This window comes from Anopheles stephensi, chromosome 3 (genome assembly GCF_013141755.1).
Source record: "Anopheles stephensi strain Indian chromosome 3, UCI_ANSTEP_V1.0, whole genome shotgun sequence".
In the NCBI taxonomy this organism is placed as follows: Eukaryota; Metazoa; Arthropoda; class Insecta; order Diptera; family Culicidae; genus Anopheles; species Anopheles stephensi.
Window position 1 is genome coordinate 43756249 of NC_050203.1, and position 277758 is coordinate 44034006.

The 277758-nt window shown below is 43.9% G+C and overlaps 34 protein-coding genes and 2 long non-coding RNA genes across 62 annotated transcripts in view; 20 read left to right on the plus strand and 16 right to left on the minus strand.

Annotated features, from left to right (window-relative positions):
- Positions 1-9945: 9945 nt before the first annotated feature.
- On the minus strand, positions 9946-11573 carry LOC118510974 (succinate dehydrogenase assembly factor 3, mitochondrial). 2 transcript variants are annotated; one of them, XM_036053468.1, is made up of 5 exons: positions 11556-11573; positions 11350-11460; positions 11151-11260; positions 10866-11037; positions 9946-10779 (listed from the first exon to the last, which is right to left on the minus strand). In XM_036053468.1, the coding sequence occupies exons 2-4, from the start codon at positions 11405-11407 to the stop codon at positions 10882-10884; spliced, it is 324 nt and encodes a 107-aa protein (XP_035909361.1). In that variant the 5' UTR covers positions 11408-11460; positions 11556-11573; the 3' UTR covers positions 9946-10779; positions 10866-10881. The 2 variants fall into 2 exon arrangements, with proteins under 2 accessions (XP_035909361.1, XP_035909360.1); XM_036053467.1 differs by lacking the exon at positions 11556-11573 and having other exon boundaries at positions 9946-11037; positions 11350-11466.
- LOC118510973 (dihydrofolate reductase) lies at positions 10091-11145 on the plus strand. The gene is made up of 2 exons (XM_036053466.1): positions 10091-10287; positions 10364-11145. The coding sequence occupies exons 1-2, from the start codon at positions 10205-10207 to the stop codon at positions 10839-10841; spliced, it is 561 nt and encodes a 186-aa protein (XP_035909359.1). The 5' UTR covers positions 10091-10204; the 3' UTR covers positions 10842-11145.
- Positions 11574-11766: 193 nt separating the features above from the next.
- LOC118510972 (pyruvate dehydrogenase (acetyl-transferring) kinase, mitochondrial) lies at positions 11767-16376 on the plus strand. 2 transcript variants are annotated; one of them, XM_036053464.1, is made up of 8 exons: positions 11767-12193; positions 12806-13013; positions 13106-13296; positions 13410-13571; positions 13653-13949; positions 14037-14146; positions 14218-14316; positions 15879-16376. In XM_036053464.1, the coding sequence occupies exons 1-8, from the start codon at positions 12091-12093 to the stop codon at positions 15951-15953; spliced, it is 1245 nt and encodes a 414-aa protein (XP_035909357.1). In that variant the 5' UTR covers positions 11767-12090; the 3' UTR covers positions 15954-16376. The 2 variants fall into 2 exon arrangements, with proteins under 2 accessions (XP_035909357.1, XP_035909358.1); XM_036053465.1 differs by lacking the exon at positions 15879-16376 and adding an exon at positions 15018-15408.
- Positions 16335-19783, minus strand: LOC118510970 (myotubularin-related protein 10-B). The gene is made up of 9 exons (XM_036053461.1): positions 19370-19783; positions 19209-19260; positions 18980-19128; positions 18756-18908; positions 18542-18666; positions 18231-18465; positions 17898-18128; positions 17080-17808; positions 16335-16976 (listed from the first exon to the last, which is right to left on the minus strand). Exons 1-9 carry the CDS (start codon positions 19421-19423, stop codon positions 16557-16559), a joined length of 2148 nt encoding a protein of 715 aa, XP_035909354.1. The 5' UTR covers positions 19424-19783; the 3' UTR covers positions 16335-16556.
- Positions 19784-20421: 638 nt separating this feature from the next.
- LOC118510971 (PP2C-like domain-containing protein CG9801) lies at positions 20422-23666 on the plus strand. Its single transcript, XM_036053463.1, has 5 exons — positions 20422-21023; positions 21136-21713; positions 21781-21864; positions 21970-22185; positions 22285-23666. The coding sequence occupies exons 1-5, from the start codon at positions 20890-20892 to the stop codon at positions 23238-23240; spliced, it is 1968 nt and encodes a 655-aa protein (XP_035909356.1). The 5' UTR covers positions 20422-20889; the 3' UTR covers positions 23241-23666.
- Positions 23667-23802: 136 nt separating this feature from the next.
- LOC118510969 (phosphatidylinositol 3-kinase catalytic subunit type 3) lies at positions 23803-27987 on the plus strand. Its single transcript, XM_036053460.1, has 14 exons — positions 23803-24232; positions 24304-24492; positions 24582-24741; positions 24815-24964; positions 25055-25177; positions 25252-25347; positions 25407-25492; positions 25580-25843; positions 25911-26013; positions 26096-26195; positions 26264-26497; positions 26572-26854; positions 27000-27358; positions 27436-27987. The coding sequence occupies exons 1-14, from the start codon at positions 24171-24173 to the stop codon at positions 27879-27881; spliced, it is 2655 nt and encodes an 884-aa protein (XP_035909353.1). The 5' UTR covers positions 23803-24170; the 3' UTR covers positions 27882-27987.
- A 347-nt stretch (positions 27988-28334) lies between these two features.
- LOC118510976 (ionotropic receptor 25a) lies at positions 28335-32385 on the plus strand. The gene is made up of 10 exons (XM_036053477.1): positions 28335-28545; positions 28698-28847; positions 28939-29144; positions 29275-29539; positions 29623-29860; positions 29954-30314; positions 30390-30982; positions 31054-31239; positions 31309-31638; positions 31731-32385. Exons 1-10 carry the CDS (start codon positions 28440-28442, stop codon positions 32152-32154), a joined length of 2859 nt encoding a protein of 952 aa, XP_035909370.1. The 5' UTR covers positions 28335-28439; the 3' UTR covers positions 32155-32385.
- Positions 32386-42876, minus strand: LOC118510977 (28S ribosomal protein S9, mitochondrial). Its single transcript, XM_036053478.1, has 7 exons — positions 42716-42876; positions 42253-42639; positions 42102-42190; positions 41789-42033; positions 41597-41712; positions 32686-32848; positions 32386-32609 (listed from the first exon to the last, which is right to left on the minus strand). Exons 1-7 carry the CDS (start codon positions 42779-42781, stop codon positions 32518-32520), a joined length of 1158 nt encoding a protein of 385 aa, XP_035909371.1. The 5' UTR covers positions 42782-42876; the 3' UTR covers positions 32386-32517.
- Positions 34778-41282, plus strand: LOC118510975 (transient receptor potential channel pyrexia-like). 6 transcript variants are annotated; one of them, XM_036053469.1, is made up of 3 exons: positions 34778-34919; positions 36147-36651; positions 37027-41282. In XM_036053469.1, the coding sequence occupies exons 2-3, from the start codon at positions 36521-36523 to the stop codon at positions 40229-40231; spliced, it is 3336 nt and encodes a 1111-aa protein (XP_035909362.1). In that variant the 5' UTR covers positions 34778-34919; positions 36147-36520; the 3' UTR covers positions 40232-41282. The 6 variants fall into 6 exon arrangements, with proteins under 6 accessions (XP_035909362.1, XP_035909367.1, XP_035909363.1 ...); XM_036053474.1 differs by having other exon boundaries at positions 34799-34822; XM_036053470.1 differs by having other exon boundaries at positions 34829-35015.
- A 472-nt stretch (positions 42877-43348) lies between the features above and the next one.
- Positions 43349-46304, plus strand: LOC118510979 (probable glutamine--tRNA ligase). Of its 2 annotated transcripts, XM_036053481.1 has the most exons (3): positions 43349-43440; positions 43522-45044; positions 45112-46304. In XM_036053481.1, exons 2-3 carry the CDS (start codon positions 43538-43540, stop codon positions 45918-45920), a joined length of 2316 nt encoding a protein of 771 aa, XP_035909374.1. In that variant the 5' UTR covers positions 43349-43440; positions 43522-43537; the 3' UTR covers positions 45921-46304. The 2 variants fall into 2 exon arrangements, with proteins under 2 accessions (XP_035909374.1, XP_035909373.1); XM_036053480.1 differs by having other exon boundaries at positions 43414-45044; positions 45112-46071.
- Positions 46305-47215: 911 nt separating this feature from the next.
- Positions 47216-64558, minus strand: LOC118510978 (protein unc-79 homolog). 3 transcript variants are annotated; one of them, XM_036053479.1, is made up of 28 exons: positions 64065-64555; positions 63772-63891; positions 61950-62282; positions 60876-61384; positions 59613-60738; positions 59404-59546; positions 59192-59320; positions 59003-59098; positions 58783-58915; positions 57860-57907; positions 56285-56364; positions 54889-55006; positions 54438-54786; positions 54171-54343; positions 53553-54113; positions 53375-53446; positions 53084-53229; positions 52044-52853; positions 51032-51590; positions 50525-50940; positions 50089-50454; positions 49758-49936; positions 49529-49683; positions 49120-49451; positions 48662-49048; positions 48412-48590; positions 47895-48318; positions 47216-47815 (listed from the first exon to the last, which is right to left on the minus strand). In XM_036053479.1, exons 1-28 carry the CDS (start codon positions 64117-64119, stop codon positions 47522-47524), a joined length of 8292 nt encoding a protein of 2763 aa, XP_035909372.1. In that variant the 5' UTR covers positions 64120-64555; the 3' UTR covers positions 47216-47521. The 3 variants fall into 3 exon arrangements, 1 of the variants encoding a protein (XP_035909372.1); XR_004906095.1 differs by lacking the exons at positions 47216-47815; positions 47895-48318; positions 48412-48590; ... (10 more) ...; positions 53553-54113; positions 54171-54343 and having other exon boundaries at positions 54762-54786; positions 54889-56364; positions 57860-57874; positions 64065-64558; XR_004906096.1 differs by lacking the exons at positions 47216-47815; positions 47895-48318; positions 48412-48590; ... (11 more) ...; positions 54171-54343; positions 57860-57907 and having other exon boundaries at positions 54762-54786; positions 54889-56364; positions 64065-64558.
- A 681-nt stretch (positions 64559-65239) lies between these two features.
- Positions 65240-91744, minus strand: LOC118510984 (neurogenic locus protein delta). 4 transcript variants are annotated; one of them, XM_036053493.1, is made up of 7 exons: positions 91425-91744; positions 89914-90428; positions 78589-78894; positions 72158-72221; positions 71553-71801; positions 71132-71186; positions 65240-70794 (listed from the first exon to the last, which is right to left on the minus strand). In XM_036053493.1, the coding sequence occupies exons 2-7, from the start codon at positions 89971-89973 to the stop codon at positions 68451-68453; spliced, it is 3078 nt and encodes a 1025-aa protein (XP_035909386.1). In that variant the 5' UTR covers positions 89974-90428; positions 91425-91744; the 3' UTR covers positions 65240-68450. The 4 variants fall into 4 exon arrangements, with proteins under 4 accessions (XP_035909386.1, XP_035909385.1, XP_035909384.1 ...); XM_036053492.1 differs by having other exon boundaries at positions 89914-90456; XM_036053491.1 differs by having other exon boundaries at positions 89914-91744.
- An 848-nt stretch (positions 91745-92592) lies between these two features.
- On the minus strand, positions 92593-102238 carry LOC118510983 (serine-rich adhesin for platelets). 5 transcript variants are annotated; one of them, XM_036053489.1, is made up of 6 exons: positions 100155-100293; positions 98366-98569; positions 98076-98216; positions 96582-97493; positions 93628-96491; positions 92593-93522 (listed from the first exon to the last, which is right to left on the minus strand). In XM_036053489.1, the coding sequence occupies exons 1-6, from the start codon at positions 100254-100256 to the stop codon at positions 93510-93512; spliced, it is 4236 nt and encodes a 1411-aa protein (XP_035909382.1). In that variant the 5' UTR covers positions 100257-100293; the 3' UTR covers positions 92593-93509. The 5 variants fall into 5 exon arrangements, with proteins under 5 accessions (XP_035909382.1, XP_035909381.1, XP_035909383.1 ...); XM_036053488.1 differs by having other exon boundaries at positions 93628-96494; XM_036053490.1 differs by lacking the exon at positions 100155-100293 and adding an exon at positions 102107-102238 and having other exon boundaries at positions 93628-97493.
- Positions 99281-100708, plus strand: LOC118510986. Its single transcript, XR_004906097.1, has 3 exons — positions 99281-100106; positions 100178-100385; positions 100586-100708. It is a non-coding gene; the product is annotated as an uncharacterized LOC118510986 (long non-coding RNA).
- Positions 102148-108873, minus strand: LOC118510981 (thyroid adenoma-associated protein homolog). The gene is made up of 11 exons (XM_036053482.1): positions 108467-108873; positions 108334-108401; positions 107917-108272; positions 104808-107841; positions 104592-104716; positions 104360-104513; positions 103896-104269; positions 103084-103818; positions 102814-102998; positions 102559-102728; positions 102148-102478 (listed from the first exon to the last, which is right to left on the minus strand). The coding sequence occupies exons 1-11, from the start codon at positions 108576-108578 to the stop codon at positions 102242-102244; spliced, it is 5550 nt and encodes a 1849-aa protein (XP_035909375.1). The 5' UTR covers positions 108579-108873; the 3' UTR covers positions 102148-102241.
- A 1079-nt stretch (positions 108874-109952) lies between these two features.
- On the plus strand, positions 109953-120579 carry LOC118510982 (dystrophin). 2 transcript variants are annotated; one of them, XM_036053485.1, is made up of 19 exons: positions 109954-111935; positions 112142-112235; positions 112317-112437; positions 112543-112676; positions 112760-112853; positions 112928-113008; positions 113879-114326; positions 114406-114557; positions 114625-114884; positions 114981-115214; positions 115305-115438; positions 115508-115737; positions 115837-116346; positions 116435-117016; positions 117090-117218; positions 117487-117598; positions 117716-118021; positions 118268-118277; positions 118445-120579. In XM_036053485.1, exons 1-19 carry the CDS (start codon positions 110804-110806, stop codon positions 118455-118457), a joined length of 4776 nt encoding a protein of 1591 aa, XP_035909378.1. In that variant the 5' UTR covers positions 109954-110803; the 3' UTR covers positions 118458-120579. The 2 variants fall into 2 exon arrangements, with proteins under 2 accessions (XP_035909376.1, XP_035909378.1); XM_036053483.1 differs by lacking the exon at positions 118268-118277 and having other exon boundaries at positions 109953-111935.
- A 228-nt stretch (positions 120580-120807) lies between these two features.
- Positions 120808-124245, minus strand: LOC118510985 (IDLSRF-like peptide). The gene is made up of 4 exons (XM_036053495.1): positions 123559-124245; positions 123304-123432; positions 123040-123238; positions 120808-122749 (listed from the first exon to the last, which is right to left on the minus strand). The coding sequence occupies exons 1-4, from the start codon at positions 123677-123679 to the stop codon at positions 122602-122604; spliced, it is 597 nt and encodes a 198-aa protein (XP_035909388.1). The 5' UTR covers positions 123680-124245; the 3' UTR covers positions 120808-122601.
- Positions 124246-125217: 972 nt separating this feature from the next.
- LOC118510987 lies at positions 125218-150195 on the minus strand. 6 transcript variants are annotated; one of them, XM_036053500.1, is made up of 12 exons: positions 149643-150195; positions 132209-132399; positions 130956-131083; positions 129669-129758; positions 129357-129566; positions 129084-129271; positions 128896-129002; positions 128630-128820; positions 128333-128533; positions 126237-127801; positions 125962-126156; positions 125489-125626 (listed from the first exon to the last, which is right to left on the minus strand). In XM_036053500.1, exons 1-11 carry the CDS (start codon positions 149792-149794, stop codon positions 126144-126146), a joined length of 3036 nt encoding a protein of 1011 aa, XP_035909393.1. In that variant the 5' UTR covers positions 149795-150195; the 3' UTR covers positions 125489-125626; positions 125962-126143. The 6 variants fall into 6 exon arrangements, with proteins under 6 accessions (XP_035909392.1, XP_035909389.1, XP_035909394.1 ...); XM_036053499.1 differs by having other exon boundaries at positions 125218-125626; positions 125962-127801; positions 149643-150039; XM_036053497.1 differs by having other exon boundaries at positions 128630-129002; positions 149643-150039.
- Positions 150196-154114: 3919 nt separating this feature from the next.
- On the minus strand, positions 154115-158197 carry LOC118510988 (kinesin light chain). 2 transcript variants are annotated; one of them, XM_036053503.1, is made up of 6 exons: positions 157936-158197; positions 157013-157236; positions 156381-156920; positions 156029-156280; positions 155501-155932; positions 154115-155354 (listed from the first exon to the last, which is right to left on the minus strand). In XM_036053503.1, the coding sequence occupies exons 2-6, from the start codon at positions 157199-157201 to the stop codon at positions 155238-155240; spliced, it is 1530 nt and encodes a 509-aa protein (XP_035909396.1). In that variant the 5' UTR covers positions 157202-157236; positions 157936-158197; the 3' UTR covers positions 154115-155237. The 2 variants fall into 2 exon arrangements, with proteins under 2 accessions (XP_035909396.1, XP_035909395.1); XM_036053502.1 differs by having other exon boundaries at positions 157730-158197.
- Positions 158198-158619: 422 nt separating this feature from the next.
- On the plus strand, positions 158620-160419 carry LOC118510989 (60S ribosomal protein L13a). The gene is made up of 5 exons (XM_036053504.1): positions 158620-158749; positions 158941-159181; positions 159246-159391; positions 159700-159822; positions 159916-160419. The coding sequence occupies exons 1-5, from the start codon at positions 158732-158734 to the stop codon at positions 160195-160197; spliced, it is 810 nt and encodes a 269-aa protein (XP_035909397.1). The 5' UTR covers positions 158620-158731; the 3' UTR covers positions 160198-160419.
- Positions 160420-164342: 3923 nt separating this feature from the next.
- Positions 164343-166300, plus strand: LOC118510990. The gene is made up of 5 exons (XM_036053505.1): positions 164343-164654; positions 164718-164820; positions 164901-165073; positions 165133-165308; positions 165380-166300. Exons 1-5 carry the CDS (start codon positions 164613-164615, stop codon positions 165477-165479), a joined length of 594 nt encoding a protein of 197 aa, XP_035909398.1. The 5' UTR covers positions 164343-164612; the 3' UTR covers positions 165480-166300.
- Positions 166301-183730: 17430 nt separating this feature from the next.
- LOC118510991 lies at positions 183731-189626 on the minus strand. Its single transcript, XM_036053506.1, has 2 exons — positions 189519-189626; positions 183731-185435 (listed from the first exon to the last, which is right to left on the minus strand). The coding sequence occupies exons 1-2, from the start codon at positions 189540-189542 to the stop codon at positions 184029-184031; spliced, it is 1431 nt and encodes a 476-aa protein (XP_035909399.1). The 5' UTR covers positions 189543-189626; the 3' UTR covers positions 183731-184028.
- A 9113-nt stretch (positions 189627-198739) lies between these two features.
- LOC118510992 (golgin subfamily A member 6-like protein 6) lies at positions 198740-202386 on the minus strand. The gene is made up of 2 exons (XM_036053507.1): positions 202279-202386; positions 198740-201639 (listed from the first exon to the last, which is right to left on the minus strand). The coding sequence occupies exons 1-2, from the start codon at positions 202315-202317 to the stop codon at positions 200758-200760; spliced, it is 921 nt and encodes a 306-aa protein (XP_035909400.1). The 5' UTR covers positions 202318-202386; the 3' UTR covers positions 198740-200757.
- Positions 202387-222536: 20150 nt separating this feature from the next.
- LOC118510998 (proteasome subunit alpha type-1-like) lies at positions 222537-223949 on the plus strand. Its single transcript, XM_036053513.1, has 2 exons — positions 222537-222692; positions 222821-223949. Exons 1-2 carry the CDS (start codon positions 222690-222692, stop codon positions 223646-223648), a joined length of 831 nt encoding a protein of 276 aa, XP_035909406.1. The 5' UTR covers positions 222537-222689; the 3' UTR covers positions 223649-223949.
- Positions 223950-225058: 1109 nt separating this feature from the next.
- LOC118511001 (60S ribosomal protein L23) lies at positions 225059-226195 on the minus strand. Its single transcript, XM_036053516.1, has 3 exons — positions 226043-226195; positions 225570-225781; positions 225059-225432 (listed from the first exon to the last, which is right to left on the minus strand). The coding sequence occupies exons 1-3, from the start codon at positions 226053-226055 to the stop codon at positions 225235-225237; spliced, it is 423 nt and encodes a 140-aa protein (XP_035909409.1). The 5' UTR covers positions 226056-226195; the 3' UTR covers positions 225059-225234.
- Positions 226196-226391: 196 nt separating this feature from the next.
- On the plus strand, positions 226392-230638 carry LOC118510993 (coatomer subunit alpha). The gene is given in 3 exon segments (XM_036053508.1): positions 226392-226639; positions 226733-230165; positions 230167-230638. Coding segments are annotated over 3 exon segments (3693 nt in total). The 5' UTR covers positions 226392-226559; the 3' UTR covers positions 230347-230638.
- A 201-nt stretch (positions 230639-230839) lies between these two features.
- LOC118510997 (2,5-diketo-D-gluconic acid reductase B-like) lies at positions 230840-232021 on the plus strand. Its single transcript, XM_036053511.1, is given in 3 exon segments — positions 230840-230985; positions 230987-231649; positions 231710-232021. Coding segments are annotated over 3 exon segments (936 nt in total). The 5' UTR covers positions 230840-230904; the 3' UTR covers positions 231902-232021.
- Positions 231651-232309, minus strand: LOC118511003. The gene is made up of 2 exons (XR_004906098.1): positions 232191-232309; positions 231651-231970 (listed from the first exon to the last, which is right to left on the minus strand). It is a non-coding gene; the product is annotated as an uncharacterized LOC118511003 (long non-coding RNA).
- A 74-nt stretch (positions 232310-232383) lies between these two features.
- Positions 232384-236602, plus strand: LOC118510995 (solute carrier family 12 member 9). The gene is given in 9 exon segments (XM_036053509.1): positions 232384-232606; positions 232745-233176; positions 233291-233425; positions 233502-234154; positions 234156-235114; positions 235189-235566; positions 235644-235722; positions 235797-235927; positions 236007-236602. Coding segments are annotated over 8 exon segments (2820 nt in total). The 5' UTR covers positions 232384-232606; positions 232745-232890; the 3' UTR covers positions 236206-236602.
- Positions 236603-236641: 39 nt separating this feature from the next.
- Positions 236642-237697, minus strand: LOC118511000 (zinc finger matrin-type protein 5). The gene is made up of 3 exons (XM_036053515.1): positions 237352-237697; positions 237149-237286; positions 236642-237085 (listed from the first exon to the last, which is right to left on the minus strand). The coding sequence occupies exons 1-3, from the start codon at positions 237476-237478 to the stop codon at positions 236910-236912; spliced, it is 441 nt and encodes a 146-aa protein (XP_035909408.1). The 5' UTR covers positions 237479-237697; the 3' UTR covers positions 236642-236909.
- LOC118510999 (exosome complex component RRP40) lies at positions 237612-238544 on the plus strand. The gene has a single exon (XM_036053514.1). The coding sequence runs from the start codon at positions 237781-237783 to the stop codon at positions 238495-238497; it is 717 nt and encodes a 238-aa protein (XP_035909407.1). The 5' UTR covers positions 237612-237780; the 3' UTR covers positions 238498-238544.
- A 214-nt stretch (positions 238545-238758) lies between these two features.
- LOC118510996 (probable serine hydrolase) lies at positions 238759-240864 on the plus strand. Its single transcript, XM_036053510.1, has 3 exons — positions 238759-238958; positions 239047-239115; positions 239676-240864. Exons 1-3 carry the CDS (start codon positions 238934-238936, stop codon positions 240518-240520), a joined length of 939 nt encoding a protein of 312 aa, XP_035909403.1. The 5' UTR covers positions 238759-238933; the 3' UTR covers positions 240521-240864.
- Positions 240777-244001, minus strand: LOC118511002. 2 transcript variants are annotated; one of them, XM_036053517.1, is made up of 2 exons: positions 243662-244001; positions 240777-241202 (listed from the first exon to the last, which is right to left on the minus strand). In XM_036053517.1, exons 1-2 carry the CDS (start codon positions 243748-243750, stop codon positions 240926-240928), a joined length of 366 nt encoding a protein of 121 aa, XP_035909410.1. In that variant the 5' UTR covers positions 243751-244001; the 3' UTR covers positions 240777-240925. The 2 variants fall into 2 exon arrangements, with proteins under 2 accessions (XP_035909410.1, XP_035909411.1); XM_036053518.1 differs by lacking the exon at positions 243662-244001 and adding an exon at positions 241269-241411.
- A 12740-nt stretch (positions 244002-256741) lies between these two features.
- On the plus strand, positions 256742-257601 carry LOC118511004 (protein G12-like). 2 transcript variants are annotated; one of them, XM_036053519.1, is made up of 3 exons: positions 256742-257132; positions 257210-257376; positions 257434-257601. In XM_036053519.1, exons 1-3 carry the CDS (start codon positions 256769-256771, stop codon positions 257560-257562), a joined length of 660 nt encoding a protein of 219 aa, XP_035909412.1. In that variant the 5' UTR covers positions 256742-256768; the 3' UTR covers positions 257563-257601. The 2 variants fall into 2 exon arrangements, with proteins under 2 accessions (XP_035909412.1, XP_035909414.1); XM_036053521.1 differs by having other exon boundaries at positions 257439-257601.
- Positions 257602-265593: 7992 nt separating this feature from the next.
- LOC118511005 lies at positions 265594-268126 on the plus strand. Its single transcript, XM_036053522.1, has 2 exons — positions 265594-266047; positions 266189-268126. Exons 1-2 carry the CDS (start codon positions 265619-265621, stop codon positions 267578-267580), a joined length of 1821 nt encoding a protein of 606 aa, XP_035909415.1. The 5' UTR covers positions 265594-265618; the 3' UTR covers positions 267581-268126.
- Positions 268127-273197: 5071 nt separating this feature from the next.
- The window catches only part of LOC118509229, a 9902-nt gene continuing 5341 nt past the window's right edge, over positions 273198-277758 (plus strand). The window contains exons 1-4 of the mRNA XM_036049538.1: positions 273198-273694; positions 273760-273926; positions 274002-274100; positions 277502-277758. The exon at positions 277502-277758 is cut by the window's right edge and continues 113 nt beyond it. Of these exons, the coding sequence (XP_035905431.1) occupies positions 273349-273694; positions 273760-273926; positions 274002-274100; positions 277502-277758 (869 nt within the window). The 5' untranslated portion in view covers positions 273198-273348. The remainder of the gene's footprint in view (positions 273695-273759; positions 273927-274001; positions 274101-277501) is intronic.

Below are 277758 nucleotides of genomic sequence, written 5' to 3' on the forward strand. Positions count from 1 at the left end.
TGACTGTTGGGATGTGAGCAACCCGGTGAGCGCTGGGTCTGTGCGGGTGGAAAATCATAAATTAGCACCTATTTACCAATGCTGACGCTCGGTTTGAATACGGCTACCACTGCTGAGGAAAGCTCTGCAGGCTATGACAAATTAGTGTCCTTAAGGTCTGCTCTATTCAGCGGGCTTTATGTGGTGTTTTGTTGGCAAAGCCTTGCTTGCATACAATTCCATGGTCTCCCGTCAATTATCTTTTATTTGCTGACCCGGCCCATTCTTCCGTTACAACGCATGAATCCCTTTGCCAGGGCAATCCTCTGTTTGGTTGTTTTAGCCGAAAACGGGAGGGGCAAAAGGCAAAATACTCGAACGCTCTTCATGCTGCAGGCAAGCGCATCGATCTACCTGCCGAGCCGGGATGTTCCCAAAATCTAAGGTTGGTTCTTCCGTCAGTTCTTACTGAAAACCCTCGAGTAGGTTTGCCTCTTTCGGTGTGTTCATTACCACTAACAAAGTACCTTCAAGCTGTGCTGGGTCCTCGGATTCTTCACTAATGGCTTCATGGTTTAACGTGTTGTCATAAAACATAGAATTAAGCCAGCGGGTGATGTTAGCTTTTCCCAAACCACATTTATTGCTACCGACTGCAAAAGCGACGTTTTGTATTCTTGCACGTCTTACACCTTTTCAGAGGCTCAAAGCTGTTCGGTCGCATCAGATGTCTATATCTTTGTAAGGAGCGAATCAATACAAAAACACAAATGACTGATTCAACTGATACAGTGATAATGGCTCTGATTTCAAATGTATGACATGACTACAGTAGATTAACTCTAACCATCAGTTGATAAATAGAAGCAACGACATCATGTAAAAAAATTATGTCTACTGAATGCCAGTTGTTCCAGGTGTCTTTACGAGCACATCAGTATTTGTTTTTGTTTTGTTTTCAATCACCCGTGCACCAGCCACTTTTCCTGTGCCCGGAATCAGCACAGCAAATTGAAAATCGTTTCGCCTAACGGCATATCATTTATATCACTTTGGAATCCCTGTGTGTCGGGAGAAACACTTAGTTTTGGGTAGATTGATTCGAAACGTTCTGTTTAAACTTAAGCGTGTAACATAAATCGAGGACATTCAAATCTAAGACAACCCCATGGAAAAAAATAGTGTTTTCAGTTGTGTTAAGTTGACTGTGCAGACCTTTTTTTGGGGAGGTGGCAGAGCCGACATCGGTGCCGAACTTCAAACGGTAAGACCGGGGATAGGATCCCATTCGAATCGTCTCTCCATCTAGAGAACTGACTATCCAGCTAAGGGTTAAAAATAAAATCAGTAAAAGCCAAAAAATCCAGCCCGAGACCTTTCGATGTTGTAGTGTGTGCCAAAGAGGTAGAAGTTGTTTTAGACCCCATACGTTTTAATGTAAATGAATAATTTATATGTATTTTTAAATTATTTCAGTACCGATCTAGGCTCGATAGCAACGGACGAACACACACATCTACAAAGTGCCTCTAAGTACGCTCTGTAATGCAGTAGAGCATATTGGAAATCAACCGAAACTGTAAGGCAATCGGACTAGAACTCATTTGATATTCTTCAAACGATTGACGACCAAGAGATCTACACCAATCCCACAACCACAAGGACATCCAAGCTTCCACCACCGATCGTTGTAACCAGTTCGAACGAAGGAGATGTTCACAATAATGTAATTGTTGCCGGTGTAGTTAAATACACTTCCTCCGACAGTATGTGAAACTTTTCTCTTACCTGGTCAGACGTTTTACACGGCAGGACCGGGGTTCAAATCCCATCCAGACCGCCTCCCCGTACGCAGGACTGACTACTTTGCTACGGGTAAAACCAAGTCACAGAAACCCAGAAACGGCAGGCCGAGACCTCTCGAGGTTGTAGCGCCAAGGAAGAAGAAGAAGAACTCACATACGCCTCTGAGACATGGACTCTGCCTAAAACTGACGAAGCCCTCTTAGCCGCGTTCGAGAGGAAGATCCTCAGACGGATTGTTGGCCCCGTATGTGTGGAAGGACAATGGAGAAGCCGCTACAATGACGTGCTCTACGAGCTGTATGATGGTCTCACCATCATGCAACGAATTAGACTCGCCAGGCTCCGGTGGGCTGGTCACGTCATGAGAATGACACCGGACGACCCAGCCCGTAAAGTCCTTTTAAACCGTCCACACGGACAGAGGAGGCGTGGTAGGCCCAAATTGAGATGGAGTGACGGCGTTAATGCGTCCGCCAGAACGGCCGGGATAGGAGATTGGCAAACGACGGCGCAAAACCATGAGCGGTATCGAGGATTGTTGCAGCAGGCCAAGACCGCAAAGCTGTTGTAGCGCCTGATAAGGAAGGATATCAATTGTCGGCGCATATCAATGCTGGAGCTGAATACTGATATTGTAAAATTCAAAAGCGACATTCAAACTCTAACGAACTCTAGAAACAGTTTCTTTATTTGTGGAGAACGCGTGTCATAGATTATGGAATTGTGTGACCTCTGACCAAGCCGGAAAATCCTATATTTCATCCCGGTTCTCCAACATACTTTTCAGTAAATACAAATTTTAATCATTACACTATTGAAATAATACTAACAAATTACAAACACAATGCATCAGACCTTTTGACTTCGGTTGACTTCTTTACAGTATCCAAAACCCTCTCCCATGCCCCTAAACCTAGTACTTAGATTTTTGATTACGCAAATGCTAATGGAACACTGTTAAAACGCATCTAAAGATGCAATCACTGTAAGCGAAATCAATATGGGTAACAAACACAACCATTCACAAATAGACAGTTTACTTTCAAAAGTTGCAGAGGGATCCAACAAATCTTATGCAGTGCCCAAAATAACACCTTTAAAGTACAATATAATTGTACCGCATGCTATCATTGGCCTAATAATAGTACGTAATAAGTATAGGAAGAGAAAAAAAAATCACAATGGCTAAATCCATCATTTAAATCTATGTATATGTAACTCTCAAATATCTTTTAAATACAATGCAGCGTGGTTTGCAATTCAGAATGATGGAAAAATCTCATATCAATGAATAGTCTAAATAATCCTAACAAAGTATGGAATGATTTTAAAAAATCATTAAAACCAACCAAAAAGCATTACGGCTTTGAAACAAAACGGGAAAACATTACTTAAAATGTGCACAACAATTAACAACTCTAGTACTCAAGAAAATAAACTAAATAGCAGAAAACTAATAAAGCCAAAAGAAATATTTAAAATTGTAAAAAAACCTCATATCTAAAAAATCCACTTGTTTAGACAGCATATAAACAAACAACAAGACAGAGCAATAAAAATACTTCTGAAAAATGTAAAATTATGTTTTAAATTCCATGTTTTATAGAGATTCAAAGCTGAGATACTTTTCAACTCATTGAAGATTATCAAAAGTTGTTGCTTTTTCAAAGCCTGGCGAAGATAACAGCTTAGCAGTCAATTTACAGACCCATCAGTCTTGGGAAAATATTTGAAAAACTGATCGCATCAAAGCTAAGAACCCACACACAACCCAATTTGGATTTCAGCCTGGGCTATCCATTGGATGGACTACAGACATAGAGCGGTCCTTTGGTAGTTGGGACAACGGCGAATATCTTCATACGACAGGACCAGGGTTCAAATCCTATCCGGAGTGAGGTAGGGAAGACTGACTACCCGACTATTATTAAGACTAGTATGCCAGAAATGGCAGGAGAGAGATAAAGACGGACATTATTTCCAGGTAATACATGAAAAAATCAACTGGCTATCAAGTATTACTAGACTCCGAAAAGACGTTTGACACTATCTGGCATAAAGCCTTGATCTATAATTGAAATTCCCCAAATATTTTATACAAACCATTCAAAGTTTTCTTACAGAAAGAATGAATACAGTCTATATTTCTAACAGCACCTCAGACATATACAGGGTTTCTCAAGGAAGCGTGCTCTCTCCTAGGTTTTTTACATTCACTCACTCAGCTCCAAATAGAAAACATAGGAATGGAATGGAAGCAAAATGTAACGTACCTTACATTAATATTAGATAAAAGATTAACTTTAAGATGCCACATAAAAGCCACGATTATTAAAAGTGAAAAAGGCCGTTCTTTATGAATAAAAAAAAATTCTTTCGGACACTATCTTCTTCTTCCTTGGCACTACAACCTCGAGAGGTCTGGGCCTGCCATTTCTGTGACTTGATTTTACCCATAGCTGGACAGTCCTACATACGGGAGGAGGACAGTCCTGCATACGGGGAGGCGGTCTGGATGGGTTTTAACCACCGCTCCTTGCGTGTTACAACCGGCGCCGCTGTCGCCTCGGCCACCGGTCCGCCCCATTCGGACACTATACTGTTTCGTAAATAGAAAATTACAACTAAACTTGAAAAACAAATTACTGCTCTATACTGCTTCCCTTAGACAAACCATAACAACCTCCCCTGCCTGGGTAAAGTGTGCCAAAGGACACAAGAAAAAGCTTCAAATTAGTCAAAATAAACAATTTAAAACCACATTAAATGTACCTATGTGATGTTATTAAACATAAATATGTAAAAAAAATCTTTTACTTTTGAAGGTTTTTTCGAACACAATTTTCGCGCAAAATTGTACCAAAAGCGAAAATGGTAATGGAAATTCCAAAATCGACAATATCATACGTTAATAACAAACGATAAGGAAAGATAAGATCGAGTCCGTTAAAAAATATGAAATTACTACTACTACTAGTTTTTAATTATTTGGCTTTCGCCGATAGGTATATTTCTTCTTCTTCTTCTTCTTCTTCCTTGGCACTACAGCCTCGAGAGTTCTCGGCCTGCCATTTCTGGCTTTCTGTGACTTGGTTTTACCCGTTGAATAAGAAACACAAATAGTTACAACACAAATAATAAGACAATGATAATGTCCATTGTTAAAACCGCTGTTATTTGCTCTCAGTTGGTGCGCCATTAGGGCTTCAACAAAAGGTGTCACCATTCCAAAATATGGTATGGTAAAAGCATTGGCTACATTAGCATTAATAGGTTTCGATTACCATTTGTATGTTCCTTGAGAAATTACAGAGTTTTTGCTCAGCTCAGATCAGATGCAGCTGCTCAAAATAAAATAAAAAAAATTTGGCTGGATCAGGGAATGACACTCGATTCATCAATTAATGACATCGGATTTCTTATTTGATCCAACAGCATCATATTTTTTTAGGATCTGCAACCAAGTTTAAACGCGAACAATTAAGTTGTTTAAGTATTAAGTTGTTTTGTTGCATATCGGCACCATAAACTGACTTTTACACTATTTACTAATAGTTATGTTATGTGGTCTTATGTGGTTGAAGAAACCCAACACCAGGGGATATGTGCACGCACACGTAGAGACCCAAGGAGCAACGACATCTGGAACGAACATATCACAGGTATGGAAATCTTGTTTGATTTGTAACGATGTCGGGATGTGCTTCGTTTTCGCTGCGATGACGGTGAAGGAGCGTTGGAAGAAGGCCCGTGCACTTTCTTTATGCTTCGGCTGTCTGGGAAAGCACAATTGGCGGACGTGCCACAACAGACCAGTGTGTGGCAGGGGAGGGTGCACGTACCGACATCATGCGTTGCTGCACGGCGTAGAGGGGCTTCACGGGGTGAGCGGCGAATTCGGTGATTCGGGAACCCGAGTTGCAGAAAACGGCGGAGCTGCTGTCGCAGAGAGTAACCATCACCAGTACGAGTCATCTTCGTCGAAGACGCTTTTCCGGATCGTTCCTGTTACTGCTTACGGTCCAGTGTCTACGGTTACAACGTTTGCTTTCCTTGGTGAAGGTTCGTCCATGACGCTTATGGACGACGATTTGGCGGAAGAATTGGGTGTCGAGGGAGTGGTGGATCCTGTTTGTATTCGTTGGACAGGTAACACGACCAGGGTTGAGGCTGGGTCCAGGTGCGTAAATCTAAAACTGGGTCCTGTCGGTTCTACAAAGCGTTTTGCGGTCAACTCGGTACGGACGGTTCCTAGGCTGAACCTACCTCGGCAATCCTTCGTACAGGACGAAGGAAAATGGGAGTATCTGGAGCGGTTACCGATATGGGAATATCGAGATGCGGAACCTAAGATGTTAATCGGTTTGACAACCTGCGGTTGACGGTTTCTCTCAGGACGGTAGAGGGGGGTGCGGGTGATCCGATCGCAGCTAAGACGCGCCTAGGTTGGTGCATTTATGCGAAACCGATGAATGTGGAATGTGAACGTCTATTGCACATCTGCGAATGCAACAATCAGGGTGATCTTCATGAAACAATTCGCAAGTTTTACGACCTGGAGCAAGTGGGAGTAACAAACGTTGTTGGACAAGATCCGGAAGTACTACGTGCGCAACATATCTTGGACGTTACTACTATTCGTGTTAGGAAGCGTTTCGAATCTGGCCTATTGTGGAAGAGGGACGATATAGAACTTTCTTTCCAATGTCGGGATGACAAGACGTAGATTCGATTGCTTGGAGAAAAGAATGGAACGAGACGGTCAGCTTAAGATACAGGTACATCGTCAGATCCGTGACTTAGTAGGAAAGCAGTATGTACACAAGGCTACGGTGCAGAAACTGGCGGAAGCTGACCCGAGACGCGTATGGTACTTACCGATAGCAGTGGTTAGCAACCCGAACAAACCGAGGAAAGTCCGTTTGATTTGGGATGCTGCGGCTAAGGCACATGGTATCTCGCTAAACGATGCGCTGCTTAAGGGACCTGATGAGGTTATGTCTCCCTACCTGGAGTACTTTTGCGCTTTCGTCTGTATGCGGTGGCGGCGTGTGCAGATGTGAAGGAGATGTTTCTTCAGATAAGAGTGCGGAAGGAAGACAAGCATGCGCAGCGTTCCTTATGGCGGGACAATCAATCGGACGATCTAAAAATTTACATTGTGGATGTAGTGACGTTTGGCTCTACGTGTTCTCCTGCACCGGCGCAGTACGTAAAAACCCGAAATGCAAAAGAACACATCGAGCAGGTTCCACGAGCGGTAGAGGCCATTCTTCATATACTTACGTGGATGACTTTTTGGACAATTTCGGGACGGAGGAAGCGGCGTGCCGCGTTTCCAGGAACGTAAGATAGATATCCAGCAATATGGTGGATTCGAGCTGAGAAACTGGAGTTCGAATAGTGCGGTGGTGATGAAATGTCTCGGCGAGTCGAACGGCCTTGACTTCAAATGCTTATCAGCTGCGCGAGAAGATACGGAACGCGTGCTAGGGATGCGCTGGAGCCCGGCATCTGATGAGTTAGGATTCTGCACCAGGGCATGGACGGAGACCTCAGACCTTTTAACAACAGAGCGGAATCCAACAAAAATGGAGGTCCTCCGATGTGTGATGTCGCTGTATAATCCTCTTGGACTGTTGGCGATGTTCGTGATTCATGGCAAGATCTTGATTCAAGATCTATGGCGCAACAGTACGCAGTGGGATGAGCAGATCAATGGGCTTCAATTCCGAGACTGGTGCAGATGGGTAGATCTTTTCCGAACCATTGCCGTGCTACTACTTTGTAGAGGCATCAAAGAAGACGTACGAAAACAGCGAGTGGCATTTGTTTGCTGATGCTAGCCAACACGCGTATGCATGCGTGTTGGCTAGCATGCTAGTAGGCTAGACCTACGCATAATGCATGATGTTGGTGAACCGTACTGTACTCTTGTTGGAGGAAAGGCGAAAGTGGCGCCATTGAAACCACTTACAATACCGAAGCTCGAGCTTCAGGCATGCGTGTTGGGAGCGCGGTTTTTGCGCTACTTGCAGGAGCATCATCCGATCCAATTTAATCGGCGAGTAATTTGAACGGACAGCACGGTTGCTCTATCATGGATTAGAGCAGATTCCCGGAACTACAAACCCTTCGTTGCCCATAGAGTAGTCGTGTTATTAGAGAGCACCTCGGCAATTGAGTGGAGATGGGTTCCAACCGACCACAATCCGGCGGATGAGGCGACGAAGTGGAAGGGAAGACGGACTTTCGAATGTGACAGCGTCTGGTTTCAGGGGCCGGAGTTCTTACTGCGAGATGAACCATGTTGGCCGAAACAGAGGACAACGGTATAGGTACAACGGAAGAGATAGGGCGAGTGAATATTCACATGGAGGTCGCTGAAAACGGTTTGATACCCATTCCATTCGAACGGTTCAGCAGATTGGAGAAACTGCAAAGGACAATTGGGTGGATAGTAAGGTACGTGGGCAATTTGGGTAGGAAGGTGATCCTGTTGTGGGAGGAGTTCTCAGGCACGAAGAGCTTTGTCAAGCAAACAATGTTCTGTGGTGGCAAACAGAATTCTAACCGGAAGAAATTCGCACCCTGGGTTCCAAAGATGGCTTCGAGACAACTGGCAGGAAAACGGTTTCGAAACAAAGCCATGTATACAACATGTTACCGTTTTTGGATGAGGAGACCGTAATGCGAGTGCGAGGACGAATAGGAGCTGCGTTGGACGTACCTTACTCAGCGAAGTATCCTGTGATCCTGCCTAGCAACTCCAAACTGGCTGAGTAAATAGTGGATCGTTACCATCAAGTCTATCGTCATGCGAACAATCAAACGGTAGTGAATGAGTTGCGCCAGCAATTCCAGATCCCGAGGATGCGGGCGTTGGTGTCGAAAAAAGCAAATAGCCAAAATATCTTAAGGAGCCAATTTCAACCCCCCAAAAATCGCTGATCTAATACGTCTTTTGCAGGTGACAAGCAGCGTCATAGTTCCTCGTACTTTTAACCGGGGCTCAAGCAGCTTTCGTATATCGAGCTGTTAAAGAAAGTTTGTATGCGCTATTTATTTTCATGCAAGGCATCTGTTTCAGGATTTCAATCTGCTGATCATCTTCCAAACTAGAATTGTTGGAATATCGATCGGAATATCGATTATCTCGCAGTCATCTTCGTTCTCAAATATTTCACGCATAATTTAAGCACGCTTTATATAAAATTTTCCGGCTTTTTTTACACACTTTCAAAACATCTTCCATCGAGTTCCAAGTGTAAGTAGAAAAGCTTCAAAGTTCCATCAAGTTCCATGTTCTTTTTAACTAGCCTCAAAGTTCGGTGGGGGTACGTTTTTTCTTTAAGCAGCCCTCAAGCAGCACGATAATTCTATTTCATTATTTTTGGCTATTTGGGTTATAAGCACCATTTGACTCTATTATTGGGCCTGTTTGATGACTATGATACCATTTTCAATGCTAAACAATATACTAAAGGAACATTTTTTCCACTCTCTGTACTGCACTTCTTCAAATCGTGTATAAAACACTTATTTACACACTACATATTTTGGTATGATCGGTGTACAATAAAAATAATATACTTGAAGAATCGTCTACTTGATGCTTGATAATTTTCCTGCGATGAATAAACTCCAATATATTCATCGCAAGAAAGAAAGAAAGTTCACACATTAAATAATGAATTAAATTATAAATTATAAAATAATAAATTTAAAGGATAAATTATAAAATAAACGATACTAAAACTAAACTAAAACTAAAACTTCCATTAGAGTCCACGTGCTACTCCCGGTAAAGAGACAATATATTCGTGTCTGCACCAACTACGTGGTAGCAATAGAGAGTAAAACAGAAATGGCAAGCATGACCGAGGAGGCCATTAGGCCAAGAAAAAGAAGATAGAACTCTTGTGTGTTTTATACAGGAGCTCAAGTAAAATCAGATCCTTGTCACGACCCATCTGAAAACCCCTAAATAAAAAAAAACAGTAAAATATTCAGAACATCGAACATAAGAATGAAGAAAATCAAAGCTTTACAGAAACCAACTTATCAATGCGTTTCTATTTGAAAAATATTTACCAATCATAAGGAAACGATTTTTTTTTTCACATGAATATTCTCAATATTGCACTCAGATAACACAACTTTCGAAGCAATTTTGTAATTTATTCATTCGACTCAACTGTGGTATTTCTAGTCTCTGTTCTACGTGTAAGTATGTGACTGTACAAATTTAAATAAAACAAACATACAAGTTCTCGATCACAACTGTCATTCGCTATTTCCCTTCATTTCCAACTGTCAAGGCGAAAGAACCTGTTGATTTACAAGCAAGCACGAGACCTTCAGCAAACGCGATCTTCATTTCTGGAAAGTAAATTACTCCCAGCTCTGCCGTAATACTATGGCTAAAAAGTTCAGCTGTATTGTAGCAGTTTGCGAGAATCGCGGTATTGGAATCAAGGGAGATTTACCATGGAAACTAAAGTAAACTAAACCTAGCAGTTGGTTACATTTGGGCACCGCATGCACTATGCTGATTGTTTGTTTTTTTCTCCTACAGGCAAGAACTGAAGTACTTTTCGCGAACGACAAAAAAGGTGGAAGATGCTAACAAACGAAATGCAGTAATTATGGGAAGAAAAACATATTTTGGCGTACCTGAGAGCAAGCGACCATTGCCGGATCGTTTAAACATAGTTTTAACGCGCAATAGCTCTGCGTATACCTTTCCTCCGGATGTGCTTGTTTGCGGCAGCCTTCAGGAGGCATTGGACAAGCTTGACACGACAAGCTACGGCATGGATATTGAAAACATCTGGGTGGTTGGCGGCAACAGTGTGTACAAGGAAGCCATGGAGTCTGATCGTTGCTATCGGGTCTATCTGACGGAAGTCAAACAGCGGTTCGATTGTGATGCATTCTTCCCAGAAATGCCTAAAACGTTCGTGGTTGTGGAAAATGATGCAGATATTCCGACTGATGTGCAGGAAGAGAACGGAATCCAGTATGAGTACAAAATTTATGAGAACAAAATCTAGCGATCAGCTTGGTGCGGGACTCACGTTCCAAAGCCATCTTTCATCGTTTCGCCTCTTGCAAAAGTTCGTACAACTGTGCAATCTGTTCATCGCGAAAGTGGTTTAGCTGGCTTTCTGTCAAATCTTCTCCTATCATTCCAACCGGTCCAGGCTTTCCCCGCAAGCCTAATTGTTGTGCTAGATTAATCGCATATCCCTAGTAGAGTTATGAACAAATATTATCACCATGTATCATCAGTGGCAGGAATCGTACATAATCGCGCTTAATCAAACCGGGAAAATAAAAACCAACAACGAACATCAACTTACTGCCCATTCGCTCATAAACTTCTGACTTTCCATTGGCGAACAATTTTTATGTCGTTTGAACTCGTCTTTAACGTAGTTATTACCAAGTTCCTGCAGCGACTCCGGCAAACCTGATGAGTAGAAACCAATGGAAATTAAGAACCGAATGCCAACGCGCAACACTATGATATTGCTTTCGATCGGTAGGCAAGATACGTACCACGATGTAAACGAAGAATGGTTTTGTACAAAACTCTCACTTTTTGTACGTGATTCATTTTTTATCCAAAACCCGCGATTACCACTGCGATCCAGTTCCGTGCTTTGTATACTGTCAAAAAATTACATAAACAATGCCAGTGTTGCCAAAATCTTCTTCAATCTCTTCACACTTGGTCAAGGTAATTGCATGCGCTTCAAACTCACTTGCCCTTGGTGTTGCCAAAATCAACAAAGCTGGTGTTTCACTTTTCGGACACTATAGATTATTTTATTATTCATTTCTCGTCGCACTACAACTCTTTCCAGCAATCGAATTTCCGAACAAAATTTGCAAAAATTCCAATTCAAAAATTTAATAGTTTGCTTGGAAGTCAAATGTCAGATGGCAAAAGTCAAACCCAGCTGCAAATGACAACTTGCGTACCAAAAGGAAAAACATCCAATATCAACACATATCGTACAGTATCGGTAAACATTCAAACAATTCAAAAATATCAAACAAAAGTATATCGAACATATTACAGCAAATACCAACACCGGCAGTGACCACTTATCATTCGGGCTGTCGCGGTGTGTGGTGTGTGTTACCCACAGCGATTCTTACTTTTGAAAACAAGTGAACTCCGCGGGGAACCTTCGCCTCTTCTCTCTGGATCTAGGCCGATGAATTCGTAGCTGAACAGTGTTCTATCAGTGACCTTGTGAGACACCGCCGTCTACGAACACTCGCGCCGTGAAAATGAAACTCTTCCCCGTGCGGCTGTCCAACATCAATAAGATGTTGGACTTTTATTCCCAGTTCAATCCATCACCATTGAGCATTAAGCAATTTATCGATTTCGGTAAGTTTTGTTTTGTTTTGTGATTCTTTTGCGTTTAGACAATTGCGTCCTGCCTATATCGGTCATTGTGATAAGCCATTTAGAACGATCCTCGGGTATCCAAGTGAGGTGGAAATTGACGCACATATTATAGCTTTGTGCTGACCGGTTGTATCTAGGGTCCGCTGCTCTAAATAAGCAATAAGTTCTACAATGTCTGATACAATTCATACTATGTTTTGCTGCTAAACAACACACTCACACACTCATGTGATGTAATTGATGTGTGAATGAAAGTAATGGAAACGGTAAAGAAGATGCATGTAACGTTATACATTGATACAGTCATTGGAGCATTCATTAGGTACGGCACTTTGTTGCTAAGCCATCTCAAATATTCCCCTACGGCTGTCACCTCCCTGTCTGTGCTTCAACGCTCTTCGCCTGAAGCTTAAGCAGCAGGACAAACCCGATGACTTTGATGGACGCGATTGACGCACGCCAATGAGAATATGTAAAGTTCATTTTTCCCTTGTTCTTTTAGAAAAAAAAACGCGCAAATGTTTACTAAAGATAGCGTTCCAGGCTTATTTATAACAAAACAAAATAACAGCTCGTGTTGTATCCCGGCAGGTCTAAATGCATGTCCCCGAAAGTCGTTCGTTTTCCTTCGGAAAGAGCTGCCCGTTCGTTTGGCAAATATCATGAAAGAAATCACGCTGCTACCCGAAAGCCTGTTACGAATGCCGTCTGTCGGCCTGGTCAGTGCATGGTACGTGAAAAGCTTCGAGGAAGTGCTCGCATTCGAGAAAACCGACCCAACGGACCCCAATCTAGAGAAGTACTGGCAGCTTTTGGAGTGACGAACTGTAAAATACACATCTTTCTTTGTGCGATTTCTATTTGCTTCCCGCCACCGCCTATACTTTACAGATTCTGCAAATCGCTAATCCAGATTCGCGACCGCCACTCCGATGTAGTGCAAACGATGGCACAAGGCATATTGGAACTAAAGGAGAGTCGTGACGGAGCAATTGAGCCGTCGACCGAGCTCTCGATTCAGTACTTTCTGGATCGCTTGTACATGTCCCGTATCAGTATAAGAATGCTCATCAATCAACACAGTAAGTGGCGGTGATTTACAGATTAAACCCCTGCTAGTGTGTTCGTCTAGCGGCGTAAGATTGTTGAACAACATTTACATTTATTATGTATGTTTTGCTTCGTTTTGTTTCAGCTATACTGTTTGGCGAAATACCCCAAACCGGGCGCCATATCGGCAGCATCGATCCTTTATGCGATCCTCATATGGTTGTACGGGATGCGTACGAAAATGCACGTTTTCTGTGCGATCAATACTACCTTGCCAGTCCCGAGCTGGAAGTCATAGAGCATAATGGTAGGTGGCGATCAGCTGCTCGGTGGTGCTTGATGTATGATTGCTTTCGCACTAAAATGGTTTTGTTTTTCTTCGCGACAGAGATTGACAAAGGTAATCCGATAAAGATTGTGTACGTGCCATCTCACTTGTATCACATGCTGTTTGAGTTGTTCAAGAACTCGATGCGTGCCGTGATGGAGCATCACGGTACGGAAAATGATGTCCCTCCGATTAAGGTGACCATCGTGAAGGGCAAGGAGGATATCTGCGTTAAGATGTCGGACCAAGGCGGCGGCATTGCACGATCGCAGGTGGATCAACTGTTCAAGTACATGTACAGTACTGCGCCGCAACCACCGAAATCGAAAACAGATTTACCTTTAGTCCCGTTGGCCGGTATGACATAAATAGCCGACCCTCTTGCATATTACGTTATTATTAAGCATTTGTTTTTTGTTCCTTATTTTCAACAAATGGCCATAGGTTACGGATACGGCTTACCCATTTCTAGATTGTATGCCAGATACTTTCATGGCGATTTGGTCCTGTTTTCCTGCGAAGGATACGGTTCCGATGCAATAATTTATCTGAAAGTATGTAGCTTCGACCGGGCGCATTATGTGTGGTGCATAGTTTAATTCGGTCTCTTTATTTTCTGCAACAGGCATTTTCAGATGAGGCGAACGAGTTGCTGCCAATATTCAACAAAACCAGCACACGATTCTACAAAGCAACTGTGCCGACTGGCGATTGGTCTAATCAGGTAAAGGGCAAAAAAACCAAACCTATAGTAATATAATTCCTCCCTATGGGTCGGCTATCGGTTTGCTCGAGGAAGGTTGTTTTTGGCCGATGAAGCGTAACTTCATTTCGTCGTTAAAATTCGTTAAACGACCCAATTTTGGCGTTAAATCTCAAACAGCGACTGTACCTTTCCTCCACGAACACACACACACACACACACACACACACACACTCAAAGGACAGGACAATTCAAACAGCGATCACCTTTCGCAGACCTAGACGGATGAAAACCGATAGGTACTTCGTTGATAAGACTCAATACCACGATCCCGCCTGGATTGCAATCTGGCTCGGATCATGCTCGGACCAGCAGGAGCAATCAAGCATACATAATATATACACTGAAACAATATCTGCCCGCATTCAGTTCTGTACGGACAGCAGCGCCATGCGCGACAAGAGAGCAATACTTGTTATACCCCTTATTCGCAACGATAATGGAACTGCACAGTTCAGTGTTGAAGTTTCGACGGAACGCTTAGGTTACCACCGCAAAAGTTAAGGTAGAGACTGTTGGATACATATGATTTGAACAAGGGTAAACTTAGTGTAGGTGTAATTGTTGTAATTGTGTTTTGTGCCGTTCTAGTTTGGATACATGTTCCTCTTTCTTATACCTTATTGTTACGGAGTTTTCCGCTTTCTTTTCTATTCTACTAGGGGACAAACTTTAGCAACAGGTTGTTGTAGCCATTGTGCAATTGCACCATAGTAGAATAATGATGTGTAGAGCTCAAGTGACAGAATGATGGATCTCGACTGATCGTCGGCCCCTTTGCTTGCCTCAATTTGATGCAATCTATTCTTCCCTGCTTGCTACTTCTACTTCTACTGCTACCACTGCTACTACTGCTATCTCTTATGGGCGCCAAACTACTGTAAAACAAATTGGTTTGACAGCCTTTGTTATTGCTTTTTAGTTACTTGTTTGTATCAGAAAACACCACATTAATGTTCCCTGGATACGTTCGTTTGTTGTACGTTTTGTAGCTTTTTTGTTTTCTAAGGTGATGAAGAATTATGAAAAATATAAATGTTTATAATTATGACATTCTTGTATTTGTTGTATTTTGATTTGCCTGCGAGTAGCGAATTTGCTTCCAATGTGGTTTCATTTTGAAGCTTGTTAATCCGAAAATGTTACTTTCTGTTGTCGTGTTTTTTTGTTTTGTTTTGTTTTATTTGCAGTTGATTGAAGTTAAACATTCAGATCCGTTAACTATCTATTTAACTGAGTACTAGTGTTGTATTACCACCATGGTACTTGAAATTGTACACGTGAGTTCCCGGGGGCGGAGAGCAGTTGCGATTCAATTATACACCGAAAGGAATTTAAATGTTTCTTTGAATGACTTAACGTTCAACGTTCCAACCGTTAAAGTATAGAAAACTTGTACGACTTTAAACACAAAGTATAAATTGATTTCGTGTTATTTTTTTTTTTGTTTTCGTCTGTCGCAAATCACATTTGCAAGGGGTCGTGTGGCTGATCCTACTAAGTCTGTTACTGTTATTTTACAGAATTCAGATATGAACTCCAAGCAAATGAACGCTCAAACAAGGCGTGCTGGGACGCTCGGTACGAACACATCTTGATCGCTTTCCACATCCGACGACGAGGAGGGCGATGACAGTGGGGAAAAATAACCGGATACCTGGTCCGAAATGCAGCTCATCAGTGCGAAGAGAATAACAGCAATTCCCATGTAGTTTGCAATATAATTAAAGGTTGTATCTTCTATTGTGCTACTTTCTTTTCCTTCCTTTGCTTTCTAATACACAAAACACAACGTCATCAGGCCAAAGAACGGATGGTACCGCTAGTTAGGTTGACGAAGAAGACGCAGCTTCGGTAGATTACTAACATGCGGTTCTTTATTTTCCTCAAGAAAATAATGTTCACGTCTTCTGCGCAGAATAATTACCCCGCCTTTGTCTTGGTTCGTGTTAGAGGGCGTTCACAAAATAATACTTATCAAATCTACAAGTAATGTAATAAAATGTTTATTTATAATAATATTAGTTCCGAGGTAAACGTAATAAAAATAATCATTTCATAACGAATCCTGCTGCTTCTAACAATTATTGGCTGACGGTTTCTATTCCTGCTGCCAACACTCTTTGCTAGCATTTATGTTGGGTCTCAAGCATTATTTACCTCGCCAGGGACAGCGCTCGCCAGTAGCTCTCTAGTTTGGCTCAGTCGTTCAACGAAGACGTTTCATACATAGAATCGTGCGAAAAGTTTATATCATTGCTCGCTATCAACAACTCCGAACATACCGCTTGGGCCGTCGGTACTATGCTAGAGAATGGAAAGAATGAACTGATCACAAAAGACGCATCGGACGCCGCGTCAGGATCACGAGTTTGTATTATCATCGTTGATAAGATTTGCTCTAGTGTATCCACACGCTCACTGGACGCATCGGATGCTACTGACTGGCCGAGCTCCCGACGCAGTTTGTAGATATTGTTTGCGAGCAATCGGTTCAGCAGGTCGCACTGCGCAATGCCACCGTATTTTATCTCCAGATGTGGCATCCAACGAAAATAGCACTGTTGCCACAATTCAATATCGCGCAGGCAGCATTGCGGTTCCAGGAATTGTTCGTTGTTCTGAATAGAGGGAAGAGGGAGAGAGGGAGAGATTATTTTAATTGATTACAAACAAAAAAATGTCAACGCTGCAAAAGCACTTCAACACTTATGAAATACTTGCCTTCAACAACTGGTATTTGTCGGCTCCATTCAGCACCGAATGTCCATTCGCTTCATCTGCTCGTCGCGTACCAAACAACGAGCTGGCGAGTGGGATTTGCGGACTGGAAGGATTGCTATTGCTATTGCTTTGCACCACCGGTAGTACCGTTTGCTGCCATTTTGCGCGGTACAGCGGATTTGTAAACAGCGCAAGATCCTTATGGTCGAACTGTTTTTCCCAATCCCAAACCGGTCGCAGCACAACGTGTTCGGCGTTTAACGCCTGGTAACGTTCGGTTTCAGAGTTAAACTGAAACGTGTCAAAAATGGGCAGGAACAGTGAATCCCACAGCGTGGTTAGGAAAACGTCCGAAAACTCAAAAGCCTCGGGAAACTGTTGCAGCAGTTGCCAGGTGCAGTCGAGAAACAACAGAAACAGGGGACTGCGCTCAGTTATTTTGACTGTAGACACGTGCCCCAGCCGGTCGCTGAACGGGTGTCCCAGGATGACCCACTCTTTTTGGATGAGGTTTTGAATGCCTTGTATCGTACGATAGCTACTATCCATTATTAATTGCACCAAGCTCGATATCACACAGCTCATGTCTCGCCCGTTGATTTCTTGCAGCACCACCGTTTGCCCCTCGCGCAGCAGTTTGGCGGCAATGTCCGAGTGTTTCAAGCAAAGCGACACGTAGAGCAGCCAGTAGCTTTTCTCCAGCAGCGTATAGAATCGGCCATCCTGTGCCTGAAACGGTTCCGATAGTGTTAACTTTTGGTGGCTGTTCCCTCCTTCAAGCGCCACAAATTGGGGCAACTGTCTCCTTCTGTGCTCACCATAAATTGCTGGTCACCGTCGGGAGTGCAGAGATCCCGCAGTTTCATGTAGCTAAGGTTGACATCCTGTATGCTCGGCAAAATTTTGTACAACTCCAGTAGCCTCGGTTGTCTCTTCTGCGGATCACAACGACGCACGTGTTCCAGCAAAATGTTTTCTACCGTCGTATTGGTAACATCAGGGTTCAGCTCCGCTAAGCGCACCAGTGCTGCATCCCTAAAGCCCCAAACCTACGGATCACGAGGTGAATGTAATGATTGGACACAATTACTGCATCGCGATGCGATGTGAGGAACTATTTATGTCAAATCGTTTACTGCTTATTAACTTACCCATATAGCAGAACGATTATTGCGAAAGCTTTTCGATATGTTCTCATAGTCGACATCGCTCAGGTGCTTTGGAACCACGAAATGCATCGGCAGCGAGCTGTTTGAGACTCGGCAATCCTTGGAATACACGCGCCACCCTCCAGTCGCATTACATCGTTCCAGCTCTTGGAACCAATCCAATTTTTTGTCATACATTTTTACACTCTCGCTCGCGGAGCTGCGGTAGTACTTCTCCCTGCAATGTACGGTTCGCAGTAAGGCTTATGTAGTCGTATCGCGTCTTCTTTTGTACTATCCCGTCTAATACTCACTTGAACCGGTACAGAAATAACAGATTATGTCGGGCGGGAAACGCAAACTTCACCAGTGCGTCGGCGATGTACTTTCCCTTCCCTATTTCCGACAGTTGAAATCCGAAAGTGAATGTTTTAAAATTCTAAATGGAAGAAAAACAAGCACAATTGTATTGAAAGTGCTTGCACCCAGCATTATCACCGTCCTCCATCCATCCATTCGGTTACTTACTTTACACACGATGCGTATTTTGTCAATCTTGCTGCTGTTTTTAAACTGCGGACTTATGATTCTCTTTTTTTTATCCACATACTGATAAATTCTGTCGATATTGGAAAGTGACACCTCCGAAGAACCGAGAAATCGGTTACTCTGGAACGATAGCTGCGCGCAATAGTAACGGGAACAGGAGTCAGGCCAATAAGTCAATACTCGAATAACGGTTTTACACTTGCCTGTTCGTCTTCCATGTCCAACGATACGAACGATAACCGAAAGTTGGTGATCAGCAGGATTCCTGTTTTCTCACCACACACCTTGCCATCTTTGAGGTAGGATGCGATGTACATGCATACGTTATTCGCGCGAGCAGCCTCTAGTTCCCCTGGAACGATGCATCACACACGAGAAATGTTACGAAAAACTGGCCTCACTCGCACCAACAATCCTGTACCGTACACGTACCTGACAGCAGCTTTGGTTTGTAGTCATCATTGACAAAGTTTTCCTCCCGGACCTGTAACGGGAAGACATTGGAAGCATGATTACGCCACCTTTCACGCCGGAGGAGAGGGAAGAATGCTGCACCATTTCCATGCGCTTGGAAACGTCTGCCAATCACGCACCTGATTTACGTAGCTCGTAAAATTCTGCTTCGTCTTATTGCGACCCTCGGACATTGTGGCCAAACAGCTGGTGAAGTGTTTCTATGCATTAACTAGTTAATAGCACACATCGAACGGCGAAAGCAGCGGAAACGGCAGCCAGTACTCCACACTTTTGTACCAGCGTTGCGTAGCTTTAGTGTTTCGGACTGATTGCCAATGACTGGGCAAAGCGTACGCCCAATTGATCAATACAGTACTGCACGATCAATTTCCATGGATCAGCTGCTTTGCCAGCCAGCGAGATGCGGCAATACGAAACTTTGGTAAAAAACAATTATAGAGCAAGTTTTTGCGCAAGATAAACAACGGATGAGAAAACAAATTGTCGTACATTTGGCACGCTACACCAGAGTGAGTTGAGAGGCGATGTCATAAAAAAGTCCGTTTTGACACATAGCAAGACGTAGAAGAACAGCACCAGTTTGACGTTTGCATGCCCGCATCGAATCAGCTGGTTGTATGTATTGTTTGCAATAACATTATTTTATGATTTGTTTTTTTCTATTTTGCTGTTAAATATCGTTCGGAAAGCTTAGATCAAGTGAAGAAATCAGGATATTCTAGTGTGTCAGTGCTATCTGAGGTGATTCTATATTAGATTTATTCCTGTTTGAGGTGGTAACGATTCCTATATGGACAGAGCAGCATTGACTGTATCGGCGTCACAGGCGGTGCCGGTTTGCATCCCCGAACTATTGGTTGATCCCCGAGATATAGGATCGTTCCACTTTTTTGCCGATCTGCAAGCAAAAAATAGAATCCAGATTTTGCTGCAAAGGATGCCATACCATACATGCTGGATATCTCGCACGCGGAATAGGTGCAGCTGTTCATGAAGTTTGTGCAGAACGAATCAGGATGGTGTGTTTAACAGCACCAGAAACAGTTTGCTTGCGACACCTCCTCTCAACTCACTTTGAATGTACGCTAGAGATCGCTTGACCAACAAAGAATGCTTGACCGCAGCTTGTTTACATTTCAGTCAAGTAAACGTCATTTTTTTTCAAGATGTCCGACCGAGAAATCGCTTTTCCGACACCTTGCTCTCAACTCACTTTGGGCGATATCTCCAGTTGTCACAACATTGCTTTGCATTGGATGTGTGCTTGGGAAAAGTCAATAAGAAGAGGCGTAGAGCTTAGAGCGTGGAAAATTGGAAAAATACCCGAAAAAACACTTGAAAAAGTGCAGCACCTATTGTCACCCTGGGACAATCCTTTGGTGCGTGCAGTTTTGTACTTATGCGGTGTGGAGCATTTTCTTTCTGAGAAACTTTCTGCGAAGTTCGATCCAAACAAAGGAATACGGGTAATGGCGTATTGATAGAGTTCCGGACGTTTCAAGCCGTCGTTAGCTATTATCTGCCGTTGTTGGGAAATTATGATTGGTGTATCCGTGTTCTGCCATGACTATATTGCTGGCTTGCTGGTACACAAAGTGAATTTCAAGTTGCAGTAAGTGGACAAACAAGGACAATCATGCCATCCTTCCGTCAAAAGGTCACAACTTACTTCCGTCAACTAAGCTTTGTGTCCGAACGAGACCCGCGAGGCCAAACGCAGCAATGCACTCCTATGGCGTCCGGCAGCTTCATGACCAGATATCTGGAGGGGTAAGATGGGCACAGCGAAATAAAATTGCCATACGTGGAGTGTACCTTCGTTAGCGGAACATACCACATAATCGACTGATTGATAACCCCTTTACTCAACCATTCTCCGCAGGGAATGGGAACCATCCGATTCTCAGGCCCCTATTTTCAATGGTAAACTACCGGAGGACCTGCCGGACGTACGTATCGGACGATACGTTGTCAGTGGAACCGATGCTGATGCCGCGTACACAGGGCCATTTGAAGGGCTGACGGGAGTGAGGCGTGCCAAGTCGCATCTGACGGCAGGCATTGAAGATGACATAGACTACATTGATGTCCTGCATGAGCAGGGCTCAACGTCGCAACAGGAACCATCTACCAAACCATCCGTACCTGAATTGGGCATAAATTCCAGTTTAAAATCCGTTTCGTCGAATGCTGCTGGAAAGCGTTCTGAATCTCATTCCACAACCACGAAACAAACGAGTGGGGAGAAAGCTGTACAAAACAAAAAAGTCATTGACGATCCTATCGCTAACGTCAGTGACTGGGACCGCCCAAACGAAGACGCGTACGGTATATCGGTTTCTTTGTACGAAAAACATCTCCATACGTCGGGAAATGTCGGTGATCCGATTGCCGATTGCTTTGGCATCCTATCCCGGGCCGACTCGTGTATAATGGCCATGGCCGATGGCGTGAACTGGGGTAAGTGGTAACCAGTGCGTGGTGGACGTTATAGTTATCTCTAACGGAAACATTCGTTTTTACTTAGGCGAAGGAGCCCGTATTGCCGCAAGGTCCGCTGTTCAGGGTGCAATCGAGTATTTGAATTCAGCCGTTTTCGGCATACACCAAGGTGAGATTAGTTACAGTCTGCACTTAAAAGGGGGTTTTTGTCTTTTCTGTGCTCAACAGCTAACTCATATCGTCCTTTTTCGTGTGTAACTTCCACAATTTGCAGTGTCATCAACCAGAGAAATATTCGTAAGCTTGATTCGTAGCTTCTGGGAAGCACACAACTACATTCTTCAGGTTGGAGGAGCTCTGAGCACGTTGACCGTCGCCATTGTAGTGCCCGTTGAGTCGTCTGCACAAAGTGTTGTGTGCTGTTGCAACGTGGGAGACTCGCTGGGATACATATTTTCGAAAAACAACATAGTGCGAGAGATTACCATGGGTATGCATAGCAGAATGTTCTGAAGTCGCAGTTAAGGTCTACCCGCTAAACGAAGACAGGTTGCTAAAAATTCCTTTTTTTGTCTTTCGTTTTTACCAGGATCACACGATGTTAGTCTCATGCGAGATATGCGCGACGCGCTGGGAGCTTTGGGTCCCGTCTACGGTGATAAGCCGGAGATGAGCAATCTCACCCTGTCGATGTCATACGTGGACGAGGGCGACATTGTGTTTCTTACGTCGGACGGAATCAGCGATAACTTTGATCCCGTGGTTGGAAAGTTTGCCGAAGCTGTGGGCAGTAAAACGAGTGCTGCAAATAACAATAGCAATGTATGCAGCGCCAACAAACAATCGTCGAAGCAACACCACGAGCGTAAAAGCAAGACAGGATTAGCTCCAAAGAGACAGAACAAGAGTGCTCCAATGCTTACATTAGCGCAAAGCAATGGTGTAATGGAGCAGCCACATGCCAATGCAAACCACGCTGAGGGATCGCGGACCGAGCGAAAAGTTCCAGTACCGGTAAGAAAACCGCCCCCAGCGTCTGCAGGGCCTCAGGAGAAAAGTTACAGCTCAAAGTATGTAACGCGATCAAAAACGTTTATAGAACCGGCGGCCGCAGTAAGACGGCCAGCTAACAGCGTTACAAGAGCATCCGCTCCGTTGGCTTTACCACAGGTAACGGCGCAACAGAGACACGTGTTAACGCTTTTACGAATAGCCGATCTGTTGGTGTACGGTATTAACGGTTCCCTTCGGCCGTGCACGACCGCGAAGCAATTGTGTCAACTGTTGATCGATTTCGTTTCTTGTATCACGGCTGCCAAACGCAAACTGCTGGAACAACGCGAACTATACTATAAAATTGTGTCCGATGCCGATGGCAGTCGCAGGGAAGTTCCGCACAGTGCACACGAGCACAAAGTGATACGGAAGCGTATGGTGGACGGAACCACATTTTCGCTACTGCCTGGCAAACTGGATCACGCCTCGATCGTCGCCTACACCGTACGGAGGTGTAAAACGACATCTACGGCTGAGCATATTATATAAATGTAATCTCTGAACTGCTGCCCATTTGACGCACCATTGCATGTGCATGTGCTTCGGCTTGCAAATGCGCACAAGAGTTATCTTACGAAGCTGCATTTGCACTTACCACTCCGTAATCCATTATGGTCTTGCAAAAGTATTATTTTTGTCTCAGCCACTAGGTTGTGTCAGAAGCTTTGCTTATTTGAGGTTGTAATTTAAGCTCATACAGACTTTTCTTGTCGCGCAAAGCAACGGATTTCGATTGATTTAAGCACTTATTTTACCGGTCTTGCTATGTGCGACCGTTGTCCTCGCTAACGTCTTCTTTGCGCCTATAGTATGAAATATTGTTGACAGCAGTGTGAACTTGGCGGGCATGTTTTTAATCAGATCTTCGTACAAGGTACTGTTAGCGATAAGGAGTAAAAGCATTTACATAATCAACCAACATTTCTCTTTTTCTCGTCCGAATTTATGAAAACCACCTATTACCGTTGCATGTATGACATGCTGCGTAAAAGTAAGAACGGTGGTGGGTAAAAGCATGTTTTATCAACAAGAGCAATTAGATCGAACAGTCAGCGATAAAAAAAATATCCAATATTCACTTTTGCAGTCGAAATGAATCAGAATTATTTATGACATGCATCGATCGACAACATCGTTTCGATTGAGCTTGCTATAAAGTAACGCTGTAGCGTTACCCATAGCGTTACAGCCACGCATTCCTTCAGCGTGCGATGAAAACCCCTGCAACAATATGACGCGCTTCGAACACTCAAACAAACGTAAACAAACCAACAAACGTCATGGTGCCTACATGTTGTCAGGGACTTTGTTGTGAAAGTATGTTCTACGTAGAAGTGAATCTACTGCTCTGATCTGGTGGATAAGTGTTAGCCACGAAATAAGTTAGCTGAAAAGAAACCGCACGGCAGGCAGGCAAACATGGAAAGTTCGCTGAGATACATCGGGAGCTCTTCTTTACACCAAAGAATAGCGATTAAAATGTAAGTTCCATCGTCTGTGGGCTGGAGCAAGCCAAACATGACACGTTACACTGCTGCCCTTCCGTTTGCAGAGGCACTCTGGAAGGAGAAAATGTTGGCTACTCCTACGAGAAGCTCATCGAGCAGCCGTTGCTAAAGTTCTCCGGAATGTACACGGAGAAAACACCGCCGTTAAAAGTGAAACTTCAGATTTTCGAAAACGGAGAACCGGTCGGTCTGCCAGTATGCACATCCCACAAGCACTTTTCTACGCGATGGAGGTTTGTGTCGATTTCGCCGCCTGCTGCTGATAGTAGCAGATGTCACACATTTTGCTGTCTTCTAACGGTCGTCCTCCAACTGCTTACAGCTGGAACGAATGGGTCACTTTACCACTGCGCTTTACCGACATTTCGCGTACGGCAGCACTTGGCTTAACCATCTACGATTGTGCTGGCGGAAGGGAACAGCTAACCGTAGTGGGTGGAACGTCGATATCGTTTTTCAGTACAAACGGGCTCTTTCGACAGGTAAGCTTCGCACTGCCATACGTTTATTACCGTTCACACACTTTCTACAGGGCATTTCGGCTGTTTTCGGCAGGGTTTGTACGATTTGAAAGTGTGGCCTCAGATGGAACCGGATGGAAGCAGCAACTCAACGACTCCGGGCAAGTGCTCCAGCGCGGGTGTGAATCAGATGCAACGATTATCTAAGCTGGCAAAGAAGCACCGCAACGGGCAGATGGAAAAGGTGAGACAATGATGCCTCGTTTGCATCATGCACCGTTTTCGTGTATGTATAATGGGATGCAATGGCTGCTCTTTTAACTAAACATTTCAGATCGATTGGCTCGATCGTCTCACATTTCGTGAGCTGGAAGTGATAAATGAAATGGAAAAGCGTAACTCCCAGTTCCTTTATCTGATGGTGGAATTTCCTCAAGTTTACATCGACGAGAAAATGGTACGTCTGTTTCTTACTGTGGATTTGTTGTTTTACCATACCTTGTAATGGGCTTTTCTTACTTCTCGTAACAGTACTCCGTCATACATTTGGAGAAAAATTCCAACTCCATGCTTACATTTATTCCGAAGCCAAAAATAGTTGTGGTACCAGACTGTGAAATTCATCAGGTACGAGAGGAGATGCTGGATACAGCAAATTGTATTACTGTACGACCCTTTTTTCCCAGGAAAATCTTGTTGAACGTAAACACCACAGACTTTCCCGTTCGGCCCGTTCCGGAACCTCGGATAGAGATGTGAAGCCTAATGCGATGTATGTAGCCGGGGTTTCTGAAGCGTTTCTCTTTCCTTCGACCGAAATGCGGCGTGTTTCAACTTTGTCCTGTTTCTGGTTTTACAGCGTACGAGACACACTGAACGCGATCGTATACCGGTACTCCTCTACGTACCCTTTGAGCAGCGAAGAGCAGGACATCATTTGGAAGTATCGCTTCTATCTGAGCAGTCACAAGAAAGCATTAACTAAATTTTTGAAATGCGTCAACTGGGAAACGGCAACGGAGGTCCGGCAGGCGCTAGCGCTGCTCGAAAGCTGGTCCCCGATGGATGTGGAGGACGCGCTAGAACTGTTGAACTCAACCTTCCGTCATCCGGTCGTGAGATGGTAGGTGTAGCAAGCAAACGTTGCGTTACTTCGGTTTGTGAATTTAATGTTGCGGCGTTTCATTTAGGTACGCCATCACACGCCTCAACGAAGCTTCCGATGAATATTTGCTACTGTATTTGCTACAGCTTGTGCAAGCCTTAAAGTACGAACCGTTCGATGAGTCAAGTGTACGTAACATTGTTGAATGCTTTGAAAGGGGTCCTTTCCTCACTACCTACAGCAACCAAATCGCCCTTTTTCGCTTTTCAGAACCCTTCCACACGTTCCCCAAGCGACGGAAGAGAAATTTTCCAATCATACGATGAGTCTGCAGAGGCTCAGTTTGACGATTTACAGGCGGATAATACAGGTACGTTTGTTTGCACGTAGCATCCAACACTGTCACCCAACTTAACCACTGCTGCTTCGCAAACACAGGCATAGCTGATAACAGTGGGGAAGGAGAGATCAAAAATCGATACCACAGCAGCACTGTGAACAATCTGGCCAATTTTCTCGTGGAACGCGCCTGCAAAAATCCAACGCTCGCCAACTATCTCTACTGGTATCTATCGATCGAGTGTGAGGACGACAGGGGCAGCAAAAAGGATCTGAAAATAAGCGAAATGTACTCCAACGTTCTTCGGATGTTTTTGAACCGCTTGTACAAAGGTGAGCCCCAAAGCCGAACGCTTGCACGATGCATCATCATTGACGCAATGGTTTCTTACGTTATCGTGCGACAGGGACGCCGGAAATGAAAGCGACACACGCACAGTTGAAGGAGCAGCAACACTTTGTCGATCGGTTGGTAACGCTGGTCAAGATAGTGGCCAAAGAGTCTGGCAATAGGAAACGTAAGACGGAAAAATTTCAACAGTTTCTGGCTGAATCGAACTCGTCCAATTCGACCAAGTTTAACTTCAACAGCTTCGGCCCGATCGTGTTCCCACTCGATCCCAGCGTACAAATAGCGGGCATCGCTGCTGAAAAGGTGTCTTTGTTCAAAAGTGCCTTAATGCCGTCAAAGTAAGTTTTTCTGCTGACGCAAACATTTGTCGTACTTCCCATTAAATAGTTTCTGTGCGTAGAATCCCAACCATCGTAAAAGCGTGGTACACTACACATTGGAGTGACCTTCAAACTTACTCACCATTTACGGTTGTCGTTCCAGATTGACGTTTCGAACCACTAGCGGAAAGGACTACGTGGCTATCTTCAAACATGGGGACGATCTGCGACAGGACCAACTGATTTTACAAATGATCACCCTGATGGACAAGCTTTTGCAGAAGGAAAATCTCGATCTGAAGCTAACGCCGTATCGTGTGTTGGCCACGAGCTCCAAGCATGGTTTCATGCAGTACATCGACTCGGTAACCGTAGCGGAAGTGCTCAACACGGAAGGCAGCATTCATAACTACTTCCGTAAGTTCAATCCCTGCGAAACGGGCCCATTCGGCATCATGCCGGACATAATGGACACGTACATTAAGAGCTGCGCTGGTTACTGCGTGATAACGTATCTGCTGGGTAAGTGTGTTTTTGGATTGTAAAGTGCAAACAACAGTAGGAAGCTCATTGCCCGGTCTCTCCCTATTTTTCACCAGGAATCGGTGATCGGCACTTGGACAACCTGCTGCTCACATCGAACGGGAAGCTGTTTCACATCGATTTCGGATATATATTGGGGCGCGACCCAAAACCGATGCCTCCGCCAATGAAACTAAGCAAAGAGATGGTTGAGGCAATGGGTGGAATCAACTCCGAGTACTACAACACCTTCCGAAAGCTGTGCTACACCGCGTTCCTGCACCTGCGACGCCATGCAAACGTGATGCTGAACCTGTTCGGTTTGATGGTTGATGCGTCCGTTCCGGACATTGCACTAGAGCCGGATAAGTCGGTGAAGAAGGTAGAGGACAACCTTCGGTTGGATCTATCGGACGAAGAGGCAGTGCAGCATTTGCAGAATTTGCTCGATATCTCAATAACGGCCGTCATGCCAGCGCTGGTTGAGCAAATACACAAGCTGGCACAGTACTGGCGAAAGTGAAGCGTGTTCCATTCTGACAGGCGCCTTGACTGTAACCCCATTGTTATCGTATGTTTTATTACCATATCGAATAAACATATATTTGTTACCAAACTGTACAAGAAAATAGAGTTGTTATTGATGAAAGTGAGGTTGACAAAATTGTTTTCACATCGTCATCATTCCACGGTACGGAACATTTGCCAGGGAAAATTGTCCTTTAGCTATTCCACACCGATTTCGTACAGCAAGCCAGATGCTTTGAAACATTGATGTTGTCCAATCAGTTTGTGGATACAGAGCCATTAGAGGACTTTACACCAGGTACATTTGGCAATCACGTAAGTACACGTGTGACAACGATCTTCCACGGATCGATACATTGGCGCATGCACTTGCAATATGCCATAACATTAGAACCGTACGTAGTGTTAGGATCTCCCCGGTAACGCATCAGGACAACAGATCCCGCTCGACGAGTCCATTGGTTTGGTAGCCAATGCCTTCAACTTCAGTAGACCTGCGACGAGCGTCGGATTATTGACGGTTCCAGTTTTCAGTAGCGTTCTACCCACCATCATGGCTCCGGGAGCCGAAAAGCGTTGGATAATCCTACTCTTGCTCCAGATTGTATCGTTTGCAATAGTGGCGATCGTGGGACAAACCACCCAAAACATTAACATTTGTAAGAACCGCCGCCGAATACGGCACTTTTTCTCTCGTGCTTTATTAGCCCGCCCCGGTGGCTGCACTGCTCATATAGCAGTAGTTCTGCTTAATTAAGAATTCACAGCTTGCAATGCAAGTTTAATGGACCACACTTTACATGCTCAACAGTGTTCGTCAACGAGGTGGACAACAATTTGGCCAATGTAGCAGTTGAGGTGGCGCTTAACTACGTGAAGAAAAATCCTCAGCTAGGCCTTTCGGTCGAAATGATGTACGTTGAGGGCAATCGAACGGATTCCAAGGACCTTCTACAAGCGCGTAAGTAATCAAGTGAATGGGCTGCAACTTTCACGCTCGTATCCATGTGCTGAGTTGCCCACTGTTTCCCTATTTCTGGCGTCTCCCACAGTATGTTCGAAGTATGGTCAGGCGCTGAGCGATAATCGACCGCCGCATTTACTGCTCGATACTACGCTCACCGGAGTCTCGTCGGAAACGGTGAAATCGTTCAGTCTCGCGCTCGGCATTCCCACCGTATCGGCCTCCTTCGGGCAGGAGGGGGACTTGCGGCAGTGGCGGGACCTAACACCGACCAAACGAGGCTATTTGTTGCAGGCAAGTGCGCGCATATCGGTGGCATTGCTCGTCCAAAGCAATTATGCTGAATCGGACATACGCTCTCGCTGGTTTCCGTGCACACTGTGTGCGCTAACATGTTTTCTACATTCCTTCTCTCACGGCTCAGGTTATGCCGCCGGCCGATATGATTCCACAAGTGATTCGATCTATTATCATCTACATGAACATCACCAATGCTGCCATCCTGTACGACCAAACATTCGTAATGGATCACAAATACAAAGCTCTGCTGCAGAACATTCCAACGCGCCACGTTATCACCAGCATTGCCGACGATCGGGACAGGGCCAGCCAAATAGAGAAACTCCGCAACTTGGACATTAATAACTTCTTTGTGCTCGGTTCCATAGCATCCATCAAACAGGTGTTGGGTAAGTGGACGGGTCAAATGGAAAGTTTTCCGTTAAGAAACGTTCTCATTTTCACGTCTATGCTTTATGTTTTGAATTCACAGAATCGGCTAAAAACGAATACTTTGAGCGCAATTTTGCGTGGCATGCCATCACTCAGGAGCAGAAGGATCTAACGTGCAATGTGGAAAACGCAACCATCATGTTCCTTCGGCCGATGTCGGACAGTTCGAGTAAAGATCGGCTGGGCAGCATTCGCACCACGTACAACCTTAAGCAGGAACCTCAAATCACCGGATTTTTCTACTTCGACCTAACGCTACGAGCGTTGATTGCGATAAAGTTAGCCGAATTTCCTCTCTTGCCCTCGTAGCGTGGCGACACGGCATTATCATGCGATGGTTTGTTTTCTTTCTTTGCTTTTGCTTACCCTAGGAACATACTGCAATCTGGATCTTGGCCGTCAAACATGAAGTACATCACTTGCGAGGACTACGATGGGACCAACACACCGAACCACACGATCGATCTTAAGACGGCTTTCGTTGAAGTGACCGAGCCTACTACGTTCGGGCCGTTCGAAATACCGAAGGGAGCCAAAGTGCCATTCAACGGTAACACTTTCATGAAATTCGATATGGATATTAATGCAGTTTCCATCCGTAGCGGCGCCTCCGTTAATACGCGCAATCTCGGCACATGGGAAGCGAGCCTCGGCGCACCGATCAACGTGGCTAATGAGGCGGAAATAAAAAATCTCACTGCCGACGTTGTCTACCGTGTGTATACGGTGGTGGTAAGTAGTGTCAACGCTGTAGCTGATGTCGGCAATTGGACAGTCTATTTCCACTAACCCGCTCGGAGCTTGCAGCAAGCGCCCTTCATAATGCGTGACCCGACCGCGCCCAAAGGCTTCAAGGGGTACTGCATCGATCTGCTGAACAAAATCGCCGAGATAGTGGAGTTTGACTACGAGATCCGCGAGGTGGAGGACGGCAAATTTGGCAACATGAACGAAAACGGCGAATGGAACGGGATCGTGCGTAAGCTGATCGACAAGCAGGCCGACATCGGGCTCGGATCAATGTCGGTGATGGCCGAGCGGGAAACGGTTATCGATTTTACCGTCCCATACTACGATCTGGTTGGCATTAGCATCATGATGCAGCTGCCCAGTACGCCCAGCTCATTGTTTAAGTTTCTCACCGTGCTGGAAACGAATGTGTGGCTCTGCATTTTGGCCGCCTACTTTTTTACCAGCTTTCTCATGTGGGTCTTTGACCGCTACAGTCCGTATAGTTACCAGAATAATAGAGAAAAGTACAAGAATGACGATGAAAAGCGCGAGTTCAACATCAAGGAATGTCTGTGGTTCTGCATGACATCGCTCACACCGCAAGGCGGCGGAGAGGCGCCGAAAAATCTATCCGGACGCTTAGTTGCTGCTACCTGGTGGTTGTTTGGGTCAGTAGCTGGTGGTTTTTGCAGTTTTGGTTGAACCCGGCAAACCCTAACCTGTTGCGCATTTTTCGCAGGTTTATCATTATTGCCTCATACACAGCCAATTTGGCAGCCTTTCTCACGGTGTCACGATTGGACACGCCAGTCGAATCGTTGGACGATTTGTCCAAGCAGTACAAAATTCTCTATGCCCCACTGAACGGATCGTCGGCAATGACATACTTCCAGCGAATGGCGGACATTGAAGCCAAATTTTACGAGTAAGTACCCTGGCATCATAGACCGTATAGCATTTTTGCGATATTGTTCACTTGCTTTGCTAATTTCAGAATTTGGAAGGAGATGTCCCTTAACGACTCATTGACGGCGGTCGAACGGTCAAAGCTAGCCGTCTGGGATTATCCGGTCAGCGACAAGTACACCAAAATGTGGCAAGCGATGCTAGAGGCAGGCTTGCCAAACAGTCTGGAAGAAGCCGTCCAGCGCATTCGAAACTCCACGTCTGCCTCTGGCTTTGCATTTTTGGGCGATGCTACCGACATTCGTTACCAGGTGCTGACGAATTGCGACTTACAAATGGTGGGTGAAGAATTTTCCCGCAAGCCGTATGCGATCGCAGTACAGCAGGGTTCACCGTTGAAGGATCAGTTTAACAACGCGTATGTATAGTAGTAAATTGTTTGAATAATATTATTTACATTATTCTCACACACACACGCAACATTTGTGCATTATCTTCCATAACGTGTAGCATACTGATGCTGTTGAATCGACGCGAGTTGGAAAAACTGAAGGAGCAATGGTGGAAAAATGACGATGTGCAAAACAAGTGCGAAAAGCCGGACGATCAGTCCGACGGCATATCGATACAAAACATTGGTGGCGTGTTTATCGTAATATTTGTGGGTATTGGCATGGCCTGCATTACGCTACTGTTTGAGTTTTGGTACTACAAGTACCGCAATAACTCAAAGGTGATCGATATTGTGGATTCGTCCGAGCAGCAGCAGCAGCAACAGCAGCACCAACAAGCTACGGTCGTGAAAAGTGTTCGTCCTGCCGGCAAGCTCATCAAACAAGATTCACTAAAGGATGCCACTAAAGGCCAACATTACCAAACCCTCCGCACACGTACCTTGATGCCCAACCTGAGCAAATTTCAACCTCGATTCTGAACTGCGGTTTGGGACCGTTCGCAAAGCTAACGACACAGCCTAAAGTATTACGAATATGGAAAGCGGACCTCCATTTACATGGAGTGTTTCTTTACTTGCTAGCTTATAATACATTACAGTAATGGGGATATAGATATAAGATTATTCGATTGTACCTAAAACAGAATTTGTAAAACACCTGAAAATCATGTTTCTCTTTTTTGCAAAAATAAACACAAAGCATAGATAAAATATGTGCGATGAAGTATTCTTTCCCATCAGCAGGATTGATCGGTCGCTATTGTGATTCTACAAGCACTAGAACGATTCATTTATTGCGACAAAAATAGTTTTTCACTCACGCATCTCATACTGCTCTCGATTTTAGCGTTTCTTCCACGTGTACTTCCTGCGAGCACCTGCCTGTCCCGGCTTCTTACGTTCTCGACGACGATAGTCGCGAGTCAATAGACCAGCTAGAAATTGTGAATGGACTCATTTACTGATGCTATAAAGCAGCCTGTTTTAAGATTTCACAAAAGCTATTCTTACCGACGCGCATACGAGCAATTTGCTCCGCGTCCACGAAACTACGCAACGCCATCGCGATACCCCACCGTACAGCGCCTGCTTGTGATGAAGGTCCTCCGCCAGAAACGTTTGCCGCAACATCCACCTTTCCACTCATGTTGGTAAACAGCAGCGGAAAAAGGACCTGAAATTAAAGTAATAAATAAATAAGGAAGGACTCGCAGCAAGGCTACACAGGATTGGGTCTTATTTGCCAATGTTTGCCTAGATTGAATAGTCCATGACCACAATTTTACCCTCTCGATCTGTTTCTCCGTGAAGGTAACTTCTTAATGTTCATCGTAGTAGGTGCAAACGAATACCTGCTTGATTATCCCTAAAGATGGGTCTCTTCTTCTTCTTCTCCTTCTTTCTTGGCCCTACGACCTCTTAAGGTCATGGCTGCCATTTCTGGCCTACCAGACTTATTGATACCACCATAGTTGGATAGTCTTCTTCTTCCTTGGCACTACAACCTCGAAAGGTCTCGGCCTGCCATTTCTGGCTGTCTGTGACTTAATTTTACCCGTAGTAAAGTATTCAGCCTTACGTACGGGGATTTGAACCCCAGCCCTGCCGTGTGAAGACTGGATAGTCAGTCCTCACTATATGGGTACGGCCCAGATGAGATTTGAACACCGGTCTTTTCGAGTCAAGACTGGCGCCGCTGTCGCATGTGATCCAGCACCGGGCCGTCCCAAGTTGCGTCTCGGTCATCGTACTAGTTCATTTCGCCGTCGGGATGTCTGACCGTTCGAAAAACATAGTATCAGAACGAAATTCAGTGCTCTGTAGAGTCAGGGCAGAGTTGATCGGCTAAAGCCTTTCCGTACGCAGGACAGAATGTCGCAGCTACGAGTAAATTAAGCAGTTCAATATGTAAGGAAAGGCCTAGAGACCTATTAAGGTTGTAAGAGCTGTTGCCGCGGGCTATGATGCTGCTGTTTGCCGTTGTGTTTAAGAATAAGATTTTTCACATCTTTTTCTATCCTTTCAAGTTCGATATGCTGGCTGCTGCTACACTTAGGATTGCCATCAGCTACGTCATAAGCATGTGCCAATATTTGGATTAGCTTTTGAGTAATAATCACCAAAGATTACAGTGGAAAATTTATTGTGCTATCTTTTTCACACATGTGCAACATTATACCTTTGCTCTAAAGAATCTCCTCACACGCACACTATTACAGTATAATAATGAGCCATAGAACCAGAGTAAGCATTAACATTAAAATTAGTTGGGAATAACCAACCATCAACACGTGTGGCCAAGGTTTAAAAACTTCACCTGATCATAACCACGCACAAACAACTCTGCAGTAGTGGGAAATTCCAGATTCTAAGACACTCGGACCAGAACACTGAAATTGGCGTTGAATTCAGAAACTGATCTTAAACTATTCTTGGTTGGCCATTACAATTTGAATAAATGCTGTTAGAACTAATTTGGACAAAACGTGATTTACTGAACCAAGTCGTCAATAATGTTGGGTTGGATTGGGTCTTGCATGGTAGGTACCGCATTTTTAACATAATTTTAGATTTTCATGCATCCGACACAATCGTGCAGCGCTTTTCCAACTAGTTCGGGGTTCAGTTTACCGGATCTCTACAGCACACTCTTCCGTGGGCTTTGCCGACCACTGGCTACCCATGTGCGTGAGTCTGCTTCACCAACGAACAGAAAAGATGTCCCGTCGAAAAGAGCATGTCTCTTCCAGTGTGTTAGTTATTTCAAAACTTTCAAAACGCTGCGATAGACCCATGCGAACGCCAGCGACGCACATCACATCCACTAGCATGATCAAACAACATTTGCTCTTGCTCGCTCGCACTCTGCTCTTTCCATCCATTTATCTCTATTTGATCGGTTTAGATTGTTTCGACACGCTTCTTCCCCGAGCGGATTGTTATCATTCAGAAAAAAAAGTCACAAATCAGATGCTTCATCTCAGAACATGGTTCGTAGCTCGCCGCGGGTACAATGGAACGGTGCCCGCGAGGTATGATGCTACTGTTTGCCGTTGTGTTTGTCCTCTATGGATTTCGATCAACAGCCAGCAGAGCAGCAGACAATCGTACCGCAGGAGAGACGACACTCGGCAGTATTTTGAATCGGGTAGTCTGACAGTTACCACCGTGCACGATCGTCGCGTGTCTGTGGACGGTTAGTGATCCACTCCAAGCCACTCGGTCGGCTGTTTCAGGTGGTCCAGGTGCGGTATTGCGGAGCATCGAAAGCTTCTGCGTGTTTCAGTGATTTTGGGGTGTTAGACGTTGAACAGTTTTGTTAAAGCATCCGCTCCTTGACCGTTAGTGAAACATTTTTGAGTTATTCACCTACTAGCACTCAGTTAAATGTGCTGCCGTTGTGATTTTCAGCATCCGAATTAATCATCGATTCATCAGTGAATTGTCACGATGGACTAAGCTTTATCCGGCGTTAGTCTAACAATGTGCGCTACTGCAAGACAAGACACAGCTTTAAAGTGATTGCATTTATAAATTATGCGCGTGTGTGACTGTGTGTATGTTGCTGTGTACGTTTGTGATAAGAAAAATTGAATGTGATTTTGTGCCACGCCTGGTCGCCTCTTCCATTCTGCATTTGCGAGCTGCACAAACGAAATAGATTGTTTCCATTGTTGATCTTCATCCTACATAAATTTTATCGTCGCTTTTTACGACTATTCCCACCAGAAGGGACGTGTGACAGTAAGATATTATAGAGTTGGGCAGCACACTTATTTCTCAGTTTATCGCGAATACGATGCCGTTCAACATCCTAATGGAACAACCTTTAGACCTAATAAAACGATCATTCGCATACGGTGCATAGTAGCAGCACGTTTCTGGCAGAACCATACATTCTTCCAACGCACGGACTAGCAACAATCTCAACGATTTTTAGAGGCAGTCAGAAACAGTTCAAACCGATACAATGAAAAGCATATTTTGCATTGAATCTGATACACATTCATATGGTCCGCGCTTGATGGCGCCATTACAATATACACATATTTTTGTGTACTCATTTGCACGAATCAATGAACTGGCAACAGGCTCCTGGATTCCGATAAATTGTAAATTTTCATGTTACGATTCTCTCCTCTAAGCGCATGACACTGGTACAAACCATTTTGAACCGCCCTGCTCTCACCAAAAATGTGTTGTCCGTCGAGCGGCTGTTTCGATGATCGCAACAGCCAAAACTCGTTGGCTTTTTGTGTGCAAAAACTCGTTTCAAATACGAGCCAGCACAAAATCAAGATCGCGCGTCTCTTCCGTTATGTCTCCCACCGTTTCAATCATTTCATTTCCTTTTTTTTTTAAATCCAGTTTTTTTGTATACCAAACTGCCTCGTAACTGTTGCTGCTTCTCTTTCGCTCGCCAGTGGTTACAAATGAGGTTTATGAGTCTCTTTTCTGTTGCTACCTTGCAGGTGTAGTGCTGATCATTATCCCTCTAGCATGCAGCAACAACACGCCGATCAATAGTTTGTCCAGCCGACGAGACTTCGGACGACCGAACGAACACCGTTCGCAGGGGATTGAAAAGATAAAATAAAATAGCAAGCAGCTTCAAACACGTCCACTACACCAAAACCACAAATGGAACAGTCAGAATGAATCGCCACTACCGGAGGCATGGATGTTCCAGCTCCGACGCCATCGAACGATCACCATTTACAGCTTGCAAGAACAACAATAGCTGCCCTCGAAACAATAGGGTTCGACAAATTGAACTAACTGATTAAACAAACCACATTAAACCTTATACAACAAGGTAACGGTCGGTCGCCACCCGAGCATCAAAATGGACAATTATGGCTTTAAAGATAGTGATAGTACACCACCAGCGACGCCACCGGTACGACCGCCTCGAATATTTCGGACAGTAAGCTGCATCGAGAATGGATCTCTCAAAATTCCTCGTTTGACTACCAGGTAAATAATAAACATCGCTTTTGGTTCGTTTAACATACACGGATCGTGTCTAGCAAATGTTTTGCAGAAGAGGACAAATGTATTACCACCCAGCTACAAACTAACGGTTCATATTTTCTGTTCGCTGTAGCCATCTACTTGCTTCTGTTTGCCTTCCATTAGCAAGAAAGTGTGCCACGTCCAGGCTACAGTTGTTGTTCTGTATCATTGAATACCGGCCGTATTTCTCTGCATGGGCGTTTTTTCGGTACCGGATTCAAATTTGTGGTCCTAACATTAGCATCAATTGTTCAAATATTCAAACTCCAGCGGCGATTAATGTGACCAAATTTCAGTAGCTTGCTTCTAAACCTCGTTTCTGTTTTGCAATTACAGATTTACTACAGCGTCCACCAAGGATGCGAACGCACAAGCTGGTGATCCAGAAGCCGCCTTAGCCGAACCCATCGTGATTGAAAATGGGCTCTATAATGATGGTAAAAGCAAGCCAACAATTTTGCAAAATATTATAACTGGCACGGCTGGTGGGATTAGTGTCTCTGTAGCGGATGATCACAGCAAGTCTGCAACAACCAATGAAAGCTCTACCGTAACAAACTCTAGTACCAAAACGACCTCACCACACAGCAGTGGAACAGGTCAAGCGAATGGACGTAAATCGCACATTGACAGTTACGAGTATATGGAGGTTGGGCCGTCCCCGCCCGCCGAAGGGGCGCCCAATCTCTACGATAGCTACGACGAAAGCTACTCCGAATCTAGTGCCCAGCTCTGCAATGACATCATCCGCATATCGCTCACCGAGCAGATGCGTCTGGCTGGAGGCAGGGTATCGATACTTGAAAGCTTCGAAAACGAACCCCTACTCGATAGTACGATCATCGAGCAGCTGCTGCGTGCAACGCCAACACCTCCATCGTCGGGGCCAGCATCGAACGCCGCGGCGATTGGGTCTTCCAGCAGCGGAGCACACCAGTTGGAGAAAAATATCTGCTTTCTGTGGGCGGCATTTCTGCGAAAGTTCCATCTCCTTGAGCAGTGCGTTAAGCTCGGTGCGGACATAAACTTCTGCGACACCAACGGGTTGACAGCGCTGCACCTCGCGTCGTTTAGCGGTTGCACGGAGTGCTGTGCGTTTCTGATTCATCATAAGCTCGATGTAAACATGCAACCGAAATGGTACACTCCGCTGCATTGCGCCGCATTCGGGAACTCGCTCGCTACCGCTGAGTTGCTAATTAAAAATGGAGCTCGCATTGATGTGCCAACCAACAAGCAGCATTGCGAGGAATCTCTCTTGCATTGCGCCGTACGTTCGAATGCAATCGAATGTCTTCGATTCTTCATCGCCCACGGCTCAAACGTTAACGCGCTTGAACGGAATGGAACCAACCCGATCCATCTTGCCGCTGATCTCGGTCACGCCCAGTGCCTTGCAGCACTTTTGGAATGCCCGGATGCTGATCCGAATGTGCGCATACAGCAGGGCGACAAGCAGATGACCGCACTGCATCTTGCCGCGGACGAGGGTAACTTAGACTGTGTGACCCAACTGCTGGCTCGTGGCGCCGATGTCCGTGCCCGAAATCATCGTGGCTTCACACCGCTGCATCTAGCCGCCCGCAGCGGAAGCGCCGACTGTGTGGAGGCACTGCTAAAGCTTGGTGGCTGTGATCCGAATATGGCCGATTTCGATCAGCGAACGCCACTGCACGCGGCGGTCAGCAAATCCGATACTGCCGTGGAGATGATCGAAACACTGATTGCATGGGGCGCAAACGTCAATCAACGAGACGTGTACGGATTTACGGCACTGCATTTGGCCGCATTGGACGCACTGGGTCCCTGTGTAGAAACGTTGCTCTATCATGGCGCAGATGTCACGATGAAATCACGCAAGGGAACGAGTGCTCTCAACATCATCAGTCGCAAAACTCCGGCATCTCTTGGAGTCATACAGTGCAAGCTGGACGCGGCTATTACGCTGACACATTCGCAAGATTCATCCAGCCGGGAGGTGGAATTGGAACTTGACTTTCGCAGCATTTTGCAGCATTGCCATCCGAGGGAGATCAGTTACCTAAATACGTTTGTGGACGATGGACAAAAGGAGTTTCTTCAACATCCACTTTGCTCAGCCTTCCTGTACATCAAATGGAACAAAATACGCAAATACTACATCGCCCGATTGCTGTTTTGCTTTACCTTCGTACTGTTTCTAACGCTGTACGTGCTCACAGCGCTAGCGCACAACTGCTACAACGGAAGCAAGGATATGAAAGAAACTATCCAGGAGCAGGAGCTCTGCCAGAAGCAATCCATCTTCGGAGACATGTTGCGCAACAATCCGTTCGTGATTGAAATGCAGTGGATGGTTCTTGTGGCGATTACCGCTATTGAAATATGTCGCAAAATCTATGGCATCACCGGGTATACCTCACTCAAACACTACGTCACGCAAACAGAGAACGCAATCGAATGGTTTATCATACTGAGCGTATTTGTTATCTCCTACATTTACACCAAGCGAACCTACACCTGGCAGAATCACGTCGGAGCCTTCGCAGTGCTGCTTGGATGGACCAATCTGATGCTCATGATCGGACAGCTGCCCGTGTTTGGAGCCTATGTCGCGATGTACACCAAAGTGCAGGTTGAGTTTGCCAAACTGTTCATGGCCTATTCGTGCATGTTGATAGGCTTCACGATCAGCTTTTGTGTCATCTTTCCATCGTCCTCTTCGTTTGCCAATCCCTTCATGGGATTCATTACGGTGCTGGTAATGATGACGGGCGAACAGGATCTGGAACTGCTGATCAATGATCCGGACGGCAAAGATCCACCGTTTCTGCTCGAGATCAGCGCACAAATTACCTTTGTATTGTTTCTGCTGTTTGTGACAGTCATTCTGATGAACCTGCTCATCGGCATTGCTGTGCACGATATACAAGGGTTGAAAAAAACGGCCGGCCTATCGAAACTAGTTCGTCAGACGAAACTAATTTCCTATATCGAATCGGCCCTTTTCAACGGCTGGTTACCAAACTGGTTGCGCAATTTGCTCTACTACACAGCGCTTGTTTCGCCACAGGCTTATCGCGTGGTGCTGAGTGTTAAACCCCTCAATCCCGGCGAAACAAGACTCCCGCGGGACATTATGATGGCAGCATACGAGGTGGCGAAGCAGAAAAAACACTACAGCAGAAAAAATGTGTCCACAGTGCGCCGTAATCTGTCGTACGAGCCGCCGAAAGCATCGCCACTGATGAACGGAATACGACCCAAACCTTACGACCGCTGTGATAGCAGCTTCTCTGTACCTGGCAACCGACGGGCTACAAACGGAGGAATAGGGCTAACGTCACCGAACAGTGATCATACTTCTAAGTTTGGGTACGTCTATGACACCCCGACACTGTACGGCTTAACCAACAAGCTAGACGAACACAGCGACTACATCGGCAACATTTCAGCTGAGATCGCAGAGCTGCGATCATCGGTAGAAGAGAATCAGCAGATGCTGCGCCAGTTGCTGCAATTATTAAGTAAAAGTCCACAGCACACTATTCCATCGAACTAATAACTGCGCCTTGGACAAGAACGTCATCTTCACCCCGTCCAGTAGAAGCTGCACCGAACGTATGGTCCGTGGTGCTAATCTAGCTCGAAGATAGCATAACCCCGCAGTGCAGGTGGAAGCTTTCTGCTACATTTAATCAAACATTGTCCACAATAACAACATAGATGTGATTTTGCATAGCATGTAGTACATAATGTTAACACGAAACTCGACACAGGGTTTATAAACACTGAGCAATAGATTAGTTACAGAGTAGTGTGACCCACGCAACTATTTTAACGACATCTATGCCTGTCGTCTTTAGTATTATCTTCAAAATGTAGTTACGTTCTTTTTATAACTATGGTACTGAACAAGCGTTAGCACTATGCATTACAAACATCGTTACAACTATGATAACTTCCGAACACTATCAGAGACACTTTTTAAGTAACAAAATACAGTAATAAAACTGTCTATGCACAGGATTCCACATCATTCTACCAAATTTCTTTGGCTGGCCTGCTCCTATAGAGTACGTCTAACAGACATGGCCTGGCGTACAATCCGTTTCCGGGAAACACGGTCCATGGCTGCACGGCCCCATCCCCGGCTGCATCCGATCGAACAAAGTTAAAAAAATCAAAGCATTGTCGCGCGAAACCATGCTCATGATTCATTGTGTTTTCGTCTCCGCTGGTTAAAGCATTAAGACGTGCTAGATGTTGGTGCATCACATTCACCAGAGTCTGATCTTATTACAAGACCATCTTCGTTGCATCGATGCATCGTTTCTACTGCGTTTTCTAAGAAATGGACTTACCGTTCCTCGCTTATCCATTTGTTTAAGCCGAGAACGAAAGAACAGATCTGACGAACGACTTTGTCAAGGAAACAATGTACGAACCGAACGGGATCTGCCCGCCCAATCAAACAAAGAGCGCTCAATTCAATGGCGATTCATAGTATAGCTCCGAATGGACAAAGTCTAGAAAGAACACAAGATGTAGGCAGGCACCTTGGGTTTCCTCATATTTTCTATAAAATAATCATGAAATAAAGGAAGTCAATTCGTACAAAGAGCCTTTCAGCAGTTTGTAAATCCAACATTATTACGGGTAAGTTATGTAGCATGGTGTAGAAGAGCCCAATACCACATACTTCTTCTTCATCTTCCTTGGCACTACAGTCTCGAGAGGTTTCGGCCTGCCACTTTTGGATTTCTGTGACTTAATTTTTACCCGTAATAAAGTAGTCACGTACGGGGAGGCGGTCTGGACGGGATTTGAACCCCAGTCCTGTCGTGTGAAGATCCGTTATCTCCTCGGCCACCGGCACGCCCCCAATACCAAAAACAAAAGTACAAAAAAACGAAAAGGAACTTACCTGCTCACGTTGCTGTGTATTTCCTACGTTGCGTAGGTCCTGCCCATTCACTTCAATCTTTCCGGTACCCGGGAACGTCACAGTTACATCTCCTCGGGCTGTTTTACGTAAACACTCTAAAACGAACATGTATGTAGACTGCATTAAACATTCCATCCGGTAAGTACGAACTGCAGTAATGTCAAACTTTACCGTAAATCGTTACATACTGCCGCCCATCGGCATCGTGCTGCGGCGTAGGAATGGTATCGTTCTCGAGCTTGGAAATTAGGGGTTTTCTGTACTCGTACACAAACCCTTTTACCCGATCGGACAGTGGATGACTCACAAGACGGTTCATTGCACTGACAAAGTTTTCATACTCAATGTCCGATATGGTTTCGACAATTTTCTTTTCCAACAGCTCTTTGGGCAACCATTCCGAGCCCGTCGTGTCTCTGCAATGAACGAACGAACTGTGCAGTGCACCTAACAAACCAACATGGCCAACATTACTGCTACTTACAGTGTGCTTCCCGCAGAATCCAAAGATTTGCCTTTGAGTCTGGTTGCATCTTCCAACGCGTTTAGTTTGTTAATATTTTCAACAATGTCCTTAAATAGAATCAACACATTAACATACCAGCTACCCTTACCGCAGTGTGACGATAACTTACAAAGAGAAGCTGAAACAAATTTGGCCGGCCCGTGTAGAACAAGGTGTGGAAAGGTCGACCCGTTTCATCGAATTCAGCTCCCTTTGTTTTGGGAATAAATTCTTCTGGAGGCTTCATCGTGGGTCTCGCTGCTGGATCATACAGACCGGAAGGGAACAGATACTGCACTGCCTGGTCGATATCTTTCTGCGTGAAACTTTCCACATCCGCTCCCATCATGTTGGCCAAATGTCGCTTGCCCAGCTTATATTCTAAACGGGCTGTTTCCATACAGCTTTCATGCTCTTTTGCCCGCTCCAAATAAGCCTTCATTGCCTTACTAATCTTGGCCTTTTGCACACTGGCCACATCTTCGGCATTGTAAACAGCCGAACAGTGGATAAGCGCCTGAAATGTAAAACAATGAATAAGCCCCTGAACAACATTGCTTCATCATCAACAGGTTCTATGGTGTCTAGCTTACCGCATTTGCACAGCGCGTTTGCCTAGGAAGTGTGGATCGTAAACCTCGGGTAAGAAGTGAAAACATTGCTAAATTCAATTGCCGGCACAGTTATTAAATAACACTGCAAGCTGAGTGCAGAGCACGTTGGCTGGTTTGTTATTGTTTCTGAATATTTGACAAGCAGCCCGCGGCTGCACATTTCTCACACCGAAATTGTCACAGTGAAAAAAGGGATTACAACCAAGGTGTATGGATAAAGGAGGTAGAGTTGTTCAGAGCTCTACTCTCTCTTCATAGCAGAGGGGTGGGAGGAGGCATTTATTCAGATTTTAGCCATACAATAATGACGGTATAATATATAACGTTCATATGGTAAGGTAACGAGACCAATCCTGTACGAGTGCACACATGCCCATACATATATTCACCCAAACAAGGTGAATTCATAGGCGTAAGCGAGATGGGCATAATAATAAAAGGAGAGCATAACATAAACATTCAGGTCATCATGAACCAAACTCGAGTTTGTGATAATTCATCCATGAGTGCGAACGGAAGAGATATATAAACAGAAAGAGAGGGGGGTATTTATCCTCTTGGGAAAAATTCCCCTTGGGAAATACATACACCTTGGATTACAAAAATAAATTGCGTTCCAGAAACGTCAATGATAGAAGACCGCACGACCACACTCTGTCCCACACTTCCAATCGCTGTCACTTATTTCATCATACGTGTGTGCGGTACATACAGTTTTTTCTGCTCTCGTTGAGCTTCTACTTAATTTAAGAAATAACATTTTCACCATTATTTCGGTTTCTCAGTACCAGGCCTGCAACTATGGAGCATCTTACCTCCCTTGGACTGAACGAGCAGAAGATTAAGGAAACGCTTAAAAATGCAACGCTTACCGCCACGATTTCACGTGCCTTCTCGTATCTTCCGCCGGGTGTCGAGCTGAGCTCCGCACAAAAGCCATTAATATTCCAGGCTTGCTCGAAGTTAAAACCGCAGAGTGCTCAATTTTTGGAGCTGATTGTTAGGAAAATCTTGGATAACAGTCTGGACACGAGTTTGCGGGTGGACACGGCCCTCGAATATGTGCTTGCGAACGTCACGAAAGCCACGTTCAACGAGGCCGATTTCGATGCTGCGTGTGGTGTCGGCGTAGTGGTAACTCCGGAAGAAATCGAAAAAGCAGTCGAGACAACTATTGCAAAATATCGGGACGACATTGTTGAACAGCGGTATCGGTTCAATGTCGGCAAATTGCTCGTCGAACTACGAGCCGCTTTGCCGTGGGTCGACGGAAAAGCGCTGAAGAGTGAAGTTGACGTTCAGATATTCGATCTTCTTGGCCCGAAAACGGTGGCAGATGAAGAAAAGGTAGCAAAGAAACGACGTGATCCACCGGCCGCGAGTGCTCCACAGAAGGAAGGTTCTGCGGCCGAGCCAGCAATAATTGGCAGTAACCGAACGGAAGGTCCTCGAACGATGGTCGATCTGATGCGTAACGTAGACTTCCATCGGCCGGGAGAGAATTTCAAGACGGATGGATACGTTGTTACTCCCCAAACTGAGCGTTTGTTGAAAGAGCATCTGCAGCGTACTGGCGGAAAAGTGCGCACACGCTTCCCACCGGAGCCCAACGGAATTCTCCACATCGGTCACGCCAAAGCAATCAACATCAACTTTGCGTACGCAACAGCAAACGAAGGAGTGTGTTTTCTTCGCTATGACGACACTAATCCGGAAAAGGAGGAGGAAAAGTTTGTGAAGGGCATTCGGGACATTGTCGAATGGCTCGGCTACAAACCGTTCAAAGTGACCTACTCATCCGACTACTTCCAGGAACTGTACGACTTTGCCGTACAGCTGATAAAGCAAGATATGGCCTACGTGTGCCATCATACGGCGGAGCAAATGAAGGGCTTTACCACGGAACCGTCGAAATGGCGCAACCGTCCGATTGCAGAAAGCCTCCAGCTTTTCGAAGACATGAAGAATGGAAAGATAGACGAGGGCGCCGCGACACTACGCATGAAGATTACGCTGGAAGAGGGTAAAATTGATCCGGTAGCTTACAGGATTAAATTTGTCCCCCACCACCGAACCGGTACGAAATGGTGCATCTATCCGACGTACGACTACACGCACTGTTTGTGCGATAGTCTGGAAGACATAACGCACTCCCTCTGCACGAAGGAGTTTCAATCGCGACGCTCCTCCTATTACTGGCTCTGCAACGCGCTCAACATATACTGCCCCGTACAGTGGGAATATGCGCGGCTCAACGTGAACTACACGGTCGTTTCCAAGCGCAAAATTAACAAGCTCATCACTGAGAGTAAGTATTGCATTCGCGCCGGGTGGTAGAATCTCGTGACGAGCTGATGTTTCGCTTTCTCTTCTAGACATTGTCAACGATTGGGATGATCCGAGATTGTTCACACTTTCGGCTCTGCGGCGCAAGGGATATCCGGCCGAGGCGATAAATAATTTCTGCGCTCAAATGGGTCTGACCGGGGCTCAAACGTCCATCGATCCTGCTGCCCTCGAAGCGTCCGCCAGAGATGTGTTGAATGTAACAGCGCCACGCACAATGGCCGTACTGGAGCCGCTGAAGATTACGATACTCAATTATCCGCATGAGGGGCCAGTCCAGGTTTCGGTGGCCGATTTTCCAAACATGCCCGAAAAAGGGACGCACATGGTTTGGTTCGACCGCGTGGTTTACATTGAGCGTTCCGACTTCATGGCAAATGCCGATAAATCCTTCCGTCGCTTAACACCGGGACAGCCGGTTGGGCTGAAATACATTGGTTCCATGCTGCGGGTGGAGAGCGTCGTGCGCAACTCGAGCTCGGTCGACGAGCTAGTGTGTCGGATCGAACCGTGTACGGCAACGGAAAAGCCGAAGGCCTACATACACTGGGTAAGCAAACCGGTGCCGGTGGAGGTACGTTTGTACGAGAGACTGTTCATACACAAAAACCCGGAGGACAGCAATGATGTGCCGGGTGGATTTTTGAGTGATTGTGCCACGGACACGATCCGCACGGTGTGTGGATACGTCGATGCCCACGTGAGCAGCAGTAAAGTGTACGACAAGTACCAGTTTGAACGCATTGGCTATTTCTCCGTTGATCCGGACAGTAGAAACGATCAACTAGTTTTCAATCGTACCGTCACGCTAAAAGAGGATACGGGCAAAACGAACTAGTTAGTTTGGCGGATTCATTCGGTGTGCTGTTGTTATTCTTTTTACACTGTCACGATAAGCCAGAATACATTTGCCATGCGATGTTTATAGAATATGTCACGTTAATTTATGAATAAACTGCATGGTTTTCATTAATGATGGGCAACCTATATGTTATTTGTGATGGCTTTTGTGGAATTTCTTCGAGAGTCGTAAGGAGGTGTTAAGGTCGAGCCGATTTTGTCCACTGAGCCTGCTTCTTGTATTCTCCTTTGTTATTATTATTATTATTATAATTTATTTCAACGGACCGCATGAGGCCCTCTTGAAGCGGGATTAAACATAAAATTACAAAATGCACATTACATGAATCAACGCGCGGACAAAATAAATTAACGAAGAGTGGGTCGCACACCACGAATGCAGTTTAAAAACGCGGTGCGCGACATGTCCGGTTGGTGACGATCACACACGACGTTCACGAATTCACGGCACATACATAAAAACGGATCAGAGGCGCTAAACCGGGTACGGTGATCCTCCACGTCGAGCAACGATCTAGCCCGGAGCGATGTCGGCGGGACGTATAGGTTGCGGTCAGCAAGAAGCCCCGGCGAGTCGATCCGATTGTCTAGTAATCCCGCAACAAACAGCCTCTGGGCGTTGCAGTTCCGTTGGTTCAGCGATTCGAGGCCCAGTAGCGCACAGCGTCCAGCGTAGTCCACCTCCATCCTCCAGAAGCGCAGAGCGAACCGAGTGAGTTTGCGCTGGATGGATTCCAGCCGGGCCAGCGGACAAGCAGCGGATGGCCACCAAACTACTGAAGCGTATTCCAAAACCGACCGCACCAAAGAGCAATATATAGAATTTTGATGCAAACCGGATCAGTGAAGTCGCGAGCTATTTGTTTTCAGTAAACCGATCAGTTGGTTGCCCTTAGTAACGACGTGCTCCAGCTGGTCGTGGAAGCTCAACTTCTCGTCAAGGAGCACTCCCAAGTCCCTGACACAGCTATTGCGCTCAATGGTAGCACCATGCATCGTACGTCGTTGAAAAACATTTTCCTCACAGTGCAAGAGTCCCCCATCGGCTTTAGAAACCGTTAGGAATATCTTGGATCCGAGTAATAAGAGAATTGCGGAATGTTTGAACATACGATTTTAAAGTGCAGTTTGCAGTATTGTGCGAAAGTTTTTCCCTCGACAGATTAACTCAAGGTAGTAGAACTGCTTTATCAGCTCGAGATAATCGCCCGAAGCTGATAAGCTTATGCGCGCTCGGAATCCATCACACTCAGTCAGTATAAGCTTTGCAGCTCGATGACAAAATTGATTCGCGAGATTGGAAACAAAGTTTCAATTCCAATCATCACGTATACTTTATTGTTTCCATAGAACAAATTTGAACTTGCTACTGCTAATGAACGATTAACACGCGCACACGCCTTCACCGAGCGTAAACGTTTAACGCCATTCCTATAATACCATTCTGTGTTGTTATAATATTTAGTTTTAGACATCTTCTTTCCTACATGTGACTAGTAACGCTTTAAGCGCGTATGCTCATAGATCGCGCGCCAAAAGAATGCATTACGGTGGCTGCAGAATTGTATGGCACGGCGCTTAAATCGAGTAAAACTGTGTGGCCGTTGAAGACTGCAGCTCTATCTGACCCATCTTGAACTGGAGTCGCTGTAACCATTTCAGCAGTGCTTCGGATGCGTGGAAATCTTGCTCCTCGACGTTGGGAACGGCATCACGACAATTCTGCAGCCGAACGTGCAGCGTTCCGGACAGTTGCGTGTTGGACGAAAGGACCGGTGTCCACAGGGGTAGCAGCTTGGCCAGAATAGTGGATCTCGTTTCCTTCAACGATTCCAGCAGTCCCAAAAAGTGAAGATTGACGCTTTCCGACAGCTGTGAAGGTAGAAAAATGTAGACATTTACATTACACGCTCCGCTTCGGAGTATCGTCGTCGTCGCCGCCCTTTCTTACCTTCGAGTGGGACACCAACTGCAGAATGCAGGGTGTTACTTTCGCCCAAAACTCGAACAGCACACTAAGGGTGGTGTTGTACGCTTCGGAGGAAATTGCCGCCAAACTGGCTACCTGCTCCAGGTACACCGTCCACAGCTGGCACAACGTGAACGCATGAAACAAGGACGACATATGCAAGACGGATGTCTTTGACTGTTCGGCAAATCCGGCAAAAATGACTTGCACGTGATCGGCAATGTGGCAACTGGCCTCCTGCGGTACGGGCTGTATGATGAGGGCACTGCTTCGCTGGTGATTTTGATGTGGAGCCGTCGTGCCGGCCCCGATGCGCCGCACGATCAGTGCCGTGTGTGTTAGGGAACCCATCAGCAGCCAGGACAACAGCCGCATGTGACCCACGCATTCGGTAAACTCTTTCGGTCTGCGAAAAGGGGAAACCATATTTTTCGTTGCATTTTGCGTTAATCCATCCATCAGATGCATGGCGATGCCTGACGCTGGCACGCTCACTTACCCTTGCTGCAGGGACGACGGTGCATTGTTTAACCACGGCAGATACTTGGAAACCGTCCGGCTATCCTTTGAGTTGCCCCGCGACATCTCGAGCGCAAGATACTGTGCGATGGCACCCTTCAGCACACCACCTATTGTGTCTTCGCACAGTCCCGGCGTGGTGCTGGGTGCTTTCAAATTCTAGAAACGTTCAATATGCCCAGGAATCACTGTGAAGCTGCCAAGCTAGTAGCGCACAACACTCTTCTTACCTTGATTTTGCTCAGCGTGTGGAAGTCCGCCAAAAATTCAAGAATATCGTTCAGATAGGGCTGCCGCATGCATTCCGAAATGTTGCAGTTCGAATGTACGAACGATTCGCCGCAGGAAATGTCCCCGATGATGCCGGGCGGTAAAATGCCGCCAGCGTCCTGCAGCAGGAAACCAACCAACAGCAGCAGGTTGCTATCCGGAACGTTGATTTTGAACTTGAGCGCTTGCACCAGGTCGAATACGATTTGTCTGCCGAGGTACAGCTTGTCGCGCTCCTTTGCAAAAGCGCGCCCGCTCAGGCTACAGATGTCCACCAACACGCGCTGCGTCAGGTGGAGATTCTGAATGGCGAAGCTTATGATCTTCGAAAACGGTTCCAATATGTTCTGAAACGGGATTGCGGGGTAGCTTTAGTCGCTTCCAGTTTAATCTTACGCTCGGTGGGTTAAAACGCTACCTTCGACAGCTGCGGCACTTTCAGCAAAGCGACCATAATGTCCAGCAGATGCTCGGACCCGCTTACGTTCCCCAATATCAGAATAACGCGGCGCAGCAAGCTGTCCAGTGCTTGTATCACCGGCAACCACACACTGCCAGCGATGCAATCTATTGGCAGGCACTGCAGGTATTCGGCCAAGTTTCGGAAAATTACGGGCAATAGGTCGATCGGGAGCGTTTTCTTGGCGTTCAGCGTTTCGGCAAGCATTTGTATGGGGCTCGTTGGGTTTAGCTCGGAAAAATCGTTCAAACTGTTCGACACGCTGCGGTAGAACCGCTTGCGCGTTATCTCTGCGCGATAGGGATGAAACGATGAGAGATGGTAAATTCGCGCGCTTTCCCGCCACTCCGGCTGCCAATACACTTACCATCCTTCTGCGTTAGAAACACCTGATAGAACACTCCGTTGGGCGCAAGCTGGTGCAGTACGCAGCGGATGAACTGATGCGCAACGGATTGGGAACCTCCTGGCAGATGAGTGAGACTTTCGCATCGCCAGGGAAATGTGGGATGCAGTGAAATTCTGAAACGGTGTTACAAGAGCGTTTCAAAGTGCAACTTAACAAGGTACTGACTGGCCCATGCAGGCAAGCATACCTGGACACAATGGCTAATATTTCTGGTAAGAATGGTGCTCCAAGTGAAGGTTCGCGGTGGATGAAGGTGCCGAGCACGATCAGCATGATGCCCATCTCTTCATCGGTGTATTCCTCTTTTACCGCTCCACATTCCGTGCAACGGTGGCATATGCACTCATCCCCAATCCGTAGGCTGCTCTGTAAGACGGAAAACAGACGGTATGGGAGGAAGGTATATGGGGGGGGGGGGGGGCGGGAATGGGGAGATGGGGTAGCTGTCTCACTGCCGACGTGGCCCCCCCTGACCGACGGAGCCCTAAGCAGCCTAATTTTTATCCCTTCTCACTTACCGATTTCTCGGGACAGGAGGAGCTCTCTGGTTCATCGATTTCGGACCCATCGTCTTTAGCATCGGGAGCCCACGAACCTGCGTACTTGACGCGCGTGTCCTTCTGACTGTCACTGAACATTTTCGTTCGCTTCGTATGCTTCTGTGCTGGCAGACTCTCCTTTTTGCTATCGCCAGCTGTGGCTGGTACACTTTGCTGTTCCGCGTGCGAAACAAAAGCGCTGCCAATGGTAGTAGACCTACGAGGCTGGCCGAACTCATTCTCATTCACCAGAGCCTGCGGTGGAGATTCTAGAGCACTTTGCTTCGTCAATTTCCTAGGAGACGATGACAATGCATCTCGTGCGTGACAGCAGCTTGCAGCACTCTGCAATGGGGGGGAAAAAGGGGGGGGGAGCATTAATTTGCAGCAAGTTCAACATAACCAATCCACTTACATCGGATCGATCGTCGGTTGTTTCGTTGGAACTCGTTGCTTCCGGTATGGCCAGCCCTTCGCGCACCCTTTCCACGATAGTGCTAACGCTCTCTGTTGCATATTGGCCGATGGGTAGCAAGCGTTCTGGCGTCGGGATAGGCAATTGCTGGATAAAACTTTTAGCCAAACCACTGGGAAGGTTGTGTTTAATGCTGGATGCTTTAGATGATGGTTCGCCGGCGGCATCAAACAGTGAAGATTTGCGTTCGCAGCCTTCGACTAGTGGCTCGTTGGATGGAGCGCATGGTGCACTGGAGCCTTCTGAAGGTTGCTTGAGTATGTGATGATCTGTGGCCGCTACGGCACTCGTTTGTTCAGCATCCAACGTCACGGAGGTGGTGCTTGCGGGTTTCTTACACGTACCAGCGAGTTCATCTACAATCGACAAAACATTTAAGCGTGCTTTATGCAAACTGTGTGTGTGTGTGTGTATTCGCGTAAATAAATAACTAAACTCATTTCGAACCTTGTTTGGCGCACGTCGGACTAGATTTCGGTACGGCTTCCTTCGTGCCGTTGGACGCGCTACCGCTACCGCTGCTGGTGCTTTGCGTCACGACGATAGCTTTCTGCACGTTAGCAAAGGGATTCAGTATGGCCTGCGCTTTCGGCTGCCCCAGCATTGACGAGGTGACCATCATCCGCACACCCTCCTGTACGGAGCATTTTTGGGACGACATTTGAAAAGCGGAAGGCATGCGGAAAATGTTGCTGCTTGATTTCTCGGCCTTTTCCAGCTTACCAACCGGGGCAGCAGCCTTCTCGAGCTCCCTATTGTTGGCGATGCCGCTACAGGCCGCTGTGTCCGCCTGCTCCAGGGACAACATTGTCGCTTGTTGGGATTTCTTCGATTTGCTCTGCTGTGGCTGATGCTGCTGCACACCTGCTGTCATTTTTGGAGCTCCACATATAATGGACAGGTTCGTCCGGCTGAGGCTGGCTAAACCCTCCTTTACCTTACTTCCGGTGTCTGGTTTAAGGGCATTCGAATCGTCATCATTGCTTGCCGTATCTTCCAGAGAACCCTGTGGATTAGGATTGTGTGGGCATACATGAGACTGTGCGCGACTGAAGGCGGCTGAAGGAAACACTGAAACACTGTGTGAGCAACGAAAGACAATTCAACGCTGGAAAATGAAAGTTTCAAACACAAATGGCGTTTACCGGGCAAACATGTAATTATAGCATAAAAACTGTTCTTGTTTAAGAATATCAAGAGCAAGAAGATGGTCCGCTTAGTAGGAAGAACAGCTGTATGTTCTTATCCGTTCTGGGTTCAATTCTTGACAAAAGCGAGCAACTTTTTACTCCAGGTTAACCATGTTAATGGCAAGTCATAAGTTACTTTAAATTTAGAGTTTGCTGGTTGGATTTGCTACGCAAGTCCTCTATCACCTGGAGGCGCGATGGAGCAGAAGCATCTCATTACCATCCCACTGGAACTGTACTGTTGCTGTATCTGGCCAACGCACACGTACCTGCATACTGCTCTCCTGAATTGTGCTGTCGCTGACATCACTCTCCGGTATAACAACCAGCTCCGATTCGGTATCATCCCCATCTGCCTCCGGGTGCTTGCGTGCCTTACCACCAGCTTTTCCGCGCGAGGATCGCGCTTTGGACGATTCCTCGCACCCGTACAAGGAAAGGGTGGTCGTTTGCAGCGGGCTGTACGGGGGGCTGCTGTCGTTGATAGTCTGTCGTTTTTCGTCTCCCAATTCCGAGGTGGCTCCCAGCGACGGTTGGCTCTGGTTGCGTAAGCGTGTCGCCGAATAGTCCATAATGATTGTGGTCGGTATACGACGGCATTTGTGGAACTGGGCGTCGAGCGAGTTGATGACGAGCCGAATCAAATTCTGCACCTGATCGGCCATCGATGCCTGGTTATACTGGTACTTGTACAGAATGACCAGCAGCGACATCAGCCAGTTCCGACGCACATGCGGCTCCAGGTACCAGATGGAGAAATTGTACGTCACTACATTATTGTGGTGATTTTGATCGTTGCCACTGCCCGCGCCCGGCGGCATAAACGCACCGTTCGTCTGGTTCGGTGCGTACAGCAGCAGCTGAATGACGGTTGGCAGTAGCAGCCAACCCATTTGGTGGTTCTGATCGAGCACCTGCGGGAGATTGGCCATAAACGCGTTGAACACGGACGAGCAGCGCAGGCGGGCCGGCGTTACGTGGAAGAACTTTTCCCCCTGATTGTAGCCCAACAGCAGATACAGGTGCCGGAGCACGATTGACTGAATTTTGAACAGTGGTTTCTCGTCGGTGGGATAAGCCTGCATTTAAGACCGGTACCGGCACACAAAAAAAGGGTGTGCGCATCGCAGCGCATGAAATCCGAGTACCGAACGTGATGAAAGGAAATCGAAAACCATCAAAAAAGGGTATCACGTCGGAACGTCACAGGTGTGTGAGAGAGAGAGAATGAAGAAGAGTGAAAGACGAAACACACACGAAAGAACGAGGCTACTTTAGCATAAATGCAACGAACGCCGCGCACGCTTACCAGGTCGGGCCGGGACATGAACTGCATCAGTAGAAAGACGAGCAGGTGGATCGTTTCCTTGTCCGCTTCCTCCAGATCGATCACTCGGTACAGGCTTCCCAAGTGGAAATCTTCGTTCTGTCCACTGATCGAGTGAACATGTCCATCTGCAAAAAAAAAACCGCCGAAAGTACAAGTATTTAATTGGGCAAAGAGTACCACATACACAACCAGCATATCGGCATCGGCGACGAGTTGTCGGAAATGATAAAAACTGAATACATTCAATACCAATACAGCACAATCTCTTACCCAGCCCGAAACGGGAGCTTTTCCGCTTCAAAATCGGTGCAGACACTTGGCGGCTGTAGACCTTTTCCTTTTCTGTAAATTAAATGACCCACGGGACGTGAGCGGAAAGTTAGTGGCACACCAGGTTCAGAATGCGTGTGGCTCACAACAGCTGTGGCGCCACCGGAGGATGTCGTACCGATTTTTGATTCCTGCCGCGGTATTATCGTTGCCGGTGCGCTCATCGTACGCTTGTACGGCCATTTGGTGCCGAAGGAAGCGCTCAGCGTCTTCGACATGCTTCCGGTCGTATCCGATTGGCTGAGGGCCTCGCGCGCTTTGTTGATCTTCGTCGAAAGGATCTCGCTGCCGTTCTCGCTATTCCGTAGATCGCGCATATACGAAATGTCTCCCACACGCTCCAGATTCACCTGCGCCTCGACGAACAGCGTATCGAAGCGATTCAGGAAGAAATCCCACGTGAGCACCTTGCGATCGGACAGCGAGTTGTGCAGCTGATAGATGGACTGCAGCACTACCGGCCGATCGATGATGAATTTATCGAACTGGCTTTCCAGACAGTACAGCAGCGCCTGGATCGCGTAATCGTGAATAGTGCCGAGATACAGCGTGGCCCGCTGGGCGACATGCACATTCAGATCGTCGCAAGCCGCTATCAGGTGACAGAACGCAGTAGCCAGCGCCGTTTGAAGGCTAACTTCTGCGCGCAGCGGAGTACTGTCCATGAATCGGGTAATGACTGCAACGCAAAGTGGTTTATGTAGATGATCCCCTAAAGCGGGCATTGTGTACGTACCGGTTACCCGTTCTACCGCCTCGAACCTAACTCGCCAGTCCGCGTCGTGGAATGCTTCCTGAATAACTTTCCAAAACACATCCGAACCCATCGGAAGTGTGATGCAGTGCAGCAAAGTGGGCACTGTTACCTGACAAATATGGGATTGCGCAGCGGTGCACAGTTCCCATAGGCTGCAAGCAGGGAAAATAAAATAAAAGCCCACATTAAACGGCCGAACTGCGCCATATGCCATTAAAAGGGGCGCAATATCACCGCGGTACGCACTTTTTAATGAGCATGTTCTCCTGACACCAGATGAAGAAGCCGCGATTGTCCCGAGCAGCCTTCACGAATGCATCACCATGCAGCACCATTACGTTCAGGCATTGGAGCACGTAATACAGAATGTCGGCCTTATCGATGTGCGGTATTTCCTTCAGCAGTTGATAGATGAACTGCAAAGACTGGGGCAGCGTGTCAATCGAAAATTTGAACTTGCCAACCGAGGTGTGCCAAAACTCTTCGTCGCCGTCGAACGGATGGGACCCGTCCAGGTTTTCCGAATCCAGACCACCGCCTTCCGAGCTGCTTTCGCCAATCACGTTCGGTTTGGCAATCTGCACTGTTGCAGTGGCTGCAAGTGGTGAAGCGCATGGCATTGAACAACAACATAAGGGACCCATCTTTGGCAGCAGATCCATTTCATATAAGCCAATCATATACGGCGTGTGCTTACCAACGTCTGCTTCCGATAGGGTGACCGATCTTGCCACCGCCGGTACCACCTTTTCCGAAGGCATTATGGCAGCTAGATCGAGCTGTTCCGAAACTGTTTCCACCGTGGCCGTCATGATCTAAACGCAAACGACATGTAGTTAATACTCGCATGCGACAACCCGGGGGAAACATTTCAATTGTTGCGAGTTGCACCACAGACAGGCACATCGATGTGTTTCGTGTATGCCTGTACTTCAACACCTTGTTTGCAACATTAGAGCAACCAAAGTATTGCGTGTGTGTGTGAGTGTGTTTGTGTGTGTACGACTTTGGCATGAGTTTAGATGAGAAGATAAAATGCAAACAGTTTCACCATACACCATACACGAGACAGAACAAAAATTAAGATGACACAATTCCGTCGAGAGGGTACGAAACACAGATAGACCAAACGATATCCAAGACAAATAATATAGGAAAACCCAATCGGTAAGGTATAAAAGCAACAACACGGGACACGGTTGAGATAGAACATAGTGAATAGAAAGGAAAACAAGACATGTCAAAAAAGCAATCACAAGTATGTTTTAAATTTGTTCACACCACAAATATTAGGAAAAAGAAACAGAGGAGGCTATGGGAAAAGTACGCGGTTAACCGACAATAAAAAAAAACTAGACAATGGCAATGTGTTTACTTTACACCGATATCGCGTCGATACGTCGTTTAAGCTAATAAGCCGCCTGTGTATGGTATTACTCTACCGGTATGTAGATAAATTGCTGAATTCCACACCGAATACACTAACATCCGCACGGCCGTTTTAGTCCAGTGTCATTTCAATTAAGAACGATTTACACTAAAAGACGCTGGCAAAACAATGCCCTAGAAATATAGGATTTCCATTTGGGCCATGGCCATGAGAGCCGGTGTGCTTACCGGACACACAATTTATACAACGTCACAGTCAGGCAAAACAATGGCGACGAGGAGGGTAACAAAGTAATTATGTATCATATCTGATCATCATAAAATGTTAATCCAATCTCTCTCTGACAGAGGTGGCACAACACGCCACGGTGGCTACGAAAACACTTCGTCTGGCGCAAAGAGAATTTGCGCGGTAATACAGTTTAAACACAGCAGAAAAAGAAAAGAAACAATCTACATCGCGAAACATTTTAGCACACTTTGGATGGGGCATTCCATTCATGTGTCTGTGAAAGGGAGAACATCGTTTAGAGTTTGAATAATCGGGGCGTCGATCTGCCACCACCGGTGGTGGTCGGTACGATTGTGGGTAGTACTTCACAGTTAGCTTTAGCTTAAAACCGATTGATGGATGTGCGAGTTGTGTTTTTTGTACACTGTGACGATTGCATTAGAAGATAGAAGACAGTTAATATAATACATACAGAACAAACATGCGGCATATGTACTAATACACCACCAACCGAGTGAGGTTCCGGCTGTGGAACTGCTACCGGCACTGGACCTAAAGGCAATTAGTTTCATGATTTGAATAGACACATTTCAGAAAGAGAAGGGGGGAAAAGAAAATGGAAAGGAAGAAAGAAAGAAACAACATATTAATGTAAGGTTAACGATGTCTTCCTTCGGTAATCCTGCAAGCTTTATATTTGCAAGCGCATTATAAAAATGTGATGCAGAAATCGTACTACCAGTAACGCAAATATTCACACACACGGGCATTTTTCACGCGCCATCTACACAGGTTACATGCGGAAAACGTTCTACTGCAACTAAGTGTTCCTGAACCAAAAATGTACTAAACGACTCTAAATGGCTTATATACGTCAAAATGTACTCCCAACTCTAGTCTAATTAAAGGAAAAGTGAATAATTCTTAACGGGTTTAAGCTGCGTTTTTTTTAATAAAACGCTTCTACTACTTTGTACCAAGGAGATATGTATAAGATGGGCTTTGAACAGCATTGAGCAGGTCGCCAAAGCGATTGTCATTTTGACATTTAGTAACCAGGGTAACAAGCGTTCATGGCACAGTGCATTACCAAAAGTGCTCAAAAATTGTGAAACAAGTTTTTTTGTCCGTCATTGTCGATAACCAACCACCAACCAAGATTAACTCGACATACGTCGAATCATTCGCTTTGAATGCTCACGATATGGATCACCTACTGGAGTTTGAAATCGCAAGACGCTCCTTGTTGAGCGCGGTCGTATGTATCGGCAGACGAACGGTGAGTCGCGAGTGAATGAGTCGTGTACATGAGACTCATCTACCCATTCGCCAGATGCAACGGTCTTATCCTTTGATTCCACATCGCCATTCATTATCCAGTGGGCTCCAGTTCAGTCCAGCGTTGACACCGTGGGTTCACCTGTGTTGGCTTTGGGTTCGGAAGAGGTCGGAGGGTTCAATCTCGTAAAGAGCGGAGTCGCTCTCGTTGTTGCGAGAAGGAATTCAACCGATCACTTTTGGATTCTGACTTGGTCGATCATGGGCTACTTGTAGATCGTTGCACGCAGAAAACTTCATGTTTGTACTGTCCAAACAAGTATGTCCGGGCAATGGCAAATAACAGGAAGGAAATGCCTGGTTCATTTTGTAAACATGCGGTGATGCCAATACGGCGTCAAGTCGTAATAATAAATATAGTAAGATGAATAATACTTACAAATACCACACAGCCTTGCACGAATAAAGTTTAGTTAAATGGCGACCCTATAAGTGCTGTCTGTAAGCAAGCCCACCTTAAACACATCTCATTGCTTAGTACAACAGAAAACTACTACAAAGCCAACTGACATAAGAGGAACCGGGACATGGTACTTGGATGGTACTTTTTTCTCGTTTTACTAACAACAATAGAACAGAACGCTTATAGCTCGAGGTAGTAACTGTTGCACAAACTTGACCTATAAAATGGTTAAATGTTTAATGGCAAAACGGCACCGAGTAACAGATAAAATGCATAGCAAACTGTACAATGAAAGAAGACATTCACCTGCCATAATAATGACTTTTCCGGCATCATCAAGAATAGAAGGCATGACTTATATTTTTTTGGTTTTGGTTCGGTTTTGGATTTTGAAGTATTTTGTTCGTACGAATGTATTGCATTGATATTGGGTTGAGTGTTCGTGTTGTTCGTAGTGTTTTTTTAATGGTTTTTATGTGTATCGGTTGATATAAAAACAGAAAAAGAGACACATACACATGTACATTAGGAATGGATGAACGAATTCGCGAGTATTGTCGCTCGTTTTCTCTAAACACAACGATTCTAATAGTTACGGTCTTTTAAAGTTATTTCATGTTCACACATCACGTTTATTTACACGCAAATAAAAATGTTGCGTTCGAAGAGTAATATTGTTCTGAAGGACTTTGCTGCTGCTGCTGCTGTCCTCCGCTGTGCCAGAATGTGATGCGAACAGGGAAAGTATGATGTCTAATTCCAAACAATTCAACGGGAGAATACAATTTGCACGATTGTTGTACAATGTAACACGCGGCTATACAATCTGCTGGACGTTACTCATCCCGGCACAAGAGCATATTTTTGTCAGAATGGTGTATACGCAAGGCATCCATAATTACAGAGGAATGTAATCTAACAAAGAGTTGTACTGTAAATAAATATCAAGCCTAGACTTCATAGAAATCCCAGCCTCGCGTTACACATATGTGTATCAACAGCAGCAGCGAACCAGCTTCATTTAAATATTACTCTTTTCGCTAAATCGACCCGATTTGTTCATCATACAAAAATATAACCGTCTATTTTGCAGATGAAAACCATGACGCTACGAAAACGAAAACACTTTTAAAATAATCGAGGGTACCGTAGACACAACTGAAGAGTAACAGAATGTACTAACTGAAAAGAAAGGCTAGGGCCTAAGCTTGATCACATGGAGAACTCACCTAGTGGACCAAGCGGTATGTGTAAGGGCGCCATCGAGAGGGAGATGTCCCGTTCGTTGGATTTTGCCTCCTTTTCCAGCTCGGGGGGACTTTTGCGGATTTTTTCATCGTCTATCACGATTTGTAAGGGTGGCTGTGTACGTCGGTGGATAAGATTAACGCAAACGTGAGAAATAGACCTCCTGACGCTGGTGCTGTATAACAGTAATACGATACTTACATCGGGCGGATTGACAGGATTCACCGGAGCCAGATACTGAACCAATTTGGTTGACAGCTGATGCCACATAACAGATGTTTCACAATATGCACAATCCTGTCACAGACACACACACACACACACACACACACAAAACCAATGAGATTCTTTATCGATTCCAAGCGTAACATCCAATCCTTTGCTGCTTACCATCAGCCGGCAGCTGTGATTGCCCATGCCAACGTTAGCGGCTGTTACCATGCACTTTAGCAACCGGCACACATTTTCGGCCACGGTAGTGTAGATACCGGAATGCATCTCAATTTCCTGAAGCTCCATCTAGAACACAGAAAAAAACGAGACGAAGCGCGTTACGAGAGCCAAAAAGGAATCAAGCTTTCCAATGCAACGAGGAATCTCACCTGTCGCAACAGAATATCTAACATCAGTACGCAGCAAGTGAGGTTGTGTTCGGCATCGGTCGAAAACTCCATGCACTTGCTCATGGGTACTTCGTCGTCCGAAATGGCCGAAGTGTTGCCCGATTCATCCTCAACGACAGGCGCTGCGATGGCAAGAAAACAAAACAATAGCGATTTGCAACAATTGCCACATATACAGTACTACTTACAAATGGAACTTCGCCTGGGAGGCTGCAGGTCGCGTTCCTTGGTGAATTTCGCACCGCTTCCACCGCTCGACCCGCCGCGGCTCGAGTCCTTCGATTTGTTGATTTCGGCCTGTACGCCGTGCTTCATGATGCGCACCCCGTCACCGAACATGGCGAACAGTTGCGGCAGCGGGATGACGATCTCCAGCTTGGTTAGATTCTGCAACCAGTACAAAGCCTGCTGCTGCACTTTGGCTGTCGTCTTTTCGAACCGAATCGCCACGAAATTGTACATCGCCCTGGCGTCGAACCCGAGCGGTGACATTTCCGCGTCCAGTATCTTGTTCAGCACGATCTTCAGCTCGATCAGCTCCTTTTCCGGCACGTCGTTCGTGATGGCTTCCATCCAGTGCGGCATCACCGTGTCCCAGATCTCCTGCGTGATGATGTCGTACGGTATGAGACAAATCAGCCGCTGCAGCCCTTCCTTCAGATGGGACGTCCGGGACGCGAGCGAGTCCCAGTGGCCTCCCACGCGCGAGTACTCGGGCGGATGCGGTAGCAGGCAGTCGATAAACTCTTTGTAGTGGCTGATGCGAACCTCCTTCAGCCAGCTGCATATATGGTCCTGCTTCAGCTTTTCCAGCGTACCCTCTGTCTGGCCGTCATACGAGTACGCTGTCACGTGGAACCAGTGGAACAGCATCGACAGCAGGCGTCCCAATATTTCCACCGGCGTGTCGACGGTCGGGGTGCACCGCCCGACCAGCAACCATATGCCGTAGCGGCCCAGCAGCTGGCGCTCTTCTAGCGTCAACATATCGACCTGCTGCTCTCCACCGTTCACCGCACCGGTAGCGTTCGCCTTGGACTCCAGGTTGGCCAAATCCTTGCGAAAATCCACGTTAAGCGGTTTGGCTTCGCGCAGCAGACTAATCACCGATTCCACCAGATACGTTTGCATCTCGGCATCCATCATCATCATCGGTGGCAGGCTGCGGTGCACGATATGATCAATGCCCCGCCGACTGTTGTGCCGATTGCCGTGGCACTGGAGACAGTACCGTATCGGGTGATTGCCATTGTAGCTAGCGCACTCGTTGGAGAAGCAGATGGATACTGCGGACTTTTCGTGTGAGCGACAGTTCTGAAAAACGGGGAAAACACCTTTTTTTTACGATCGTCGATAAGGGGACTTGCTTACAGCACGGATGAGGGTAAAAGGATGAATATCAATGGTTAAACTGTGATCGAAATGGTCCCCGAACATCCCGCCCCGCTTACTTTGTTCTCGCACACCATGGAAACCTGCTGCATGGGGTGCAGAATGTCGCCGAACGTAAGATTCCGATGATCGCGGTGTATTTCATTGGCGCACTCGATGCACAAGTAGAGCGGCGGTGGCGCATCCGACGCGTACAGAATGCTGATGCAGTGATCGTAGCACACCTTGACCGCTTCGGCGTTGCCCGCGTTCGGGCACGATTCCCGCTGGCAGACGAACGGCACCAGATCGTTGGTGAACTTGCACAGCAGGCCCTTCCGATCGAACAGGTTTGGGTCGAAGGCGGGCCAGTAGTAGAAGAGCAGCTTGGCGGCAGACGCGCGCGACATCGCCGTTCCGTACCCGATGACGCACAGCAGATCTTTGGCGACGTTGTGCTTCAGGCGCATCAGGCATTCGAGCAGCTGGCAATGGTGGGCCGGATTGGTGGAGTACTGGAACACCAGCATAATGACGGCCGATACCGATTGGCACGCGTGGCATTCCTGATCGTCGTCACTTTGGCGCGCTGCATCATCGGGGATCGGGTGCGTAGCAAGGGTGAAAGAAAATTGAACAAGATTTTCAGCAACGTTTTCTCTTACCGCACCTAATATTGATGAGTTGTCGTTTGCTTTTTTGAATCGGAAAAAGGCTAACAATTCATTTTCTATTTGGAACAAACTCACACAAAAAAAAAATTCACGCGAGTTTGAGTTTTTTTTTTGGTTCACCAAAAACGTTGTCATGTGTTGTTGTTTTGCAATGCATTGCACTAAACAGTACCCGGTTTTAACAGCATTACAAAGAGGTGTTTTTTTGTTAACGATATGGCTATCACGACGGACTTTTTGTGTTCTTTTTTTACTTTGGTGGGCTCTTTTTGGGTTTTTGTGGGTAACTGCTTTCAATGGTTTTTGCGCGTGTACGGGCGGCCAGAACGAAGCTAGCTGCTCGAATGACCTAAAAGGAAAAATATCCGTTTCCTTCCCTGGTTGGATGCCCTTGTGGTGTGTGATAGCATAACATTGTTCCGCAAGACCTTCCGTCGCACAAAAAGCATCATCAATAGAAACAACGGTGGCGGAACTTACTAATGGTGAAGGGTAGAATGTAGTAGCACAGATAGTTGATGATGTCCTGGTGCAGTGCAGCGGGCAGGACGGAAATGCTCGACGCGGTAAGATACGGTAGATTATCGATGAGATCGCGGTCAAGGAAGGGCAGTATGCAACCCAAGCACTGGAGAAACGCCTTCCCGAAGAGCTGCAGTCCGGACTGAATGTTGGACGCCACATCCAGCAGCATCGTGAGCGCATTGTAGAGATTTTGGTACTCGAGGTTGGGATAGCTAGACATGCGTATTTGATCCAACGAGGGATCTTTAATCATTTCCAGTGGAGAGCACGGAACATCTTTTAGCACAGCTGCAAAGCGAGAAGAGTAAGTCATGGTCAGCTCATGGAAGTAGGGGTGAACAGCATTCGTACAGTGGCGTTCGCTGAAGCTGGGACTCCTACAGTGCGATTAGGCGTTACAAATCTGGTTTGGTACCAGCACTGTTAACAATCGGTGCGATTCACTCACAGTCGACGAGCAACTTCCCTCAAATTTATCCCGATTGCTCAACTCAGCTGTACCCTCGGTAGCAGTTCATGGTTTTTTGTTTGAAAACTTGTAATAACTAATCGTGCAACGCATAAATATCTGTCTAACCTTAGTAAATGATTTCCTGAATAGCATTCTGAGTCGCGTCGCAGGTAAAATATCTAAACGCACAGTGACTCGAACGGAAATCTGGACACATTAGAAAGCAACTGGATCGAGCTGAATGATTTTGAGGACGTTTTTTTCTTAGAACAGTGCTGGATGGGATTTACTTACCAAATAAACTGCGTTCCTTTCCCAACCAATATACTCGGCATTTTCTTTAACCCATAGTATCAAAAGAAAATTCTGCCGATTCAGTTTTACCGATGTTATCTGGTTCAATTTTATGGTGTCCGAACTTCCGTTTGTGTCACTGTTTATGTGTACAACGTGACAGACAATATTTAAAATCAATTTTATGTGCGATTTTGGTAAAAGACTCGAGAAGGCCCCCCCTAGATTCTTTTGTGTGCGGCACTGTGGCCTGCCATTTTTATTGCACAGTGGGATTTTTGAATGGTCATAACTCGTTTCATATAAACATTGCGCATTGTTCCCTAATACTGTTACTGGACAGCGAGTAAGGCATGATAATATACATTGCAAGAAGTGATTTGAAATGTCATTATTCTTATTTTTCCTCCTTTTCTGAATATCTATGCCCGTTAACAAGTATCCATCGAACCAATGTTCCGTTACAGTCCGGGAATACCGTGTATGTTATAAGTCTGATTGGCCATCTCTAGCGTGACCAAAAATTAGGACGTTGCTCCTGTAAACCAAAATAAATGGCCAGGGTAGGGGGAGGGGGATTTAATCGAATAGTTAGCATTATTTCATTCGACATTATAAACCATTTTTGACCACATTGAAAGCACACTGTGAATCTTTCACAACGTGTACTGCGGATTACATACATTCAGGCGTAAATCCTACAGTACCTAACAAATTTTGTCTTATCTTATCAGTCTTATCAGACCTCTATTTTATGATTAAAAAAAAAGTGCTCTTATTCAGTTGTCCGTCACTGTACATACTTGCTGTGATTTATTTTTCATAGCGATAAACAATAGCAGATATTTCATTTTTACCCTCGAACCACCGAAAATGTGCTAGAGAGAGCAGTCGCGTAATCAGGATGTATTGCAAGGTTTGGGATACCACCCTGTTCCGGGGTCGAGTTACTTTCCAAGCAAGCAAGAAACTTTTACACTATAGATGTCCCAGTTTAGATGCGAACCACTGTACATTTCGTACGCTACTTACTTAGTAAAGTTTGAGAGAAGTATTTGATAGTGTTAGCAACCTCGGACCCGGTAGGTCCTGGCGGTTGGTTACCCAGCAGTCGCACGTGGAAATCATGAAGACATCGCAACTTTGCTTGAACTAGTGGCGAAAAAGGGGAAAAAATTGCCAAACATTATCCAAAATTACAAATTTTCATTATTTTTAAGAAGCACACACACAGACACACACACATATAGGCATAAGCATAGTGCGTGTGTGTGCGTGTTTTGACTGCTTCCCACCCATGTCGCCCACTTCTGCCCTTAACTTACAAGCTGCATTTCTGGTATTCATATTGATTAGCTGAATCCGAAAGCTCCCCGTCATTGGGATAGATTTTCACTACTACCTCCTCGTACAATATGTTGCAATAATTCGAACAAAACACTCGCCCTTTTCCGCACAGTATCCAGCCACATCAGTGGTCCGCAGCAGGAAAATCACTATCACTACAGAGCGATGAAAACTAGCAAACCAACCACTCCACTCCCTGTGCCAAATTTTCACATCACTGCTAAATAGCCAATGGCTCCATTTCAGAAAGAGAGCGAATGTTGATTTTTGCACGTTTTACATCGATCGCAATTGAGATGTATCGAAATGATTAAATCAACACAAAACCACTGCACCTAATCCTTTCCGAGCACAGGGTTACGTAAAGGGCCAGGAAAAAGTATGCACTTTGCTTTTTATTATTCTATTGGCCACGCGAAATGCGGAATTACTGCTGAGCTCGGTCACTTCCCATACGACACTGTGAAAAGCGAAAATCGTTCACAAACTGTTTACGGGCAGCAGAAGCGTTCTGTGTGTGTGCTCTTTACTCTCTCTCTCTCTCTCTCTGTCTCTCTATCGGTTGTGCGTTTTTCTTCCAATCGATCATGCGCATGCTGGCCATGGAAAAACTGGTGCTGGAATGTTTACATTTTCCGACGTCCACCATGTCGCGTGGTACCAGCCAGAGTAGCAGGTATTGTACGAAAAATACCGACACTTTGGCTTTGCTCGGATCAAAGTGCTCGGATTATTATGCTTTAACAAGCATCTTTATGTTCCTATGGTATGGTTGCTATGTTGCTATGGACAACAAACAGTATGCACGAGCGCGGTTCATGAGTGCAAAGGGACTGTGAATATGCACATCCTGATGTGGTGCTCTCTTTGAGTACCTGTTGAATGTTGCATACTACACACACACACACTCAAACACACACACACATACACACAACACACACTTCAAACTTCAAAATTCCCAACTAGCCTCAATATTACAATTTGAATTACGGTGGAGCATTTTTATATTCTCGTGCTCTGGTGCTATTTCAGTCAAATGGATTTATACAAATCTCCACTGCACAAGGAAATGCTTCATCGGAAAGTCGGATGTTCGTGTCGGAGCTAGAAAACAAGGGGAAAAATAATAACAGAAAAAAGGATCATTGCACAATTCGATTTGTTTTCATGTTTTTATTCGTAATTAGATTAGAACAATCAGAACGCAAGTTCCGAACAACCAAACTGTGGTCTTATAATTTACACGCCGCCATCCACGGTTATAAAATTACTTCCTATACAATTACGCTTACACGCTAGTAGTTACTCATACGAATAGTTATACTGTACACTGACACTGTTCGGTTCAGGTGCTGGTCCGTCTGGTACATCGACTGACGACCGACGAAACAACTACTTGGCTGTTTTCTTTTGACTGTTTTGGTTTGCAATATACACCTTGTTTGTTTTTCTACACAAAATAGTTCCGTCCGATTAGTTTTCACACCTGTCTACTCCTGTGTGTGTGTGTTTGTTCTTTTTTGTTTTGTTCGTACTGCACAACGCACAACGCTATACTGATGTACTGCTGCTGTACACTATATATCCCCGCCATCTGCTAGGATTCGTTATCACGTACAATAGACACTTGAAGGCAAGTATAGATGTATATTTATATGTATATATGTCTAAAGCTCTACTATGCACGTTTTGTGAGAGATGTGTACAGGGATATACGCAGAGATTGATACGCCACAGCGCAATAGGATATGTAGGACGTGTGGTCGATGGTTGCCGCATACAACAGTTCCGACTCCGGTGGAGTATCGTCGGCGCCAGTCACCATAACAGGTCAAATAATAACCTTTACATCGCTGGACAATACCATAATAATATCTACTAAAAAATGTACAATTTTAGTTCAGTCATTTCGTTCCCTTACAACTATATAGAGATATAGTTCTAGTACTGTTGGCCGTTGTTTTACTACATGGATGGATGGTTGAGTTAGACATTGATTGATTGATCAGGTGTTTTGTTGGTGGCGGTTATATGCCACTGTTATTATTTGTGTTTGATGGTTTTTGCGTTTAGCCGTTTTTATAATTGACTTAGGTTTCGTTTTTTTTTTCTTCCGGGCTTATTTCGATAGCTTGTGTCTCGCTTGTATTGTTTTGTGGGGTGGTATCATCATCCAGCTTGCCCTGCACATCGCTGACTTTCCGTCTGTTGTTCATCTTATGAAGCATCATTACAATTGTCACGATCCATTAACTCCAAGAGGTTCATTACGTACTACACAGTATCACATTTTTGCCACAAAAAAGGAGCTTATGGGGCCTGCTATCTATTTATTTTTACCAAAAGCTGTTGAGTTTCATGCTGTGAGGTGTGCATCAGCTGGAGAATGGAAAACAGCAAGAATGTTAACGAGCGATACTCGCAAAGTGTCTGCATGAAAGAGCGGTAGCCACTTCGGTTGCCACGCCTGGAATCATCGCGTATATTTTGTACGTTCAATATCATTGAACTAATTTGGTTCGAGTGTGGCAGCCAATCCTCCATAAACGCTACTCTATTTAAATACATTCGTTGAGATTAAATGTAAATATTAGTGTTCTGGCCGAACCTTGCATTCGTTGTTGCATATTAGCTGCGCCATAATTAAAAGCGCAATAAAAGAGAGCAACGATTGTGCACGTGTTTGAACAAAAAACGGTATCGATCAATCAACACGAATCTGCTGTAAAGGTGAATAATTTTAAATATAATCACAAAACTAAAAACACGAACTTTCCTGGCTTCGCATTTCCGTAACACGTATGAAAGTATTGTTAATTTAACAAACGTTCTTCCTTAGATAGTACACGTACAAGGAATAAAATAGAGAGAACTTCAATAATTACAGTTTTGCATTGTATAATGAGTTATGGTATGATATTCTTCTACATAGTTAAACATAACACGTTACATGGCAAAGGATCGAGATAAGCGGGGTACATCTATTTGCGCAATCAATCTGCTTACTGCGCCCACGATTCGTTCCGTTCTAGTAATACAACTCTGCGAGATTGTGAACCACCACACACACACACACGCACACAGCGGTTCATGATTCCTATTCATAACTTCCCTATCGTCCTCTTTGCTGCGTTCTGGCTCGTAACATTAGTAGCATGACACATGCAAATAAACAACACCATTATCCTTATAGTTAACTGACTCTGTTCAATGGTGAAAGATATGCAAGAGCAACAACAGTGCATTTAAGAGTAATACTCGCCGCAATAAGTATCTACTGGCCATTTGAAGTCGGGAGACAAGCAAAACAAAACACTCACATTGCAGACGTTTAGCCATAGAGCAATGTGCGTCTGATCATCGGCGTTGTTCATTGTATCAGAAAGTACCAAAAATGGGCGCATTTGGGCAGGAACAGTTTCATTGCATGAAAATGCGAGTTTGCTACAATATCCGAAGTACCCGAGGTGAGCTTAAACCTTTGCTTTTACACACTTTTGTGTGAATGTATGGGAGAGAGAAATCGAACAAGTGAACCTATTTTCTTTTGATTTGTAAAATAATGGAACAAGAAGCACACAATTCCCACGCGTAAACCTCTAACAATCGCATTTTTTATCCAGTTGGATAAAATGCTGCCATCTGGAAATACTTCACAATTAATGTTCATGTATCGAAGCCAAGCGAGGGAAAAAAAATCACCAATACCGTGTGTCACAGTGCGAAACCGTTTTCTCGATTTAGCTTAGTTGCATTTTCAATCTGCAATATGCAAATAGTGACTCTTATACCTTCGGTGAAGGTATGCATACAAGAAAGACAAAGGGAGTAGAAAAATTAAAATAACGTTTAAAATTTTATGCGCTGAGTGCGGTAAAACAAATCATAAAAATAGAAATAAAGAAAATAGTTTATCAATCTAAAACTTCTCGATAAGCGCCACTAAGGAGATCGTAGGACACATCCTGTCTAGCCAAATATTACGCTGGCTAATATATAGTGTGACTTGTTAGCAAATCGTCCAAGCAAGTGCCGATTTTCTTCTAACCATCTAAAAATGCCAATCATTAGGAGAAAAAAAACCAAAAATAAACTATTTACACACACCCAGATGTTCAGTAAAACCCGAAGGCTATGTTCCTGCAAATCTGAAGGTCAATTTGCGGTGTGGCTACAATTGTGCTCCCTCGCTTCATAAACACAAAAATCTGGCCGATTGCGCATATGTGGTAGAGGCGCGGCGATCATTCCCTAAATCTCTTTTGGTTGCAATGAAGATATATTGGAACGAGCAGCCTTCTCCGGCTACCGATAACTTACAGCCCAAACCCCCCCCCCCCCGCACCCCCCCTCCCCGCTAGTGATTAAATGTGTGGAGGACTGCATGGTCCTACAACTGAATGACTTCCTCCCACGACGCCTGCCGGGGCGGCTGCGTTCCACCGGGAATGGCATAATCGTCCCGATTCGGACAAAACCGATATGCGCTTATCGAACAATTCTTTCCCACTAGCATTGCTGCAAGCCGTGCCTACAGAGGACACTGCAGCCGAAGACGACAGAACCGCACCGGCACCGACTGGCGCGCCGTTTGCTGAGGTATGCTGAAGGGATGCTGCCGTTTGCGCCAGCATCGATGTGTGATGGTTTTGGTGCTGCTGTTGCTGTTGCTGCTGCAACAATAGCGATGGATCGGTATTGAGCTGCTTCTGCGATTTGGCACGTTGCAATGTCGAACAGGACGTTATCGGTGGCACATCATCGGTACCGCTTAGGTAAAGTAAAGCACCGGCTCCATTGCCAACGCTACCAGCACCGGCGCCACCAACACCACCACCGCCACCACCCACAGCTGTCGCGGCCATGAGACAGCTGTTGTCGTCCAACGATGCGCCACCGCCAAGCAACAGTGCTGCCGGCCCGACGCTGGCACCACCATTTGCACTGCAGCCACCACCGCTGGCGTTACCTCCGCCACCACCACCACCACCACCACCACCACTAGTTGACGTCGGCGGAGCAGGCATGTTGTTGATGCTTTTATCCCAGGTGTTTTTAATCATATGATGCGAGCTGTCAAAATTTGAGAGCGTATTGCTACTGTTTCGTTTCTGGCCCGAGGCCTGGAGGTGATTGTGAAACCCATTGTGGTACTGTTGCTGTTGTTGCTGTTGCTGTTGCTGCTGGGAAGTTGCATGAAGCAGGCCACCCTGCGCAGCGGCTGACGACGAAGACTGCTGATGATGTTGCTGGTGTTGCTGCTGGTGTTGCTGCTGTTGCTGTTGCAGATGATGGTGGTGGTGATGGTGTGACGAGGCGGATAGATTATGGGACGCATTTTGTTCGTTCTGCTTTCTCGCCTCTGCGTCGTCCTTTTCCTGCTCTCTTTGGCGCTTGCGTTTGAGACAGATAACGATCGTCGTCGCGATAAACGCCAACAGTGGGGTCGAAATCGAGAACATCGCTATTAGCACTATTTGACCGCTGCTCAGTCCATCGGCATGGCGACTGTTGCTGTCCACTCCGTCCACACCGCTATATCGCTGCTGCTGCTGTGGATGATGATGGTGGTGACGGATCTCGGCACCGTCCACAGCCGCATCCCTTTGAACAGCGGAGGATGACTCTTCCTCACAAGACTGACCGCGGTAACCACCGGCACAGACACATTGATAGCTGTTCACCCTGTTTATGCAGGTACCGCCGTTGCGGCACGGGGCCGAAATGCATTCGTCAACATCGGCGCTGCAATCCTTACCAGTGAAGCCGGCGCGACACTGGCACCGGTAGTCGTTCTCTAGATTCGTACAAATACCACCGTTCGCGCAGGGTTTCGTGAGACAGAGGTCAACCTTTTCCTCGCAGTGCGTTCCAATGAATCCCGGTACGCACTGGCATTTGAAATGGTTTTCCGCATCGACACAGGTGCCCCCGTTCAAGCATGGGTTACCGACACAATCGTCCACATTTTCCTCGCATCGATCACCGACAAATCCGTCTGGGCAGAGGCACATCAGCATTCCGTTGTTGTCGCTGCCCGATCCAAACAGTGCTGCTATCGACGATGATGCTGACGATGATGACGGCGAAGAAGCGGAAGAGGCTGACGATCCGGCCACGTGACAAGTACCACCGTTGGCACAGAAGTTGGAATAGCATTCACCAGATTTGATCTCGCATGCTGTCCCACTGTACCCGGGCGGACAGTCGCACCGGAAGTTGGATGTTGTTGAGGACGACGAGGAGGAGGAAGGAACCACGTCGACGCACGTTCCCTTATGGCACGGCTTTTCGGCACATGTGATAGCTTCCCTGTCGCAATGCCTTCCCATCCAGCCTTTTGCGCAGTGGCATTGGTATTTACGCCCATCGCCGTCCATCGATGTCTCGCCGTCATCGATCGCGTCGTGGCAGGTGGCTCCATGCAGGCAAGGTTCGTCGGCGCAGCTCGTGATATTCAGCTCACAATCTGTACCCTTGTAGCCCGGTCGGCACTGACACGTGTACAAACCTTGACCCGTATTGAAACAGGTGCCTCCATTCAGGCATGGTTTGTGGTTGGTGCAGTAGTTTAGATCCTGATTGCAGAACAGCCCTCCCCAGCCTTCCTTGCAGATGCACTCCCAGGGTTTTTTGCATGTGCCGTGCAAGCACCCAGGATAGGGTTCACATTCGTCGCACAGCGGACCTTTCCATCCCGATTGGCAACTACAGAGCGGGGCAAAACAATCGAAAAATAAGAGAGAAAGCAAGATAAATATTAAAACCTCTTCGGTTTGGCCATTTAATGCAGCAGCACGCAGCACAAGAGGAGTGCGAAACGGAAGCGGGAAAGAGGGAGAGGGAGAGGGGGGGGGGGCGCATTAATTACATACAGAACGTGTATGCAGCCTTATGCAGCAGCATTGCACCGTAAGATGCGACACAGGGGAACAGATGCCCCGAACATAGGGGTAGTATGAAGCAGAGAAGCAAAAGCAGAAAGCAAAAAAATCATGCTGCCGTCAGAACACGTTGTGATACAGCGTGGAGCGGTAATACTTACTTGCATTCGTTGGGTTTGTTACAGTGTCCATGAAGGCATCCGGGAGTGCATCGGGCTGTAACGATTGAGTGAGAACGAAGGTAGATATAATGTATAAATGTTGTAAAGATTCTGTCGCTATACACAGTTCCTTGCAATATTTCGTTCACTCTCACAACGTGGAATCAATTATAACAGTCTTAAATGTACGTACACTCCTCTGCAACATGTATTGCACTCCCTCGAACAACTGGCTACGTAACGAACATACATGATATGAATATTTGAAACAGTATTGCTGTGCATTCGGTAAAACGTACTCCAACTCAGCACGAGAAAGGCTTCATAATTTGAAATCTGTTCTGAGGTGTACAGCAGTAGCTTACACAACAACGCCGGCTAAACTCTAGCCACGCGCATGTCCCTTCACTAAGACACTTACCAATGGTACAGTATTCGCCCCGCCAGCCGGACAGACAAACACGTTCACCGATCGGTGAGCAGGTGTAATGGCCAAATTGATCGTCCCGCTTGCGGCACAAATTGGAACAGCCTGCACCGTAGTAATTCGGATCGCACGTCACCCGGAACGCATACCGTATCATCGTGTGCGATGAGTTGTAACTGTCTTCCATCCAGTCGGTTGAAACTCCCAATATGCGCTGGATCGAGAGGCGGGAAATTAGGGTACCTGTGTGCCATCGAGAAAAGAAATGCATAAACATTAGTAAGCGAAGCGAAAAACACAGGAAAATACTGCGGCCCTGCAATGTTTTTTTTCTTTTTTGTTCTTTTATACACGAAAACGACATCGACCTTCATCCTTCCGCTGGACATTTCACGTGCGGCGAAAATGCCTCTACCGAACCGTGAATTGAGCAGTCAACGAAACAGGGTCCAATTAAAATTTGTTAAGTACCATCTCCGATTCAATTTATAGCAACCGAACAATCACGCGAGCGAGACAGTAGGTCGAAAAAATAGTCGCATATTGCATGTTTAATGTACAATAGCTAAATCTAACCTGGATGCTTCATCAATGCTTACCTGGAGATCGCGTTGTTGTTTCGTTTGTGTCGTGCCATGCTTCTATAATGAGTGTAAAGTATCCCTGAAAGGAGAGAGAGAGAGAGAAATGCAGAGAAATCGTTAAAATGGTTTATAAAAACTGAACAAACATTTTAGACGGATATTGCAGTTGTACAAAAACGGCATTGCCTACTTAAATAAGAAAAGTGGTGGTGTTTTACTGTAGAATTCCAAATTTTTTACCACCGAGAGAGCACGGCAAACTTATGAGCCCCGCGTATTCCATTGCCCTCTCCAACGCACGCAGACAGCACACACGAAACAATACCTCCACACATGGAAAATTGCAAACAAACTTACATTCTGCTTCCAACGGGTGTGCTGGTACACTAGCACTGTCCAGCTATCCGGCAACTTCTATTGAAGGTCGTTTGAAATTTTGTTGGGTTCAGCTTGTTGTCTACATGTCACAACACTTGCTGGCTTGCTTGCTTGTTACGGCACTCCCTCCCCCCCCCCACCACCATGGCTTGTGGAATGCTTGCGGCTAGGCGGAATGCTAATGGATTAAGGTTTCAAATTCCATGTGCCACATTTCGCAAGTGCATCGCCACTTTCATACAGGGAGAGCAAACAGGTTATGTACAGCTCACTTGCACCAGCAGCAGCAGCTAGATACGCTGCTGGGGGCTGGTCAGAAGTTTCTTAGTGGACCTGCAGTCTATTGGTGAGCAAGTTTTACGGTCACCATGACCGTCCGACCTACCGAACAATTCGCACTGGTACGGTCGACAAAAAAAAAGGCATTGCAGAAACCGTGAACCAATAAAAAATAGATACAAACACAAATAAAGTAAAGCTTTGCATATTTTACCTTAGCGCATGGAATATGGAATGGAATACACTTTACATATTTTTGATAATAAAGAAAATTTAACCGGAAAAAATGAGTTCCAAACGTTGATGTTGGAACGGAAAAATGCCGCTCTGACCTTTTCTTGTCGAACGGCATGGAACAAATCGAAAACAGTTCCCCTCCGATCGAACGCACATGTGGAAGAAATTCTTGCGATCCTTAAAAAGCATGCCATCGGCTCCATTCTTTGTGTCATTTGTGCCGCGTATTGACAGGGTAAAGTTTTTATTTTTATACATTTGTGTGACACCATCGACAAAATAGAAAATAAATCGAAAAAATAACACACACGGTGGCACACATTTTTGCGCCGCCTAGAACTTCCAGATGTTTTTCTTGCGTTAAGGTTTTGGTTTTGTTTATTTGCAGGATAACATGTTTAGAAAAAAATACCAACTGTCCACTCGTCTGCGCATAATAACTGAAAATACACGTAAATGGACGAAACAAAACGCCATGTCGGGGTTAATATCTAGGCTAGTTTGAACCAACTTTGTATGAATGTGCGACTAGGGAAAAGACTTTTTGTATTTGAAATGTTTAGCTTTACATATTGTCTAATGAAATGTTTAGTGATTTTCAGATCACAAAATATCCGTCCACAAGCTAAAAACAATTTGCGTTTCGATATAAAATCTACTTATTATTGTTATGACCACCGAGAGCATTATGTTAAAAAATCACCCGTTTAACGACTTGGAATACACATTTTTCCGTTAATTAACCAAACAATTTATCAGCAGATAAAAAATAACTCACACCGTGTAACGCACTCCCTTGCAATTAAAGCGCGGCGCACTATGTCCTACGTCTTTTTTAAATGCTTTCACTTCCAGCATGCGTGCGTGCACCAGCATCATCCTGGTCCAAACAAATCCCAGGTGTCCTTTTACGTATAAAGCCCATTATGTTCAATCTTTTCGATATTTCTCAATACGTGTCCACAGCACCTTCTACCACTATAGTACTGGCCGGCTGTTTACCAGTTCCAAAACATGTGTGTATGCAGGCGGCGCTTGTGTGGCGCGTGACAGCAGGCATTGGCAAGGATGATGGCTGTAGCAAGCAGGCAAATTTAAAAAAAAAAAATCCTGCTCCTCGCCAAACAAACACTAGCATTACCAACTAACGAACAGCCAACAGGTGAGAGGATGTGCAGTACATAGTAAGGGACAAAACATTCGCAACATCGATTAGTTCGGCGAGATGACGGAAAATGGAAGATGATGCGCTATGTTGAGCTGATGGCAAGTGGAAAAAGAACTGAAGAGATGGTAGTTTTTGGTCGTGAGACTGGGAAGGGAAACGAATGAAAACTAATATCAAAAAACGTAAACCTCCGATGCGTCTGATCGCTGTGTATGCTGCTATGTGCCATAAACACACAAACACACACATACAAAGAGGCGCGCGCGCGCTCTCATACAAACATATATGTACGGGTGTGTAAAAATATACTTTTCCATCTGGATCCACCCAACAACACAACATCGACGACTGCGGAACGCCGCCGGCTGGCAGCGGTTGGTTTGTGCTCAATTAGATTATGCTGGTTGGTTGGTTGCCTTCGACTGTGCTGCTTGCTTGCGTGTGCCACACACCAGCAGCCTGCTGCTGTTTGGATGGATGGTTACTTTGATGAACGATCCAACACTGTGTTTTGTTCTCCTTTTTTTTTTGCTCGGATGGCTGACTTGTTTGGATGGCTGGTTGGTTTCTGCAGTTCTTTGATTCTATGTCAACCTCCCAGCAAAGCAGCGACGCTACACACCTGAGACACGACAGTAAGATGGAACACACAGGCACGGGGGAACGAAAGGGCGTGTAGAGAGGCAGAGAGAGAGAGGGTCTGAGGAGATTGGAGATTTATTGTTGTTACTGGTGTTGTTGTATTCAATTACCATTTTAGCACACCACAACAGAGCCAGCCGCCCTCCCTCCTCCCCCCCCCTCCCTCTTCACCCGCGGGATACCTCCACCAAATCAACTCATGTCTAACCGTTTATCCCTTCGAACAGGAATCCGATGCCAATATGCCGACGATGGCGACAGATGGATCGAAAGCGGCCTGTCGTCATCGTTGTCACTCCATCGAATGTGTGTCGCCATACAGTGCCGACGTTGCAGTCGTCGCCTACTTGTTGGTGCTTTTTGTTGGTTGCTTTTTTAATACAGTTTCGTCTCGCACTTTTAGCAATGCTGCAGGCAGGCGCACTGCTTCTTAGGAGGTTTTTGTATTTTGTTTCATTTTTATGCTTCCGTTTGCACCTTGCACCTTGGCTGCGCAGAGCAGAACACACGAGATTGCAGTCCCTCTCCCGTCACTTTGCACATGAGATTTTATGAGAGATGGAGCTTTACTGCTATCCACACTGTCAATACTAAAGTACCAGCATTGTGTGTTCGCTTCGTACAAAGACGATCGTACAAACGTTGCCAAGGAAACCAACGGCTCCACACTCCACATCTTTTCTAGCTTTATTGGTGTTCATGCATAGGATCGTTCATACGTCTAAGTTCAAAAAAGTTCGAAAACAACTCAATGAATACACTGGAGCGAACATTTAAACAACATAGTACAATACATATAGTATAAGTTATTAAGCGTTTCTGTGGGGCTTTTATTATTCCCTAACACATGTTGGCACATTTAAAACCAATTAATAAACATTTTATTTCAATGGGAAAGTAAATTTGTAACAAGTATTTATGGGTCCAATTTTAACCGAAATAATGATTTTTGTTCCACCACTACAATGACAAATTTGGGACCGCCGCTTTCTGGCCTGCTTGAATTGAACATGGGAAACCAGGTGGCACAGAGGTAGGGGCACAGATACCTTTGCGACGAGAAACCAGTAACTAGTATTTAATCGTAGCCAACAAACGTTCCGCCACAGCAAGGACTGTGACTATCGGGTATTGTGCAGGGTTTATTTTCCTTCTAATAGTGTTGTAAGGAGACACCATTTAATGATTAAGAAATATCACACAAAACTAAAAATATTGCGCATATATTTGCTTTAAAACAAAACTAGAAACAGGGATAGAATCAACCACACAGACCAACAAATTTTTGAACTATACTTCAAAGCGTACAAACACAAATGACCCGACATTGTGTTTCGTCTTTTGCTTTGGTTCTACAACTTCGAACCCGGGGTCTCTACTCGTACTTTCCTGGCTTCCTTTCCTTGATTAAATTGAACGGTGTAGCTGGATGGCCATTCCTGCGTAGCTGAACAGAGCCAATATAATAAGATCGCTTGGTTTACACCGAAAAAAAAAACGATACATTTTAACAGATTTATCCGCTTTAATTTTGTTTTAAAATTGTATGCCCAAAAGCATACGGCAAAACAGTTATCCCACACGTCTGAAGGATTGCAAAACACACACAAGCGATACTTCATTTGAAGAACGGAAAATGCACTGAAATATCGTGCCAAACTCCTACACATATGACCACCAGTGTACACCGTATGCACACACTTCGTCGATCAAACTGGCAGCAGGCACAAAATACGCCGTCGAAACACCACCATAACACGGGCAGGCAGTATGCCCCGGTTGTATCACGAGCCCTTCACGTCACCCTGTAAAGCTATAACGCCGAGCATTTAGCAGCAGCCGGAGGCACACATCGCACGGATACGTTATCCGTACGACGGTACGAAAACCTGAACAGCAGATGTTCCCAACAAAGTGGAGAAAAGCAGACGTGCCCTTGCGTTCTGTTTAGTACCCTGAGAGAGTAAGAAACAACCGAACCAGACCAGCACGCCGCCGTCTACCGCTAAACGTATGCGTCGCCGTTTGGTTGTGTGTTTTCTCTCGATAAAAAATGGTTGTGCTTTTTTGGATTTGTACCGTCTTTTTATATCTCCGGTTCGGTTTTGACGCTTGTTTTCAGCATTTTTCGGGTCTTTACCACATGGCGCATTTTTTCTACGCACACCCTACTGTCTGCTGCTCATCCTACCACCATTATCCTCGTGTGCCAGGCCTTTTAGAGAGGTTGGTCGGCTAGAGCTGATAGCCTGCTGTACACATACGTGTGTACCCGTGTCTTATCTGCTTGCACCTCTTCGGGGCGGCAGTTGACGGGTCGCTCTCATCGGGGGCATAGCATTTCTTAATGGATTATGCACTGCACACCATTTGTGGCTTAGTAGGAAGGGAATTATTTTTGCATTTTTTGAAATCACGCATCAAAGTGCTGCGCTCGATGAACCACCAGTGTGCCACCCTGTCTATAACTACCCATCGCGGGTCGCCGCTACTCGCCAAAGTGCGTCGCTTGCTCACAAGCGGTGACGGATCTTTGAAAATACATCAGCGTTGCAGCAAGGCAAACTGTGAGACCGCGGTGCTTTACTGCAATGCAAGCGAAACAAAATGAAGTCTGCACTCGATTTTATTTCAAGTACAATTTTCCCAGGCTTGGACCAACGACCATGCTGCTGATTTGCAATCAGTCAGCCAAGCGGGAGGAATACGCTAAGGAAAATGTGGGAAACGAAGCGGTGGCTGAATGTCATTGGATCCCTAAAAGTTGAAAAAAAACATGCTCACCTTTGTCAATGGGGGGTGTGTGTGTGTGTGTTCGCGCGCTTTGGGTGCGGCTCGAATGATGAAACGCCAAAACCCGATCTATAATGCCAACATTACACCTTACATTTACGAACTATGCGAGGTGCAACTGCAACCGTAACTGCAACACTGCAAACTTGCTCTTCAATGGTGTGTGACCCAGCCAATTCAGCAAACTTACACACGTGTGTGTGTGTGTTTGTAATTAAATTTCTACCATCTACAAAACAATATTTACTTGGAGCGATTTCGGAAAACAGTTACTTTATGGAATATTTTTCCTTACTTGCTTTTAAAATCATTTTCCACCTTCAGTTGTATCCACACCGTTATTTACGGCATCGCGTTATGCTTAACAACAATCTGCACACATAACTTATCAACACTTACGGTACGATAAATCACTACCGAAGTGATCATGTGATCATGACCCAACAGCATTATTTATAACTTTCTCCCTCCTGACTCCTGGCAAACGAATAAATGCCGCAGAACCCCAGCCAGTCCCGGACTTTGTATGCAAACCGATAAATATACATACATAGTGAAACAGATTGAAAGTGCTTCGAGGAGAAAAAAAAAACACACATTGCTAGGAAGCAGCCGTACCACACATCCGGCATGGTTCTTTGTATTGGAGAGGAAGCAGCTGGCTCTGTGTCTCTTCTCCACTTAAAGCAACACACTCACACACACACCCAGGTATAGTTTTACATTTTTTATCGCAGTGTACGCTCCCTGCTGTCAACATGTTTTCCGCTTGAACCATGTTGCAAGTCTCCGAAAATTCTGGCCTCAATGCCGTTTGATGGATTGGTTGATTGATTCAATGAAACAATTTCCATTCATGAGCTACAATAATTTTCGATTACATATTTTTTACAAACTCCCTTTAGGAATAACTGCATTCTTTACATGCACACAAACTACTACTACTTACCGGCCAATTGAACTCGAACGGAAACCGTAACGGATTGGCGAAGCCTTCCTTCGTGCCAGTGATCGCTGTAAAGTTCAGTGTCGTACCTTCCAGCACGGGCGTTATGACGTCACCGAAGGTGCAGGGTGATGTCGTATCGATTGTGGCCTGGTAATGCTTCAGGCAAGCGCGGAACCTCGTTTTGCAGGTTCCGATGCACCGACCGAGCGCATCCGCCTTTCCAGAGCAGCACCTTTCGTTGTGGTCGATACTTTTCTCATTTTGAAAGTATCGTAGCTCCAGCTCAAACAGTCCCAAACCGGCAACCTACATGGTGGAAAAAAGAAACAAAGAGGAAGACAAGGATATAATTAAAAGCCGAAATTTTAGAGAAACTGTATTCATCACGCTCGATCCTCACTACCCCCTAACGCATGCATCCCCAAAGCGAGAACTGAATCAAGCACGTAGTTCAGTTAAATTGTCGGGCACAAACATCAAGAAAAGCGTATGTATGTAAAAGGTCGTACGACTTATGCTGGTGATCGTGGAGCCACACGACTCAGCAGCACTGTGTCTCGCAAGGAAGCATCCAAAATGCCACACATGAGTTGACGGTTACATGTTACAGTGGCATATACTCACGCTGCTGCTTCGTGCAGCCAGAAACATGATGGTGTGTTCAACGAAGCGCCACCACACCAAAATAGCCACGCGAACGAGGCCGATTTAACATTAACAATTATTCCTCTGTATGGTGGATAAACGAGATGGGGAGAGAAACAGAGAATCCAATCTGTGTCCAGAATCGGTGGTACCATACACCACCATTGAGTAATTAAAGTTTGGAAAAATCCGTTCAGTGCGACAGACCGCCGCTCATTATCCCTTCTCGTAGTACACGCCTTGGCCAACGTTTCCTATGAGCGCTCGCGGCCTTTAATGATTTTTATCATCTACTTGATTTTTGCATCCCTGCATCCCGTTTTCGTGATTCCTCTTCCCGCTCCGATGTTTAGGCTAAGAATACATCGCAAAAATCCTTACCCCTTAACTGTGATGCCAATTTTCAAGCCTATGCCATACTAGAAATACTAAGCTCGGATTAAGTTGGTTCAAGTATGTATGAAAATGATAATGCTTAATACGAGATACGAACTAACGTTCGGAAGAGTGAGTTGCTTTAATTGTATGTTTGCTAATGACTTATATAGCACACCTCTAGCTACAGCTGCACTGTTTATCGTCTGGGAGTTTGTTTGCAAGGCACACACAAAACACAAGGCGAAGCGCATAACAAGGTAAGTAAGTTAATTAAAAACAGTGTACCTAGCCTTTTTTCATTTTACGACACAGATATTTAAACTGTAAGCAAAATCATAGTCACTCATTCACCCTTGCAAACCAAAACCACAACGCGCCTGATAAAGCAGAGCCTAAAAACAACGGCCCGAAACCGAACCTTCGAAACTGGTGTGCCGCACAAATAGAAAGCAAAAGATGAGCCGACAAATTACGGCAATGATGGAAGCATAAACACGCTTTAAAGTGAAGTTGTAATGATAAGAATCGAAATAAAACCTCAGCCTCAGGCGGTAGTATCGTCGTATGCACGAGTAATAAAAACACCAATTTAAAAGCAACACTAAACCGAGTGGAAATGGTTCGTATTAAAAACAGAAAGAAATCTAACAAAAGGCCCAGCACCTCTGCTGGTTTCTCAGCAAAGGTGCGCAAGAAGACCCGCCGAAAAGAAAGAGAACATTTAACATCTTTTTAATGTTCTCGGCTCGTTGTTTGGTTATGAGACTTTTTTGATAAATGCGATCTGTTTACTTCAAACAGTAAAGTTCTTCTTTCTATAAAAGATCGCAAACAAGTGTTTAGGTGGTTGATAAGTAAAGTTAATGGCTAATTGAACAATACCATCGTGATTGGATTTTCTTGAACACTTGCAAAACCGCCCAGCACAGGCATCAACAATCACGCTCAAACATCTTAAACAACGACGAATTAAAACTTAACGCATCATCATAGTACACACGCACACATTTATCCCAAAATCCACCCGCTTTCCGTTCCGAAAAAAAGGAACCGTTCTCTTCCCTTTGCTTGCCCACACTTCGGCTCTCGACAAAAAAAGGATACGAAAACGGCAGACCGGAAGCGGCAGATTTCCTGTTCCCCGTGCGAACATTTGAAACGTGTGTGTGCCACACACACTGCGGATACCTGTAGTATGGTGAGTGAGTCCCCTAGTGCCGTGTGTGCATCTGGTAGAAAACTAAATCACCATCGGCAGCAGCTTCTCAGCAATATGCGCCATCCGGTGCCAAACAAGCGACCGGAAGTGAATCGACAAGCGACACAGAGCGAAGAAAATGCCAACAAGACGAAACGGCAAACAACAGTTGGTGTGCCGCCGCCGCCGCCGCAGCCATTCGTGGTGGAGTGTGGAAGTGTTGTTGAAAAAATGGTGTATTTTTTGTGCGTTGAGATTCACCAACAAGGATATTCAATACTTTTTTAATGGAATGTATGATATTTGTTGAGTGCGTGCCTTTTTTTTTTCTACGGATGAAATCCTACGAATGACTATTTTCCCTTCAGATTTTAAGCATTTGTTAATGACGTAAACTATTCTTTTTCATAATGTCCTGCTAGCAATGATGGTGTGGATTATCTGAAAATAATTCACCAAAGCCTAATAATACCTCAACCCATACCTTGTCTGCCAATTTTTCCATTCATTCCCAAGTAGGTGTTTAGCGGTGAATCACAGAAAAGGGCCTGCTATTTCGCTCCACACCTTCTAATTTAGCTAATGTAGTCATTGTACATGCGCATCGATACTCTCCGGATGTAAGCATTAACCGAACAAATACTACGATCAATGAATGAAAAGGTAAAGAAAACAATATCTCATCATCAAGAACTCGGTGATCCTGATTTTCAATCTTTGGAATTCACATAAAGACTGCTGCTGCTCTTTCTGCTGCGGCGGCCGCCCGGCGCAACTTTCGGAGCCACGACGGGAACGATCAGGGAAAGAAGATAATTTAATTCGTTAAACATGATACTCGGGAACGATAGAGACGGATAGATGGATATCAAAAAATAGAGAAGTTATTGCTAGGTGGGAATGTATGTTTTTAGTAAAGCAAGATTTGTTGATAGGCGGCCACCTCCTCATGGCGGCGCACACACAAGCAACAATCCGACAACAAACAGGGAACAAAAAGCCTTCCCCCCCCCCCCACACCCCCCTCTCCTCTCTTCAAAAGGCCGATTGGACAAGGAACAAAGTCTGACTAACAAAGAACGATGATGATCGAGCGAACGGTAAGAAAGGTTTGCTTCTTCAGTAGCCAAAGACCCACCTCCGCTTCTCACACACAGCATCATCCACGGAACAGGGGGATGTGTTTTGGAGGCATGGAGAGACATGGAATGGTGGCTGATTTTTCACCCTTTTTTCGTGCCTTAATCATCTCCCACTAGAAGTGTAAACACACGAAAAAAGAAACAAGCAGGCAATATCCCTACACAGCGCCAAGGCTAGGCGAAAAGAATACAAGAATAAAAAATTAACACTAACAGTTGATTTTTCCTGATCCACATCGTTCGCCCACCCAGCATAAATGACCAAATGTTCTTCACCTTCCTCATTACTTTGCCCATCCATTTTCACACACACACACACACACACACACACACACACACAGACTTCTTCCAGATCCCTCTGCGTCAATCTCTGTTTCTTACGTCGGATCGTTGCCTGATGAGTTTACCGATCAAATTTACCGGTTCAACACAAGTCGGTTAACAAACCTCTTCATTTCAATAGGCGCATTAATGGCAATTCCATCAATAGTCCAAAACCATCACTCTGGTGTTCTCACTTCCAGTTCGCTCCCTCGTCACAACCCCATCACTTCCACTGTGTCGCTCGGACACCCGGGGAAAGCATCGAGAGCGTGAAGCAGAAACTCCCCCGTCATCTCCTACATACACAAACACATACACGCAGGCTGGTCACCACCTGTGAGCTCCGGTGGATGGGCAAAGCCCTAAAATGCTGTGAAGTTCGCTGAGCGTCTTCTTAAGGACTGGATGAGGAGGCAGGGGGGGGGGGGGGGGTAAGTCATTCATTGGTGTTTTCATTTTATTTTAAATGCGATTGTGTACGCTTGTTTCACGGTTTTTGTTGTTTTGCTTTGTTATTTTGTTGGATGTTGGTAGCGGCAATAGGCATATTTTCCCAATTTTTGCTCTGAACTTTCCCCACGTCGATTCCTTCCTTTTGTTAATTGAACTGCCAGCCGCTAAGCGCCAAATTGTGTGTGGCAGCAAGTAGTACCGAGCATAAAAATCACTTCCCAAAATGATGCCATTTCACTTTTGCACGTGTGTGTGTGTGTATTCGTCGACACGCACACACACTGGCAACATGCTTGCTCCCCACTTGGGTACTCCCCAGGGGAACGCAACTGGATCTTTAGATACCATCTTTTTTTAATACAATCAATTTTGTCGATCGCAATCAGCGGGACCGTCCGCTGTTCGTCTTCCTTCTACCTTTCCTCCCTTCCTCCCGCCCATGAGCAAGCAGAGCACACTTAACACAGCACCAACTTCTCGCATCTTGCTGCTTCTTTGCGTGAGCATAGCGAGAAACACCTAAACACTAGCAACGAACATATCTTCGTCATCCGATCCTGGGCGAGTTCTTGCACCGTCACCCGCGAGCAACCAGCAAGCAAGCAAGCAGACAAGACAAATCTTTTCGCGCCTGAATCTCAGCAGCTGGAAGAATGGAACCACAATAATCAACTAAAGTGTGTTGTACTTCAGTCTACCATTAACAACCACTCACGGAAGAAAGACCAGCGCGGTTGTATAAGGCGCTTCTGCTTAAAAGTGGCTGATTTTTTTTTCTCACTTCCTTTGAAGTGACCATCCGTGCTCGATCAATTTCGTTCTATTAATCTGCACTTGAATAACTACCTATTCTCTTAGATTACTACACGCTACTGTTTGGTTAGCTTTCTATTATTTGCTGCATTCTCTGCGAACTGATTGTTGTTGAATTTTATTCATTTCGATGTGTGGATTCGTTTGTTCTACGTTTGTCTTGTTCAATGGGAAACATAACGAAATAAACAAATGGCGTTTTTTTTGGCTTATTAGGGCTGTTTACATTGATTTTTGGTTTGCTGATTTATGTTAAAACTATTGTCTGAGAAACATGGGCAAATTTCTGAATGATAACAAAGAAACAGTCTTGTAGCCCGGTACAGCAGGCTTTATATTTTAGAATGTTTTTATAAAGATTAGTATACCGTGTTGAAGGTATACCATACACCTAGTATATCATTTTGACTTCTGGGCAATACGGTCATGTAAACGAGAGCTTTTTAATTTGCCACAACCTCATGATAACAAGCGTCCACGTGTTTTAAACAATGCGCGGTTGGAAATAGCAACAATCTAAGCAATTGCTTTATGACCTACATTTAAGTTGTAGACTAAAAAGCTGTAATTACATAAAAGGCGCGTTCTTTCAAGCTCGGCCGGCGTGAAGTAACTGGCTGAAGTTTGAATTCAGTAGGTTCAAGATTTAATTTGCATAGTTGTATTGCTGATATCCAATGTACGAGCAAAAGTAAGAATTATATCTGCCGCGGTAATATTTTTTAATTGCTATTCAAGGTAAACCGAGTTCTACACATCCAACTCAACTAATTCTCACCTAACTATGAAGTTTACAATATCGGGAGTTGTAGTGTGTAAATAAAACAGTCATTTATTCAGTATCGGATCAATCCAAGGACACAGCCAGTCAACAAATACATCTACTAGCAAAATAGCATCATACAATTAGAAGGTACGTTCAGCGCGGATTAGATGAGCTGGCTAACATAAGCCGTGGCTTGGCGCTTCAATACTTGCTTGCACAAGTTAAACGGATACATTTAAACGATGATTCATTCCAGACGAACGACGGAGAGGGGCAACGGAATCCGATCCTGTACCACGAAAGAACCGGTCTTGCTTGGGGGTAGGTAGTCGTCTAGCGAATATTTGTGTGCTGAGAATTGAAAGCTCTCACATTCAATTTCCATACACAGAATCCTTTCGTCCGTAGCATCAAACTTAATTCGCCTGGCTAGCAGCGCACATTGAAGTGCACACCCTCCCTCCCTTGCAAACATTTTCATTTCCCCATACCCCACCACCCACTTTTTTGCCTTGGCCCCCTGTTCCACTATCGGTCATCCATTCACCTTCGTGCCTTGCCTATTGTTCCGTTGTCCGTCCGTCGTACAATGCAGACAACTGGGACATTGCCGAAGCGAAGTGTAGACAGTGTCGGCCAGAGCCAAATGAGTAGATGTCAATAGAATATTAGAATTTCCATCACCACCAACACTTACTTCTTTTTTACTCATTACTTGCTCTGTGCGGGTGTGCGTACGTTGGTGTGTGTGTGTGTGTGTGTATATGTAAAAGCATTTATAGCTTTGATATTACATAGCATTTGTTTTAATGTCGTCATAAGCTTCTTCTTTCGCTCTCTTCGCTCATTCGCACGCCACCTGCCACCCATCGCCAGCAACCGGGATTCCTCCCTTCTTCCTCCCACCACACCTTCCCAACCCACTTCAACCCCCATCACCTTCTTCTTCTCCGGCCTCGCCCTTCATCCAGATTCTATAAAAATTCAACACTCGTTTGCGTTTTACCCGATCGCTCATTCGCTCGTCTTCTTTTGCCTTGTTGCGTTTTATCCATTCCTTCGTTGCAGGCGACCTGGAGCTGATGCTATTTTTATTATTGCCCTCGCTGCCGTTGCTGCTGCTGCTGCTGCTGCTATTCTCGATGGCTTTTGTCGGTTTATTCGTTCATTCGTTCGCTCATCCGCTCGTTCGAACCGTGGGAAACAATTCATCCGTTTCATGCGCCTCGTACCGGCCCACCGCTCCTTGCCCCACATGCACATCTACAGCTACACGACCGGACCGCTTCACCCGGCGCTCATGCCGTTTCTCCCACTCCTGTTCGTTCGCTTCTTCGCCAGCGCGTTCCACTAACACTAACACACCAACTCGATCGTTCGCCCTTCTTCACCTGGCGGCGCATGTCTGCTCTGCCGTTGGCCTCCATCGCGCTGCGCTGCCTACCTGTGCGAACGCGAGACGAAAACACGCGTCGTTTTTTCCACACTCAAAACCAATACGTCGCGTTTTCCGCCTCATCCCATTTGCTTATTCTGGCGGTTTTTTGCCCGTTGCTTCATCTGGCCAAGATCGCGTGCGATCACGTGTGTGCATCTTCCATGCCGTAGCCGTTTCCCGCTGCACGAGCAGCTCTTATTCTTCCTTCCAAACCTGTAGTTGTGCACCATGCGGTCGGTCGGTCGCGCGAAAGATCAGTTCTCTCGAGTTCTCTTTTAATTTTGCTTTTGTTTTTTTGCACTTCCTTTCGGAGCCTTTCTTTCCTTTTGACCGTTTAATATCGTCTCCTTCAGCACACAACACATCTTTTGCACACTGTTGCTGACTCTGATCAGCGACTGATTACTTCCCTACAAACCAACCAACCACAACTATCACGCACACATTAAATATCGTGGCAGGCCTTGCTGCGAGAGCCGCGCACATCTTTCTTTTGACAACCGAATACATCTTGGTCATATTCGATCGAGCGCACGAGGTGGTTTCATCTTGTGGCCGAGAGAATCAGAAAGTTGCCTTATTCGGACCTTTCTGGTATTTTATTTTGTTTACTAGTATACGTCGTTTGTGTAGAGTTTTTATTCTTGTTTGCTTACATACTTTCTATGGTCGCATTTTTGCACATCACACACCGAAAAAAAAAACACACACACACACTCACACAAACATTTATACACAGCTCAGCACAGCAACAGGCGCTGCTCTCGCTGCATCGATCCGGTGATGCTCCAGGTGCAGCAGGAGCAATACATCAGTGCCCGAAAAAAAAAACTCGCACAGCAAATAATGAAAGAGTGGGAATCTCAAAAAAACAACGACCATACAACAGAAAGCAGACGAAAATAACGAAACAAGAAAAAATAAAATATCCAATTCTGTTGCCGCTGCTGTTGCTGCTCAAGATTTTCCCATCCATTAAAAGTTCACCGGGTACATAGATGCAACAAAGGAACCATGAGAGGATTTTTAAAGCTGGTACCACCGAAAGCTGACGAGTAACGCAAACAAAATAAAATAAAATAAAAACACCTTCAACCAGGCAGGCAGGCAGGCAGGCAGATTCGCAATCACGCTGCCATAGTTCGATGGTTTGACACTACCGGCCAGCCAACACGATTGTTCTAAGTAAATACCTTCGATTGCTGCTCAAACCCGAATGTCTTGTTCGCGAGAACTTCTGACAGGCTTGCTTGAATTATTTTCACCGATGTTCCTTGTACCCCACGACATTCCACGCATTTGCCCAACGAAACACGAACAGAAAGCAACAATACGAATATTTCTGTTTGCTGCTTCGAACTCGAACTCGTAACCTCGAAATGGTTTATCTCAGAGCAGGCCATTTTACAGTGACATTCCTCCCCATCGACGACACACAACAGATCAACAAGTTCGTGATCTAAGTGCCTTCCACAGGAAGATAAATCATAGCCATTTATTTAAAATTGGTTTCCATCAATATTACAATAGACGGCAATTTTCGAAATTTAAGCAACACAGTGTTTCTTTTTGCTGTTGTTGGTAAAATTACCCTTTTCCAGAAAATCACACCTTCTGTAGACGACACACACTTAATGCAATTGAACAATTCTACATCGTTGGCGAATCCTCTCAGAACAAGTTTACGAGACGAACCTTAAGAGCAAATGTCTAATGATTTTAAACTAATTGTAAACTAACTAACCATTATCCTAACCGAAGTTGGGAAAGAACATTTTCTTTAGTTAGTACACGTCAATAACTCACAATGCGTTGTGTTGTGTTCGTTATGCGAAGGATTCTAACAAAATTCAACATTCTGCCAGCAAAGTTAGTTATTCGCGTGTTAAGTTGTTTTAAAGCATTAAGCAAATTTGTACAGACCTAGGTATAAGGCTGCATACATCCGTTTTCCATTTTCGAAACAGTACCTGATCCTATCATACCGACATCTACACGATTACCTCTAATGCTTGGCAACTAAGGTCCAGACCCCATCCTCATGCACAGCATCTGTCGTATTTGAATGTGCTTTTTTCCAGCATAAGCTACGCATCTTGTTCCAATCCGAGGTTCCGAAAATATCATCATCCCTTTTCAAACATCTGAGGAACATTCAACGAATTGCTCACAGGAAAGGAAAACGAAACCGGGCTTTTCGTGTACCCAAAAGTCCCTACTAAGGATAGAGAATAGCCAACCATGTCGTCGAGCAGGTAGGTAGATCGCAGGATTTTGGTAGCAGATTATCTGGAACAGAAGTAAAAATATCATCTTCTGCTTCGTTTTCTAGCGCATTACGACCTCCAAATGTCTCTTAACCTGGCATTATTGGCTTCCTTGGCTAAACTAACCCGTTGCCGGACAGGCAGTCCCGCGGTCGAAAAGATATGATTCAGATTCGGGATTTGATACCCTGTCCTGCGCCGTATGAAGATTGGCGTCGCTACTACCTCGACTACCGAACTAAGAAATAATATCAAACAAAGTTTTGCCTTTTTAGAATCCCATTTCACAGGAAAAATACATTTTTTACACGGGTGTGCCGTCATAAACTATAAATTAAAGGTACACAAGCACGTATAGCTACAATTTGCTATCTGGTCTATGAAATCAATGAATCAAAACCGACAAGCGTGTTAAACACATGCAACTAGTGTTGCAAAAATGTATATCCATGTACGAACCTGGATTCGGTCGTTTTGCCAGTTTGCTTGGCTTGTTTGATCGCTTGTTGGTTGTAGATATCCCTCTCTATTGAGATGTGTTTCCTTCAGAAAGCAGATGTTTTCATCCTTGTAATGAAAAACAGCGGGATGGTCCGGTGGCCGAGGCGATAACGGCGCCGGTCTTCACAAACTAAAACAAATGATGTTTTCGGAATAATTGTCTCTTAAAAAGTAGATGATATATTATAACAACAATCAATCTTCTTTAGGCTCATTGAGTTTATCGTTTCAGTTATTGCAATACTGATACCATAATTTTAATTAACTCGTGCCATCCAACGATTCAAATTGTGTTTGTAAAATAACCATTAAAAGATTTATTTTAAACAATTAATTGAATTTTTGACAGACGGATGGTTGGATTCAATCTGATTGTGAACAATATATCAATTGTGTGTGTTTTCCCTCATTTTACGAAATTTAAGATTTCTATACGATCGAGCAAAAAAAACACGATCCACACGAAAAACATTCGTCGAGGAGAAATCCCGCTGGCAGGCATCATGTGCTTCTTCTCGGTGTGCGTATGGCATTCGGAATCGTACATACACACACACACAACTGTATGCCGGCTCGCTTGCTTCACAATCGGACGCACACACACACCCGTAAAAGACGACAGTTGTTACCTATACCATCCGACCCAACAGCCAGGTGGCATCGTTTCAACTCCCTAGCGAGGTGAATGCTGACATACTAAGGTACATCTTTGCTGCTAGGGAGGGAGGTGAGGACATATATAAAAGGGGAAAGGCAAAAAACGCGAAGCAAAGGAAACATAAAAAACGCGTATAAATACATTTGTGAATGATGATGCAAAGGGTGAACTAATAAAAAAAACTGCACCTTTCGCATGGAATAGTAGCTTTCGGGAAAAACGAGCCAGATCAACGGAGAAACGGAGAGGTATCAAAAGAGAAATGGCAAAGATGCTTTTTCCTTCCTACGTGGAAATTAAAGGTAGATCATTTTGGGCCGAATTTAAGTGTGCCTGCCTGCCTGCTTGCCTGCCCGCCGTTCGTTCAACACTGTTGATGGATGCACATAGCGTGAATCGTGCATTTCCTTCGCAACATTTCTTTTCTCTCTTTCTCCTGCAGTTAGCTTCGCCCTTTTTGCCCTCTTCGACGAAGAGAGAGAGAGAGGGAGAGCAAGCGAGATTATTCTGCTTCACACAATCACCCATTTTGCTTTTATTTCCTCTACCTTTCGGGACGTAATCGCCCAATCATTTAATCCTTGTTATTTTTCTTCCATTCCTTCCACGTCTATGAAGACTGCTGGCGGACGACGGTTAGGTACATAATGAGACACATCTTGAAACGGAGGGGAGGGGGGATTTAGGAAGGTTAGTAGCTAGGTTTTACGAAACTTGCATTATCGCACAATTAACAACTTACCTCGAGCAGCAGGAATTGTGACGATACATATATGCAGGCTAAGATGTAGATCCAATTCATTGTATGTGCCTAAGCGTAAAGCTACAGCTTGAGTGCGAGCTTTGACGAATACGAGACGGAATGCGAATTAAATTCCAATAAGCAGCACCAAACTTTTGCCGAGCAAACCAACTGCCAGGGCTGGGCGGCAGAAAGTAAAAATCGAAATACAGAAAAACCTTAAGACGGAAAAATGCGAGCAATGGTTGGTTGTTCGCCTTTCCGTTTCCCGCCGACGTCACTTCTGTCACCGATTCTTCTTGGCTTCCTCCGCACGATCCGATCGACCGTTTCTCGGCGGGAGGATCGATTGCCGTTGCGCTGCGTTTCACTGCAGGTCACCCTCGTCACCTTCCCTTCCTTCTTCTTCGCACGCACACACCAACCTCCTCCCCTCACACACTGACTCACTCACTTACGCACACTCACTTTGCGCAGCTCTCTACTGCTGCTGTTGCTGCTCGTGCTTCTCCATACTGCACAAAAATGCCGAGTAAAAAAAAACTACCAACACGTTTTAGCTATAGCACTTTTTTCCCTTTTCCTTTGCTCGTTTCGCTTTGGCACCCGAAGCGGCTCTCTGTGGCACTTGGTTTCCTTTCCGTGGCGTTTGCCTACTTTACGCTTTTCGCTTTAACAACAAAATACAATGCCGCGCGCGCACTTTAGTAAATTTCACCCAAAATTTTCACACGAACATCTTTATTACATCGTGGCGTAGGAGGCAAAAGGGAACGCCATGCTGCGCACACACAACCAACGAACGGCACACAGGGGCAGAGGGTCTGCGCCGGACGGGGAAAGCAGTTATCCAGTTTACCGCTAGGCCTGGTTAAAGGACCACTGAAAACGCTACCCAGAAATTGGCCAAAAGCGATGTAGTAAAATGGGAAATTGGTGGCCCCGCTTCCTACTACGGCCGACGGTTAAAAGCATTGACTCTAACGATGACGGTTATTGTGATGCACACGCATATGCACTTTCAAATTGCAACGGGCTGGGTATGAAAAGCACGTTGTTTTCATTGGCGACCCTTCACTTTCTCGCCTCACTCGCAGGGGGCACCACAAACAACGCTTTGGCTCGCTAATGATGGCCGCACACAACTCATCTGAATTTACCGTTTTTGGCTTCTTCTTCTTCTTTTGTTGCCCCGGCGTTACCTAAAACTGAACTGCGTGTGGCTTTTCTGCACTTATAATTCACTGTAATTCATCGAGAAGCGAGAGATACGTTTGCGAACGTACAGAGAAGACGCGCACATTTCGGTGAACATGCTATAACGACAACACACACACGCACGTTACTACGATTGCAGCAGAGTTTGGCGATGGCAGGCACTACTATCCTTTGCACACGGTGGTTTCAAGCGTACAGCGGCACATCCGGCAGTCAGCGAAGATTTCTCCAAAATAATGCTAATCCTGGCTACTGCGTTGATTATAATGTTAGCGTACACATTCTCGGTTTACCGGAAGCGAAAGATGACACACCACAGTAAGCAAACACTGCGGACGATGCACTGTGACGGGGCGTTGGGCAGCACTTTTTATCTTCGTGAAGTTTCTCCATGCACCTGGGAAACAGGAAGCGACATTTGTCTAAACTATCCAATCACTTGCGGCACTAGCTGTCTCAAAAACATTTTGGCCTGCAGCTGCTGCTAGCACACGCGGTACGGATGAGTCTCGATTCGTGCGCGATCGCTCGTAGCGGCACAGGTGAAGTAATTTAAACACGGCGAGCGTAGCGTCTTCAGACCGGCAACACACGTGCTGTTTCGCTCACTCGTATACACTTGCCATAGTTGAACCAACGCAAGAAAGGGATAACACATTCACATCACAGTGGAATGATAAACAGTGACCATTTTTAAGTCATTCACATCCAAAACAGATCTAATGTCCGAAACATTAGTTTTATTGTGCTAGTGTGATTTGTTTGTGAATTTTTTGTTCAATTTGCGACATGATTATACCGAATCATAATATGTTTTCTACGGTAATACGGATAGTGTTCAAATTGTACCAAATTTTTGCCCATAGTCGCAAAACTATCATCTGTGCTATGCGCGAAGAAAGGAACAGCGGGACAGAGATGCAGATAGGGACCACAGCTTGCCGAACAGTTTGACATTTATTTAACGAAACTAGCGTCAGAATGATTGGCTTTCAACGAAGCAGGATTGTCCATGTTTAGCAGCCCGAGTCAAGTGCTCGAATGATTCCGCGGAAAAATTTAAACCCGCCGGTGGGAGCGGAAAGCGTGCTAGGTTTGGATGAAATAACACCGAACTGCAGGTAGAGTGCAATCAATTAAATTGTGTGCGGCAGCTTCCAACTGATATTCTTTACGGCAGCTTCTGAAAAGTAATGGATACGTTAATCTATTATCTGTGAGCTTTTCAATTTAACACAACACAAGAAATTTGTAAGAAAGCTCTTCCGATACGGCTCTTCATTATAGTGGAAAAGAATGGATGTACTATTCTTAGATGTGCTATATAGGATAGGTATATAGCGACGACTGTGCATCCAACCCGTCCGATATCTTGTCGCCGCTTCCACATTCCGCTTCCACATTGGTTAAGTTGGTTTAACGCAATTTATTTCCTAACCACGGTTAACCTCTTTGTTGAACTGATGTTTAAATGATTTCTTTATTAATTTATTTAACGTTATATATCTTTGCAACGATACAAATACAACACAAGTGTATATAGAGCGAGCGTTTGCGTCAAAATCGATCGATGAAGGTAAAAATAGCTGAACGTGTTCCTGTTTGCTAGGGGACTTCAAGTGAACGCGATGATTTGAAGATCATGTACTAGAATAAGCTTGTTGTCATGAAGCTTTCGTGCATCAGAGCGGCTGATCTTGCCTGCTTTCTTTCGCCGGATCAAACGTATACGAGGAAGTTCCATCGCACCATCGTTGGTCATTTAGTTAGTTTGAGATTGAACTAGTTCTACTACCAACTATTTTCAACGTAGTGAACCATACGTTGCAGATAATGTTTTCCTTTGCCTTGCCAGTTGTTCATGTTATCTGAGGTGCGTGAGGCTACAGGAATATCTGAGGTTTAAGGTTTCAGATACACCCGTGAGTGTAAAACGTTTTGGATTTCGCTTGTTTAGTTACGTGACGTGAGCTTACAACGAAATGCACCGTAGTGTTAGTAGTAGTAGTAGTAGTGGTGGTAGTATTAGTAGTAGTATTAGCAGTATTTTTTTTTAGTAGTTCTATGTTTCTTCTTTGTTTTCTTTCCAATTGTATTTTATTGTTTTTTTGTTATGTCTGTCTTTTGTATGCGATGCCTAATTATGCTATTCAATTGTAAGGTCTATGGTCCGAGCAGCGCGTAGCATATTGCAATACGAATATGAAACGAATATGAAATGCGTGTTTGTGACTCTGTGTGTTTTACGTGTTTCGAAACATTAACTATTTGTCTTGCATGCAATTTATATGCAGTACAGTAAACGGCTTCGCTAGGCGTGTACGCTCGCGCAACTTACGCCACCTTACGGTTGCTCACGTTTCCCTACTCAGCACATTTCATAGGATCTTCCTGATTTTACAAAACACATTGTTTGTGCCACATGTAAGGACAAGAGAAAGCATACTGTAATCAAATTGTCAGCGCTTCGGGCTGATTATATTTGCCCTCGCTTACCCCTCGGCTTCAGGAAATTTCCGGTCCAGCGGCGCTTTCAGGTCAGCAGTGCATTCGTCCATCACCGGTGTTGTGCCCGTTGGAGCCGCCGTAAGCGACGACGAAGACGAGCGCAGCAGTGGCCTGCAATCGTCGGCCAGATCGATCGAGGAGACCATAATCTCTTCGTGAGCAGCGGCGCTTGTGCTTGAATGGGCGGCTGTCCGTTCATGATCGTGGCATTCACACTGACAATCTTCCGGATTGACATAGTTATACACCTGACCGTCGGCACCTATTTCCTTCCGATCGATAGTGTAGCCGGCACCTTCACTGTTGGAGCTTCGTGGAGTTTGCGGCTGTTGCTGTTGTTTCTGTGGTATTGCTGTGATACGTTTCGGTGCTTTTCGCATCTCTGGTATTGCTTCAACGTCGATCCATTTGTGTCCAGAGGGAGTGGCCGTATTCGCCGACGATGATGATGTAGACGCTTTACGCGGTGGCAGTGGTGGCGGCGTTGGTGAGTCTTCTGACGTAATTCCACGGTTATTGCTGACCATTGAGGACATCATCATCGCCGACGTTGTCGAAGTCGACCGATACTGTCTACCCGTAGTTCCGATGCCTGTTGCACCAGTCCCTCCGGTAATTGCTGCCGTGGTCGTTGTGGTCATTGTGATGGCACCCAACGATGATCGGTGCTCGAATACTCGAGACCCTGCTCCAGACCCAACACTCTCGCTGGCTTTCTTGACCGGTAAGCTGATGCGCAGCTTCGCTACGCCCGTGCCGTTCGCTGCGGAATCACGCATACTTGCTGCATTATCGCCACCGACGCTCGGTCGTGCAATCATTCCCCGCACACCAGAAGTTGTGGTAGTAGTGGCCGACCGCTCATGGCAATACTTCTCTAGTGATCCAGGATGGATGGGGGTGGTCGAACGTGGCCGCTCTAGGGGGTAGGTTTTCAAATCGTGCTGCGTGCGTTCCTTGGCCGGCACTAGCTTTATGCCTACCGGCTTCTCTTCCGGCAACGTCGTCGGAATGTATGGCAGTTCGTCGTCGAAAGATTCCTGAAACACCAGCCCGGCACTTTCATGATCTTCGATCGCAAGCATGTTCGGCCGAAGGGCATGTCGACCAGCCCTCATCGATGCGGAATCAAATTCGGAATCCTTTTCACTCTCCGACGATGCCATACCGTCGTCGATCGTGTTGCTGGAGCCTGGCCGTTCGGTTGATGACATTTGATCATGAGTATGGTTCTTTTGACGCGAAATGTGATTATGATGCTGGTGTTGATGATGTTGATGTAGGTGGTGGTGGTGGTGGTCGTGCTGTTGGTGCTTTGCGTCACTACTTATGCATTCGGTAGGGCTACTACTACGTGACACTACTGCAGCCACTTCATCCGTTATTGCTTCTGTGCTATTCTCTGCAACATAGCTGTCCCGTAGCTGCTCTCGTTGTTGCTGTTGTTGCTGTAGTTGCTGCCTTAACTGGTACTGCTTTTGATGCTCATGGAGTTCCTTCATCAGCATCGCTCCCTTCGCCTGCATGACCTGTTGAGGTGAAGATGATGATGATGTTACACTATCCGCTGTCACAAGGTTGTTTGGGTGCTCACTACATTTACCGGCCAATTGTTTCCTTGTTTGCGCACCGCCACCACCAACAATGCCGCTGCCGACCAACGCACTGCTGTCGTTCGCACCATCCTCATGCCCTGACGGAGCTTTCTGTAGCGAGCCTTCCGAGCTTTGGCTTACAGTTGAGCTATTGCGGTTCATCTCCTTTGTATAATCTTTAAGCGTGGTGCAAAATATTTGCTCCTCGCTACCAGAACCCATGCGCATTTGGAACAGGGCCGCCTGTTTCTGGCGCATGGAAGTGCTTATTGACGACGTTGTAGCATGTTGAACTTGTTGCTGCGATTTGTGAACATCTACACCAACCGATGCTTTCGCTTCCGTCGGAACAGGTACAGAAGATTTTGGTGATTTCGATCTGGATGCCGGAGGCGGTGGCGGCGGAGGGGGAGGTGGAGTCGAATAATCGCCTCTCTTTGGTTCCGGTCGGCGATCTGCAGGGGCTGCGTCGTCGCGTGTTAACGATGTCGACTGATTACCAGCGTGTGCAATGTGACCATCGTCGTGATCCTCACTAACATGCTTTTCAATCCGCTGCGATAGTTCCCCAATGACGTTCTCCCAATGCTGAGTGCTATTCTCCTTATCCTCGATCGGAGACTTGAGCGGTATTATAATACTACCGTCCGGATTGTCGATCCTATAGCATTTGAGCGGTGGCATCGGTTTGGGCCGATCGTGTATCGTAACCGTCATGTTGGCAATGCGTTGCTGTTTGGGTGTTTTGGCGTGTTTTTGAATGATGCTGCTGTGTCCTGTCGGTGTGCCTGATGCAGATACAGACACCTGTGCTCCGCTGCCAGTGGATGCGGTTGTATCCACGAACGAAGACGTCGTTACACCAGCTGCACTACGAAATGAGCCCAACCGCCGTTCCTCTGGTGGTGTGTGCAAAGGAATGTGTATGCTTTGACCATCGAGCGGTGCGTCGTAGTAGCGCAATCCCGTTGAGCCAGGCGATCGTGCTGCACTGATGTTGCTGGTCGCCGCCTGCTGTTCACCACTGCCAGCACTGTAGAAGGATTGGCCGATGCCATCCGCGGCCGAACCCATGGGAGAGGGTGATTTCGATTTTGGGTCCCGTTTTGATTTGAACATCTTCAGCACAAGCTTCTGCTTCGACGGTGTCGAGTTGTTCGATGCGCTCGGATGATCTGTCTGCTGATCGTAGTACCGACCACCTAGCGTTCCCGATTCATTCGATGCCGTCGAGGTGCGCTTTTTCCGTGGTAGATGCTGCTGTTGGAGGTTATTAGGTTTGTCAGTGGAAACACCATCCTTAAATTTAAAAAGCGAACAAAACGAATTCTTTCGCGAAACACTCACGTTTGCTGGGGATGGTGATCGTGTAATACTGGATGCTCGTGTTCGATGCGGATCGTGGGCTGACGAAACCGACAGCTCCTGGGCGCCATCCTTCGGTTTTTCTACGACACGTTCGTTGTCCGCGATGCCGTTATCGCTGTAGCAGTGGTCCGGTTTCAGCTTAATCCGGATGTATTCCGTACCGCTCGGCATAACACCCACTATCGAATTTTTCAAATCGCGTGGCGGAATGTGACGCTTATTGCCAACGCTGCGGCTGGTTTGGTTGGATTTCAAAGTTTGTATCTCGAGATTATTCGTCGTACCCGTTCCACAGTCGGACTTGCGCCGCACATGACCCCCCGCCTTGGCTGTACCAGGCTGGACCCCTTGACCATCTCCTCCGCCGGGAGGTGGTTGTTGCGGAACGGTTTTCGGCACTCCTCGCCGGTGGCCCCCATCTAACGTGGAGTTGGCGGCCATAGCATTGGCTGTATGCACATGTATACCTTCCGCTAAAACGGCCTCTGTAGGGTCTTTCTTTCGGGACAATATTACTTGTTCTAGCATTTGTTCCGTAGAAGGCTCAAGGGCGCTTCCTACCATACCACTTTCGGCATACGCCTGCATAGGCTTCGCGCCACAAAATGATGTCTCTAACAACATCTTATGAGGTGAAGGTGAGCGCGATATTCCAGAAACTGCTGACGTAGCGGACAGTTTGCTGTTCGCTGATCCCTGGCTGCCCACACTTGACAGGCGGCTGGTTCGTCCAGAAATTGAAAGGAATGCCACCACTTCAGAACTGGCGGAATCTTTACGGTTATGTTGCTGTTGTTGCTGCTGGAACTGGTGTTGCTGTTGCGTTGGTTGTTCTTCCAGCTTCCAAATGATTGGCGAGTACCGTTGGGTTGGACAAGATCCGTAGGTAATCTGCAAAAACAAATTATTTTAAACAGTTTTCATTTCAGATGATGTACATTGGTTTTTAAACTGGAATTTATTGTACCTCTTGAAGTTAAATTATACACGGTAATTGTAATTTTTGTTCACATCTAAGCCAATAAACATGCCATTACGGTGTCAAACCGTAATAATAAATAAATAAATAAGTCAATAAATTGAGACTACTGCTGTACCGTTTCCCTGAACAAAGCACTGACCTTCCTCCTGATACGGAAAAAAACACAAACCTCGAACCAGAATTCAATTTGGCGTCCAAATTATAGCCGACCGCACTTGTTTTCCTTATGTGTGTCAATAACGGATTGACTGTAGTTATAAAACTAAACAATTAAGGTACAATTTCTATTAACAAGACACTTATAATTAATTATTCAACGCCAATTCATCAGCAAAAAATTTGTATCATACATGACGGAGAAAATCGATGGTTCAGACCCGGTGTCCACAGTATCCACACAGGATTAAATTCCCAGTCAAAGTAAGAATTACAAAGTGCATAAGAGACATGCCATCATGTGCTCCATTTGTCGACCTAATACTGATACTTACTTGCGTATTGGGTTTCTCCTTCTCTCGATTTCCCTTTTCCGGTTCCATAAACTGAAGTTCTTCGGTAGAATTCCGCAAGTCAAGTGTGTCTTCCTCACGAAAACCGAGCACGCCTGAGTCTTGCAGTGTGCCAGTACCGACCTGTGTTAAGTACCGTGGGTAGCAAAGAGAATAGAAAGATTTGAAATTGCTTATTGCCTCATTTGTATTAGTTAGTCTAATAGGCAAAAGGCATCGATCGAAATGCATCACGTGGACTACCCATCTGACACAGGTGGGTCGTAGCATACCTGTTCGAAGACATTTTCGGGACTGCTGTCTCTACTGTCGTGATGGGATGAGTGAGAAGAAGCTCGACTAATGTCTATGCGTGGCGTTGCCGGTATCAGTGCCGATGGGCAATCAAAGGTTTTGGTCGGTGAGCCACGGCTTGAATCGATAGAGGGCTTTTCCTGTGACCACCGTTGCAGATTGTGATGATTTTGTTGCTCCATCTACAAAGGCGAAGAAAACAATCATTCATAAACTGCAGATTCATAATTTGTTCGGGAAATGATTGGCTTAACTTGTTAATTGCAATGTAAGATTATTGTTCAATTTATTTTATTATAAAAAAATAATTTGGTACGTGTAGCGATCATTTAATATTCCGGACTATTACATTAATTTTATCGAGGAATTCATTACACGAAAGGAACTTTTACAACTAATTTATTGTTGCAGTGCGTTTAACAATCATGGTTGAGCCCAGACGAGATTATTATCCTGTCCAGTGGTGACCCCTCGATGGTTTTCTTTGAGCGAAAAAATAAGAGAAGATGTGCTTTTTCGTTGTTTGGATACCTGTGACGGCAACGACACCGGCCTTCATACGGCAGGATCGCCGGGCGAATCTCGTCCGGATCGTCTCCCATTTAGACTTGACTTGTTTAAATTAAGAGCATTAGAAGTATGAAAAGAAGTCATTTTCAACTGTACTTGTTGAAGCTTTTGAGTGCCATTTTAAGGTCATTTGTTTTTAGCTAATTTTAGGCACTTAGCGTTTTACGTTCTTCTGCTACTAGCATAATATTGAAGCACTTTAACCTCTTGAGGTACTTTTTAGGGGCCAATACTGTCAGGATAAATTTAACATGCTTTATACTGATACTGTACACACAAACCCGAACCCGAAAATCTCGCAACATAGCACCGTGAGAAACCGAGAGCCATTATATGCAAAGAAGTGAGCATTACTGAGAGATGAGATAATACGGGAGAATACAGAACGTTTTCACGAGCAGATACGCGGAGAGAAAGTAGCAAAAAGCCTAGTTAGACAAATGAAAATGAAAGAAACATTAATACGAATGGAACCCTGTTGGGAACCCGAAGAAATGGCTATCTTTTGAGCATGAAGAAACAAACGCAACAAATGTACTAACACAAAGCTTAAATAAAGCTCACACCACCACCAACAGTTGGCAGCAGAACTGCACAAGTGAAGAAAACCACCAAAAGGCTTACCCAAATGGAAGATAGAAGCAGAATGACATCTTGCACGCTTGTGGTTTGTTCTAAACGGGTAGTGCTACTCTTGCTCTCGCCATTAATCAGCAAGAAGGATGCAGGGAGCAGGATAGAGCTTAAAAATAGGACATTCAATGACAGCGGCGCAGCAAAACAACCGGAAAGACATCGCTTATAATCGAAACCTGACCTCTTTTTAGTGTTTCGTCGATCTATTTTTGAACTACAAGGTGCACCCTGGCGTGATTAAATAATCCTGACCATGTGGCTAGGTGGTAATAGTTCCGATTTTCGGACACTGGCTAAAAGCACTCAAATCGACATTTGTGCTGACCTATTGATGGGCAGACAATAAGTGTGCTGCAGTAAAAAATTAAAATTAAACCAGCTGAAGGATCATCACAACCTCCCGTACGCCTGAGCGCGTTACTGCTTCCTGACATTGAACAAATGTGCCATTCCCGCACATTAGTGACGTAATAGGGAAAGCAATGGTGCTAGTAGTTCGATTGGACTGTGAAGGTAGGACGCATTTTACTACCGAACGCGCTTCATATTTTAGATTCGTACCTGTGCTTTCTCTTCGGCCGTAGTGTCTTCCATCGAGGCGATTGGTGCCGGACCAAGGCGTTTCTGTTTACGAGACGATGGAGACGACGATGCTACATTCATTGCGTTTTGAAATACACCCTTGGCGTTCGTCTAGTGCTAGCAGCAAGGAAGGAGGAACTCGAAAGGCTGGAAGAGTGGATTTGGAGCAAGAGCTGGGGTATGGAAAACGGCAGAGGAACTCTAGATGTGGTGGGTTCAGAACGAACTTGAAATGTCGCTTTGTATTCTACTGCAAATTAAACTCACTGCACCACTTTCGGTTGCGCACCACGCACTCTTTTTTGTTGGCTTCGCGCGAGCTATCTGAGCTTTTGGCAAAAATCACTTCCCAATCCTAGTAGCTGCTGGCAGTACGGAGATTATTAACGGTATTGCACATCCTCGTTTAGGCTGCCCGCTTGGAGTGCGATGAAAACGATAAGGACGATAAGCTACGACGGCAGTGTCGGCATGATGCAATGGTTCACCTCCATCATATATTGATCCATTCATCAAATTCCGATAGCTTCCGGACAGATAGCTGCAGCAGTAGCATGTGCGTCGGCTGCAAGAAGAACGGCGAAACAGAAAAGGGAAGTGACACTGGGGGCACTCACTGGGTGCTCCTGCTTAGCTAATCACTTGAGCTCTGCTAGCCAATGCTGCCATGCTCTCGAAAGCTTAAAAATCATTAAGTTTCAATCATGAACGAGGAACGAACATCGCACAAACCACGTACCAGCAATCGGTCACAGGAAGTTACACTTTTGCACATTTACGAATAAAATAACATAAAAAAACGCACGCACGCACACACACACACACTGACACGTTAGGCTTACCACGAAGGTATTCACGAAGAACGGGGAAACCGTATCTCATAGGTATTGTGAAGGAGAAGAGCGGCGGATATTCTATGCGGTAATATTATGACACAACACCAACAGGGTATTTGGTAGGCACTTTTTCCACATCGAATCGAATCAACAACAAACCACCACCAAGACCTCAATAACTTCGGAATGACTACGGTGCATCGCCAAGACCATCTTTCCACCTTACGCAAACTTCCATCCACGCTTGCTTGATTGATTATCGCACTAGCACGGTTAATTCGCCAATATTCCTTTGCGCTCCACAACGTTTGTTCAGCCCGCGAACCTGCTGGAATGTGCACTTGTTCAGATGTAATATGCAACCATTCTTGGGTTAGCAAACCAACAATAGGAACAATTATACCATTCAGCCGTCTCGCAAACGGTTCTGCTGTACAGCGGAGCGAATGATTTTTTAACCCTGCAATCTAATAAGGCGCATGTCGGCACTGCTGGCGCCTTTAAGCACGGCTGCCTCAAACTCCGTTTCATCCGTGCGGGCCGTATTCGGCAGACTTGGTTGGGCTTGCCATGCTGCAGAAATTAAACGATACGGCTTAGTACACGATTGGCTATCGATTTACCGTGGACCTCTTTTCGAACTAGGACCGTGTTCGCTCGTTTGGTCGCGACTGAAAACCAAAGCCCCGATGATGATGATGATGGTCCGCTTCGTTCACGCTCGTGCTACACCGCTAGCAGTGAAGGCGCATGAGTACAACTTTCGGCATATTTTACCCACTGGAAAAGTGCCACTGTTCGGACTCGCACCACTAACGGGCAACGGGATTGCAAATGGGGAGGAAGAAAATTGGAGGATACATGAATCGTAAGTCTTTCGTCTGTCGATTACATGATCGCATCAGTTCTGGCGAAACAACTATTCCTGAAGGAAAACGCTTGCATATGTACAATCGGCAATCGCAACCACAGTTCCATACTAATCATTTCAATAACCTAAAAATACTGTCTGCCTGCCTACCATTCGTCCTTTCCATCGATCATCAATCCGCGTTTAGATTTTAAAACTAAATTTTATATTTTATATACACTTACCTTTATCATCTTTCCGATTATCCGTCTGGCACATATTTCGATTCCACATCTATATCAGTTTATTTTTTACAAAGTTTTCGTTTACGGGTTTCTTAAGCACACAGCACAAGCTGCATGACACAGAGGTTTGTGCTTTTACAGAACAATTCCTATTAGCTTGGATGATGTTTTTGCGGTAGAATGCAAGAACTTCCGTATACACATTGGCTGCTTCAGATGTTTGTCAACAATCTTCTGTATTTTGTCGATATTGCTTTCCAAGCTGTAGTTTTCATTACTCGCTTCCAGATGCTGTAGTTCCGCTATACAGTAGTCCCGGACCAGTTCTAGCTCGCCATAGATGTTAACTTCATTTTTGTCAAACACCTTAAGCTGCAAATAACAAAAAGAAACGACAACAAAATTAGATTCCGAATCTTTCTTCTGGGCCATTCTTTCTGGGCTTTCCTCACATCTGTTACATCGTCTATGTTAACGGAATCGTCTTCTGTTTCCTGCTCTTTTAATGTCCATATCACGACGATAACGGCCACTATCTGGTTTACAGTAAACTTATGAGCAACCATTGTTTTGCTTAGTAATCGTAAGTATACACTTTGTGCATATGTCGCTACAAGAGGTTCTGTAAGATAGAAGAGAGAAGTGAGAGAAATACAGTACAGAATAATAATAAAGAGCTTGCAGCCTCTATTGTAATCTCCACTTACTTTGTTTTACTTTCTCAATCACATGGTACAGTTGACTAACGACTATTGATGCCTTGGCACGGATATTACAATCATCATCACTCAGCAAATTCAGCAGTGCGAAACTGAAACTTATGTACTGATTTAAAGATTTCCCATCGAAAATTTTCCTACCGACTATATGCAAACATTCCACCGCCGTCATTCTGTGAAAAGATTCAAATGCAGGTGCTCGTGAGCAGAGGGTTATTTTTAAAACGTTAATTACTAATTTCGTGTTCATTGCCTTACCTAATGGGTTTGGATTGATATGCAGCACTTAGAGTGGGTAAAAAATCTACATTCAACGTAAACTCACTCGAACCCTTTGTTTCGTTTTGCAACAGACGTTTCAAACAGCGGAACATGGCACTACGCAACTGATAGGGTTGACAGCTCGCTGCTTTGTATAGGATCTGCATTGCCTCGCGGATACTTTTCCCATCCAACAGTACGTTGCTGACGGCCACACCGCTGTAGCTTAGTACCAGGTACGCTTTAACCTGGATCGTGTACAGCTGGTTGTGGCCCTCGTTGCCGGGGCTTATCAATCGTCGCAAACAGCAGTGAAACTGCTGGGAACGCAACAGTTCCGCCTTCAGCCACCGCAATCGATCTGGCTTTAGTTCGCAAATGTTGCGGAAGTAAAACACCTCCACAGGGGTGATATCGTATTCTTCGCAGTGCTTTCCAATGTGGTCGACATCCAGCACCAATAAGATTGTGTTTAGCATCGCCTTTATATATTCTGGCGACTGCCGCGTTTCTCCGTCCGGCTCGATGCGCAACAGGAAGCATTGCGAGCTCCGCATTCCCGTCTCGTCATCACTGTACAGATACATAAACGTTTTCAGCAGAACAATTTTCTGAAACACCAACGGTTCTCCGTAAAAGTTCCGATGGTTTGCCAAATTAAGCAGATAATCAACAATGTTGCTCAGATCATCTATAAACTGGTCGTCTTCTGCAATGATGATGTGTTGGCATCTGGAAGAAGAAACATATCTCGCTACTTACAACCAAACGGAACAATCTTTCAAAGGTTTAACTTAAGCCCTGCTTACCTTGCTAGAATTTCCAGCAATATGTCCAGTATGGTGCTGTAGATGATGAAATTCGGCTTTACTTCAAACAGATAGTTTGAGATCGCGGTGTACAGCTCGATCCAATTATTCAACTGCCCGCTCGAAGTTGCTGCCGCTACTAAGCCGGGGTTTTTCGTTTTCACGAGGTACAAAATCTGCAGTAATGCGCCGTGTAAGGAGTTGGGATTGACATTTCGGTTGTTGGAACGATTCAGGCTTTCCAGCAACAAGCAGATCCTGTCAAACATCAGGTCCGGCGAAACTATAATGGAAACAATTTTTGCTGCCAAGTAACGGGTTTGCAATTCCGCACAACCGGAACAAATTGATACTAAAGGAACGAAGCGTGAAAGCTGAAAGCAACGAAACACGGACGAAAAGTTAGAACGGCAAAGGAAAACAACAGCCACTTGTGTCCTTGTGCTCAGAAACAACAAACCTACCTTCAAATTGGATTCGCTACCTTCTAAGGCGGATGGATACAGTCGGCTGAGCAGCAACAGTAGTGGATGTAATTTTTTGCTTCTAGTGCCCTGGATGATAATTTTGCTCGCCCTTTCCAGTTCAAGCACGAAATAATCATACAGCACCGGGTATCTGTGAATCGAATGAACCAACAAATCCTATTTGTACATCACTGTCGGCATACGAATGCTTTCAAAAAAGTACACTTACCTCAAGAAGAATATTCTTCCAGTCATTTTGTTACGAATGTTAAGATTCTCCGAGTCCTTGGTTCTTTGTACTCCAAATACGCGAACCATCAGCGCGGAGAATAGCAACGTTGATGAATTGCGTTCCTAAGTAAGGATGAAGTTCATCTGGTTAAACGCTTTACGAATGGTATACCACCATCGAACGCCCTCCATTATGTGCGCTCCAATAACTTACCGACCATGACTCCGCCTCGTAACCGTTGATGGCGCACATGATTCCTTCCGAAACGAACTCGCCTACCGTTTCGCCCAAATCAGTCGATCGAAAAAGCGAACGTAGTATATTAAGCGAATGGGTACGCGTCTGACTGCTTGTAGTGCTCGACCGGCATAGTTCGAGCAGTGTTTTCATGCAAAACTGTAAGCCCTTCGTGGAGCTAACCTGTAGCTCCGACGTTATCAAGGCTTGTATTATGAACGGGATGCCCGCGCTGCGACGAGTTACGCACAGTTTATCGAGGTTGATCTCGGCGATGTCTCTGTCAGTAATTGTATACGCGGCAACCGGTCCCATGCCCCCGGTGATTGCCGTTATCAACTCTTGAATCCATCGCATCGGTAGCTGATGAAGTTCGGCGTGTGGCGATCCCCACAGGCGTAAGCAAATCTTCGAAAATCCTATGTACGCTTGCTCAAATGCGCCTCGGTGCTTCGTTTCCGAAAGGAGTTCAATGAACTGATTCCCGATGCTTAAAATCTGCTGGCACGTTAAAAGCCCGCCATTGTCGCCCGGCATTGCAGTGCTTCCCGTTTCGATGATCGGAGAACGGGAAGCAATATCGCCAAGTATCAAAGAAATTTCTTTGATGGTGCGCCAGGAACAGAGCAAAACCATTTGGGGCGTCGTTTCTGGCCTGCTTCCTTCTGGCCGGCCTACCTCGTCGTTCTGTGCACTTTGAATTGAGCTGCTGCTGATATCATCTGGTGATGATAGTTCGTTACCCTCGTCCATTTCGATGTCGGTACATTCGGACAAGTTTGTCACTGCGAAATCTTCTAAAAATGTTCCTTCTGGCGAAGAATTGTTGGTTACCACCGAAACCACTTTTGCTATGCTGTCACAGGTACTGATCAACCGCGTAATAGACGTTCGCCAGCATTCATCGCCAGAAAGTTCCTTTAAATCTAGCTTGCTCAACAAGTGACGAATGCAGATCAACGCTCCAAACATGGGGTTCTCCCGCGAAGCTCGCAGCAGCGAATGGCTAGCTAATCGATATCCTTGCATTAAAATTTCCTCGCACCACAGAAAGCAGCGGTATACTTTTGCCGCCACATTACAGTTAACCGGCTCCATCTCCAGACGGGGAGTGTCGATGGTGCTGTTTACGAAGCACAGATACTCAAGATAATATGCTGCCGACAGTGAATCGTTTGGCCGCGGACTAATCATCAGAGTGCGAGTGATCTCGTAATTGAGTTCGCCGTTGAACTGTTCGATGAACTGCTTCGGGCAAAACGATAGCACTTTTAGCGAGTAGTGTTTGTTGGACTCGTAGCTATCGTTTAAAGCCGACAGCAGTATACGCACCTGCCGTTCGTTCCACATGCTTATGTTTTCGTCGTCGTAAAAAATGTAGGAAGAAATTTGCAGCAGCTGTAGCAGAATTTGAAACGAAATTGCTCGCCGGCTGTAGTTGGCGCCAATAAACTGATTCACGATGCAGAACTCGTGCAGTCGTTTGACAAACTCGTAGTAGTAATGACTTTTGCCATCGATATCCGACTTTTTAATGATGCTTAGAAATCCCGAACGAAGCCGGTTGAGCGCACTCTTCATGCAGGATGTAATTTTCTGCCGCAAGGAAGCCGCCTGGACGTTTATGTTCGTTTCCAGGAAAAACAGAATGCACTCCAGATCTTGCTTGGTGAATATTTCGGTGCTTTTATGACACTCTGTTATCAGGTATAGGGCGGACATGCGGGTAGAATCGTCGGAGGATATCATCGCTTCCCGGATATCAGCGTAGGACAGCAAATTTTTCCACATCGCTTCTGTCGACTGGACTGCATCGAAGAGGCCATTTTTCCGAGCAATTCCCAACGAGGACAGTACCAAACCGTAACTGATACCGACTTTGCTGTCGATCATGTAAATTGCGATTTCGGGATAAGCACGAATCGCTTTTCTTATGAGATCGTGGAGTGTTTCGCGTATATCATTTCCTCTGTTTCCTTCCTTGCTGGGTTCCTCGGCGGCGTCGTGCATGGATGCTTCGTTCGGGTCGACTGCATCAACGATTCCGCCGATGCTTCCTTCCCGTCCGTTGGTAATTTCCATCAAAATAGGGTTTACCCAACGATTGAACCATTCCTGCTTGTTGTCCTCGTACGAGTAAGACATCATCAGTGTCTCGTAGCAATTGTTGATGTGCAAATTTGTATTCGAATGATCGTTATGGGTAAGCGATCGAAGCAAAAACTCCGCAACGTCTGGAATGGCACGCAAAACTTCTTTCGCCTTCAGTATGGAAGATATTGCACTGATCAGTATGCACTTTGTGTTGATATTGATTCCTCCGTTACGAATGTAATCGTAAATTATGGCGTTTAGCGAATCGTCTAAGCGCGTCCCCAGCTGTATGGTGCATTTCAGCAGATCGCGCGATATATGCCGAATGCTGTCGACATAGTGATCCAGATGGGACAGCGAATAGCGCAGATTTATCGCCAGGATATCGACGAGCTCTTTTCGTTCCGATGTTTTATAGCCATCCAGCTTGAGACCGAGCAGTCGTTTGGTCATTTGAAAAAACCCACGCGTCGTCCCTAGCACGATGCTCACTTCTACCGAGTTTTCCTCCGAAATTTCTTTTAAAACCGTTGCCGCCCGATGGAGCACCTCTATACCTTTCCATTCCGGGCTGGAGAAATGTTCGTTTTCTATCGTGCAGATGATACCATTCACCAGGCACATTTGTTTTGCCGAACTATCCTCATCGAACACACGCTGTGCTAGCCGTAGGAATCTTCTCTCCAGATTAGCATTCATTGCTATGAGTATACCACAGTTTGTTTTCGTGTCCATCGGTATCTCCGGATTTTCCAACAGATCCCAGCATATGAGTACAAGTTTTTCCACATTTTTCTCACCCTCGTACGACGCTTTCAGTTGATCGGGGAACTGCTGAAAGCAGGATATAACAATCCGGATAGCAGAATGAATGAATAAACACAGCTCACTCTTATCCGAAGGTGATACCTGATCGCTGCAAATGGTACAAGAATATGCTTATTAAATGTCGTTTGAAAGAGGGTAGCAACACGAGAACTGGTATTCTTACTTCATCCGCTCGAGGTACACCATGACGGATTTGTTCAGGAATTGAAATAATTGTTGCAAACTTAGACGAACAGCTTCACAACCAACCTTGAAATTTTCAAAGCAACTTCCGATGTTGCAGATGGTTGTATTTCGGCGCGTTGGTTCACTGGTCGCACTAGAATCCTGCTCAATGCGTGCTTTTATACTGTTGGCAATACTATCCGCAACAATTTCACGGCTGGAGGTTAGGTTGCTTAACGATCGAGCTATCGTATTCCGGACAGCATGTTTCAGGGGCGCTTCCATGAACAAGTTTGCTAACGTTTGGACGTGCAACTTCAGCGAATCCTCGAGTCCCACCACGAAGGAGGAGTACTGAAACAAGACCCGTACTGTGTATAATATGCCGGTGCCGACGCTCCGTTTGTAAACATACCTCCTTCAGGACCTTAACCTGACCCTCTACAGTTTCTGACGAATTTAGTTGATTTAGGTAAGAGTTATCTGCGAGTAAAGGAGACGCATTAGATGGTGGTTCTAGTTTTGTTAACATGGCATTCGCTCTTTACCTGCAGTCAAATATACAGAAGGCACTTGGAACAGGTCCATTCGAATTTCGGAATTTTTTTTCACGTTCTCACTTGCTCGCACATTAGAAATGCGCAATGATAACCCGTTCATGTTTCTGATCTATTCGGAACTGATATACGGGCAAAACAATAAACCTTTTCTTATCACTGTTGCTGGCGGCTACGATTATGCTTTCGTCCAACGTTTTAAGAAGGACACTTGACACATTCTTAATGCCTCGCGCCCCTTTTGTTGAAATCCTCCCAAAGAGGGTTGAATAAACGTGTGCAAAGTTTGGAAAACGATTTCTTTTAATAAACTTTTCCGGAGGGAGAGATGTAGCGAAAGTATGCAAACATTTGCTCGTTCGTTCTCCTTTGCTTGCTGTATTTCGTCGGAAGCTGTCAAAATATCACCTCGTGAAAAGTGTGCACATGTAGTTATCCATCGGTCATAACGCTTGATAACTTCATCTAGCTTTCTAACAACTATCGGCTCAAAAATTAATGAAAATGTTGGTTTAATCTCTGAAATATATATGTTGTTACTTTTTTTGAATAATTTTGTATCCAGGGGACTGCATTTCCACGGTATAGAGCTGTGGATTTAAAAAATCGTAAATAATGCGAGTGTCAGGAGCGCATTCCATTGTGCATGTTTTACGCAGCGTGTTTTCGTTTATGGTAGGCGGTTCAAGTGATGTGCTCTGGTTGTTCGGACCAGGCGTCTTGTGTTGGATAAGGTAGAAGGTTGCGAGTGTTTCAGAAGTAGAATCATAGTTCCCAGAAGTCTGTGATGTGTTTCTGTGTGTTTTCTAAAAACCCTTTTTGTATTCCCTTGCTTTAATTTTTCTCTAGCCGGTGCACAGGGGCGGAGAGCTTCAATGCGCCAGGCTTCCATATGATTGAAATGCATCAACTTGTACCTGGATCAATCGGAAACATTTAACCTGCAAATAATCGTTTTGTGCTCTGGAATATGAATTTGTCTTTCTAAAATTGAGTATGAACTTCCATGAAAAGTATACATTTCGAAAGCTCATTTAACCAGACTTACACTAATGAAATGTTAGTTTTGCGGCAGAGTTGTTTACCGGATACGGGCTCGTAAACTGCCGGTAAAAATTCTATGATAGTGAGTATATTCTCCGATGCTCAAAAACTGGAATAGGTATATCACAAATAAAATAGTGAAGTATGCTATCCTTTTTTCAAAAAACCTAGCTGCACGAGTGTGCTATTATGATAGCATTGAAACAGTTTTATAAAAGGTACACAGGGGCGGTAAAAGGGCGGTTTTGGCTGGTATTCGTATGGACTGTTCGTTTAATAGTATCTCCTTCCTCAATTCCCACTCTCAAATCTATTGACTAGAACAGACAGAAGCGTTATGCCTCCCACTTCCAAACCCCCCCCCCCCCTCCCAAAACATTTATTCAAGCGGATTCGGTTAGGTTTGTTTCCCTAGTTTGATGGGTCTGTGGATGTTTTGCGCATGTCCTTTCGTAAGCCGCTTGCAGGTGGTTCGCTTCGTTTCCGTATCGGTTGCAAGCAAAAAAGGACCGAGAGCAAATGGCCGAGGTTGTGGCAGGAGCTGGAAAAAGATTTCTGTTCTAATTTGCCAATCTCTCATTCGCGATTTATTTTGTCCATTGATCGATTATTAGTTGCTGTGCAGGAGATAAAGTTTAACGTGGGAAAATACCGTTAAGGCCGTTAAAAGTTCGCCCGAAAGAATCGTACATTTGCCACTCAAATGTTGTTGCGTTTCCAAGCAAATAGTCATTAAAGGGAAGAAAGTGAATAAGGGTACACATATCAAACAGCTAACGGAGCGAACGATGAAATTGTGTTAATCCTAGATGTGTTTGGTGGAATCTGTTTGATAACTTCATTTGTCTGTTGGTGTGCCAGAAGCAGATATATTCTGAGTGAGCGTACCGTTGTCCAGTATTCAGAGAGTGGCTGGTTTAGGTGTGATCTTTTTGGCTGGGTGTTGCTGCACACTTTGGTCTAGTCTACCAAACTTGTGAAAGGATTCACACATAAAGTTGCAGCCCATCATGGTAATGTGCGCAAAACGCTCCTGCAGAAAGTTTCAATAGGCAGCTGAAAACGAATCTTTGCCCATCCGTTAGATACGAAAACGAAGCTTGATTTTTTTCTGTCTAGAAGCCTTGGCCATTCGCCCAAAAACTCACTGAGCACTGAGAAAAAAAAGTGTACTCCTAGCATCAATGGTGTTCGCGAGCAGTGCCCAGCTCCTCAAGTACTTGTGACTGCAGTGAAAGCAATTTGTTTGCATGAAGCGCGAAATCAGCTTCGCTAGACATCATCATGGAACAGCAGCAGTCAGCAGTTGCCTTGAAAGATACCTATACTCGCCCGGCTGGAGTAGAACCATCCAACTCACATCTATTTCGAGCGAATCATGCCAAACCCCCTGAAATCCCGGTCCGTGTCGGTGCGGGTAGTGTGAAAGCTCCGGAAATCCCTCCAAAGAATCTTACGAAACGACCAACCACTATAGGAGCTTCAAACAAGGATGAAAATATTCCCAGCGCTGGTATGTTGCTGTCGCAACGTGTTGCACCAAATCGAGCACCACCTTTGCCACAAAAGCCAGCCAACGTTGTGCAGGGTAGCGTTAACAGCGCAATTGTCCTGCCCGCGCCACAGCCCGTTATTGCCAGCGCGGGAAACGGGGCTTCCGGGGTGCCTGTTACAACAGCGGCATCATCAGTGAGTAGTGGTGCCGTGCCCAGCAGGATGAGTGATGCATCAGGCAAAGAGCGGCCGTCCGCACCCAAGACGGTAAAGCCAGCTAAACTCGAAGATTATGGATCGGAGGATGCGCTCCGTGGGATCGAGAGCGGGCTGCGAAATGTGGAGCGGGCGATTAAAGAGCAGATGAGTCTACGATCTTCGGTGGAAGCGGAAGAGCAACAGAGCATCTCACATCCGGTAAAGTTCGGACGGCTGGATCTGATGGGTAAACATTCCAATTCAATGGGTTCCGCCACATCGTTGGACAATCCTTTTGAAGGACCAACTACGGCTTCAGGCATGGCACAAGGGTTTAAGTTTGATCGGTTCGACCAAAATTCAAAGCATATCGGACTAGAACGTGGGGTAAGCATGGAAAAACTGCGATATGATTCTGGCGGGACCGGATCATTTCACGACCACAATACGAATGGCATGGAGCACGGCATACCGCAAAGACCGATGGAGCATCAGTTTCGTTCGCTAGATCGGCATCTGCCGCTTGAATTGCAATACGGCAGCAGTCAGCAACAGCGACAACGATCGCAGGAGATGGAGTTTATCAAGCAACAGCTTCTCCCTGTCATTGCTCGTAATAAGGAAACTAACAGTTTGAACCGACAGATAGGACTGTCTAAGGACGATCTTCGCACAAGGAGGCGTTCGTCGCACGATGAGAGTCTGTTCTCAATCAATAATTCAGGTATACTATGGCTACAACATTTTTACCACATAAATCTTTGGCTAGCAATACGTCCAGACCATTTTGAGATTTGTTAATATTTCGCTCGTTGATCTGAATGTTATAAATTTTGCGATATGATGCTCATGATAGGAAGCATCATCAAATAATGCAATGCACGTAAAAACGTAAATTTAATTTAACAACCTTCTCATGCTATTGTATAGCCGCTCCCCGCATGAAGGAGCAATGGGAGGATACAAATCAGTCGGTCATGCAGCGCAAAACCCAGCTAACTGCAATGCTCGGTGACTCGCAAAGGTATATGCAAATGTTGGATGTGTTTAAACATCGCTTGTAATGTGATTTCCTTTTTCATCGGCTGGGGTCGAAATCGTGCAGATACGAGGCAAAGAGGCTGGAAATAGACGCCTGGTTAAGTAGAATGGAGACAATAACGGAACGGATGGGACCAGTAGCAACGACGGCCGACGTGTTGGACATTCAGCAGAAGGAACAGAAGGTAATGTTTGCCAACTTGTACAAACTGAACCCAATCGCTGCCAAAGCACTGGGCCCACACACCTATGCACGGTGGGATGCTAACCAAGACGTGTTTCTCATCCAGTCCTTCCATGCGGAGCTGCATAAATTTAATCATCAAATTGAATTATTCAACCAACTGACCCAAAAACTAATATCAGTCTACCAGTGTGACGACACATCGAGAATCAAGCGAATGACGGAATCAATCAACCTGAGGTTTGTACTGGATATGAACCTTGAGGTTCACACCGGGATTATTATTATCCTCATGCCGTTTCGAATATTTCGCCCCTCATTAGGTACAATAACTTAAATAACTCCATTATTTCGAGAGGGAAACAACTTCATGCCGCCATACATTCACTGCAAACATTTGATCGTACATTTGAGCAGGTAGGAGCTCATGAAACAAAACAAAATGCATCAAACCAAACCGTGTACAGGAATTTGCTCTTCGTATTTCACAGTTTCTTGGCTGGCTGAGCGAAGCTGAATCGCTGTGCGAAAATACGGAATCCGAGGCGGAAAGAAATCCACACTGCCTGAAGGTAAGACAATATTTTGCCTGTTCAATGAATTTTAAATGCATTACGGACAGCAATATTTTTTAGCATGATTATCCGTCTTATCTACTGCCTTTTTTATGTTTTCAACCAACCTCTACGCCTGTGAAACATGCACCACTGGCCACCTCGCTTCTGGTGTATGTTTCTATAACACGTGCAGAAATGAAACTATTTTGAAGAAAATATTGTATTGTCGTTTGAAGCAGGCCTACAAAAAACAACAACAACCTGATAAGTTTGACCCGCGATGAATTGGTGCAGTAGTGTGGACGCTCCAGCAGAGGGCACTCCCTCGCGTTTCGAAGGAACACTGTTCAGGGGTGTTCCGCTGACAGCGTGTTGAAATTCCGATACAAATGTGGTGCTTGGGGAAAAGAACAAATGAAATATTGAAGTGAACCCGTCGGTGTGATTTGTCAACAACAAAACGGGAGCAAAAATAATAAAATTACTCATTTCAAGTTAATGTGTTAAGGCTGCTGTTGCTACGTTTGGGTGAATACATTGGGGTGCTATTTGCGAGCATCACACAGTTAAAGATCGTAAACGTGCAGAGATCGTGTAATTCAGAGCTCATCAATACTTGCGGTGGGTGTTGGTGGTACAGATTTGCATATCGTATTTCAACTGCGAGATTTAGATCGGGTATAACTCCTATGTAGAACATGCTCATGCGCAGAGCAGTCGGTACACGATCTTGCAGCTTTTAATAATTCTAGGTGGTTTGTGCGTGACTGTCGTGGATGCTATTTTTCACTCGAATAGGAAATGGTACTGTCCACAGCGTAACGTCCCCTGTTTTAACGAGTGTGTTAATGGAGGTTTTGTTTTTGTTCGTCTCTCGCAACATAGGATTTGCAGTCGGAAATCGAAGCCAACCGGAAGGTATACGAAGGGCTGGACAATACTGGACGTAAGTTGCTGCGTTCGCTCACCTCCCAAGAGGATGCTGTAATGCTGCAGCACAAATTGGACGAAATGAATCAGCGCTGGAACCATCTTAACTCGCGCAGTGCCGCGATCAGGAACCGTCTGGAGTCGAACTCCGACCATTGGAATGCTTTGCTGCTTTCGTCGCGTGAGCTTACGGAGTGGGTCATTCGAAAAAACACCGAACTCACATCGATCGGTTTTGGGTCGATCAATGGTGATGCTAACAGTTTGCAAATGCAGCTAGACGAGCACAAAGCGTTTCGCCGACAGCTGGACGATAAGCAGTCCATCATCGAAAATAACCTGATGAATGGCAGGCAATACATATCAAATGAGTCGCCTCTCTCGGACACGAGTGATACAGAGGGTACGTGTGTGTGTCGAAGCTCTGACCGTTCAAATAATTAATTGTGAGTGTTGTGACTGTTGTCTTTCACCCGTTTTAGCTATTGACGAAACCATGTACATTTCTACCGAAGAGCAAAACCGCATTCTGAGCCGAAGCATACGCCGGGAGGTAAACAAGTTATCGGAACAGTGGGCTTTGCTGATCGAACGTTGCGACAAATGGAAGTATCGTTTGGACGAAAATATTACTGTAAGATATAAGCTGCTTTAGCTACGCAATGGAACCCTGCTAATGTGACTCATTACACTCGTTGTAGAAAATGCGACAGTTCCAAAAAGTGCTTGAAGATTTGAGCTCTCGTGTAGCTTCCGCCGAAACAATAACGCACTCGTGGGCAGTCCCGGCATCAGGATCGGACACGACCGAAGAGATGCAGCATTTGCAACGCTTGAAGGATAAACTAACCACGGCCAACGCTCTGCTGGACGACTGCAACGAGCAGCAAAACTTCTTCTCTTCCTGTCGAGTGATTGTTCCCAGCCCGTACTTGGCGAAGCTTGAAGACATCAATACACGGTTTGTGTTGAAGCCACGGTGAAGGCAAAACGGACGCAGTTTCGTTCGCAATTTGTACGCGTCTATTCTGATTTCATGCTATTTGTTTGCTTGCAGAATGAAGCTTTTGCACATTGCAGTGGAAGAGCGGTACAAAATTTTGCAGCAAAGTAATCAAAGGCATACTAATGCTGAAGATGGTATGGTAGGAGGCCAGCGCGAGGAGGGTGGCAAATTTACGAAGCCTCTACACATTACTACCGGAGGTTCGACTGTTCCAAATCTAGAAAAAAGCGTCCAAATACCATGGGAACGAGCCGTGACACCAGCCAATGTGCCTTATTATATCAAGTAAGTGTTCATGTTCATTCGTTCCGAACCAATTCCGGGGTTGAATAGTATTAATTGTTTCACAATCTCTTCTCCATTGCCATTATAAAGTCACGAACGTGAAAGCACACATTGGGATCATCCGGAGATGATAGAGCTAATGAAATCGTTAGCTGATCTAAATGAAGTCCGATTTTCCGCGTACCGCACTGCGTTGAAGCTGCGCACAGTCCAGAAAAGACTTGGTTAGATTTGCTTTCTGAAATGTATGTCTGCTCTCAAATCGCAACATTTGAGCTTTTATTCTTTTTTAGCCTTCGATCGTTTGAATATGAGTGTTGCAATCGAGATATTCGATCGATACGGTTTGCGGGCACAGAATGATAAGCTGATCGATATTCCCGACATGACCACGATTTTAAATTCGTTGTACACCACGCTGGAGCCGATCGATCGTGCAGTGATGCTAGATTTGGCCATCAACTGGATTCTTAATGTGTACGATTCCCAGCGGACCGGTCAGATACGGGTACTTAGTTTCAAGGTAAGTTCAACCAGGACGTTTGAATCGCGTTAAGATGAAACCGTACGTTAACAACAATCTACGCGTGTGTGTGTGTGTGTTTTATTTTGAATTTTGCAGGTTGGACTTATTTTGCTTTGTCGTGGCCATTTGGAGGAAAAATACCGTTACCTGTTTCGATTGATCGCTGATCTGGAGAAGAAGGTCGACCAACGGAAAATGGGGCTGCTCTTGCATGATTGTATACAAGTGCCCCGCCAGCTGGGAGAAGTCGCTGCCTTTGGTGGCTCAAACATTGAACCTTCAGTTCGATCGTGCTTTGAGCTGGCTGGTGGTGTTAGCCAGAGTGGCGAGTTGTTGGAAACAGCAATTGAGGCGCAACATTTTCTTAGCTGGTTACAGCATGAACCGCAAAGCATCGTATGGCTTCCCGTGTTGCATAGGCTGGTGGCAGCTGAAACTGCAAAACACCAAGCCAAATGTAACATATGCAAGGAATATCCGATTGAAGGCTTTCGGTACCGTTGCCTGAAATGTTTCAATTTCGATATGTGCCAAAAATGTTTCTTTACTGGGCGCTGTACAAAGAATCACAAGCTAAGTCATCCGATGCACGAATACTGCACAACGGTAAGGGCGTGTGTAAAACACGGCGTTAGAGGCGGTATGCATGACTCAACACGCACGAATACACATTTACATATTGTTTGCTTTGTAGGCTACATCCACCGAAGACGTTCGAGATTTCACCAGAGCACTGAGAAACAAATTCAAAAGCCGGAAGTACTTTAAGAAGCACCCTCGCGTTGGTTACCTTCCCGTGCAAAGTGTGCTTGAAGGCGACGCTCTTGAAAGCCCTATACCTAGCCCGCAACATGGAACGCACACACTGCAAAATGATATGCATTCTCGGCTGGAAATGTACGCTTCCCGTCTAGCGCAAGTGGAGTGTGGGACTCGATCTAACTCCACGCCCGATAGTGACGACGAGCATCAGCTGATTGCACAGTACTGTCAAGCGTTGCCGACCGCAAATGCTGCGGGAAATGCTACGAGCGGCGGAGGTCCCAAGTCTCCAGTGCAAGTGATGGCTGCAATGGAAGCTGAGCAGAGGGAGGAGTTGGAAACGATGATCAAGGAGCTAGAGGAAGAAAATGCCAATTTGCAAGCCGAATACGAGAAACTGAAGGCTAAGAAGACGGGCACTCCCATTACTACACCGGATGAAGGATATAAAACTCCGACCTCTACATCCAATGCACTACTGTCATCCGTTACACCGTCTTCCACCGGTGGTTCGGTTAGTCATTTTTGAATCACTTGAAAAGGACGATCACGAACAGCTCGTTAACGTTAAATGTGTCATATTTCAGGATATGGTTACAGAGGCCAAGCTGCTCAGACAACATAAGGGAAGATTAGAAGCCAGAATGCAAATACTAGAGGACCATAACAAACAGTTGGAAGCACAATTACAGCGCCTTCGACAGCTGCTGCATGAGGTAGAAATATGCTCACATTGTTTATGCCTATGTAGTCAGCCCATCCCATCCAGACCGTCTCCCCGTAGGCAGGGCTGACTACTTTGCTACGGGTAAAATCAAGTCACAGAAAGCCAGAAATGGCAGGCTGAGACCTTTCGAGGTTGTAGTGCCAACAGAAGAAGAAGAAGTCAGCCCCGCGTATGGGTTTATGTAGAATCATGTAGAACTGTTAAGACTTTTTCTTATGATATTCGCGAATTCGATTGACTTTTTTTTTTGTTCACAGCCAACACCTTCCAAGCCTCAAACGCTACAAACTAGGTCCGTAACGGCTTCTCAGCTAAATACCGATTCGCCAGCTAAAATGCAACACAACGGGCATTATGATCAGATGATTGGTAAGTTAATGATTTTTTTGAAATTATATATGTGACAAAATAGAGGGGGCAGACATCATTCCCCCAAAGGGTCGGCAGATAACAGACTGATTACTAATATGGTCGTGTTTGTTGCAGCATCGGAACCGAACCAAAAACCAACTCTGTCTCTGCATGGTCCCGTAGGAGGAAACAGCATGAATGGGTATCTTTCAATGGCAGGCGACGAAATGAGACAACGGGAGCAGTACAGTGTGGATGCTTACGATAAAACTGGCGCTGGAATAGCCGCTGTAACGAATGCCTTTTCAGCTAATAAGCCTGCCGGATCGGGCGGTGGTGTTGGCATGGGCAGCGGTGGAAATGGTAGTGTCATGTCATCTGAATATGCGATGGATGAGCGACCACCTCCGCCGCCACATTCAAGTTTGTTGCACATGGCTGGTAAGTTTTACAGTGGTACTGTACGAGTGTGCGTGTGCGATAAAATGTAAACAATTGCTACATTTTCTAAGACACTACGTTTCAATGAAAAGCTTTCTAGTGACCGCATTCCGCACTGTACTTTTAAATGTTTGTTTTTTCATGCTGCGTTTGATCCCTTGACTAATTGATTGGTGGCCTCTGCTAATAATACGCAATAACACGATCACGGCTGACGCTGATACCATGGCTTCGTAACGTCTGCAGGAAGAATACAGTAAATATAATTCCTTACACAGTACCCACTTTACCTCTCTTCTAACAAACAGCATCGCATGCTTGCTTCTTTCGTAAAGGCAACATGTTTCCTATCACAAAAATTACACACGATGATTCATTCTCCTTTGCTCTTCCTGTTTTCTTCTTTCCTGTTGCACCACACAGACGACCTCAATAAAGCCGTAGAGGAATTGGTCCATATAATGACAGCGGAATCGAAGGATGAATTGCGTAACGAGAGCACAAATATGGGACTGCAGTAAACGATAAGGTAGATCGCTAAAGGGATAATACCGGATACCCGCCACGGAGTTTACAATCCTCTTCGATATCCTCCAAGAACACATATTTAGCCATGCATATCTTTTTCGCGTCATCAAGGAACTACAGACTACCGAATGAATTGAGTAGCTTACTTATAGTAACTGACATATGGGGCGCACTACTAGTTCGAAACATGATGGCGCACAGGTGGTTCGTCAGGACCAATTTTACACTTGCTAGCGATAGGATGTTCGTGTTTCGCAAATATTTGTATTATTATTGATACATTTATGATATCTATCATTACTATCGACACATTATCTATTATACGAAATCATATACCTAGCAAAAATATTATGCATACGAAGTAATAATTTAAACAAAGCTACATTGCATACATACCTTCAGCTAAATAATCATTCATATCATATGTGGAACAACGTTTACTAACAATCAATCAATCACAATTAACCCAACAAATGGCTATCTTTCGTTTACCCATACTGGCAGTAAGAATGGCAGTATGGTTTATAAGTTTTAGTCATTTAATTTGAATTGACAGTAGTAAAGTCTACAAAGCTTTATGTGTTTTGTATGCGTTACAAACCAAATACATCTAAACGAGTTAAACTATGCCATTAACATCGCACTCTGGTTCGATAATGATGTTTGCGATGAAATAAGTAAAGTTAGATATTTTTTTTACGTTCTTCAGTCGGACAATGTTAACTTAATATTATTACGATCGAAAGCAAACGTAAAACGGTCTAAGGAGTATTAACCACAAAGTAAAGTACACAGATCACAGTTTTAAAATGTTTCCGTAAGGATTGAGCGTACAGCCTGTAGAAAACTTAACATCGAACGATCATAGAACAATTGCACTGTCTACAGGTGGTGATGTGCACGGAGGGTAAACTCAATACACGCTGCAAATGCCCGTAACATTTCAGGAAACGAAAGGAAAGTGTATCAAGCTCTGCACCGGAAAGCTTTCGTATATCATCCGTAACAAAGCATGGTGTAGACATGTATGCCTGTTTTCAACGAATTTTATACTAGGTCGTTTCTTTGTCGACATAATATACATATCAAGGACACAATAAAGGTAGAAAGATAGCATAAATAGGCGAACAACACATAAACAAACGAATGGGTCATGGTGGCGTGACATGCATCAACCATCATCTATAACTCGTAGCATAATGGTTTAACGAAATTAAACACAACCGAAGCGAGAAATGCAGCATGATGGCATTGCTTAAAATAGGAAACATTGGATTGAACTTATGAACCCCCCCCTGCGTTGGCATATCTACCCATTTGTTGGTAAACCATGAGCACAAACTGAATAAACCCAACTCAATTTCGTCTTGGAACTAGTGCAATATTATATAGACAAATCCTGAACGCTCTTCGGTGTGTTGATTGGCGCGGCATGAGTCGAGGATTCAAACTACGCATTAATTAAAGCTCTTCTTATGAGACAGGTGGAGAAAGGAAACATTTATCATTGCACTCGAAATTACCTAATGATGAACGATGCGTAAGTTGTTCATGCACAGAAAACAGATACAAACCAATGGCGTACATATGAATCCCGCGTATTGTACAAGCAAAAAATGATCCGGCATAAACGGGCAAACCCAAAAGTGGCACTCAATCAACAAACAAACACAATGTAACCTGCGCTATATACATATAGATAAAATATTAATGAATCGCTTGTACACACTAACCGTAACCGTTCGTTTAAGCCAATGGTGTCCGTGCGAGGCAGGAAGGAAAGCGCTACTGCGACGATACGACGAACAATAATGACTATTGAGTGACGTACCGAAACAATATCGTACAGTGTTAAAACGCTTTTTAATATACACATATATCAGTAAACGGCAGTAGCAGCGCAGCGATATACAACACATTATTCAGGCCCGATAGTTGTTGGATAAAATGAATACAGGAAGAATTAAATAATAATAAAAAAGGCAATGATGGAACGACACGATTCATCTATCATTAGCTATCAAATGGGAGCGTTTGAATTGCTTTCTTCACACTGGCTGCCAAGCAGAATGTCGGGTGTTGTACAAAAAATATTGGCTATCGTACCCTTTAGCTGGGCATATTTTACTACCCAAGGGACGAGGGGATTAAATGTATTGTGCACAGTAAGATAGTACGATCGCCCAAAAGGGCTTCGACGCGGATGTGTGGTCAGGAAAATGAAAATAATGGCAATGAAAACACGGTGAACACCACAGTTTTGACACAAGATACCGGTATAGATATATTTTCGTTCCTTTCCTGGTGCTTATCCCTAGCACGAAGTTCAGTTGCGCGTGTGTGTGTGCTTTGTTTGCTGATTATTTGTTTTGTATATCAATCCACAGCGTGACGTACACTAGTGTGTCCACCTGCGTCCAGCTGGATAATAATCTGTGATTGTTACGTTTTACATACATTTTAATCCGTTTGCATTGCGGGGTGTGTTCATTCTCGTCGATGGTTTTTGCACGATGGTCTAATGGATGGGGATGGGTGTGGTGTGGTGAGTAAATTGTGTGAGCTATTATGCTGTGATGTGACTACTGCGGTAAATATGCTCGTGTGAATGAGTTGCGCGTAACTGTGATGGGTTTGCTCTGCTTGAGCGGGAGGTGTAACATTTATCGGGTTATACAATTTCTCCAAAAATCAGTTCTCTATAAACAGCTCGGTAGTGCTCGTTCTTTGGATGGTAAGGTTTCTAAAAAATTGATATGTCTTCTGGTTTGCTCGTAACATTATTAGTTTGCCCATGAATTGTCTTCCGCGACGTTGCTCGTCTCTTTGCAAATATGTTGTCGGTACTTGCCCTGGTTGTCCCTGCTTTTTTTTCCCCGTTGGCTTACGCCCCTCACAATACGATGCACGCGTAAGCATCCAAAATTGACCCCTCCGTCCATCGCGTATTACGTGATACATAAGGTACATCTCTCCACCGGTGTCATTCTCATTTGTTGATATGTTTGATTTGCTGAGCGCAGTTTTCGTAACATTCTGGTATGGTAAGATAATTAGCACACTCTGGCACACTCCTCCACACACACACAAACTGTTGTGACCATTTGGATTTCTGTATACGTGTATAATGTATACTGTATAAGCATGCACGGGCTTTATAAATATAATGATATGTATGGTATGGTTCTGTATTCTTCACCCTCACTTGATTTGATCGATTGCACTTCGTTTTAGGACTTTCCCCGCCTGACCCTGTTTTTGTCACTTTATGACACGTTCGACACATTCGAGCATCTCGAACTGCGCGCGATGATAAGAAACTCAAAACCGCTCATTCAACTCAAGAAGGAGACGAAAAACGAAGCCTTTTTTAAACTTAAGCTAATGGACGTGAGTTGATTCCGATTGGCTGTTGTGCGCGCTACTTGCTACTGGCATGTGTAACAACCTTCTTGGATGGTTGCCAACCGGCGAAAGCATAACATTCCTTTTGGTTCCTCTTAAAGAAGTAACTCATCGTGACACTGCTTTCTACGATATGGTTGTTTGTTTGTTCGTTTGTTCGTTTGTATACAGGTTTCCCTTTGCTCTGCAACAATATGCTTCATTGAAGCCAACATGCACCGAACACTGTAAGTAGAGGCTTGGCTTAACGATTGAATCGGTGGACCATGATTTGTGTCAGGATTTTTCAATCGATTTCAACTTTACCCCACTTGGGTTAGCAAGTAAGGACCGGTCGAAACCGATCGGCATTAGTTTGTGTGCTCATTTTCCAACCTTCTCAATCGTTACGGTAGGCTCTACTGCTTGTACGTAGCCGCCTGATATATCTCCCTTGCTTCATGTACACCGAACGGTTGCTTTGAACGGAGGCCCGAAAAGCGATTGTCCAGATAGTTTTAAATGGGATTAAATTTGCTGGATGGCTGTTGCTTACACATAGTAGCTTAGTAGGTGAAACCTTCTGGTGAGCCTAGGTAAGAATAAATCTGCGGTGTTAATGGTACAAAATAATAGAAGCTACTGCTGTACGGCAGCTCGGACGATACTCAGTCTAGGAAGCCAGTGTTGACGAGTTTCTCCAGGAAAAACTTTACGTCGCCCAGCTCCGAGTCTTTGATACCGATCGACTTCAACATGCCGAGATCGCCGTTCTCCACTGCCATAAACACCGACCGCAAATGCTCGAGGTCAGACCTAAAAGCGAAAAGCTCCGATTAGCAAACAAGTACAACGGTGCATCGGTATATCACGGAGAACGGTCAAACAAAAGGAGTTGCTGTTGAAATAGTATTCGGAAGGGTGGGTGAATCTGGAAGGGGAACACTTTAAACTGCACTGACGGTTTCTCAAGCACAACCAATTGCTCTACGAATGCATTGAGCGTGAGCTGAAGATATCTTGTTTTGCGTTTACTGTGCGATGATTCACCACCACCCACCCGTTGATCCTACCCGCCGATAGGATGAGCTTGCAAGCATACTAACCTCATCAGATGCAGTGCGGCTCCAAAATCTTCGATGGTTTGCGATTCACTAAGAGCGATGGCCACCTTTTCTACGCCACCGAGCGGCGCCAGTGCATCGCGCGCTTTGCTGCCGAACAACTTTTCCAGATAGTTAGGACCGTGCGATGCCAGCAGGCTCTGCAGGAATGATGCCGTTTCTTCTACTGGTGGACGCTTTGCTGTGGAGAATTTCGGGGCGGTTAAGGACATGACACGCGTTCCATCGTACACGAATATTACTTACCCGCCGTACAGAGGCGCATATCTTCGTCGTAGCCATCGGAGCAGTCGGGGGCACCGTCGCATAAGTACTGTATGGAGATGCAGTTTCCATCGCCTGGACATTTAAATGGTTCGTATGGATGGCAGGCCTCTGGTAAAGGGAGAAATCAGAAGACGCGTGCCAAAGTTAGTATTGCGCGTAAACGGGGTAGACGCCCTTTTTCTGTGAACGGCTGGAACTGCTGCTGCTGTATTGGCAGAGACACCACCCACTTACCATTACGCTTCGAAACAGCTGGCAGATGTCCGTAAAGCCTGCTGAGATCGATTCCCAGTATCGCCAACGGGAAGGATAGGAAAAAGACATTTCCCAGCCACAGCCAGTTCGCAGGAGCCATGATGAAATGGGGCTCTCCTATGAGAGAAGCTGTTCCTGTGCGTCGTATTCAAATTATAAACCTTTCCAGTCACAGTATGGTTTCTACTGTTCGTTGCGCACAAAGGAGGACACTACCCACACAAACACACACACACACACACACAGCACTGAAGAACGAAAATCCCCCGGCGAAGCACGGTGTGCGGGATGGCGGCAGCGTTGGGGGTTTTGTCGGGAAAGCCCGCAATGCCTGAATAGAAAAACTTGCTACTATTTGTACCGTTTGCAATGCTGGTGGTAAAGTAATGAGGATACTACGCAAACTTTTCTTCAACTAAACATTTAACCTATTTAAACAGCCTCCAATCGGGTCGGACAACGAAAGCACTGTAACGCTGTAAACTATTCATTGAACGGAAGGTTGTTCTTGCTGCGGTTTTTGCCGAGTGATTGTCGTCGTCGTGCGCCGATGATTGTACGACTACGCGAAGCCAGAATGTTCCTGGCCTACACATGGAAAATGTCAGTGGAAAAACCCCACCGACCGAGACGAATGGCACGAGCGTATGCCAACGCGTTCTGCGAGAGCGATGCGAACGTCCGAAGTCGTGTCCTGGTGGAGCGTAGCGCCACGCTTCGTTTACCACTCGGTTAGCTTTCTTCGATGACGTTTTACCGAAAAGTTGATTATCAAAGAAAGCACCGTGTGAAGTGGCGGGGGGAGTGGGCGCCCAACAACGCGGAGTGGATGGTATTGTGCATATGTACTAAAATGGTAAATGTGGTAGAGCCGTTGTTGTTGTACATGAATGCGCTTGCGCCTACAAGCGCTGATAAAAAACAGACAAAACACCCTTTAAAAGTATCAGAGTTGCCAATGCTCGGTAAATGCTGTGGACTACCGGACTGCGACAAAAAGGAGGGCGCTTCAAAATCGTCCTAATACAGTTAAATGCATTTGGTGAGGGCACAAAGATGCAAGGATAAAAATCGACGCGTTCGTTTATCTACAATTAACTGGAAAAATTATGGCAGAATATTATACGATGCCATAAATTGATGAACCACGTTGTGTGTTTGCCTCCCCTGCTTTATAGCACTTAAGCTGTGCCGACGTCAGTACGGCAGGAACGAAGGATTTAACTATAACCACCGTTTGGGGTGCAACACATTCGAAAATCTTTGGTGAATAAATATGATCCACATTAATTTCTCCGTCCGTCCGAACATGAACACCGGTTCCCTAATTTTTATGGTTAGTTGAGGGAAACCTCAGTTCAGATTCAATCGCGTCAAGGAAGCTTTACAACAAATAAAGAAGGTTTTGTGTGTACAATTTACTCCCCGATGATATTTACAGTGGAAAGAGCTGTCGGTTGTTACTGTTTTTATTTTATTTCAATTGTTTGGCATGGCCATGGTTCGTATATGAGAAGTTCGTTTCTTTCAAGCCAGTTATGTTTAACGCTACTGAATATTACATTTGCACATTCATACATATTTTCAGAAGCGTATTGTTTAAACTAAATTATGAAGATACGCAATCCGTTATGCATGTTTATGTTAATTGTTTTATTCCCGATCGATAGTTTAAAAGAAATTTTAAAATACAAACATGTTTGAAAATACGGAAGTAATAAAATTATCAACTGTAGGAAGTCATTAGGACAAGCGTATAACAGCATGTGCAGGTGACGATTCTTTGCCAGGAATGAAAGCTTCCGATCATCCTTTGCCATTATGTATGAATAAATGTGCACAGGGTTGGAGGTTGATGCGAACATTAAAGTTACAACCGCACTACTGACTCGTTTGACATTGGCTTTTTCTCGATAAAAAAAAACAATCTCCACGTCCGAGGGGTAGAATATTGCTGACGATCAGCAGTGCAATTTTGCTCGCTCTCGTTTAGTAACATCGAAGGCATCGGTCCGATCGGTTGTGTATCGTTTGTGTCGGGCATCACCTGTGGAAGTGAAAGATAATGAAAGGTTACATGGATGCCAATAGCATGGATGGAATTGCTTAATTCGACAACAAGAAGCAGTACTTATAGGCGGGGGCTGGTGTACAACAGCCTTTGGTTTGCTTGTTCAACATATTCGATAAATAAGTAAAACAAAGCTCCTCTCAACCACAGGCTACACTTTTAAGTAAACTGTTCGAATAAAAATGGAATCGAACCAAACCAAACTCCCATTAAAACAGATAAATGTTATTCGGAGCGCATACTAACAACGCATTGAAGACAACAAAACTACACACTGTGCATACAAGTTCTACATACAACACTAGCCATACCTCTTAGTATTGTTAGTATTGCCATTTCCCTTTGAGTGTTTACAGTTACAGTTTGGCGCAGTTTGCTCTTTTAAGGATGCGGTGGTGCAATGGCGTTAAGTACTCGGACCGGCCAATCATTTGTCAAGCGCGAAACAGAGTCGACACGACGTTACACGACACCAGTACTAGCGGCAGTAGCGTCAGTTGCGCGGGCTGCATGCGTTAGTGGCAAAACGATAATTAGTACTTTGTCCTAGAGCGCGAGTGAGAGTTATGCATCGTCGGTGCAATACCATTTAGTATCGGCGGAAGCGGGAATAGCATTGTTAGGATCCATCGAAACGACAGCCGGTCCATCCGCGAGCGGTTCCGTGGCTTGCGGCAGCTGCGTCGGTTGCTGTGGTGGTTGTTGTTGGTTAGAATGGTTAGCATAGAGTTTGGATGGTTTCCCGCTGTAAGCGTTGTTCGATTCGCCGGAGGAATCGGCAGGCTGCAGGGATTGCGGCGCTTTGGTAGCAAGCGCTAGGTGCGTGAAGATTGTTTTCGCCACCCCGCGGGGGTTGCTCTCGATCGACTCCAGGATCGTCTCGCCGGATGTTTGCGACGATGGATCGCAGGTGGCGGAATGCGTTTGGTTGGGATTGTTAGTAGAAGTAGATGGGTCGGGAAGATGATGGGTAGGGTCGCCGATGGTGGCGCTCGGGTTGAGAGAGTTAGTAGCATTACTGTTCGTTAGATCGTTACTACTAATGGCGGTGCCGACGGATGTGGCTTTCGGTAGATTCACGAGACTGAAGCTGCCCGCGGAATCCAGATAATCGTACGAGGGCGAGCCATTGCTACTGCTAGCATGCGGATCGCCGTTGCCACTGATGGCGCTGCTATTGCAAGACGTACCCCACATGAGAACGGTCTGACGCTGCGGTTCGTTGTGGCGGTTGGGCGAGGAGGATGCCGAAGATTTGGCGCAGCCCAGTTTGTGTTCGTCCGACCCATCACCGTTCCGATGGCGGTTCGATGGATGCGAGTGCTGATGCGCATGCGGATGAAGCTGCTGAATATCCGAATGATGCTGCACTGCATGTTGGTGTTGAGCTTGCTGCTGCTGATGATGGTGGTGCGAGTGATGGTGGGCCGTTTGGTGATGAGCACCGGGATGATGGTGCTGTGTGCTTTGCGGCCCATGATGTGACGGTTGGCTGCCGTGGTGCGTGTGGCGCTCTAGCGCATCTTTGGTCGGTGTGGCATTACCATCGACGGTACAGCAAGGATCGACTAGCTCCTCGGTTGAGTGTGGGGACACACTCTTGCCCTGCTGGCACGAACCTTTCGGGACATGAGGGGATCTCGGATCGGTACCGGGTGCGGCTGCGAAGCCACCGACAAGATAGGTGGCTTCGCTCGAGGCACATCCGCCGGGCGCTTCCGCTTGTTGGGAAGATTCGTTACTGGCCGGGTGCGACTGTCCTGACTCGCTGCCAACACCGTAGCTCTTTGTCCCCTCATGCCACCGCATGGTGTCCTCTTTAGTGATTCCATAACTGTCGTACGGAATAAGCCCGTTAGTAGGAACAAAGGTGGATGCACTAGTGCTGGTATGATACTCGGGATAGTAGCCACTTACACCTTGCAGCCGATACTGGTGGAAAAGGTTATCGGGCATCGGGTAAAAATTCGTCGAATGCACTGGCCCGGCCATGTACACGTTGTCCGGTCCGGTGCCGGGAAAGTGGGCTGCCGGCGAATAAACGCTGTTGATGCTGTTCGAGTAGGCAGCCGCGGCCACCGCAGCAGCCGCTGCCGCCGTACCTGGCGGCCCACCAGGAATATAATCCACGACCGCGACGCTAGGAGAAACCTGCGCATTAAATAAAAGGTGGCAGTAACAAATTAGTATTATGAGGCTAGCAAGAGGAGAGGACGCATTTCCATTGGCTTTGAATGAACGCGGAGCCTTGTTATCAGCACCGACGGCAGATAAAGTCTTACTGCAAAAGTCTAGCTCAGCTCCATGCTCTGCTCTTTTTTGTTGTCTACTATACATTTAATTTCGGTTTACATATGGGGTATCACCACGATGATACCTTCCAGCGCGTTAGTTCCTTGTTCATAAGTGAGTTTTCAGAAAAAATTGCTTTAGGTGATAAGTTTCTCAGAGCAAACTCTAAGCAAAAATATTCTTCGACTTCCTTGGCACTACAACCTCGAAAGGAAACCTCGGTCTGCCATTTCTGGCTTTCTGTGACTTGTTTTGAGCTGTGCGTAAGGGGTTTTGGGGTGGGATTTGAACTCCATCGGATTTGAACTCCGGCAAGTAAAACTATATTGTGCTCAAAACATATATTATAACCGATCGAAAATTGATCTTCGTGTGTTGTTCGCCTCATACCTGTTCGGCAGCGCACTGGTTGGGCATTTTGCGTTTATGGCGGCAGGTGGAGAGAAAATCGCGAAGCTGTGTTTTATAACGCCGGTTGGCACGCTGTTGGGAGGTCGTCGGCGAGCTCGGTGCACTGCTGTTGTTCGAGCTGACGATCAGTTGATCCGATTCGAAGTAGGTCGACGAGATGCCTGCATCCAGATAGCTTACCTAGCGCACGCCGGAAATGTGCCGAAAAATAAAGGTAAATTTCTCTTAAGCTCATCACCGCCCATTGCGCTACGCGCCAAACCACGCGCCACCTACTTTAAAGTCCATCGTACGCTTGCCCAGCAGATCTCGGCCTTCCTCCTCCATTAGCTGACGATGGGTGCAGATGACGAAGTCGGGCTTAGAATTTTTATACACCAACCTAGAGCTCGTTTGCAACCACTGCCAAGCACCGTCCTTCTTCTGATAGCGATAAGCAATCATACCCGAGGCTCCCGTTTTCAGTACTGAAATGCAGTGAATGTATGGAGAGTATAAAACACGCTCGACCCGGTGATTGCTCGACTCGGTGGTACACTCACATTCCTGATGAGCGCTGGCCACGTACGCCAAATCGTCGTAGTGCACCAAATCGTATCCGCCCATGTTGGCTAGTTCGGAATCGGAGTATCCGAGTGTGTTTTTTCCTCTGCAAAGTAAGTGCACGATGTCAATTTTAAATTCCCCAACAGGGACGAAAGACTGATTTGCTTTGTTTGCTGATCCTTACTTGTGATCCATGGAAACGAGCGAAAAGTCTAGCTTATGCTTCGATTTGAACATGTTCTCCTTGGGTGGAATCTCGAGCAGGCTGGGCGGTCCGAACGGTGTGCAGAAGGCAAACAGCGCAAGTGGTGGCTCCTCGTTCTTCTTGTTCTGGCCATGCAATATCTTCACCCGACCCCTTATGTCCAGGCGCTGGCGTGGTGTGCACACATTGGGAAGCATTGGAAAACAAAAATGGTACACTTTGCATTTGCAGTCGGGATCAAGGGATGCTCACCAGGAAGCCGGATGTGTTGTCCAGCAGACAGCGAAACCGCACGGTAAAGCTTCGCTCCAGCAGTTTGTCCTTTTCCGGCACCAATGCCTCCGATAGTTGAATGCCGGAGAGATCGGCCGGTAGAAAGGAGTTCCACAACAGTTGCTTCTGCAGCTCTTCTCGATCCTCCGAATGTACCAGCTCGTATACGGATTGGTGAATGATATCGGACTGACCCGGGGCGTGAAGAACAAATCGAAATGGGTTAAATAGAGGTAAATTTAAGACGAATGGTGTTGAAAATAATTAACAAAAGGTTCTTGATAAAATTACCTGATGAAATCCCAAATAGCTTTCAATGGTGTGTGTTGCAAAAAACACTTCACCCTCGCAGGTTAAAATCATTATGAAACCATTTAATGCCTGGAAGTAGTGTAACAGGAGAAAATGTTAATAAATCCTCCATTACTCTGTAATCTGTGAGTGGATGAATGGTTAGATTGTATCTGATTTATATTCATTTGATTGTCCCCAATCACTACAATCTATTTAGGAGATGATTCTATTTTTTTAATCATAATCTTTTAAACGAACATGAGCAATCATTCGTTTTTGTTTTTTTTTAATTCAAATTAAAATGCTGCAAACAATCGAAATGTTCGCTGAAAGAAGCATGTAGAAAGGGTTTCGATTTGCTCATAGTAAGACTCATAATAAACTTGTACAAACAATGACGGTTAATGAAAGGGATAAGCGTACCTAACTCATTGATTCGTTTAAAGTTGTTGCACGATAGATTTCGAGATTGTTGCACAGTTGTATATTTCATAAATAACAAAGTCAAAACAACTAGAAACCCGTTCCCAAGCGTGCGGGTTATAAATACAAAATCGCGGAACTTAACAAATAAAGAAGCTTGATCTACGTTTTGCTGTTAACGCTTCGGTAGAAATGGGTTTCCAATCAAATATGCTATTAAATAACGATTACCCAGAAGTCGGACCGATACTGGTAAAGCTTGCCTGCTGACACATCAGCACGCTGGTCGCTACAAAACACATGCTGTGTTGCTTCACTTTTCCATTTTCTTACGGTTGATAGTTCTTTAATTACAGTACGAAGAGCTAACTCGTCCCGCCGGAAGCGGTACTGTCGGATGGCGCGAATGGGTTGCTGGACCGCCGCCAGTCTCCCTTACTGCTATCAGGTAATTATGATGGACAGCAGCGTCTCGGTTTCTAGTTCTCTGGGAGCTTGAAGAGAGCGCTAGCCACGTGAAATGAAACCATGAGATAAACTTTCTTGAGACTCGCCAAACGGCCACAATTCCATACATTTAGATTCAGCTAATGACTCCCTTGCTTCGGTTTTAGAAGTGTCCACTATTTCCGTCAGTTTTCAAATGCGAACCTCGACGGGTACTGTCCTCCTTCATGCCTGATTTTCTTGTTTCGGATGAGATCGCGAATAGGATCCGAATTCGGATACGATACACGATCGCTTCTAGCGAAATCAATACACTCCAGTGCACGTACAGCAATACAGAATTGTGACATTGCAACCAACATTGATGTTGGGCCGTGGGTTTCGTTTGTGGATAATAACGCTTATGATACATACCTGCAAGAACATATCACTGTCGACGATGAAGCTGTGATCGTAGGACGTAAAATCTCGCGCACGATAACTTTCGTCGGATGCAGAATGTGACACCAGTCCGTTTTCGCCCTTTTCTTTGTGCATGACAACTTCGGGAATAGAAAGAGGTAAACAATTAAACAAATTCGTGTGTGTGTGTATGTGTGTGTGGTTAAACAACAATTGTGTTAAATTAGTATGAGCATATTCTATTTGTTTCGAGTTAGTAATCATCTATCCTTTTGCTCTTATGACAGATTAGCATTTTAATCTTCTTTTTCCTCTTTCTTGGCCTAATGACCCCGCAGGTCATGCCTGCCATTTCCGGCTTACTAGACTTATTGATACCGCATAGTTGGATAGTCGCACCTCACTACGGGTGAACGGCCCTAATGGGATTTAATCTGTTTGAAGCAATTTAATATATTTGTAAAGTAAATATTGATGAAGTAAGCAATACGCCAGGCCATTCTGTGTGAATAAAAAAATAATCTCGATGTAGCCGGATACTCCATCGTATGCAACAACACTTCTGCTACTCCTTTGTACACTGTACTGTCTATACTAAATCACGTGTGTGTGTAATACTTCTCCATACCACGATTCAATATATCCTCCCTAAACTAAAACTATTCAACGATTTAACTAACTGAAACTATTCGATCATATGAACAACGCGCATCGAAGATACGAAGGAGTGGGTTTTCTAGAATAAACTATGTTATCAATTCCCTCTCTCTTTCTCTCTCTCTCTCTCTCTCTCTCTCTCTCTCTTGCTGTAACAAGCACAGCTTATCATATCGTATAATCCAATGCGTGGCAAAACGTGATGACCAGGTGACGAACAACTTTTTTTGATACTTTCGATACGTACTTATTGAATCAAAATTTGTCCAAAGTATCCTCAAAAACTTAATTTTTTATGTCTGTTCTGTCTACGTATGAATTAAAATACAAAACAAACTGTGTCTCAAGAAAAGACATTTTTACAAAAGCAAAGCTTTTTAAGGTTGCAAAATAGAAATAGAGAATACCTAAGTCTAGCAAAATAGCAAATTTGTTCGAATTTTGAATTTGGTGATGTATATAAGGCTTGCGGAAAATGTTTAATGAAAACACTGTATGCAAGAGCTCGTGCAGTATTCGTCATAAAGTCTGGTAAGCTCAACTAATTTCTACTGTTCGTGATTCGCAGCATAGTAAGGGGCTTCGATTTAAATGTACATCGCTCTTACCTTGGAAATAGCTTTTAATCCTCAAATAGCTGACCGAGAGCCGCAGAATGCTTAATCTATCCAGTTTGCTCAGAATGTTCTGCTCGAATGGTAGCAGCGAAGCGAGAAGATCCAGCTCCGCGTTCAGCCGTTCTCGGTGTCGCTTGGAGGGGTTGCTCTTGGTGATGCCTTCTTTCGGAGTTGCCTTAATGCTGTGGAAAGGGTACAAACATACAAAACACACGACAATTGTACAATCATGCCCGTTTCTTTTTTTTCGCGCTACCTGTTTAAAGTGTCAGCTTTTAGCAATCTATGTTTCTCCGTATTTTTTGTTTTACTAACTACTTTATGCCTGTTTTACGGTTGCTCCGCAGGGGTGTCTTGGATTGGAAACACCGATATGAGAGCTCGAAATCATCGTAACCGGGCACGGTGAACGTTTTAAATCGTTACCAACGTGTGAACGAACGATTTAATTCTTCTGGAAGTGAGTGTGAGCGGGTGTTGCTTCCTTTGGATAAGGTTTCCACATTAAGCGACTGCACCGAAGGCAAACCGAAAGTCCGCGGTGGAGAACGCGGCGTGTGTGTGTCACCTTCGTGTAGAACAGATGTATGAGAGTAATTATCAACTCAAAAAGGAGCATAAAGGTTAGGGTCGTTTCGTTTCAAAATGCAAAACCGTCGATACGATGCGATAGATACTCAACGATCGCACACTGGTGCACTGGTGGTTATGGGAGTGGGTCAAAATGACTGTACCACATGAGTTTTTCCATGGTGTTTCTAATGGAAACAATATTAATATTTGGTAGAAACCTCAACGCAATAATTTCCCTGCTTTTGCATTCCGACCGCGCGCAAAACATATCTTAAAACCTCTCCATTACGACACATTGCATTTGGTTATTTTGGTACAGGGGCACCAACAGTTTTACTCACTGTGTGATTTATATTCGTAGGCTTACGGCTTGGATGGAGCGTAAGCGTTGCGGAACAGAATCAAATACAAGAAATCTTCACCTTTTATTAAGACTAATGGCAAAACAAACTTGCAGACCCATTTCTTACTCCCGTAATCGGACGACAGGTCAGCCAAATGAACACAAAGTCACAGGAGCAAGCCTACATCCATGTCACCGTACAACCACACTCACTCACACACACACACACACACACACACACACCGCCTTATGGTGCACTTCCTGCTGCACCACACGGGGGAACGGGGGAAGGTGAGTTTTTTTATCGGATCGCAATCGAACCCGTCCGTGAAACGAACGGACAGTAGTAGAATGTGGTAGCAAGTAAAAATTAAACCAACCGACGTCGAACGCCTTCGACTGTGCCCGGGCCGGGCCTGGAACCGAGCTAGTAGCGTTCGCGTGTAATTCAGAGGACGACAGTCGGTTAGCATTCCAGCATTCGGAGGTGTTGAATTAATCATAAGCCCAAAAACAGCATCCGACGCGGTAGCGGCCGCATCGAGCATTAGCGCAAGATCGTGGTGGTGGAACGGTTTATTTAAATTTAATTGCCAAAAAGGGCCGGGGCTTAGGACTGTCGCTTTTAAGCGGCGGTTTGATTTAGCAGTGGCAGCGTTTAACGTATGCAAACGTTTGCACGAGCGTTGGCTTTGCAAGCTGATATTTTAAATGGTGACAGATCAATCGAAATTCCACAAATTCTCACTCAATTCGCAAACAAGATAGCGTTTTGTTAAGGTCAAATCGTTTCCAACGCCATGAGAATGGGGGCCAAAATTAATGCATCAAATTACGCCACACGATAAGATGCAAATGTGCACTGGCAGATGATGTGTTGTGAAGCGGAATGGAGCTTGTGACTTGCAGATAAGCAAAAATGGAACATCCAAAGAAATGAATTGATTAACAATTAAAGCCGAAGAGCTCTGGCTAAAGTAAGTACACTTTTGCCAAATGTCCCATCAGTAAGTGCTTTCGCGTGAGGTGCTTCCAGGTTGGAACTAATTACTCGCTAGAAATGCAATACCTTCCCTGATAATGAAGCTCGCGAACGCAAACCCTTGCCAATTATCTTAAAATCATCGGCGCAGCAAAGCAAAGGTGCCGCTGTATGCTAAGCTTTGGCTTTATTTTTATGATTAAATGTCCATGCCATTGTTAGCCCGATGCCCGAGCGGGGAACGCTTGATCCACCCGGAACCGCTCCCCGCAGTCTATATCAGCCACCGTGCAAACCGTGCCAATGAGGTGGCGTGTAACGAGACGGTTGTGGAAAAGGGGGGACACATATTTCATTTACCCCAAGCGTTCGTTATGCTCGTGTGGATAAAGGGGTAAAATGTTTAATTCATAAATTGAAAGTGCACAAGTGCAACGTTCTTCAGGGTTGTGGCAGCTTTAAAGCATAAGCTGCAGCTTTTATTGCTGAAATTGAATGCGACTAAATTGAAGCTGACCGAGGTGGCTAACTGCAAACAACATTGCACTTTTGCGCACTTGATAGCGTACCAGCGTTACGTTAAAAGGCCACTGTCATTATCCTTCTAGCCTTTCTTTGGGTTATTTTATGGTGGCTTCATCCAACAGCCTCACCTTTACCAAAATGTGTTGTTCAACGGTTGTGACACCTGCGTTTCATTAGATCTTTAATTGTGCCAAACATTGAGCAGGTGAAAATGGCCAACAGTTTGCAAAGGAAGCAACGGTGCGAGATCGTACCATTGATCGCGAAGGCAAGTTTACTTTACTGCCCTGCAAAGCGTACCCAGACAGCAGGCACTTTGAAGGCATGATAAGGAAAGTAAGCCGTCCAATGTTTGGAATTTGATGGGATATGGTAGTTCGCGCAAAAGTTTACATGGAAGGCAAACAAGCAGGAAGAAACGTTCTAATAATTATCTTCATATTCATTTTCATTCTAGTTGAACATTGCCGTCCGTAGCTTTAATGGTCTGCCCAGCAGACAGCAGCAGCAACAGCAACAGCATGTGCAGTTTCTGCTCTTTTGGCCTTGTCGTGGTGACGTTCGATCTGACAAATGTCTGCAATCGAGGGCACGACAGCCTTTCTTTCGCCCAGCAAATGTTCATTGAAACGCGTCGAGCCACGAGTTTGATGGTTCGCAGGGCACCGCAGCTTTCGGCTATCAACCCGCCGCCGCCGCCGCCGCTCGTCTTGCGTAGAATAAATGTCTGAAAAGATAATTATTACAGTAAGACAGCACCTCACGCAGCTGCCGTACGCTGCGTCCAGCAGCGTCCAACCCATCGTGCTACCAGCCGTAAAGCATATCACCCCCGGAAAAGATAGTTGATGCACATTATTGCAATGGCACACTGGTGTTGATCGGTTGGTTTTGGACGGGTTTGTCGAAAGATGAGTTATCGTGCATATGCTGCTTGAAACGTGCATTTTGGTGCGTTCGGAAGTATGGGGTTCTGGGTTTTAAATGGTACTTATTCACGCTGTTCCATGTACGCTAATTTCGTACAAAATGGATTGCTTGGTAAGCTTCGTCAAACGAGTAAATGTGTGTTAAACGACGACTTTTACAATTCACACAAATTCATCCGTACGCCCAACATTCGTAAAATAAAACACTGCGGTAATGAACCATCCGACTGGTCATCCGTTCGCTAAATTATGTCCATTCCGGTCGCAAAGTTAAGCTGATCGTTCAGTATATTTTACCCCAACACGAGCGGTGCGCTAATCAATACATCAATAAATAACTTTCGCGAATCACGAACTGCATTCTAATGGCCGATTATCACACACACACACACAACAGCGAATAATTAGTCGCTGGATCGATAATAAAAAGATAAAGCAAAAGACACGCCGAACAAAAGCAAAACAAGCGCTCATGTTACTGTGCACAGGCAGCAGTTTAACATGTAGCTCGATTCATGTTCATCGATGAAAATATGATATTTTTGTGATGGCAGCAGTAAATTTATGTCTGTTAAAAATCAATTAATAACACATGTTTCCTCCTCCCCCAAACGGATACCCGGCCAAGCGTGTTATCGAGCGCGAGTTAAGAGAGGCTGTGCCAACATCCCACAAATCAGCCAGATGATAGTTCACGATCGTCGGGCGGAGGTGCGATGAAACATCCGGTGCGAGAGTGTGCGACTGTATGCACGCGGGGAAGCGAAGGATTCGTTTGTCAGTTGCTGAGCACTACTCGTGTGAGAGTGTGGTTTTAAGATCAGCGAGAGCTACACCTTTGCGTCGTATGTGTCGGGACCAAGGCGGTGGGGGGGGGACTCGTTTTGCAGATCGTTATTGACCACTCGTCAGCTGGTGGTTCCATTTGTATAATGAGACCCTTTTCTCCCTACATACTCGTGAAACATCCGGTTCACTGAAATGGAACACAAAACTTCTGAGGGGATCTGTCTGTTCCGTTATGCACAGGACGGCGTTTACTTAATTTATTTCCTGCCATTCTCTTTCGTGCATGGCCTCGCGGAAGGACGACGGGGTGAGTGACCCACGCAGGATAACTGTCTTCAACGAGGGAAATGGTTGCAAGGCTTTGCTTACCTGTCCTGTGTAGCAACGATTTTTTTCTTTCTTTTTGGTTTTCCTAATGTCAGCCGGACAAGCCATGAACGGGCCGACCTGCCGACGACTACAGAGCACTCCCATTTTTGTTGGGTTTTGCTTTACCTCGTTAACGTGCACATCTACCTTATAGTGCCTTATCCCGTGCCTCGAATCTAATATCCATTTAGATTGAACCGGCGTGTAAGCGGCGCACTCACAGTGGTGTGCGGCTGCGAGACTTCTTCCGAAAAGGATATTGCACTATTTGCGTGTATTTTTATTGCTATGAAACCATGATTAGGGAAAGCAATGGGCAACCTGGGCACAAAAGCTAGCCAGCAAGGGCTCGGTAGTACCCTGTATCTTTTTTTTTTTTTGTTATGCTTCGCTTAAGGTCCACGCGGCACACGCGACCTCCGCTACCCTTCGCAGGTTGTGTGTCCTTTTTGCTGTCTTGTGGCGGGGAGACTTGTATCAGAGGGTAACGTGTATCAGACGGTGAAAACAAGCCCGCCTAGGTTGCATATCCCCCACAGTCGATACCGGTGAGACAGGAGAAAACACAAAACAAAGGTTATGAGTCACGCGCGTTTTTAATAACCTACACTGGCCGCCGCCTGACACAGCACCTAATCGCCGCAGCGCGGGTTTACCACCGCTTGCCAGGACCGAGCGCAGCATATGTTTTGGGAGTAGGTTGATTCACACCGGGAAAATAATGTTTGCTCCTTTTTTGGGCTTTTGTTTTGTTTTGCTTTGTGGTTTACCGGACGACGGGGTAGATTTTCTCCCGGGAACTAATCAGGTAACTGGTTTGCTGCAGCTAACACAGAGCAGGACGCAATAGTAGAGTGTAGCAACTGTAGAGAAGGGCACAAATGCCGAGCAAGCCACATCCTTGACGGATGTTAAGACCTGAGAGCTGATCGTTTGATATCGACCATATCGCATCAGCGAAAGGGACATGATTCAATCGGTGTGTATCACTTGCCAAACACAACAAAAGTGCACAGACAATTGAGCGGCCACGTATCAATAGGCGGAAAATGATACCCATTATGTGTGGTCGGTTCGATCCTCCTCGATTCTTCTTGGAGAACCCGCTTTGCGAGGTTGGAGAGGTTTCCGGTCCGGGATGTAACATGTTAACAATGGTGAGTAATGGAAATGAAATGACGCAAAACGACCCTTTCTGTTCCGGCTGGGCTGCTTCACCTTGCGTGGATTATTTGACTCACGTGACTTCGATTTAAAAAGGAAACATTAGAACTGTATGCCATCCGTCGCACTTGTGCATTGTCCCAGGGGCGTAGCTATCAATCCATAATTCGGGAATCATTCGAAAGCGGAAGTTGTTGTTCATTCATTACCAATAAACTCATAAACAGAGCACCGTTTACCTATCGTTTCAGGAGCGATGATTGACGCAACATGTTTTCTAAGCGTTTAAACAAGCTGCAGGATCACGGGCCCGTGATGGTACGATTGGCTTTGGTTCGGTTTCATAGTGTATCTGTTTGACGCCACATACGAACGTTGGTGTTTCGAGCTCGAATAGTATTTCACTTGAAACATTCCACTCGAACGGGTCGGGGTGGTATGGTGACACCGGCGCCCAGTTGGCCCGAAGGGAGGGATTCTATTCAACTACAGGTACATCAAGTCAAGCAAGCCAACAATGGCAGGTCAAGGACTCTACAGAACGCACTGACAAAAAGATGGGTAAATAAATAGGGAATTATAAAAAATTCAATCAATTGAAGTTATCGCTCCTGGTTTGCTACAAACAAAATTTGGGAGGCTAATGTTAAAAAGTCTCTCAAAAAAATATATATAACATCAAACAAACTGTTTTAACATATTCTGTTATCTTTCTAATGAACCGCTTCGCTGTACGTAGAACTGACCAGCCATCTACGGGTCAAATGATCTAAAGCCAGAAATGATATGCCGAGATCTCCGAATAAGAAGAAGAAAATCCTACTACTCACCGTAAAGTCAAATTGGCTTGATCATTGCGACTGATTGCGTTGGTCAATCAGCGCATTTAGCGCAAAACAGCTTATATGCAGCTAGGCATTTTATTAACATTACTATACCATAAGCGAGGTACAAGCTATCAAAACGATCTTTGAATCTTTGATGGAAGAAATTGGGGAAAAATCCCGTTTTATAGCGTAAAACCAACAAATAATTGCGTTTAAATATCTCCCAATCAGTCAATTTCTGCTTCCAATCTAGCAAGCCGGTAGAGCAAATATGTTTGAAGGTATCGTGCATTTGGATTAAACATGTTCGTAATTTATTTATTTATTTTTGTTTATATATTATGTTACCAAGCCTTTTGCGGCCTTACTATTCGCATCTTTAATAGAACTTAACAATAGTAGAACACAGAGGATCGTCTAAAACAAAAATTCAGAAAATGCCTCGCAACATTGTCCTAAGGTAATTGACAATAATCTATCGACACTTTGATCTACAGTATTATTTAAATGATTGTAAGTATTGATCATTTGCTAAAGTAGTACCAAATTCTGTTAATCTATAATCCTACTTAAATAGCGGTCAAGGTCTAATAAACCTTGTAGGATTGAACCGCTAGCTAGTCAGCTTACGAAAGAAAGCATCGTCGAGCCGTCGTTCGACTATATTGAAAGGATTCTGGTATAAATAGGAGGTGCCTAGTACGGATAGAAGGAGATGAAGCCTCACTGCACCATGGCAGCTGGTAAGAAAGTGAACGAGTACATTTTTTGTAAATAGATTCTATTCCGTCAATTTCGTCGTACGAATTCAAGTGTCGGTCTGGGTTCTTAAAATCTTTGCCTATACGCAAGGTAAACCCTACAAGGCACAGTAACTTTTTTCACGTTTACACTCATGCACCAACAAAAAGAAAGACGGACAGACAGGCAAACAGTTTTGAAGGATAAGAGAGTCAGGATTCGAAACAGTCATTACTATTTCTATATCGTCAGCATACAGTAGTTTGTGTCAAACAGGAAGTGCGTAGAGATTGATTTAAATTAGATGAATTTAGGGAATCCGAGGAGTGAAATAAATTATAATAAAATCCAACTCACGGACGATGCGAGCAATTCAAGACCTTCTAAACGTCAAAAGCTAAGCTAGTCGAGTTTGAGATCTCGATGAGTTCTCGGCAGAAAAGGGAGGTTGAGCTAAACACTTTACATGAAAACAGATTCAAGCGTCTCGATAGTTTGCAACGATTTCGGCTGCCGTCTGTCATGTGGCAACACCTAGGATAGGGTTCTTAGTTGGAGAGAGTGATTTGATCAGCTTACGGGTCAAAACAACACCGACAATTGTTCAATTATGTGTTTACATACATACGCAAATCGTCGTATTATAGTGTAATTGAACAATTTCACCTCATTTGGTGAGCTTTACTAAACTAATGTGCAATAACCGAATTGGATAAGGGGGGAAGAATGGCCATATTAACATGATTGCGTATAAAACATTCCCCAGCTACATTTTTAAGATAGTATTTTTTAACTACTTCTTCCTAGGCACTTACAACCTCTAGAGGTCTCGGCCTGTGACTTCTGAGTCAGCCCTGCGTTCGGGGAGGCGGTATGGTCTGGATAGGATTTGAGCACCGGTCCTGCCGTGTGAAGACCGGCGCCACTGTCGCCTCGGTCCCGCGATTTTTTAACATTCTACGATTATTCCAAAGCCAAGTTTCATGCCACATACAGATGGTACATGCGTTGCGGACATTGCAGTTGAGAACTGGCGACGCCTCTTGTACGATCGCTATTGTTTACGTTATGCGAAAAAAGTACCTTCTAGCACCGAAGGCAGCTTTAAGCTTCGCCACTCGAAGCTACTGGAGTGTACAAGAATCAAAGTACTTGTGGCCCTGTCCCGAATAGCACACACACACACACACACACATGCAGAAACACACAGCTTTGTTTTATAGGATCGCGTGCATCAAGCTTGCATGCGTTCACTATTGTTAGCGGTGAAAAGGTATTCCCTTGGTCAGCGTCCATACGAAACTTCAGTTATCTTGATGAGCCTTTCTGCAATTGATGCAGTGTATGTGTATAAACGTATACATAAGCGCAAAGCATAGAAGTAGTTTGAAATAATTATTAAATTAATTCGTTTGCTGCATGCACTACCCGTCGCATCTACAATATGTGCTCGTTAATATGTTCGAGATCTAGCACATTTAAAATGAAAAAGGGTTGAAAAGTTGAATAATGTAGCATAAACTTGGACACTTTATGTGTGCATGTAGGTAATGCTCATCTTACTGTAGCATAAATTGCAAATATGATCTGAGCTTTCGATCCGAGGCACGATGTTGGCTATGAAACGTGAGAAACAAATGAAACAACCAAATGAGAGCAAAAGCTTTAAAATCTCTTACAACGTCTGCCTAACTAATGCGGCATTCCGCCGCGCGGTGTGGGGTGCATCAGGCCAGTATGTGTAGCTGCACAGTAGTAGTTAAATTTATGTTAACGAAACAATCAACTGGTTTAGTGTGGCCGGAGGGACGGAAAAGGTAGCTGGAACAGCGGATACCATGCCACAAAAGAAGAACAAATAAACAAATTATTATGAATCGTCCACCTAGGAATTCGAAATCAAACCAAACACCGTGTCGATGATGGTGCACATTCGGATGGCGAGCTGCATTCGCTCGTTTGACCATGGTCGCGACCATGGTGTGGCAAGCCGGGGCACTGAGAAGGGCACGTAGAGGGTGTAGTGATGGCTCGATCATGCTTGCTGCTACGCGCCCCAGAAGCAAGCGTAGCCCCTCCTCGCCGGAGCGCCCGGGGCGAGAAGAAAGCGGGAAGAATTAAACAAACAACAACATCCCTTTTGCTGCACCACGATATCCCGGAGCTCATGATAAACGGGTTTGCGTTTAGTAACATTTTATTCCAGTAGTAAAAACTTGCAGCAGAAATTGGGATTTTCGCAACACCCCGCGACAGCCACACCTCAGCCCGGGCGGGCCATCTCCCGTCCGCTCGAAGGATCCGCGTTGGGATGAACCCAAAATCAAGGCAGAGCATAAAATTTGACTTGTCATGGGTACACGCAACATCCCAATAAGTTTGTGTTTGGTAATAGCTCCCCGGCGCGTGAGGTATCCTAAAGAGGCAAATATTAAAATTGCCAACCAGGCCGGCCAGCGCGCAATGCGCGCCCAGCAGCACACCTTCCGTCTATCGGTTTACAAATTATTCCTCGGCCAAGTGGAAGGCAACGCGCAGGCCAAAAGCGGGGGGCCAAAATATATTGTTAGCACAACGTCGATCGATGCGGCGCTCCAGGGATCTGATATTATTCGTACGAAAAGGCGTCTCGAAGGCATGGAGCGCAGGCCCAAGGCAGAGAAGAAAACAGGGCAGTGATATGGAGCGGATGCGTCCGGATCGGTCTGTTGTTTTGGCAAAGGAGTCTCTGTTTCGGTAGTTTCCTGCTGATGAAGTTGGTTTCTTTTTATGCGCTTTGTTCTGGTAGGACTGTGATGCATTTGCTCTACAGGACATATTTATTGCGACGTAGCGTTGGAATGCTACAAGCATAACTGTTCGAAGCTAAATAACAAATAGTTTTAACACTTCATGTGTATGGAATGGTTGGTATAAAGAAAAAGGGGCATCATCAGCTATCTTTCGAGCGATCATCAGAATGATCGTCAGTCATAATATGTTATGCTACCTACATACACAAATAGCTGTTAATAGGTGTATTGAATATCAAACTTGTTTGAGCTGCCTTATAGTAAAATGTATTACATACACACTTTGTTGTGCAGCAGCAGCATAAAGCTAATCAAACACATTTGTTTCTTCATAATAAGTTGCGCTACCTCAACATCGAGAGTAATTCAAGCATTAAATTGATTCTATTGTAGTATTTGAAGTAAATTGGAAGCATGCGAATGGACCAACCAGTCAATCCTATGTCGGGAGCTTATTGTACTCTATCCTCTTTTTTGCGAAGAATTCACTTAACCTGGTGCTCACTACGTAGGGTAGAACGGTCCGGGTCCGGGCGTGTAAAGACCGGCGACGCTATCGAATATACCATCTTTTCTTTGTTCAAATTCATTAACAACTATTTTCCTAGTTCTTCAAATTTAGGTAGCATTATCTCTAGTTCGTCTGCTATTACGTCTAAACTATTTCATAATTTTATATTTGCAGTGCGGTCCACAAGTTTAGGTTTCGCCGTCTTGTTTTAACCGCAAGTGCCACAATTGTCACACTATCCACTATTCCTGAGGACTCTGAAGCTCTGCTACTTTGACCATTGTTGTTCTATTGACACTGGGATGGATTAGTCCTTTTTTCGATAAATTCAACAAACGTGAAACTGAAACATTTCAACAAACGGTGACGTTCTTCATTCGGCAGGACCGAGCTTCAAATCCCATCCGGACCGTTCTGGACCCGAAGTGAGGACTGACCATCCAACTTCGTGGTATCATTAAGTCTAGTTGGTCAGAATTGGCAGACATGATCTAATGAGGTCGTTAAGCCAAGAAAAGAGAGAAACTGAAAAAAAACCTAAAAAAAGGCTGCTAGCAAAATAACCGAGCGTGCCCGGGATAAGCAAAAAAACAGAGAGGAAATGCCTTGTTATTTTTTTTTTTGTTGTTAATCTTTTGTTAAATCTTTGTTAATTTTTATTGTTCCTGAGAATTGTAATTCGTCAGCACATGCGGTGCAGACATAACGGCGCTTGGCGTGATAATTAAAATATAAAATAGCTAGCTAGCAAAAATATTATTTGGATTTCACTTGGGGTAAGAGACAATGATGAGATGTCTTAAACAACCAAAGCCTCTGTAAAGAAAAAAATACTACCTTAGCCCCACACGAGGCTACGGGTCACCATTTCAGGCTATTTCAGACTTTTTTTTTACTAACTAGCATGAGGTGCTTGGGTAGCCTTGGTACATGCTTCTTTCACAAGAATGCAGATATTAGTTGTAGCTTGCACAGTCCACAAGTTCGAAGAGAAATCTCCAGATAGTTTACTATTTCATGCTCGGCAATTTTTAACCATTTATGATAGGAACAAGCAGTTTAAGATATTTATGTGTATTTGTTTCGCTGTTTGATTTAGATGCGTTGAAATTGGTAGATATGCGGACGTACTTTAAAGGGTCAGCGAAGCTGATAGACACACGTATTATCACAATCCTATTGTGATTAGTGCTTCGTGGTGGCTTTGCAGACAACGGATAATATCTAAAATAACGTCAATTTACCGAGTTTCGGTAGCACTAGGGATCACGAGGTCAGATGGCTAAACGAGGTGGGTTTTTGAATGGGGTTTTGGAATTTTGCAATGAATGGCATTTGGTTTGGAGTTTCGAGGTTGGTTGCCCTCTTTTCACACAGCGTATGACAAAAGGGAACATTTTTCGAAAATTATTACCTTTCAGTTCATATTTAAATTATCATAGCCGAAGGATTATTGATGTTGCTTGCCGTATTGCTTAAAACTAGAACACATGAAAGAATACAATTCACATCGGTTTGGAGACATTTCCTTCTCCACACCGTGAAAGGGCACTTTACCCCGGGGGAGCTCGGCCGATCCGGCAATAGTTGTTTCGTCATTCAAATTCAGTGTTGCAGTATTGCTTGCGAGGGTCGGTTCTTTTCGTGGTATTCCTCCACGGTTATTATGATGAACCAGTGTTGTCATCCTCCATCACTCTACTGTGTCTGCGGTTGTTAGCCGTCGCAACACGTCCTTACAACGATGTAGCATGCTCCTTATTCAGAATCCAGAAATTCCCTCTATGCCATACCAAGCCCGTCTATCACCAAACTCATTCATTCACTCATTCCTTCAATCAGTCATTCATCATCACACATACAAGCAACACATAAAACAGACAAACAGTTGGCATTCGCTTGGCAAAACTCGAAAATAGACCTCAAGTAGGTATCATCCCCGCCCTCGACAACAGATCTCAAATAGGAACGTTAGGCGTTCTGCCGATGTCCCCAACTGCGTTCAATAAGGAGGGTCTAGAAAACCATAGAACATGATCTATGTCTTGGTATCCGAAGCCGTAGCCACATGCTTTGGAGTCGACCTGGCTTCCTGGCTTCCTGTGACTTAATTTTACCCGCAGCAAAGTAGTTAGCTCTACGTACGAGAAGGCGGTCTGGATGGGATTTGAGCCCCGGTCCTACCGTGTGAAGACCGGGGAGTGCTCGAATTTAAAAACCTTCCAAACTCATCTCTGTGTCCCATATACTAATTCTCCACTAACCACTAGTTGTTAGTCTGTTACTAATTGGAATTCTAACCTTATTCTGAGCCGTCGAAATAGTTACATCAAAGCTTAAAAAGAAAGAGAGAGACCCCACAAACTGTGTAATGGCTGTGGTAACAAAAACCGTATCATTTGTGGGATTTATTCCCAGTATATGCTTCTCCCATTCAAAACTAAATAAAGCATTTTCCTACTAATCAAACCGTCCCGGACGGAAAATGTGGAAAAATTATTTTCTACGTCAAAAAATCAATCCCAGTATGATGCGATAATTGGCACATTATTTCTCGCTTATTGCTGTTCGCCTTCTTCGGTCGACCATTCTGCCGCTTGAGTGGAAACAAATGAATTGATTGCGCTGAAAATATTATATCACTATGAAATATTACATAAATGCAGGCATGATTAACCTGTTACCGGGCGCACATTATTCGCCAGATGAGATATTATAAATTGACTTTTCAATTTAGTATTTGCATTTCCCACAGCCAGAACCAACACCTACCGTATTTTTCGTTTTCTTTTTGTGTTTGCCAGAAGGACACAACGCATGATCACAATATTTTAGCCGTGCACTTGTGTGCATTCGCGCGAACGGGAAGAAGCTAAAATCCAGGCAGAAAATCCCAGACACAACAACACTACCACCACCACAACCGGTTATCGATCGATCAATTGGGGCCCTCAAGGTGCGCAAAATAAAGAAGCATCTGACAAACTAAGGTGCTTCGGCGCGCGTGCATTACCGGCATTATTCTGATCGTTCACAGAGCCGTTTCTGCAAGCAGCAGCACTGAACGGGGAAAAACAACAGCAGAGGAACATGTTTGTACGCTGGACTCCATTTAAATAGGGTCTCTGGTTTTACGGTGAAAGCTGACAGCGTAAGGTGCAATTAACAATTAGTCAATGCCTGATCCAATTCAATAATAGATGAATAATAGGGCAAACAAAACTGATTGTCTGAGAATAGCTTTTCATATTTCGTATTTTGTTCACAGTTGATTAATTCATTGGATGGAAACAGCTTACAGATCATATGGATGTGAATGATGGACAATCCAAACTTGCATATCTTTATCAGTAAGCGAGTTCATATTTCGAGGCAGTAGCCGGTTGCCGGTCTTCAAGCAGGCAGGATCGGGAATCGAACTCTGTCCATATCGTCTCCCCCTACCGTACGTAGGACGCGGTACCGACCAGATACGGATGAACTTAAGTTAAGGAAGAAAGAAATGGTGGCCAAGTCCAAGACCTCTCGAGGTTGCTGTAGTGCAAGCAAAGTAGAAGAAATTCGGCAATTTGCATTTCCAGCTCCAAATGCACAACTTTATTTACCGCGTGAATCGATAAATCGACTTGTTCAATAAGCAGTACAGTAAGCAAACAAATATATTGTTGTTGTAATTGAGCACAACAATGCAAGCGTGCAATTGTGTCTCCCGTAACTATATATAAGCAGCAACCTGAGCTCGCCTGAAAGAGTGGGCGTAAGATGGACTATCATCTTGCTGAACTCAAAAATGACCACAGCGATGCCCTACACTGACGGCGCACCGCAACCAACCGACAGGGTCAGCAGGAATGTTCAGCGATCGATTGAAAGCGTACAATAAACTGCAGCCCCAGCTGTGTGGCGTGGCGCATCCTGATAAACCCTACTCACGGCCCCAGTCCGCGGCCGGTATCTTGGGTAGAAGCGGTTGGTAGAAAGTATGGTGCTAAACACGTCGCCAAAGCCGACACCACCAGCGCTTTTCTTACGCGCTGGACGGCGGTTTGTTGCTTGATATCGTAAACGATCAGCAAAAACAAAACAAAAACGAAGGCGAAACAAAAATAATAATAAAAGTTGGCCGCTTTCGCTGGGTTCTTTCTGCTTTGACGAGTTTCGACAAACAGTTTGGCGAACAAATGGTATGGTTTTGTGTGTATTTGTAATTTATCATCTTTTATTAATCGCTCGACCACTCGCTCGATATGAGCGAAAAGCACTTCAGGGGATACGAGCCGAGCCGAGTTTATGGAAGGCTCCGGACGAGAACGATTTCACATCTTCGAACCAAGGAAGAAGAAAATAACACAGCATTTGATAAATTTGTTGCAAGCCAACGTACTGTTTATTTTGTGTTCATTAGATGCGAAGATAGTATGTTCGAATCGAGTAATTGGCTGATTGGCTGAACTTACCAAAGTTCAAGACGTTTGAACTACAAAGGTACAAAGGCAGGTATTTAGTCAGTCAGTATAGCCAGTAACGGTTGTTGTAACGGGGTTTTTTTTTTGCGCATTACACAAAGAATTGAAATACATCTACAATGTGTACTACGTTTTAGTTGCGTGAGTGTGGTTTGTTGAGCGGCGTACTATTATTGGCAATGATATTCAGACACTAATATCCAGCAGGAAGTGCATAAATGACTTTAATAATATCGAATACAAGGAGGCGACAGAAGCGCCGGTTTTCACACGGCAAAAACGGGGCTCAAATCCCATCCAGACCGCCTCCTCCCCGTATGTAGAGCGGACTACTTTGCTACGGGTAACATAATGTCACAGAAAGCCGGAAAGGGCAGGCCAAGACGATTTCAAAGTTGTTAGTGCCAAAGAAGAAGAAGAATAAAATATCGATTACACTGTTGTTATTCAGTTCATGTCACGTTGGTACCAACCAACGTCATGAGAATGACACCGGACGACCCAACTCGTAAAGTCCTTTTAGGCCGTCCACACGGACAGAGGAGGCGTGGTAGGCCCAAATTGAGATGGAGTGATGGCGTTGATGCGTCCGCCAGAACGGCCGGTATAACGGATTGGCAGACGATGGCGCTAAACCGTGAGCGGTATCGAGGATTGTTGCAGCAGGCGAAGACCGCAAAGCGGTTGTAGCGCCTGATAAGTAAGTAAGTCTTCAGTGTCAGTGTTAAGAAGTTTATGTGATTTTTACACATGATTTTCAAACAATTATTTCCGATTCGCGATGTTTATACAGTGACGGGACAATAGATTAAGGCAACCGATACAGCGGATTTTCAACCTACTGCCTTCAACTCTTGCACTTCCTATAACCATACTCAAACATTGGAAGAAGCATCGTCAATACCTTCATTAACTTTCCACATAATTATGTGCTTAAAACTATGAAAAAAATTGTTCTAATTTTAAAATTCATGAATTGTATATTTATTGTATTCTTCTTCTTTAGTACCGCAACCTCGACCGGTCTCGGCCTGCCATTTCTGGCTTTCCTCGACTTCGATTCTTATTGTATAAAATGTCATAAGCAGACTTAATGATACCCAAGATCAAGACGGCGATGTCTTGATTGACGATAGGAACGTTTTCCTTAAATTTATTCGTTGCCGATAAATTCGTTGAAAATCCGCTTCACAACCTCCATGATTTATGAATTAAAAAATAGGTGCTCCTAAACTATCTTCCGTCCGGTTTTGAACGGATATGATCTTTTGATTTTCTCGAAGCAAAATGGTATAAAACATGGCAGTGTAAAATATACAGCTTAAAGTATCAAAATGTGTCTCTCAAAAAAGCTCTGCAAGCCTGCTGAATCGGTAAGTAGTATCGGTGTACCCCGCAAGATTGATTTCGAAGCCAACCGAATTCAACTAAGCCACCAAAAGGTAGACAACACACTCGTTGTTGCCTATCGACGAGTGCGCGCATCAGTTGGATCAAGTCTTCTACTTCTTTGGCCTAACCACCTCTTACTCTTAGGTCATGCCTGCCAATCCTGGCTGACTAGACTTCATGATAGAATGATAGGATGGGATTTGACAGGACCTCGGTGATCCTGCCGTAAGAACATCTGTGTCGTTGTCGCCTGTACCAACGGACCGCCCTCACGGATGATCAAGTATTGAGGTCAAAAAGTTAGAGGTGGTCACACATGCAGTTCGTTTGGTTATTAAGTTCATCTGTAGTTCAGTCAATGAAGTAGTGTAACGATCTTCGTTGCGTATCGATCGTTTGTTACGTTATTTACGAGTTAACATTTGGTCCAACTTTGAAAAAGGCCAAATATCTCTTTCGTTGTTTAAAAAGCTTCCAGCGGCTTTTACAACTTTGCTTGCCTTGCCGAGCAATACGTCAGTTTGCAGAAAGCCCCAGCATGAGAAACACATAGTAGTGGTATGGTATAAATGTCCGTAAAAAACACAACATTGCATATTCCAAGAACCGTTTCGTATGAGCATTTTTGCTTACGAAAAATGCCGCCAGTCATTACGGTTGCAGTGGAAATTTGCATAAATGGTCATCAATTTTCGAGCTTCGAAAATTGTTGCCTAAAATAGGGCAAACATTCGGACAGGCAATAATTGTATGCTTTGCTTATGGCCCAGGAATCAGGGCCCACAAAACGGAAGGTTCATCATCGCCATGACGATAACACTTGCTGCACCTGCGCAAAAAAAAACAGACTAACAAAAATTGCAACTTGTGGCAACGTAAAGTTTGGTTGGATGGCAACGCTAACGCCCGGATCTATTTTGCTTCTTTTTTTTTTGTATTAAACAAAAATGATAAGCAAATGTTTGTAAAAATATTGTTCCCAAATTAAGCTAACACTGGTTTTGATAACTTCATTTGTATACCTTTTGCCATTGCGGCGCCTCCTTTTGGTGGCATAAACTGTTCCCAGCTGACTCATTTTCATTCCTGAGGTGGTGGTTCGAGGTGGTCGAGATGTGCAATGGGCCGTCAGCAATAGAATCCGTTGTGCACTTGTCACTTCAAAAAGTTTCATAAGGACGCACTGCTTAACAACACATGCTTTGCACAATTCTTTTACTTCTTTTTTTGTATCGATTTACACTTCCAGGGAAGCGATTAATACCACATTACACTATTATTCCAACTGGCACTGTTAAATATCTTTTATTCGTTATGGTCACATTCACTCATAATTTTCACAGACACCAATTAGCGTACATGAGGTATGTATTGCACTTTTAAACTTATTTATAATTGCATAGCTCCACTGCACATCGGTAGCAATGAGCAACAAGCTTTGCGTAAGGGCACATTTTTTAAGATAAGCTATCCACCTCTACACAGCACAAAAAATAGAAACATTGATCCACAGAATGTTAGACAAACGATCCTGCTGTTGGGATGCGCGAGCGAAAAACGACCGAACAGTGTCGAATGTTGACACATAATGTTGCTCCGAGTACATAAGCTAGCAGGAGTAAGCATAGAATTTGAGGCAATTTGGAGGTAAAGGCAAAGACCACAATAACTAAGAGCAAGTCGTGTTCGGACCGCCCATCAGCGGTGGGGGAACGAACAGCGGTGAATTTTACCTTCAATGGTCAAAATTGTAATCGATTGGAGGTGTAGGGTGATTTTTAGAGGGTTTTAAAATAGGCTAAAGTTTTCATTAATTCAATTTACACGACTGAGTTACCGAAAAATGTAAATATTTATTTCTTCGCTTATTCATTATTTTTAATTATTTATCAATATTTATTACTTCTTCTTCTTTCTTGGCTTAACGACCTGTTAGGACTTGCCTACAATTTCTGGCTTACTAGACTTGTTGATGCCAAATAGTTGGATGGTGGGTTCTCTCTATGGGGGATCGATCCAGATAAGATTTGAACTCCGGTCCTGTCATGTGAAGACCTGCGCGGCTGTCAAATCTACCACCCCTTTTATTTATTACTATCCCTATTTAATATTGCAACAGTTTTTCACCTTGTAGCCTAATCGTCACCAAAATTCAAGGTATCTCAGTAGCATTTTGCTTCTGTGCGCAATGTTTAACGAGTCAGCTCCAAAATCAATAAAATCATTTGCTTGATTTTTGCTCCAATGTAAATGTGTAGAGGAAGTTTGAAAAGTTTTTTTTTACCACAATCCTTCAGAAACGCGTGTGCCAACGTTGTACCAGCTGTGACCCGCGCAACTGTAAAGTCGATCGTCTTTCATCTATTCTAGCGAAAAGAGGGCGGAGCTACGGTTTTCTTTGCGCCGAATTAGTAATTGAGCAAAACGTGGTTGTGTGTCAGTCGCGTGAAATTCGCCTAACGTTAAAAAAATGTTACTAAAAATTGTAAATTTCAGTTCAGACTGCATTACTTTGCATCACCGCAAGTCCGAAATTTGCAATCGTTTCCCAATCGTTCATCGATCTCGCACACTCAGCGCACAGAACCAATAGTGACGGAACCAATGGGAACCCTATTCTGTTAGAAGCATCCATTGCTCAGGGGTACCTATATTTGGCAAGGCATGCGCAAATATCTTCAACGATATGTGGGAGTACAGCAAAGTGTTGGCACCGCATGTATGTACATAGGCGCTGCGAAGGTGGGGTTTGTATTTATTTTTATACCGCTTTTATCACATAGGTCAAATTCGATCGCGTGTTACTTCGGGTTCGGAGCTCGCATTGAACTATATTTAATTTCATCAACGTTTATATAAAATGCTTTCTGTCGACACTAAAACACTGGGACGCGTTGTTTCTTTTTTTTTTCTTTTAAACCGACCCGACTAAAATAATTATGTCAAGCCAGAATTTTAGTTTGCACGCAATCATCAACAATTTCTTTCGCCGGTACCGACCAAATGTTTCTCCGGCAGAGCGTTCCGTTGTTTAGCTGCAGTCGATTCGCTGGAAACCCCCTATATCAGCCCCAAGCTGAAGTTTAAAACAGAAACATCCAACAAAACACCATCCAGTCCATTCGGTTCCGTTGTTCTATCCGCTCGGCAACTGATTGTTTCGGAAAAAAACATTTTCGGTGTAATTATAAACAATTATAATGATTGCCTCTGCTCCGAGGAAGATTGGTCCTGCTGTCAATCATTCAATTCAAATTTTCGAAGTCCCACGTACCCTCCTTTCTGAGCTATCTGCCGTTCTTTCAAATTTTCGTTCCACTTTTTGGAAAATGTTATTATAAGGAAGGAGCTGCGACCTTACTCAAAACCAGGTAATCTATAGACTCCGTCTGTGCTATTCAGAGCACTGTTCAGAGTGGTGTTTATCACAGAGTTCCGTCTATGTATATACTGTTTTTTTTTCTTTTAATCCGTTTTATCTGAGAAAACGTTATTTTTTGAGTTAATCTAATATTTGATTTTTGAGTTCGGGCGCTCTGATGGTAGATGATGCGGTTGCGGCGCCGGTCTTCACAAGACTGGACCGCGTATCAAATCCCGTCCGGTCCGGCCTGCCCGTACACACAGCACTACCCTTCCAGCTACGGTTAAAATCAAGTCAAAGTAAATTTTCACATGACTCAGCCTATGGTTCAATTTGTTTAAGAATTGTATCATGTTACAAAGGAGTATCAAACCGCCTGGTAACTGAGCAAAGAGCTCTATGATCAACAAACGATGTTTATGATGCAGTCATCTATTTCTGATATCCCAAATTGAAAGAAATCTAACTGGTCAAAATGTTATTTTGAATATCGCGTAACAGGATAATCTAGGTTCTGACTATGGGGCAACGATCAGCATAAGATTTGATCAGTAGGTTAGGCTAGGATTGATCTAACCCTTTGGAGCTTCAATCTGCTGACCACCGATGGGAAAGTTCTTTGTGAGTTCGGGATCCCTTGCGAGCTGGAGGCCTAAGGTAGCCACTCAGTCTCAGCCAGTGACGGATTAAGTACCATGTAAGCCTTGGGCGGTATGAAAGTTGTGCCCCCCCCCCCCCCCCCTCTCTCTCTCTCTCACCTCGAGAGGTCTCGGCCAACCATTTCTCGGCTCTCTGTGACTTGATGTTACCCGTAGCAAAGGATTTGAATCCCGGGCCTGCCGTTTGAAGACCGGTGCCGCAGTCATCTCGGCCGATTTCGCCATCGAAACTGCTGACCCCCGGTCGATTCTTTGTGAGTTCAGGATCCCCGTAACCACTCGTCCCTTATACTATTCAACCCGTCACCGCAGTACGCCTACCGTTAAACCCGGCTTCGATAAACGGTCCTACCTTATGAAAGACCAGCGTCACTTTCCGTCACAAATGTTAACCCCATTACAGTACAGGGGTAATGCCGTATTTTTCCAATCATTTACTTTGTTTGGTAGAAAAATCCGCTGGAAGCTATGGTGTGATTTTTATAATATAATAATAAACATATTGTTTTCTAATAAAGATAGGTGATGTTTGATGTCACGTTTTTACTTCGGTATTCCCTTTCTTGAAAGAAACTACTTTGGGCAAGTTCATTCCTCTAATGTATTTTTTTAGGCGCAATTACATCGAAAGGTCTTGGCCAGACATTTTAAGGCTTCTTGACTAGATTTTACTTGCAGCTGGACAGCAAATCCTTGGTACGAAGAACGGCCTGAGAGGCATCAGTATTATTGTTATTATTATTATTTACTGAAAAAAGTCTCCCTTAAACGTTGAACAATGTTTCCTTAAAATTAACATTAGAACGTACTATAACGTAAGCAGTGGTGGGCCAAGATATTTGGAGAGCGCCGAGCGGAATGGCAGTTAAGGCTCCTTTAGTTGTGATATTAGAGGGAAACAACAGAAACAACATTTCCCGCACCGACAAAGCCCCCCTCCTTCCGCTCCTTCCGCCCCTAGGTTGACCCGTCACTGAACGTAAGGAAGAGGGCTCGTCTAGGGGATTGCTCTTGTTTCTTTGATTGAGCTCGGTACCCCCCTCAACGTATCCAGTGGACCCAACGTCCACTTACCTTGGATTGTGAGTGTCTGGCGACTCAAACAGTACAGACATAGGTGACATAACCAGTATCCATTTACTTATTTAAATCGCAATCGAAAACATTGCAAACATGCTATGATAGTAGCAGAGCCTCATTTCTGCAGATAGACCTATGATGTACACTAGTAGTAGTCGTTTACTATGCTGCATATGTTGCGCCGGTGCTATTGTTTTTCAATAATCAAAATGGAAGCAGGTAGCTCATGCTCGGATTGGCAGACGACGGCGCTAAACCGAGAGCGGTATCGAGGGTTGTTGCAGCAGGCCAAGACCGCAAAGCAGTTGTAGCGCCTGATAAGTAAGTAGGCAAGCTCATGTTCGGATATTGAAGATTTGTGAAAGAAAAACCAATCATCAACCAGAGCTAGTTATTTTTTAGAACTCCAAATAGGCGGAAAACACAAGCAAAAATTTATGTCGAATGCTTTTATACGCGTGTCTGTCTTACATATTACTTTGGAAATGATTAAATAATTGGTATGCAGTTTTGTTTTATTATCAAAAGCGCGTAGTTCCTTTCAACTGTTATACTTGGCTCGTCCTGACATGTATGATAAATAGAACAATTCCTTCCAATATATGTATTTCTTCTTGCATCTATTTTTCTCTTTCTTTTTCCTCCTCGCTCTTCTTTTCTTCTTTCTCTCTCTCTCTCTCTCTCTCTCTCTTGGTTCCTCTTTTTCTCTCTCCGGCTCTTTATTTCTCGCTAGTTGTTTAATCTTTTCCATTGCATGTTTAACTTTGTCCCATGCTCTATTGCCAGCTTGTTCACTTTCTTATGGTCGCCCTGGTTATCTCAATTCTTATTTACGGTTTAATTATCCGTCTGTAAGCTTCCATTTGTTATGTTTTTATTTCTCATTTTATTTTTCACAAGTTATGCGTTCAATGCTAACCCGAAAACCTGTTCGCTATTGTTAGCGAATAAGTCGGATGATATAAAAATCGCATATGCTATGCTGCGTCGAATTTGTGTTGTATTGTAAGCAAAATGATTTTAATTAGGGCGGGTACCTCTAAGCTTTGCAAGTTTTTTACATCAAACATTTCCTCTTGCGTAGATTTTATTCCACATGAGGGAGAGAGAAATTGTGTATGTGTGTGTGTGTGTGTGTGTGTGCATGTCTGAGAGAGAGAAACAAAGAGAGAGAGGAAGAGGGAAAGAGAGAGAGAGAAATAGAGAAAGAGTCAGACAGAAAAGGAAAGGAAAAAATAATAAGCAAAAATAGTTATCATTTACGAAATGGATCGAAGTACAAATAAACAAATAAAACAAAATAAACAGCTGACATGAACAAGCGACCACTGAGATGAATTGCGATGAGATGGACCGAAGGTTTGGATCAGCGTTTGGAAATGGACAGCCACTGCACCTTCTCCCCCACTTCGCTATGCTATACTCTGTCACCTTGCTGAATGTTTAAATCGGCTAGTATAATTCGTTCTGCTGGATTAGCATTTAAAATAGGGCGAGCGTCAGCGAAATGCCCGCTATTTGTGCACACGTTTGTTGTGATCATCATTATCATCTTTGCTGTTGCCGCTCTTCTGGCGTTTGTTATCTTCCGCTACACCGAGCACTTTCGACTGTTTCACCAAATCCAATGCCTGCCAGGAAGGAACAGTGTAAACGTTTACATGAAGAAACTCGTCCGATTAGTTATTGTGGTTTGTTATTGGTTTAGTTTTGAAGTTGATTGATTGGGTTAGTTGGTTTTGGTGATGCTACAACTACGGCTTGCCTATTTGCGTACCTCTTTCTTGCTTCGGAGAGCACAATCTTCCAACGTGTCGGCGGCTTCGTACTTGCCCTGCCGTCTATACAGAGCACCGAGATTTTTCAGGGTCGTGGTGACGGTGGGCGAGTCGACCTTGGCCGCCTTATGCCATCCACCGTACTCGCCGTAAGGCGTGTTTTCGCGGTTCTTCAGTTTGTTCTCTTCCCGTTCTTCGGCCACCTGCCAAATGGGTTTGTTTTCCCCATTAATTGCACCAAATTCCCGTTCATGTGCTCTCGTTAGCACCTCCTTGTACAGCATTTCTGCTTCTTTGTATTTGCCCTGTTTCAAGTAACAGCTGGCAAGATTGTTGAGGGTCTTCGCTACGTTCGGATCATCACCACCCAATTTCATTTCGTAAATTTCTAACGCACGCTTGTAGTACATTTCCACTTCTTCATATTTTGCCTGTAAATTGAAAACAAGGTAAAACATATGTAATACACTAACAAACGGTCGCAAAACATTCACACAAATCATTCATGCACTGAAAACAGATCATACCTGGTTTTGGCAAAGGAGTGCTAAGTTGTTCAACTGCTTGGCAACATCGGGATGCGATTTGCCGAGTACGTTTTCTCTTATTTCTAGTGCACGTTTGCACAGCGGTTCCGCATCCTTGTACTTGCCGCGCTTACCGTACAATACGGCCAAGTTGTTCAACGTGGCAGCTACGGCTGGATGGTTCTCACCAAGCGTTTTCTCTCGAATGGTAAGGGCGTCGTTCAGCAGGTTGGCTGCTTCCTTGTATTTGTTCTTTCAATGGATAAATAATGAAACGGGGAAGTAAACAATCATTAAACAGAACACAAAAAACTACCACCCTTCCCAGCAGAGCAAAATATTATCCCTGTACCTGATCTCTGTATACCAGTGCCAGTATGTTCAACATCGTAGCTACATCCGGATGATCGTGCCCGCTGGTTTTCTCGAGGTCCTCCAACGCCTGTTTGCACAGCGGCACGGCCACCTCGTATCGTCCTTGCGATGCATACTGTATGACCAAGTTGTGTAGAGTTCGCAAACGAGCCGGTATTTCGTATCCTGCATTGGCATGATTCGCAAATTGATTCGGCGGCGTTGGCGACATGTTGTTTCGCTCCTCCGTTTCGTCCTCCGGAAACAACTCCACCACCGGATCTGTACGCGATTTTTCCAAATTGTCTTCATTTTCCTGTATCTCGTCGTACTTTTTGACCGAGGCCATAAACTCTAGATGTTTCTTTTCTTCTTCCAACTGGGCAACGCTCTGTTCAGAGGTTTGCAGCTTTTGCTGCGTGATAGCCAGCTCGTCACGCAACCACACATTTTCCTGACACAATCGTTTCACCTGTGTGCGTAGTTTTTGCTTTTCGGCTTCGATGTTTTGAAGATGTGCAAACAGCATTACGATAACCTGTACGGTGTGTGTATGATACATGCATTAAAGATAAATACGTCTATTGAAAGTTTCATTGTGGAAGCCAATATTACAAACACTTCACTTACCTGTGCTTCGCTCAGTCCGAGCTCAATGTTCTCCATATTCTTCTTCACTATTTCCATCTTATCCGGATCGGTTTTGCTGCCCTCCGACAGGTTATTCATCAGAGTTACATGTTCTACACGAAGAGCTTCCAAGCCCTGCATGACCGTTTTGGTGTTCGAGACAATTTCCTCTTGAGCCATTTGTGTCATTGTTCAAGCTTCTGGCTGCAGTTGAATTAGTTAATCTGAAACGAAACGAACACATTCCATTTAAGTTCAATTGTTCATTACACTGTGCACCATCTCCAAATACGTGCTAATCTCTTGACAAAAAGTGACGCATTGAAGTGACATCATCAAAATACGGATGGCTGGAAGAATGTGCCGAAACGATCAATAGCAAATGTGTACAGCGAAGCGTAACAACCAAAATTGTACAGTTGCATCGTTCCAGTTCATTCTACATGATTTTCCGAGAGTGGCAATACCCTCCTCTACCACCGCCCACGACGGTGTGGAAAATACGTGTACCGTTACACAGAGCAAACTTTCGTCGAAGTGTGTAAAAGGACAAACTTGGAGAAGAAAACAGTAGAGAAATTACTTTCTCTACACGCAGTCAACTTCTACCGTGGAAAAGCGACTGTGTTTTTCATGAGCGTCCGAGGGGAGACTTGCTGCGATTGCAGCTTTTCTTTATTTGTGAATTTATGTCGTCGAATCCCGAACAAGCAGTACCTTCGTGTGGGTAGAATTTAGCGAGTATATTCGAACACGGTTCAGCTCTACCGCGCCTGTGGGAACTATTTTGCAGTTGTAGGCCGTAAACCTTACAAAACCCGACCTCTTCGAGAAATCAATAAACACACGACGGGATGCACGAAAAACTAATTTCCTTTTTTTCTATACAGCACCTGCTGATACACACACACAAATACACACACCTGTGTAAATTTGCACGCGCCACACATACAATCACTCGCTTGGCGTGGGATTTTGTCTAATGAGCCTTTTATGCTGCTTTCTTTCAAATTGCTGCCACCACTCGCATAGCTATAGTCATTTCAAATTGGAAAGAAATGCTACGTTTTCATGTATATGACGAATAATTCATACACTCCGAACGTGAAGAGATTGGTTCCGAAACAGGCAAGACAAGCAGGACAAACAAAACTGTTCACTGATGTTGCCAGTATTGATGACGGCCAGCCAAACCTCATCTCAAGAATGACTTTGTATGAAACGGTTATTCATGAAACGAGTATTATACGAAAAGAGAAAAAATGTTTCATAAAAAAATGAAAGGTTTTAATGCATTTCTTTAATTAAATAGAAAAAACTAGATATCTTTTGTTACAAATAATTTTACCTTATTATCATTTCTTCAAGAACAAAACCCACCACGATAAACGTAGGGTAAACAGAAAATTTACCTTTTTTAAATAAAATTGAAGATTTACAGTTTGTGTTTGTAGTAGATAAATTGAAAACCATGTGGTTACAAACATTGCAGTAAATTAAGATAAAATAAATGCGTCTTTAGAATCATCAGAATTAAGAATTAAGAAGATATAGATTGTATATAGCTTGGGCCGTGGTGAATAAAATGGTAAATAGATGTTGCCACTGAACGAGCCTTGACAGTTGTCACATTTGGCAAGCCGACCATAGCTGTCATTCGGCTCATGACTTCCGCTGAACGACACTTCCTAGTTCTTTTTGTTGGTGTTTGCGAAAGTGATGGTACGCACGAAGAAGGTATCTATCATTTAACGCTGAAAAAGCGTGAAAAATATTTGCTAGAGCCTCGATTCGGTTCATGAAAGTTTGTGTGTATCTAGCCGAAACGCAGCATGTAGAGCGAATGGCGTATCGGGCTTTAAAAGTGATGCGAAATGTGAACTAAAATAATGCCCCCTTCCCTCCGTCTTGTGAATGGTTCGTTTCAGCCAATTTTAATTGACGGACGTGGACACTTGCTGGGACGGCTGGCTTCGGTCGTCGCCAAGCAAATCCTGTCTGGAAATGCAGTGGTAGTGGTGCGATGTGAAGGCCTTCAGCTGTCCGGCCATTTCTTCCGCAACAAGATCAAATTCTTGGCCTATCTGCGGAAACGCTGCAACGTCAACCCGGCACGCGGTCCATTCCATTTCCGCGCTCCGAGCCGTATGTTGTGGAAGGCTATTCGAGGTTTGTATATTGACAATTTGCGTGTGCACCGAAACTGTTTAATGGTGTTTTTTTATATCTACAGGAATGGTCCCACATAAGACCAAGCGCGGTCATAATGCGCTGCGACGCCTGAAGGTGTACGAAGGCATTCCGCCGCCATATGACAAGATGAAGCGTGTGTGCGTTCCGATCGCCCTGCGCCAGCTGTGCCTGCGCCCCGACCGCAAGGTGAGTAAAATGGTTTGCACGACCTTGGAGTGGCCTAGGTGGACACACTAGCCAGGAACAGTACAGTGCGTGTACAGGCAAATTTTAATCCAGCAATGCTTGTTCACCTACCCGGCAGTCTTAATGTTATGGTTGTGAAAGTGTTATGATGTTGGTGAAGAGATTTATATGTTGAATCGGTTACGAATAGATGTAACAGATTTGCGTTATGAAGCTGCATTTATCGCGTTTAGTTGCCGTTGTCTATCGTTACGAGTAAGCATATTGGACAATTTTAATGACGGTTCTTCAATTAATTCCATTCACAGTACTGCACGATCGATCGCGTTGCCCATGAAGTGGGATGGAAGTACCGAGATGTCGTGGCCAACCTGGAAGCCAAGCGCAAGATCAAGGCACGCATTGCATACATGCACAAGAAGAAGTTGAAGGTAATACATAGATTGCGCATAACGCTCATCGCATTGAATATGATTGTGCAAGGATGGTCACTAACTGAGAAAAATATCGTTACAATTTAACAGAATATTACGTGGAAGGCTCGTGCCGCCGTTGCCAAGAAGATTGAGCCGCAGAATGCTGTATTGAGGGAGTACGGCTATCTGACGTCGGAATTCGAGAAGAAGTACAACCGGCCAGTGCTGAATACCGTCACACCGAAACTTGGCAAGCGCAAGCGTAAGGAGCTGTATGTGGCTGCAAAGGCCGCCCGCAAAACGGCGAAATACGCGGCCAGAGCTGCGGCTAAGGAGAAAAAGGCAGCAGCAGCACCCAAGAGTCCGGCCAAAGCGAAGGCAAAGGCTTAATCTGTAGAAACGGAACACGTTTTGTGTCGCAATCGGGGATGATGGGTGTTTTTGAAGACGAGGCAAATTTAACAACATTGCACTCTTCAAAACACAAGCACCATACGCGCGTTGTCTATCAACAGAATCATCGTAAAGCAACGCGTTTGATGTAAAGAGAAGATAAAATACACAGTCACGTGCATGTGTGAGCATGCATGCGGGAAAACACAATCTCTCTAATCCAAACTGTTGTACCAAACAGATAGTGTTGAAAAGTATCCGAAATAATGGTCACTTCAATGCGAGCTGTTGAAATCAAGCAATGGGGGTAAATCCCATGGTGCACTGGATGTATTGTGTCGATTTAACCCTGAGTTGAAATACTCCGGCACCTTATATTCCATTTCATATAAACAATTCCGTTTGGCTGGTAACAGGACATAAAACGCTGTTTACATACAAACTTATAAACTGATTAACGAATTCTTGGTACAAGTACAAGTAATGAAGAACAATAAGAAACAAACAGGAATGCGTACTTATGACTAGTGTTGTATCATGAGCAACCATAAGCAACTGCACGAACAACTGCATCGATTACTAGCTTGTGTGAGAAGCTAGACTCTGAAACAAGATCTCCCCACTCACGGCACTCACTTTTCGTAACTGAGTTCCTCAAGAGGATCTCTTTTCCTCCTTTTTATTATTCATTATTTTATATTATTATTATTATTAGTTCTTACTAGATTACTAGTTCTGTATGGCTGGTGGGGTAGAAATAGGTATGGATTCGAAGCCTCTTGAAGGTTAACAAAGGCCCTCCATATCCTACTTCGACTCATTTTGTCCCTGCTGTACAGAACGGTAAAATGTCTCCAAATATCCGGGCTTGAGTATACGGGGAAACCCAACCCCTTGAGATGTTGGGTGATAAGGCTAAATTGAATGGAGGCCATCGGACGAGACAGGGGGTTGGGGGAGAGGCCTTCAAGCCACCCCCAATACCAACGCAACGGAAGATTGCGATTGCGTTGATGGTCATCAACGATGACGAGGTGAGGGTTTCGGAATAGTAGCACTTCAAGAGGTGCGCTGAAAAGGAGTTAGGGAGCGCCCCTATCGCAGTGATTGCATGATCTACCAGAACGGTGGTGAAAAGCTTGAGCTCGGTACGGCCCTCCTGGTCATGGATCTAATGTCAAAGTGCGAATGTGCAGGCTGAGGATCTGTGGAAGGTTCTTCAACCTCAGCATTATTAATGTGCACAGGCCGCGCCTTGGAAGTCCCGCTGACGAGAAGGATATCTTCTATACGCAGTTGGAGAGGGAGTACGACCGCTGCTCACGACATGATGTGAAGATAGTCATGGGAGATTTTAACACTCAGGTCGGACGGGAAGAGGCATCATAGAAACGCGTCCGACCTCCTTGTTCTCTCTATGCCTAATCCCTTCACCATTTTGCACACACCATGTCCATGGCTGCCAACCACACTTAGCAACCCATATAACATTTCCCCCCTGGTGACTATAACATGATAGACCAACAGTGTAATCTCAAGGGTAGTATACTACAGGCATACAAACCTACAATAGGAAGTTACAGTGCCCACCAGCTGAAGAACGACAGTGGGTTCCGCGTTTGCCTCTCCCAAGCACATGAGAATTCGCAGCACCTGCTTCCAGCATGGATCAGCTAGCACCACAGGAGATCACCATAGCAGATATATTCCCACATAGACTAAGTTCTCATCGAATGAAGACACTTCTCGGATATTATCGACGTACGGACCTACAGAGGAGCAAACGCCGCCTCAGACCATTTCCTGGTTATGGTTAAGTTACCAACCTATCTCAACAAGGATCGACTGAGGGAAGCTGATGTGCAAGGGACTTCGCGATCGCGCTTGGGGAAGCGTTGCCGGAGGACACCACTTCCGAGGCAATGTCCCTTAATGAACACTGGCGTAAGGTGGAACAAGCCATCAACACCACGGCTGAGCGAACGATTGGCCGCGTGACACGTAACCAGAGGACGGAATGGTTTGATGATGAGTGCAGGCATACACTATTCGAGAAGAACTTTACCCGTAACACAATGCTCCAGCGCGAGACCCGGCAGAAAATAGAAAACTAAACACGAATGAGTTGGCAGCAGGCCCGACTCTTTCAGGGCAAGAAGTACAGCTTGAAGGAGGCGGATAAGTGACTGATGGAGCAGCTATCTCAGTCGGTAGACACACGCAAGTTCTACAAGATGCTGAATGCGGCACGAAGCGGTTTTACTCCCATGAACGCCATGTGCCCCAACTCGAAGGGAGATATCCTGTCGGATGAGCGAGAGGTGATCGACAGGTGGAAGTGCTATTTTAACGGACACCTGTACGGAGCAGATGCAGGAGAGAATGGACCAGGCGCAGAAAGCAGAATGGAAAAAGCATGCTGACTTCAAGAGCCAGCATGACAATGACGAAATGCCACCGCCATCCTTGGATGAAGTCATTAATGCCATTAGACAGCTGAAAACTTACAAGTAGGCTGGCAGCGATGGGCTGGTGGCAGAACTGTTCAGAGGCTTTCCGCGGCCATGCATCGGCTGATTGTCAGAATATGGCACCAGGAAGAACTACCAGACGAGTTACGTCATTGGGTGTCATTCACCCAGAGTACAAAAAGAGCGACAGAATGGCCTGTGGTAACTTCCGAGCCAACACAGTCCTGAATGCTGCCTACAAGATACTGCCTCGAATACTCTTCAGCAGACTTGCGCCCCTTGCTACAGATTCCGTTGGAAGCTACCAAGATGGATTTGTTGGACAGAAATCCACAAACGACCAAATCTTTACTCTACGGCAAACCCTCCAGCAGTGCCGGGAGCACCGGTTTCCCACGCACCACCTGTTCATCGACTTCAAGGCAGCCTACGATACCATGGATCGGACTGAGTTATGGAACATCATGCGGCAGTACGGTTTCCCTGCGAAGCTTGTACGGCTGTTGAAGGCTACTACCCAAGCGCCATAAATTAAGCTTAAACGGCTGGAAAACAGAATGTCCATATAAAAAAAAAATTAAGAGCTTCAGGCGTTTGATCACTAGATGGCGTCCTCTCGTTATCCCCAAGTCAAAAGGTCCTTATACAAAAATCAAGATTCCGAGCTTCAGAGGTTTCCTCTCTAGATGGCGTCCTTCCGATATCCCAGAGACATAAACTCCATATAAAAAAAGATAATTTCAAAGCTTCAGTGATTCGCTCAGTAGATGGCGCTTTTTCACTATCGAAAAGCTAAATGATCGAGGTTGTTTCTCCTATCCTCCGCACACATGCAGATTTGCAAACCTCTTGGCAGGAGAGTTTTTTTTTCGTTCATATTGAGGTATGCGAGTGTGGGCATGCACGATCGAGCACGCGCTCACTCTTGAGTGTGTGCTTGCATAATGGGTGACTGCGCGCGTCAATCCTTCGCACATGTGTGTGTGTGCGAGTGTGTGCGCGAGTTTGAACCTTTGCGTGTTTGTGCATGTATGTTTTTGTGTGTGTGTCCTTGAAACATGTTTCCGATCGCACACGCATGAAAAAAATAACTTTTTCACAATTCCCATAAGAACGGAGGAAGAGATCTAAAATGTGCATAAATCTCTTTTAACAACGGGAGGTAGAGAGTTCTGAACACTCTCAAGCGTTTTGTTTCGCACTATTTTGGGCTAAAGTCTGAATAGATGCCCCCCCACTCACGGCACTCACTTTTCGCTACTTTGTTACCTTAAATTTAGGAAAAAGTAGACCAAAAGTGCTAAAATTTGTTGTTATAATAATTTATAATAATTATAAATAATAAATAAATAAATACTTACGGCTAAAGTCTGAATAGATGCCCCCTCCACTCACGGACACTCATTTTTGCAACTGAGTTACCCAAAACGATATATTTTTCAGACTTTTTAGTGTAAGTATTTATTTATTTATTATTTATTCATTATTTTTAATTGTTATAAATAATTACTAAAACGATTTCTTACATTTTAGCTTAACTTTTACCTAAATTTGAGGTAACTCAGTTGCAAAAATGAGTTGTCCGTGAGTGGAGGGGGACATCTATTCAGACTTTAGCCATAACTCTACCTTCTATATCTACATACCTTGGCTGAAACACTGAAACGCTGAATCCACCTGTCTTCTTGACAGTAGCTCAACAGGGAGTTGAAGCGAGCAGTAAAAAAGTGTTGTTGGATTTTTCTGCAGCGTCTAGCATCAACCAGATCTGTTAATATTTTCTGTATTCTCATTAGAAATACTGTTAAAATTACTGTTTGATGTAGTTGTGCCTGCTTAAAGTTTCAATAATTTGCTATCAATTTCGCTGAGTCACCGAAAACAGTGCTTGTGGTGACCGGGAAATACACGATCGAATTTCGCGAGAAATAGCAAAGCAAAATGGCTTCCATCATAGAAAGTGAAGAAGAACTGGCGTGTTTGGTAGGATGCGAGAGGAGAGTTGATGGTATTTTCCATATTTTTAGCACGAGTTTTTACTTTCAGAGTCGAGAAATTGATGAGGAGCTTGATGAGATTGCAAGCACTTGCACTTGGATTTTAGCACAGAACTACCTTAAGCCTACGATTAACAATGTCGTAACAATCGGTGAGTTTTGCTGAATTAGTGTGAACGAAGCAGTAGAGTTGATAAGGATGATGTTTTATGCGATAACAACGATTTTCCAGGCGATATAGCGCTTCTGAAGATGTTGGGTTCTGAATCCTTTATAGCGAAGAATAATTCGTTTGTGGCAACTGCCTCTGCTTTATGGAACATTAATAATTCCGAACATCTCATTAGCACCAGAGAGCAAATCGTAAGCAACGGAATCGACTTGGAGAATATGATTGCCCAAATGGTAAGTTGCGCATATCGTTAAAGACATTTGACAAAAGTAGTAATTTTATGGGTAAACAGCGGTCAGGAAAACTGGAAGGTGAATTGGAAGACTATCGTGAGAAAATTCGCGAAATACGGTCCAAAAAGCATACCATCCAATACAAAATGAATGAAAGACTACAGCATGTCAATGCAGAGGAACTGAGCATTGCAGGATTCATTGATTTGCTGAAAGAGATAAAACGAGACACTGAGTAAGTAAACGAACATGTTGTTAACGAATGTTTGACCAAGTATTTCGATGGATTGATTTTGGTTTTTGCAGAACTATTGTTCAATGCCATGAGCAAGAGCTTCAAAAGATGGAAAGCGCATTCAACGATGGGGCCTTCGAGTCTCCTTTGTTTGCTGATACATGTGAGTAGTACGTTGGATAGAATGTATGTGACTTGTGCTGTGTTAGAAATAGTTTCTGGAATTTAAACATGAGTGACATTAATTAAACGTTCTATAAAACAATTATGTATGCTTCGTCTTTGTACTGAAGGATAATTCTATGTTTCATATTAATTTCGACAAATTAGACAACATCAAAGCGGACATTTTTTAATCTTATAGAACGGCCTGGCTGTACTGTACGATTTTCATTTTCAGACTTGGGAAAAAAGAAAGAGTTTATTCCATTCTTTTATTAGAAATGAGAGTAGTATTCTTTTGTTTAAAATTCATTTCTTCTAAAAGTCAACGCATCCAAACAGGTTGCTGTCCTGCCTTTGAAAGCGCTATACAGTCAGCCTCCGTTGTAGTCATCAATGAATAGGTTCTGTTGTCTACTTGTCTAACCTAGAGTACCTCCTCCTGTCACTGATTTCTCATGCCCGATCTGCGTCGCATTGATCATGCCCTATTTGTATTAGTGTACTTGATATCGTCTGATATCAGACCCTGACGGATTTGTTCAACTCGTACCCGATATTTACTTTTATCTTTACCTTTCTTTACCTGTGGTTGATGCATTTATATTGTTTCGTTTAGCGAGTCATATACATATGTTGTTTTATGTCCCAAATATTGCCATGCCCTGCTATGGTTGATGAAATTCGCTAAGATGGTTGATGAAATGAAATGTACACTAATTCAATACTAGTGCAGAATCTTCGTCATTATCATTACCTCTTCTCGTTGCAAAATTTGCGCAACAAGTGCTGCCTTTTAACGTTCAGAATGGAGAGGTTCTTCATTTGGATCTCACTTCTTCTTAAACACCCACTAGCATGCGTTAAACTTGCAGCTAGGTGGAGGATACATGAGCTTCCACGTGTTGTTGCTCTCTAGGGATTGGTTGTCATCAATTATAGTGTCAAATTTCGGGAGAGTTCCTTTCTATTGTACATCGTGGGAAATTTTTTAACACATCTTCACATAAATTTTCATTACTCTGATCTTTCTTCAATTGTCGAATAAATGTTTATAGACAGGGTTCGAATTTATTGTCGCTTGCGTCTCTTTTTCCCCTTATTTATGTAATCGGGGGAAATTTTTTAGGCTGCAACAAACAGCCTCTGGGCGTTGCAGTTCCGTTGGTCCAGCGATTCGAGGCCCAGTAGCGCACAGCGTCCAGCGTAGTCCACCTCCACCCTCCAGAAGCGCAGAGCGAACCGAGTGAGTTTGCGCTGGATGGATTCCAGCCGGGCCAGCGGACGAGCAGCGGATGGCCACCAAACTACTGAAGCGTATCCCAAAACCGACCGCACCAAAGAGCAATATAGCATTTTTATGCAAACCGGATCAGTGAAGTCTCAAGCTATTAGTTTTAGTAAACCGATCAGTTGGTTGCCCTTAGTGACGACGCGCTCCAGCTGGTCGTGGAAGCTCAACTTCTCGTCAAGGAGCACTCCCATTGTACTCAATGGTAGCATCATTTAACGCATAATCGTACACTAAAGGACACCGCTTTCTTGCAAACGTAATGACGACACACTTCTCGACGTACAATTCAAGACCATTCTTCGAGCACCAGGACTGGAACGTGCACAGAGTGGCTTGAAGGCGGAGATGATCTGACCGTTTGTGGATTGGTAGGAATAGCTTAGCGTCGTCCGGGTATAGTAGGTGGCTGCCAGCACGTCGTTGACGAAGATGACGAACAACAGCGGTCCAAGGTTACTTCCTTGAGGCACCCCCGAAGAAGCATCGATGCGGCGAGACATATGCGATCCCACTTTAACGCGATATGATCGACCGGCAAGGTATGATCGCATCCAGCCCAGCAGCTGACCGCGTAAACCAAGCGTCTGGAGCTTGGCGAGCAGCAATGAGTGTGGGACGCAGTCAAAGGCAGCTTGGATGTTCGTGTAAACCGCGTCGATCTGGAATCCGGCATCGATGGTTCTGTGGCAGAGGCTGACGAATTCAACCAGGTTGGTGGTGGTTGAGCGCTTAGGGACGAACCCATGTTGACTAGCGCTGATGTAGTTCGAAGCAGCAGCGAGAAGAGGTTCGTACACCAACAGCTCGAAAACCTTAGCGCAGGCACAAAGCGAGGTAACGCCGCGGTAGTTGCAGGCGTTTGACTTGTCCCCCTTTTTGTGCACGGGGACAAGCCACGAGGTTTTCCAGCAAGCAGGAAAAACACCCAAGCTCAACGAGTCTCGAAAGATCGAGACTAGAATGGGAGCAACGGTGACAGCACAACGCTTCAGTATCGAAGGATCGATCGCTTTCACTAACACACGGTCTGTAGTTCCACCTAGTAGAATCGCGCGGTACGAAAGCCAGGACTGGTAATCATTTGACACAGCTGATGTTAAAAATTATTAACGCCATCACTCTATCTCACTTTGGGCCTACCACGCCTCCTCTGGCCCTGTGGACGGCCTAAAAGGACTTTATGCGCTGGGACGTCCGAAGTCGTTCTCATGACATGACCAGCCCATCGGAGTCTGACGAATATAATTCGCTGCACGATGGTGAGAACATCATAGAGCTCGTCATTGTAGCGGCTCCTCCGTTGTCCTTTCACACATACGGGAACAAAAATTCTTTTGAGCATCTTTCTTTCGAACGCGGCTAAGAGGGTTTTGTCAGCTTTGAATAGAATCCTTGTCTCAGAAGCGTATGTGTGTACTGGGACTATAAATGTTCTGCACAGTCCCAGCTTCGTCCGTCGCGACAGGTATTTTGAGTGGAGAAGTGGAGTGGAGTTTCGGACGTAGAAGAGTTTGAGTGGAGAACGCGAGCAATTCATAGACGCGAATACAGGCTGTGACTCAAAATAGATGTGCCAATTTGACGTAGTTCAATGAGTTTGGAGGAGGATTAGGATCTGATAGTAGAGCTAAGAACACGGACAAATGACAATTGAGCCACCATGGTGATTCAGGGTATGACCCTGTGACGTATTGTGATGGTTATTCTAACAATGTCTCCAATACACGCATACGATGGTGCAAGAACGATATTAAATTGTCGTAACTCGGATCGGTATTTTGGATGCGTGCTCTTCCCAATCGCGTAATGTGATTGTTATTATGCGTGTACCTATAAAACACGTCCAGTCTCGATGAGTGCAGTAACAGAGGAGAGTCTATATTCTCAAATTGTAATTCGTTTCCTATCGTACAATTCGTTTGTCTTCGTGCTTTGCTATAAAACAAGTGTTAAATTCTTAATTCATTTCTTGACTTGCGTTGGCTATTCTCAATAGTGATTACTGGCAACTCCGTGCATAATAGGTGCTTAAGAATGCTACCCCAAGTGTCCGTTTTTTCTCGTTGCAGTATCTTTTTGTGCTGCACAAACTCAGCCTCAAGGAGCAGTGTTGCAAAGCTATCCTTCTCAGCAGCCGGAAAGGCAAACATTGCTTGCAGATGGCATTTTTCAGCAGACACTCCTTAGAGTACCGTTCTGTTAATGTACTCCACGCTAAATCATAATAAGCCGCGCATTAATTCTATCACCTGAGGCCAGTTCTTCTTTCACTGCGGCGTTCAAATGATGGAACTTCTGTATCGCTGGCAGATCGACGTTGTTGTTAATCAAGCACTCGAATGTGTCGCGGATAGTCAATACTATCCTGTACTAAATAGGATTCAGTTGAAATGTGTAAAAGATTATGTACACTGCTTGCAACATAACTTCCACCGTATACAATGGAAAAATCTTTAACATATTGCTAGTGTTGGAAGTAGTGATGGGTAAAATTGAGAACCAAACGGAACTGGTTCCGAAAGGGTTCAACAAAAATTGGAACCAGTTTCGAAAGGCAGGTGCAATCGAACCGTCCGGATTCGTTCGGAACCGTCCGGAACCGTCCGGAACCGTCCTGAACCGTCCTGAACCGTCCGGAATCGTTGGAACCATCGGAACCGTCGGAACCATCGGAACCGTCGGAACCATCCGGAACTGTCCGGAACCGTCGGAACCGTCTGGAACCGGTAGAATAATCGGAACCGTCTGGAACCGGTAGAATAATCGGAAACGTCTGGAACCATCGGAACCGTCTGCAACCGTCGGAATCGTAGAAAACCGTATGAACAGAAACATTTGCTTTTTTTTCTTTTTTCCGGGTTTCACTTTACGCGTCTCTTCGATAACCGGATCGACGATCTGAAATATTTCTATGGTTAGATTATTTTGATAATGAACGCTTTGCTAAATAATAATTTTGCTGATTTGTTTTTTTTTGATAATGAATTTTGCTAATGAAATTAATAGCTTATGAAGAATGAAAGAATGAAAAATGTGTTTACCTCCTGTCAGTGCGCTACATTACTTATTGATAAAAATTTTCAATTCCGATGTTATATTTTCATAAATATACAGGGAATTATTACGCATTAATAATAATGCACTTTGCAACACATGTACGCATTTTTCCTCAACATATAAAATATTATTTCATAATATTGTACCAATAAATAACAATAACAATAAATAATTATGATTTAGCAGTTAAAATTAAAAAAATATCTGGAGACCTCTTTGAATTGGTGCATTATTAAACTTTGAATATTTCCTTATCAGCTAATATTCTTATCAGCTAATTACTAATCTATCTTCACTTTCACTAATCTATATGTGTAGTTAATTGTAATTATGTTAAATGAAAATTATTTCTTTTAATTTTTTTACGTTAACTATTACTTTTCTCTGTTAATATATTACCTGCTTTAGAAAATATACGTTCACATGGAACAGAGGATGCAGGAATACTCAAATATTGTTTTGCAAACATTGAAAGTGTCGGGTACACGGCTTCTCTTTCCTTCCACCAAATAAATGGATCACTTTTCACATGCAGATTTTGTTCCGAAATGTAACGATCCAGCTCAAGAGCCGAAAGAATTCTTGAGCTAGATGCATTCTGTGTACGGTGAACTTTTTTTAAGGGGTTGTCAAATATCATCATCACTATCGTTATCGTTAACTTTGTCATCTGATATCTCTGTTTCAATTTCACTTTGGAATGGTTAATAGTTTGTTGGTAATTTTAAAGGCGTCGGTTATATTCGTTATCCAGTCAGCTATATTACTTCCCGTATGGCTTATAGAAAATTCCGAACATTCCAATAAATACGAACACAGTTCAAATTTACCGTCCATAAAATGGGCCGTCATTGCACAAAAATTCACATTGTTAATGCTTGTCCAACAATCTGCTGTCAATGCAATATTTGAAGCCGGTTTCAGACTGTTCCGACGATTCCAGACAGTTCCGATGGTTCCAGACGGTTCCGATGTTTCCCTCCGGACGGTTCCGGATGGTTCCGATGGTTCCGACGGTTCCGATGGTTGCGGACGGTTCCGACGGTTCCGATGATTCCGGACGGTTCCGAACGGTTCCGAACGGTTCTGAACGGTTCTGAACGGTTCCGGACAGTTCCAGGTGGAACCAACGATTCCTTTTCCTCGGAATCGGAACTAGAATGACACCGGTCGGAACCGGATCGGAATCGTGGGTCCGTTCCAGGGAACCTATCAATAGTTGGAAGATAACAAAACAATGGCACAAAACAGATGCTTGAAACGTTCATACTCTTCATGAGGCAAATTATTTTTAAATATTCAATTGCTTAGATATTTAAAAAATCTTTTGAATTGTGTGCAATTTTCTATGTTTTATCTTTTTAGGAAGCTTTTTGTGTAAACTTGATATGTTGTCTGTTGGATTTGCTGTCCCTTTTGTTCTCTTTTCTAACGTTTCATCTCGATAACCCACAGTTAATCCCTTTGATATTCCTAGGTCAAGCTAATGAAGTTCATCACCTGTTGCCTTGAGCAACGTTTCAATAGAAAAAAACAGGTTTTTTACAATCGGTTTATTGTTCTCACGCACTTAAAACACTAAGGATCGCTTAACGAGGAAGGTAAAAATAATCCTGTCTAAACCTAGTGTTTCGACACATTGAATGAAACAATATGGGTTGGTTTTCACAATACACTTTATTTACTAGTGTGACGCGTAACTGATAGATGTGTTTAGCAACTGATCTGTACGATGGTTAGAAGCAACTGGCTAATTAGGGTCGCAATCCCTTTTTATATCCTTTCTTGCATAGGGAAATTGTTGAAGGAGTGCAATAGAGACCGCAATGCAAAGGAGAGTCAGCATGACTAGTTACGCACCTTGACCGATGCGCGCACAGCCCAATTTTCACGAATTGTAAACGATCGGCCCAGATAATCTTTTGTTCTTCCTTGCATCCGGTCTTCCTGTATGCATGTGGTCAGGGTAAGGATATGTATAGATCGGACATTACGTTGGAATGAGTTGAACCGAGGAAAGTGAGAAGGACTATTGTTAACTTTTAAGGTAGTAACATACACCTTTTGATATTCCCTTGAAAAAGAGAATATCGATCGCTTCCGCACAAGCCGTAAAACACAAGTCTGCTTCGTAAGGAGTGAAGATTACAAGTTGGTTTATTCTTTTTTTTTAAGTTAAAGAATTTATTGATTGATGTCTTAGAATTAACATTATTTACATATTTTCGCGAGAATCGACTGAAAAGTTTTTCAGCGCTCTTGTTGTTTTGTATGCCAGGAGGCAGTTATTTTTGTAAATTATTAGATGTAATATGCACTTAGTCTTATTGTTAGTTTAAACTTACAAACTAATCAACAACTTAGGAGCTAAATCGAACTACTATCTTAAAACTAGCTAACTACCTTATTCTCTAAATATCAGGTTTTTCACCTGCTGGTGAATGGAAACCGCTGCTGAAGTCTGCAACCGGTTGATGATGTTGTCTGTTATTACGTCGAATGGTGCTGTGTTCGCTGCATCGTAGAGCTCCTCAAGCCGTGTCCAGCTGGGAGCGTCCAGAATGAGTCGAAGGATTCAATTGCAACTGGTTTGTATCTTCTGCAGGTTCGTCCTGGCACAGGTACGCCAGACAGGAATGCCGTACGTTGCTGTGGGCAGGACGATCTGTTTGTAGATGGCTATCTTGTTGGATGGGTGTAGCTTGGAGCGTCTGTTAATGAGTGGATATAACTTCCTCAGTAGGATGAGCAAGCGGATGGATGTTTCCTTTGGGGGTGATGGAACAGCATACGGTTGTCGATGGTAATCCCGAGGTATCGCACCGTCGTCTTCCACGGCAACCGGATGCTGTCGATGGTGATGTGATGGGTTTGAGGATTGATGAGCTGTTTTGACGGGCGATGGGGGATGATCATCGCCTGGGTCTTGGAGTGGTTGATTTTGATCTTCCAGCTGGAAGCATACTGTTCGATGATGGTCAGCGAACGTTGAGCGCCGCTTCTCAACTCTGCCAACGTCCTACCCATCGTCGCGATGGCCATGTCGTCTGCAAACAGGAACATGCCCGCACCGACGGGAAGGGTCGGCAGGTCCGCAGTGTACAGCAAATAGAGCAAAGGCCCCAATATGCTGCCCTGCGGAACACCGGCTGGTACTGTAGTAGCACCAGAGGCAGTTGAAGAGACGAAGACCCGGAACGTCCGCTGTTGTAGATAGTTGTGCAGGATGTTCACCAGGTGAGCTGGAACCCCGAACCTGCATAACTTGTGGATGAGCCCGTTGTGCCACACGTTGTCGAACGCCTTCTCGATGTCCAGCAGGACGACAGCGGTGGATTTGGAAACTCGTTTGTTTCTATGGATGGTGTTCTTAAGTCGAAGAAGCTGTAGTGTGGAGGAATGGCCGGACCGGAAACCGAACTGCTCCGCTGGGATGAGTTGCCGCTCGTCGACTGCATCGCGAAGCCTCCAGTAAACTTATCTCTCGAAGAGTTTACCGGGAGCACTCAGCAGACTGATGGGTCGATAGCTTGCAGGCAGCGTCGGATCCTTCCCTGGCTTCAGGATCGGGATCACCTTAGCGCACTTCCAGGACTGTGGGAAATAGAAAAGTTGAAAACAACGGTTATAGATATTTACCAGAAGTGATAGCGCCTTTGGTTGCAGTTTTTTTCAAAAGAATGTTGAAGATGCCGTCGAAGCCGGGCGCCTTCATGTTTCTCATTCTTTTGACTGCAGCCTTCACTTCTGCTATGGTGGTTTGGTCTTCGGGTGGAATGGGTGGGTCGTCCTCATCGAGTCGATCAATCGTCGCAGCCACAGATGACTCATGTGGACTGGGCATCGACAGACCGATCTGGTGAGCACTGGCAAACTGGTGGGCAAGTGCATCGGACTTTTCTGCCGGTGTGTATGCCGTCTGGGTCGTGGCTATGGTGAGTGGTGGTACTGGTCTGGATTTGGTGCGAAGAACTTTTGCAGTTTTCCAGATGCTGGGTGCATGGGGAGGTAGCCTTTGGACCATACGCTCGAAGCTGTTGCTGCGGATCGTCTGTACTCGCTCGCGGATGATACGCATAAGCTGCGCGGACTGGCGTTTCAGCAACAAGTCCCCAGTCCGCTGATACCGTCGCCTCAGCATATTACGTCCGGTGATGAGTGATCGCGTGTGGTCATCGAGAACGAGAACCTCACCACGAACATTCCTCTCCGGGACGCACTCCGCTTCAGCTGCTTTGACGGCACCCTCGAACCGGGCGATTGCTGCGTCAACGTGAGGTATCGCGGGACCAATGTCAGTGTTGTCGATAAGCTGGTCCACGGTTCTCCCAAAGCGAGCCCAGTCGGTGTGGCAGTAGTCCTTTCGCAGTAGAGGTGGATGTCGGGTTGCATTCAGATTCAGTTCCGTTAAGACCGGGAAGTGATCTGAGTTCATCTGATCGGATTGCTGGTGATGATGTGTAGCTCTTGCCGGAACGTAGCTCTCCGCGACAGGGTGCACTGCCGCGGACAGTAGACTGCCGTAAGCTGCAGTGGACCGGTGTCAGTATGGAGCTGGACGCCTATTGCTTCTGTGGTGGTGGTGTTGTAGTGCGGGAGTAGTGTGTGCCGGATTCCACGTCGGATCGTGATGGCAACACCGCCGCCTCGGGAGGTGGTGCGATCCAGACGATGGATGGTGTAGTTGCCTAAAAAAAAACTCATCTCAGGCTTGAGATATGTTTCCACTATTAGCGCTGCATCGATGTTGTGCCGGACAAGGAAGTCACCGAATGGAATTTGCTTAGTCCGGACGGACTGAGCATTCCATGTGATGACTCGCAGCGCACGGTCAGTGAAGGAGCATCAATAGTTCTCCGATAACGGCGATTTGTTCTCCCTTGTTGCGGCAAAGGCGGATCTTCGGGAGCATTCTGCTAAATATAGCGAATAGCTCTTCCGGGCTAAACAGGTCTTCCGATGAAGTTGTGGCTGGAGTTGTGGTTGGTGTTGTAGCTGGAGTGTCTGGAGCGTTCCTGATGTCCTGCAGTCGCTTCGCAAGGTTGTATTTCGGTGCTGTGGATTGCAAAGAAGAAGAAGTTGGGTTAGGTTGTGGTAGTGATGGTGGGATGCGCGCTGCCGTAGGTCAGACGCTTGGAGTGGTTAGTGCTGACACAATCTGCACAAAGCTTTTGGCCTTGGGAGCAGTGTGCAACACCGGAGGAGGAATGGAGTGTGGGATACTCGTTTGGATGGTGGCTAACGGTGGAAGCGCGTGCCACACGTTAGTTTTGGCTGGTGGAGGAGCAGAGTTTCGACCGTTGGCGCGCTGACGAATCTCGATGTATTTTGCCCGCTTTGGACACGACGGATCATCGGCGCGATGAGCAGCACCACAGTTCGAGCACTTTACTGTGCCCGAACCCGATGGACACTGCTCCGAGAGATGCTCCGCCGCGCAGATGGCACACCGAGGTTTAATTTGGCAATGGCGAGTACCATGCCCAAAAGCCTGACATCGATGGCATTGCGTCGGGCCTTACTTCCCTCCGCGGTACGGCTCCCATCGCACGATGACTTGCTGGATTGACCGTACTGCCTCCAGCTTTTTAACCAACCTGGTTTGATACAACCTGGTTTGAATGCCCTCTGCGCGGCGCTTGATCTCGAACGCCTTCAAAACGTCGAGCTGGTGGGTTTCCTTCAATTCGCTGACGATCTCCGCGAGGTCCGTTTCCGGAAGCCCACGAAGCATCGCCTTGAATGGACGCATGTTTTTAGCGTCATGCGAAAAATATTCCGCATTCCGCTGCTACAGGTAGTTAAGGACCTCCTGCTGTTCAGCAGGAGATCGGACGGTAATCGACGTGCCTACGCCGGAGATACGGAACTCTGGTGTAATTCCTCGAGCCTGCAGTTCCGGACGCATGAGTTTATTCTCAAAAAATCCTGTCTTATATACTAAAATTCTGTGGGAAAAGAACATGAAATAGCATTACATCGATCTCCTTCATCCTAACTCGGTATGCCGATGCGTTTGATCCTTGCCTGGCGTCGGCTAGTGTGAGAGGTCTGTTAGTTTCGTTGTAGATATAATGTTACAATGTCTGGCAATTGCGGCTAACGTTACGCTGTCGTTTTATGACCATGGGTAATGCATCGCGCATCTGTGGTTCAAGTGCGTATGTTTATTTTCCTATTTTTTGCCCACGCGTTGATTTACCCTACTCGTTAAGGGATCTTTCCTTCACTGCACAACTACCGTGCCTTGATCTTCGCGCAGGTCCTTTTTTCGTGAAACTAATCGCACAGCGATAATGGATGCGTTGGGTTCTAGCGTTAAGCTTTTTCGGCCCATGTTCTTCACTTTCGTATTTTATTACATGGGCTTTAATTATGATTTCCATATGTCGGGATTTGTCCCTTTTTCGAGATATTTCCAATAACGCATCATACTCTTGTTTTCTCATGGTAGGAGGTCGCTTTGTGACTTAAGGTTGTTTTCCTAACATAATATTTTCCGGTGAGAATTTATCCTAAATGAAAAATATTTAGTTATTTAAAGTTGTTTACTAACTCTTGCATGCCAGTCAGTTTAGCTCAATGTAATTTTGTCGCGTCCGCAACAACTATATTGAATTTTCCAGGTGGTTGGTTTGATTGAGGGTAGTTAAAGATGGGCATATTGTAGCACAAGCCTCAACACCAAGCATTCATAGAATACCTACTGAACACTTGATCGAAAGGTAATCTCCCTTCACTCCATCTCTTCCCTCTCTCGCGCATAAACTTTCTCTCTCTCTCTTCGGACAGCCAGAGTTATCACACCTGTGGCAACATCACCTACTATCACTCTATCAATGATGTTGAATTTTTACAACTGAATTACAGGAGATTCTTCTCTCGAAGTGATGTGTTGAGTGACGCCGCTAGCACTCCGTTTTGAGCTACTCTCGCTTCGTCTTCTCATACGCCGTACTGTCTCAACCCCATTGATAATCGAAAACTTTAACTTTAACTTTAATTTAAAACCTATCTCATGCAAAGTCATGAGCATCTATTATGATTTTTGATATTTTCAGGTATACCCTAGCAGTCCAGAATATGTAAATCGTGCCAGCTTGCCAGGGTCATGCAGTTCTCACTTTATAGTAAATACCTCTTTGAAAGAGGAAACAAAGTGTATCTCCGAAAGTCTTCGCAGGACGACAATTCCCAGCATTTTTGTGGCGAAGTATGGCCATTTGAACCGAAACCATTTTTTCACAGTCGGACCCTTCCTCAGAGCAGGGCATCGCTTTTGACGTATATAACATAGATTCCGAAGCATTTTTTAACTACGCCGACCCGAGTAATGACACCAGCCTAAATGATCCTTTCAATGTAAGTCATGGATCAGTCCTTCCCAACATGGCTTTTTGCCAGGTCGGTCCACCTCATCGAATCTTATGTTCTTTGTTTCGTTTGCTGTTAAATGTTTGGATAGCGGTTTCCAGTGGATACGATTTACACAGATTTCCAGGCCGCTTTTGATCGTGTATGTCACGTGCTTCTTTTAGCTAAACTATCAAAACTAGGGTTCTCTACTAACATAACCACTTAGTTTACGTCGTATCTTTCTAGACACATGTGTTGTGTAAAAGATAATTCCGAGTTGTCTTCTAGTTCGCATTGTTCATCTGGGGTTCCCCAGAGCAATGTCCTAAGTCCTCTCTTTTATGTTTATTTTACATATTTTCAAACGGACTTATATTTATAACATCGAACTTTTAAACTTATACAATTCACGCCAATAAAACATCAAACGCACGGACGCAGCACATACATCGAATCAGGCAGAGATAACCGCTTGGACGCTAGGACGAATCTGATTACTCAATCTCCCACTAGGACGCTCACGCTCGTTCGCTTACCTTTCGATCGCACTAACACATCAATCAGTGACCGTTGCATGTCACCGGTGAATTCCCGTGACAGATCTACCGAGCCAGGTTGGACCATAACATCTCCCCCCTTTTAATGCAGCCGATACCCATCGAGCCTACGCGGCAGTCTTCTAGGCCTAGAAAACCGGTGTGGCTGTTCGATCGGCTGCTGTCGTCTTCTGGGCAGAAAGGGTACCAGTCTGGGAGATGGTAACGGCGACGGAGAGTTGTCCTCATCGATTGTAACCGGAGCTGATCGTTCGACGTTCGTTGAGTCTTCCACCATGAGGTCAAGCGGCTGCTGGTTTCGCTTTGTTGTTCCAGTAGGTTGATGAATACCGCTTGTATTCCGCTTCCGGAGCTTTTTGGTGACGGCGATGAAAATGATGATCGTTCGTTTGTACCTCGTACAAAACGTTGCCTATACGACGCACTACTTCTGCAGGAACCCAACTCCACGCGTTGCGAGAAAAAACACTTAATATAAACTAGATCTCCGCTCTGGAAACCATCGCCTCGATGTGCTTCCTGAGTTGCTTCCGGTGTAGTCGGTGGTTTCAGGAGTTCCATAGCTGTCCGGATCTTCCTTCCAAACATAGCTTCAGCTAGCGACTGATGTTCATTCACAGCAGGGTTGGGGGTTGCTCGATATGTCTGAAGGAAGATTTGTAGCGCTGACTGACTTAGGTGAACCTAGGCGGAAATATGGAAAAGCATCAAACATGACCGCCAGCCTTAGAAACCATGTGGTTGAGGAAGAGAAAGTTCTCATAATGGAGTCTGTATCAGAGGGCAAGGTCTAGGGATGGGCGCTCCGGTTCGGAATCACGATTCCGATCCGATCCAGCATATAAATGAGTCCGATCCAATCCGAAAGAACGATTCCGACCAGTTCCGGAATCGTTTTGATTCCGGACTCGTTTTGATTCCGGACTCGTTTTGATTCCGGACTCGTTTTGATTCCGGACTCATTTTGGTCCCGGACTCGATTTTGATTCCGCGCTCCGGATTCCCGTTCTGCTGCAAATGTATTTCGTGCACACTGTTCTGCGTTATCTCCTCTCTTCTTTGTCCTTGCCAGACGGTTGATTGGTGGTATGATTTACGGGTAGAATTTTGGAGGCAACGGAGGTTTCCTCTTCTTTTTTTACTTTCGCTTACTGTGTTACTTTTTCCTTTAACAGCGGCTGCTTACTCAAATTTGGTAAATTTGTTTGGGTGTTTAAACTCACACCTCAAATGATTTTAAGTCCATGCCATTTTATTGCTCATGCATATGCAAAGCGGTGTGCGCATGTCTGTGTTGGTGTGCTATTACAAGATAGAAGAAAACATTGTAACGTTTACCGAGCAAGAATGGAAAAAGAAGATGTGCAAAACCAACGACGAGTAAGCAGCCGCTGTTAATGGAATAAGAAACACAGTAAACGAAAGTAAAAAAAAATTCTACCCGGAAATCATACCACCAAGCAACCGTCTGGCAAGCAGAGAGGAGATAACGCAGAACAGTGTGCACGAAATACATTTGCAGCAGAACGGGAATCCGGAGCGCGGAATCAAAAACGAGTCCGGAACCAAAATGAGTCCGGAACCAAAACGAGTCCGGAATCAAAACGAGTCCAGAATTAAAACGATTCCGGAATCAAAACGAGTCCGGAATCAAAATTGTCCGGAATCAAAAACGAGTCCGGAGTTTGTTTTGATGCTGATTTTTTTTCTGGATTTTTTATACATAAGTTTTTACTGATTTATTGTGAAGAGGTGAAAACATGGGCTGATAATGATTTTTCGGCTTTGGTAAAGCAAACAGTACCTTGCTTTGGTAATGCAAGTGTTACCTTCGGTAATGGTGCATTTTCGCCTACCTCACAGGTCATACGGCTTATACGGGTCATACGGGATCAGTGCAAAATCTTCACATGGCTTTGCACATACAGCCCCAGCCAGCCATGCACCTAACCCATTCACCCCCCCCCCCCCCCAGATAAAAAAAAACCGGAGCGCGGAATCATGATCCGGACTCGACTACGGCGGCGGAGCGCTCCGGGCAGATCCGATCCGGCAAATGGTCGGTTCTGCCCACCCCTAATAAGCAGTGATCCAAACAAAAGGGATACCGCAATCGACCTAACAATCGTGTCACCAGACATAGTACATGAAACTCGCAGAATAGTTTGTGATCAACACATAGGTAACAGTGGACATAAATTAATTTACACCTTTATCCAAGAACCCACAATCCCGACCAACAACAAAATCATTAACAAAGCTCTAGTAGAAGAACAAATCCGTCAATTAAAAGTCATGGAAGTCGCACCACCATGGCCAGTATTGCTCAAGACATCAAAAAGATAATTAAAAATAATACAAGAAATTGCAACGATAACCCAAAATCGTGGTGGATGGAGGAACTTAAAATAGCGTGGGAATAGAAAAACGAAAGTTGGAAAAAATTAAACACGAACAAAACCCTGGAATATCATATTGATTTTAAAAAGGATTTAGCAAAGTTTAAATTCCCAAAAAATAGAAAAACGGAAAAAAAAATTGAAAAATGGTTAGATAAAGTAAACACTGACACCACCACCACTATACTATGGAACATTATCAACAAATGCCATGGGAAAACAGGTTGTAAGCAATACTCTAATTTCATAAACTCTAACCATCAAAATGCCAAAAAATTCCTTAAAATAAATTTCTCAGATTTTAAACATACAACAAACAACCTCATCAGGATGCCACTCCTAAAGGGTTCAGAATAGAACAGAAATAGAAGGATTCAGAAATAGAACTTTTAAATCTTGACAAATGGCACAAAATTCTAAAATCAAAAAATAATACTACACCAGGGGTTGATGGCATTACATATGATACACTCAAAGTCCTAAATGATGAGACGGCATTGAAAATAATAGAAGAAATCAACGCAATGTACCGAGAGGGAAAGGTACCTCATAGATTAAAAAGAATCAAAATAATCGCAATTGGCAAAATCGGAAAAGATCTAAATGACATTACAAATTTTAGGCCAATAGCACTATTAATGACAATTTTAAAAGTAACAAACACAGCCGTACTGGCAAAAATTACAGACTACCTGGTAAAACATTTACTTCTGCCGGAGTCCAGTTTTGGTTTTCGCAAAAATACATCGACCGCAGATATGATTGACTTGCTAATCAACACCATAACGGGAAACAATAGAAAAAAATACACTGGTGTGGTTTTTACAGATGTTAAAAACGCGTACAATAGTGTATTGACAAATGAGCTTACAGCAATAATGCAATCCCTGACGATAACTAACGATGTTATTGCTTGGATTAGCAGCTTTATCAACAACAGAAGCTTAGAAATATCCGTTGATGGCGAAACAATTAAGAGAAGAGTGTCGAACGGGCTCCCCCAGGGGGATGTCCTCTCCCCGACACTCTTCAACATATACACCAGCAGTTGCCATGACATAAATAGGGAAAAATTAAACTACTGCAATACGCAGACGATTTTGCCATTATCGAAACCGGACTCACTCTTCATATCTTAATTGGTTGACACAAACACTAAAAGAACTGAATCTTGAAATCAACCCCCAAAATTGTACATATATGACTTTCCGAAAAAACAATTTCAACGTGAACATACAAACAGCAGGACGTAATATTCAGAAAACCAAAGAACACAGGTTCTTGGAAGTCACAATAGACAGCCAATTAAAATTTCATCAACATTTGGAGAATCAAAAAAGGAAAGCAACAAAAATGTTAAACGCCATTAAAACAATTTGCAATTTCAGAAATCATATAGATCCTGAAAAGGCCATACAAATGCCACAAAAACGAAATTTAAAACCATAGACACCATACTAAATCAGTCTCTAAGAAGGGTGACAGTGTGCACAAAGTCCACCCCCACAAATACTCTTTATGTCATTGCGGCAGAGATCCCATTTGCAATCAGAAGTAAATATCTAGTCGCCAAACAGATTGTCAAGACGGTAGCATATCCCTCAAAAAAACATGCTAATCCTAAACAAAGTACCTGATCGAAATAATACTCGTAAATTAACTGAAAAAATATTCAAGAAAAATCAAGAAATTTATCAGTATGGAGATGATAAACTCAAACGAAGCTAAGCTCAAAATATTCACAGACGGCAGCCAAAATAGCAATGGCTGTGAAATAGGAATATACGTTATAAAGGAAAAGGAAATAGAAGTAAAGCTAGCTTTTAAACTACAAAATGAAGTATCGGTATGTACAACAGAGTTGTATGCAATAAAAAAGGCTCTAGAGTACGCAGTCCTCCAAAGAATTAAAAAAACCACCATACACAATGTTGATAATTGTGAGGTTTTCATTTGTCAATTTTATGGTGGTTGTTTGTATGTTTTCTGCAATGTCTTCGATTTTTTTAATTATATATTTCATTTGTTTTTTTAGTATGATACAGCTTCCTCCATTACCATCTTCTCTATCATTTCTGATTATGTTAAATCCTGGGATTTTCAGTTTTTGGTCAGGTTTAAGCCATGTTTCTTGGAGGCAGGCTATTTGGAAGTTTTCGTTTCGTAAAATATGGTTTAATTCCTCCTTGTTTTACTTTAATATAGAAGATATAAATAAATAAATCTTTAAATAAGAAGATGTATAAATTAATTAACGAGTGAAAAACTAAGTTAAAATCAATTAATTAATTAAGTTTGATAGACTAAAAGCTTTAAGAGTAATGAGTATTAAGCTTGCTAGTAGGATATGTTTGTGTGGGATTTATCTAATGTGGGTTTTTGGTACGTTTTTTTTTTGTTGTTTTCTTTTTTATAAGTTGTTTTTTCTTTTTTTTCTGTTATGGGGATATTTCCAGATTATATCTTTTGTCTTCTGGGCTATGAAAAATTTCTGGGTCGCTTATCGTAATTTCTGTGTCGCTGGAATAGTTTTTGTCCATTGATGTTTGAGTTTCAGTGTAATTACTTTCTGTTTTGTTTATGTTGTTTGTGTTCTTTGTGTTGTTTTGTTTTAGTTGTGTTTGTTTGATTTCTGTGTTGTTATTCTTACTTTCTGTCGTTGTGTTGTTCGGTTTTGGGCTTTGTTTTTTTTTCTGTGTTTCTTATATTGTTGTTATTTTGTGAGTTGTCTTTTGTTACACTGGCGTATTGTCTGTTCGTATATTTTCTTGGTATCATTGGTGTGGTTTCTCGTCTAATTTGTCTTGCCTCTCGCATTATGATTCTGTTAATTGTTTGAATTTTTTAATTTCATATTCATCGATGAAGATAGGGCATTTCTTATCTAATGCAGAGTGCTCTTCTCCACATTCTGAACATTTGACCGTGTTATGGCATTCCTCGTGGTATGACACTCCGCATTTCGCACATATTTTTTTGCGGTTGCATCTCTTTTTCGTATGTCCATGCTTAGGTGTCCTTGGTTTCGGCTTTTTCACTTTTTTTTCCTAACCTCAATAAATTCTGGTCGTTTGTTTCGTCCGTCTATGTCCTGTCCTTTTGGTCGGTTGTTTGTTTGTCTTTAGTTCTAGTCACTTTAAATTATTCGTTGTTAATGATTTGGGATTTGGCGTCCTTTCTATTAGGAAGTTGCCCGATAAGCATCCGATGTGTTATCGATGTAGTTCTCTCTCTCGCTTTCTTTTTTTTTATCTTTCACTATTTTTTCCTTTTTTTCTCTTGCTCTTTCTCTTTCTCGCTTCGTTGATGGGTCGGAAAAGAGGCTTAATGTCCCTCGACATTCCTTTTGGGACATTGCTCGCAAACTACCAAGCCATTATGGCCCTTGGATATCGGTACAAACCATTGATAGATTATGGATCTCGTCCGTTTTCTAAAAACTCTGTGATGGAGTAAAATCACAATACGTTTCGATTCTTTCGTTAACGCTTTTTCGGATAGCATAGACAATAACCTCTCAGAGTATATTTAGGATATTACCTACGAAACAGACGAAACAATGAATGAATTAACAATGAATACTGAAAATAAGTTTCAACATTTTTTTATTTTCTCTTAAATACTTTTATCGTATGCCTTATAATAGCACCTACATTCGGGCATTTAAAACGATCATGTTGATCCTGACGCACCAGATATTTTACTAAAATGGCAGATAACGATAACAAATCAAAAGTAGTGTCATTTACTGTACTGATGAGGGGAACTAGATTATCGTCTTTTGCTAAAAAATATTGCATTAAAAATTAAATACTCTGTAGTGTAACATGTTGTCTAAAAATAAACTGACTGTGTTTCAATAGCCTAACAATGTTGCAATCCGCAGACTGAATGATTAGGAAGGAAACCGAAAATCAGATTTGTTTTCTGTGCTATCTGTTTTGACCACTGCCGGTGTTATGTTTGCAGACACCTTCGGAAGTTGACCTTCCGCAGTCTTCGGTTGTGCAGTTGCTGCTTCACTGCGCTTGAACAACACCTTCGGGTTCGTGCCATCATTTCGATCCCAACCGTGCTCGATCTCTTCGTGATGATGGTGATGATCGTGGTGATCGGGCGAGGGGAACCACTCGGATATCCAAACCGGCTTCCAGATCTTTTTCCAGGCCGGCAACCAAATTTGCTTCCAATCGGGCACCCATATTTGTTTCCAAGCTTCTTTCCATTCGAGTTTCTTGTCCGGCACCCACACTAGCTTTTTGCTGGGCTTCCACACCTGCACCCAGGCGGCTTTCCAGTCAAGCTTCTTTTCCGGTACCCAAATTTGTTTCTTCTCCGTACGCCATATTTGCTTCCACGCTTCCTTCCAGCCGAGCTTTTTGTCCTCAACCCAGACCTGCTTCTTGGCGGAATGCCAAATTTGTTTCCAGGCCGATTTCCATTCCAGTTTTTTATCGGTGCGCCAGATCTGCTTCTGTTCGGTTTTCCAAATTTTCTTCCATCCAGATTTCCACACCAGCTTTTTCTTCCACAGATCGTGGCTGGTATACTCCCAGCCGTCATGATCTTTGCCGAGATACTTCTCTCCGGGGACACCTACTTTGATCCATTCCGGATACCAGTACTGCTTCCAAGCGGGCACCTGAACCTCCTTCCAGTCTGGCACCTGTATCTCCTTCCACACCGGTTTCCAAATCTGCTTCCAGGCAGGGACCTGTATTTCCTTCCAGGCCGGCACCTTTATCGGTACCCAGATTGGTTTCCAAATTTTCTTCCAATCGGGCACCTGTATCTCCTTCCATGCCGGCACCTGAATCTCGTTCCACACAGGCTTCCAAATTTGTTTCCACGCCGGAACCTGAATATCCTTCCAGACCGGTATTTCCGTCGGCACCCAGATCGGTTTCCAGATTTTCTTCCAGTCAGGTTTCCAAACCTGTTTCTTTCCAGGTTTCCATATCTTTTTCCAGCCTTCCTTCCAGGTCAGCTTCTTCTTCCAATAGCCTGGGTCGTGATGTTCTTCGTGGTGGTGGTGATCTTCGTAATGGTGGTGTTCTTCTTCGTGATCGTGATGGTGTTCTTCGATCAAAGTTTCTTGATGCAACAGAGGCACTGGGTCCGCAATATGATGCTGATGCTCGTCGAACGTTATAGGTTCAGCAGGAGCTGGATAGTCATAACCGATACGCTTCTGCACTTGCTCTGGTATGTTGATATTAAGCGTTTCTTCTGCCTTTTGGTCGATGACAGCTTTTGCGTCGATAACAAATGATTGGAACTGAACTATCAGCAGGATAGTTACCTGAAATTTAGAAAATAGAGCAAACATATCATTGCTGTTTGTGTGTGGAAAGCAACGTTCAATGGTTGGGGAATGTGATTAAATTGCGGATCAACTGCAGTTGCAACTGCAAGCGTAACTGTTGATGATACGGCACTCTCATTTTTATGAATGGTTCTCACCAATTAAACGTGATGAACAGCACACAGACAATACACACAGTTCATTGCCGTTATGTTTTCTTTGTTTGTACTCCTAGGTTAGTTACGCCACCAGCAGAAGAAAGTGTTGTCATCGGTGTGACAATAACTATCGAACACGGAAGCAAAACATGGAGCGTTTCTTTTACCGACGCAAATAATCGTGCCCGCTTAGTTAGCAGATTTCCGTACATTTTGTGTAAGTTTTGCATGCACTTCACAAAAAAAAATAGATTTTTCGCTCCTGTTGGTTTTTTAGCTGATAAATTTTGCTTTTCATTGGGAGTAAAATTTATATCTTTAAAAAGGAAATGACGATACAGAATCATGCATTAGTCATGCAAAACAAATTGAGTAATATTTTTGTTGAGGATTTCCATTTCATTCACGTTAAGCAACGTGTACAATGTTATACTTATTCTATTTCGAGAAAATTGTGTTGAAAAAAAAACATTAGTGCAGTCGTTAGCCGATTTATAACACTTATATTTGTTAAGAATAAACAAACAAAAGAAAACCGACTGAATAGCAAAGCAAGAACATTTATACTCGGAATAGAGTAGGGTATAACGATACGAGGCTTAAGAGATAGAAAGCAGTGCGGTGGATAAAAAAGCGGTATACACTGGGAGACTCGGGATTCGGAAGATTAAAAAAACCAATCCCCAGAAAAATTCGAATCAAATTGAATTCGTTTGCGTTTTAATTGAGATGCATTGAGATGGGTTGGAATAATACTGTTGTTTGGTTTCATCATTCTTGGCAAAGTCCCCGAAATACTGCCTTAACTGATCAATACAGGAAAATACTGTCGTAACGGGAGGGATTGAAATTTTGAAATTGGGATCCCTAATAGGATTGGGATTCCATCGCAAGTAAACACTATTCTAATGATACCATGTATGAATGGGGTTGTAATCTATAAGAGATTTTCAGAAATCTTCTTCTTATTCTTTGGCCAGAACTACAACCTCCAAAGTTCTGGCTTCCCTTCACTTGATTTTGCCCTTAGGCTAGGTAGTCCGTCTTACCTACGGGGCGGCAATTTAGATGGAAACTGATCCCAGGTCGTTATCATCTCGCCTCCACTGCACCGCCCAGACTCCCGGCGCTATTACAACAAAAACTTAAATAACAGCATACACCTATTCTGTTAACCAAGTAATAAGAAAAACATATTCAAATAATGCTTATGAACCCTTAAAATGAAAAGTTCGATCAATCTTAACAGATCACATTGTTGACAATTTCGCAATGTTCGCCTTTCACCTTGAATTAGTTTCATTTTATAACCGTTTGACACGTTTCTCAATGAGCATTTCGTAAGTTGCCCACAACTGTGGGCCTTATTTAAATAGCGAGACATCGTTAGGCTATTTACGGTGAAAAGATCACGTCATCCTCATTACACCCACGCGGCTGTTGATGGTTTCAGAGCTTAAAGCTGTGTCTTGTATTATTACACATTGGGTTTTTATATGATATAACTGCATAGGAAATTTTCAAGCGATTCCTACGTAGTTTGCGTAGTTTTGAACTTTTGAACGTAGCGTACTTGTAAGCGTAGTTTTGAACATATTTGCCAACGCAGTACCCGGCACCAAGCCCGGCACATAACCGGTGACCGGTTTTGTGTTCCTTTTTAATCTACTCCCGTATCAAGCGAACGGCGTAACCACATCGTAAAGAAAAGGTGTGTTTGTATGTTAAAAGTTTAACGAACAGCAAACATCCGACGGTTGTGATGGATGAAGCGAAACCAGCAAACCAACCACGCTACCCTGGCAGATGCATGGATCCGACGCACTTCACAACACACATCTGTTTTCAATCCTTTCGGCACTGGCAGAAGCGTGCCGTCATTTACCGGCATCGATGTAGCACCACGCTTAGCACCAAACAATAGGTACCACCACCGATGGAGGGCCGTGTGGAAGTTGATGGCTTCAGTAATATTGGTTCCAAGCCGTTGCCGTGAATGAGGAGCCAAACGGCATGGGATCATTCATGGTTCCATGGTGTAGCGATCCATAATGCCTTTTGAAAGCCAGTGAAAGGCTACACTCACTGATTCCGCTGACAGGTCGGAAGAGCGCAATATTGCTTGCGTTTGTATCGTGCAAGATAAAAGCGCACGGTACAACAAACACACACGTGAGAACTCTTTGCATCATAGATAGATCACGGAAAGATTGTATGTTACCTGTGCCGACATTAAAGAAGTATCTTACATAACAGCTCTCTTGGGTTGAGTTCGATTGCTCGAGTGCCGCAAAAGGCAACAACAATAACAAATGTAATTGCGGATTGCTGAATGCATCATCACTTGCATTTTTGTTGCTTATTTTAAATGTTTCTTTTTCCTGTTTGTTATTATGTCCTTTTTATTCTTTTTTTCCCTAACACAAAACAATTAAGACTTTACTTGCTTCCTAGCTGGGACACTGAAGCTCTCGTTTACTTTCATTTTCATGATTTTCATTGGAGGAGGTGTATTAAAATGCATCATGTTAATGTCCATTAATCATTTCATTTCGGGTAATGCTACGTGTCTAACCGTGTATGATGCGGGTGTGAAAGTCGAATATGCACCACGGTAAGTACCACTACAACAGGTGTTAATGAACATTTGTCTTATAAGCGGAACTTACTGCATGTTTAACTAAATTATTCGTTTTTAATTATTAAACATCAATTAAGCTAAAATTTACAAAAAAAAGAAAAATATCAAATGCAAAAACCCTGAACACTTTGCTTCATACATCCCAATTTGTTAAAGACATTTCATCAAAATTTAAATTTTAAGTAATTGTATGTCAATACTAAACGAAAGCTCGAATTTTATTCGTTTGGCAGGTAGCAACCCGGCAACCGACAATACAGGAGGTTATTTTCTAATATTTCATTTATTCATTAAGAACGGCCTGGTCGTATTGATAATTATCTTATCATATTGAGGCCACAAGAACACTATTTTTTTACAGTGTAAGTTGAAATTGGGTAAAATGCGGATAAAGTCAAGCCAAGGAAAGCTAGAAATGGGCAAACCGACAAAAAGAAGAGAAGTTGCTATAAGCCAAAGGTTTGTGAGTTGTGCCACTAATTGAAGCAACTTCATCAAAACGTACTCAAAACCTACATTTCAGCCAATTTTATTTACAGAGAAGTATTTGTAAGTTGTCTCAATCATAAAAGATACGATAATTAATGATTTAAATCTCTACAACAAAACCAACTATAATTCATATCAACATCCTGGCACATAAGATCCAACGTTTAGAGGGATGCCGAAGTGAACATATTCTCAGCTCACTAAACTCAGATGTCCAGATGTACTGAAGTTCAGATTCGCTAAACTGACTTGCAGATCATTACTGATTCTGGCTAAAATATGAATCTACCACTTTATTTTGTGACCATTTTCATTCATCACATTTTCAGTTGAAAAATTCTGGCGTAGTAAGGACTAATTTTTTCTGTTCTAAATGATCATTTCCTGCATCTCAAGCATAACGAAAACACAGCACCAAAAGATATGAATAAAACTCTCCTATTCAGCTCATCACTCTGCAGTAAATGTAAGTAAGTGGCAAATTGAATGAAATGATTCATTTCTATACACTTTCACTGATTAACGTACAGTGGTCAAGCGCTTACGCAGGGGATTTACACTAAACGGACATTCACTCGAAAATAAACATGACACCACGCTCAAACCGAACATCACAGAGAGATGACAATGAACTTATCACGCACTTCGGAAGACATGTACTTTCAACCGTCTGGCTAGTGTTGCGTCAACTGAAACGATTCACTTTCGATAGCAATTTGCAGTGTGTGCCGATAGCAAAGATAACTTTCGTTGAATATGCGAAGGAAAAGAAATAAAAAATGTTACACTAACCACTGTGCTCCATCGGGATTTCATCCTTCCCGCAGAAGTCCTCTCTTAGGAGCTGCTCGAAACTGACTGACAATTGTTTACATCCGCCCGGTCGTTTAATATATATAAACAATCGTTCGCCCCTCCGGAAATATCAGTCGAGCGTCGTGGGAGAAATGGGGAAAAGCACACGCCACTGCCGGTAGTCTTACCCAGAGTGATCTCAGCCTCGTGGGGTTTTGGGGTAGGGATTGAATAATTTTGGCGCGCACTGGTTCGCCTAAGCGCGGCGACATTGGATCACGCCGGAGCGCAAGAGCTTTCGTTCACCGCACCGTGAGCGTGCTTGGGACACACTTCATGGTACGGCGTCTTCGGTAGGGAGTCAAAACTAAGTTATGTGTAGTATTTCTGCATCCTCTGTTCTGCACGCTCTATATTCGCACACTCTACTGCTGGATGTACCGGAAGCGTGTGGATGGAGGCGCAACTAGAGACGAGCCGTGCACATGTACATGTACAGGAAAGCTTAACTGCAGCCAAAACGAAAGAATATTAAATAATCAAACCAAGAATATGTTTTCGCTATAAACAAATAAGACTAATTTAAAGTAATATATTTAATTTACTATTTAACAATTTTTTTTATAAAATATAATTTTGTAATTGTAAAATTTAGTCTAAGTATTAAAATTAAGAGCATTTTGTCAAAATATTTCGAATAATGATGTAAAATAAAGAATCTGAGCGCAGAATCGCAAGAGCTTTATAGTTTACTTTCAGTTTCACTGAAACGAACCGGTATATTGAACCAACCGACTTCAAACACATTGCCCACGAACGCTTTCGCAAAGGCTCTCAATTCTCATCCACGAGATGAGATGGTGCGCCTCACGGTGGCCCAGACTCTTTCTCCGTGTAGCTCGACTGAACTGTGTCAATCTCAATACTTCCACCTTTCGCTCCATTGCCGTGCAGCGGTTCCATTTGCTTTATGATGTACTTTCTTCTCGAAGCTTGTCTGAAGTACCGGTATCGGAACAAGGTTGTTCCCGCGCACACGTACGTACCCGAGATTCCTACCCGTCGTTTGCGTAATCGATTCGCGACTCTGTTTTTTTTTGCCACGAACACATATTATATCATCGGGGCGTCGACAACGCTCGCAACACACTGATCCAGACAACCGTATTCGGGACCAGTTCAGACCGGGGCGGTTGACGTACGACGACCAAGTAATGAAGCAGGAGAGCACTGACCACTAGTCGAGGGTGAAAAGTGACATGTGCCCGCGCATGGCAGTGGCGCAGCCGTTTGCTTTCGCGCGCGCTCTTTCCCCGTTTTCTTCGCACATGTCAACCATACGGACACGAAGAAATGGCGCCTCAAGGCCGTTATTAGAGAATTGTGTATCGAGCGAAGATTCGCGATTGATTTCTACTTTCGTTTTTGTTCAAAAATGAACACAAAAAGTGACACTTATGTGGCGTCTACTGCTGGCTGCCGGTGGGGTTTGGGTCGGTTAGACAATTTGTTGGTAATTTTTAAAGATTTTGTAATTTTGGAGAATTCCTGTCGCATGACATGGCAACAAAATGGAAGCTGTTGCACACACACACACACACACACAAGTTTAACAACAAAAAACAAACATATTAGTTAAGCTGATGGCTTGTTATGCCTCGGGGCAGGCTCTCTGTGGTTTCTGTAGCCCATAACGGAATAGTTATTTCTGTGTATGGTGAGGATTATCCAGGCGAGATTTGAACCTGATCCGCGTGTTTTGATGAGTCATGCGTTATCCACCTCTCTGTACGTAATGATCGACAGCATTGGAACATCCAAATGAAGGTAACCGTCGATGGCAAAGCTTGTTGATCATCATAGAATAAGCATCACGTTTCACTATACAGCGCTCAACATTGGGAATTGCGTCCTACGTGGTGGGATCTGGGATTTTTAATTCGTGCGCGGACGCTCAATGAATAGTTTTTTACACTCTTGGAACTTCACCAGACCACAAACCGACTGTCCAACTTATCGATCGACGGGCAACGTTCATCGGGTACGCCAGTTTAAAAGCAAGCGGTAAATGCAACATAATGATATTAGGCTCAAAGACTTCAATGTATGCAAGTAGCGTTATCGAAACGTGCAGTCACTGATTTGGGGGTCAATAAAATGTGAAATTACGATTTACACTCCAATTCGAATGACTATGAATGGGTTGAGCGTAATAAACCGCTCACTATGGTACGGTCATCAATACGACAGTTACTATGAATTATTAGGTACCTTGTCGGGTTGCATAGCCTTGTTCCTATTTCGTACTTCCACCCGAGACAGAACATGTTAGATAACGTAGCAGCTCAACATATACGAGCTGTATCGAAAGTTTCTGTTTTACCGATCTGAAGTAAGCAATGTAATTCTTTAAACAAATCGCGAATATAACCTTCCCGTGTTGCATGGGAGATAAAATCGGAGATACATTATTGTTATTAGAGAGGTTATTGTTGTAATGCTATTGGATAATAGATTTTCGCCGTGTGAAATTAACACACATACGCTCTTTATAGTTAGTCGGTACCTCAAATATGCACTAGTTTTTTTCTTTTTTCATATAAGTGTTCACAGTTCACTACCAAGTGTGCTGCAGCACCAGATGTACTAGACTGTCCTATCAGACTTTATATTATTGAATATATCCTACAATAAAAGGCAATAGAAAGAAAACATCTTAAACGCAGCTATGGTTCGATAAACATATCACCTTAATAATTTAGGCTAAAAATAAAATAAATTCAAATAATTTATAATTTTGAGCTAGTTCGCTTATTTTTGCCCAACAAACTCGAAAGGTCGTGATCTGCCAATGTCTGTCTTATTTCCTTATACTCGCGAATCGATCCGGCTGGGATGGATCACTCGTAAAATTCGCTCACTGGGAATAAAACTGGAGCTATACAATAACATTTAGCACGTGATTGTGAATTCCAATCTGATAGATACGGGTTGTACGGCAAGCGCACTGCGCCAAATGCTGAGTGCGGAAAATGGAAGCATTATGCAATGTTTGCTGCATCTGCAGGTTACGGATATGCGAGCGAATGGCAAAAAGGAACTGGCTGCATGATGTCAGAAGGCTCAAAATAGGCCACAAAATACTGCACAGGCTCGATCGGACTCGGAGTTACTCGATAACTGGTTGGCTCTCCTGCGGGAGCGTGCAGCAAGCAGTGCCATGCAAGTGGACTCGAATGACGGAAGAAAGGGTAATAGAAGAAACATGAATTGACAAACAAACATACATGCAGCCCCCAACGGAAGACCACAAACACAGCGTGGAGATGCATCGCAGCGCGGAAGCAGGGGCTCGTTACCAAGCATGGTTAGATTAACTTATACAGCCGCTCGGCCTTTCGTCTGCAAAAGCTCGTTACTGATGGTTCGTGACATTCCTACAGAAGGGCAAAAGACATCCAATGTTCCTGACTGTTCAATTTCCTCCGCTACCAGATTCTTTAAAAGGAGTAGAAAATGTGTCTCCCTCAGAAAGCACTTTCACTTTGCCGGAACGGTGAATGCGAGCGGAGCGTTTGAAAAGCGCAGCAGCCGTGCTGGGTGTGGGGAAGTGTGATAGATGACACAGCTCCTGGAGGGTAGTACCGTGGAGGGTTGTGTACTGTTACGAAATTATCACTGCTTCCTGCTCTGGCCAGTTTTACCCGTCGTTATCACAAACGAAACGAAGGATCTAAATAAATGACTGTTTTTTTTTTTTAATTCACAACTTCAATTCACCCGAAGCTCAGAGAGGTGCTCCACGTTCAATTCTTCTTTGTAGCATTTCTGTTTTAGCGAAAAATAATTGGGTCAACAGGGACATTCAGGGTTTGCATTCCATTGCATAACATCCTCACCTACATCGAACAATAATATCCAGTCTCTTACCTTGTTTTTAACGTTCCGCTCGTAATATGGGCATAAGCGACAATACTTTCTCCGTAAAAGCTGACCGAGCTATAAAAAGATAGGCAAGGAAGTAAAGACAGTCTACAGTCGCGGTTACTGAAGAGTGTGCTCTTTACAATAATGCGCTTTCTGATTGCGTCCTGCTCTCCTGCATACAAATGATATAGCTTATCCAGTAGTGTTTTTTTTTTGTTAAATAAATTCATGTACAATAATTCGAAAGGAAGTTTGAAAAATTATTACCGCATTAATGCAAATTGGTTGCGTTTCATGATATTTTACGTGCTTTTTTATAAACATTCAGAAAGAATAGTATTAAGATTTGCATTCAATTCTCAACCGTTTACTTAATGAGTTGATAAGGTCAATTGCAGAATTAGCCTTATGTTGCATGAGCTAGGTGTTAATCACCGCACCTGTCATAGTACAGTGTTGAGCTCTACATTAATTTACATAATTGAACTATTGCCCATCAACACCAGCAGTTTATTAATGCATAATCATGCACGGGCGAAGATTGTAACCCTGGCATTGAAAAGCCTGCAGGCATTGGACGAGACACGCGTAACTCGTTTCACGGTGACACGCTTCAGTCTATGCTTTTTAGCAATTTGTTCCTATCAGTGTGAAGCATAATTTATCGTTCAAATTAGTAAATTATATCAGTTCCGTTTTGTCATTAAAAATTTTTCGTTTTGATTTGGTCACTCATTCTATCTTTGTCCTGAGCGGTTAGTTTACCTGATTTTTGCACCAATGCGTTTCTGTACTTTTTCGTTTTGATTGCGTCAACACTCGATGATAAACAAAAAATCATTGACCGCCAGCTAATGGGAAAAGGTGTCGTCGAGACTTACTTTTACCTCCGTTATTGCTCTCCATCTGGAAGTGTGTGTTGTTTTTTTTTTCAGGTGGAAGTAAACTGGTCACATACGTGAATTCGAATCGCATTTATCTGATTAGGAAGTATATGTGATTGAAGTAATCTGTGGCAGGGGGAGGGGAGGGGAGGGAGGGAAACACGTGCAAAGATGTATTGATGAAACGGCCAGCTGCCATGCTCCTTTTGCCATTGGCCATGTGAATACGTAACATTAGTTTGAATCGCGCCTCGGTCGCGAAACGCATGCGGGGTTCTCCGTGGAGAATGTTGCACGGATAGGAGGCTTCCTTCTTCCATCGGGAAGCTGCGGGTACGATAAGGTGGCCCTGCAGAAAAACGAGTTTTTGGAAAACTATTATTTAATGGGCTCGCTTTTCTACCCGGCAAACTGCGTGCATACACACTCTCGGTTTGTGGCATGAGTGCGGGGTTCGCTCCGTAGGCGCAACAGTGCGTTAGCTTTTACGACTGTGTTTTGATGCCGTACTTTTAGCTTCGTAAGGTAGCTACTTGCCAGCGCATACCGCATACCGAAACGGAATTGAACTTTTTTTTTGTACATATATGCCGGAGGGAAGTGCACAGAAAAAAACAGGTTGATTTTATTGCGGCCTAGTAGTACCGCCGACAAGTTCAGTTCCTATGGTCACGAGAGGGGTTGGTCAACTTAGAAGAGACAGAATATGTAAGGCGATCAAATAATGAGGAAGTGATAATTATTATGAATAATACATCACTAGAATATATTTTGGGGCGTTCCGGTGGCTGAGGTGACAACGGCGTCGGTCTTCACACGGCAGGACCGGGGTTTAAATCCCATCCAGACCGTCTCCCCGTACGCAGGGCTGACTACTTTGCTTCGGGTGAAATTAAGTCACAGAAAGCCAGAAATGGCAGGCCGAGACCTTTCGAGGTTGTAGTGCCAAGGAAGAAGAAGAAGAATATATTTTACATAGGGTAATCGATCAAAGGAAGGAATAATCAGGTGGAAAAAAGATAAAGATTTTTAGTAAACGGGCATCAATTGCCACTGATCAATATCTATCATCTGACACTGATCAGTTAGGTGCACGGGGAAACGATCTGGAATAGATTTTAAATCGTTCCTGCCGTGTCGAATACACTAATATAAATATCAAAATACCATTAAAAGTTTGCGCCAGTGTTACGATATTAGTTTTCCTTTTTTTTCTTCATCAGGAGTGGCCAAGATTGGAAACTAGCCGTATTGTCAGTTTTCAATGTTCAATGTTGTTCAATGTTGTCTTATATAGATAATGATTCCAGTTTGTTAATTGTTAATTGTTGTTAAAAAAATCTTTATTTTTTATCATGATATTACTGATAACGATAACCTTGACAGAATAGTTTTGGAACATTTTAGACATTCCTAATAGTTTTTTATTCATTTCTCTTTTTTTTTATTCATAAAAAACGTCCGTATTGCTTAAAGCTAAATTACAAATATTAGTACAATTCACGATGGTTTGGAGACATTTCCTTCTCCAAACCGTGAAAGTGCACCTTATCCCGGGTGTTTGTCAATTATACCGGCACAGCTTCCACTTAACCACCAGGACACTAAAATAAAATACTAAATATAAAAGCCATGAACTTTAAAATTATTAAGTAGAAATGAAATTAAAATATTGTGAAGAAATTAAATTTATTAAGTAGAAAATATACAACAGTAAAAATGTTGTTTTAGCAAATACAATTCAAGTTACGGTATATGCAATAAAAATCCCGATTTTATGCAGATATATTTATAAAAAATCCCTATTTTTGCAGTGGCGCACGGGTTGAGAACCATGGTTTAAATTTTTCCCCACTGTCTTTGTGTATGCGGATTGCAGACATTTTGGCGCATTGGTTTGAATCCAATACCGTTTTTGAAAGTTACGATTGAAATTGTTTTTGCGTCTGTTTGCCCTAACACGAGCATGTTGTTACATCGTACAGTTTAACAAATGATCAGTTTATTGTAACTTATGTACTTCCAATTGGATCATAAGACGATGAAAAATACTGGCATTTCGACAGATTAATGCCAGTCTTATACTTCAAATTCATCAGCCTCAAAACAGAATACGTTTTGGCTGGCAAACATTCACACAAATAACATCCTTTGTTGGCAAAACACATCAATAAGCATCCGATATTTGTTAAGAATTGGCGAAACAAACGCTTTTCAGAGCCTGGGTGGTGAGACAGAAGTTGGGTTGAACAATTGGTCAGGCTTCTTTCACAAGGGCCCTTACATCAACAAGTCGGTCAACGGGTGCTTCTAATACTAATGTGTTGATACATAAATGGGTATGAAAGAATTGATTGCGAAAAGAAATACTCATCAAAAACCAAAGTATGTAAGAAATGCAAAGTAGTTATAAAATTCATCGGTTCAATTATAGGCTATTAATATTAGAAAACACATTGCACGCAATCTGCAGAGCGTACAAGTTGAAATATTTCACGCAAACCTAATGAAATATGGCGATGCATTCAACTATGTTACCATTTTGAACAACGATTCTATTTCTATGGAAGTAACAGGGATAGGGAAAAATAGTTTATTTTTCAAAGCTGTTCATCAAATAATATTGCCTTAACATTATTTTGCAAACAGACCCTTGCAAAAAAACATGACCACAAATTTGGTTGGCGGAATAAGGTGCCCTTTCACGGTATCGAAAATTAAATTACTTCAGATCAATTTTCATTGTACTCTTTTTGTAACTTGGTTTTAAGCGACCCGGCCAAGTTTTTCATATAAAATAAAAAAAAACATTGGCATTGTTAATAGCAAAATACATACCAGACACTCTTATATAAATAATATATATGCCAAAAACTGCTTGCAAAAAATACTTTCTTCTTCTTAAAAAAGAGTAAAATACAATTAACTATCCAACTATGCGATATCAGTAAGATAAGTAAGTCAGGAATGGCTAGCATGACTTTAAGAGGTCATGAGGCTAAGAAAGAAGAAAGAGAAATCGTTTTGAAATGTTAAATATTTTTGTAAACATCGTAACGGACTATGATGAATGAGAATAGACAAAGAATTTTCAAATATCTACCTACAAAGTCATCTGTACATACATAGTCTCAATAAATGTACATTAATCCTTTCTTTCGTTCGGTATATTAATACTGTTTAATATTTGGAATTGCGCATGCTTTACCATCGGATGGCAAAGTCTCAAATGATTATGCTGGAAAAATTTTATTTTCCGACTGATGGCTTCACTCACTTGCTATGTTTCGGCTTATCGTGTCATCTTATCGGGCCTGCGTCTCCGCGAACCAACGCAACGGGCGGTTGTGTAAGCGCAACCGTAAATTTGGCTGTCTATATTTTGGATGCTTAAAACCTTTTATGTATTCACTGCCTTTTGGAAAAATTTCTCTTCGTTGATTATGGTTTGCGCTGATATTGCATGTAACATTGCTTTGCCTTGCGTCACACACTTCTTTCGCCCGTAATTTTTCCCCGACTCGTCCCAACCCCAAGTGGCAAGTGCAGAAGCTGCGACCAAAAAATACTGTAGAAAATCGCCCCACTAAAGTTTTCCCTACCCAGTGGTGCCAAGGGACGGCGATACTCTGCGTCGTTTTATGTCTCATCTTCTCATCTTCACGCTTTCGCCGCACCTGCCCTGTGAACGGGCAGCAATGGGACGTGGGAAAACGCGTGGTCGCCTCCAAAGCGTAAATGAAGATCAAGAGCGGCTAGTTGCAGCTTGCGGAAAAGAAAACTCGGTGCATTTCCCCCGATTACTGATAAACGTGCCACACCACATTACACTGCCTGTTGTTGCCGCCGCCGTCGTCGTCTGCGGCATTGCTGAAGGCCACCGCCGCGGCATATCACAAAACGCGATAATGATTTGTGATCGTTGCCGCATCGTGCGCGCACCCGCCATAGCTAAAAAGAGTGCCAGCCGTTTTTACCCTTTTGGATGGGTTTTTTAATGGAGCGTTTAATAGAAATTCCACTTTCTGCTCATACGCATTTGGGCAGCCCGCCAAAAAACGCGTCATGACAAGCGATTGCGTCCGTGCGCGTCTTTTCCTTCTTTTTTTCTCGCTTACTTACTTTATAAAATGTTTCTACTTTTAACTTTCCATTCGTAACGAACCGCTCGATGCGGAATCTACCGGAACCGGAAGCAAGATGCGCTGTGGCGGATTTATGTCGGGTTCACATACCACCTGTTTCTCACTCCATTTCTTTCGTTTTTTATTTGTTTGCAGCGCTCACCGCGGGGGGGCCGATACCTTGGTCCCATGTTGATGATGGCTCGGCAAAACCTTTTTTTACTCACACTCACAGGCACACAGGCGGTGAACCTTCCCTTACTCCGCAAAACAAATAAAAGTGGACATTGGAAACGTTTGTTTCTTGTTTCACAGTTCATTTTTAATTTGACAAATGGAGCATTCGCTTGTTCAATGAGATAACAACTATTTACACAATTATTTACAAAGGTACGATGAGTGTGATAGTTTGCATGAGAGGTACTTCTGTTTTGAACGTGCTCGCTTCGTTCTCGCCACGGTGCATAATCTTTTGACGGGTCTCGACAGATTTGCAAAAACGTTCAGCTAGTGTTGGCGCTCTACGATCGGGTCTTTTGGTTAGATGTTTTGCTTTTTAGGTAACTAGGTCTCATATATGGCAGAAGAAGATAAACGCGTCGTACGTTTGTGTGTCCTGAACGTCCTGTTTCGAAGCCTTTTTTTCCTCGACTTTACATACAGTCTTTACTTTCTGTGTTTGTTCCGTGTTCTTTGTTTTGTTTTGCTTTGTCTCTCACAAGGTGGGATAGTTGTTCTGACTTTTCAACAATCGTTCACGTGTGTTGACTAAATTGATTGACTAAAAATCTGTACAGCATGAGTGTCATTATTTCGGTCGTTTCGTGCCACATTTGTATGATTCATAGTAAAAGAAAGGGGGTCAGTCAGCCGATCGCGTCGATCGTGCAGGAAAAGTGAGAAGAAAATGATAATAAAAAGAAAGCGCTCGATCACTTCATTCCAAACATCGCTAACACTACTGCTGTCCGTCTTCAATTTCGCAACGTACGCTTCCGCATCGTTGTGCATTCGTTTGAGCGCCGGCAGAAGCCATGCGCTAATGCAATTTGGTTTCGTTTGTGGCGACGTAAGATCGACCAATCGTTGCCAGAAGAAGCAAAATACTCATCAACGCAAATAAAGATGCTGTGGTGAGCGTGAAAATCAGATTCGATCCGTAGGCGCCTCCTCAACCACCTCATCGATTCCATAAAAAACAACAGTCGTCTCGTGGAATGCCGATTCGTCGGTGATCTCATCGGAGCAGAAGCAACGAGTGGATCGAAAAAAGCTGCTGCCCGAACTTATCATGTTACACGTTAAATTACCTTGCAAATTGCAATGAATCGATCATTTATCGATCGCTCCACGCACTCCACGCAAAAAAATCATACTCGCTCGACTCGTCCAAACATGACATAAGGCAGAGGAAGGCGAGTGTCAGCGTTAATTGAGCGCGATAGTGTGGCTCTCCATGTCTTTTCCATCTATGCCTTCCAATGCCAGCCTGCCAGATGATTCGATCAAGCTGGCAAAACAATGAGCATCCAATACGGCTTAACGATTTTGTCTACGGTCCGCGATGGATAAAGGATGAGGGTTGTGCTCCCGTGCTCGATTTGCGATGAAGGTGTCTGCATCACTTTTCCTCAGACAAAGGGAGGAAATCATTATTTTTCAGCACAAACCCAGAAACCCTTTTGTTTGCCCTCATGTTTGTGCAAAATGATCTTCACTCTCCCCGCTTTCCCGCTACGGACGGGGTTTGGAACATGAAGATTGAACTCTTGCAAGACGTGAAGACGCGAACGGCTTACACGGCACGGTACTTCCTTCGGCTTCGGCGACACGTTGGACAATTGAGGCAGGTCGGAAGTCGAACCGCGCTGTTCGGGAAACCCCGCGGCTTGTCTGCAAATGAGCTGAAAGTAGCTGTGGGAAGCTACTTAATACGGGCGATGATGTAATGATTCGCCCGCGGGAAACGAAATGAGAGCGGACATGTTAAGATGAGCAGAGAGATGTGTAGAAGATGAAAATAGCTTTGCTTGATGTTTGTGGCTTGGAAAATGATAGGTTAGCAAGGAGACGGAAAAAGTGAAACATAGAACTATAGCCGACAATGGACAAAATGGACAGAACGGATGGGCGAAGCTATAGCGCACTCGAAACGGCGCAAAACAACAAGTTGAAATCATAACAAACTATTACGGGAAGGTACAGGAAAGGGATAAACGATAGAAAACAACACACTCTATCATTCTAACCACTAGAAAGTGTTTCTACGGGGTGCTTACTGCATCTAGGGCGCTTTTCCGACTAATGCCATCCGTGGCTGACTGGTACGCAGGCCTTCTCCCAGACCGGTTTCCACACCTTCTTCCAGGCAGGGACCTGAATCTCCTTCCAGGCTGGGACCTTGATCTCTTTCCAATCTTCCTTCCACTCGAGCTTCTTCTCGGTTGCCCACTCCTGTTTCTTCTCGACGCGCCAGATCTCGACCTTCTCCTCCTTCCACAGCTCCTCCTTCTTCTTCACCCAGATCTGCTTCTTCTCGGTGCGCCACACCTGCACCCACTCTTCCTTCCATTCGAGCTTCTTCTCCGTCTTCCACTCCTCCTTCTTCACCGTCTTCCAGACTTTCTTCCACAGGGGCTTCCAGACCATTTTCTTCTTCCACAGATCATGGCTCGTGTACTCCCAACCGTGCTCATCCTTGCCCAGATACTTTTCGCCAGGAATGCCGACCTTGACCGTGTCCGGCACCCAAATCTGCTTCCATTCCGGTACCTGCACCTCCTTCCAGACCGGAACCTGCACCTCGCGCCAGACGGGCTTGTTGACCTTTTTCCAGTCCGGCACCTGCACCTCCTTCCAGGCTGGTATTTCCGTTTCCTTCCAGTACGGTTTCTTGATGATCTTCCAGTCTGGCACCTTTACTTCGCGCCAGATCGGAACTTCCACCACCTTCCAGACCGGGATCTGTTGCTTTTTCCACTCGGACTTCCACACTTCCACCTTTTTCGACTCCCAGACCTTCTTCCAGTCCTCCTTCCAGGCCAACTTTTTCTCCCAGACGCACTTTGGTTCGTGGTGGTCGTGGCCCTTGTTGAAGAAGAACGGAGCAGGGCTTCGCTTTTGTCGAATGGCAACCGAGCCGTCCGCTAGAACCAAAGACACACAGAGGCAGCCCAAAAAGGCCTGTTGAAACCGTAGGAGAAAGGGAAGGAGAACGATACAAATTTTATTAATCCAATGAACCGAGCGGGATGGTAACGATCATAAGGACAAGATATAAATCATAACTTAAAAGTGAGAATGAAGTGATAAAAACTTATTCGAATTAGGATAATAATCTAAATAATTAAAACTGTACACTAGGTTTTGTGGTCACGATAACTAAAATGTCTATTTTTTGCATTTGCTCCTAACGATCTTCCAAGCATCCTTATAGGCACCACAAGGCAAACGTCCAAGCATCGGATGATCGTCGCACATCACTTCAATTAATTGGGCACCCCTGCGAATGTTCACGTTCTCTGAACGCATGTAGCATTTGGCACCGTAACTTCCATCTTGACACAACTGCGGCCACCAATCTTGACACCAAAATAACTATCTTTGAACTGTCCGTAGTTGGTAGTCTCAGATCTAGTACGATGTTGTTGCTGTCGCAGACAGAGTAATTAGACAAGCACCGACACTCGCCAACTGATTTCAAAGCACGTAGGATCGACACAATCCCATACACACTACTATCACACACTCTTACGATTATTGATTAATGCACATTAATTCGCAGAAACCCCGAAACCCCAATGCCCATGGTGGAACACTAACCAGCAGCGTTAACGACCTCATCTTAAATGGTCGACGCATGGATTTGGTGGTTGGCAAACTAATCCACACACTACACTTCTTGACCACGCTGGTCTTGATACTGTCGATAAATTGAAGAAGATCGTGCATTTTATACCGAAAAAACGTACCAACCTGTGCACCTTCCATTTCTCCCCCTGCGAAAACGAACGCACGGTGCAAGTGGATGGGGGTTCTGCATAGCCAGCCGAAGGCATGGAGGCTCTAGCCATCCGATACCGGGCCGACCTGGCTGGCTGGGGCTGCGAAGGCTAGCGAAGTTCTCTAACAAGCCCCCCACCGCTCTCTTGCGGCGTTGGGCGCCAGTCGCTCTCGTAGCCTGCTCGCTGATTGAAGTCTCCCCCGTTCAGTTTCAGTGCAGGCGCGCCACAGAAGAAAAGCGAAAGCACTCGCCAAAAAAGCTGAAAAGCCCACATAAGTATGCTGGTTTTCCGCCTCTTGATGAGAGAGGGACAGCGTACGCTTTACGCCGGCCGTAGAATGTGGCTTGAGCAGCGGCCAAACGAAAGTGACAGTGGTATCGAATTCCGAAGTAGCCCCACCATCGGACGGTGGAAGGCAGCAGACACGACGCCGCAGGATGCAGTTGCGTGAAGCAAGCTTGCAGTTCGCACTTCGGTTTACACTGCGGTATGACGGTGATTGGTGCCGTTTGTGAGGTGGATGCGATGTGTGATGGTTTGAAGTGCGAGGTTGAACTATGTGTTTTGGAGCTATTTGGAACCGAGTGTTTATTTTGTTCTGGTTTTACTTTTGTTACTTCCAACTACAGGGTTTATTCGAGAGGCACCGCGGTCTTTAATGTATTTGATTTTTTTTTTCATATTAAATCAGCGAAATGGTTAGGTTAAAAAGTTTTTCATTTTTGGACTTAGCATAATAATAATGGTCTAATCTTTAAGGTTTGATAACATGTTGAACACAAGTCAATGTGGGAAAACTCAACACTGTCCAGAGAAGGTTTTCTACGCACAAGGTTAGTGGCATATGTAGGGAACTCAAAATACCTTCGAGTCAGAAAATGATCGAATCGGAAGAGGCCGGAAATACAAATCAATCACCAGCGAGGTTGTTTGCTCGGTCCGCTCCATACAAGCGCCAATTCCAATGTTGTTGCTTCGAGCTTATGGAAAATCTAACAGTTACAGTTTTTTAGCATCTCGAACTAGAGAGATAGCCCGTTGGAGAGAAGCTACAATCGAAAGTGGTGTGGGGATACAGCTCATTTAAAATGCAGCATTCATATCGTTGCCTTTTCTTCTCTTTCTTAGTTCCCTTTTTCCAAGGATGAAATATAAATCTACTTCAACGACCCTTGTATAATGGTTTGCGATTTCCTTGTTAATGTTTTGTGCTGTTTGTTGTTTGACTGTCCCATTTTATTTTTTAATGCTTGCAAAACAGTATAAATTTAATTTATCACCACTTATCACTTGTCTTCTATGTTTTTTTTTCCAAATGGAATGCTTCCAGAAATCCAGTAAATCTTTTTTTTTAATGTAACAAGAAAAAAAAGCAATTCATCGTTATTAAGAAAGGGCTGTGCCATACTCACACAACACTTATAAAGCCCAAAGCAACAGAGGCAGTACGTGCTCAGAAAAAAATCGCTTTAAAGCTCAGGCAAATTGTCAGGCACGCCAAAACGGTTGTTGACCTTAGCACCTTCCACTTTCCTGGCATCTGGCACAAGAGGAGTGTTGCCAGTATCCTTTATGCCACTTAAAACCAGTTGAAACATCCGAAGGTTTGCGCGTTATTTTTAACCATGCATGATTTGCATTTTTGTTTTGTTTTGAGACGTTGGCAGCGATGATGGTAAAAAGACGCATCAAACAACGGACGTTGGAGTGTTTGTTCGTGTACCAAATGTAGGATTAATCGCTTTGCTAATTTCTAGACACTGTAACTAGCCGAGAGTAATATTGATCATGTCCAAGCCGCCAATAAAACTTAATGTAAACGGCTAAACAATAATTGATCCTGAATTATTCCTTTATTCACCCAACAATGTGTACTGGACAAGTGCACTCATACCCAGTCTGAGATCAGACGGGGCTTACATGCTAAGTTTTATGTGGCAGTCGATTTCATTGAGATGCTACTTTCTGCTGAAGACCACTGGTCTCATCATCATCGACAGACGCGACGCATTCGACCCATAGAGGGTGCATTCAGGTACATTCAAAAGTTACCGTTTTACGATCATTCTTCATTCCCTTTTGAGGATATCAGACACATAAAGCAACGCGCACGTACCCATATTGTATAACCGCCCATCCCGTCCGTTGGGGATTGGATTTTCCTCCAGCATGATCTTCTGGTTCGCCCCAGTAAATAGGGGATTTTTTTGGTAATTTTTTTAATATTGTTTTCTTTTGCTCGCTGCTCACCTCTTTCTCATTTTAGCCTACGCTCTTCACTCAATATGGCGTGTAACGATACGAGCGATACACAGCTCCTTTTCTCGGTCACGTCACAACCGGAGGCTGTGTGGAATGCGTACAATCACTTTTTTGGGGATTGTTTTTTCCTGCCACCGTCCCGACCGTCCTCCAACTGGGAACAGGGTTACAGTTTGTTTTTTTTTCTTTTGCTCGGCCGATCGTTTCTGGAACAGCTTTGATATGTACTTTTACTTTTCTTTTCGCGTACAGTTACAGCCGTACGCCTCTTCTTTGTACCACTTTTCTTCAGCAATAATCGTTCCGAAGGTCATCGCGGGACAGAAAGATGTATCAGCGACCGTAAATTTGCGATGCTTTTGTTGTCTGTGCCAGATGCCGTGAGGCTGGCAACGAACATTTAATCGCCATTCCATACAGCGTGCGCGAAGCTGATGGAGCAGCCATCACTCTCGCGGAACGCTGAGAAGCACAGCGATTAAAACAAAAACACATCCTACTTGTGTACTGTGTGTGTGTGTGCTCTTGTTCAAATGCTCGCACAGCTTCGGATGGTAGGTTCCATTAACTGTTTCAGGCTACTTAGGATTATTTGTCACTAGATTATCTGAAATTTTCGAAACACTGTCCGTTATGTAATCCTCCCTGTTTTTTTTTTTTTAAATCCGATCCAGGACAGTTCGGTGTTCGGGCGCTGCATAATAGATCATATAATAGGGGCACTTTTTCCCTATAAAATTAGACCTCTGACACATGACGAGCGTCTAAAACTGATCGATGTCGATTGTCAGGAAGCGGAGCAACCGACCAGACAGCCACCATGACGGATATCGTTTATTGATCACCTAAACACTTGCGTGTTCAGAGAGATAGATCAAATCACAAAATATGTGATCGTCTTTGATGTGTTATCCAACGATCGTCAATCAATGTTTGGTCGCCGTCTCACTTTCCCGGATGCCAGGCACCGGGGGGAAGGGATGAGAAACCGGAACAGGGCTGTCAAAAAACGGCTCAACAAAATGATTGTGCTTCGCATACGCGGATAAACAAAGATAAAGGAATAATTAAAGCAAATATAATTATTACATTTGGGTCGGATTAGTGCTTTGTGAAATTGGATGGTGAAAATGTTTGCTGTAGAAAATGTGAAATTCTTCTTCTCTCTCTTTCTCTCTCTCTCTCTCTCTCTCTCTCTCTCTCTCTTTGACACTACACTCTGGAGAAGTCTCGGATTGCCCTATCTGGCTTTCGTGGCTTGGTTTTAGTCGCAGCTGGATGAATGAAGTACATTTTTCTAAACCCCAGACAAGCTATACTATAACATTCTACGCTATCAAAATGGCATTTCTCGCTGCTCAATTGCGCATAAGTACCATTGCACAATTAATGGCATCACCCGTTTCGTCGGTAGTCAAACAGCCAAATCTTAACTAATAATTAAAGCAAGTGATTACAGCAGGCGGTATCCCATCCCTTTGGCCGTGACTTCGACGCGCCTGGCGTGGCATGGCGCTCGTCTCGTTACGCGACGAGAACGGACTCGTGATGATGCTTACGAACTGTGGCAAGAAGTAACGGTCGTCCACTTTCTTGTGGGAAGCCTTTACGGTGCAGGATTGAGCGCAGAGCAGAGGACGAACCGCCCCCCGTCTACCGGATTGCATAATGTCTCCCATACGCTACCATGCGCTCACGAATACGATTCGATAATGGACAGTCGCTACTTGCGCGCTGAAAATAACCACCAAGTCGAAAATGGCCTGTGCTCTCACTTGCCAGTCCCCACTCTCGCCCAGAAGCCTGTGTGGAATGGAACGGATTACCTGGCTCGGGTGGAAAAAGTTCATTCCGTGCGCAGGATAGGGATAGGGAACCTGTTACCCGGCCTGGCAGTGAGCTTAGCGGCTTTATCGGCGCAGCGAAGGCAACCAGGAAATCAAAATGTCATACCCGAACTCGTTGCACCGTTTGGCAGCAGTTAGACAGGACGAACGTACGCGTCGATAGTAGTGACAGGACGCGGCGCGATTCGGTAATGGAATGACCAACCGTATCGTTGTCGAAATTCTATTTCTGCCTTTCGGCTGCACGATGCGGCATCTGCGTGTGTTTTATGCCGGACTCAGGGCCGCGATCTTCGCCGCAAGCATCAACCGCTTGCTCATCGCTGGCACACTAACTTTTACTTTCAGCTTGTTTTCGATCATTTTGATCAAAGTGACGTTACATAGTTTTTTTGCTTGGGGAAGATGCGATTTAAATTGTACGTTTTCTACTCTTCCGGGTATTCATTAAGTTTGAGCTGATGGGTTGTTATGTTATTATTTAAAAGGCATCTAAGCCCATGTAAATTGTCGCATCAATTTGAGTCAGGGAAGTTTTTTTTTGTGTAAGTTAAATGAATGAAAATGTAGTTTCAAATCCAAAAAACGAACCAGCACTCGAACGCCACGATTTTCTATGCAACAACAAACGCGCCCAATCCTCTTTTAATGTTAAATGTTTCGCTTTTCTTTCCATTCCCTGCACGAAACGGCTTCAAGGATGATTATGTTGACTTTATTTGCAAACGCAAATCAAATAACCAAACCACGTCACTTTAATTAGCCTCGGTGGCGTTGCTATTAACCTTTGTTACGCATTATCGCGTGCTCCATCATCATCGTCATCACCATGGTCATTCCCGTCGATACCCTTCACGGGGCCATTCAGTGGTTGTGCTTCTTTCACGAAGAAAGGCCGCCACCAGCAACAGCGCTGCGGCCTGCTGGCTGCCTGCTGCTGGTGATTTTATTATTACACCTTTGTCACGCCTCGTTCGTTTGTTCATTTGATCGAAAACCGGGGGAGGATTGTGTGCGCATTTAGGATGCCATTAGACTTAAATGACATATTGCCAGTAGAGAATGAGGTACGATCGTGCACCTGAACCCGCATTTATGCCAAATATTCGATACCAGGACAACAGCAAAAATCAAGGAAGAAAGATAGAAATCGGCCAGCTGGTGATGTTACGCCGAATGCGCCAATGCTACGCTAGCCCGTTGCGTGTGATCCATACCGGGGAAACCGGAGAAAACAGCCCCAAAAACAAAACACAGTTCCCCATCGTACGCACGCGCAACGAAATAGCCGCACTAACAGGGCATGGGCAGGCATGATCGATCGATCGTGTCTTGTCCACACACATGCTTCACTGACTTTGCACCCGCATTGCGTCGTTCGCAACACGGCAGCACGGCCGAAAACTGGCAAAATGTTCGACATGAACCTTCCGAGCACACACACACCCGTTGGCTGCTGGCGCCTTAATGCGTAACAATATGCACACAACCATCCACGTATGTTCTTTGGCAGAAAAAATTGTTCGGTGTGTTATGGTGTTGGGCATTCGAACGAACAGGAGGTTTGTTTGCATCTTGTTCTACTATTACTGCTACTGCGTTTGTGTATCTGCGTGGTTGCGTAAAAAACGAGCCAAAGCCATCGATTAAAAGATTGTAACGAAACAAAACTAGGTGTTTCAATTTGAAATGAAATAAGATGATTATACACATTTTACACCGAGAACCACCTACCGGGTGATTGATGAGACCTTATCGCGAATGAATGGGGCAAAAAAAGGAAAGGGGTTATGCGTCTAGCGTTGTCCATTACGGTGTCATTTAAAAGTTTCCTATCACTACAACAAGCGGACAAAATCGTTGAAACACATTTTAAGTGTTAGGCAGCAGTTGAGGTAAAGTTTATAGATGTTCGATACTTTCTGTTGCTTATTACTGTCCCAAAAATAGAGTATCCCAAAATACCGGACAACACTAATATCAATCAATGGAGCAAATCACTCGGTTCACATGTCAGCCCCGCAGGCAGGCAGCAGCAGGTCAATAGCTTTATTTAAAGCTAATGTCGCAAGCACATTGCAAAAGAATATTCATGCCATCCATTCGGTGCGTATTCTGCATATCTTATTTTATTGCCAATTAACTATAAATAATGCAGATGGCGTACGAGGTGCAAGACTGGGCCAATGGTTTCTTCAAGTTCGAGATTGAAGATTCCACCCCTGTGCGACTACGCACACACACAGCAACAAAACAACGTCGAGCTTCAAAACATGATCATCAACATGAATGTAACTGGTGGTAATAGTCCAGCGAAGTCCATCTAGTTTATGGCCGTGTGGCCGGCAGTATTGCAACCTACGCGGCATTACAAGTGTGATTACAAAAAGTCGTGCAATGTAGGCAAAATATAGTTAGGCTGTTAAACGCACAAAACCAGTATGAATAGCAAAAATTGGTGTACGATTTGGCAGATATTTTTTATCGTGTTTTCCGATTTATGAATATAATTCGTACCTTCGTAGCGGAATTTTAACCGTGCCACTATTAACATGGAAGCAATAGCAGACGCTTTAGTACTTCATCTAAACATAATTTATGTTTCGATAATGCGATAGCTACGTTCGTGTCATCCGAGAAAGGTCAGCGAATCGCGATGAAATATCAGCGCCCTCGAACGCTTAGACACCCCTTCCGTAGGTGGTTTCTTGCCACATTTCATCTGCTTTCCGTTCCGAACGTACCCAGATAAAGAAATGATGAAAGTAAGGATATGAAAAATGCACAAAATGTGATGCACTTTTCATTGGATCGTACAAGTCGCCCGGGTACCAGGCAGTTGCATCACCGTCAACCGTTCAATGATAGTGCGGCTTGCAAGTCACGAGTGCAGTCAGGGCGCAGTGTATGTGTACTACCCTGCGACAACAGTAAAATCACCATCTTTGCCTAGATATCGTGTTATTTGTCTTTTTTTTTTTCACTGTATCCATCGCGATTGTGTAACGATCAACTTTAGGCGCGATCTAACACAGTCGCACTCAAGATCCCTTCTTCATTCCTGGTGCGTGGGGCCCATTCCGACGGCGTATTTAAGTTCTCCTTTTGCAAACGGTGCTTGTGAAGCGCAGAGTGTTACACCTTCGCGCGCGGGCTCCGAAAACATCACTCGAACACGCGGTGTTCGGTGAGCGAAAGTAAACAAACCACATGTTGACTTCTGGTACTGTGTCAAAATATCAAGTGCGTCGGTCACGATCTACATATAGGCTGTGCGGGAAAACAAAACACAGCAGCAGCAGCAACAACAGCAGTAGCATTAACAACACACCCTCAGAAGCTGCAACAGCTGAACTAGATCATTGTTGGTAGTTTGGGGAGTCGCCAAACGGAGCTCCAAATATGAGATCATCTGCCGGGGTTCATTTGACGTGCCCGAAAGTCATTAAGCGCAGGGTGTAAATATGCCAGAGCAATTGTTCACAGCGGCGAGCCGTAATAAGAGCTTGCGGGCACGGGAAAAACTGAAAGCAGATGATGCTGGCGGCGGAGCGAGCGGTAGCTCAAACCAAACAGCAACATCGTGTGATTAATCGCCTTTTCGTAATTTCTTAACATAATTTCGCATCAGTTGCTGTTGGCGAGATGAGCCGTGTGCCCTATTAAACCGAACGAATCATTTAATGATTACCCCTTCATCAGAATAAAGTGTAAGCAATGGTTAGCTGCGCACTGCGACGTAACTTCGCGTCAAAAAGTTATGTGTCGAAAGCTCTATTTTTGAATGGAAAGATGCATCGTCTTCTCGCGGGTGGAAGAATGAAAAAGACATCAGTATTATAAGTGTGTAAATTTGGTACAATATTGCATATGTGAACGATAACAATAGTGCTTATATTTCAGCTTAAAAACTTTAACTACTCTTGGGAACATAACCGGGCATGGCATGGGATAAGGCAGAATAACAGGGAGGAAATGCCTTCTTAATATTTGTGAACTTGTAATCGTCAACACATGCGGTGTTGACAATACGGCGTCATGCCGTAATACTGGAATTATAAATAAATACTCTTGGGAACATACTTTACATACATACTTGGGAACATACATCAGGTTCTTTGACCTTCATTAGTTGAATACGGTGCAATTATGTTAAATTTCCAGTTTATTTTGTTCTTGATCGACATTTTTTTAAACAGACTCCCATATTGTTTTGTTCTCGTACTATTTTTTTTCAGACATTTTCAGTTATTTTGTTCTAGTCCCGTGATTATTTTTTTGGCGTGATTTTACATATTTTAGAGACTGTCCCGCGGTTGTTTGATGCGATAGCCAAAAACAAAATCAAAACAAGGTTATTTGAATTAAAACAAAACAACAATTCTTTGAGACAAAAAAGTATCTACGAAATATATATATATATCCCTAAATAAATATTTATTATATCAAAAATAACATAAATAAGTAAAAAAAAATCTGGGAAAGAATAAAAATGTCGTTAGGCCAAAGAAGAGGCATAAGAAAAGGAAGTAAGATTACTTTCAATAAAGGTAACTCGTGATAATCCCCAAATGTTGAAAAACATTAATTACTTCTTGATTCATATCTCATGGCTCTTAAACCCTTTTACGAGTTAGTAATCATATCATCGACGGTCAATTACCAAGCATACACCGGTGGCGACAATGGCGCCGATCTTCACACGGCAAGACCGAGATTCAAATCCCATCCGGACCGTTCCTCCGTAGTGAAGACTATCCAACTACGTAGTAGCGTTAAGTGTAGTAAGCCGGAAAAAGACAGGCATGACCTAAAAGTGGGCCGTTAGCCCAAGAAGAGAGAGAGAGAGGGAGAGAGAACTTTACTCCACTGAGGGATATTCATAATGCCACCAAATTCTACAGCCCTGTAAAACCATCACCACTGTCGGTCTAGATTTGTCGCTTCCTTTTCACTGTCTGCTTCACCTATCACCTGCCAACTATCGCGTCGCATCTCAACCGGTTCCCTGCCGATAATTTTCGAGCCAGCTTAATGCATCCAAACTAATTGGTTGTTTGTGTTGAATAAGCATGTTTATGGTGATGGATGCGCAAATAAAAGCTATTCAGCGCCAAACGGCCAAAGGCTCCTCCGACTCCAGCCACCAGTTTGGGTTAATATTGACGTGTGCATTGAATATTGACACTAACATCCTCCCGCCTGCCCTGCTTGCCATCCCATCCCAACATTGATTCATTTTTAACCATAGTACCTCAACAACAGCTTCATCGCTCTCTCGCGAAACGGTAGCTGCCAACAATGTTGTCTGTCGTTCACCGTAGACCGAATCTAATTCCGTAGCTAAGCTAAACTAGATGTGGATTTCGGTATTGCTTGCTCTGGTTTAACAATTCAATCCGTCATGCAGTGCGACGTGTGAGGTATGAGTTTGTGGGCTACTGCAATAAAGCGACAACCAGACAACGGCGCACAATGAATAGCGTACCATAAAACCTGTGTTGATGGATTCACTTTACACGGTCCTCAACGTGATGGGTGTCCTGTGGTTGCTGGTCCAATAGGCGCCGGATTATAATTCATTACGGGTCATCAGTTTTATGATCTACTACTGATCTACTGATCTCAATCCATTTCTAGGATACGATAAAAGCGTTTCTGCTCAATTATTCTGTCGCGCTAAGCTAGTCGACTGGATTAACTAGAGTCAACTTAAATCCCAAAGGAGAATAAGCAGATAAAGGTGTTTGTGTTCCTCTGAACGTACTTATCTTATTAGCTTTTTGAAATACGACAACCACACAACACATCGATTTAAATTTCGTTGAATTCAAGGCTTTTTACACTTTAATTTTGTTTTTCATCGTCATTTTCATTAATTACGCTACGACTTATGTAATCCATATTTTTGAGTCTTATATATATTTTTTTTTACATTTCATCATCAATTCCAGTTCCGTTGACCAAAAGCAACGCAACGAGTTTAAGCAGTGCAGGAATTGAAACGGGACCTGTGATAAAAAAAAGAACCAGCTATTACGATACATCGCCACTGTACGACGATTTTATGTGACTAGCATACGGTCGAAGATGTTCCTTTTACCCGTGCATTAGCTAAGCTTCTGTCCCGCGCACAAATTGCAACTCGACAGCAGAAAAATTAAGCAAATTTTTCACCTTACGCAATCAACGCGCAAAGACGCGTCGTAGTCGTCGTTGTCGTCGTCGGTTCACTTTCCTATCAGGTTGCGGACACTAAAACGTGTGCCGAAAGCATGGTAGTAGTAAAGTGATATTAGTGAAACGCAAACATGCGGTGAAAACATTTTCTATCCAATTTGATTTGCGTACACACGTTTGATGTGGAATACGTATCCTCGAGAGCGCATACATAGGTACGTTCTATTCATTGCGTATAAACAAGTTCAAAATTTCATAAGCGAATCGTATTCGAATGTGAGTGAGACTGCACTGCAAACGATGATTTAGGAAATGTTGGTGTGTTCTGTTGTACTTAATAAGTGCTCTAGCTGTACAAATAGTTTGAGCTGATTTTACATTTAAATGCTCGCAACATTTTGAACTTGTTTCGAAGTTTTCCTTCCGCAGGTTATAAAACGTTTCTAGCAATTATTTCGACGAACTTAACGACCACGTCGTACGCCGGATGGCAGGTAACAGAGATTGTAAGGGAATAGACATAAAATAGACATCAGGCCCAGTCTTCTACACCGGACCAGCGGTGTTGAAGCCGTCGTAACGGTGCTTTCGCGCTCGATGTCGTTGTCGTTTGATTGCGTAGGACCTACACCGAAGAAAGCCAACTGCTGAAGAAGTCGCAAGTCTTTCGAATATTCACACAGCTCACCGACGCACGCACCCAGACGCTCACCTTCACTTTGTGTTACTTGGGCTAAGCGAAAACACTAGCATCAATAGGGTTACTAGTGCTTCCTATGCACGTTGAAACCGTTGAATCCATTTTGGTTCGCGTATTGATCAAGTGATCTTCCCGTGTAAGCTCCACCACGGTGACGGTTGCATAACCGACTGCAATGAACTTTGATGGAACGGCTTCCAGCGGGAAGAAGTGCAAAAACAGTGTTGTTTGTTTACGTTTGCTTGCTGCAGCGAAAAAACTGTACGACCCGTGACCTATATTTTGTCGATTCCATTCTCGAAAACGATCCTCCAAGATATACTGGTAACACAAAGCCTTAGAGGTTTCCTTTCAGTACACGCGGAAAAAAGAAATTGTGTAACAATATTTCACTATCAAAGCCCGCGCATTGCTGATCCAGGAAAGTCATACATCATGCCGATCGTGAAGTGACTTTTTGGCAAACATAATTCATAGCGAGTAGATGATTGTGTAGCTCAAAGATCAAGTTTTAATTGTCATTTTGAACAGCTAGTTTTTTAATTCCCAAACAGGGACATAAAGTTGGCAAAAGAAACGAAGCGACCAAATTTTATTTTACAATTTGTGTCAATAGTCAACACTAGAATGTGCTGGAGAGAGGCTATAGATCTCGTGGAAGGACAGCAACAAGGAAAAATCCGACACAGCCACAGGCAACAAAAAATATCCTCAAAATCCGACGGCATCTGAACGAAAAAAAAAAAAAATCCCAAAACGATGGTACGATGCTGCACATTTCACCGATATCATCAACGGTGGAACCAGTCTGTTTCGACTCTTCGACCTTGACACTATGAAGCGAAAGAAGATTATAAAATGCATCGGCCACCATGCTATCGCACCTCTTTCGGCTTTTGCTATCAAATCCGTTTGGATCCATTAGCTTTTGACGTTCAAGGCCATAGGCCATAGTAGCGATCCAGCTTAATCTACCCGAGGCAGTTCTATCGTAGCGGTAGCGATCGGTCCGACCTTCGCGAATGCTCCTTTTGAATCGGTGGCATCATCCAGTAAAATGGGGACGGTAAGCAACATGACCTGGAAAGCTCACCCATACAATTTCATTCAAATCATGGTCCATCTACTTGAAAGAAGATTAATTGGCACAGCCGATTAGTTTTCGAACTAGCAACCCAATTTATTTCACTTAAGCCTCAATGAATCTTCATGACGAAAAATATGATTTCCACCCCTAAAAACAATCTAGCTGCTTCGGGCGTGTTCGGCAGCAGGTGCGATGCTTGCAAATTAGTTGGTTTGCATGAAATTACCCGCTGAATTCGATGACCCGATGCAGTGTTTCTAGCGGAAGCTTCGTGAGAATGAAAATACACTTGAAACGTTCTTAATCATTTGGCTTATCTAGCAGCATCGTCTTTTTGAACACTGATTTATCTATTTTATTCGATCTATGGTTTGCCTCTATCAATCATCATTACTATGCGAATAATTAAAGCATTACAACAGAACCTTCGGTTATGTGCATGATTAAAATACCTGCATTAAGAATCGCAATTTATTTTCTCTCGTTTAACCGCAACTGCATGTATGATATTTCGCATTAGAAAAATGCTCTTGATATAATTTGAATAGCGCCACGCTTTGGACATAACGTCCTCGCTTAATCTGCACCACACGGCATGATAGATTTGCCCCTGCACGCATAACTCAAACACAATTTATTCGCTCCCATATACTGCCCGCCACCCAGTAACACCCGGCTCTGAGTCGGTTCGCAGGTGTGACAAACAAACGAAAAAGAAGGTTTGTCTCTATGTGATAATGTCTTCCGAAGGTAGCGGCAGCTTAAGGGAAGCGATAAAATTACCATATCATGCGCCCTCTTGCTTCCACCGACTCATGTGGCGACTCGATGGCAATTCATCAACTAGCTCCATTTCGACGGTGCGGCGGCTGCTGCCTCGTAACACACGGCACTTGGCCGCGGTGGTGAACCGAAAAAGTGTGTCTATGTTACAGTCGGTACAAAGCATACTAGCCAGCCGGCAACCCAGAAGTAGTGTAGCACAGATCAGTCGGAGCATGAAGACAGCATAATTCACTACCGGAACCACTCCCGTGGAACCGTCGCTGGGCTACGCTTTCCAGCACTTTTCATATCATGACCGATTTCCCTCTCCCCACGATCATCTTACCCAACACTGACCACGGACAATCACAGGAACGCAAAGCGCCACACGTTGGTGGCGTTGGCTTCGCACTAGAAGAAAAAACAACACATTGCCAATTCGCGGGTGATGAAGCGACGGGTGGCGCTGAAGAGAGGTATGAAAGTGATATGAGGTTGTGGCTAGGTGGTAGACGAGCGTATTGTAGTGGCGAGAAAGAGAGAGAGAAAACACATGTGAGTGTGGTGCTTTGGGCTGTTTAGGGATTACTCAATCAATCATTAACAAGGCGAATGCAACGTAAGTATGGAGGGATTCAGGTTCAAATTACAAAATTAAAATCACACAAAACAACAATTCCTGTTGCGTAAAGTGTATTCCTATTACCAGCATGCTATTGTTTCATAGATGATACATTTTGACACGGGTCATCTTGTCTGGTCCGGTGTTGACATAATCGGGAAAATAACCTACATTCGACCTGTGTATTTACTATTGTGTTCAAATACTGATTACACATGAAAATATACATGAAAAATCGAAAATATGATCAGTTGTTTCACCTGTACATGTTAAGGCCGATTATGGTTTAAAGAAAACCCTCCACTAGCAGTGTCTCAAACTGATGCGCGTTACAATCAGAACTGCGCTCCACACCGGCGTTAGGAGTTCACTTCTTGGGGTGCAAGTTTTTGACAAGTATTGTTGGTGAAACGGCGGTTTGTGTCATCGAGATGTGCGTTCGTAATCCACTTGCACGAACGCAGCATCCTGATACACAGTAAACTTAGTGATGAAAAAAGCCGGATATGATTAAGGGATTCGATTCCCAGTAGGATCCATCCGGACACGAGGTTTTAATCAATAATGTTTACTTCTTTAATAACTTAACTGAAAAATAGAAAAGCGCAGTATGTGTAGCTTTTGTTCCAAACAATGCAGGCACCTTTGTCCCAAAAGATATTTTAATTTTAAATTAAGAGATTTTGGTGAAAAATAATCGGACGGTGCTACGAATCATCAGGATCTTTTTTGTCTCATCTTAGAAATGTAACTCACACTTTTGCTATTTGCTTTAACAGCCTATTTGATTTAGCTGCACTAATAAGAGGTAACAACCACTTGGTACTGCTCCAAAACCAAAAAAGGATCTAAACGATCCTAAAAACTATAGACCTATCTAAGCTGTTTGGGAAAAATGTATGAAAAAATTGTTCTGGATAAACTACTCAAGCACCTTAAGTCCCACTCTCTATCATACCATCCTATCAATATGGCTTCCGATCTTTCAGCCACAAAACAAATTAACAGCTTAACTTCAACTATACAGAACCAGCGTCCGAACAAAAAATCTACTGGATTTGTTATGTTAAACTTAGAGAAAGCTTTCGATTCACGCTGTGGCATGAAGGGCTCTTGTATACACTTATAAGTTTTAATTTCCCTCCTAAAATCGTCCTTCACAATCACAATCCTTTTTATCCACGTCGAAGTTGTTTCTAAGCTTTGTTTTGTTTTTTTTTTCAATCTATGCTGCACAAATTCAAATCTCCAATGCCATCCTGTTTTTGGTCTGCCTCATTCTGTTCAACATTTTCACCAGCGACTTACCTAAAACAAGTAGCGTAAAAAATTTCGCTTTGCAGACAAATTTTGCCGTGACTTGTTCTGATTCGAAACCAACCAATCAATTTATGGGCTGAAACAGGCTTCTAGGACATGGAATGAGAGGTTTAATGAGTTTGTGTTTAGAACTGGGTTTAAACAATGTTCTCAGGATTGACTAGCATTGCTACCTAATACGTAGAGGCATTAGGTAGCAATGCTGGTCCGGTGTACCTTTTGCTCTACGTAGATGACATTCTCATTATCTGCAAGGAGCTATCAATGGTGCAGAAAATGAAGTCAATGTTCCAGCGAGAGTTTCGTATGGTTGATCTTGGAGAGGCAAAGATGTTCCTTGGCATTAAGATAGATAGGGATGGAAAGGAAGGGACAATGAAGCTAAGTCAGACAAATAAGCTAAGTGAAGCTTCGCGTCCAGATATTAGTTCGGCAGTTTCGTACTTCAACCAGTTTCAATGTAATCCGTCTGAAGAGCATTGGATGCATTAGAAGCGGATATTGCGCTATCTGCGAGGAATGACGCAGATAGGTTTGGTCTACCATCGACAGAAATCTGCCGAACAGGTAGTTGGTTTTGATGACACAAACTGGGCGAGCGATTCTGGTGATCGGCTTTCTGTTTCTGGATATGTTTTCCAGATATATGGTTCGACTACATCGTGGACTACTAGAAAGCAAAAGACCGTTGCTCTGTCTTCTACAGAATCGGAGTGTAGTGCTTTAGTTGATTGTATTTATGAAACACTATGGATAAACAAATTGTTTGAAAACTTGCGTTTGCGTAAAGACCAATCAGTTGTAGTGTACGAAGACAACCAATCAGCAATAGCGATAGCTCGATCGGATACGCCGTCTAGGAAATTGAGGCATACGGAAGTGAAGCTTCACTTTATTAAGGAATGCGTTCAGACTATTAAGATAAGCGTACGATTCAGACCGAATAGTGATCAACCAGCAGGTCTCCTGACCAAAGGTTTTCCACTAACATTGTATGTTTTTGGGAATACAATAGTGATTAGTTAGAAGAGGGGTGTTAAGGTGCAACTAACCACTTGATACCGACTGTATATATGTAAACCTTGGTTGCGTGATAGAAACTGTCACTGGTAACGAAATAATACACACACTACGTTTGGAGAAGCTGAACCGGCAACACGTGTGGTCTTTCACTGAAATATCCGAAAGATACATGTTTTATCACGGGAATCGAAGGAAGATAGCATATCATCCTGAACATTCAGACTCTTGATTGTTAATTCACAGTAATCAACTCCTGGGGCGGTTTTTGGTAGTCGAAGCGATTACCGGCACCGATCTTCACACGGCAGTACCAGGGTTCGAATCCCTTTGACTTTAACTATTCAACTACGGAATAAATCAAAACACTGAGAGCGCCAGGAAATGGCTGGTCCAAAACCTTTCGAAGTTGTTGTAGTGCCCAATGCGAAAAAGAAGACAAATCGATTCCTGCGTAAGCGACAGACTTCCAGTCCTCCCAGCTAATAGCGCTGAATGTTTTTTTTTTTTTTTTGTAATAAGTATATTACTTTTTGCTTTCAAATTCGTTTTGCAACACTGTGATTTGACCTATTTTCGTGGTATTGTAAGTGAGGCTAATGTTTCATCGCCTCAACAGCTAACGCACTTGCTGCTTTATTAACTCCATTGATGAAGCGACTTGGCTGAAGTCCATATTACTCATCAATGGGAACGATGCGCATCTCCTACTCTGCTACGCTCGTCTTACCGGTACGCGTTACAAAAAAAAAAAACGAACTTAAAGAAGTATTATCTAATACGCGTCGGCCATTCCAACTACACACACTGCACAGCGACGATCCATCGTGTGAAACCAACAGTCGGGCCCGGCCAATTGATGAAAGCCACCGTTTTCGGTATCACCGGACCGGGACGGCAGACGTGTCCAAGCCGGGGCACGTCCCGGGTAACTTAAGATCAAATTAGCCGTTAAACTTCGCTTTATCGTTTACTGTATTAATAGACCCGCAGCCAAACCTGGCCACCTAGCCCATGGTGCGGGTCAGCCGGGAATGTCAGGTAGCAATCAACACGTAGCGCTAGACCATATTAATCGTCGTATTTTAATCGACGATCATATCGTTAGCTCTGAGGTCTCTGAGGTGCCCCAATTGAGTGGAATGAAAAGCGATAGTTAGATAGGCTAATAGCTTGTAGGAAAATTGGTACCTCTTAGACTATTTTTGTTTTAAATTACGTACATATTCTTACAGCCAGGCAGTGCTCCGTCACAAATCATCCAGTGTAGCAGGTGAGTTGATAATTAAATGGAACCTTTTTGTTACACGAATATGAAGTAATCTATACATGATCCTCAATCGATCTGTATGGGATCCTTTAATAGTGTGATGTTTGTTGTGAAAATAAAATTATGTATAGAAATATAAAATATAATGTGATGAAAAATATCCTAGCTACTAGCTAAGCTAGGTAATATACTAAGTACATTGAGACATCACCTTTTGCTAGTAAAACGAAACCATTTTTATGTATCGTCAGTGGAAAACCCCCTTTGCTAAAAGCCGGCTGACTTACCTTAGGTCAAATATTTCGGAACCACACACACTTACCACGCTGTTCATTCGCGCTTCTCATCCTCATGGGGGGCGTGGATTGCCGATTGCATGGCCGTTAATGGAATAAGAAACAAGTGCAAAACACCACTAAAACACATATTTAGAGCTCCTAACGTTATCGGCGAAAGGTAATGCTTTGCCGTGATACCAGGAAATCGTGCCAATACACCAATTTGCCGCATTCCTTGCGCATAATACATTTATATGATAGCGGGAAAGCCCTGTACAACAGCACCGGTAAGTGATTTTATTTGTAAATATAAACGCATATGGTTTTGGCCTGAACTAAGCAAATTCAACTATGTAAAACAATAACACACACACTCCCACACAAACTATGCCAAAAATCGTGGAGGCCTATAGCCTGGAAACACGCAGTACTATTGCCCACTTTCTGTCTATTTTCTCTCCTCGGTTTGTGTGTTGTACACTCATTTCACACACTTGCTTCGTGTCAATGGCAAGCTGCAACAAATTGGAGGGTAAAGTAATCTGCTTCTGACGTAACCCTAATCTACTCACAACCACCACATACCAAATACGATACGATCCCAGCTCTTGCGCGGGAGCATTACCTGTTTTGCTGCGAATCCCGGTATACGACAAATGCCGCCTGCTTGAAGCCACAGTTGGGGCTGTAATCGCGCCACGATTTAGGCAGGAGGTCGCGTCCGGAAAGCATCGAAAGATACTTTCACTAGCCGCAATAAAAATAAAGTAATACTGGCAACATACTGATTACGGCATACGTGATCGTGGTCGACCAGGCCTGGTTTTGGGAATCCGGCAACCTGAACGAAGTAGAACATTGGTTCTCCAGCCAATCCTTTATATTACCTCACATTTGATAGGTTTGGGGTTTTATTTTTTGAATATTGTCAAGTAAATTCCGATCTGCTCTTTCACAATCTCAATCATGTTTTTTTTTTAGTATATACAAGAATTGCTGAATTCGGTAGTTCACAAAGAAAGTTTATCTTTCTACACCCATAAGCGAAATATTATTATTAATTTAAATGTTATCGCTTTGGCGATCATCAATTCCATAAAAAAATAGAACTGTAATTTGTTTGCGGTTGTTTATTTCTTTGGAGCAAAACATTTGCTTCTTATTTGGCCTGTATCTTTAATTTGTTATTTTAATACCTCTCGGTGTAAACGATTTTTTAGTCATATATAATACAAATCATACAAGAAGCAGGTTAGTATCAATCATAACTGAAAAATAACTTGGAAGGATGGAGCATGAGGGAGGATGTTGATTTGGAGGATAAGTTGAGCAACAGGGAGTTACCACAGACGCAGTAGCAACAGAGCGCGAACAACCATACGAGGTCGAGGACGCTCGATCATCTCAGATATCGTGTGCTTGATTAGCGGTGAAATTTGATTAATTTTTTGCACAGTTGCTTCCCTGCACAGAAATGTATTAGGTATATCTCTTTAACACCACGTGAGCCAAGATGGGGTTTGCTCAGTTTTTGCGTGATTCGGTTTTTTTTTTTCATTGTATTTTCGTTTAATTTTTTCTGCTTCCTGGCTTAACAACCTCTTAGGTCATGCCTGCCATTTCTGGCTTAAAAGACTTATTGATACCATGTAGATGGATACTCAGGTCCTCACTACGAGGGGCACAGGTTCGGATAGGATTTGAACCCCGTTCTTGCGTGTTGTTGCTGTCGCCTCTACTACCGCACCCATTCAAGTTATCCAAAAGCTTATCGATTCATAGTTTGCACACTTTTTTTTACTTTAATTTTACACGGCACTTGTCCAGCGCCGATCTGCACACGGGGATCAAATCCCATCCAAATTGCCGTTACGAACGCAGGACTGTCTTGATTGTCAAGCTTAGGGTAAAGTAAGTCAAGCAAAGGCAGAAATATGATTTCCGAGACCTTTCGAGGATGTAGTGTAGTGGCAGAAATATGCTAGGTAAGAAGAGTAAGACGGCGCGGTACAGTAGCGCAGTAGTTGCAGCAAGATTTTCTATCGAATAAGAATAATATGAAGAAGAGGATGTATGACCGGTAGCTCAATACAGGGAAAATGATCTCGGCAACCCTGAGTGTAAAGCGGTCAACGGTCAATTCAAATTGCCAGCGGTTAAGCGGCTGATCAAACTTAACGCCTTGTCAACGCCACAAACAATATAGCGTAGCTACAAAATCAAAATAATATTTTTTGTTTTTTGAAAACTTATTTGCTTTATCTTCACGTGCAAGGTGTATGTATTTAGAAGGTGGATTTTTATCGATTTGACAGGGCGACATTTTAGTCGAGTTATGTCAGAGTTTGTTTACAAAAACATATGGTATGGGGCTACCAACATGAACAAACAGCCTCGATTCTCAGTCCTTTGAGCAATTTCGCTAATTTATGGGTCATCTTCGCATTTTAAGTGTTGTCCCACAGACGATTGACGATATTTGGTTGCATTTTTCGTCAAAAAATCGCAAGCGATACCAACACCGGCGCCTCCTCCGACGCTGCCGTCACTCTTCTCAATACCCTTCCCCTTGATCACCACGGAACTGTTATGTCAGGTCGAGAAATGTCAATTTGCTCTAAACAACTCTACCTTCTATATCTACATACCTTGTTCACGTGCAAAATTTATTCTATCGCATTTTCAAATTTGTGTGGATTGAGGCATCAAGGTTGCTATAGATAAATGTCAAAAGATTTCCGTCGCGAAGACTGTCATCGTGGATGGCCGTGGGGTCGACCTGCAATGAAATGTAAAAAGCGGTTGTCATTTGTTGTGAAGCCCAGAAATTCGTGACAAAGCAATAATATTGTAATTTCAGATAAATCAACCGAGAAACATGGTAAGTTCGTGCTAATTTTCCAAGTGAAGATCGTCTAAGGGTGAAACATTGAAACGTTTCTTTAACTGTACGTTTCATTAGCTTTTGTTCTGTTAACCTCACTATTTTGTTGTATTTTCTATCCAAAGTTCCGCAACCAGTACGATAGCGACGTGACGGTATGGAGTCCACAGGGCCGTCTTCACCAGGTCGAGTATGCGATGGAGGCCGTAAAGCTTGGCTCTGCGACGGTGGGCTTGAAAAACAAGGAATACGCCGTTCTAATTGCACTGAAACGTGCGTCGTCCGAGCTATCGTCGTACCAGAAGAAGATTATTTCCATCGACGACCATCTGGGTCTTTCGTTCGCCGGTATCACGGCTGATGCCCGAATCCTTAGTCGCTATCTGCGTCAAGAATGTCTGAACTACAAATATTCTTACGACGCGTACTATCCGGTGGGGCGCTTGATTAGCAATCTTGGCAACAAGATGCAAGTCTGCACGCAACGGTACGACCGGCGCCCGTACGGTGTGGGGCTGCTCGTGATCGGATACGACGATCAGGGCCCACACATCTACCAAACCTGCCCGAGCGCTAACTTTTTCGACTGCAAGGCGATGTCGATTGGATCCCGTTCCCAGAGTGCTCGCACGTACCTCGAGAAGCATTTAGCCACCTTCCCCGATTGCACGAAGGACGAACTTATTCGCCATGGCGTGCAGGCGCTACAGGATACGCTGCCGAACGAGGTGGAGCTGAACAACAAGAATATCTCGATCGCGATCGTAGGCAAGGGAGAAAACTTCCACGTTCTGGACGAGCAAGAGAATGACAAATACTTGAGCAACATCGTGCGCCGTGGTGGTGCTGCTGCCGAAGCTGCCGTCAGTGGACAGCCGCCCCGTGACGATGGCGACGACCAGCCCCCAAACGTACCAGCGGATCCGATTCCGGTAGTGGCGATGGAAACGTAAACGAATCGCATCCGCGAATAAGGGGATCGTGCGATATGCAAGCTTCGACGTTTCCGGAGCATCGCCACGATTTCAGCCCAACCTGGAATGTTGCTGTGCATTTCGAAAACTGAAGGGTGGGAGTTTGACGTAGCTTGTGCTATTTCAAACTCCCACCCGGATATCTGCTGATCAGAACATAAGAACACTCTCTGGGTGATTGTCTTTACTTTGAATTGTATTTTCAATAAAATCGGTAATGAATGTTCATTTGGGCACTGCGAAGCGTATCAGCATAACGACTGCGCGTTATTAAAGTTAATACTTTGGTGGAGTGTTTGTATCATCTATCGAACTTGGCTCACGAGGAGATATCACCAGCGGCTTGACGACGTAGAATCCTACGTGTAATGAGATGATTGTTCCGACCAACAGGCTCAACATTACTTTTCGATCCATTTCTATTGACTTCCGTCCACGGGCCGGTTATGTGCGTTTTTAAATATTGTTGCCGTAGTAAGCTACCCGTAAGTTACGCACTATTATCATAGGTTACGTTGGGACCGGCTACTTGATTGTGATTTTAGCTAGACATTTTGACAGTTCATGTTGGAGTTTACTGAAAAACAGTGATGCACACACATATAGCAGATAAACAGTAAAAACAAAGCCAATTGATTCCTGTAAACTTTTTGGAACGAGGAAGACTGCTTTTTAGTGTAGCCGTTTAGGAAGCTTAAAAATTACGCAGACACATTTATTTCCATTTTTCAAAGATTCCCGCTGAGACAGAAAATTAACGGCAGCTACGATGACTTGGTTCTCAGTTGTGATATGATTCAAGTCTTTCCGTTATACTTGATTCTAATCTACCAAATAAAAAGAAGAATCGCTGAAAGATTTAGTGAATATTGAACAATGGAGTCCAAATCCAAATGCTTCACACGTTTTTCGTAGTAGCATCAAAGAAAAGTCACCAATACTTCCTCATTACTAGCAGATACACGAAAATTGAAAGTTGCGGGACCCACCTACAGCCAATCTGTTGACCAGTGGGTCTGCTTAGTGCTAGGCTAGTATGATCCGCTCCAGGAACTTTACGGTTGTTTTTAGTTCAAGGCCATTCGAGAGCTCAGGACCTCTCATGGCCTCTTACCGTTCATGATTTGATATTTTCTCTCAAGATTCTAAGCTTGATACACCTTCATCATTTATAATCGGACTTGATATCGCAGTTATGAATGATAATCTTTATCTCCCTATCGCCTCGCTCTAGGTCAGTTTCAGAAAAGACCCGCACACCAATTCCTCAAATCCGTAGCCAAGGTACAGTACTCTACAATCGAAGAATTCCCAAACCTCACACCAGCGCAATGTTTAACTAAACTACTGTGAACAACAACATAACACTGTAAACACACAACACCGAACTAAGTTTGGGATCCAATTGGTTTTATATTTGCTTTCGCGGTTCTTGAACTGATGATGACACTTCAAGCACCGAGCAACGTTGGATGTTTCAGTGACTTTTGAAACATAACAAACTCTCCGGCATTCGGTATGCTGATGTTTAGTTAGCAAGTTTCCTCTTCTTGTGCAGCTTTTCCTTAGGCTATCGAGCCGGCATTGGATGCGATACGGGGCCACAGGTCAGCGCATTCTTTCGCCACGGGGCCAGTGATAGCAGAACCTTTCATTTCACCTTTATTGTTCACTATCACTCCGGCATTATCCTCAAAATAGAGGAACACGCCATCTCGCCTGCGGAACGGTTTGCGTTGCCGAATTACGACGGCCGGCATTACCTACAAAAAAAAGGAGTAAATGAGAATTCGACACTCAACAAAGCACACTAGCATTCGATTCAACAGCATTGGATCGAACGCACTGACATTGGATCAGAATATGTTGGCGGGATTAAAACATTCTTCGGCAACCTTACCTTCTTTCGCAGCTCTGGCTTTCCCTTCTTGACCGTAGCAACGAACATGTCGCCAACTCCAGCGGCAGGCAGACGGTTCAAACGACCACGGATGCCATGGACAGCAATGACATACAGGTTCTTGGCACCCGTGTTGTCAGCGCAGTTGATGACGGCGCCAACCGGCAGACCGAGCGAGATGCGGAATTTTCCTCCCGCGGATCCTCCACGTCCTGTAGATGAAAGCAACCAACAAACACTGCATTAGCAATCGGCCCAACTAAATCCTCGCTCCGATCACCACAACAGCACAGCCCGATCCAACCACCGCATTCACCACAGTTGGTATCGCTTTGCTTGGGCCAAACACGCCTGTAGACTTGATTGTAACCAACATAATAACTACGGTTTGCACATGGTTCGACGCGGCAGGACACGGCGGCAGTATCGGAACATTATTCGGAACACTCAGTACGAAAAGTAGCGCCATTTACCTCTCTTCGACATTGTTTAAATCTGCAGCAAAATCAAGTGTGTCTTTCACACAAATCCGATTGCCGGAAAAAGAACGCAAGACAGCCACGATTGACGTATCGTTGACTTCCGCTAGTGGAAATGACAGCCGGAGCAAGAAAGTTGCGAGCATGCAAAACATTTTCAAGCACAGCGCTGTCATCTTTGAACACCTGCGAAAAATATTCGGAAAAATTACGGAATAAATGCTCAAAAACTCGATGGTAATTCATATTTTAAAATATTTAGAGTAAATTGAATATATCACACAAAATTATGCTGTTTTGATGCCGTCGTCTGAAATGGTACTTGGGTAATGAATTGACACCGACAAGTTGACGTGTCATGAAAATAGAAAAATTAAAACATTTTCAACAAAAAGATAGGCACTCGGTATCATTATCCAGAATTCTAAGGAAATATTTGCACTGTACGAATATCCGGTGCGAGTGAGCATTGTTGAAGAAGGTTAGAGCAGAACCAGAGTAGCGCAGCGGGATGTTGACTAACTTTGAAACAAAGTCGGCTCGCGTGAAGGGGTTGTCGTTTCATCCAAAACGTCCATGGATTCTGGCCAGGTAAACCAATCAATGATTATCCGGTTAAATGTGTCTGAATCTGCCGAATCTGATGATGCCATATTAATGTGTTGTTGGTGTTCCCGTTTTCAGTTTGCACAGCGGTGTTATTCAGTTGTGGGACTATCGCATAAGTACATTGATTGAAAAGTTTGATGAACACGATGGCCCGGTACGTGGCATCGCGTTCCACAACCAGCAACCCTTGTTCGTGTCCGGCGGGGACGATTTTAAGATAAAGGTTTGGAACTACAAACAGCGCCGATGCATCTTTACCCTGTTGGGTCATTTGGATTATGTCCGCACCACCGTATTCCACCATGAGTATCCGTGGATATTGAGCGCCTCGGATGATCAAACCATCCGCATTTGGAACTGGCAGTCGCGGTCGTGCATTTGCGTCCTGACCGGGCACAACCATTACGTCATGTGCGCTCAGTTCCATCCGAGCGATGAAGACATCATTGTATCGGCATCGTTGGATCAAACCGTGCGCATCTGGGACATTTCTGGTCTACGCAAGAAAAACGTTGCTCCCGGACCTACCGGTTTGGATGACCATCTGAAAAACCCTGGTGCGACGGACCTTTTCGGGCAAGCCGATGCCGTGGTGAAGCATGTGCTGGAGGGCCACGACCGAGGCGTAAACTGGGCCAGCTTTCATCCTTCGCTGCCTTTGATTGTGTCCGGTGCGGATGACCGGCAGGTGAAGCTGTGGCGCATGAACGAATACAAGGCCTGGGAAGTGGATACGTGTCGTGGCCACTACTACAACGTGTCCTGTGTGCTGTTCCATCCACGTGCGGACCTTATAATTTCGAACAGCGAAGATCGCAGCATACGTGTCTGGGACATGACCAAGCGCCAATGCATTCACACATTCCGTCGTGAAAATGAGCGCTTCTGGATACTGGCGGCGCATCCCAATCTGAACCTATTTGCAGCTGGTCACGATTCGGGCACGATTGTGTTCAAGCTCGAACGTGAGCGTCCGGCGTACGCTGTGTACGGTAACTGCTTGTACTACGTGAAGGAACGCTTCCTTCGCGAGCTCGACTTCAACACGAATACCGATTCGGTTGTGATGACCATACGCGGTGGAGGAAAGACGCCCGTCTACAGCATGTCCTACAATCCCGCGCTCAATGCCGTGCTGCTTTGCACACGAACCTCCAACCTGGAGAACAGCACGTACGATCTGTACAGCATCCCGCAAAAAGACAGCGGTTCGCAGAACAAGGAAACCGAGAGCAAACGCTCGTCCGGTGTAACGGCTGTCTGGGTGGCGCGGAACCGCTTCGCCGTGCTGGATCGGGCCAATCAGCTGGTTATAAAGAATTTCAAAAATGAAGTTACGAAAAAGATACAGACACCAGTGTGCGATGAGATATTCTACGCCGGAACCGGCATGCTGCTCTTGCGCGAACCCGAACACGTGACCCTGTTCGATGTGCAGCAGCTTCGCTCGCTGGCCCAGGTAAAGATTGCCAAGTGCAAATACGTCGTCTGGTCTACTGACATGAGCCACGTGGCACTGCTGGCCAAACACACGCTAAACATCTGCAACCGGCGGTTGGATTTGCTCTGCTCCATTCACGAAAGTGCGAGAATTAAATCCGGTGCGTGGGACGAATCGGGAGTGTTCATTTACACCACCTCGAACCACATCAAGTACGCGATCATTAACGGCGACCATGGCATCATTCGGACGCTCGATCTGCCGATTTACATTACGCGCGTCAAGAACAGTCAAGTGTTTTGTCTGGATCGGGAATGCCGCACACGCTTGCTCACGATCGATACGACCGAGTACAAGTTTAAGCTGGCGCTTATTAACCGGAAGTACGAGGAGGTGCTGCACATGGTACGTAATGCTCGGCTCGTGGGGCAAAGCATCATTGCGTACCTGCAGCAGAAGGGCTACCCCGAGGTGGCCTTGCACTTCGTGAAGGATGAAAAAACGCGCTTCGGACTCGCGCTCGAGTGTGGCAACATTGAGGTAGCGCTGGAGGCAGCTAAAGCGATGGACGACAAGCAGTGCTGGGAGCGTTTAGCCCAGAGCGCGTTAATGCAGGGCAATCACCAGGTGGTGGAGATGTGCTATCAGCGCACCAAGAACTTCGACAAGCTTTCCTTCCTTTATCTGATCACGGGTAATCTGGAGAAGTTGAAGAAGATGAACAAGATTGCCGAAATACGCAAGGATGTGTCGGCCCAGTACCAGGGTGCACTGCTGCTTGGTGACGTTGCGGAGCGGGTTGCTATATTGAAAAATTGTAAGCAAACTTCACTCGCTTACCTAACCGCGAAAACTCACGGCCTGGAGGAGGACGCTGCGCAGATGGCAGAAGAGTTTGCGGCGGAAGGTAAAGATTTGCCGGAAGTCAGTAAGGATGCTAAGTTCCTGCGGCCTCCGGTTCCCATTCAGCAGGCCGAAAGCAACTGGCCGCTTTTGACCGTTTCGAAGGGATTTTTCGAAGGAACCATGATGTCGCGCGGTGCTACTACCGTTCACCAGGCACTAGCTCCGACGGAAATGGTTGCCGAGGCCGCTGAAGAGGAAGATGGCTGGGGTGTGGACGATGATCTGCATGACGTTGACCGGTATGAGGATGCGAAGAACGATGACGAAGCTAAACCCGGTGAAGGTGGGGAAGGAGCCGGCTGGGACGTGGGTGACGACGATCTGGAGCTGCCGGAAGAATTGATATCGAAAATTTCAGCTTCGAACGCCGGCAATAAGAATTTCTTTGCAGCACCACCGAAAGGGCATCTTCCCTCACACTTTTGGACTATGAACTCACAGCTGGCAGCGGATCATGTGCGGGCTGGTTCGTACGACTCGGCCTGTCGCTTGCTGAACGATCAGGTCGGTGTGGTGAATTTTGCACCCTACAAGGAACTTTTTATGGAATCTTACGCGGCATCGAAAACATCGTACATTAGCTTGCCCCACGTCACTTCCCTGTCGGCCCACCCCAACCGGAACTGGAAGGAACTGAATCCCAAAAATGGTCACCCTACGCTTGCCTTTAAGCTGAACGATCTGGTTCAAAACCTGCAAGCCTGCTACCAGCTAACAACGACGGGCAAGTTCATAGAAGCGATCGAAAAGTTGCAAAACATCATACTCTGCATACCGCTGCTGGTGGTGGAAACGCGGCAGGAAATCGCGGAAGCACAACAGTTGCTCACCATCTGTCGCGAGTACGTGGTGGGGCTCCAGATGGAGACGGTGCGGAAAACTCTCCCGAAAAATACGCTAGACGAGCAAAAGCGTATCTGCGAGCTGGCCGCATACTTTACGCACGTGAATCTGCAACCGGTGCATCAAATTCTTACCCTGCGCACGGCACTGAATCTGTTCTTCAAACTAAAGAACTACAAAACGGCCGCTTCCTTTGCGCGACGGTTGCTCGAGCTTGGTCCACGGCCCGAAGTAGCACAGCAAGCACGGAAAATATTGCAGGCCTGTGAAATGAATGAAACCGACGAGCACACGCTTCACTACGACGAACACAATCCGTTTCACACTGTGTGCCGTTACGTACAAGCCCATCTATCGCGGAAAGCCGGAGGAAAAGTGTTCGTTGTGCTCTGCCTCGTATCAGCCGGCGTACAAAGGTGTAACGTGTGCCGTTTGTAAGGTGGCTGAGGTGGGCAAGGATGTAATAGGCTTACGCATTAGTGCATCGCAGTTTAAGTAATGATAGTATTTCTTCGCCGTACGGTGATGTATGATTAAATTGTGAAGCGCATTTTCCATGGGCAGAAAAAAGAGCAAAATTTGAATTTTAACTTATAGCTAATCAAGTATCTTGCGCATTTTATAGCAATGTTTCGAAGAGGTATCTCGTCTCACGTTGAATGATACAGCTTCTCAAACATTCCCAGAGGCCCGATCATCCGTGCTTATAAACGTTTGCTGGACTCTACGAAATGGACAACCTTTATTGTACCAATTATACCAATAAAAATATAATCTTCCTTAAAAATGTATTCCTTGTCTTTCGGAAACGGCAATTCAAATTAAAATAAATGTTGAGAAATGTTTATCAGCTTAATGCTAACAGATATATAATTTCTTCTAGCAAGACAACGATTGTTTAAAGTTTAAATTGTATTACTATGGTTTCTATCAGAAAGATTGCGGGCATTAGCATTCATGTGTTCTATCTGTCATTCAGCGGTGAAATCAAACACCGTTCCAACATCTTTAGAGCAAGTTTCATAGAGTGTAACCCGTTCCTTATTCAACGCCAATCATGATACCTACTAGATGCATCCGATTAAGTGATCAAAAGTCCATTAGCTTACCCATGCTGGGGCTTGGCACTTACAAAATAATCTGGCACAGATGGAAAGGAAGCCATCAAGCAGGCCATCGATGTGGGCTACCGAATGTTTGACACGGCTGTAGCGTATGGCAATGAAGCGATTGTTGGTGAAGCTATCCGTGACGCGCTTCGCGAACACAGCCATTTGACACGTGAAGATTTTTTCGTCATCTCCAAACTATGCGGAACGCAGCATCGGTTTGATCTGGTTGAAAATTGCTGTCGCACGTCGGTGGAAAAACTAGGTTTAGATTATATCGATCTTTACTTGATGCACACACCTGTTGCTCTACGGTGCACGGAAAACAGCTTGACCAAGGGATCGGTACAGAACTCCTTCGACGACACTATCAGCCCAACGGAAGCGTGGTTTGGATTGGAACAATGCTATCAGGAAGGAATTTGCCGTTCAATAGGCGTCTCCAACTTCAACGAACAGCAGCTAAATACTCTCCTGCAGGAGGGATCGGTATTGCCGGCAGTAAATCAGGTTGAATGTTCGGTTGGTTTCAATCAAAAATCATTGCGCCAATTTTGCGAACACCAACAAGTGCTCGTTATGGGATACTCTCCGCTGGGAAAACAAAAGCTTTCGTTCTTATCCAATCAAAGTGTAAACGAAATAGCCCTGTCGGTTGGTAAAACTCCTGCTCAAGTCTGTTTGAGATATCTCGTGAGTATTGTGCCAACTGCTTCATCGTAACAGTCATGTAATGTACTTTTATTATTTCAGATCGATGGCGGCGTTGTTCCGATAGTAAAATCTAGCAACCGTTCCCGTCAGCAAGAAAATATGGATGTTTTCGATTTCGTGCTCACCGCACAGCAGCTGAAAGTATTAGATGCCATTGCAGGACAGGAACGGGCATGCAACATGCATCATTTATCAGCGGCCAAACATTTTCCCTTCACCGATGGCGCTTAAAACCTCGTGCAGCTAGCACATGGCAGTATATATACATTCGAAAAATGCACCGATACCTCTTGACGGGCCCTGTAATGAAAGAAAATTTATACAAATAAAACCCCTTTTTCGCAAAACGCATTCTGAACGATCTTTGCAAAGGAAAGTGTGAAATCAGAATGGATGATTTGTTTACAAACAACTCAACAGCTGAACGGTTTCGGGTTTAGTTTATACTAGCTTGTTCAAATGTTTGTGAATGAATTATGATGATTTTTTTTAATTTCGTCACTAAAAACACTGCAATTACAATGTTTTGTGCTAAACCACGAGCGCACTTGCTGTTCAATGAGGCGGTAGAGGTAATAGTTGATCCTAATCCGCCATACAGCGAAATGAGCGCTGGGTTGGCGTACGCTGGAAGAGTGCAGACGATTTGATGGCTAGGCCATATAGGCAAGCTGCTTTGTTGACATTCTATCTCATTACGTTTTTGTATTGCATCCGTAGCTATGAATCAGTTGTTTCTTGTGCAAAGTATGTTTACCAATATCATCTGTACACCATAACTGAGGGCGCTAAATAATCGAACTGGCAGCAGAACACGATCCGCTGTTGGAGACTCCACGTATGTTTAGCACTATTTGTTAGAAATACCGTGGCAACATGTGTTAGTTAATGTTACAGCATCGCTCCGCGTCCAGAGTGATCCATACAAATTTGACTGTGAGTTTTATTGCAATTGATTCGTGTTAGTTGCATTGCTTGTGGAATTAATCGCTCGTATAGCATGTGGGAGCCATGAGATAACATCCTTTGTGCGCTTAATTATCATCTTGCTGAAGTGCTTTGTTTCCTTTCCAGAACAGCTGTTCGTTCAGCGCGCAATCCGATCCGTCGACCTTCTTCAGGTGGTGATCATTGTACTGCATGTTTGCAGTTTGACACCGAAAGAATCTCAATTCCGGGGGGAAGTGTGTAGCTAACGTCCCAACCACCAAGTGATCAGCATGATCGCTCAAAATAATGTCCGGAGCACCAACAACGATCCGGTAGAATCTTCCGAATCATACCCAATTACAGGAGGATCCAACGGTGCGGGAACGTCTCGATTGTTTAGACAGTTTGGCAGCTTATTTTCGTCTCCTACACCGCCGACTGATCCGGCCGGTTATGTGGAGTTTGGTAGCATCTCCGATCCGGCGGCCAGTTCCGGTCGCACATTGGGAACGTTTGCGGGCGTGTTTTGTCCCGTAGCGCTATCCATGTTCAGCGCGTTGGTGTTTATTCGAGTGGGTAAGTAATACTTTTGCATTACTACAGTTGCACAAGCAACTTTATTTTTTGGTAATTTTGCAATCTGAATCGTTTGCGGTACATTAATGCTTCATATGATTCACCCGCTCGCAGGTTTCATCGTTGGCAACGCTGGCCTCTATGTTACACTGCTGCAGTTTATCATCGCTTACGTCATTCTGCTTTTCACCGTTTCTTCAGTCTGTGCGATTTCGACCAACGGCGCCGTCGAGGGTGGTGGTGTATACTGTAAGTATACGCCCACGCAAATGTGAGGGCGACGTCACATAGTTGCACATGTTGATCTGGCGTTTCATTCTTCCAGTTATGATAAGCCGCACTTTGGGACCGGAATTCGGCGGCTCTATCGGGACGCTTTTTTTCCTGGCAAATGTGGTAGGCTGTGGTTTGGCAATTTCTGGTTGCGCCGAAGGCATTATACAAAACTTTGGCCCTTCCGATGGAACTGGCAGCGGCACGATTCCAGACGGTCGTTGGTGGCGTTTCCTGTACTGCAGCTCGCTCAACACTCTGATGCTAATCGTGGTTTTGATTGGCGCAGAAATGTTTGCCAAGACGTCCATGCTGATTCTTGGTGTGGTAGTCATTTGTTTGCTTTCCACGTACATCAGTTTTCTGACGCAGGGACCGATGGAAGTGAGCATACCGCACGAGAATAGTTTGGTGAACTTTACTTCGGCTGCCTACACCGGGCTGCAGGCGGACACCCTGTTGTCGAATCTGCACGCAAACTATTCGAAGGATTACACCTCGAACGGGAACCAGGTGAATTTTGCCGTCGTGTTCGGCGTGTTGTTCTCCGGTGTGACCGGCATCATGGCCGGTGCGAACATGTCCGGGGAGCTCAAAAATCCTTCGAAAAGCATTCCAGCCGGCACCCTGTCGGCGGTGCTGTTCACTTTCCTGTGTTACATGGCACTGTCCGTACTGATAGCGGCTACTACGACGAGCACCGTTGCTGCAGAATAATTTCCTTTTTCTAGGCCCGGTCAATCTCTGGCCCACGTTTGTGACGATCGGCATTTTGACCGCAACCTTTTCTACCGGGCTGAGTAATCTGATTGGGGCCAGCCGCGTAATGGAAGCGCTCGCCAAGGATCGTGTCTTTGGACCGTTGATGAGCTTTGTCGTCAAGGGCACGTACAAAAATAATCCCATTGCCGCCGTAATCGCCAGCTGGGTGCTGGTGGAAACAATTCTGCTGATCGGTTCGCTCAACACGATTGCTCAAATCAATTCGGTGCTGTTTATGCTTTCCTATTTGGCAACCAATCTGGCGTGTTTGGGCATCGAGATTACTGGAGCACCAAACTTCCGTCCGACGTACAAGTATTTTTCTTGGCATACCGCATTTATCGGGCTGCTCGGGACCGCCATTATGATGTTTGTGATAAACTCGATCTACGCGTTGTCCAGTATTATTCTATGCCTTTTGCTGGTGATTGCGCTGCACCTGTTTTCGCCGGCTTCGCAGGGCGCACAGTGGGGCTCCATTTCGCAGGCGCTGATGTTTCATCAGGTCCGCAAATACCTGCTGATGTTGGATTCGAGAAAGGATCATGTCAAGTTTTGGCGGCCGCAAATGCTACTGCTGGTGTCCAGTCCGCGCACCTGCTGTCCGCTTATTCATTTCGTAAACGACATGAAGAAGGGTGGTTTGTATGTGATTGGCCACGTGAAGGTAGGCGAATTCGCGGACAATGATTCCTCCACTGATCCTACGATCGAGGAATACACCCAGTGGCTGTCGTTGGTGGATCATATGAAGGTGAAGGCATTCGTAGAGCTAACGCTTTCGAGAAGTGTGCGGGAAGGTATACAACATCTGATACGCATCGCTGGTATGGGAGCAATGAAGCCGAACACCACCATCCTCGGGTTTTATGACGAAGAGCAATCGAAGGACTTTTTCGAGCAGTAAGTACCCATCGATCCATCTTGATGGCATTTATTTTGACTTCACGCTCTGCTTTTCTGTTGCATCTTTGCAGTGAGGATTCCCCGTATAAAACGAACGAGTTTGACGGGAACGGAATTCAGCTGTTTCCGTATCGCAAAAGTGGCGAATCCAAATTGCTCGGAGTGGTGGATTACGTGCGGGTCATTGATGATGTGCTAAGGATGAGGAAAAATTTATGCCTGTGTCGTCATTTTCATCGTTTGGACAAGCAAATGATTGCGCGCAATAACCACATCCGGTACATCGACGTGTGGCCAGTGAATATTTTCGAGCCGAAGAATGAGGACCCGTTTGATGTCGTGTCGCAGTTTATGATGCAGTTGGCCTGCATCATTAACATGCTGCCGGTATGGAAGAAACTGGAGCTGCGTGTATTTCTGTGCGAATCGGAAACCTTGTCGGAGAACAGGTGGGAGTTGTGCTAGTCAAACAAAACATTACCAGCAAGAACGTAGTGTGAAACATTACAAACATTTTTTTTTCCAGTGCTGCATTTGAACGCCCGGCAGAGCATAGACTTGATCAACGGTTGAAGCTGTTAAGAATTTCGGCATCGATCCACAAGGTAGAATCTTCATCAATAATAATAATTTTGAGCATTTTAACAATGTATAACGTTTGCGGTACGTTTATTTGCAGATTCCCGAATGGAACAAAGACATCGATTTTGCGAAGCATCGCACTATTCTCAAGCAGTTTACTGGCAACAGTGACAGCAATCAGATGATGGCAGAGGAAAACATCAATCGCTCCAAATTGTATATGCAAAGGTAAGGATAAGGCGTTGTTAACGCTCGGTGATATTGCAATGGTTTTGACTAAAATTGTCGTTTATTATTCCACTGCCAGAATCAATCAAATCATACGCGATCGATCCAACGCAACGGCTGTGACCTTTATGTATCTTCCGACACCTCCAGCCACTCTATCCGTTGACTATAAGGAAAAGTGTCACCATTATCTCGATCTATTGACAGAGCTTACATTCGACCTTCCCCCAACTATACTGGTGCATGGTATTGATGCTGTGACTTCAACTACTCTGTAGGTTTATAAACGCTAGGTAGATCAACGGAGCGGCAACCAACTCCTCACCCAGATAGATTGGCCTATAACACTTGGTGTTTTGTTTTCTGAGCATGTCGCTAGAACTGCATACTGTCAGACTGAGTTACTTCAGCGAATGCAGGACACCATTATTAGACGTAAGTCGCAAAACATGCATGAATATGCGGAAAGCTATTTTTAGGTGTAATTAGAAACTAGCGTATACATACATTCAGCAAACAGGTATGCAATAAGCTTTGAGCGTAAAATTACCCAGAGCAATTCCATGTTTTTCTCATTGAGTTAAATTATTTTAATCTAATTATTTCTACAACGTAAGAACCATATCTATCATACATGAAAATGCAATAAAAATGCCCACTGATGTGTTTGTAGTATCTGTTTTTGATCATCGCGTATCGATTGTATCTATTTTGTTTTTTTTTTTGTTTAAGCTAGGAAGATTATTTATTCGAGCATATGTAGAAAACACTATCGGATTTTGTATAAATGTATTTTAGTAAAATACCAGTGTCGGTTAATACGCTAGTGTTTGTGTGTTGCATCGCGTTTCAGCTTAATTCTCGGACATGCCACTCATTAAAATTATTTTTATTTTTTATGTTCAGAAACCAAATGAATGTCTTGGTAAATTGTGATAGAAACAAATGAGAGAGCGAGAGTTACTAATCATTAATACTAATTTTATTTGCTTGAAGGCAGCATCAAGTCTTCCAACCTCTGCAGAGACGGTGGTAATGTTTCCACTGCAGGTCGATCGAAACGTTTTTGAATGAACAATTCCGAACGCACCTTTACATTGCGCATGGACTTTCGTAGCCGTTCTGACCGTTTCTGATGAATGTCCTGTTTACTTTTAACTGGTTGTATTTAAGAAAGGGCATTAAGTTACGGTGGATTTGAATTGCAATAGCGATACGTACCAAACTTTTGCATTTCCCAAATTTGTTCCTGCGTGTAATGGCGATATCGGCAAAGCACGCCAAACGTGCAATCACTCCCGTCCTTTAACGATCGGCAGGGTGCTTTATGCTTGACTTCCGCAAGAATTTGCTCGAGATCTATGGGAGTTTTAATTTTCGTGCTTTAGGATAGAGGATAATGCTAGGGGGTGCAGCGCACCTACCTTTAAATTGCTGAAAGTATTCTGCTTTGGCTCGAAGATGCGGGAGACCTACATTATGCTGTTTTATAATGTTGTAATCGTTTTGTATTCGCTTGTCACAATAATCACAATAGTACTTTCTACCCATGCTGAATGTTAATGTGTTCGAAATAACAGACACCAACTTTGCACTAAATTCAGAGTGCGGAGTGAAGTGTCGCGATTTCTAGATGCTGCTTGCGAACACCGTGTTTCCGTAGCATTGTTTTTATTGCGCTTTCCGATATACGGGTGAAAGAGACAGCAGGCAAATACTGTTTCATCTGTCATCGTCGGCTGCTGTCAGCGTGAACGTAAATAAACAACACGCCGCGCGGCAAGTTCGATCGCATCGGCAAGATCTCATTCATTTGGTGCACTTTGGAAGCGGTTTCTTTTCAGAAAAAAATAATGGCGCTGGAAAACAACAGTAGGACAGTGCTAGCTGGCGACATCATTGACGAACCAACGGAAATGATGAAGGAAAGCAAAAAAGTAATCCTTGGCCCAGGCCTGCGAATAGAGAAGGACACCGTGCGGGCCAGCAAGTGCGGACAGCTGAAGATGAAAGCTCCCAACACCTTCTGGATAGACGCTTACCAAAAACGTTATGTACCGAATCGAGGCGAGCTAGTAATTGGTGTTGTGATGGCAAAGGCGGGAGACATATTTCGCTTAGATATTGGCAGTTGCGAGAATGCTTCGTTGTCGTACATGGCCTTCGAAGGTGCAACGAAGAAAAATCGACCGGACGTGAACGTTGGTGATATTGTGTATGCCCGCCTGCTGATCGCACATCCCGACGTGGAACCGGAGCTGGTGTGCGTGGATTCCCATGGCAAGAAAGGCAAATTGGGCGTTCTGCACGAAGGGTTTATGCTGTGTTGCAGCTTGAACCTAGTGCGGAAGATATTGAATCCGAAATGCACGTTTCTGGCTCAGCTCGCCAAGGAACTGCCGTTTGAGATGGCAGCCGGAATGAATGGACGCATCTGGATTCGGGGCAGAACGATTAAAGAGACGATCGGTGTAGGAAACGCTATTTTGGCTTTAGAATACCTGCCGAGTGATCGTGTACGAGAGCTTTGCGATGACATAGGCGCGTACGTGTCTGGGTTTATAAAATAAAATCAGCATAAAGCAGAGTGTATGTTATTGCATAGGATTTCGCGCAATTTTGTGTTCTTTGGTTTCTTCAAATAACAGAAAACATTTAACAACAATTCAAATATTTTTGCAAAGAAAGCGCGTACCGTCACGTTTGCAACGCACGTGTATGCAATCATCTTGAAAGTCTTGTTTGACATTCAATTCCATTAAGCCCAAGGTGGTTATAGAGAAGGTAGATCGCAGGAACCTTGGTAGCACAAACAAAAGCAAGTAAAAAAGAAATTCGCAAACGCTGAGGCTTGTCATCCATCAGCTGAGTGAGTATTGTGTACACGCACAACTGTGCTGTCCGCTCCAACGAAGTGCTCACACTGATTGGACAAAAAGCGGACCAGATTCGTGCATCCCTTTAATTTATTGCATATTAATTTGAGAAATACATTACTCCAACATAATGAGTGAGCCAACAACGTCGAATGGTAAGCAAGAAGCGACCGTACACAATTAGAGTTTTACGACCTAGCAACAATAGTAAGAAAGGTTTACGTTCATGTTACCACATTTTAGGTACCAATGGTCCGACGGTGCGCAATGTAGAGGAAATCGAAATTCCCGTTCCATGGGGTGTTGTTGCAGGTAAGGGTTAAGAGTGTGAAAGAGCAAGTGAGCGAAAGAATGCGGGATCTAATCCCAAGATTGAAGTTTTTGTGCGATATGCGTGCTCATACTTGACGTAATTGTTCCATAGTTTCGTCACGCTTACGACGAATGGTGTAGCGGTGCCATTGGCGTGTAGCGCTTGCCTGCAAGCTGATTTACTATGATAAGCTAAGCTCCAATATAATACGGTTGATACGATGCTCGTAGGCCACACATTCCTAGAGCTGGCAGAAGCGACAATGGATTACAGCACTACTAGGTTGCTTGGTACCAAATTTGCAAAACAAATGATCTAATTCTAATTCAATGTTAAATTAACTGCTGACGCTTGCGTTAACAAACAAGCACAACAGAGTTCAGCATGCAGGTTAAATTATCTCATTATTTAATGTATGAGGTTTCCGCATTGCAAGCAAACAGGCTCCTTATTTTTATTTTTAAAATGCCTCAAATATCTCACCATGTTTTAAAAAATTATTTGGTGTTTGCGATAGGGTACACATTGAACATAATTTCTTTACTTTCTTGCATTACAGGTAAATGGTGGGGTTCCCGAGTAAAACAACCAGTACTAGCACTGCACGGTTGGCAGGATAATGCTGGCACGTTTGATCGGCTTTGTCCTCTGCTGCCGCCAGAGATACCGATATTGGCCATAGATCTACCAGGGCACGGCAAATCTACCCATTACCCTAAAGGGATGCACTATTTCATCTTCTGGGATGGCATCACACTCATCCGACGCATAGTCAAATACTTTGGATGGACAAAACTGACTCTACTGGGCCATTCGTTAGGCGGTGCGCTGAGCTTCATGTACGCTGCTAGTTTCCCGGACGAAGTGGAACGATTCATAAGTATCGATATTGCCGGGCCAACGGTGCGAGATCATCATAAAACGGCTGCTAGCACAGGCGACTGTATTGACAAGTTCCTACATTACGAGACGTTACCGGAATCGAAAATGCCCTGCTACGGGTACGAAGAAATGATCGATCTAGTGCTAGCCGCTTACGATGGTTCCGTAGACTATGATTCTGTCGAAGTGCTGATGCGGCGAGGTATGGCCTTGGCGCCGGCACATTTTAATAAGGAAGGGTACCACTTTGCTCGGGACCTTAGACTGAAGGTGGCCTTGTTGGGTATGTTTTCTATGGAGCAGGTTCTAGCATACGCAGAGCGTATCAAATGTAAGGTATTAAATATACGGGCCGATCCCGGTATGAAGTTTGATAATCCTGAAGTGTACAAGAACGTGATGGATGTGTTGAAGCGAACGGCGTCCAAAGTAGTTTATCACGAGATTCCCGGGTCGCATCATTTACACCTAGTAACGCCGGACCGGGTTTCGAAGCAAATTAGCGAATTTCTGTTGGAATAACTAACCATAGAAAGTGGTGGATGTACTAGGGTAAAATTAATATACAGCAAACAACACACGTACACGAAATATCTCCGCTTTGCAAACACTCAAGGAATAGAATTTGTGAATCGTTCTGAACGATGTCTTCAACATACTCATCGATAGTTTAGTAATTCTGCTTCATTCCCAGGCACAAAGACCACAGTCTCTGTTAACGATCCATTAATTTAAGCGTGTTCAGCTGTTATACTATGGGTGATTTTATGATGTAGAGGGTGAAAGAAAAAAAAACGATGCTTATGAACAAAATGTTTTAGAAACATATAGGGCAGCAAATAAAACATAAGTTACATTATGACTAATTAACTGCATTGTCCATGCTTTATTGTGGTTTGTTTACTAGCAATGATTGTATTAATCCTCTTAAACATAGGTGGGACCGTAAAGTTTCTTAGTGCTGCATGGAACCAGGGATGTTTCCTTCAGATAGCTTCCAATGGCCTTTTGAAGAATGGCTTCCAGCGGACTGAATGTTGCACGGGATCGCAGCCTGGCTTTGGAAATTTCCAACGATTTCAGCAACTCATAGTTTCGTCGTTCAGCTCTTTCCAAGGAGAAATTTGCAGATTCTGATTTCTTAGAGTTGCTCCTATTGCTGATTTGCACTTCAGCAGGATCAAGCGCACGTTCTCTTTCCACACTTAAAAGATACATTTTAAAAAGTGAAATATCACATTACATTCTTTGTTTGTATGGCGTAGCTTACACTGCTTCAAGCATCTCTTCCAGTTCTAGCTCCAACCCGGCATATTTATCATTAATATCGCTAATAAAATCTAAATCTTGCACCATAGTTGTAAGGTGAAATCTCTCTATGCGGGCAAATGACTTTTTTAGATTTAACAAAATGGCACCAAATGTTGTCGTGTTGACTGTAGAAACAGTTGCCATGGCAATAGCAACACACTGGTTGGAAGTGTTTGGGTTTGTTTGCGTTTTGCTGGCAAGAAGCGGAACATTTTCTCTATGCGTTGTTCAACGTGTGGCACGTGTTTTATGTAATAGGACGTTATGCAAACTTTATTTGATTAAGTATATTTTCAACTAAATTTGGATCCTTCCAGTTGTTTTATAGACAAGAACCAAAAGATCGAACAAGCAGAAAAAACACGACTTGGATGTTAACGAGTCGAAGCCCAAAATGGTGGTGGCACCACCAGCGATTATACTAACAATATGAAATGATTAAATGACAAACAGTCATTTAAGCAGAGGGGATGTACATATTTGGAGCGGCCCAGCAGCAATGCAGCAGTGGCAAAGATTTTTACAAACGGGACCGGATATCAAATCCTATTCGGACCGTCTCCGCTTAGAAAGAACTGATGACTATGCTGCCACACGGAAGCTAAGTTTTCTTAAAGTTTTTGACCCAAAGAATAGGAAAAGAAGATATTCAGATAGTTGAAAACACTGCCGAAGTCGTTCAAAACTTCATGTATATGAATTAGGTTCAGATCGCGAAGCGATTTCAAATTAAGTTCAAATTTATGGTAAAACATATTTGTTCAGGTGCTTCTTGAGCAAACCAAAACCTTTTTATACGTTATACCTTCATGTGCAATAAATAGATAATATAATGTTTGAACCAGCGATGGTTTAGTAAATGCATACTGTACTAGAAATACAGGTACTAACCATGATCGTGTAATACAGGTACTAATCAGGATCATGATCGTTAAATGTTGGATCTGAGAAATCTTGAGCTTGGTTATAATTCTTATGAAAATCTGACTCATCACGGATTTATGTGTTGTTTAAAATAACGATAACGTCATGAATCGAACTAAAAAAAATGGAAATTTGATGAACTTAGTATCATCTTTTTTAATGTGTACAGACTTTACTGAATATACTCATCCGAGGAAAATATTTAAGCAACCCGATAAAACCATATATATTTGAGTGTGTAAAATGTATTTCATAGATGCAGATAAGAGACCATATTTGGTCTAATCATGAAGCAAAAGCAAATATTTGTTTTATGATTTTAAATTGTTATGGAAAATATGTAGTAAGCGTAGCTTATATAATAGAAATTGGGGTGACCCGGTGGTTGAAGCGACAGCGGCGCCGTCATTTTCACGGAAGGACCGGGTTTCAAATCTCATCTGGGTCGTTCCCCCATAGTGAGGACTGACTATCCAACTATGCAGTATCAATCAGCTTAGTTAGGCCTAAATATAAGAAGAAGCTTATGAATCTTATGATGACCTTTCATCCAATAGATGACTATTTACAGGTACATAGTAAAAGGCGATAACGGAACTGCGCTTCACACGGCAGGATCGTATGTAAAATCTTATCCAAACCTCCTTTCTGTCCGCAGGACTGATTAGCTTTCGAGGTTGTAGGACCAACGAAGAAGAATAAATAACAGATTTATGTTACAGATTTGGTTTTTTCGCGGTGGTTTGGAGCCGATGCTTGTGAATTTCAAATCTGTAAGTTAAAAAAAAAATATCTGGAAAAAGCTCCTCAGAACGTTGAACGGAGCTGTAACACCGGTTTACGATAGATAGATAGGGCATGAATACTTTAAATTCCACCAGGCTAAAACGAATCGTTTGATACAATTATCAGGCCAAACATATGAGAGTACATTTTGTTCTAGAATGAGCACGGCGAGGATCGACGGACTCTAAGCAAACTAAAACCATAGAAGGTAAACAACGCCACATCCGACGTCAGTAACCCACGGGCTGAAACTACCGTCGTGCCCCCGTAGCGGCACCCGGTTACCTGGCTCCCGGGGCAACCCAGATGTAGTCAAATACTAGTCGTAGGTTTCGCTTTTTATACACGTCACCCAAGCAAGTGTTTTCTCGTCTAGAAAGCGCATGGTGGTGCGTGTGAGACGTTCTTTGATCACCACATCATCATCATCATCACCATCATCGCCATGGCATGATCGTCTTCTGTGTGGACAAAAGTGGATTGGTTGTAGCAAGATTGAGGAGGCCCAATGTTGCCAGGGTTGAACGGCAGCAGAATGTATATCATGTCGTTTGGAAAACCACGTTTTTTGTAGTGTTTTCTTTTGCCTTCAATCAACACAGACGTAAGTTGTGTATTGTCGTGTTCCCCTTGTAGTCTTACCATTGGCTGCGGCCCCAGTGTGCGGAGGTGTATTGGAGCGGTTTCTGTTGGTTTTGTTGGATTCTTTTGGTTTTGTCGACTGGTGGCATTGGTAGCTGTTTCCAATATTTCCCGAACTGCTGCTGATAATGGTGTTAAGCGCATTTGTATAAATTAAAAAAAATACCGTACACCCAGTTTCATTCGTCCGCGGTTAGCAAATTGGAGAGTAACGCGGCAAACGTTACACGAGTAATCGTTCGCCCGTTGTTCCTATCGAGAAGCTCTGGCAGCAGCGCAGTGGCAGTTAGTGCTGTGTTACGGAAACTTGATCGATGGATCGGTCACGTGGACATTTTAGTGTCAAGCAATTAGTGCGTGTTGTAACGGTGTCTTTTTGAAGAGACTTTGAAGCGAGGACGATGTGTAGGGACGATGTCTGGAAGTGAATTGCAATGTTTGGTTTTATGAGAACAGATTTCGGATAACTTAAGCCAAGCGTACAGAAACTTTTTACAATCAAAGAGTTTGTTCGTTTGGCTCGAGTTAGGCGGATTCTCGCTTGCAGCATACCTTCGTAGTTCGTACTTTCGTGTATTTTTAAATTGTGTAAAAACAGTGTATTTTTTAATTAAATTGCACATAAATTCATAAAATTTCAAATAAAGTGAGAAACAGCTTTAAAGCGACTGCATCTGGATGATGTTTTAGTGTGGTGCACTGTTCACAACCGAAAGCACACTATTTTTAGAGGAAACACTTTAACTTACCGTCAAGTTTAAAATAATTATGTAAAATGTAGCATTTGTTTGGCGGTGTGAGTGTGTCAACGATTTTTGTATATCACCATCGAACACATAAAACCAACAGCTCATGGCACTTGCAAGTACAATGTCCCCGCTGTTTGATTTGGTACGCACGATTAGCGTATCAGTTTTGCATTCAAATGCATCGAGGGCGGGTTGGGCTGGTGCTGTGGTTGCAACATTTGAAACATGTACGTGTGCAGCAGTATTAGTTCAATTCAATAGGAATTAGGAATTATTTTTAAACAGTATTGTACAATGCCCCGATGGTTTGAAATTGATTAATTAGAGGCTAGAGGAATAAATATGGTATAGAACCAGAGGAAACTTGTTGTGATTTGATTGTTGAACAAAGTAATTGAATTAATTTCATTACATACGTATTATTTTTTATTGTATGTCATATTTTTAGAATGTTCTCTTTACAGCTGAACATTGTTCAAACAACAGAAAAAGTTTGTTGAGTTAATAGAAGAGTAGAGTTAGGATTAAAAGTGATATAGCTACTGGGACTCATCGTGTTTGTCGAACAAGGGAAATAGAGATTTTTTTAAAACTTTTTATTTTTTATTTTTCAATATGGGCCACCCTCTTCTTATACATTGTTTTTCCGGATCTAAAACATCAAATGGTGGTACGCGTTTATTAGCTTCCTTTACCTCCGTTTATCCGTATCATGATAGCCAGGTCTGGACGGGATTCGATCCCTGGTTTGTGGAAACCAGCTGTGCTACCGTAACTATAATCGCAATGTTCCAAGTAAGGGTTTGGCCCTTTTAAAAAGACCAGCATAAAACAATATACGATATAAGTTCAAAATTGATCTATGGGTATTGCAAGAATATCTCTATTTTAGCTACTGGTCTACTGATGTCATAAAAAGGGTGCTTTTAACATTTTTTATTTAAATTAAGATAATTTTAAAATGCTACAAAGATAAACCCTATACAGTGCCTAGAACAATTTGTTTTGCTGTTTGCTACAAAAATCGGGTAATTTGGGTAAGAAGAAATTGTGCAGGTATCGAATCCGTGGTACAGTATTTCTTCATATGTTGAAATACCCATACGATTTGCGGTCACTACTAAAACTTTGTGCTTCGTTTAAAGAACCAAAATTTCAATCACAACTGTTGGAAAATAGTACGATTGAGATAGTTTTCAAAATCTTTAATAAGCCTTATTATCTCACCGAAACGTTCCGAAACGTCGTAAGACAAGAGCAATTGTAATAAACCGTGGTTGTGCTAGATATCACGCTGGAGTTTTACTAACGTAACTTTTAACATTCCTTTGAAATTCGTAACAAAATATAATATTGTACCATTTTCCTTTTCAAGCGATTATCCCATTGCCATTTAACTCCGCTTATGATCCTTGCTCAATATTGTTTTCAAATCGAATGATACTCCCGTGTACCTACACGCCACGAGGAGCACCACGTTGGCCATTCGTATGTCGACATGTAATGGGGCACATAAAGTAATTTAACTTTCTATTTGGCAAACTTTCGTCCGAGTGTATTTGTCATTTGCCGTTGCTATTCTCGCATTCTATTTTCGGTTTTAGCTTCCTTCACTAATAGGGAAAGTTTTCTGTTTTTATTCTTAGCCATGTTTGAGACAAGCAAGACGGCACCACAAACGTGCAGGTGTGCTTCGTACACATGGAATGACGAGGCTTAGACAAAAAGCTGCGAAAGTAGAATGATATTGAAGCAGTACCTTAAGTTTCGTTTTATCACACTCGAAATCTTCACCCGCTGGCTCGCGCACGGCTTTATTCACCTTTTTAAGGTAATCCTGGGCGACAAAGCTATCCTGCGAGGACATTTCAGCATGGCTCCAAAAACCATTCGCAGCATCAAAAGAATTTCCCCCCAGAAAAGCAAAACATCACATAAAATCCTATCGAATCTACATTTGACCATATGTGATCAGGCACTCCGCTACGCTGCAAACGACATAAATGTTATCGTTGCTGTCATCATCATTATGAGCCAGCATTAAACAGCAATCTTCGCTTCACTTGTTCGGCATCGTGAAACAGGAATAGGTTGGCGAGTCGCCTGTCAAGAAACGATTTTTTTTTTCGTCAGACGGAAAACTTTGTCACACGTACGACGGTTACCATTGGAAGAAAAATGTGGATGTGTATACATGGTGCGATTGACCACTCTCTGCGTAGGGTGTGCGACACATATTGGGATGGATTCGGGATGGTTGGTAATGGCGAAGTTTCAACCGTCTCATAATCGACCAGCTGGGGCGCACAGTCGGGGAACAGGTTAGAAAGCGATTTGCAGCAAAAGTCACAAGATTGATGATTGGTACAGTGGCTCAAAAAAACTACCAACGATCGTCGGAATGTACGAGGACAGTGCGATAAAAGTGCCAAAAATAAAGAAGAATGTTCTTACAGGGTTGTAACATACTTTACTTAACACTATGATAAACGATAGCGTGCATAAGAAAATTTTCTGATTTGAACCTAAATAGTATATATACTATGTAAAATTTAAGTAGTAAGTATGATAAACACTGAAGGACTCAAGTTGCTAAATTGTTTATCCCACATTAATCCCTACAGAAATATGTTGAAGAGAAAGATTCTATAAAAGCAAACAACTTGTTTGCCTGAAACAGCAGATGGAAACACTCGAAATACACATTCAACCAATACTACATACACGTAGCTCAATTTTTAATGGTACGGAAAGAACCCTTGTTTCGCGTTCGCTTCTGGTATATTCCCTGCTAACACGTGCAGATTTTATTCTGTGCAAATATGCACACACATGTGACAATCCTGGATTAGAATTGGGGCTTCGCGGTAAATTTATCTGCTGCTGGTGCTGTTGCTGCCAGTGCTGCTTCCCCGTTGGCGCGCTGTTGGTTGCGACAGATAAAAAGCATCATAACTGATATTTATGCGTAAATAAATTCTTGTTCTACCTCTTCCAAGAAAGCTATAAAAGCCGCTTTATTTGATACATCCTGAACATGCTTTAGAACGAGTTAACGTAATTTATGATTTTGTTACTATACGTAAAGTGAAAATGTTTTAAATTGCACCAAAACTGTACTCAATATAAAGCACAAATCCTGGAGCAGTTCCAGTAAACGAGTGATTTTTTTTTAAAGATTTTAAAACTTATCAGTTAAAGCAGAGATCGAAGAAGAGTGCCTTTCATCTTTTTCAACAAAATGGCACGGCTGTCAACACTACATACATTTGCATACACGCCTCGTGTTTTTTAGTATTACAGGTATGGGATACATTCCTGCACGAGATTACAACTCATGTCCAGGCGGTCCGATTGTTCTTTGAAATTTCATTCTGCTTAAGGACTCCTTGGGACTTGAGCCGCCACTGACCATGGTGGGCTATTGGTGTAATAAGCCAACGCCACTACAGCTATGAAGCTACGACATTGACTTATTCTGAAAGATAATGTTAGATGTGGGTCCATGAAAGAATATTATTCTGATTTGCTAAGATTTCAGGAGGTTCTTACGATGCCTTATTGAACAATGCGTTTGTACAATTAGATTATTTGTGTGATTGAAATAAAATGTACTGACTGGCATATTGTGATATTTGTATTATTTGTATACAAGAAAGGAGATTGGTTAGAGTACAGTAAATCCGGAAAAATTAGGTGTTGAATACTCTCTTCATGATTATTTCCATGTTGTTACACTACCGGCTGGTTCCATTATTCGAATAGATAGTTTGAAGAGTAATTCCGATGCGACAAGTCTTGGAGAAGATGGCAGAGTAGTAGTTTCACTTCTACTATATCTTCATTGTTTTTAAAGCCACATTTGACAGCATAGCCAGGGTTCAACTATACGACACAATGAGCTTTTTTGGAATCTCCGTTGAAGGTGCATGTGAAACTCCTTCGCTTCCACCAAGGGCCTGCGCCAGGGAGTTGAGCTTGTCTGTCTTCTTTTGAATCTGGCGCTGGAGAGGGTCATCTGTGACTAGGAGGAGGAAACTTCGAGGACCATCGGAGACCATCCGATGACTTATACATGATTGGTTTGAGGCTCTCTTATGTAGCAGAAGTTTGTCAAAGGATTGAGCGAGCGGCACTAAACCTCGGGTTGAAGGTTAACGAGGCGAACGCCAAAACCAAGGGATAACTAACGGTAACCCTGCTAATAAACACTGTTATACGCAGGTGTGATGTACAGATAGGTGACTGGGCCTTGGAAGTCGCGCAAAATTCTACCTATCTGTGGTCAAAAGTTAATTTGCACAGTATTGTGAGAGGCGAATGAGGTTTCAAAGATCCAAAGTCTCTATAAATAAACGATTTAAAAAATGAAAACCACCGTGTGACGAGAGAATCGGACACCGTCCACATTCCGGACCAATGCGAAGCAATGTGACGCTGCATCGACCGTGCGAAAGTCAATATTTCGTATCAGCATTCCAGCCAGCCGACATCGTCCGTTTTCAACGCGACGATCCTCCTCCTCAAATCCTCACCTCCACCACACTTTATGTAAACTTAGAGTTACTTACTTATCCGACGCTTCAATCGGTCCACGGTCTTGCATCGTGCAGCGAATGTGACTCGCCAGATTGTGGTGGACAGGTCATGTCATGTAAATGACACCGAACGACCCAGCCCGTAAAGTCCTTATGGACCGTCCACATGGACATAGCGGGCGTGGTAAGCTCAAATAGAGATGGAGTGATAGTGTGGATGCTTCCGCCGGAACGGACGAAATAAAAAATGGGCAAAAGATGGCGCTAGACCGTCGATTGCGGCATCGAGGATTGTTGCAGCAGATCAGGTCCGCTAAAGGGGCTCTAGCACCTGGTCAGAAAGTAAAGTAATTGTAATGAAGCAAAACTTTTTTGATAAGAATAAAAACGTCATCAAAGTTGAACAATGTTTTTTTTCCTTGGATGGCAACACCTGTCGGGTTCTATCGGAGGCAATAATAAAATGTGCATCACATGGGCATAAATGGAAACCACTCAATGTAGTACCAGAAATGAAATACAACTTTAAATACAATAATGTTGTTTTCCTTTGGCTCGTTTTACCTCGTGAAAAATATGTGCCAGATGTTCCGGTTACAGAACGCAAATATAGCACGTCAAAATCGGAAATGCTATTGAGGAGCCACATCCATGATTTATTGTAAACAGCGCTTTGGAAAAGGCGTGTACGTGTGCGAGAAAAAGCAGTCCGATAATAATTAATAGAGTGGTCATCTAAATTAGCGATAATTTATGTTGTGCACCATTACAGGTGCCGCGATGTGTTAGTAACCGCACCGACAATGGTGCAATCAATAACAGATTTAAAATGTTTTCCCACCGATAAAGTATCCTGGTTCGGTGAGGATTGAAAGGATTAAACGGGAAACAAATCGAAGAATGTCAAAGTGACTGTTAATTAATTAATGCTGTGGTCCAAAGACTGCTAACAGATGCATAACATGCGTTGAACTTGTTGGACGAACAAACGCTTGTGTTAAACATTGAGTGATTTTCCGTTTGCAAAAAAAAAAAACATGAAGTATATTAACAGTTGGGTATATCTAACAAACGAAAGAGAACTGTTCAACTACGAATTACATTAGATTTCTGAATATAGTAAATGATTAGCCGAAATGGAGCTGAGCACAAAAACGGTGCTCGAAAGATACAACATTCTAACAAAAATAAACACCAGAACAGGTTTACCCTAAATCACCTACCGAATTTAAATGGAGGTCAGCATAAATTGAGCAGTTCTCATGCAAGGTCCATGTTCAAGAAAAACGAATCGCGTACACCTAATAACTCTCGCTCAAACAGAGCCAATAAGTGTCGAAAAAGAAAAAAAAAACACACGGAGCTAAGATATGACAAAATATTACAGTCATCTGAGCTCTTAAGATTACCTACAATAATCCGCAAAAGATTAAACTCCCAACAAGCATCAAGAGTTCAAGGCTAATTCTTGTTAGTGTTTGTTGCTGTGTCGTCTGTTGCATCTCACGTTATCGTCTTGTTTGTCTTAAGAAAGTATATTCTAATGGGGAAGTTTTTGTTCGGATATTGCCATAATGTGTGTTCCTCTAACGAGCTAAAGATTCAAGATATAAAGCGAAACGCTAGCCAATAGACGTTGGCCATAATGTGTTGGCCACCTGGGTTTAGGAAACGCCATCGTTAAAAGAAACTATTCCCATTTAGATGTTATCCAAAAAATCATTGTTTTGATGACCGTTGTGAGTTGGGTTGTTTTTTGTTTCTCGTCCCTAATTGTATTACATTGTGAGATAAATTTTAGTCGCAATTAGCTTAATGGAGACATTTTCTGAACTGCAGTTTCTGGTAAAAGGAGTGAGCAAATTGTTTTCGAAAAAGTGGATTGGAAGAATATTTTAATGACCCGATTTTCAATTGTGTGCCAAATTTAGTATATAAAACGCGATAAAAAAACCTTACCGAATGGCAAAAAAATTATATGAAAATGAAAAGTATCATAATTAATGTTTATCTTATGTGAAAGTCCTTGTGGTGGTGTTGTTCATTGAATTCCTTCAATTTATTGTATGCCTTGCTACAAAAACATATAATTGTTTTTTATTCGTAAAGAACGTTCTGGCCGTATTGCTACATATAATATTTTCGAGAACAGAATGTCTTCCATTATGATAACGCACTAGGTCCAGGTAGCTTTATATTTGCTGTGAATCTGCCATTCTTCGCAGTTTCTTGAAATTCATATGGAAGGTAGAAATACAATGAAAAGTTTCTTTTACATACATTCTTATACGTTCAATCATTCTTATTATAGATAGCTCCGGTCAGTAGCAACCATAAAAATATATTTAGCGAAGACATGAATAGGCAAGGATAACGTTCCCAACCAATATGCAAGCACTACTACAACTATGCCACGTTATGAACAGGGTAAGCTCCACGGGGACACAAGTTGAGTTGAGCAGTGCAGTCCAGGATAAATTAAGTCCAGAAGTTCAGTCCAAGAAGATCAATGCCAACAGTGCGAAAGTCTCAGTCCAAGTCCAAGAGTCAGAATTACTAAGTCGGAGCTAAGTGGGACGTACTCAGTTAAAAATTTGAAAAGTTTATTGTAGAGCGTTACGAAATCGAACGTTGTATCACCGGTCCATATAGTTTTGTCCAAAATTAGTTCTAAATTTATGATCTTAAACATTATGTTGCTTCATACCAGCACCAATAATTTCGTATTTCAGGCATCCCGAACAGTTTCGCAAACAGAACAGGAAGTATAATTTTTTTGTTTTTGGTTTGACATCATGACTTGCCGGCCGTTATAAAAACTCTACAGCGTTTAAGTGCGGACGTTACGCACGGCATATTAAAAATAAATATTGTATGTTTTTATTTCCCTCCTATTACTTCTTCTTCGGATACTGATGAAAGTTTGTGATGAACGCTTGCGATGATGAGTGTGTGTGTGTGGTAGACGGTGACAGGCAAACATCATGGCAGAAAAGTTGTCCTACTTTTCTAAAAAGTTGTTACATGAACCACGCGCCGTGTAACATAATGTTTTCCAAGCAATTATGCTGCAGGTTGAGTTTATTTGAATAATTTTTAGGATTTCGAACAAGTGTTGGAACAAACTGGTTAGCAAATTATATGCGAGCGTACGGGGTGCAGCGAAAGAAAGGAAGAAAATTCGTTTATTTCCGGTCTATGCTGCCGCACATTCCTGCTGTCTGTTTTGGATGTTGGATGTCAGGTCAAACGCCAAACGCCAGGTAAGCGTTTCGGAATTTCATTAAGCTTCTGCTCATTCTTTTCCACACCATGTAGACCACAAAATCTGTGCGGTAGGGGATGTACTTAACACACACTGAAGAGCATTATTCAAGCAAGAAGGGTTTCGCGAGAATTATCAGTAGCAGTAGTGTAGAGAAAAGTTTCTTAGATTTAGGTGCAATTAAAATTTAAAACGTTTGAGGAGCATACCAAATCAATAATAAGAAATAGTCTTCTTCTTCTTCCTTGGCACTACAACCTCGAGAGGTTTCGGCCTGCCATTGCTGGCTTTCTGTGACTTAATTTTACTCGTAGTAAAATGGTCACCCTTACTTACGGTCTGTATGGGATTTGAACCCCGGTCCTGCAGTGTGAAGTACAACACTATATTATAAAGCCGGCATCGATTTTATTAAATGTCCCATTTACTATTGACAGAAGTTTTCCATTAGCAGACAGCACCATGGACTGTATTACTTAATTGATTCAATGCTGCCTACAAACGGTGCAATTTAGAGGGTAAACTTGTTTTTGTTTTCGTAAAAAAGCAAAAGTGAACAGAAGCAGCATCTATGTGTGTGTGTGTGAGTATTGGCCGGACGGAAAACCACCATCAAAGAACGAACTTTTAGCCTTAAGGAAGTTTGACTTCCTTTTAGGGCAGGTTGCTGCAGTCTTCACTTTTTGTTTGCTATTTTTCCGTTGGTTGATATTTAATCAACACTCGTTTAATTATTGTAAGTGCTTTCCGGTCCTACTGATTGAAGGACGGAAAACGGAAACTTAAACACTTAGGATGGAAGGAAAACCCCGGAGTCAAGTGAGGCGCCGTCCCTTGGAGGGTAGAAGGTGGTGGGCTCAGAGCACCAAGCAGCTAAGGATCAAATTTAAAGAGGAGGCATGTGAGAGAAAGATTCATTCGGATAAATGTACCGTTCAGGCTAGTGTAAAATCGTTCCGTTCTACAGCGACCATCTTGGACAGTTAATGAATGAAAGGCAACGAAAAGATGGAACGTTTCATTTTTTCACAAACTTTTGTTAATGTTAAGAATGAGTGATTAAAATGTAGTATGAATGGCATTTAAATCATAATGAAAATAATTTCAACAAGGGCTCACCAATGTAGAATCGTAAACACATTTTTTTTAATGAAACACATATTACTTAAACTAAACGAAACGCTGTACGTTATCCGATTAACTACCGTAGCAGCTATTACCTGGAGAAGAAGCTACAATATGGGTTAAAAATTTCCAACGGCATTGGAGCAACAGCACAACACACCACCATTTTGTTCAACATTTTGCAAAACGAGCATGCACGCTGATATGTGGCATGGATGCGCCACGGTTACCAGGCTCGTGATTCGACTATTGTAAGCGGATTTGTCGCTAGCGATTGATGTTTCATTACGTGGAAAGTCAAAAGACCTTGTCCGTCCCACGCGTGGTGGTTTTTCACTAAGTTATGCCTTTTTATGTTTTATCATGTGCATTAGCTGCACTGCTGTGCTGCCGTGCAGGAGCTGATGTGCTGCTTCTCCATGCGCAGTGCTGCAATTTCCGCTACTTTTTGCGATATGATTGAAATTTGCTTCCAATTGAATCGCAACGAAAACCACGGAGACCGGTGTCATAAAAGCGTTTCCCCCCTTTTTGTAGTAGTAAGGTGCAATTAAAGGGCACCCCGTGTTATGAGCGGACGAGTAGTGAGCGCTGGACGTAAAATAGAGAGAGAGAGAGAGAGAGAGGAGAGAGAGAGCATAAAGATTGCGCTGCAGCATAATGACGGGGTGAAGGAGGTACGTAGAGACTATTCTACGAGCTCTATTCAGGAGTGTAGTCTCAAAGATAATAATTTAATTACTACAGACAATGACGGATTAAGACATGCAGAAGAAAGGTAGGATTATTGTGGAGCGTGCGAATAGAAATGAGATCGGTTTACATCGTACACATGGAGAAGGCTAGCAAAAGACCCTGTGAATGGACCTTTTGCATGAATGAAGTAAAAGAATACCCTTCCGGAACCCATTTATTGAAAGTTTATTATGTGTTTTTTTCTAATTATGTGTTCGCTAAGGTTTTTTCGATTCACGGTTGGGTTAACGTGGATGCATAATGATGCAAGTACTCAGGTCTTAACCGTAATCACACAAGCATTGTACACTTCCGAGTTTGCATCAGCAGCGTTTCATTTTTTTTGCGTGAGGATAAAACACCCGTTCAGCATGGGTTCAAAATTGCGACAGTAGCATCAGCCAAAAGAGAAACATTTTGCAGCACAGTATCATGGTCCGTAACATTCAATCGATTGCACTATTAAACATTGACTATCTGTGACGCTATATGTAGAGTAATCTGAGCCAGAGGTGAGCACTGATCGCGCAAGCTATTTATGACGCTGGTGGAGCGAATTGAGCTAGGAGAAGGCAGTCTGGGCAAAATGGGTGCAATGAAGACTGGCCCAATGATTGCAGGGAATCATTGTCGTAAATCTTGGTTTTATCGTCAGGATGAGCTCATCAAAGGATAATAAATATTATCAAGGCAAGGTGATAGATAAAGCGAAATAAAACAAACCGTTTTGTGTTGGTGTGTAAGGTTGGATACAAAATCAATATAGCTTTGGGACCCGATTGGATATATTGTACCGTCGTAATCCGCGTCGCATGAGAATGATTTTTACAAGCGTCAGTAGATGTCAGCATACCGATTGCACCAGGTGGTTATTAGCGTATAACCGTAAGTTGGGCAACGTTTCGGGAGGGTGCTGTAGTACCAAACAGCAAGATTAAAATGAATAGAAAATTTTCCCATTCGGTAAGCAGCTTAATGAAAACAGCTTTTAATTTTTTTTTTGTAGGATATGATACAGCTAAATTGTATAATAATTTTGAACAAAAGCATCGGGGGTTTGCTTCAATGAAATAGGTACAACAACAGGTGAGGACAAATAAGACACATAAAACCAATGTGCGGGTCTTCAAATTTGTTCTTGTGCTCTGTTTTTCTCTTGTTGCTCTGTTGTAAATAAAAGCTTAAAAAGATTTACACATTTTGTTCTAAACTAGCCCCGATACGGTTAACCAACGGCAAAACAAAGAAGGACATTTTGCATGACAACTGGCAAAAATTTATGCGAACATTATCCGAAGAGCCTCAGCAAAACATCAGCAAACCAGTGAGGAAAAATTGAATTGAAATATCATAGAATGCGATTAACCTTTTGGGGGAATCGATAGCTAGCGTAGCTTTGTGAGCTGCTATCCGTCCGGGGGTGACGTTCTTGATTTTCAGCCTGTTATCGTGCTGAAGAGCTGATTACGGTTATAAATGGGGTTTCCTCCTTTTTTTTTTTGGGTGACGACAGGTAAAAGGCGGCTTTGGGCCTATTTTAGTACGCAACCCAAAGCGCATTTAAAGATATTTGCATTTGATTTTGATTCGATAGGACAGGGTACTGCAGGGCGCCTTGGGATTGTTTAAAAAACTTCACAAAGATCTGAAAATTGAAAATAGCATTTCGTTGTACTACTATCTACATACTAAATGAGACCTGAACCGAGAACCGGGACGAAAGTTCATGTACATTCATGGCCACGGGAGCTGCTAAAACTTATCTTGATCTTGAACGGTGGCGTTTCGCCTGAATTCTTTGTTCGTTTGTGAGGAAAGCTGCGAGTGTGTTACTTCAAATTTAAAATGAATAAAGTTGTTGTTCGATCGATCAAGCCGTGTAGCGTTTCATCAAAATTTCCATACAATCGTGATGCTGCCTCAGAGCGAGAGGCAGCATTACCTGCTATTTTATTGATGTAATAGACTGTAAAAAAGTGGTTCGAAGAAGAAGAAGAAACAAGGAAGTCAGAGGCTAAATGTCTTGCCCGGGACTAAGAAACACATAAAGGTTGGTCTATTGATTGTCGTCGAGTCGAAGAAAAAGTTCGTTAAATCCCTATCACCCCTTAATCTATGTCCCTTGAGCGACCGTCAGCGAACATTCCGATGGAATTGAATTCCGTAGCGAACGATAATTTTTCAGTTATTTTTGAAAGAATGTCGGCTATCACGGATAACAAGGACGCGACAAGGAGCAAGCAGAAGTATCTTAAAAAAGAAACATAACAGAATAGTTCGATTGATTAAAAGTACGAAAGCAGATGGGGTAGTTGTCTGGTGGTTGTGCGCAGTGTTTCGTAAATGGCTCTTTCAAGAAGGCTTCTTATTTACTTGCGCTTAACTGGTGGAGGCTCATAGTTACTTGTGCCGGTGTACAGTTTGAAATTAGTGAATTTGTTTTAAAACTCTTAATGGCATCCACTCAACAAACTCTGCATTCATCTGCAAAGATAAGCTGGCATTAGGTGCACCGGCTCTATCATCCAATCGAACGACCGTTTCATGAATGCAAGAATTTGTTCTACCAATTCCCTGTTGCACAACGATCCGACGATCCGACAGCCGGCCGCTACGCTAAGGTATATAACACAAGAACACGTGCGCAGACTGTGGTGGTGCAGTTGGTGGTTCTCACACAAGTGTTGTCTTTACGATGATGAAGTTGAGTTTCTTAGCTTTGATGGTGGTTTCTGTTTCGGAAAGTGGTTTGGCAGTTCATTCAAACAGTTTACCGCGAGATATAGAAGATTTCGTCGATTTGCTAGATCTAGCCCAGATTACACGGCTTACCAATGCGTACTATGTGAACGATAAGGATTTTCAGTCGATGCTAGAGTACTTGCAGAGCATCGAGTTTTCCGCCGTGTGGCACGGATTCTTCAGTTTGGCGATGATGCGCGATGTAGGCCTCTATCTGTCTCGTGAAGGTGTTCCTTTCTACGACTATGTTGATTTGGTGGCAAACTTTATCGGGCAAACTCCACTGATCGGTCGGATGATATCACGTCCGCAGAAACGTATGTGAAAGACCAATGCACACAACATGTTACGGTTGCAATTAAAAACAGTGTCTTGTTTTTTATTAATCACTAAGCGAAATACCGTGGCTTGAAGGCTTATGTTGAGGAGCTGTTTGCTATGCTACCTTGGCAAGAATGGCACCGGTTATACGATGTCAAGCAAGCGAATAGTGCACCGTTCAAGGCTTTGGTCAGTGAACTGCATCGAATCAATTATATTGAGCTGAAACAGTTTTACGAGGTAAGAATAGAGCAAATGATTGTAAACTATTTTACAGTTCTTCTTATTCGTGTTTAGGACAGCAAGGAGCTAAGATCGTTTGTGCAAGTTCTCAGAAGCTATGGATTGGACGTAGAAAGCTTTGCACAATATTTGAAGAAATATTTTTACACTGTGAAAACTGCAGAGAGATTTGAAGCTACATGAAACATTGATCTACGCTCTCTAGGCGAGGAGAGATGTAATGTTCGTAATAAAACAACTATTCTTGCAGCTTTATGTAATGTGTTATGAATTTTGTGAACTTAAAATAATGCCACTTTTGTTCGGTTTGGATAAAAGCATTTTTATATGTAGCAAACCATCTTTCTCCAAGCGAGATTTGCAGCATGATATACAGCAAATCCCCGCTGTACGCCATACTCGATATACGCGATTTCGCAGTACGCGCTTTTTGAGAAAATGACATTTCTTTGCGTTTACCGTAGCTGTTTGAATTCTAGTTGGACAATTTTCCTCTATAGAGTTTTCAATTCGCAATGTTAAACCGGTGGACGATGAGCAAGCGGGATTATTACGATTCGCGGAAGAAACGTTCGATTGTACTTCGAACCAGCTGATATTGCTGCAGTACGACAATAGTCTGTTGGATATTTTGCACATTTTTTGCAAAAAAATGGCTCCACAAGTAAAAAGCAACGGAAAGAAGTGTGCTATAACAATAGCAGAAAAGCAGAACATCATCAAACAGTTAGAAAGTGAAAAAAACTGTAGCAGCAATAGCCCACGATATAAAAAGACCACAATCAACAGTGCGGTCTATCGTGAAACAAAAGCATACTCTTCTTAATTCTGGGAAAGGAGCTGCAATGGGAACGCGAGTACGAAATAAGCTCATTGAACATACTTGAAATAAAATTACGAACTACATTTGTTTAGAGTTATTAGTTTACTCATTTTAAATAAGTTTTAATATAATTCTTAAGTAAACTGAAATGAACGCCTAATGAGATTATTTTTTAACAGGTTTAAATTTTAATTCTTCATTTATAATTATTTTTCAACTCCTTAATTTGATGTATTAACAAAATGTCAAAGGAAATTCGATATACGCGAAAATTCGAGATACGCGCGAGAGTTCGGTCCCAAACATTAGCGTACTACGGGGATTTGCTGTATTTTAAAAATTACCCGTTTTAATTTAGCACAACAGCAGCTAGTTCGTATAAAAAGGGAATCGATTTTTAAACTTGTTTTGCCACGCAAACTACATGTATGTAGCATTGCGTGCTGCATACCATCCGAAGCCTGTAATCGATTTTAAGCTGTCTAGTAGAAGGTTATCAGCTTTTAGCGCGGTTGGCCCTGTTGGGAGTGTCGTTTTTTCGGCCAATCTTTTCTGGTCAATGTCGGTATTTTGTGGAAATAAATCTTTGACAACAAACCCGCGTGTACGGTGGCGCTCTGGTACTGAGTTCTGAATTGTTGGGGCAATTTGTGCACAGTATCAAATGGGTCCGATCCTGTTAAAACGATGCAACGCTCGAATGAAAGCAACAGAGGCAGGTTGGTGAAATAGGAAATCGCAAAACTACAGAAGCATTCCGGCGGCACTGGGAATAAAATCAAGTTCCTATCATGCAGGAGCACGGATCGGAATGACATGGACGGACGTGACGTCCTTTTTTCGCACGTAGCGCCGAAGATTGACAGGGAGGGCACGCCTGAGATCCGCAAACGTACAACAGGCAATGTTTACCCAATGACATGGTGCCTTCGAAATTAAACGAATTTGTTTGTTTTTGGAATCAAGCTCAATTTGGTCGTGCGTAAGGCACCGACCGAAGAAAAGGGTTTTGGGGCCATTCGGTTTGCATGAACAATTTGATTATTTCGTGTTTCGGAAGTGTTCCTGCCACGATCTAATAAAAGTGTTGATATTGTGCATCTATTCGCCATTCGCTGGAAATTGAAAACTCCCCGAAACGAGTGTAGTCTATACTAATGGTGTTTTAGTTAGGCGTTCCGGCAGTTTGTCGTGAGAAAATTTGTTTGCTCCTTTTGTTTTGGAAAACAATGTGTTTGAATTTCGGAAATTAGCGGCGCTGGTATTTCACAGGGCCCGATCATGTGTTGAATCTCATCTTAATGCAGATCTAACTGCTCAGTTTCAGGTAAAATTACGTCAAAGATATTCCATACAGCAATTCTCACGAGGTTGTAGAACCAAAACCAAGGGGAAGAAGTTTTTGTTTGATATAGTGCCTCAAACGGAAGCCGAGCAAAAGCAGGAATTTGAGGATGATTTTTGTAGCCTAGGGCTGCATAACCATCAGTCTCTTTTTACTCATCGCGTTGTACTCCATTCAATTAAAATAAAAAATTCATAAAAACTGATTGTAAATCGGTTGTCAAATGGCCAAAATAGACAAAATAGTTTATAAAGTCCTATAATTGCACACCAAACGGAAATCCGGTTATAAAAATTCTTGGAATTTAACCGTTCAAAATATTCTAGTTTCTAGTTATTTATACCGTTCAATATAGATTTAACTAGTTTTTGAATGTTTTCTGCACATTTTTAATGCATATTAAATGTGTTGCTTTAAGGTTGATCTATATCTGACTCGTTTGACGTATGCTACAAGGAATAAGGCCAAAATTTCCTTTAGTTCACGTCTGAAGATTCTTCTTCTTCTTCCTTGGGCCTACAACCTCGAGAGGTCTTGGCCTGCCATTTCTAGCTTTCTGTGACTTAATTTTACCCGCAGTAAAGTAGTCAGCCTTACTTACGTACGGTGAGGCGGTCTGGATGGGATTTGAACCCCGGTCCTGCCGTGTGAAGACCGGCGCCGCTGTAGCCTCGGCCACTGGACCGCCCCCAATGTCTGAAGATTAGCCAAATTTATTTTCAAGTCATTTAACCAGTTTTCTATTGGAATGTTGTACGGGTTAGACTCTTAGTAAAAATAATTTTCTCGGAATATTTCCAACATCGTAGCACTATCCTTCATGATTTGCTTCAACTTATCAATGCAATGGTGTATTTTTTCCTCTACTTCCTTGGCAGTGCAACCTTGAAGAGTATTGGCCTTCCATTTCTGGCTTTCTGCGACTTGAATTTACCCGTAGCAAAGAAGTATTTAATATACTACTTTAGTAGTTAAGTGGATATTAATTCACCAAACCAATGTGGTCTTCTTTTGTTTTGCGCTTACCATGACAGAGACAAAATGTTACCAAAGCAGAACTACCTGTAGGTTGATAATACTCACGTAAAGGTATAACAATCCATTTACTCTGTTAACCCGAATGAACTCGTAAGACAGAATATTCAGCATATTGAGATTCTTTTATAGGATAAAAATTTAAACATTTAATTTTAAAAAGAAAATACATGAAATTTTTCTAGGATGCTCAAATTGGACTCCTAAGCATTGACTGCAACACAGGTGCTTTACGACGCTTAAGTTTTTCAACCATTATGTTCGCTGATAATATTAAAATAATGAGTCACAATTCACCCTATGTCAGTGGAAGTCAACTTTTCCTTGGATAGTTTAAAAATCAAATATTATGGTATTGTTTTGTAGTAGTATTATACAAATTTGATAATTGATCCTGAAATCAATTAACTGTTAAGTTAATTAATTTATTAATTAATTAATTAAACAATTAAGTCAATCACTGACAGAATCTCTTACTTATTTTATACACCGTGTGCTTTTAACCTTGCTATGAAATCTAATCCTAGTCTTTAAGTTTTGGACACATAAATACCTTAAATAATTGGAGAAGGTAATGTCTAGCCAACGTGAATTGTTCGCTTTTCGTATATTATAATACACAAAAATATTTTTAGTATTTTTTCCTGAAACATGTAATTAAAAATACCTTCATCTTTATGAGGCAGGACCGGGGATCTCATTTATATCGTTACCCTGTAGTCAGAATTTATTATCCAGCCAAGTAGTATCATTAAGTCCAGTAAATCACTGTATGACCAGCATGCGCACGCAGGTCGTTAGGCCAACATGGAGTAGATTGCATACCTAAATCATACTATGCACCTTACTAGAGAAACGGAATACAATTCTCGTGGTTATTTTCTATTTTTCATTTACCTTAAGCTTATCAATACTTGATCAAGCTGCTTCGTGATAGAGTCCAAAATTTGTAGAAGAAGATCGTGTTTCTGAACATCTTTCTTCTGTCCAAGTTTTGGTTCGTTGCATCAGTGGGTTCCGCATAGTAAATGAACATAGATTTGGTATCTAGGACGGAACGGTCTTTCCTATGCGATGAAGGCCACCGGACTATTTAGAGTCGCATATAGATCTGTACATTGAATGTGCTGCGATTCCTTCGAATGTACGCTCCATTTCCTCAAGGTTTCTGTGCATTGGTACGGTGATCGAGCAGTTAGCATACCTTACGGCACCACCTAACATCACTACCATGGATGATAATTGACAGACTTCCGGATACTGAAGTCGAGTCACCATTCACTGACTGGCCAAGGGTCTGGAAAACGGCTTTAACTACACATTGTCATAAACCAAGGTGCCACACGGACTGCTGCTGCATAGGATGGATCGTGCGCCAGTAGCCTGCTCAGTCTGGTCCCAGATGGAGATTATGTGCTCTAGGAAATCTAGTGCTTGGAGCATACTGATACAGGCTATGGTAGTCATCGTCCCAAACCGCAACCTTAAAAAAAAGCGTGTAACAGTTGGTGTCCAAAAAGTATCTCAGCTTTTTGTGAGCGGGAGGTTAATACCACAATCAAATATGGATTATTATGATTTTTTCATTAGTCAAACGAGTTTTTTCAGGGTGCATTCATGTTACCTATATTGAAAATAATTCTCTTGCGGAGAAGATTAAATTGGAATGGAGCTTGACTAGCCCTGATGTCTATTAGCATGGGGAGGATTCCATTTTATGTTTAAAGGTAAAACTATTAGATTGTACCAAATCGACTTCAATCGTTTTGGCCTATCTAGCTAATAAACCAATTAGCTTCGAGCCCTTTCCGAACGATCGAAAGCATAAAAACATCCTGTAACGTACAGTTCATTCATTGTGTACTTTGAGACACGGATTGCCAATCGCAGAAAAAGTTGCAATGCAACTAATACTTTATTGTTTTGCATTTGTGAGAATTTGGGCGTGCACGATGGCATTCGATTACAATTTAGACTCGTTAAATGTGCTGTCGGAAGTTGTAGCTCGGTTGGAAGCATTCGTTACTCACGACGTGTGGTGCATCGATTGTCACGGTTATTGGGTCGAGGATTTGCTGGTCGCGTTTCAAATACACCATCCGTACATGCCGACCTTCAACATTGATAGCAAATCGGTTGAGCACTCTACCATCAAGCGAATGGAGCGCAAGGCTAGCATCGTGTTGATGGGTTGCATATTCAATGGGCAGGTATGGAAGCACCCGTTGGCCAAGGCTTGCGATGTCTTTTATTTTGTTATTAATTTAATTTGCTTTTTGCAGTGTACTGTTGGACAGCTGCAAAAATCGTACCTAAAGAACAAATATGCGATACATTTCCAATTGTTCAGCGACGCCTCACAAATCGTGCTGGATAAAGCACTCGCAGAAGCGAAGAAAAAAGGAATTTTGTTGGTAGTGCAATTGGTAGACCGCCAGGATGGGAATGCGCATGTCAGGGTACGCGTTGGAGGATTTTTTTATGACTCATACTTAGAGCCTCCGATAGCTGAGCTGCCAAATGTGCTTTTCAATGGAACACTGACCAAACTTAACAGATTTCTGTACCATGTAGCGGCCATACCAATTTCTACGAGCTTTTTTGTGCTTTACGGAAACATCGTCGGCTTTGAGGTGGACATTTTTCGTCTGATTGTTGAACGACAGAAATCACACGCGCAGTTTATCCACTCGAAAACAACCGAAACAGCGCGTGTGCTGCAGCAGCTGTACTCTGGGAAGATCGATCTATTTTTGAACACTTTACAAATGAAGGATCATCACAACTTTGTGCGAGCATTTTGGCAGGAGCATCGGCCCCACTGCATTGTCTTACCGAAGAAGCTGGAACGGATGCATCTGGAGGTGCTGCTGCATCCGTTCGAATGGCAAATTTGGCTCGTGTTTCTTAGTGTGCTGTCCTTGATGCAGCTGATAAATCTCATCTTTCCAACGAAGTTCAATCACAATCTAATCATGATGTGCTTCTTCGGGAGTGGACCGTCGGAGCACGTGCTTCCGTCATCGGCCCGGTTGATGGTGTGCGCTGTGTGTGTAATAATATTTTTGCTCACCGAAACTTATCAAGCCATCCTGCTGTCGCTGATTACAGCCAACTCGTACATGAAGAACCCGGAAACTGTTGACGAATTTGTGAACTCCAATATGACTCTGTACGGAATTAAAGGGCTAATGCACATGATTCCGGCCAATTTGCATCCGGTTACGTATATTGTACCGGCGGCAATGTCACTCTACTCGATGCTTGCTCACGCCTCCGTGCAAGCCTGTTCGGATGCATTATTCTGGAACACCAATCCGTTGAAATTGAAACTCCCGGCAAGAGATGAGCTGATCGCGCTACAACCGCCAGTCTTTTATTCTCCACACTATGTTACATTCAATCACCTAACTCCTTTAGCGCATGGCTACCAGGAGTATATGGATCGATTGTTTGAGAATGGTATTTACAACCATGTGTATAAGAAATGGTACCCCAAAAAGATGCATCGTGAGAAAGAAGCTACTTTTAACGATTCGATTGTGTTGACCGATGATCTCATTCCTGTGTGGGAATTGTTCGGCATTGGGTTGCTATTTAGCTTATTTGTGTTTGCAAGTGAGTGTATAAGATTTCGTGTCAGATTACGTTGGATTAGACGCACCAATGTAATATAAAAAGATATGTTTGTGTTGCTACTGATGCCAATTATTTTTATTTTTGTGTTGAAGTTTCCGCTGCTGGTTGCTCAGAAGGATTGTTGGCTCCGTATGTGTGGAAGGATAATGGGGGAGCCGTTACACTGCCGGACTCTACGAGCTGTACGGTAATCTCAGCATCATGGTGCACAGGTCATGTCATGAAATTTACCCCGGACGTCCCACTTCGTAAAGTCCTTTTAGATCGTCCACATGGACAGCAAATGTGTGGTAGAAACACATTGAGATGGAGTTGATACGTCTGCTACAACGGTCGGGAGAATAAATATGCAGACGGAGGCACTAAACCGTGACCGGTTTTGAGGCAGTGAATGCGCCGGTAAAGTAAGTAAATAACGATAGTCAGCTAGTACGGGGAGGTGATCTGGAGGTAATTAGATCCGCCACGATCAATCGCTTTGGCAACCGAATAGACTCGGTGATGCTTTTTACGTCAGATTGAAAAGAACTAGCTGAAATCACCACATTTTCAAAACTTAAACACTCTCCGCCTTTTTCCGTTGTTATAAGTCCTCAGAGGTGTTTCCTTCTATCACGTTCCATTCAAAAATGAACATGAACAATTATGCATACAAGATGTATGCATTACATACTATGTGTTTAGAATAATTACTTCTGTATAGTACTTCTACTTATCAATCATCAGAAAGTCGTTGTCGTGGATAGGATGGGTAAAATACGTATCTTAACATGGAAATTATGTCATCAGTAAATTGTTCGACTGGCTGAGTAACTTTTGGATAGAATAAATTAAACAATCTCGTCTTTTATTAACTTCACAACTGCAAGTATTTGATGGAGCTTAATTTAGGGGTTGCGAAGCTGATTTAGAACAAAAAAACCAAAATTAATGGTCACTGGGATTTTAAGATAATTATTGGCAAGTATAAGGCAATATTAGGTATCGTTTAAACTATGAGTATCTTAAAAAAGTTACTCATCTTAAAAAAGTATATTTTTGCAGTATGAATAAGTTCATTAATAGACAACTGAATAAAAGAAATAAATAAGAATAAATTTTTCCGAATCTGGCATAGCAATATATCATTATAGCAATGTAGCAATCTAAAATAAAGCTGCAATGTATATAACAAAGTAGAGAAGCTTCATACTTTTTAACGACCCTATAAGATATTGAGAAAATGCATATCATAATGAATAGTCAACCTTGTATGGGCCCGTGTACGCTGGTACAGGTGTGTTGTCGAGTCAATGCAATGTTATCAACTGTGTATAAATTATTGTTTACATCCAGCGTGTTATTCTTTTTTTTGTTAAAATTACAGCTATAAACTTATATTCAATTTTAATCACAACATGATTCTGGTGAGAAAAAAACCAGCTGCACGCTATCAGTCAACGGTTGCTGAGAATAAAAACGGTGAAAGTTTCTTCAGAGCATTCGACACTTCCAGCAGCACAGCAATGCGGAAACTCGTCGACTTATTGATTACGACATTAGGCATTGCCAGTACGGCCGTAGCTCACGATGAGTACGTTTCGGAAGCATTTTTAATAGTGCGGCGAGTGTTGGACCGTTTGGAGCGAGATACAACAAGACTCCACGATGTGTTGTGTGTGAATTGTGATGAACAGGTGTTTGAGGATGTTATAATCCGGCTGCAAAAAGAGCGGCCTTTCGTAACTATGAGACGGTTTTCCCTAGTTGCTGGAAGTAGGGTACAGGCACCAACCACGCATCGGCTTCCGTCGCTGGTTTTACAGAGTTGTACTCCTGAGACACAGGTAAGTAGTTTTTTTGTTGGTTTTTTGCACACGTGCCAAAATAAAATCTCCTGTTACAAACTACTTGAACAAAGTTTAGAAAACTCTTTCTACGCTAAATTGAACTTTAACATTAATTGTTTTTCTTTTATATATTCTCAGTGCCAATGGGATGAAACATTTCGATTTTCCAACCCATACAAGTACGCCGTATATATTCAACTAATTCGTGGACTGCCCAGCTCTAGAATAATCTTTCATGCGAATGAACTGGTCAGCAGTGGCATCCTACAGATACTGCAGTTTATCGCCCCTTCTGCCAACTTCAGCAACACTAGCAATGTTCACGTGGTGGGTGCTCTGACGCGCAGAATGATAACGGTGCTCAATGACAGTGATGCGGAAAAGCAGCTATTTGATGGCACTTTAACTAGCTTTAAGAACTTTACGTATGAAGTAGGCTTTGTGCCATTGTTTGTTCACTTATACACCAAGGGTAACACATTCCACAATTTGGAAATTGCCACTTTTTTAACCGTTCTGGAGAAACAAGGTGCAGGGTATCGTTTTCATGGTGAAGGTAACTTGCGTGAACTGTTGGGAAAGCTGCTGTCGGGACGCATGCATGTCCTGTTAAATTCCATTGAAACGTCGGGCAATTACTTTGAATTCGCACACTGGAAAGACATTCAAGAGTACTGCATTATTTTACCGCGCCGCTACGAACGGATGCATCTGCAGCTCCTGCTAACGCCATTCAAATGGCAAATATGGATGATGATAGTGCTCATCCTGGTTGTGATTCAAATCATAAGCCTTCTATATCCCGACCGTGTGCCGCGTTACTTAATACTGAAGTGTTTTTTCGGTGGCGGAGAACCGGAACATAACCTGGCGACGGGCAATCGTCTCATAGTTTGTGTGATATGCATTCTAATTTTTCTGTTTACCGAAACTTACCAAGCGATTCTGCTCTCCCTTATGTCGGCTGACCCGTTCGTGAAGAATCCTGAGACAATCGAAGAGTTCATAGAGCAGAATCAAACCTTGCTCATAATGAAAGGCACACAGTCGGATATGCCGAGTAAGTTAAAAAATCTGCTGCGAGCGGTGGACCGAATGGATCTTAATATGACGTTAAAAAATGCTTCAGTCGCCAGCTGCGATTTGGCACATTTTCTAAACAAGAACCCTTACGACTGGGAGTTGCCTGTTAAGGCCGATTTGATAGTGATCAAGCCTCGCCTGTATTATCGCTTGAAGCACATTGTTTTTAGCTGGACATGCCCGGCCGTTAGAGAGTATCAGCGGTACATGGATCTTATCTACGATGTTGGACTTTACCATAAGGATCAGTTGAAGTGGATTCCAGAACGGGTGCACAGACGGACGGAACAATCGTTTAACGATTTAATTGTGCTTACGGACGATCTTATACCTGTGTGGGAGCTGTTGGGAACGGGCCTGTCGGCAGCTTTTGCCTGTTTTGTATCCGAGAACCTGGTATACCGATTGCATTACGTTACTCAAAAAGCAAAACGCTTCAATAAGTAAATTCGCTTCAAACAAAGCACAAAACCATCGTATCATGCGGTTGTTTAAAATTCATTCTGGATGTAATGTTGAGTATTCGAATATGTGAATTCTTCCGTTTGTTCGGGAAAGCATGAAGCATAAAACAAATGAAGTGAACCATCGTAGAGGTGAAAAAAGGGATAGAAATGTAGGTTAATACAAAATTTGTATTGGAAATGCGTCATTGATAACAGCAACAACATGTTTATCGTAATTCCCGTACTCCTTACACGGTTCACTTCAGAACATCTTGCCGAGTAAACATTATTGGCGACTGTCTTCATCCTGTCGAATGCAGAATTTTTTGAATAAATTTTGTGCATGACTGTAATGCAAATATGTGGTACTTAGAAAATGATAACAGAGCATGGAGTTTGCTGTTTAGAGCCTCAGGGAACAAAAACCCTGCGTTTATTTTTTTACCCTTAACGGTGAATAGTAATGATATGATGTATATTGGTGTACTTTAAGCATGAAACAAATAAACATTGTCAAGTTGCGCTGCTCTACTTCGATCCTCAGCATTGCACGCAAATTTAAAACCTGCCCGAATTTGTGTTTTGTAAGTAGCAATCGATATGCTACGGGTAAAATCAAGTCACAGAAAGCCAAAAAGGGCAGGCTCCAAGACCTTTCGAGTTTGAAGTGTCAAGAAAGATAAAGATAGCATCAAAAAAATATACTTAAACACTTTACGTTTGGCTTTGGCTAAACTTTGCTCACCATTATTCGTTTGATCAATGTGCATTTCATCAAAGTTTGCCAGATGGTGTTGGTTGAAAACAATAAGCTTTTCAATTACTGTCTGTCACGATGGTCGCTTGCAGGTTTGATGATGATTCTTTCTGAGGCCAAACAGTTCTTACAAATCACAAATGATCTTTGCTCGTACAATAGAATCGTGCCGTTGACAAAATGTCACATTTAATGATGGGTAGAGTACGCTGCAGATGGGTAGAGGTAGAGGCGTAAAGACCGGCACCGCTGTCACCTCTACCACCGGACCGTCCCAATGAATCATCACAACTTGTTATGTTCATTTTAGGCTTTATACTAAGCATACAACGTACTTCAACATTTCATTGCTTGTAATCTATCATATCCCGACGAAGCTGCGGTTTTGCTTCTATTGGGAAAACAGCTGAGTTTCTATGCTCGAGAGTCTATTCTTTCGATCTGCCATTCTTAATTTTCTTGGCTTTATTTACTCCTAGCCCTCGTTCGTAAAACCCTTTACGAAAGACTAATGCAGGAGAACGGCTGTAGAGTCTGATGTCATTTTTACTATACCACAGGATCTTCCTCGTAATATGATGCAAAACAAAAATCAACGGAATATGAGCCGGTATCAACCGAACCGAGCATCGAATCCCATCAGGAACGTCACCCGTACCTGTACGCAGAGTTTACTAATCAGCAGCGTGGTACAACCAACTGAAGGTTGCCAGGACGCTTTGAGGTTGTAGAGGCAAAGAAAATGAAAAAAAAAATGCTTATGTTAAGTTAAACTTGTACAAGTCTCAAATCCACAGCTATATCTGATTGACAAGCTTTTGCACAGTCTACATTACAAATATTTAAGTTTCAATTGCATTTAGATAGATGAAAAATCTTCTATACAACAAATTGTTAAAGAAAACCACCAGAGAGAAACGGAATGAGTGACATTTTACTTTCGGTTCTCAAACTGCCTCAAACTGGCACGGAACAGGACAAAAAACTTTTCCAACCCGACGCAACTGACACAACAAGGTGTTAAATATGTTTTACTGCTTTCTTACAGTTTTGGCAAATCATTTCGTGCATTCGTTTGCTTTTTTGGGCGGAGATTTCGTTTTTGTGTTCTTTACCAAGGATTTTACTGCAATTTATCTTAAAACTCAAGCCAAAAGTTTAAAGTAAATACAGCTGCGGTTTCTGCTGCTGGTGATGGATTTATTCCAGAAGGATATGCCGCAGCAAAGGCAAACGATTATTTTTCGACGCTAAAACCCAAACTAAAAGAAGTATTCCGTTGCCAACGGATTATTATTGTTTCTGCTTTAGGGCTATCGCAGGGAACATAACGCTGCAAATATGCTCGAAAAAACTTTGATCACGTTTTCAATCATAGCAGATGGCGGATTTTTCAAATCTTGCTACTTTTTTACGTTACATACGTTTTCTTAAAAAAAATTCGTGTCGTAACCGTGTACTACATGATAAAATGTTTCTATTCTACTACGCTTGTCAACGGTTATGTTTAAGTGCACGTGCTTTTTCTCTGGTGAAACTTTCAGCCGATGTGATTTTCACGACGGTTGGTAGAATGTTGTAGTACACAGTTTAGCCAGATTTTGCGACAGTTATTATTCTCGAGAATTTTAAAAATACTATAGCGGAAATAGATAATTTGGTAAAATATTGCCCATACTCATGACTGCACTATTCGGATATGAGTAATTTATGTGATATATAATTAAATGTATCTTTGCTAGCTCCAACAAATGTCGTAGAGAGCGCACGTAAAAGTGTATGAAACTACGTTCACAAAGCATTACAATTTGTTTGTTGTTGTGTGGTGGTAAGCGTTATTTGGTCGTATTTCTCTTTCTATCTGGAAAAGCGAAGCCAATTGACCTTTTTTGTTTGTAGTTGAAATAATAAAGAATACTGAATTGATACTGGAATACAGCGAAAGTATCGATTGAACGATTCTTTTATAGCAGATTAACTCGCAACCCGAAAGTGCCGTTTATCCATTCTGGCGGTAAACGTTCCAATTTTACGGACTGGACCAACAATCTGCCAAAAGATGTCATAAATATTCCTTTATCACTACAGCTGTCACTTTCATTTATCTCCCTTGGGATGTTGCGCGAAGCGAAAAGACACTGGCTCGAGACTCGATGAATGGAAGCCTAGCACGCTTTTAAGTGTTAGGCTCCTCCGTTGGTAGCATGAAGCGGTGTGTGTGTGTGCAGCCCCGTCTGAAAATTGCTTATTTGGCATCGTCAAGTCGGGAAAGCAGCATGGCATCAGGGTTTGAAAAATATAACTAATTCTTGAGTCTGCTTGCGATTAGCAAGGGGATGATGCGAACGAGATGGGTGTGGAAGAAATGTAGCAAGTCGGGTTGGTCTGCTGCTGACAATCGCCTGTCCCAGTGGAAAACATTCGAATGGAAAGAAGACGAGGCCAACCAAAAAAAAAAAAAAAAAAAACAGTGTCACTTTCTCGTAGCCAAGAATAGATGGCTGCCCAAAACAGTGAGCTGGATGGCGCGTCCTGATTCGAACTCGTACACGTACAATAATCTTCGGTAAACCTGGATCCGGAAAGGCGAATGAAGAATGATGTTTCTTTTTCTTGTTTGACCGTATCTTATACGGAGTGTCGGATTTCAATGATAAATCAGGCTGATGGATTAATAGGTTGATGGTGTCGCTAAACAGTTGCCAATTGAAAAGTTAATATTCAGTTACGCTTTTAACACTTTAAAATCACTATATGCAATGTGGGCACCTCATTTATCGATTTCTCGTTTTTGTACTATTAAAAAGACACTCAAAATTTATTCTTAACTATTTTATCCTTCCATGCGGCGGTTGGAGGTTGTAGTGCCACAAAAAGAAAAAGAAGATTTTGCCCTTCCGTGTCTGCGAATGTTGCAATAATTCAACATTCATTATTAATGATACTTTAAGAGCAGAGCGAATTATGTTCAAATAAACCATAATGACAAAACAGGATAAAAAACAGCATTCAATAACAGCTTTGATGCGAATCTCTAGCTATCCAACATTAAAATTATTATTTTTTGCGTTCCCAATGAGGTTGTTTATAGAAAAGGTTAACTGTTCATTCATCAAGCAATCATTGAAGCCGGATGAATCCAAACCCCTGTGGCAACGTATGCAGTCGCCTTTGTGCCAAAAGCAACCCCTTTCATTCAGCTCAACCAAATCTGATGCTTAGACGTGCATGCTTACTTATTCATTTCTTCAATTTAAATTTGTAAAGGACTGCTTACGCCTGGCTTATTTTAGAATCAAATCTTTGAAACATCAACGACTGTCGTAATATACAAGTTTTCTGGAGACATCTAATAATATTTGTTGTTGTATCTTTCGATACAGCATTGTCGTTAGTTTAGACCATTTTGCTCTATAAGTGATAATTAGAGCAATCATACAGACTTATGAAACATTTTCGCTTTTTATTGAGGATTTAGGGGTTTTCATCTTCCATAGTGTTGTACAGCAGTAGTACAAAGTTACGGAATAAACATATAAGGTATACATATATATATTTTCACCTTTAATATATCAACATTAAACCGTAATGCTAAAGGTACAACGAAAAGATTATGTGTACAAGCAAAGTATTCGTCACGTCGCACGATTAGCTAGGAAGTGCAGTCGGGATGTAACCTTTGTCAGCTTTGTATACAGTGCGTATACTCGCAACGATGGAGGCTGCTCCATGAGTGTTGTGTCAATAGAGGTTTATGAAAACAAAAACAAAATAAATTGAAAAGTGTCCACAAAAGAAGAGTGGTGGAAACATGCGTAAAATGATGTGGAACCTACCACGGAACCAGCGTATCGATATTATGCAGGGTGGAGCGAAAGAAAAACACACTCAGAAAAGTAAATATTTTACTGTATAGGAAAGTGCAAATTTTGCAGAATAAAAGTTAGAACGTGAAGCTGGGCTTTTCACTTTCGCAGAACATTTCAAATATGGGCATCTGGGCATAACTCGGGTTGAAGTGTCGTTAAGATGGACTGTTGTAAAAGATCAAAGCGTCCACGCAGGTAAGATATCAATCTACAGCGCCCCAAGGGCCGGAACCGTTGAAAAGGAACGAGTATGTCTGAGCCGGATGTTGCTGAATAACTTCTCATCGCCTTACAATTACAAAGTTCCAGTTCTTGACGGACTAGCTTTTGGCGCAGCATGAAAAGAAAAGAGTGGTCCACAGCTATTTTGCTAGAAAATTAAATTGATGCCCAAGGGCTACAGTGCACAATTTCAAAGACACTGGTATCGTTAACAGTGTATTGATTAAGAATCGGCGCGTTTAAGAGGCAAGGGAAATTGATTGGTAACGGGCGTTGGTAACGGGCAATATCAAACGAGGTTGGAGTAAGCTAAAGCTTATGGTTCCTTTCGAATTGATGTGATTGCTATCTTTGCCCTGTAACTGACAGAAGTTTTGTGTCGATTATTACAAGTTTCGCTGTTTCATTTGAATTTCTACCGGAAGCCTTACTTAGGTGCTGTGTCATTCATGAGAGGTCTTAAGTGTAGTGCCATAATAAAGCCTTTGATACACATATGTTACACTCTAGAGGTAGCAATATATTTCAAAATGATAGCATTCTAAGCAATTGTGAGAGGAGTCAATTGTTTGCGGTAAAATTTCTTTAATCCTCGATAAATCTGTAACAATGTTCAGCGAACTGATTCAATTGATTTATAATACCATAGTTTGTTCTGCCTACCAATAGCACTCAATGCACCACTAGCACTTGAAAACTACCTGGTAATCAGATAGTTGCCAACAGATGTACACTTTAAAAACGTCAAGTGCCAAGATAACAATTAACGGAAAGCATTATTGATGCACATAGATAATCGACTTTTGACCGCAAGACACTCAAGCCTTCCGGTCAACAGAGGCAAGTAAAAACAACTAGTATAAAAGGGCCGTTCTTCCTTTCCACAGACATCAGTAAAGTCAAACCAACAAAACCGTAACCATGAAGATTGCAGTGATCGTAGCAGCTTGCTTGGTGGCCTCCGTCGCCTGTGCGCCGACGCAAATTGCCCTCACCGATGACTTCGACGATTTCGTGGGATTGCTTCCTTTGGACGATCTGCTGAACCTGGCTCTCCGTTACCTGCTGAACGACAAGGAAGTCCAGCAAGCGCTGCTCTACCTTCAAGGAGCGGAGTTTGCATCGGTTTGGGATCAGTTCTTCGCTCTCTCGGCAGTGCGAGATTTGTTGAACTACTTGGAAGATGCTGGTGTGCCCGCATACGACTCGTTGAATGAGGTGGCCGACTTTCTGGGACTGACACATCTGAAACCGAGCGTCCGAAGCTGTAAGTAGGTCTGTGAAATTAGTTGTGCAGGGCGGTAACGATTACTGTTACGATATTTTATTCAGTGCGCACCGGAGGGCTGAATGGACTGTTGGAAGAGGCTCTGGCTTTGCTGCCACATGAGGAACTGGAGGCTATGTTCGAAGAGAAGCTGAAGACTAGCCCCGAGTTCAAGGCCTTGTTCGAGAAACTGCAGAAGTTTGACCATAAGCAGCTGAGAGATCTATACGAGGTAAGAATTGTGTTCAATGTGGCTTGTTAAGTTGTTTCTAAATATACGCACCACATTCCATCCAATTTTGAACAGAGCTCGGCTGAAGTACAAGGAATGATTCAAAAGCTGCGGGATCATGATGTTGATGTGGATCACATAGTTGAGGTGGTCAAGGACTTCTTCGGCTGGAACTGAATGCATTGTATGAAATCGGGTCAATAAATGATTTAATACAGTAAAGTGGGGTGTGTCACAAAATAATACGAATTAGTAGTGATGAAATTTAAACAAGTAGTTCACGCACTGCTCTAGACGAATAGGTTCTGCCCAGCACGGTTATTACACAGCACGATACTGTCGTTTGGCCGCAACAAACATATTGATTTAATTCTCAGTGAAGTTAAATGCACATTTGCTGTTTACCACATTCTCAACCCTTTCAAACTCGTCTTAAAAACAAACTAGCTGTTTTGAATAATAAAAAAGGATTAAAAGAGATGCATTGGTCTAGATGGGTTTGCCCTTCTTCTTTTCAATCTGGCGCTAGAGAGAGTCATCCGTGATTCGGAGGTGGAAACTTTGGGGACCATCTTCTATAAGTCAATCCTGATCCTGGCATACGCTGATGACATAGTCATCATTGGATTGAGACTATTCTATGTAGCAAAAGCTTAGTCTCAATACTCAGATAAGCCTCTGAGACATGGACTCTGTCCAAAACTCACGAAACCCGCTTAGCCGCGTTCGAGGGGAAGAGGGTTTTTTTGTCCTCGTATGTGTGGAAGGACAATGAAGGAGCTGTTACAATGATGAGCTTTACGAGCTGTACAATGATCTCACCATCGTGCTGCGAATTAGACTCGCCAGGCTGGTCATGTCATGAGAATAGCATCGGACAACCTAGCCCGTAAAGTCCTTCTAGGCCGTCCACACGGACAGATGAGGCGTGGTAGCCTCAAACTGAAATGTAGTGATGGCGGTGATGCGTTCGCCAGAATAGCCGGGATAATGGATTAGCTGGCATGTTAAGACCGCGAAGTGATTGTAGCGCCGGATAAGGAAGTAAGTAAGTAAGTAAGTGAGAATCAAGTGAGGCCTAGAAAACACTAAAGTACTATCCTCGTGAAACATCTCTGCCCCTGTTTCAGCTTTGAAATCCAGAGCACAGCGGCAGGGTTCCAAACAATGGAGGCAAATTCGAAGGGAGTACGTACCAAACAGCAAAAAAGCGCTTTAAGGCACTTTGGATCGTGAATTTCTAATGTGAGTCTACGGATTAGGCCCAAAACTATAAATGAACTGGTGATAATGGCTTCGAAGTGGGGAATTAACGATAATTTGTGTTACCCGGTGTTACTGGACGGAGTTAAGAAAATAGTTACAACGGATGTGTAGACGGGCACGGGTGAAGGAAATAATAGAACATTTATGAGGACAGAGATATTAAAAATGAATGCAACACCAGTGACAGAAGGAATCGAGGTATGATTGGAGCGACAGACAGTCGCTTAGACCAGCAAACGGGAGAAACATCTTCAAATTATCTGCATACATAGAGTGTCCAGAAGTGAGAAGGATGTATGAAACGTCATTAATAAAGGAAGGAAAAAGGAAAGAACTGAAGGTCTCCCCCGACGTACTGAAAAAGGGAGGAGACGTACATGAATCAATTTTAACCTTATAATGACGACTCTCAAGAAAAGATTCAAGTCTTTTCCAAATATTGGTAGCAAATTCAAGTTTTCTAAGATTTTTTAGCATAAGTGATGTTGTAATTTGTCAAAAGTCACCGAAAAATCCGTGTAGACTACATCGACCTGGAGGTCCATGCAATCCAAAGTGCCAACACAAATTGCATTAAATCGGTGACAGTCTGATGCCGTGCTGATTAGCATTGTTTCGAGCTTTGCATAAAAAGAACAACGGATTCAAACGGTTTAGAGCTAGCACAGAGAACGCCTCTGCTGTTACTAACACAAGCAAGATCAACCTTTAAAATGTGCCAAATAGCCAGGCAGATTTCCAAATCAGCGAAGACATTGGAGGACAATGAAAAATTAAAAAAATAAGGGCAGTTTTTAAAGATAGAGCACGGAATTCCACCGGGACCAGGAGAAAACGAGAGTTTCAGTTTCAAAATAGCTCGCATTACTTGCGGAGTACTAAAGTTGATAAAGTCAACATTTAAAATATTAGTAGGCCAGTCCAGAGACGACAAGATTGCGATTGTAAATAGTATCAGCAAAAGAACTCGCGAATTGTGTGGCGAATAGAGAGCAAATCTGCGAAGCGGAGTCAGCTGAGAATGAATGCTGCTTCCACGGTAATCAATGATGTCGCTGCTTCCACGGTAATCATTGTCGTAACGCCAGAAGGAATGGGGTTTGGAGTGGAATTGGAGTTGGAGTCTTCCGACCTACAGGCGATGGTGAAGTCTGTTGTTGATACGATAAGCGAAATGTGCATACTTACAAGCGCGTTTATATTGATCAGATCTAAAGCGACGATAAAGATCTGATAAAGGTTCAGAAGGTATCTGATGAAATATCCGATGTTTTAAAATATACGGGTAAAATGAGCTTGATTGATTCTTTATTTCATTTTTTAAAATCTATGACCTGATTAACTAACTCAAAGCATTTTCTGTCTGAATTACTCTAGATCCCATGTGACATAAGGTTTACAGGGTCGTGTTCCAAGAGCTTCACTGGGAGATTAACAGTCATAAATAATTAATCTTCGGGCTTACTACTGAGTGACAACAATCTTGACAGCTACCTGTTTAACTGAATCGAGGACGTAATCTTTGACAGTGACAATTCTCTTACAATTTCATAAAGCTCCAAGGTGTATGTATTTGGAAGGTGAATTTTATCGATTTGACAGGGTGCCATTTAAGTCGAGTTATGTCAGAGTTTGTTTACAAAAACATATTAATGGGGCTAATAACATGAACAAACAGCCTCGATTCTCAGTCCCTTGAGCAATTTCGCTAGTTTATGGGTCATTTTCGCATATCCAATGTTGTCTCACAGACGATTAGAGATATTTGGTTGCATTTTTCGTCAAAAAATCGGAAGCGATACCAACCCCGGCGCCTCCTCCGATGCTTCTATCACTCTTCTCAATACCCTTCCCCTCGATGACCACGGAACTGTTATGTCAGGTCGAGAAATGTCAATTTGCTCTAAACAACTCTACCTCCTATATCCATATATCTTGATAAAGTTTCAAGCTTTATGAAACATGATTGATACCAGGTCAATTGATTTTAAAGATTTGTGAATAGTTCAATGATAATATGGCGACCTGGCGTCATACATTAATTGCATTAAATACACCACGCATGTCATTAAATACACCAGGCATAAACGGCCTGCAAACCTTTCAATTCCAGGTGGGAATTGAAGTAGCTCAGATTATACTAGTTAAGTCATTAGGATTGACCAGTACTCGAAAACTGTTATGCATGCTGACAGTTGACAACAGATGTCCACTTGAAATGGTGCGATAACATTATTTATAAACAACGACTATCGATAAGGTTTCTAGCTATAAAAAGGATCGCTAAATGCCTCTGAAGTCATCAGTAGTGCCAAACCAACAAAACCGTAACCATGAAGATTGCAGTGATCGTAGCAGCTTGCTTGGTGGCTTCCGTCGCCTGTGCGCCGACGCAAATTGCCCTCACTGATGATTTCGACGATTTCGTGGGACTGCTTCCTTTGGACGATCTGCTGAACCTGGCTCTCCGTTACCTGCTGAACGACAAGGAAGTCCAGCAAGCGCTGCTCTACCTTCAAGGAGCGGAGTTTGCATCGGTTTGGGATCAGTTCTTCGCTCTCTCGGC

Excerpts from the sequence above, each read along its gene's own strand:
- LOC118510974 (XM_036053468.1), bottom strand. The coding sequence starts at position 11,407 with ATGAATCACGTACAAAAAGTGAGAGTTTTGTACAAAACCATTCTTCGT. Across the intron at positions 11,261-11,349 it reads CATTCTTCGTTTACATCGTG|GTTTGCCGGAGTCGCTGCAG; the intron begins GTACGTATCTTG and ends TCTACTCATCAG. Across the intron at positions 11,038-11,150 it reads AGTTTATGAGCGAATGGGCA|GGATATGCGATTAATCTAGC; the intron begins GTAAGTTGATGT and ends TAACTCTACTAG.
- LOC118510973 (XM_036053466.1), top strand. The coding sequence starts at position 10,205 with ATGGCTAAAAAGTTCAGCTGTATTGTAGCAGTTTGCGAGAATCGCGGT. Across the intron at positions 10,288-10,363 it reads GATTTACCATGGAAACTAAA|GCAAGAACTGAAGTACTTTT; the intron begins GTAAACTAAACC and ends TTTCTCCTACAG.
- LOC118510978 (XM_036053479.1), bottom strand. The coding sequence starts at position 64,119 with ATGACGGGGAGCTTTCGGATTCAGCTAATCAATATGAATACCAGAAAT. Across the intron at positions 49,049-49,119 it reads AAGTGCCGCAGCTGTCGAAG|AACATATTGGAACCGTTTTC; the intron begins GTAGCGTTTTAA and ends ATCCCGTTTCAG. Across the intron at positions 48,319-48,411 it reads CCGTCGTCCCTGCAGCAAGG|ACCGAAAGAGTTTACCGAAT; the intron begins GTAAGTGAGCGT and ends CCCTTTTCGCAG.
- LOC118511000 (XM_036053515.1), bottom strand. The coding sequence starts at position 237,478 with ATGGGTAGAAAGTACTATTGTGATTATTGTGACAAGCGAATACAAAAC. Across the intron at positions 237,287-237,351 it reads ATACTTTCAGCAATTTAAAG|ATCTCGAGCAAATTCTTGCG; the intron begins GTAGGTGCGCTG and ends AAACTCCCATAG. Across the intron at positions 237,086-237,148 it reads TTGGGAAATGCAAAAGTTTG|TTAAAAGTAAACAGGACATT; the intron begins GTACGTATCGCT and ends AAATACAACCAG.
- LOC118510977 (XM_036053478.1), bottom strand. The coding sequence starts at position 42,781 with ATGTTTTCACTTCTTACCCGAGGTTTACGATCCACACTTCCTAGGCAA. Across the intron at positions 42,640-42,715 it reads AAACGCGCTGTGCAAATGCG|GCGCTTATCCACTGTTCGGC; the intron begins GTAAGCTAGACA and ends TTTACATTTCAG. Across the intron at positions 41,713-41,788 it reads GCAGTATGTAACGATTTACG|AGTGTTTACGTAAAACAGCC; the intron begins GTAAAGTTTGAC and ends TGTTCGTTTTAG.
- LOC118510996 (XM_036053510.1), top strand. The coding sequence starts at position 238,934 with ATGAGTGAGCCAACAACGTCGAATG. Across the intron at positions 238,959-239,046 it reads TGAGCCAACAACGTCGAATG|GTACCAATGGTCCGACGGTG; the intron begins GTAAGCAAGAAG and ends ACCACATTTTAG. Across the intron at positions 239,116-239,675 it reads TCCATGGGGTGTTGTTGCAG|GTAAATGGTGGGGTTCCCGA; the intron begins GTAAGGGTTAAG and ends CTTGCATTACAG.
- LOC118510976 (XM_036053477.1), top strand. The coding sequence starts at position 28,440 with ATGGCTCCGGGAGCCGAAAAGCGTTGGATAATCCTACTCTTGCTCCAG. Across the intron at positions 29,540-29,622 it reads ATCCATCAAACAGGTGTTGG|AATCGGCTAAAAACGAATAC; the intron begins GTAAGTGGACGG and ends TTGAATTCACAG. Across the intron at positions 31,240-31,308 it reads ATTGAAGCCAAATTTTACGA|AATTTGGAAGGAGATGTCCC; the intron begins GTAAGTACCCTG and ends TGCTAATTTCAG.
- LOC118510987 (XM_036053496.1), bottom strand. The coding sequence starts at position 149,794 with ATGAAACTTTTTGAAGTGACAAGTGCACAACGGATTCTATTGCTGACG. Across the intron at positions 129,567-129,668 it reads GCTATTTGGGATTTCATCAG|TCCGATATCATTCACCAATC; the intron begins GTAATTTTATCA and ends GCCCCGGGTCAG. Across the intron at positions 129,003-129,083 it reads CTCGTTTCCATGGATCACAA|AGGAAAAAACACACTCGGAT; the intron begins GTAAGGATCAGC and ends CTTACTTTGCAG.
- LOC118510969 (XM_036053460.1), top strand. The coding sequence starts at position 24,171 with ATGGAAAGTTCGCTGAGATACATCGGGAGCTCTTCTTTACACCAAAGA. Across the intron at positions 24,742-24,814 it reads CAAACGGGCTCTTTCGACAG|GGTTTGTACGATTTGAAAGT; the intron begins GTAAGCTTCGCA and ends TGTTTTCGGCAG. Across the intron at positions 25,844-25,910 it reads CGTCATCCGGTCGTGAGATG|GTACGCCATCACACGCCTCA; the intron begins GTAGGTGTAGCA and ends CGTTTCATTTAG.
- LOC118510971 (XM_036053463.1), top strand. The coding sequence starts at position 20,890 with ATGCCATCCTTCCGTCAAAAGGTCACAACTTACTTCCGTCAACTAAGC. Across the intron at positions 21,865-21,969 it reads CGTTTTCGGCATACACCAAG|TGTCATCAACCAGAGAAATA; the intron begins GTGAGATTAGTT and ends CACAATTTGCAG. Across the intron at positions 22,186-22,284 it reads AGTGCGAGAGATTACCATGG|GATCACACGATGTTAGTCTC; the intron begins GTATGCATAGCA and ends CGTTTTTACCAG.
- LOC118510989 (XM_036053504.1), top strand. Across the intron at positions 159,182-159,245 it reads GTTGTGGAAGGCTATTCGAG|GAATGGTCCCACATAAGACC; the intron begins GTTTGTATATTG and ends TTATATCTACAG. Across the intron at positions 159,823-159,915 it reads TGCACAAGAAGAAGTTGAAG|AATATTACGTGGAAGGCTCG; the intron begins GTAATACATAGA and ends ACAATTTAACAG.
- LOC118510990 (XM_036053505.1), top strand. The coding sequence starts at position 164,613 with ATGGCTTCCATCATAGAAAGTGAAGAAGAACTGGCGTGTTTG. Across the intron at positions 164,655-164,717 it reads AAGAAGAACTGGCGTGTTTG|AGTCGAGAAATTGATGAGGA; the intron begins GTAGGATGCGAG and ends TTTTACTTTCAG. Across the intron at positions 165,074-165,132 it reads AGAATATGATTGCCCAAATG|CGGTCAGGAAAACTGGAAGG; the intron begins GTAAGTTGCGCA and ends ATGGGTAAACAG.
- LOC118510972 (XM_036053464.1), top strand. The coding sequence starts at position 12,091 with ATGAAACTCTTCCCCGTGCGGCTGTCCAACATCAATAAGATGTTGGAC. Across the intron at positions 12,194-12,805 it reads TAAGCAATTTATCGATTTCG|GTCTAAATGCATGTCCCCGA; the intron begins GTAAGTTTTGTT and ends GTATCCCGGCAG. Across the intron at positions 13,297-13,409 it reads AATGCTCATCAATCAACACA|CTATACTGTTTGGCGAAATA; the intron begins GTAAGTGGCGGT and ends GTTTTGTTTCAG.
- LOC118510979 (XM_036053481.1), top strand. The coding sequence starts at position 43,538 with ATGGAGCATCTTACCTCCCTTGGACTGAACGAGCAGAAGATTAAGGAA. Across the intron at positions 45,045-45,111 it reads TAACAAGCTCATCACTGAGA|ACATTGTCAACGATTGGGAT; the intron begins GTAAGTATTGCA and ends TTTCTCTTCTAG.
- LOC118510983 (XM_036053486.1), bottom strand. The coding sequence starts at position 100,256 with ATGAATGTAGCATCGTCGTCTCCATCGTCTCGTAAACAGAAACGCCTT. Across the intron at positions 98,570-100,154 it reads CGGCCGAAGAGAAAGCACAG|ATGGAGCAACAAAATCATCA; the intron begins GTACGAATCTAA and ends TCGCCTTTGTAG. Across the intron at positions 97,494-98,075 it reads AGGAGAAACCCAATACGCAA|ATTACCTACGGATCTTGTCC; the intron begins GTAAGTATCAGT and ends TTGTTTTTGCAG.
- LOC118510985 (XM_036053495.1), bottom strand. The coding sequence starts at position 123,679 with ATGGCTCCTGCGAACTGGCTGTGGCTGGGAAATGTCTTTTTCCTATCC. Across the intron at positions 123,433-123,558 it reads AGCTGTTTCGAAGCGTAATG|AGGCCTGCCATCCATACGAA; the intron begins GTAAGTGGGTGG and ends TCCCTTTACCAG. Across the intron at positions 123,239-123,303 it reads TATGCGCCTCTGTACGGCGG|CAAAGCGTCCACCAGTAGAA; the intron begins GTAAGTAATATT and ends AATTCTCCACAG.
- LOC118510991 (XM_036053506.1), bottom strand. The coding sequence starts at position 189,542 with ATGAAATCCCGATGGAGCACAGTG. Across the intron at positions 185,436-189,518 it reads AATCCCGATGGAGCACAGTG|GTAACTATCCTGCTGATAGT; the intron begins GTTAGTGTAACA and ends TCTAAATTTCAG.
- LOC118510982 (XM_036053483.1), top strand. The coding sequence starts at position 110,804 with ATGGAACAGCAGCAGTCAGCAGTTGCCTTGAAAGATACCTATACTCGC. Across the intron at positions 114,558-114,624 it reads GTTTGGACGAAAATATTACT|AAAATGCGACAGTTCCAAAA; the intron begins GTAAGATATAAG and ends CACTCGTTGTAG. Across the intron at positions 117,017-117,089 it reads CGTCTTCCACCGGTGGTTCG|GATATGGTTACAGAGGCCAA; the intron begins GTTAGTCATTTT and ends GTCATATTTCAG.
- LOC118510970 (XM_036053461.1), bottom strand. The coding sequence starts at position 19,423 with ATGTCCGAGGGTCGCAATAAGACGAAGCAGAATTTTACGAGCTACGTA. Across the intron at positions 18,667-18,755 it reads AAATACGCATCGTGTGTAAA|AATTTTAAAACATTCACTTT; the intron begins GTAAGTAACCGA and ends TCTTCCATTTAG. Across the intron at positions 17,809-17,897 it reads ACGGTGACCAGCAATTTATG|GCACAGGATGGCCGATTCTA; the intron begins GTGAGCACAGAA and ends GAACCGTTTCAG.
- LOC118510981 (XM_036053482.1), bottom strand. The coding sequence starts at position 108,578 with ATGAACGGGTTATCATTGCGCATTTCTAATGTGCGAGCAAGTGAGAAC. Across the intron at positions 108,402-108,466 it reads TTCTGTATATTTGACTGCAG|ATAACTCTTACCTAAATCAA; the intron begins GTAAAGAGCGAA and ends CTTTACTCGCAG. Across the intron at positions 107,842-107,916 it reads GTGTACCTCGAGCGGATGAA|CGATCAGGTATCACCTTCGG; the intron begins GTAAGAATACCA and ends TACCATTTGCAG.
- LOC118510988 (XM_036053503.1), bottom strand. The coding sequence starts at position 157,201 with ATGACACAAATGGCTCAAGAGGAAATTGTCTCGAACACCAAAACGGTC. Across the intron at positions 156,921-157,012 it reads TCGGACTGAGCGAAGCACAG|GTTATCGTAATGCTGTTTGC; the intron begins GTAAGTGAAGTG and ends CACACCGTACAG. Across the intron at positions 156,281-156,380 it reads CACTGGTATACAGAGATCAG|AACAAATACAAGGAAGCAGC; the intron begins GTACAGGGATAA and ends ATCCATTGAAAG.
- LOC118511001 (XM_036053516.1), bottom strand. Across the intron at positions 225,433-225,569 it reads AGCCAGAGCTGCGAAAGAAG|GTAATGCCGGCCGTCGTAAT; the intron begins GTAAGGTTGCCG and ends TTTTTTTTGTAG.
- LOC118510999 (XM_036053514.1), top strand. The coding sequence starts at position 237,781 with ATGGCGCTGGAAAACAACAGTAGGACAGTGCTAGCTGGCGACATCATT.
- LOC118510984 (XM_036053493.1), bottom strand. The coding sequence starts at position 89,973 with ATGAATTGGATCTACATCTTAGCCTGCATATATGTATCGTCACAATTC. Across the intron at positions 78,895-89,913 it reads CACAATTCCTGCTGCTCGAG|GTTGCCGGTTTGGGACTGTT; the intron begins GTAAGTTGTTAA and ends TCCACCATGTAG. Across the intron at positions 71,802-72,157 it reads AACAACAACGCGATCTCCAG|GTACCCTAATTTCCCGCCTC; the intron begins GTAAGCATTGAT and ends GATGGCACACAG.
- LOC118510992 (XM_036053507.1), bottom strand. The coding sequence starts at position 202,317 with ATGCGTCGACCATTTAAGATGAGGTCGTTAACGCTGCTG. Across the intron at positions 201,640-202,278 it reads TGAGGTCGTTAACGCTGCTG|GCCTTTTTGGGCTGCCTCTG; the intron begins GTTAGTGTTCCA and ends CGGTTTCAACAG.
- LOC118511004 (XM_036053519.1), top strand. The coding sequence starts at position 256,769 with ATGATGAAGTTGAGTTTCTTAGCTTTGATGGTGGTTTCTGTTTCGGAA. Across the intron at positions 257,133-257,209 it reads GATATCACGTCCGCAGAAAC|CGAAATACCGTGGCTTGAAG; the intron begins GTATGTGAAAGA and ends TTAATCACTAAG. Across the intron at positions 257,377-257,433 it reads AGCTGAAACAGTTTTACGAG|GACAGCAAGGAGCTAAGATC; the intron begins GTAAGAATAGAG and ends ATTCGTGTTTAG.
- LOC118511005 (XM_036053522.1), top strand. The coding sequence starts at position 265,619 with ATGATTCTGGTGAGAAAAAAACCAGCTGCACGCTATCAGTCAACGGTT. Across the intron at positions 266,048-266,188 it reads GTTGTACTCCTGAGACACAG|TGCCAATGGGATGAAACATT; the intron begins GTAAGTAGTTTT and ends ATATATTCTCAG.
- LOC118510975 (XM_036053469.1), top strand. The coding sequence starts at position 36,521 with ATGGACAATTATGGCTTTAAAGATAGTGATAGTACACCACCAGCGACG. Across the intron at positions 36,652-37,026 it reads ATTCCTCGTTTGACTACCAG|ATTTACTACAGCGTCCACCA; the intron begins GTAAATAATAAA and ends TTGCAATTACAG.
- LOC118511002 (XM_036053517.1), bottom strand. The coding sequence starts at position 243,750 with ATGCCACCAGTCGACAAAACCAAAAGAATCCAACAAAACCAACAGAAA. Across the intron at positions 241,203-243,661 it reads CACTGGGGCCGCAGCCAATG|TGTGGAAAGAGAACGTGCGC; the intron begins GTAAGACTACAA and ends GTATCTTTTAAG.